The 211,601-nt window shown below is 40.2% G+C and overlaps 13 protein-coding genes across 20 annotated transcripts; 6 read left to right on the top strand and 7 right to left on the bottom strand.

Annotated features, from left to right (window-relative positions):
• Positions 1-15,568: 15,568 nt before the first annotated feature.
• LOC129730565 (thioester-containing protein 1 allele S1-like) lies at positions 15,569-20,904 on the top strand. 2 transcript variants are annotated; one of them, XM_055689985.1, is made up of 9 exons: positions 15,569-15,721; positions 15,791-15,962; positions 16,029-17,324; positions 17,379-17,573; positions 17,667-17,836; positions 17,902-18,200; positions 18,253-19,823; positions 20,530-20,686; positions 20,759-20,904. In XM_055689985.1, exons 1-9 carry the CDS (start codon positions 15,666-15,668, stop codon positions 20,821-20,823), a joined length of 3,981 nt encoding a protein of 1,326 aa, XP_055545960.1. In that variant the 5' UTR covers positions 15,569-15,665; the 3' UTR covers positions 20,824-20,904. The 2 variants fall into 2 exon arrangements, with proteins under 2 accessions (XP_055545960.1, XP_055545961.1); XM_055689986.1 differs by lacking the exons at positions 15,569-15,721; positions 15,791-15,962 and having other exon boundaries at positions 16,058-16,192; positions 16,258-17,324.
• A 10,985-nt stretch (positions 20,905-31,889) lies between these two features.
• Positions 31,890-34,727, top strand: LOC129728405 (uncharacterized). The gene is made up of 2 exons (XM_055686844.1): positions 31,890-31,946; positions 32,970-34,727. The coding sequence occupies exons 1-2, from the start codon at positions 31,890-31,892 to the stop codon at positions 34,725-34,727; spliced, it is 1,815 nt and encodes a 604-aa protein (XP_055542819.1).
• Positions 34,728-49,349: 14,622 nt separating this feature from the next.
• Positions 49,350-52,288, top strand: LOC129730566 (CD109 antigen-like). Its single transcript, XM_055689987.1, has 7 exons — positions 49,350-49,809; positions 49,870-50,070; positions 50,345-50,514; positions 50,587-50,882; positions 50,945-51,609; positions 51,887-52,043; positions 52,107-52,288. Exons 1-7 carry the CDS (start codon positions 49,531-49,533, stop codon positions 52,163-52,165), a joined length of 1,827 nt encoding a protein of 608 aa, XP_055545962.1. The 5' UTR covers positions 49,350-49,530; the 3' UTR covers positions 52,166-52,288.
• On the bottom strand, positions 52,029-53,590 carry LOC129730567 (serine/threonine-protein phosphatase 2A activator). 3 transcript variants are annotated; one of them, XM_055689989.1, is made up of 3 exons: positions 53,398-53,588; positions 52,297-53,329; positions 52,029-52,224 (listed from the first exon to the last, which is right to left on the bottom strand). In XM_055689989.1, the coding sequence occupies exons 1-2, from the start codon at positions 53,408-53,410 to the stop codon at positions 52,314-52,316; spliced, it is 1,029 nt and encodes a 342-aa protein (XP_055545964.1). In that variant the 5' UTR covers positions 53,411-53,588; the 3' UTR covers positions 52,029-52,224; positions 52,297-52,313. The 3 variants fall into 3 exon arrangements, with proteins under 3 accessions (XP_055545964.1, XP_055545965.1, XP_055545963.1); XM_055689990.1 differs by lacking the exon at positions 52,029-52,224 and having other exon boundaries at positions 52,250-53,326; positions 53,398-53,590; XM_055689988.1 differs by lacking the exon at positions 52,029-52,224 and having other exon boundaries at positions 52,250-53,329.
• Positions 53,591-64,076: 10,486 nt separating this feature from the next.
• On the top strand, positions 64,077-64,901 carry LOC129727417 (probable NADH dehydrogenase [ubiquinone] 1 alpha subcomplex subunit 12). Its single transcript, XM_055685244.1, has 4 exons — positions 64,077-64,302; positions 64,366-64,543; positions 64,603-64,687; positions 64,742-64,901. Exons 1-4 carry the CDS (start codon positions 64,208-64,210, stop codon positions 64,819-64,821), a joined length of 438 nt encoding a protein of 145 aa, XP_055541219.1. The 5' UTR covers positions 64,077-64,207; the 3' UTR covers positions 64,822-64,901.
• LOC129727416 (cryptochrome-1) lies at positions 64,897-66,717 on the bottom strand. The gene is made up of 2 exons (XM_055685243.1): positions 66,431-66,717; positions 64,897-66,373 (listed from the first exon to the last, which is right to left on the bottom strand). Exons 1-2 carry the CDS (start codon positions 66,670-66,672, stop codon positions 64,996-64,998), a joined length of 1,620 nt encoding a protein of 539 aa, XP_055541218.1. The 5' UTR covers positions 66,673-66,717; the 3' UTR covers positions 64,897-64,995.
• A 7,984-nt stretch (positions 66,718-74,701) lies between these two features.
• Positions 74,702-194,199, bottom strand: LOC129726583 (synaptotagmin-1). 4 transcript variants are annotated; one of them, XM_055683458.1, is made up of 7 exons: positions 193,507-194,199; positions 83,122-83,474; positions 82,719-82,900; positions 82,348-82,658; positions 82,167-82,287; positions 75,793-75,983; positions 74,702-75,724 (listed from the first exon to the last, which is right to left on the bottom strand). In XM_055683458.1, the coding sequence occupies exons 2-7, from the start codon at positions 83,322-83,324 to the stop codon at positions 75,257-75,259; spliced, it is 1,476 nt and encodes a 491-aa protein (XP_055539433.1). In that variant the 5' UTR covers positions 83,325-83,474; positions 193,507-194,199; the 3' UTR covers positions 74,702-75,256. The 4 variants fall into 4 exon arrangements, with proteins under 4 accessions (XP_055539433.1, XP_055539435.1, XP_055539432.1 ...); XM_055683460.1 differs by having other exon boundaries at positions 193,976-194,199; XM_055683457.1 differs by lacking the exon at positions 193,507-194,199 and adding an exon at positions 125,056-125,592.
• Positions 136,668-137,513, bottom strand: LOC129728404 (general odorant-binding protein 45-like). Its single transcript, XM_055686843.1, has one exon. The coding sequence runs from the start codon at positions 137,511-137,513 to the stop codon at positions 136,668-136,670; it is 846 nt and encodes a 281-aa protein (XP_055542818.1).
• LOC129728403 (uncharacterized) lies at positions 142,680-143,525 on the bottom strand. The gene has a single exon (XM_055686842.1). The coding sequence runs from the start codon at positions 143,523-143,525 to the stop codon at positions 142,680-142,682; it is 846 nt and encodes a 281-aa protein (XP_055542817.1).
• LOC129728402 (general odorant-binding protein 45-like) lies at positions 158,085-158,942 on the bottom strand. The gene has a single exon (XM_055686841.1). The coding sequence runs from the start codon at positions 158,940-158,942 to the stop codon at positions 158,085-158,087; it is 858 nt and encodes a 285-aa protein (XP_055542816.1).
• On the top strand, positions 161,568-162,413 carry LOC129728401 (general odorant-binding protein 45-like). The gene has a single exon (XM_055686840.1). It carries the CDS (start codon positions 161,568-161,570, stop codon positions 162,411-162,413), a length of 846 nt encoding a protein of 281 aa, XP_055542815.1.
• Positions 175,047-176,466, bottom strand: LOC129728400 (general odorant-binding protein 45-like). The gene is made up of 2 exons (XM_055686839.1): positions 176,447-176,466; positions 175,047-175,920 (listed from the first exon to the last, which is right to left on the bottom strand). The coding sequence occupies exons 1-2, from the start codon at positions 176,464-176,466 to the stop codon at positions 175,047-175,049; spliced, it is 894 nt and encodes a 297-aa protein (XP_055542814.1).
• LOC129726584 (trypsin II-P29-like) lies at positions 176,707-192,194 on the top strand. Of its 2 annotated transcripts, none has more exons than XM_055683463.1 (5): positions 176,707-176,980; positions 177,049-177,285; positions 177,344-177,507; positions 177,575-177,751; positions 178,157-178,444. In XM_055683463.1, the coding sequence occupies exons 1-5, from the start codon at positions 176,863-176,865 to the stop codon at positions 178,274-178,276; spliced, it is 816 nt and encodes a 271-aa protein (XP_055539438.1). In that variant the 5' UTR covers positions 176,707-176,862; the 3' UTR covers positions 178,277-178,444. The 2 variants fall into 2 exon arrangements, with proteins under 2 accessions (XP_055539438.1, XP_055539437.1); XM_055683462.1 differs by lacking the exon at positions 178,157-178,444 and adding an exon at positions 191,350-192,194 and having other exon boundaries at positions 176,708-176,980.
• Positions 194,200-211,601: the final 17,402 nt, after the last annotated feature.

Genomic DNA, 211,601 nt, shown 5'->3' with positions numbered 1-211,601 from the left:
AGTAGTCCTCTAAGGGCACGAGACATGCGTATGTGAGGATGGCGTTTTGAGGCGAAGAATGAACCACGAGCTAGCGCAACTCTACGGCGAGCCATGTATCTTGAAAGTCGCTTTAGTTGTTAATCAAGCCGGTACAAGACGTACAGGTGCGCAGCGAGTTCGGTGGTTGGACCAAGTGAAGCAAGATCTTGGGAGTGTGGATCGCTCACGAAACTCGACACAAGCTGGCATGGACCAAGTTTGTCCTTAGGGATGTTTCACCAGGAAACCGGAATGAACCTGGATTTTCGGGTGTTTTTCAGCATATACTTTTTGTTCCAGCCTTCCCTCGAGGAAGCGTTTTTCAGTTTTTTCTGGTTAATTAAGAATAGATTTTCGATAATAGCTTTCGATTTTTCAACAATTTGTTGAACTTAATTTGGAATTATATTTTTGTATTTTCTGTTTATAATGCTTTCAGTTGCTAGAATTCTTTTCCAACTTCGAAAGCAGTTACAGCAAAATTTGGAATCAATCGCTGTTTTTCTGTTTTTTCGGTGTGTTACTCAGCCCAGCTCATGCTGAACTAGCTGACCCGGTAAACTTTATACCGCCCGTTTTTTCTTTATTTAGATAATTTTAAACATTTCAAATTGATTGATTCTTGCGATTTGTTTTAGTCTGCAAATGCATGATGAATTTGATATAGGATACAATCAAACTCAAAAGACAAATCGTTTGAAAAGATTGGTTTTATCGGAATGAAATAAATCTCGCCTTCTGTACATCACCTGGATTCTAAAAATACCCATATTGGGTGGTATTTGGTCATTTTCAACTCGTCCTTTCGAATTTGGAAGTCGTCATCTTGAATTTCAAAATGGCATGTGGAGACAACTTCTGGCCTCTGAGCATCAATATGATTCTGGAAATATCAAAATTAGGTGGTATTCAGTCATTTTGGCTGTTTTCCAGCAACTGGAAGTGATCTCTAAATTCAAATTGGTATCTAGGGTCAATTCTTGGCTTCTAAGCATCACCCGATTACGGAAACATCCATAATGAGTGGTGTTCGGTCATTTTCAGAAATCAGAAGTTATCATCTTAAAATTAATCATGGCGTCTGGAGTCGATTTTTGGCTACTATGCACCATCCCGATTAATAATTGGAATCCGGAAAAATTGATTGAAATATAGATACATATTTTAATTTGTGTGGGAGTATTTGCATAAGAGAAACCCCGCTTCCTCCCTCCTTCAGAGTAAGGTGGATTGGCAAACCATCATGAAAATCTTCCACAAGCACAAAAACCTCCTCATATCAAATTTGATTTCATTTGTTTAATTAATTCCCGAGTAATGCAGAAATTTGTGTTTGATTTGTATAAGATCCCTCCCTTTCTGAAGAGCAAAGGGTGTCGAGCCATCATGAAAGTATTTCTTGCTCTCAAAAACCACCACATGTTAAATTTGGTTCCATTCACTTGATTATTTAGTTCTCACGATGTGCAGAAATTTGTGTTTGAATCACTCGACTCACTATGGAAATATTTTTTCCTTCAAAAATCTTTACATGCCAAATTTGATTTCATTTAGTTGGTTAGTTCTCGATATGTGCAGAAATTTGTGTTTCATTAGTATGGGGCTCCTTCCTTCCAAAAGAAGGAAGGGTGTCGAATCACTATGGACATATTTGTTACCCCTAGAAACATAAACACAACAATATCGCACGCTAGCCTGGAGGGCTAATAGCGGTCTCGATCAACTTGGATAAGTACAACGGTACACAGTGCCTTAGTGCTGAGTCGAGAAATTTTCCAGCTTAAAAAGATCCTCGACCTGATCGGGAATCGAATTGAACTCAATATCACAACGGTATGGGAGAGCTAGCCAAACGACATCGCTAACCACAGAACCACGGGGACACACCCTAGAAATATCCAGATGCCAAATTTGGTTCCATTTGCTTGATTAGTTCTCGAGTTGTGCATAAATTTGAGTTTTATTTGCATAGAACCCCTCCCTTCTAGAATAGGGAGGGGTTCCGAGCTCCTAACACGCATGTATACAAAGTTTCACATCGATCGGTTCAGTAGTTTTCAAGTCTATATGGATCAGACAGACAGACAGACAGACGGACAGACAGAGCTGCATTTTTATATGTTTTGATTTATGACTTTTCGGGTCTAGGTGACTTTGGGCTGAATTTGAAATTATTTTTCTTTTTCTTTTCCTGACAGTGTTTTATGTTCACCGCCAGAACTCAAGTGTTATATTGTAAAGATGTATTACCAGCAGCAGTCTCTGTTACCTCTGATGTTCTGCAAGGCTCAGTACTTGGGCCTTTGCTATTCGCTACATATATCAGGTCATCGATTCGGAATATTAGGACATTGCCGCGTTCATATGTTCACAGATGACGTACAATTCTTCTGCTCTCATCCTGACGCGTCAACTGCAGTGGCACGTTTATATGAAGATCTGCAAAGAGTAGTAGAATAGGCCTCAAGAAATGCGCTACGGATAAACCACCAAATAACCAAAGCTATTCTCTTCGATTTCAATCAGTATCTGTATGCAGCTCTCCCACCTCGTGCCGTTGAAGGGAATCACATCCATTTTGTAGATCATGTGATCGACTTGGGCATTATCTATCAAAATAATCACAGCTGGGATAAAGCTTTATCCACTAAATACGTCAAAGTATTTTTTTGTAAGATTTGGACCACTGCGACCATTGTGTTGATCTTTTGTGGTAAGGTAAGTCAAAGTATATGCTGACTTTCGTACTTTGCGCGCAACCATGTCAGATCTACCTCAGCGCTTCAAACTCCAGCTATTCAAATCCTCGACATTGCCGCACTTTATCTTTAGTGACGTCATCCACCTTGAATAAGTATGGCTATGATGTCGAAATTGGAAAAAGCCCTAAATGATTGTTGCCGCTACGTATATAATCTAAGTCGCTTCTCATCGGTCCGGATGTCCTCGGATGTCCTTGGATCGGTCTTGGATGCCCTTGGATCCATCGTTTCTATGAGATGAGAACATGTCTGAAGTTGTGGAGAATCATGCATCGAAATGAAATGAAGTAATGAAACTTAAATTTAAAAAAAAAATCAATGGAAATAATAAAAAATCTGACCTTTTACTAAAAAACTTCATGGAACTGAGATTTTGAAATTGTATGTAAAAAATGTGAGAAACTTTTTTGTTATATTCTATCAACTACATACTACATTTAAGATAAAATACTTTAAGGCCATTCTCAAAAACAATAGTTTTAAAAAGTAAGCACCAAGCAACCTTAAGTAAAATTGAGAATAAATTTGCCATATTATCTATAATAGTTCTCATTCCCTGGCTTTTATTAACATAAAAGAAAGCGGTTTTGTTTGAAAATGTAGTGAACATAATAATAATCATAATTTGCGCATCAAGGAATTAAAATATTCCTCTGTATTAGCTATATTAATTGATTTCTTAGCAGGAAGCCGAAATACTCGAGTTGGTTGATTATTATTAAATATATTCAAATGTATACTACCAAACTCGCAGCATGACCCACAGAGTATCGACAAACAGCAAACGCCAGAGATAACAGTGTTATTACCAGTATATGATTATTATTGTTATCATTTGTCATTATGATTTTTTCTTTCTTTCCTCTCTAGCATAATCTACGAACCGAAAGGGGCAACTTTCACCCCGTTAGAAGCTATCAGCGTAACTGACAGGTCTTTGTCTTTCGCAGATCTGAGTTATTTGTAAGATTCAGGGTATGTCCACATATTACGCTGTATAATAGAATTTGGTGTTCGTATTCCCAATTAACTATATAAAGAAATGTTTTATTCTTAGCTTATCATATAGTACCATAGTAATAATCGTAACATACTTTTCGGACATTCGCCTCCTTCTGTACTATGTGCTGATATTTTCGAAGACAGTATCAGCATTTTTGCCAGTTTTGCGTCTATCTAATCCGCAATCTGCAGCAGAGTTGCCAGAAATTGAGGAATTATTATTTGAATTTTTCCACAAATATGTCAAAGCTACGCCTCTTCGAAAATTCAACTTTTCTCCAAATACGAACACAACCGAAGAAAGCTTGCAAATCTGCAAACAAATCTCCAAAGCTGGTTTCTCTGTTCCACCAGGTCCGACACAGACATCGTGTGTCGACTGGCAAAGGGTGCGTAGAAAGAAAGACGTTCTCAGATGGGATCTTCTTCTACATCTCCGCACATCGTAAAGGCTCGCACCATGGTCTCTGTATAGCTAGTAGGAGCTTACTTTCAGCTGGGATTTGCACTGCACGATTAGGAAGAGGAATGCTACAGGTTTAATAATACTTTGCACATGGAAATACAGATTGCATGCACGTAGTGGCCAGGATATTTCTGCATTTGCAATTGGAATGCATAAAACCAGAAAAGTGACGATTTACCTAATTGGATTAAGAGTGAAATTAGTTTAGTCCCATTATGACGCACGTACGGGATTCCATTATTGACTTTGATTCGGGTTTTTGCGGATAACTGTGTAGCATTGGAATTAGAATTTCACAACGTAAAAACCCACAGCCACAGTACATTTCAAATCAAACGAAGACTGCACTACAAATGTGTAAATTAGTTTACTTATCTGTAAACGTAGTTTTCAACGGTGGTGGCAGGTTGACGCGATAGGTTGACAGGACGTCAACAATATCCATTAGATTGGTTTCTAACAAAGTAGTACAAAGTAGTTAGGTGATACTGAGATTAATTTACATGTTGAATTAGTAGATGTGTGCATTCGTTTTTAGGGTTTTCTGGTTTTTAGATGCGTTTTTCAGCTATTCTGAGCTATATGTCGGAAACAATGTTCTTTCTTTTCTAGGTGTCTAGAAACGTTTTTTATTGATTCTGAGCCTAATCTGGGATTAAATGCTCAAAACTCTTTGAGACACCAGGCGTAAAACGAATCTGTCGAAAGCGGTTACCTTGTTTCTGGAGTAGTTTAAAAAGCTTCCGCTGCTTTTCTTTTTCTCCTCAGAAATGCCAGTAAAATTAACTAACGCACGAAAGTTTATTAGTTTTTTTTCGAATTCCATGACGATTTATGATAATGATACAGGAAGCTGATATTTTTCTCGTGAAGTTTATTCCAAATACCTTTTCCAACTCAAGTTCTATAATGCTTATGAAGTTGTTTCATTTGTAAATTTATTGATTGGTCAACTAAATAAACTCGGAAATGAGCCCTTCATCACAGTTGTATATTTATTCTATTAAATTACCCTCAATCCGGATTCAGTTGCCTAGAGTAATGCCTAAAGATGGAAATTGTTCGGCTGCCTGTTTTTCGCCTGCTACACATCGTGTACAGTTTAACAATTTTCACTCAACATCCTTGTCAGCATCCCAGGAGCTTGTGCACGAAATCCATATTTCAACACTGATAAATGAAGAACCCGATGTCACAGTCTTACCAGCCGCTGCTGTCCGGTGCAGCTGATATCGGGTAATGGCCCAGAGGCCTGCACCCCATTTAGAATTCAAGTTTGGTAGGCAATGCGAGAGGGTTGAGCGGATATCTGCAGGAAATAAATGATCCATATGTTCATCCTTTCCGCCGGGAACATTCTGATGCAACACACCATAAAACGCACATTTATGGATACACTGTACGCTCGAATGCGGAACCAATTGAATAAGTATATATTGTTTTGTTGTGTGTGCGTCTGTGCGCATATGTATAAAGCACCAACTGCTACATTTGCGAGAAAGTGAGGCCTCACCATCGACTTATGCCTTTATTGTGGCTAACTACTGCTGAGAAAGGCATGGAAGCTGTTCACAGAAGAATATGTTGCAAGTTATGCTAATTGCACGAAGGCGTATTACATTCCAAACATGTAAAACATACCGTTCGGAACATGCATCTGAATGTGTTTAGACATTCAAATCAACAGAACACGCTTTGTATAGTTTGCTGGTAACACTTGGGGTTAACTGTTCAACTGTTGCTCAAATTCGAATAATTCGACTAATAAGAAACAATCAATCCCTTAAGCCTTGCATTGGGACATTAGCCAGCATTTTAATTTGAACGAATTGACGACTCTAATTGAAACAACAAACTTATTGAACTCTGTAATTTATTGTAGGATACATTTTCATCTAATCACTGCGATGAATCAAATTACAGTAAACATCTTTTCTTGAGCAAACAGCACTTCAATTAAGTACTCACTTGCCAGCACATGATTCATCTTGATATTGTTTCCCCGTCTCGCATCATTCGTTTGCCGATATTGGAAGATCCTGTGTTCCGATTAAATAGCTCTGTCCGAGGATTGTGCAGCAGCCAAACCGAACATACTTCGGTCCACTCTGTCCCTACTGACCGGACTTTGCCGGGCGATGGCAAGCCACTTTATCATGACACCATCATTTCTGCAGACAGGAAATCTGATAGATGGGTAAATATTTGGTGTTTGCTTTATAATTTTCCTAAATACGTGAATCCATAAAGCTAGACAAACACCGAACATCCGTACCGTACCAATTTCTCATGGTGCTCCGGCTGTCGTTTTAGAATTGAGGTCCACAGGCGACCACCATCATTCTCATCCTCATCCTCAACATCGTCATCATCATCATCATCATCATCATCGTCAAGAAACACCAGCCAAACCGGGTGCGAATTCGGATGCAGACTACGACGGTGAACTTCGCTTCGGTGGCGGTCTCCAACCACCCACTCGATTAAATATTGTTTGCGGGTGCTGGATGTGGGTTTTACTTTTTCGCCACTTAGACAAATTGCCCGCCGGGACCACTAGCGCACTAGCAGCCGATAATGAAATCTAATTTGTCTGTTATGCATGCCACTTAAATGACCGACTGACCGAAAGATCAATATTAGGTGGGCTAATTGGGAGAGGATTTAACATTTGTATGACTGCAATTTGTGACGGTAGAACGGTTGTGCTAATCGCGGGATAGGGTACACAAAATCCTCATACTCAAAGTGTATTTTCTTGGGTAACAATCGCAAGATGGTGTCTCTCAGATATGTCTTTGTTTGCTGGGTTGATTGGACAAAGTAGCACGAACAAGTTTATTAAATTTTGCTGAACGTAAATACCAAAGTTGTGGTTTGTACGTTGGGTTTGAGATTTGACTGTTTATATGAGACAACCCATGCGCAAACGTAACCGAGCGTAGTGAAGTTTTAGACAAATAGTATTTTTTCAAAATAATGGAAAAGTTGAGTACCGTCTGCCGGGGTGAGATTAAGCCACGGGGTGAGATTGAGCCAAAACGGGAAATGTTTGTATGTTAAATTACTTGCGATTTCCAAAACCTAATACCTCAAACTCAATACTTTATGAAACATGACATATTTATTCACAACTTAAAATGGAATATAGATAATATCAGTGAACTGTTTCGCTTCAAGAATGTTCAAAGTACAGGGTGAAAAACATGCGCAAATAACGTTATCCAAAAATGTCCCAGGAAAACCAACCCGATCAAGAAATCACATCAACTTACTGCTCAGTTGGTACGTTAGGATGTCGTCTCCAATGTGTTGAGGAAATATTATGCATTGAATCTGTGCCGGCTCAGAAAATAATGTTTCTCCAAACTGTACACTTTTCGAGCCCTTTTGGGGTGAGATTGTGCCAAGCTATATTGAACGGCACAGTGTGTGGAATTCACATTCACGACAAAATTATATCAGTATACACCAAAACACTTGCATTGTTTACATTTGGTATGTTTTTTTCCCCACTGCATAAGGTATGTTGTCTAACTATGGTATTCTTTGAAATAATGACTAAAAGCTTGAGAAGCTTACTGTTCTCAATTGTTAGATGGAAATTTTCAATGATTGATATTACATTCCATAATGTAACAAAACTTTTACACCAATTCTATATAAACAGATGACTTTTAAAGCGAAGAAGGAGGGTTGTGGGTACGTTTCCAGAGGTTTTGAGATCTCCAATGGAATATACAGTTGTCAATGACACATAATAATTGAAACGAAAAGTCCTCTCAAACTTCATGCCCTAACGTTTTCCCTTTTCAGGCTACCTGGAGACGCCACTATGTGTATAGAGACTGTCTATAAGCCACGTTCTCATAACTAATTACTCTATGTATCAATTTGATCCAGCCATACATTTTTTTATAATTCATATGAAACATAATTTCTGATCAACCCCCTAAAGCCCCTTAATAGTCTACGTTGTTTATGGTCGTCCCTATACTTACTGTTTTATCATGTTAGTTATGTGGATTGTTCGTAGACACACTACTGTTCATTTAACAGGTATTAAATTCAACTTTTTGTTTTTGGCACAATCTCACCCCATAGAAGGGGTGAGATTGAGCCAAAGTTCATGTTTTTTTAGCAAAATTATAGTTTATTGTAACTTAACCATATTTGTTGTAGTTGTTAACAAAACATTCTAGAATGCATTGGTGTATTTTAGATCGAATTCTTTGCTTAAATGTGTGCGTTACAAGCTTGAGAACAAAAAAGCATCATTTTTTGGCACAATCTCACCCCGGATGACGGTACACTTGAAAATGCCGCCAGCTGATTAGAAAAAAATACGATTTTCGCGTTGTTTGCTGCTTCGCATGATAGTGAAATATTTTCTTGTCGAAGTAAAACTAACAATTACGGTATTTTTCGCTTTCATGCAACAATATGCTCTTACTCTTCATATGAAAAGTACTCATAAATTTTTGCAAACGTGCATACTTGCGGAGAAAAAGTAAAATTAAAAACTGCCATTGTTAAAATGGAGTCATTTGATATCTGGACGCAAAAAACAAATCTATATCGAATTTTACTTTACAAAAAACAGCGAGAAAATTATATCGATTTGCTTTTGATAAAATTTCGAGCTGTGGACAATCTGTCTGCGTTTTTGTTCCACCATCTCTTTTTCTCTGTCCCATCCCATCCTTTTTTTTAAGTTCTTTTTGGCAATTGCCAATTTTGCTCGATTAGGCTGAATTGAAAGCAATTCGTTTTGCCTCTGTTTACATAGTTAACGTAACAACCAACAACATTATTGCGAGAAAAACGTGTTTTTGTTGTTTTAATCCAGAGAATCATATTTAGAGCAGAGTTGGCAGTGTGACTTTGCACTCGTATTCAAGTGAGTTTTGAAACTTGCTTGCACATTTATTTTCGGTTTGCACGTAAACCCTACTAGCAGTGCATTACACTTGAGTTAGATTTGAGTTTGAATCCTGCATAGCAACAATTGCATAGAAATCGAAGTGCGATGAAATCCGCGCCCCGTCTGCTGCAACAGTTTGTTGCATTGTCCTTTGAAAGCATAAATTCGATCTAAAAACAAAATTCATCGCGTCACATCAGCGCCTGCATCGTTGGATACATCGTGCACTGCATGCATGGCACGCATTTAAACTCAATCGATCAGAGTGTGCGGTGCAAAAAACTCAAACTATCAAGAGGAAGCAGATTCAAGTTGGATTCAAATCAGGAAAAGTGTTACTCAGTTCAACTTTGCACGAGTTCATGCCATCACTGATTTGGAGACAATTCCAACAAAGTAGTCTGTCAATTTTATAAAGATTGATGTCTAAATGAAGGCCGCATGGATGTTGCGGTTCAATCCGTAATAATTGATTCAGAAGAACCGCTACACCAGTTTAAGCGAATAATCATGCATTTTGACGTAGAATATGTCTTACTTTAGTAGGGTGCCATTCCGAAATATCGAAAATAGAGTGAAACGGCAGAATGAAATATTTCAAATGGTTACAACTTTGTTACCACTAAACGGATTTTAGACATTGATATCTCGTTGGATAGAGAACTGGAATTTTTCTACTCTATGAAATTAATTTTTGAAAAAAAAGTCACAATAAGAGGTTAAAAGTCATAGTCAATTTGGTTTTAGTTCAACCAATAGCGTCCCCGCAATGATGCAACCGAAGCGCTTCCCCAGCACAGCCGACACTAAAGCATACACATGATTTGAATTTGTAAACGATTTGTTGTTGTTATTGCTTTGTTCGCTCGAGTGCACACTCTCACCGGAAGTATGACTATTTTTAGTCATATATAAAACCATGCAACAATCCAGTCTTCATTGTTCATTTGATGATTGTATCAAAAGAATGATTTACTAACAACCGGATGAACTAGTAGCAAGCAGACTTCCCGCAGAGCAGCAGGCGACGATTTTATGTTTGTATAGTTTTGGCTGCAATATACGCTCATTTGATTGCAGCGTTCGCCAGAACGTTGCCAATATTGATAAAAACTTAAAAATCATTCATTTTCGATCGAAAATGTTTTATTTTTTTCACCATTTTTTCGTCTCTATCTTCGTACTGTGTTTTCATTACACCACACTGACAGCGTGATTGGCTAGCCCTCCAGGTAAAATTAATAGTACGGGAGGCTAAACTGGACTGCTTTGCCGCTTGTCCGTAGCCTGCTTTCGTCCTCGGAGCTATCTTGATGACGAGTTTGTTGACGGTTGAACAGTTGACGGAAAACTAATACACATCGCGCGCAACGTTCGTCTTTATACCTAAAAAAACAACCCGCAGCGCAGTCCAATCTTTTTTTTTTACTTTCTTCTGTGATACCATGTGCGTAGCCCCACCCGATCGTCGCGTTGGTCCTCTCCGTAGGTATTTAAAACAACTGCACGAATTTGTTTCAGCACATCATCATTCATTCGTTCCGTACCCGAAAATTATGCGGGTGCTGGAGCTCCTATCAATCTGGCGGATGCAATGTACCTTGCTGCGGAAGTATTGGGTGTACTAGAGATAATAGAACCAGAATCATCCTGCAAGTAGCAATTCGCAATGACAAAAAGCTGAACGAGCTTTTATTCCGAATATCTAAGCTGTTCTGCTCCGAAGCAAACAAGAAAAAAGCATTATTCAATTGATTCCCAATTTTGTAGATAATCAACCCAACCATCCTTTTAGGGACGAGCACTTGCTTTCAATTGAAGCAAATAATGAGTTTTTCACATCTCAGTACTATACAGTACACGTGAGCTTACTATCGATAGTAAAATTAACGCAATTCTGGAGTTAGCCATACCCTTAAAAAGTCAACTGATAGCATTGTCAATACCTACCTATAAGGGTGGGACCAAAATGAATGTTAGTTCTAATGCTGTTTTCGTGTTACTTATCAGTCCTTTTACAACTATAACAACAAAGCTCCGGCCTTTGCGAGTTCCTATCTCACACCTCCACGAGTCATATGATTACACTAGATTGCCAGTTGAAAAATGGACACAACTTTTTGGTGTTGTTGTTGAGTTGTGATCATTGGCGCGTAAACCATACTTCGGAGGTAGAGGAAATGCTTTACCAATCTGAGCGTCTGCTCACCAAAATGGTGCGGCTCAAAATAGCGTCTGATCTCCATGTTAGGAGCGGCTGATCAACGGCCTGGTGTCAGTCTGGGACTTTAAACAGAGCTGACACAATAATCCCCCGGCGAGGCAGGGGGTGACCGAGCCGCCCCAGAAAACAACAGGAAGAATCGGCATGAACCTAGGCAACGAAATAAGGAATACGTTTGGAAACTTGGGACATGGAACTGCATATCGCTCTGATTTCCAGAATGCGAAGGGATAATCTACGATGGTTTTTTTTCCGTGTTAGGTATTTTCGTCACTGCGACCAATTTTTTTATATTTTGTGACATACTCCCCCTTTTTAATTTTGCTAAGTCAGGATAATGTATCACTATTGGAAGTGGTCGTTACAGTCTGGCCAATAGCATTAGTCCAATCCGTTATTGTACTTCGTATGAAGCGCACAACCGTACTGGGATTTGTTCTCCAGATTTCAGAGGGTTCCAGAAGACCTCTCTCGAAGAACTTATATCTTTTGATAAAATTGCCGGACATCGGCATAGCAGATGTTCCGAGTCTTCTTTTCCCATGCCTTATACTCGACATGTATCATCTTGAAGCTTTTTCATAACCTTCAAATGATAACGGCTCGGACAATGCCCTGTTATTAAACTAGCATACTTGCTTAGATATTCTTTTGGAAGATCCAGTATTTCACGAGTCATAGAAACATTCGGTGTGATGAAACGCTTCAACTGCCTACCGATGACAGTGTTTGTCCAGTTAGATTCCACATTCAGAGTTTCCCATGCTTTTAGTTCCATTCTAAGGGAACAAGCGGAAAAACCGCAAAAGGGTTCTGGTCCTATGAACTGATGAGACGATCCAAGTCTTGCCAGTTCATCGGCTCTTTCGTTCCCATCTATTCCACAGTGACCAGGAACCCAGTATAAGTCTACTTGAATATTACAACCCAGTGTTTGGAGTGATTGAACACACTCCCAAACTAGTTTTGATGTGCATGTCGCAGTAGGGTGGGGCATATTTTCAAAAATATTCGCGGGACCTGTTTTCCCAGGCAAAAAGGGGGGCTTTCGTTTAAAATTTGACCTATAGGCCCTCTGCGCCACCCCCAGACCTTAATGAAATTCAACCAATTTTTTATATGTTGCTTATTGAGCCCCAAGGAGGTCTTTTTGCCCCACCCTAATGTCGCAGACTTCAAAGCCCTCAACGCTGCTTGACTGTCGGACATCATGCAAATGTTTGAGTGTCTGTATTTCCTGCGTAGGCATATTTCAGAACATTCTAGTATTGCTTGGACTTTAGCTTGGAAGACAGTTGGCCATTGGCCATTGGATGGGTTAAATCCACGCAATTTCGAAGTCGTAGCGCTACAGGAACTTTGTTGGACAGGACAGAAGGTATGGAATAGCGGGCACAAGGCGGCTACTTTTTTACCATAGTTGTAGCACCACCAGCACGCTGGGACCGGCTTCATTGTGCTGGGCAAGATGCGCCAACGCTAAATGGGGTGGCCGCCGATCAACGCATTTTCAACTTCAGCATCATCAACGTGCACTGCCCACATGAAGGAAGACCCGACAACGAGAAGAAAGTGTTCTACGTGCAGCTGGAGCAGGTCTTCGATAGCTGCCCGCGACGGGACGTGAATGTCGTCTTTGGGAACATGAGTGCACTGGTTGTTGGGGGGCAATGTACAGATCGAAACTCGGGCCAGATAGCCTGCACGTCGTGTCTATTGATAACTTTGCAGCCTCTCGTAGTATGGTAGTCTGATGCACCTTCTTTCCCCGCAAAGATATTCACAATCCACCTGGAGATCACCCGACTAACAGACAATGAATCAAATCGACCCCGTACTAATCGACGGCACGTTCTTCTCCAACATCATTAACGTTCGCACCTACCGCAGTGTGAGTAGATTATGACTACTACGTTGTAGCTGTGCGCATGCGCTCAAAACTCTTGACGGTGTATAACACGCGTTGGAGTCGAACGCCGTGATCAAGTATCGAGCAACTGCGGGATGCCGGGGTTGCACAGGAATACGCGCTGCAGTTGGAAGAAGCGTTACCCACGAAAGAGCAGCTGGGCGCAGCTACTCTTGAAGATGGCTGGAGAAGCATCCGCCATAGGTAGCACTACCGTAGCGAAACTAGGTATAAGGGCTCCGAATCATAGAAATGACTGGTTTGACGACGAATGCAAACAGTTAATCGAGGTGAAGAACGCAGCACGGTAAAGTAAACGTGAAACGATACCGACACGCAAGGAACAGCCAAAACTCAGTCCTCCGAAAAAGCACCAGCAAGAGGACCGAGATCGCGAAGCGATGGAAGAATCCTTACGGACGAGTGTGAGGTGATCGAAAGGTGGAAACCGCACCTCGGCGAGCATCTAAACGGCGATGCAGTAGAGCGCGAGGACAGTATGGCAACTGATCTTAGTGGACGAGCAGAAGACAACAGGATTTCAGCCCCCGATCTCTTGGAGGCCAAGGAGGAGATTAGCCGGCTAAAAAACAATAGAGCTGCTGGCAATTTCCCAGCGAGTTGTTTAAATACGGTGGAGAGATACTGGCTAACCGTGCATTGGGTCATTGCCAGCGAAGCTGGAGTTGTGCAATTACCGGGCAATCACCCTGCTGAACGTCGCCTGCAAGGAACTCTCCCTAATACTCTGCCGTTGACTAACACCATTTGCGAAGCAGTTCGTTGAGCATAACCAGGCGAAATTCATTGCTACCCGTGCCAACACGGATCAGATATTCGTAGTTCGGCAGGTTATGCAGAAATGCCATGAATACAACGTGTCCCCACATCTCTATTCATCGATTTCATGAAATCGAGGTGATCGACGAGTTCGTCTACCTGGGCGCACTGGTAACTGCCGACAACGATACCAGCAGAGAAATTCATCGGCACATTATGTCAGGAAATCGCGCAAACCCTGGTCTTCGGAAGATGCTTAGATCGAGTAGAATTCACCGCCCTACCAAGTTGACCATTTATAGGACATTATTCAAACCGGTAGTCCTCTACGGCCATGAGACATAGAGTTGCGTACCATCTTCGGTGGAATGGAGAAAGAGAACGAAGCGTGAAAAAGGCGAATGAAGAACGAGCTGCAGGAGCTGCTTGAGGAGCCATCTATCGGTCACACCGCTAAGATTGGCAGGTTGCAGTGGGCTGGGCATGTCGTTAGCATGTCGTACGACAGCCTGGTGAAGATTGTCCATTAAACCCATCCGTCACGGGACGAGACAGAGAGGTTTACAGCGGGCAAGGTAGATCGATCAGGTGGAAGACGACCTACGGACCCTCGCAGACTGCAGAGCTGGCGAACTAAAATTTAAATCTAATTGAATGTCTGTATGAATAGAGTGCTCTATTGGTGATTGAAAATGTTTTTACACCCAAAACGGTTTGTTTGATTGGCATAGTGATTTCGGCAAAGTTTTAGATAATAATTTGATTCTTACAAAATTTCCAAAATATAAAATAATGTGCTTTTTATATAATTTTAAATTTTTCTTTTGACTTGCAAATAATTTTTTTGAGTGTAGGAGAACTGGTCCATCTCAGCCCATATATTCATTTCATACAACATGAAAACCCAATTGAAAACAGGGAAAAACTCAAAAGCAGAAATATATGAGATGAATTTCTACAATTCCTAAATTTCAACTGTATGTATTTTCATCTGTTTCCACTGCGTTGAAGAAAATCAAAAGATGCCAAATCAGTTTTTGTTAATATGAAAAAATCATACTGAAAATGTTAAATTATTCCGACATAACTGACATAAATCGTCGCACTGCAGAGGTTACTCAGGTTACCAATTTTGCATGTAAACAACTACAGCGGATATCTAGGTAACCTACTATGACGGGCTGCGGCTACGTTCATTCATGATAATGTGATTCATTCATGATTAACAGTGTGATGAATATGGGGGCCAAGATGACATCTTCTGCCCAAAGAAACGTCTATGCAAAGTTTCAGCTAAATCAAAAATGACACTTAAAAATATCAAAACTGAGATTTTTTGTGGAACTGCTCCGCTGATACACAGCTGATAACTTACAGAACTTCACAGTAAGCACTCCGTAATCGAAACAATTTGACACATTCGAAAAGTATCATTTGAAATATTTATATTGATAGTGACTAGGCATGTTATGCATTCGCAGAAATGAAGCGATAAGCTTACAGCGGGGATTCACAGTAAGTAAATTTTCGAAATACATAAGTGCTTGAAGCGCATCATTCGACTCAGCACATCTAACATGAAGTATCTGATTCCGGTGGCGTTTCTACTGTTTTTCATTGGTCATTGTCGCGGGTGAGTTTCGACCATTTCACTATTACCTAAACAATCATAAAATTATTATGTAATTTAAATTTATTTTAGGCATTTTATAGCACTAGTACCAAAAGTTGTCGATGAAAATTTTACGATTGCATTAACGAATTTAAACTCTGGAAATGATTCGCGGTATGAACTGATACTTCAACATGAAAAAACCACTTTGAAGGAAGTTGTTTCCATCCAGGATTATGAAACTGTTTTAGTTCATTTTGCGGTATGAGCACACTACCTCTGTGAAAATTTTGTTTTTCTACACAAATAATTTTATTCATCTATCCAGGCTAAACGGTTTCAAAGTAGTCAGTATACGTTTGTTATTCGAAATCTTGGCGATCCGGGCATAAATTATGATGTACACTTAGAATCGAAACGCAAATCGGTGCTTATCCTAATCCAAACGGATAAGCCCATTTACAAGCCAGGCGAGACAGTGAAATTTCGAGTGTTAGTGCTTGACCACGATATCAAACCTTTGAAAAATGTAAAAAGCATAAACGTTGCCGTTACAGATAGTAAAAATAATCTCATTTATAAATGGAACTACGCAATGCTACAAGCGGGAGTTTTTCAATCACAGCTCGAATTGGCACATTTTGTGGCTTTGGAAGACTGGAAAATCACTGCCTTAGCAGGAGAAGGCGGAAAGAAAGAAAAAACCTTCATCGTTGCCGAATATGTGCTTCCAAAACATGAAATCAAAATCAGATGTTTAAAACTCATCACAGCGAAAGATAAGTTCATACCGCTAATAATCGATGCAATTTATACATTTGGAAAACCAATAAAAGGAACTTTATCAGTGTCAATTGAGGATACAAACATAATGACACATATGGAAATCCATGGACGGGCCTTCGTTGACATTGATTTACCAATTATTGAACTGCGCGAGATTAACGTGCTAGTTAGTGTTATCGATTCTGAGTCAAAGCATATTTTTCGATCTAACCAAAAATTTTCAATCTTCGAAGCATCGCACAAGATTACACTGCGTAAATCGTTTGAAAAAATCTTACCAGAGACACCATTCCGATGCTGGATTTCTTTGACCGATCCATTTGGAAAACCTTTAAAATACCCCGATGTTGTAAAAGTGACAGTAACGCATGAAATACCATATTGGCTAGACAAATCGTACACAATTGAAGGGAAACCAAATGAGAAAGGCATGCTCCCACTTAACATCGAAACCATCAACAACACTGAGAAACTGCAACTCAAGGTAGAGTACTCTGGTGAAATTACAAACTTCGTGGTGCACAGTGAAGCCAAATCGGAAGAACATGAGCCTCCCTTCATGTTTGCTTTCGTGTTAACTGAAAACCTTGAACTCAATCAACCCGTTCAGTTCCTAGTGACCAGTTCTTTTAAAATACGAATGATAGTCTATTTCATATTATCACACGGAGAGATTGTCGCTACAAAAACGTTGAAAGTAAATAGGCGATGGACGATTTTCGAAGAAACTGCAAACTATCGTATGGTCCCGAAAGCCAGTTTAGTTGTTATTGCCGTTCATAATAATACGATGATCAAAGCCACAGCAAACTTAGTAGTTGAAGATCTTCCGAATTTCGTGAGTATTCCTGAAAGCTGTAACATTTAAAACTGACAAAATCACATTTTTTAGGTAAATTTAACGCTTTCTAGAACTAAACTGGAACCTGGTGAAGAGTTGAAAATATCTGCGAAGTCACATCCAGGCTCAGAAATAGGTTTGCTGGCAATTGATAAGGGCGTGCTAACGCTAGCAGATGGTAACGATATAACTAAGGGAATTGTTTTCGATGAGTTTAATGATGATTTCCGGAGTTTCAATCAAGAGGTAAGTTTTCACAAAGAGCAAAGAGCGGTTTCAACCATAGCTTCTGAACTAAAAACCGGTTATACTATGTATTTTTTTACTCTCTTATTCCAGGAATCAGGATTTCTTATGCTTTCCGATTTTTCAAGTCCTTTAAAACCATTACTAATCGATTCAAACTTATTTGCCGCACGGCTAGGCGAAGATGATGCATCGGAAACCGCATCGTACATACGTCAAAACTTTCCCGAGAGTTGGCTGTGGAGCGACATGGCACCAGTAGAGTAAATTATTTCGATCGGTTCAATACGTAACAACTAATGTGATTCTTTCTCAAATAATTTTAAAGCTCAAACGGCGAGATAATTATCAGCAGTATAGTTCCCGATTCCATTACCAATTGGCAAATTAGTGCTTTTTCAATCAGTTCGGCACGTGGACTCGGTATAATCGCTGCACCCATTTCGTTGGACGTCCTAAAACGTTTCTTCGTTGTGGTAAATTTGGCGTATTCCATACTGAAGACGGAGATCGCCGTGGTGGAAGTTTTTATTTTCAGCTATTTAGATACTGACCAAGATACTAAACTGACGCTTTCGAACCAACGCAAGGAGTTCTACTTTGTTGATCATCAAAATCAGACATCCGGTAGGAATTTCCGAATTTAGTTTATATTAAGTATTTTTATTATTTTTTCTAGACAAGTTGGAAGAAATTATATCAATTACGATTCCCGCGAACAATGTAAGAAAGGTAAAGTTCTTCCTTAAGCCACGCAGTTCAGGCGAACTTGAAATATTAGTGAAAGCAGAAACACCAACAGCTACCGATGCCGTTCGAAGATCAATGCGTGTAACTCCCGGTGGATTGCAGTATTACCGTAATATAGCACGCTTCATTGAAGTTGAATCTTCCTCGCAGAACTTCCGTCAGTTGCAGCTGATAATTCCCCGGTCCGCCACGCCAGGTTCAGAAAATATTACATTTTCGGTAGAAGGAATTTTAATAGGGGCAGCCTTGACGAATCTTGGCGATTTGATTCGGTTGCCGTCTGGCTGTGGAGAGCAGAACATGTTGAACTTGGTCCCGAGTGTAGTAGTTCTGGATTATTTGAGTAACACGGCAACACTAGACGAAACTACCAAGCAAAAAGCTATCAATTATTTAGAGAAAGGCTATCAGAATCAATTGAAATACAAACTTAATGATGGGTCATTTAGCGTTTTTGGGCAAAGCGATGGTAAAGGAAGTGTCTTCCTGACAGCTCTCGTCGCCAAGACCTTCAAGATAGCTAGTAAATATATCACAGTGGACGCGGGTGTTATCAATTCTGCCTACAATTGGTTACAAAGTCGACAAAGTCCTGATGGGCAATACAAAGAATTGGGTAAAATTCATCATCAAAATATCCAAGGCGGCTTAAGTGGAGGTGTGACGCTTACCGCTTACACGATAACTGCTTTTCTTGAACAGAAAAATCTTAAACATCGGTACAAAACAGAAATTGAAAAAGGAGCGGATTTCATTGCAGAGCGAGTTCGAAATTTAAGTAGATCTTATGATTTGGCCTTGGCAGCTTATGCATTGCAACTAGTCGGACATTCGGGAAAGCGATACCCTCTGGACAAGCTATTGGAACAATCGAAAATAAACCCGGAACGCACAATGCGCTGGTGGGACGACGGTTCTGCAAGTATTGAAACCGCGTCGTACGTTCTTTTAACCATGATGAGTGCCGGATTGTCAGTAGATGCAATGCCAATTATGCGTTGGTTGATTTCCCAGCGGTATGACAAGGGTGGGTATGATAATACTCAAAACACTTTTGTAGGGTTGAAAGCACTAGCCGAGTACTCGTATAAGTTATCAGTTTCGCGAAATAATTACACCGTAGAATTGTCTTATGGTGACAATCAAAGGCAGAATATTCAAGTCGACGCAAAGTCTTCAGTAAAGAGTCAGCTTCGTACATTACCCGCGAACGTACGAAGCGTTGATGTCTCGATAACAGGCACAGGCTCGGGAGTCTTTCAGATAGCCTATCAATATAATCAAATCGCTGCAGACGACAAACCACGGTTCGAGATAGTTAATGATGTACATACTAAGAGCAGTGGAAATGATTTGCAGTTGGCCATTTGTGCTCATTATACCCCTTTGCATCGTGACGAAGTTTTAACTAATATGGTTTTAATTGAGATTCTCTTTCCCAGTGGATACGTTCTAGCAGATGAAACCAGGACAAATTTGGATACGGTTAAGAAAGTGAGAGTAAGTATAAACTGCACGCTATCTTGAGAAAATGCGATGTATTTGTTTTCTTTCCATAGAACACTTTCAGAGGTGATGCAAGATTTTCCTCTACAATAACCAAATTTCTTTTTGAAGTTGCACGATAGAAGGACTCGGTTCTGAAGAGTTTTTTAAAGATATTAAACTGAGGTGTCACCTTTAATCTGGTCGGTCCATTTCATACTAGTACTGGTAGTTTATTGAAGTGGAATTTAAATTGTCGTCCGGTATCCTCACCACATGTCCAGCCAACCGCAGTTTACCGGCTTCTGCCAAATCTGCGTTATAGGGTTACTCAAGTTCATGGTTGAAGTGCATTTATTTCGTTCAGTGTCCTGTGTAGATAGTCCGCAACGCTTTCCATTCGAAAACCAATGTATTTTAAATGTATTTTTTCGACACAATGTTCCGGCAAACCTTTGCTATTGAAAATTATATATTCCTACGCGTGAAAAAAAAACAAACTGAAGCACAGGCTTGTTTCATGCAATGCGATCAATGTATAGTGAAAGTTCCACGAATGAATCCTAAATGAATCTTCGAATGTTGTTTCCCAGGATGCAGGATTTGAATTCTTATCCTATCTATTTCGATAAGTGAATAGTTGAACGCAATATCCATTTTGTTGTGTGTCATTAGCGCACTACTCACTTCACAAAACTCACTTTCATTTTTCATATTACAGAAATTCGAAGAAAAACGAGATGGCACCCTCCTTGTACTTTACTTCGACGCGTTTTTACCAGAGGAGTTAGTCTGTGTTAACGTAACAGGTTTTCGAAAGGCCTTAGTACTCGGACAGATTGCAGGCAGGACGAAAATTTATGATTATTACGATCCTAGTGAGTAGTATTAGTTACATATTTGTAGTGTTTTGTTCAAAATACTAACTTACGTTATTCGTTTCCTTGCAGCTCGCGAAGCAATCGAATACTTCAACGTAGAAAATGTTGATCTTGAGAACGAAGTTGAACACTAGATTGTACTTCTGACTATCAATTTCAATAAATTTCCTTTTAAAACATAAAACTAATAATAAATTCTATTTAGAAACTCTGAACGATGATCGGATTATTTTTTTGGTGTCAAATTGTTCGTATTGTTGTAGATGATTTTATCATAGGAGAAAAGTGTTGTAGTGACCACGTAAATTGAGGTAAATTTCATTTTTTCTTGAAAAAATAAAAAAAACGACGAGTGTCAGTGTACTGATTTTATGTTTTTCAACGTGTTTCGGACTGAACTGGTACGATATTCGAAGAATTTCGTTGATAAATCACCCAAAATTTCAGACTTACAAAAGAAATAAAATTTTCAATCATCTTTTCTATTTTGCGAACATTAACAAACATTACAAACATTAAAAGGCACAAGTATGGCTCTCAGGCACACTATCAGGAGCTGTGCTTCCACGTGCTTACATTAGTTGTTTTTGAAGGTTAAAACCAGGAAAATTTCGCATATTTTCTACGTGGCCTGTGGCAGACTCAGGGAAATGGTAGATGCTATCAACATCGCCATTACCCTTCACGGCTATCCCACCAAACTTCTATCCAAGAAGCAACTTGGAACAGTGCACGATTTGATCCTGGATCAGATTGCGGCCCTAGACTCTCCCATACGCAGGCCCGCCCAAGTTAAGGAGTTGCCACTTCAAGCACGGCTACCTTTACTTGGCCATCACCGATGATAAAACAGTTGTATGGCAGGAAAAAACCATCCCAGACCTAACTTCCTGGGATGGAGCACAACTGCGTGTTTACAACACGGATGGATTGCCGGAAGCTATCTTGTTCGCAGGTTGTTTTCCTAACAGCGTGGACAGTTCACGAACACGAAGGTACACGAACAGGAAGGTACAGACAGAACGTCCGGCTTCGTCATCACTACCTGTTCAACGCAATCCTGCAATGGGAGATAAGATTCAGCAGACGGCTAGCAATAGCCCGACGCCTCAACCACTTCCAATTCGCAAACCCGCGATCGAGAGGAAACTCCAAGGAGCTCACTTCCTCAACCATCTTCAGCTCGTAAACCCAGAAACTGCCTTCCGATGTTGGGCATGTGTCTGTCGCCCATCGCTTACAGCAGGCAAGGCAGGCCGGTGTCGGAATAAAGGCAACCCAAAGCAGCAGTTCTGCTGATGGCAACCGTCTGCAAGGTACCGGATCCTCCGATCCAACCACAGACGGATCCAACACCCAATGGGCAGCTTTTACTGCAACCAGGTGAATCTTCACCACGCTAAGGGAGCCTTCAGCGTCCTTAACATAAAATTCATCATAGAGCAACTAACTGTTGCTCTGGTCCAGGAACCATGGGTCAACAACACAAGGGTTCTTGGCCTCACGGACTCAAAAGGTAGGGTAATCTTTTCTAACACTCAGCTCAAACCTAGGACTGCAATTCTGTTGAGCAGAGTAATCAAATTCACTCCAATTACAGAATTTATACAACGTGACATCGTTGCCATAATAGCGGAAGCTCCGACGTCCAATGGGAAGCAGGACATGGTCATCGCATCCGCTTACTTCCCCGGGGACCTGGACGATATTCCTCCTCCCGAGGTCTGCGCACTCGTGAGGTATTGCGAAGCAACCAATAAGCCGTTCATCAACCGTCGCGATGCGAACATTCACCACAAGATTTGGGCCAGCTTGGATACCAATAATAAGGCTGAGTACATTCTCGAATATCTTACTTCCAACGAGATCAATTCATGCAATGTAGGGAACAGCCCCACCTTTACAAACGCCATAAGAGACGAGGTTCTCGACCTCCCTCTCTGCAGCGCAAACATTACTGAGAAAGTCAAAAACTGGCATGTCTCAGACGAACCAAGCTTGTCATAACACCGACATATCATTTTTGACATAGAAGCTAATCCTTTGAAAAGTGAAAAAATCAGGAACACGAAGAAGACCAACTGGTCCTTGTATAAAGATCACTTAGTCAACTTTCGCTCACCATGCGCAATCGACATACGCACTCCCGCTGAACTTGATAGGCCGCACGTGATCTTGAATATAGGATCACTGAAGCCAGTATGGCCAACTCCAACTGTTCTTTAAAGGAAAGGCAAAAAGAATTTGTAGGAACAAGTTTGGCGAGGGCATTCAAACGTTGCCCAAAGCCTCACGACTCCAGAAAGCGATGTCAATGGACCACACCAATGCACACTGGGAAAAAACGAGCCCAAATTCCCACTAATTAATGCCTCTGAGTTGGCAACCTGAAATATAGCATTTCTTATGTAAAATTGGTCAATAAATTGATTGGTGATAGTTTCATCCTGTGCAGGGCACGGGAAAAGGCCTATATTACTAAAAATACGCAAAAATAGGGTGAAAAGGGGCAAAATAGACCATTTTCCGTGTCCTACACGAAATGAAACTATCACCAATCGATTTATTAACCAATTTTACAAAAGAAATGATACATTTGAGGTTTTTTAGTGGAAAAACCGGAACCCGCATTTTCACTAAAAAATCGCCGCTGGATTAACAACCTGAAATATAGCATTTCTTATGTAAAATTGGTCAATGAATCGATTGGTGATAGTTTCATTTCGTGTAGGACACGGAAAATGGTCTATTTTGCCCCTTTTCACCCTATTTCTGCGTATTTTTGGGAACATAGGCCTTTTTCCGTGCCCTGCACAGGATGAAACTATCACCAATCGATTTATTGAATAATTTTTCATAGGAAATGCTATATTTCAGGTTGCCAGCTCAGCGGCATTAATTCAGTGGAAACTTGGGTCCGTTTTTTCTCAGTGTGCAATGGTCTAGGACAATTGAAAAGAGAGGACGGCACTCTTACCGTCACACCTAGGAAATCACTGCAGGTTCTTATAAACACGCACTTCCCTGCGTCAACTTGCATAAACGAACAGCAGACACCGGAACAGCAGCGTCCAAGGACAAGGCGTACAGCGCCCAACGACTCGATTCTGCTCTCTCGAAGCCTGTACACGGGAGCTTCAATCAATTGGGCATTAAGCTTCTTTGAACCAATGAAGTCTCCTGAATCAGATGGCGTTCTACCCATCTTTTTACAAAAATCATATGAATTCATAATGCCCGAGCTGAAACATCTGTTCCGTGCAAGCTGCACTCTGGGCTATATCCCAGACAGCTGGCGGATAGTCGGTGATCTTCATACCGAAGGTAGAGAAAAAGACAATACATTACCTAAAACCTTCAGGCCTATAATCTTCACATCTAAAATTACCTTTTAACTCCATATCAGGTATGAAACTCTGATTCCAGAAAAAGGGCGTTAAGCCTGTATCAGACTAACCGTTGTAGCGGTCAACCGCTACCGTTCCGTTCTTTTTCGACCAATCAGAACACAGCGGTCGACCGTCGCTTGTTGTTGTTGCAAAAAAAAAGAATCTTTTCTATTTTTGCCGCCAACCGTTCCCAACGGTTGCCGGCTGCTGTCATTGACATGGCGAAGGCAAACGAATCTCTTCACACCTACACAAGATCACATATAGAGACTTGACAAATGAAAATGTGTGCTTCTCTTTTTGGCACACACGACAGCCAGTCAAAACATTGATAACACCGGCAACGCTGGTTGGCGATGTCAATTTTCGACAAACGCACACTGGCAAAAATGAATCCAAATTCCCACTAATTAAAAGCCGCTGGGCTGGATACCTTAAATATAGCATTTCTTATGTAAAATTGGCCAATAATCGATAGGTGATATTTTCATTCTGTGCAGGGCACGGGAAAGGGTCTATATTTCCAAAAATACGCAAAAATAGGGTGAAAAGAGGCGAAAAACACCATTTCCCTGATTGGTCGAAAAAGAACGGAACGGTAGCGGTTGACCGCTGCAAAAGTTAGTCTGATACAGGCTTTAGTCTATTCGACTATGCAATACCAAATCGGGACACAGCATTACTACCAACCAACCCTACACTGAGAGAAAAGCACTTAAGAATTTCATAAGTTATAACTTATGAACATGCATAATTTTGATTTCATTAGACACTTATGCATTGCATATCAAGCTTATAAATTTCATAAGTATACTTATGGTTTTTCATATGAACGTTATGTGGATCCCATACGCGTAACTTATGATTTTCATAAACGGCAAAATTGTGAAATTTCCATAGTCATATCTTATAAAATCTGCGAAATGGCAGACCAAAATTGTTGATTTGTGCACCGTCAGATAAGTGTTAGAAATTTTTGGAAAAAGCTAAGCTGAAATTTGCACAGCTGGTGTCAGCTTGTGAAAAATGGAGCAAAAAACTGTAAGTACCTCTTTTCAAATCCTATAGGTATATGGTATACATAATGTCATCTATGTTTATTCTAGGTTCTAGCAACTATTAAATTTTGTGATCGTTAAAAAGGACAACACTGACGACATTCGGCAAGAGGAATCAAAGGCGAACTTGTTTCCCGAATTTTAATCTCCATTTACTTGTACTTTTAACTATATATTTGTAATATTTGCGAGTAAATAATAAGTAAGAACTAGTGTAAAAAAGTTTTTTTTTAACAAGACATGTTAACATACCCTAGTATTATGAATTTCATGGCAGCAATTATAAGCTTTATAACATTGAACTAATGATATTCATATCAATCTGTTCATGAAATTCATACTGAAAAGCTACGATTTTGATATGTCTGTTCTTATAACATTATAACTGTTCTTATAACAGTGCAACATTTTTTTTTGTCTTGGATTCTATTTAAGATGTTTTCGTGTATTTTAGCGCAAAAACAAATTCCCCCTAGTTTGAACACATTTTACCTGAAGGTGCAACAGTGGCGCCATTTTGAATTTTTGAGAAATCGGAAAATTTCGATGTTTTTTCAACGCCATTTTGTTTTGAAGCCAAATATCATAATTCGTCCAAATTTTAGCATTTTCTTACCCATCTTTTAAAAAAACAGACCTTCAATCGGACAAATACTGAGCTCAAAACGGCGATTCTACGAAATCGGTTTTGGCATGGTTTTAGTATATTTTACAAAGCGAAATAATCATATTCGCTATCCAGCTGTAGTGCAGTTCGGACTGTTTCTTCGGTTTCTTGATTGAGTGAATAATAAAATAGTAAAGTAGTGGCTGATTATCTAATACAAGGTGCACATAGTTCACCTGAGTCGTCACTTTGTTCGGATAAGTATTTTTTGATTTCAATTCATTGCTGCGGTTGCTTCAATCGAGAATTTAAATAATTATTTTAATTAGCTTATTCTTCTCCGCCATTTTGCAATGGCCGGAGAAGAGAACGCCGACTTAGAAGAAATGTCTGATCCTCCGTTAAACGACTCTCTTGACTCATCTCAGTCGAAAGATGATCTTGATAGGCAACGTGCCGATAAACGCGCTGGTCGTGTAAAAGTTCACCCCGAATGGGCAAATGGCCTCTTCATTTTTTTTTCGAGAAATCAATCGTCTGTTAAACGTTCTGAATATCTCTGACATCTTACACCGAACGTACATATCTATTAAAGAAGTAAAGAAGGTTAACCTAAAAAAAACTTCGTGCAGTGTTTTCGAAGCGTGATGATGCTAACGCAGTGATCGTAAACCCAACTTTAACAAAATTGTACAGAGTTTATGTACCCTGCGATCAGGTGTAAATTTCTGCTTTTCTTGATCCACAAGATGATGTTGAAACACGTGGTAAGGGCTATTTCAAAAACGAAAAAAATCCCTCCGTATCTGTTCTTGAATGTAGTCGACTGGTGACAAAAACGAACAACGGCAAACTAAAATTTAATCACAGTGAAGCTCTTCGTGTAACCTTCGCAGGTACTGCTCTACCAGAGTTTTTGAATGTTAATAACGTTCTATTCAAGGTCGCTCTCACCCGATCGCTCGCTTTGGCGTTCAGCATTGCACAGGCCTAATATTTTCCAACAGCCGCTTTCTGCTGCTCCAGAACGCTTTGCTGGTCAATGAAAGAATGAGAAATTCGATCGGTGGCGTGCGTATGATACCGGTACAGTTTTGAAATGAAAATGATGGGTTGAAATGTTCAAATGGTACCTTTAATGTCAAGGTTTCGTCAGTTATTCAGAAAGAGGGCAGAGCGTAGAAGAAAAGGGAATGGCAAGGAAAGTAAAAAAGCATCAGGAACAGAAAGCGACCTCCAGTTAAATAACAACAATAACAACAAATTGTTTCATAGTCAGATCAGTTGTGCTTGGGAAGAGAGGTAGTGATTGGTTGCTCGGTATGATTTAGACAATCGATGTTATTTACAAATTTTTCAATAGAGTATCTTAAACAATGTTGTTTTTGTTACATCAATTCAACCGTAAAATGATTTCTAGTCGTTTGATGCCAAAACTTGGATATTCTGGAAAGAATTGACTGATAAATAAGCGCCCAAAACCTGACCACTTTTCCCTGATTGAAATATTAGATTCTCAAATTCAGGCGCCTAACTTCGATATAGACGTCAAAAATTATAAGTATATTGTAAACTACCTCTAATCTACAATTTATAACTTAGAGCAGCGGTTCTCAACCTGGGGTACGCGTACCCCTAGGAGTACGTGAAAGCTTTCAGGGGGTACGCGAAAGAAAAATCAGTAATGGCGGATAAAGCAATTTTTCTTAAAATACTTCATTTGTTGTTCAAACTTGCTCTTGAAACATGAGCATAGTGATCAAACAAACCATAATTCAATTTGAAACCTGAATTAGGCTACCATAACATGATCTACCACCTCTCTCTCACTCTGCTAGAAAACTCCAAGACTCCAAGAATCTTGGCGATCCGAACATAACTCACAATGTACAACTGGAATCGAAACGTAAAACGCCATCTGTCCTAATCTGATAAGCCCATATACAGGCCAGGCGAAACAGTAAAATTTCGAGTGTTGGTACTTGACTCCGAAATAAAACCGTTGAAAAATGCAAGCATCAATATTACCGTTAAAGATAGTAAAAAGAATCTAATTAATAAATGGCATCATCAAACTGTACAGGAGGGAGTTTTTCAAGTGCAGCTCGAGTTGGCACATTTTGCGGATTTGGGAGATTGGAAAATCACTGTCCTAACTGGAGAAAGTGAGAAGATAGAAACATTTTTCACCGTTGCCGATTGTGTGCTTCCAAAATATGAAATCAAAATTAGGTGTTCAAAACTCATCACAGCAAAAGATAAGTTTATGCCGCTAATAATTGATGCAATGTATACGCTTGGTAAACCGATAAAAGGAACTTTAACAGTGTCGATTCAGAATTCAACGACCCATACGGAAATCCATGGACGGACCTTCGTCAATATTGACTTACCAATTATTAGAAGGCGCGAGTTCAACGTTATGGTTACTGTGGTCGATTCCGAGTCGAAGCATACTTTGCAGTCTAACGAATATTTTCCAATTTTTGAAACATCACACAAAATTGAGCTACGTAAACCATTTGATCGAATCATACCAGAAGCACCATTCGGATGTTACATTTTGTTAACCGATCCACTAAGAAAGCCTTTCGAACACCCGGATGTTGTAAGAGTAACAGTAACGCATGAGATACCATCTTCGTTTGATAAATCATACACAATTGAAGGAAAACCAAATGAGAACGGTATGCTCCCGCTTAAGATCGAAGCCATCAACGGAACCGTAAGATACCAACTTAGGGTAGAATATTCTGGTGAAATTACAAACTTCGTTGTGAACAGTGAAGATAAACTTGAAAGACAAAAACGCTCCTACCTGCTTGCTTCTACTCTGACTAGAAACCTCAAACTAAATCAACCCATTCAGTTTTTGGTGGCCAGCAGTTTCAACATTGAATTGATGATTTATTTCATATGATCAAACGGAGAAATCGTCGCAACAAAAACATTAAAAGTAAACAGGCGATGGGTGATTATCGAGGAAACTGCAAACTCTCGTATGTTCCCGAAAGCCAATTTAGTTGTTTATGCTGTTCATAATAATACGTTGATCAAAGCGAGAGAAAGCATAACAATTAGAGATTATCCCTATTTCGTGAGTATACCCGGAAGCAGTAAAGGTCAAGATTATGAAAATCACGATATGGATATGGATATGTTAGCATATGAAAACGATATAACTCACGAGACTGTATTCGGGGAGTTCTATGCTAATTTCGGGAGTTTCAATCAAGAAGTAAGTCTCTACAGTAAGCATTATTATTAGCATATAAAGACCTATTAACCCTCTAATGCCCAAATTAATTTTTAGACAGACTTAGAAAAAATTGGTATGAAGCTTTATGAACATCTTTTAAGTTCTTATTGAAGCTTTTTAGAGGTACCACTGAAGATCGTCTGAAGGCGGCACTGGGCACTAGAGGGTTAAGCATTTGGACTCGACTGTCCAGAAAGTCGAATTCTGAATCAAAATGTAGTATTCTGATTTTGCTTGCTATAAAATATTCGAAGATGAATTTTTTCTTCCATCCTGCAACCTCTTCAATCTTCTTTGGAGTTTCCTAATTGTCCATTATCTTTCATTGGACTTAAGAAAGTATAACTAGCATTTATTCCATGTATTTATGAGCTGTTACGCAGTGATGTTTGATCACACATTGAAATACAAGTCCACTTCTACGATAGAGACATGTCAGAAACTTTTACCTTGTTTGAAAATGATTGCTAGCTTGGTGAATTAATGCGACAACAATATTAAACTATAATCAAAGCCAAGGATAATCACACGAAATATTTAATAAATATCAGGACTAAAGACGATATATTTCTTTACATATTTTTTCATCGTTTTCTCAAATCAATGATCCCATGCACTGAGGAGCCGTACTTTGTTACCAATATGGCCATTTTCACCGATCGAGAAATAAACTGAACAACCAAAATTGTGGTTTTATATATTGATTTTTTGAAGTTTTGAATTTAAAGCGCAAATTTTAAATTCTCATCATCACTTCTAAACTAGAGACTGATTACAACATTACCATTCTCCCAGGAATCAGGATTCACTATGTGTACCGATCTCCAATTCCACCAAATCCATTTCCAGTGGTGGGCACCGCTAACCGAAAATTAAGCGACGCTAATCGCTAAGTCGCTAACCGGAAAATTTAGCTCGATAATCGCTAAATCGCTAACTGAATTTTAGCGTCGCTAATTAGCGAATTAGCGAATTAGCGGAATGGTGCCCACCACTGTCCATTTCTAATCGGTTTTAGTAGTCACGGCGAACGTGTAGATGAGGATTATCAGCGAGATAGAACGGCAGCGCAGTTCCCGATTCCATTACCGATTGGCAAATTAATGCTTTCTCAATCAGCTCGACACATGGCTTTGGCCTACTCGATGTACCAGTTTCGTTGAACGTTCTCAAGCGGTTCTTCGTAATTGTGAATTTAGCGTACTCCATATTGAACACAGAGATCGCTGTAGTGAAAGTTTTCGTTTTTAACTATGTAGACACCGAACAAGAAACAAAACTGACGTTTTCAAATCAACGCAAAGAGTTCTATTTTGTTGGTCATCAAAATCAGACATCCGGTAGGAATCAGCAATCAATACTGTATCTAAGTTTACGTCAAATTTGTTGTTTTTTTTTCTAGATAAATTGGAAGAAATTGTTACAATTACGATTCCCGCAAACAGTGTTAGAGAAGTAAAGTTTTTCCTCAAACCACGCAGTACAGGCGAGCTTCCGATACTAGTGAAAGCGGAAACATCAACAGCTACCGATACAGTTTTTTAAATCGCTGCGAGTAATTTCTGGTGGATTTCAGTACTACCGTAATATAGCACGCTACATTGAAGTTGAATCTTCCTCGCAGAACTTCCGTCAGTTGCAGCTGATGATTCCCCGCACTGCTACACAGGGCTCAGAAAATATTACGTTTTCGGTTGAGGGTAATTTACTGGGAGCAGCATTGACCAATCTGGGTCATTTGATTCGTTTGCCGTATGGTTGTGGGGAGCATAACATGTTGAACTTGGTCCCGAGTGTGGTAGTTCTGGATTATCTGAGTAACACAGCAACACTGGACGAAATTACCAAGCAGAAAGCTATCAATTATCTAAAGAAAGGTTATCAGAATCAGTTGAAATACAAATTGAATGATGGGTCGTTCAGCGTTTTTGGGCAAAACGATGATAGAGGAAGTGTCTTCCTGACAGCCTCGGTTGCCAAGAGCCTGCAGATAGCAAGCAAATATATCACAGTGGACACAGGTGTTATCGATTCTGCATACAGTTGGTTACAGGCTCAACAAAAGTATGATGGAAAATACGAAGAATTGGGTAAAATTCATTATCAAAATATCCAAGGCGGCTTGAGTGGAGGTGTGACGCTTACCGCTTACACGATAACTGCTTTTCTTGAGCAGAATAATCTTAAACATCGGTACAAAACAGTAATTGATAGAGGAGCTGATTTCATTGCAGCGCGGGTTCAAAATCTAAACAAACCTTACGATCTGGCCCTCGCAGCTTATGCTTTGCAAGTGGCCGGACATTCCCAAAAGCATTACCCTTTTGACAAGCTTTTGAAACAATCGAAAACAAACCCTGAAGGTACAATGCGCTGGTGGGATGACGGTTCTGCAAGTAATAAAATAGCGTCGTATGCTGTTTTAACAATGATGAATGCTGATTTGTACGAAGATGCAAAGCCAATTGTGCGTTGGTTAATTTCCCAGCGGAACGACAAGGGTGGGTTCGATAATACTCAGAACACTTTTATAGGATTGAAAGCGCTCGCTGAGTACTCCTACAAATTATCAGTTTCGCGAGATAATTACACAGTTAAACTGTCTTATGGTGACAATGAAACGAAGGTCATTCAAGTTGACGCAAAGTCTCCAGTAAAGAGTCAGCTTTTTACATTACCTAAGAATGTACGAAGTGTTGATGTCTCAATAACAGGCACAGGTACCGGAATCTCCCAGATAGCCTATCAATATGATCAAATCGCTGCTGATGCCAAGCCATAGTTCGAGATAGTTAATAGTGTACGTACTGAGAGCAGTGGAATTGATTTGCAGTTGGCCATTTGTGCTCGCTATATACCTACGAATCGTGACGAAGTTTCAACTAACATGGTAATATTGGAGATAATCTTTCCCAGTGGATACGTTCTAGCAGATGAAGTGCGGGTAAGTAATAGCTGCACTGTTAACTTGAACAGAAACATTTCCACTCCTTAACGACTTTTCTACGCATTCCCACTAATCCTTTTAAATAGCACACGAAATAACACGATCCTGAAAAGGTTTCCGAAAATGATTGACTATAGACTGTTCCGAAAATTATGAATACATCTTAAAATAAAACAAAAAATACAGGATTTTTCGGGTCATTTTATTCTGAAATATAGATAATGAGTGTTTTCTTTCCAGTTTCAATTCAAGTTGGGATTATTTTTCGTAGGATACGCGAGTTCTCTAACTTTTCTCTTAACACTACTCATAAGCTTTTGCACAGTGTGTTCTCCGACCATTTTTACCACTTTAAGCCAACCTTTTTTAAATTTTTCAACATTGTCCGCTGGTTTGACATATTTCCTCAGCTTTGCCTTGGTCAAAGCCCAAAAAGTTTCAATAGGGCGAATTTCAGGGCAGTTTGGAGGATTCATCTCCTTTGGGACACATGTCACATTTAGGGTTGCTGATATTTTATCGATATTTGATATTATCGATATTTGCCTTTCACGTTATTGATATTTTTGAACGATATTGGAGCACTTGATATTATCGATATTTCGATATTGGGACTCGATATTGCTGTCCGATATTCTCGGTTGCCATCAGGGGAGTGCTGCCGTCGAAATTTTGCCTACCAATCATAAATTCATCATGGCATCAAAATTAAATTTAAATGCTTACTCTGTCGGAATCTGAGAGAGGAAATGTCTCAACTTCTAACTTACTTGACGAAATTTTCTCGTCGACCAGTGTGGAAAATGCTGTTAGATCTTTCCAGCCTTTTAAATCTGCAGGTGTTGACGGAGTGTTTCCAGCGTTACTTCAAAAAGGCGAGGCAACTCTGATACCGTTACTAACCAAGATTTTTAAAGCCAGTTTAAGATTTAACTACATTCCATCGAAATGGAGGGCAGTACGGGTTATCTTTATACCAAAAACGGGAAATAGAGATAGAAATAACCCCAAATCTTTTAGACCCATAAGCTTGTCTTCGATCCTACTGAAGACAATGGAAAAAGTACTAAAGGAATATCTATATGCAACAAACATGCAACGACCTACTCTTACATGGCAAAAGCGATGAAGAAGAGGATGTTTCACACGTGCATAGTCAACTGGATTCATACCATGCTTGCACAAAGAATAATCTCTTCGGAGCTGGGGGGAACATCTATAACTGTAAGAGCCACGAAAGGATGCCCTCAAGGTGGAGTACTTTTACCACTCCTGTGGTCTCAAGTTGTGGATGACCTTCTCTGCAGCTTAGAAGATAAAGGTTTTGAAGTTGAAGGCTTCGCAGACGACATTGTCATTATGGTAGGAGGAAAGTTTGACAATGTTGTCTCGGAAAGAATGCAACTTGCTTTAAACGTAACTTATCTCTGGTGTAAAAAGGAGGGTCTGAACATCAACCCGGCAAAAGTAACAACAGTACCTTTCACTAAAAAGAGGAAACTTAACCTAATGCCTCTTAAGCTTGAGGAAAGTTCTATCCAGTTTAGCGAAAGGGTTAAATTTTTAGGATTAACTCTAGATGCGAAACTTGACTGGAACGCCCATCTCGACATTGCAGTAAGCAAAGCGGTCAGTGCGTTCTGGTTATGTTCAAAAACGGTTGGTAGGAAATGGGGCCTAAGACCAAAAATGGTCAGATGGATCTACACATCCATCATACTACCGAAAATAACATACGCTTCTTTAGTGTGGTGGCCTAAAACAAAAGAGGCTACTGCAAGAACAAAGCTAGCAAAGCTTCAGAGACTGGCCTGTATTGCCATAACTGGAGCAATGCGCAGCACTCCATCGAGAGCGCTGGATGCAATTCTTCACCTGCTGCCTCTGCATGAATTTGTGCAGTTAGAAGCGGAAAGGAGCGCCTTGCGGCTCAAACGTCTTAAAGAGATCTTACCTGGTGATCTGGTTGGTCATCTGAGTATTTTGCAACACTTTAAAAGAGGGCCTTTGTTGAGTATGTGCGGAAACTGGATGAAACCTTTGGATAACTACGACATTCCCTACAAATTGCGTGAAACATCGCGCTCCGACTGGGAGTGCGGAGTTAACATGGTCCGTCAGGGGTCAACGATATTCTTCACGGACGGCTCAAAAATCGGTTCGAAAACTGGGACGGGAATCTTCGGTCCTGGTGTACAGATATCAGTGGCAATGGGCAACTGGCCTACTGAATTCCAAGCGGAGATTTACGCTATAATCGAATGTGTCAACGTTTGTCTGAAGAGAAACTACAAACATGCGAATATTCTCATTTTCTCTGATAGTCGAGCGGCACTAAAGGCTCTTTGTGCTCACAAGTGTACGTCAAAAATAGTGTGGGAGTGCGTTCTCTCACTACGGAGGCTGTGTCGTATGAACTCTGTCAATTTGTACTGGGTTCCCGGGCACAGCGGCATAGACGGCAATGAAAAAGCAGACGAACTGGCCAAACAGGGCTCCAACTCGCAATTTGTTGGTCCGGAACCTTTTTGCGGTATCTCAAAATGCACTATAAAAATGGAACTTAAATACTGGGAAGAGCAACGGGTGACAGCCAACTGGAGGGCTGTCAGAGGGTGTCACCAGTCGAAAAGGGTAATTACGCCAAACGGGAAAATTACTAAAAAGCTCCTAGAGCTCAACAAGTGGGCTCTTTCTTCCTACACAGGACTAATAACTGGGCACTGCCCGAGTAAGTATCATTTAAAGAACATTGGTCGAGTTCAGGATGACACTTGACGCTTCTGTAATATGGAAAGCGAAACCTCGGAACATCTACTATGCAGCTACGGTGCATTATACATGAGCAGAATCAAATTTCTTAGCAAGGGCTGCTTGCAACCGGGTGAGATCTGGTCTGCCAATCCTGGTAAAGTAGTTGGCTTTATTAAGCACATTCTACCTGACTGGGAGCGCGCCGAGGCAACCGGACATTCACTCGATCAATAGTGGGTGTCTGGTTTTCTACATGGTACGTATAGTAATGGGGATATACTACAATAGTTCAAAATAATGGACGCAGTAGTCTAGTTCCACTACAAAAAAAGGACGTTTACTCTATTTCAGCTATTTTAGGGCAAATCAACTAAAAAGTATAGGTACCAGAATTGTTGGTACTAGAATCAATAAGTGATAGATGGAAAATGTAAGCAGTTCGACAGAAATATGGTTGCCATATCTCTATTTTTATTGACAGCATGCTTAGAGCGAATTTACAGAAATTTGGGTGTGGAACTTCTCGGGGCAATAACCACCACATTAAACCGATCAAATGCGATGCCTTGGTGTTGCATTGGGATGGCAGAATCGATGAATTTCAGTAAAGAATCGGTGTTACATAAGCGATAACATGAATGTTCAGGTAGGATGCTTCAGTAACTGGCTGGTGATTAGTCAATGGATCAGTGACGATTAGGAGACGCGGCTCACGAAACATCGGTTTAATCTGATTGGAAAATGCACCTTGCGTAAAGCGATCAGCAATCGGCCCGCTGTCGTAACGGACGAGATGAAATAGCAAACACTTCACCGGAATATTCAATACTAAGGCATGAATCCACATCCCTGTCACGAACGTCATCCCCATACATTTCGCTTGAAGCCGTTTTTCTCTGGCTCTCTGGCTCGATTATCCGTCAAAAGGCTGTCAGTGCTTGCGAAACAGCCGAATAAGCTCCATGCGAGATCAACTGTTGCTGCAAGTGGTGTGTAGGAATGCAAAAAGCGAAGAACGACTGTTTTGCTTTGAACGTTCTATGGATTTTGTGCGGGACACAAATGGTGATGTTCAAACATGTTTCAACACGTTCTGGATATCCCTAAATTCAATATAGTTAGAAGCACGAAAAAAATCTGTACAGTAACACATGCGGCACAATGAACGGAGCTTATGATCATATTTTCAACACTAGCGTCATCATCATCGGCGGCGGCTTCAGGAAACAGTTGCCATGACATCGGTCTGCATGAAACATGCTGAACGCCAACGCGACCGATCGGGTGAGATTCTTGCCGTAGGTTAATGAACAACTCTACTCACGGCTGTTTATTAACCTTCGGCAAGAATCTCGCCCGATCGCTCACGTTGGCGTTCAGCTTGTTTCAGGCCTAACAGAAAGCCAAACCGGTGGCATCACTGACGTTTACGTTCAACATGAGCGAAGCCAGCATTAGCTGGATCACTGGATAAGTTTTACATGTAATTTCACAGCTGATTCATCGAAACACGAAAAAAAGCAGTGTTCATACAGTATCGGTGTTCAGTGGCAGTGTGCTCTTGTATTGTTTTCGGGTGATGTATTTATTGCACGAAACGTCGAGTGCTTTGCTCGATGAAACAAAAAAAAATGCGTTCCATTATTTTAGAATGTACACAACGTTTATCCTTGTCGATTGCGAACGGCTGTGTTTCTTGCAGGCAGCTGACATCGCGCGATGATTTGAGGAATAACATTTCAACGTACGTGTAAATGAGATAGCATATCAGCGCCACTTTTAAACATTTACAAAGCTAAGCTAAGCTTTTTTTTAAAATAATTAAATTGATTCAAGCGCATAACTCTGTGCAACACTGCTGTGTGAACAAACCTTCAAAAACATGAATGAGATTAGCGCCACTGTCTTTCACGGCAGAAACAAGGCCGATGCTGAAAGCCAAACAAAAAATATACGATAAAGTCGCTTTTTACGCGGGGGTTACGTGCCACGTAAAAAAACCGCGTAAATTCCTGAATCCGCGTGAATTCCGGAATCCGCGTAAAAAAAACCGCGTAAATTCTGGAATCCGCGTAAAAAACCGCGTAAGTTCCGGAATCCGCGTAAAAAAACGCGTAAATTCCGGAATCCGTGTAAAGAAGCCGCGTAAAAAGCGACCTTAGTGAATAAGGAAAAATATCGATAAAATATCGATATCGGCACGCAATATCGATTTTGAAAACGATGCCGCTTTTAATATCGATAAAGCAGATATCGATATTAAATTTTTAATATCGACAACCCTAGTCACATTATTTGTTTTATACCTCCCTAGTGCATCCTTAGAGTAATGGCAGGAAGCAAGATCGGGCCAAAAGGTTGGAGGATTGTTATGCTGCTTAACCATGGGTAACAACCTTTTCTGCAAACACTCTTTCACGTAAATTTTACCATTCATTGTGTTATTCGTAATGAATGGACGAGATATTTTCCCCCATTCACAAATGGCCTGCCAAACCATTACCTTCTTGCCGAATTTTTCGGTGTAAATGGCTTTCACTGGTCCAGGGACATCCTTTCCCTTCGGTGATGTATAAAATTGCGTTCCTGGCAGAGTCTTATAGTCCAGTTTTATGTAGGTTTCGTCATCCATGATAACACACCCCATTTTTTGGTCAGAAGTTTGTCATAAAGCTTCCGAGCTCTCGGTTTCACAGATTCAGCTTGTTTTGGATTTCGTTTTGGCTGCTTCTGCTTCCGACGGATCTGCAGACCCATTCTTTCCTTGGCACGCATAACGTTACTCGCCGAAATTCCAAGCTTTCTCGCCACATCTCGTACTGATACTGAAGGATGCCGCTTGTAGTATTCCTTAACCTTTTTGTCCATTGTGGGATCAACAGACCCGGGTTTTCTACCACGTCTTGGGACATCAGTAAATGTGCACTCTTCACAATACTTCCGCAATGTGGTTTGAACTGCTCCGACACTTATACCTTCTTCTCTGGCTAATTTTCATATAGAAAGACCACTCACGGTGCCCCATTTGTGCTTAATTCGCTTTCTTTGCTTGGGAGAAAGGCCATGCATTTTCAAAATTTCGCACTAAAAGTTAGAAAAAATGACAGCATCTGTTTCTTTTGGATGTAAACAACAGGACGCAGCCAACGTTTGGTTGAATACTGCACGTTATTTGAAATGACGGTTGATCGTAAGTGTATTTATAATTATCGGAACGGTCTATAGTCGCAAAAATCGAAAAATGCGACGGATGTCACCTTTCCGAGAGGAGATGTCTACAAGTATCTTATAAACAACGCATATAATACTCATTACCGAGGAATTCTAGGCCAAATTAAGTTTGAAGGAATCGTTTTTACCTCAACCAGGTAAGATTCAGTATATAAAAGAGTAATATATAAAAGAGTATTTTCATAACACTTAAAACACGTCAATTTCGTAAACAATATCAATTTCGTGTCCTCCTCCGGCAACCTGTACTGTATCGTACAGCAAGCACTGCGCTACAAGTCTGTCTTTTTCCAAATTCATGACTACGCACTCCTTGTTCACGGAGAAACCCCGCTCCAACGTGGCATTGCCATGCGATAGAATCAGAATCTTCTTAATAAACACAGTAAAGTTAGGAAGTTTCTTGCCTGAAGCAGCTATCAGATCTCTACAAAAAGTATCAAGGTAGGAAGTCAGCAATGTCTTCGTTGAATGCATACTCAATAGTTGTGAGTATTCTTGGTGACATCTATCAGCTACAGTTCCCGCGAGATTATCGTTGTGAACCATTTGCTCCAGGCAAAATACGAGCCATTTGAATGCTTCCAAGAGAAAGATGAATAGAAACAACAACTGTTTTATGCACTGTAAGATATGTCAGCCATCTTTTCCGGGTCACAGGACTAGTCTTTTTTGGTTAAGTATTCGAGGAAACTTACTTAAGAAATGTTGGTCTTGTGATCGCCATGAGATGGCTGACAAAAATGGGTTTGTATGGCACAATCCCACCCCCACTGGCACAATCTCACCCCGGCTTGTAATGTTCAGTGAAATTCCCGGTTTTTCCGGTTTTTCCCGGTTCCAAACGATTCCAGATTTTTTCCCGGTTCTCCCGGTTTTCCCGGTTGGGTAGCCACCCTGCGGACCCGTGTGGTCGAAAGCGTCTGTTACTTCCAGATATCGCGGAAAACCTGAGGGTCGCATGCGACCCGGAAAAACACATACGATTCGCATAGATTCTCTAGGATTCCTCACATTGCATTCGTGAGCGTCCTTGAAAAGGATTCCTGAAAAAAGAATCCTCAGGAATGCCCTGAATATGGCTCTAGGATTCTTGAATAAGAGTCGTGAGTGGGAATCCTCTGGATCGTGTTTGCGATTCCTTTCACGATTCCGTCACCGTGTTAATCGGTATCTTGGGGATTCTTACTCAGGATTCTCTGCGTGTTAGTAAGGGGAGGCAATATGCGTTCTGGCTAGCATTACGCCTATCAGCACCATTGTCAAAGAGAATGTAGATTACTTCGATCAACGTGACACATGAGGTATAGGGATCCCCAGAAGGTCAACTCAGATGGCCAGGTGGCAGCGGGAATGGTCCAATTCTACCAAAGGTAGATGGACGCACCGACTCATCCCGGAGATAGCCGGATGGATCGAGAGGCGCCATGGGGAAGTTAACTTCCACCTGACACGGATACTGTCAGGCCATGGCAGCTTCAAGCAGTACCTGCACGAGTTTGGGCACGCGGACTCACCTATATGTCCACAATGTCCGGACGCAGAGTATGTGCTACTCGTAGGCAGGTAAGGAGCGAAATGTTGGCAGTAAGCGGGACAGATACTAATCCGGAAAACATAGTGAGAAAGATGTGCGAAGACGAGGGTACCTGGAGAGCCAACCTGCTTCCCAGATTGTTCTTTCGAAGCAAGGCAACAATCGACGGGAAAGCCATCGAAATACGAATGCGAACCCTGTCTTTACGAAGTCAACCATGTCATTAAATAATAAGGGGTGAACTAAGCACACGCACCCTTCTCCCTGAGGCAATGCTTAATGGCGGCCCCAGGGAGATTCGGGTTCGAGAAAAATGGAGAAACGTAGGGAACCAAATAAAGCGTGTCATAAGGTGGAAATCCATAAACGACCGTCTGTACGTATTGAGTATCAAGGGCATTTTCTCCAACTACAGCCTTATCAACGCATACGCGCCGACAAACGATAAAACTCACGACGTAAAGTGAAGTTCTACGAATTCTTAAGAAAACGTATGGCGAGTGCCCACAACACAACATATAAATTGTCATCGGAGATATAAACACACAAGTTGGACGGGAGAAATTCTTTAGCCCCGTTATTGGTAGGGAAAGTATTTACTCTACCAACAACGACAACTACTTGGGGGTAGTGAACTCCACTGCGACCAGGGAAATGGCCATTTGTAGTACCTATTTTCGACAACCGGCACTTTTCAGACATCATCGATGAGCGGTCTATTCGGAGACCAAATGTCGTTTCGCATTACTGTCTTATATTAGGCAAGACTCGCACCAGGCTATCCAATGTTATAATTCGAGATCGAAGAAGAAGTTTCGTCTGAAAATCCAAAGGTTATCAGTGGAAGAGGTTGCTGTAAGGTACACTCGGAAAGTTAATGGACGGATGGATGAACTAGTTGTAGTGGACCTAATGAACTACATCCACGACGTTGTTTGTGAAACAGCGCCTATGGTAGTGAGAACCACGCTCAGTGGGTGGTTTGACACTGAGTGTCTAGGGGTTACGGAGGACCAGCACTACTACGATCGTGATAGTTTACCGACCGAGCTTTTCAAAGTCAGGAGTGAGCGGCTGTATATCAAGGCGACGTACGATTCAGTGGAACGCAACGAGGGAATGAGCTTGTTGTTCAACATGGTTTTAGAAGGTGCTATACGAAGGACAAGTGTGCATAGGAGCGACATTATCATCACGAACTAGTATCTACAATATCCATAGTGTGATACATTCGTCATGTGCATGTGGTGTTTTCGTACGACCAAAGATTCCACCTAAATGGGATCTCCGATGAAGTTGCTCAAGCCCTAGTTGCTATCGTAAGAGGAGTAGTTGAGGATAGGAATCTCAGGTTCCACGAATATTCAAGATTTGCCGATTTATGAGTTTCTTTGTTCGACTTTTGTGAAATTATTAGCAATTTCAACGTTAGGCTTCATTCGTTGTTTTGCTTTCGTCTCGATTAGACGCAAATTGTTTATCTCCGTTTGAGTTCGCAAAATAACAATACACGAGTTATCGTACGGGTGTTTTTTTGTCGATTAGTTCTCGTGCTGCGCAATAACAATAGACTGTTATATATCGGCAGAAACATCTGCACACTGGTAGGGGCAGGCTACCCCACCAGTGATTCGATACGCAGCTGATATATCAGCAAGAATAATTCTCCCGCACCGCTGTTACCCCGCTAGCAGCACGGACCATCATACGATCGAGCGAGTGGAAGTCAACTACAAGTGGCATCTACAAGGTCGCGTGTAGGACACGGCCACTGTGTCTCAACACGAAGCTGGATCGTCATTGTTTGTTCTGCGGAGACGCTCGATTAATCCTACTATCAGCCGTGAGGTCGTGACTTAGACGTTCGGTGAAGTATTACCTTTAGAATTTTTACTATTATTATCAATATTATTACTATGTTATAATATTATTATTAATATTATTATTGATATTATTATTGTTATTATTAATACTATTACTATAATTATTATTATTATTATTATTATTACTATTGTTATTAGTATTAGTATTACTGTCTTTTTTTTTATTTGATCCATTGTAGATTGAAAAATTGTTTTTAAAATTTAACATCAACTACTTGAACCCCCCCCCATATTCGAATATTTATCGTTTGTGTGCGGTAGAGCGTAACGCTCCCGCAAAATGGACGACATGCAGGTGCAACTTTTCCTGGAGGTGGAAACAAACGGGGAAGAAATTGAAATTTCTCCCATCAGCACACCCCTACCTTCCCCTGTGCCCTCCCCTTTGCCAAGTCCTGTACCAAGAGTACCGGAAGTACGGGTAAAAGCTTACCCAGATGCCGCTGGCGGTCCCTACGTTGTTTTTTTCCGGCCCATAAAGAAGCCATTGAATATTATCCAAATTGGCAAAGACCTGGCAAAACATTTTTCGGCCGTAACCGAGATTACGAAGGTGAGGCCGAACAAACTGCGAGTTGTCGTGAGTAGCTTGAAGCAAGCAAACGAAATTGCTGGCTACGAGCTCTTCACGAGAGAGTATCGCGTGTACATCCCTGCCAAGGATGTAGAAATCGACGGTGTGGTTACCGAGGGGAATCTCACTGTCGATGACATTTTGCGTCATGGAGTTGGCTGCTTTAAAAACCCCTTGATGCAAAGTGTAAAGATACTGGATTGCAAGCAATTGCATTCAGTATCCATCGAAGAAGGGAAGAAGAAATTCCTCCCTTCGGATTCCTTCCGAGTAACATTCGCCGGATCCGCGCTGCCGAACTACGTCCGCTTGGACAGGGTTCGTCTACCTGTACGCCTGTTCGTACCGCGGGTCATGCATTGCCAAAACTGTAAGCAGTTAGGTCACACAGCCACCTACTGCTGCAACAAGGCACGCTGTAGCAAAAGCGGAGGCAATCATGCTGAGAACGCTTGCAGTGGGGATACTGAAAAGTGTCTTTATTGCGAGGGAACTCGGCATGACCTTCCGGCATGTCCCGCGTACAAACAGCGCGAGGAAAAAATTAAGCGTTCCCTTAAGGAACGATCAAAGCGCTCTTTTGCAGAAATGCTTAAGAGGGCTGAGCCACCCTCGACAGGAAACATCTTTTCCTTTTTGCCAACCGATGAGGGTACATCTGACGATCCCGTCGAAGGGTGTTCCTATGCCTTGCCAGAGGGATCTAGGAAGAGGAGAATGCTCAACTCTCCTAATCTTTCTCGTAAAGGTCGTAAGATAACCCCTAGCGGAATGACCAATAAGACAACACAAAAAGGAAGCGGTGAAGAAAAACCGAAGCAAGTACCCCCCGGTTTTAATTTCAAATCAAACCAGGAGTACCCACCGCTTCCTGGGGCACCAAAAACCCCTCGGGCACCCATTTCTCGATCAGAAGACATAAAAGAAACAGGGTTCATAAAATTCTCTGATATTGTGGACTGGATATTTAAAACATTCAACATACCAGATCCCCTTCAAAACATTCTTCTTGCCCTTCTCCCAACAGTGAAAACCTTTTTGAAGCAACTCACAGCAACTTGGCCCCTCATTTCAGCTATCGTATCTTTCGATGACTAATTCGTTGAAAGAGGTTAGGAATTTTGTCACTGTGTTACAGTGGAACTGCAGAAGTATCATCCCCAAATTTGATTTATTTTCACATTTGATAAACACATACAATTGTGATGCGTTCGCGCTTTGTGAAACTTTTCTCAATTCAAATGACCAACTTAATTTCCACGATTTTAACATCATTCGTCGAGATCGAGACTCACACGGTGGAGGGGTACTTTTAGGGATCAAAAAGTGCTATTCTTTTTTCAGAATTGACCTCCCCTCGATCTCGAATATTGAAGTTGTTGCCATTCAAACGAATATGAATGGAAAAGACCTTTGCCTTGTTTCGTTATATATTCCCCCATCCGCGCGGATTGAACAGAAGCAACTCCTTGATATAGCAGAATTGCTTCCCGCACCTTTTTTGATTTTGGGAGATTTTAACTCTCACTGTTCGCTATGGGGGTCGCTGTACGACGACAACCGATCTTCTTTAATCTGTAACTTGATCGACGACTTCAATATGACAGTTTTGAATACTGGGGAAGCGACACGCGTACCTAATCCTCCGGCACGTGAAAGCGTGCTTGACCTATCCCTCTGCTCGACATCACTAGCGTTAGATTGCCAGTGGAAAGTAATCAACGATCCCCACGGTAGTGATCATCTTCCAATCGTTATATCAATTGCTAATGGTTCAACTCCCCCGAACCCAATCAATATTTCCTACGACCTTACACGTAATATTGATTGGAAGCGTTATGAGTCTATTATAGCGGAATCTATCGAGACTCACGAGGAACTTCCTCCGGAGGAAGAATACGCGTTCTTAGCTGGCTTGATAATCGACGCCGCGACGCAAGCTCAGACGAAACCGATACCCGGGGTAACGATTAGACAACGCCCTCCCAACAAATGGTGGGACAAAGAGTGCTCTGAGCTGTACGCGCGAAGGTCCGCGGCGTATAAGGACTACCGGGAGTACGGCACTGTCAACCTACTACGAAAGTACGAGGCACTGGGCAGGCAGATGAAGAGCTTAGTAAAGGCGAAAAAACGCGGGTACTGGCGGCGGTTCGTAAACGCGTTGTCGAGGGAAACAGCGATGAGCACTCTTTGGGATACCGCCAGGCGCATGCGGAACCGTGACGTTTCGAATGAGAGTGAGGAGTATTCAGATCGCTGGATACTCGATTTTGCCAAAAAGGTCTGTCCGGACTCTGTACCGGAACAGAAAACCTTTCGCGACGCGTTTATAGTAACTACGGAAGAGCCTCCATTTTCGATGTTGGAATTTTCAATGGCTCTCCTGTCGTGCAACAATAAGGCTCCAGGGTTAGATAGAATAAAATTCAACCTGTTGAAGAATCTACCCGACTCTGCAAAAAGACGCTTGTTGGACTTGTTCAACAAGTTTCTTGAGCTAAATATTGTTCCGCATGACTGGAGGGAGGTAAAAGTCATTGCTATTCGGAAACCCGGGAAACCTGCCTCTGATCACAATTCATATAGGCCGATTGCTATGCTCTCTTGCCTCCGGAAATTAATGGAGAAAATGATCCTCTTACGGTTAGACAAATGGGTCGAAACAAACGGTTTACTTTCAGATACTCAATTTGGCTTTCGCCGGGGCAAAGGGACGAACGATTGCCTAGCGTTGCTTTCTACTGAAATTCAACTCGCATTTGCTCGAAAAGAGCAAATGGCTTCTGCGTTCTTGGATATCAAGGGGGCTTTTGACTCTGTCTCTGTAGAAGTTTTAAGCGCGAAACTTCATTCGCAGGGACTTTCACTAAATTTGAATAACTTTTTGCTCAATCTGTTGTCAGAAAAGCATATGTATTTCTCACATGGCGATTCGACAACTTCCCGAATTAGTTACATGGGCCTTCCCCAGGGCTCATGTTTAAGTCCTCTCTTATATAATTTTTACGTCAATGACATCGATGAATGTCTTGCAAATTCATGCACGCTAAGGCAACTTGCAGACGATAGCGTTGTATCCATTACTGGTAGCGAGGCTAGCGATCTGCAAGGACCATTGCAAGATACCTTAGACAATTTGTCTGAATGGGCTCTTAAGCTGGGTATCGAATTCTCTCCGGAGAAAACTGAGTTGGTCGTTTTTTCTAGGAAGCATAACCCAGCTCAGCTGCAGCTCCTACTAACGGGTAAAACGATCTCTCAGGTTTTAGTCGCTAAATATCTCGGGGTCTGGTTCGACTCTAAATGCACCTGGGCTTGTCATATTAGGTATCTGACACGAAAATGCCAACAGAGGATTAATTTTCTTCGTACGATTACCGGAACCTGGTGGGGAGCCCACCCAGGAGACCTTCTAAGGCTTTACCAAACAACGATATTGTCAGTTCTTGAGTACGGCTGTTTCTGCTTCCGCTCCGCCGCGAACACGCACATTATAAAATTAGAGAGAATACAATATCGTTGTTTGCGTATTGCCTTGGGTTGCATGCAGTCGACCCATACGATGAGTCTTGAAGTGTTAGCGGGTATTCTTCCGTTGAAACATCGTTTTTGGAATCTCTCTTACCGGTTGCTAATTCGATGCACAGTTAGGAACCCATTAGTAATTGAAAATTTCGAGAGGTTGGTCGACCTTCAATTTCAATCCAGATTTATGACTTTATATTTTGACTATATGGCTCAAGATATTAATCCTTCTTCATACGATTCCTCCAATGTCGCACTTTTAGATACTTCTAATAATGCTATATTTTTCGACACCACCATGAAACAAGACATTTCTGGTATCCCGGATCAATTGCGACCCCAAGAGATCCCTAAGATTTTTTCGAATAAGTTCAAACATGTTAGTTATGATAAAAGGTTTTACACTGACGGATCTAATCTAGATGAGTCCACTGGCTTCGGTGTTTTCCACGAAAATTTTACCGCCTCCTACAAACTCGATGCTCCTGCTTCCGTGTACGTCGCACAACTTGCTGCTATTCAGTACTCTCTTGGAATCATCGAAACCCTACCCACAGACCACTACTTCATCTTCACAGACAGTCTCAGTGCCATTGAGGCTCTGCGATCGATGAAGCCTGTGAAGCACACCCCGTATTTCCTGGGGAAAATACGGTGGTTTTTAAGTGCTTTAACAGATAAAAATTACCGGGTTACCTTAGCGTGGGTCCCTTCTCATTGCTCGATTCCGGGTAACGAAAAGGCTGACTCTTTAGCTAAGGTGGGTGCTATTGATGGCGATATTTATGAAAGACCAATTGCTTATGATGAATTTTATAGCATTTTGCGTCAGAGAACACTCAACAGTTGGCAATCATCATGGAACTCAGATGAACTGGGACGGTGGCTACATTCCATTTTTCCTAAGGTATCGACGAAAGCATGGTTCAAGGGGTTGGATGTAGGTCGGGACTTCATTCGCGTGATGTCTAGACTTATGTCCAATCACTACACGTTAAACACGCATCTCTTTCGTATAGGGCTTGTAGACAGTAATCACTGCGTTTGTGGCGATGGCTACCATGACATCGAGCATGTTGTTTGGTCGTGTACCGAATACTGTGGTGTTAGGTCCGAGCTTATAGATTCCCTTCGGGCCCGAGGAAAACAACCGAACGTACCCGTTAGAGACATTCTGGGAAGCGGTGATCTCCAGTACATGACACAGTTATACTGCTTTCTGAAAAACGCTGACATTAAAATTTAAAATTTTCCTTGTCTATTTGTCAGATTAAGGATACAAATATGCTATGCTGAAGACACGGAAACGAAGAGCCCGCAACTATGCTTACACAAATATTTTGAACCCACAACAAACAAGAATACAATTGCTCTACCAGTTGAAAAACAAAGTTCCAAAATAGTTTTAAGTCAAAATTGTATCTCCCCTCCTCTCACCTTAAATCCCCACTAGCTCGTAGTCGGCCGCGAGAATAAAGAAAAGGCCTCCCTCTTTTCCCTGCTAACGTAGAATTAAAACGAATTGTACTTGGCTCAGTAAAACAGAAAATGTATCGTGCCGTGTCAAATAAACTAATTTAAAACTAAAAAACGTTAGGCTTCTTTTCCAAACTATCGGTTGTTACTATGAGTTCAGTTCAGTGGTTGTGGTTGTTCAAATTTCCTTAGCATTTGTATCCGGTGTCCTTTAGTTCATTCATTGCTTCGTGATTTTCATGGAAAACATTCGAATTGATATGTTCCTTTTAAATCATTACAGAAATTTGAAGAAAAGCGAGAGGGCAACTTACTTGTACTTTACTTCGACCCATTTTCGACGGAGAAATCAGTCTGCGTTAATGTTACTGGTTTTCGAAAGGCTTTAGTACTCGGACAGATTGCTGGCAGGACGAAAATTTATGATTATTACGATCCTTGTAAGTAGTGTTAGCAACATATCAATATTGTTTCCTTAAAAAAACTTTCTTGTTTTATAATTCTTTTTATTGCAGCTCGCAAAGCAATCGAATACTTCAATGTAGAGAATGTTGATCATGAAAACAAAGTTTAACGTTAGATTATATTTCAGACTTTCAATTTGCATAAATATTTTTCTAAAGCTATTAACTGAAATAATATTATTTAAGATACCTTGGTCTATTGAATGTATTACGTATGTTATTCCGTTTCTCTCAATTCAATCGGATTATGTTAACGTTCAATATAATCACATGTCATATGTCTTACCTTCAAGATCTATCGGAGTCTTTTTTTTCTTGATTTGTTTCGGTTTGAATAGTACTGTTTAGTGATCCTGAACACAATGACGTCCAATCTATTATTTCAAAAAAAAAAAAAAAAAAAATTTTTTTTCAAAAACCCATTCGAAAGTTTTGCTTCAAAGTGCTATACTATGAATTTGGTCGTTCAAGGATGGAGTTTGCATTTGTTGGAATTCTCTGTGGGCACCTGCAGTGAGCTTTTCATCATCCAAAATTCATTGAGCCCGATAATGCTCTGATAGAAAATGAATAAATAAATAAATAACCACCACTAATATACAACTGATAACGCACAGGACCTCGCAATGAACACTCTGTAATAGAAGAATTCGGCACATTCGAATAGTATTATTCAAAACATGTTGATAGTGGTAACTTTTCTAAGTCATGCATTCGTCGTAGACTTGAAGCTCAATGCAAGCGATAAGCTTACACCTGAGATGCCTTAGTAAGTCAATTCCCCGAAATATATAAATGCTGGAAGTGCAGCATTCTAGCATCACTTGACACAACGCATGTACCATGAAAAGGTTGATTTCGACAGCGATTCTACTTCTGCTATCGTTTCAAAAATCATAAAAATTTTGTTGTTTCAATGTATTTCAGGTATTTCCTCGCACTAGTACCAAAAGTTTTCGATGGCAATTTTACGATTGCATTAACGAATGTTAATTCTGGAAACAATTCGCGGTATGAATTGCTACTTCAACATGAAAAGGCCACTCTGAAAAAGGTTGTTTCTATCCCGGACAACGAAACTGCTTTAGTTAATTTTGCGGTATGAGGACACTAACTTTGTAAAAGCTTTTTTCTACGTACATAATTTCATTTACCTATTCAGGCTTAACGATTTTAAAGTAATCAGTATACGGTCGTTATACGGAATCTTGGTGATCCGAATATAACTCATAATGTACAACTAGAATCGAAATGCAAAGCACCGTCTGTCTTAATCCAAACTGATAAGCCCATTTACAGACCAGGCGAAACAGTAAGATTTCGAGTGTTAGTGCTCGACTCCGAAATAAAACCTTTGAAAAATGCAAACATCAACATTACCGTTAGAGATAGTAAAAAGAATCTAATTCATGAATGGCATCATCCAACGGTACAAGAGGGAGTTTTTCAAACGCAACTCGAGTTGACGCATTTAGTGGCTTTAGGAAACTGGAAAATCACTGTTTTTGCTAGAGACAGTGAGGAGATACAAAAAATCTTCGCCGTTGCCGAATGTGTGCTCCCAAAATATGAAATCAAAATTAAGTGTTTGAAACTCCTCACAATTAAAGATAAGTTTGCACCGTTGATGATCGATGCAACTTATACGTTTGGAAAACCAATAAAAGGAACTTTAACAGTGTCGATTGAGTACACTGATATAACGAACCATACGGAAATCAATGGACGCGCCCGCGTCAATATTGATTTACCAACTATTAGAGTGCGCGATTTTAACGTTTTGGTTAGTGTGGTTGATTCCGAGTCAAAACATACCTTTCAGTTCAACGAATATTTTCCAATCTACGAACATCGCACAAAATTGGGCTTCATTAACCATTTGAAAAAATCATACCGGAAGCACCATTCGGATATTACATTTATTTAACCGATATGCTTAGTAGAAAACCTCCAACGCACCCCGACGTTGTAAAAGTAACAATAACTCATGAAATACCATCTCTGTCTGACAAATCATACACAATTGAAGGTAAACCGAATGAGGGTGGCATTTTCCCACTTAAGATCGAAGCTATCAACGAAACTATGAAACTTCAAATCAAGGTAGAATATTCTGGCGAAATTAAAACCTTTGATGTGCACAGTGAAGATAAACTTGAAGAACATGAGGCCCCCTACCTGTTTACTTCAACCCGTTCAGTTCCTAGTGACCAGTAATTTTAAAATACAACTGTTGATTTACGGAGAGATCGTCGCAACAAAAACGTTAAAAGTGAACCAGCGATGGGTTGTTATCGAAGAAACTGCAAATTATCGTATGATTCCGAGAACCGATTTTGTTGTTTATGCCGTTCATAATAATACGTTGATCAAAGCCAGAGATAGCTTCCATATTCAACATCTTCCCAATTTCGTGAGTATTCCCAAAAGGACATAAGTAACGTTCATAAGTTTCCAGAATCACAATTTTCAGGTGAATTTAACGCTATCTAGAATTGAAATGGGACCTAGAGAAAAGCTGAAAATATCTGTAAAGTCACATCCAGGATCAAGGATAGGTTTGCTAGCAATGGATAACAGCGTTGCTACGGATATACTAGCACCTCAAAACGATATAACTCGCGATGCTGTTTTCGAAGAGCTCGCTGCCAGTTTAAGGAGTTTCAATCAAGAAGTAAGTTATTCGGCAATAAACATGATGAAATATACTTTCAGTGATTAAACTAAACCCTGACGTACAATGGTATATTAGTCCATACAGACTTATTAGGAAACGATCAGTAGATAATATTCTTCATGGGTTGAAATTTATAGGAAGTTTTGCTGCAGAATTTTACTGAAATTGGCAAGGAATCATGTAGGAAATAGTTTAAATGAACCAGCTCAGTTTACGCTAAAAAGGGGCATTTGATTAGAACTGTTTACATATATTTAAACCATTCTTCCAGGAATCAGGACTCACTATGCTTACGAATCTCCCAATTCCTCCAAACCCATTTCTAATTGGTTTCACTCTACCCGGCGACCGCTATTACGATGATTATCAACGAACAACAGAATGGTACACTCGTCAAAACTACGCCGATTCATGGTTGTGGAGTGATATGGCATCCGTAGAGTAAGTAATTCTGATCGGTTCAATGCTTGCCAACTAATCTTAATGTGATTTTTTTCTTAAATTATTTCAAAGCTCGAATGGCCTTACCTTCAGCAGTACAGTTCCCGAATCCATTACCGATTGGCAAATTAATGCTTTCTCAATCAGCTCGACACATGGCTTTGGCCTACTCGATGTACCAGTTTCGTTGAACGTTCTCAAGCGATTCTTCGTAACTGTGAATTTAGCGTATTCCATACTGAAGACAGAGATCGCTGTGGTGGAAGTTCTTGTTTTCAACTATTTAGACACCGAACAAGAAACAAAACTGACGCTGTCGAATCAACGCAAGGAGTTCTATTTTGTTGATCATCAAAATCAGACATCAGGTAGGAGTGAGCTAATAATACTGTAACAACGTCTGTGTTGATTTTTTTGGTGGTTTTTCTAGATAAATTGGAAGAAATTGTTACAATTACGATTCCTGCGAACAATGTTAAAGAAGTAAGATTTATGCTCAAGCCACGCAGTACAGGCGAGCTTGCGATACTAGTGAAAGCGGAAACACCAACAGCTACCGATACAGTTCGAAAATCGCTGCGAGTAACTTCCGGTGGATTGCAGTACTACCATAACATAGCACGCTTTATTGATGTAGAATCTTCCTCGCAAAACTTCCGTCAGTTGCAGCTGATAATTCCCCGCATTGCCACACGGGGGCCAGAAAATATTACATTTTCAGTAGAGGGTAATCTACTAGGGCCAGCTTTGACCAATCTGGGCCATTTGATTCGTTTGCCGTCTGATAGTGGGGAACAGAACATGTTGAACTTGGTTTCTAGTTTGATAGTTTTGGATTATTTGGGTAGCAGCGGAACACTGGACGAAACTACTAAGCAAAAAGCCATCAATTATGTAGAAAAAGGCTATCAGAGTCAGCTTAAATACAAACTGAATGATGGGTCGTTCAGCGTTTTTGGGCAAAACGATGGCTATATACCTTCGGATCGTGACGATGTTTCAACTAACATGGTAATAATGGAGATACTCTTTCCCAGTGGATACGTTCTAGCAGATGAAACCAGGACAAATTTGAAAACTGTTGAGAAAGTACAAGTAAGTAACCACTGCGCCCTTACTTTTAACATGAACATTTCCTCTTCTTATCTTTTGATCTAATCTTACCAATCCTTTTAAAAAGCACAAGTTATTTAAAGATGCTCAACCTTACCAAGAGCTGTTTCCTTACGGGAGAGCTGTTTCTGATCGTGCTACTGGCGATCTTCTACTGTCCATGATCTTCGTTCATTCATACCTGTCTATCTCGTTGCAATCCGATTCTGAGCCCGTAAGGTTCGACTCAAATTGATATGTTCCTTATTCAATATTGCAGGAATTTGAAGAAATTCGAAATGGCACCCTGCTCATACTTTACTTAGCTCCATTTTCGACAGAGGAATCAGTCTGTGTTAACGTAACAGGTTTTCGAAAGGCATTAGTACTCGGACAGATTGTAGGCAGTACGAAAATGTATGATTATTATGATTCCAGTAAGTAGTATCATTTACATATTGTACCTGTTTTTGTTAAAACACCAATCTTTTCCCTTCCAGCTCGCGAAGCAATCAAATATTTCAACACAGGAAACGATAATAATGAAAACGAAATTTAACACTAGAATAAACTCTTGAATTTCAATTTTCTTAATCTACCTCCGTTTTTCACTATGAACTGTAATAAATTGAATTAAAAAACCTTGGCGTTCAAACATTTATTGAATAAATTACGCTTGTTATTTCGTACCTCCTAATTCAATCGATTTAGTGACCTTCATCTGCAGAAAATTTGGGCGGGGCTGGCGGCCCCATATTTTGCCGCGGAAGCATACCAAGCCTTGGGTTGGGTAGTTTCGTACCCGGTTTCACCGGGGTAAGTGTTAAGATCGATCCGAAATACACATGCTGAATTACGGGAAACTTAGACAAAACCTCCTTTTGGTACATTTTCATAAGTCCAGTACTAATTTTGGCCCATGAAGGCACCGCACTTATACTCCAGAGCTGGTTCGAGTGTTCAGCAAAGTGGCCGGTTTTAACCTGTCGTATATAGTCGATGCATCCGATAAAAAGATACTCTTTTCGGTGCTCATCAATATATTTGTCCTCAACAAACTTTGCTGGATCAATCGGGCTGTTGACTGCCAGCTGGGCACTGCCCCAAATGAATGGTACAAACTGGAAATCATCCAGACTCCACACGCCGTGACTTCCAGCTGGTTCCATACGGTAAGTAACCTGCAGCTTCCGGACAAAATTTAGATATTGATGAAACATCCGCAGGCCAACAGCAACTTCATCTTGCCTATCGATTGCTTTGATTTTAAACAAGCACATCAGAAACATTAGAAAAGAAAGCTCGTGACCAGTACCGTAGTCAATCCTGGAAGCATTGCCGAAGGATTCCGAAAAGTATAGATTCAGCTCAGGTGCCGCTTCAGCCAAATGCGCTGGTAGTGCATCTTTTATCAAATTCAGGCTCTCGGCTTGCATTTTCTGAAACCAGGATCTGTAGGCTACATTGCCAAATCTGGCCGGTTGATCCACCGGTGGAGTTTCGATGGCAAGTTGTTCCAGACGGGTGAGGCCGTCCATAAGTTTTTTGATAACCGTGTTTACCTCTACTTCCTGGCTTTGCTTTGTGGCTTGTAGCGCGACACACATACTGCTGATAAAACCCATCAAATCGTAATAGGCTTCCGAATGTTCCCATCTGGGCATATCCATTGCGCTTTTTATAAGCTTTTCAGGAATCTTGTAGTTATAGGTGGGTAATCCTTCTGGGGAATATAAATACCAATGTGAAGTAACGTAACGTGCAATAGCTGAGTAACGTGCAATAGCTTACCTTCTGACGCCATTGTAATGAACTTAAGTTAATAAATAATCCTTTATATTCAATTCTCTCACTTTTCGCCTACATATAAAAGGGCATCAACCGGTTCGAAAATTTAATCAGTTTAAAGTTGTTATGACATGAAATTATTACCAAAACTAGACGTTGCGATACCACCGATACTAATACAGAATCGATTCTTCTACTTCCGATACTCGGATATTTGGTATCGATGTTTTAGCAACGATACTTCATCAATATCGATACACACCTCTCAGTATCGAAAAGACTCAAAAAAAACTCTGTAAAGAAGAACGAACGAAGCAGAAAATATGCTGTATCCTGTGCCATTTTGATGTATCGTATGCATGCATGCCATCTCATCGGGAATGCCAATTTAACGGAAATTTCTGCAGATTAACCCACGGGAACGATCCTTTCCTACGGTCATGCAGATCCGAAGGTAAAATCTACAGAGCCATGCAAGCGGCTCTTTTCGAAAACAGGATCAATTATTAAGGAAAAGAGTAATCGACTTTCGACTAAGTTTCTGCAGAAGCTGGTGTTTCTAGATTCAGTAAATTTATAGACCATTTTACGAACCGACAGTTGTCACGTATTCTGCTGTTGATGATGTTGCTTTTACGTGCGTTATGTCAGCGGTTCCGAGCTTTCTGTCAAAATTTCATTCATAGATTGAGTTCAGAAACGTCTCGTGAAATGGTCTATATAAATGGTTTCATTGAATTGAACGTTTTGAGGAATAAATAAAAAAAATAAATATGACTTATATTCTGAATGAACTGGTATCGCACAACGATACATTCAGGTATCGATACGTTAGCCTCGATACTATCGGAATATCACAATATCAGTACTTGCTTTCGATACAGGTTTCGATCCAAAGTATCGATGTTTAATGGTATCGCAACGTCCATAACCAAAACAAAAAGTTTTGTTCCAGCACTGCGTTGCCAGATATTTGAAAAAATGAAACGATTCATTGATGAAAAATAATGGCAATGAAAAGCAATGTTCGACACAAAGATGACGCTTCAGTAGAAAATGTTTTGCAGGCAAACACTGCCAAATATGAAACTTTTACCACAGACTAACAGACGTCACACTGGGATCTAGCTCCATCACAAGAAAAAAACAATTGTTTTCTAGGTTTTTCAATTCCAAACGAATAACAGTCACCGATAACACCGTCTGGGACTGAATCGCAAGGAACCAAAACAACTGTTAAACGAGCGGGTCAAAATGAAGATAATAAGAAATTTGTATCGAACAAAAAACAATATACGGCAATTCGCTGATTTAAGTTTGTTTACAATTTTTGACAGCATCTGGTATGTACGAACGGCTGTGAACACTAAATGAAAAGTTTTTAATTTATTTTCGTTAGCCAGTTAGTAAGTTTCGAGAGGTTTAATTAATTTTCACAAGTTTGTATCGGTTTACGTGTATAAATTGGGATGCAACCAAAAAGCAAGCTCTAACTACACGCTGCTTTATTTTAACTCTAATTTGATTAGGATCTACTCAGTTTGGTATTCTTATGCAAAATGTCAAAAAGTGAATTATCGGGTACTGGATAATTGAGTAACATTTACCCAAATTTTCATAATTACCATGTTTACTCAGTTTTGAGTTATTATCCATGATGTTTACTCACCCCTGAGTATATGTATATGTCAAAAGTTTTCAACAGCGATATTATCTGTTTCCGAAGAACAATTGGTGTCGCTTTTTATTCGTTTGCTAGCAGTAAGTATTTGATCTTTCATCAAATCAATAATTTCCTAATCAATTACATTACAAACAACATGTAACAATATTCCATAACAATTTCAGCCCAACATCATTATTGCAGAGGATTTGAAAACATAAAAAACATCTCTTCAAAATGAACAACCGCATGTTGTGTGTCCTGCGATGCCGTTTTAAGTCGGGCTTTTATTCGTGATAATGAACGGAAACATTTGTATCGATGTACAGTGCCCAATACATGCAATCGATACAATTTAAATCCTTCGCAGTGTTTGGTGACGGATGATGACGGATTTTCTGGTGTGCGTACTGTACAAAAACATGAGCCGCAGTCACGGGCAACTGTGAACCGGTTGGTTGCCGCATTATATAAAGACACGTGAATGATTTAAAACTTTTATAATGTTTCGATGAAAAATAAATCTATGATTTTGATTGTTTTGAATTTATTTTAATTATTGAGTCAGATTTACAAAAACCAGAAATCATCAAATTTCCAAATTTAGGCAAACTGGGTAACTTGTACTCATTTTCGTTAACTGCTGGTTTGCATAAACAGAGTAGATTCTAATCAGTTTTCGACGTATGACGCCCTTACTCAGAAGTGAGTAACCGTAAAAGTACTCAAATTAGGGTACCTCCACTTTTTTCAAAAATGGGTCATATCTAACTCACTTTAGAGTAACAAATAATGAGCGTGTAGACAACTGAAAACACCAGCAATAATAAGTGCTAAGTTTTGTATTCGATGTTTTCAATTTTAAACAGGGCTGTCTTTACAAATCCATATGGGTCGACATAATAGAATGATTAGGTTCGTTTATTGGCATTCATATGTAAAGATTATGGTGCGATTTATTTTCAGTGTTTGAGTACCAGCCAACTTCCAGTTACTGTTTCTTATGAGTCAATAATTACTTACGTCCTTCATAGGCCACCTATCTGCAGCGCTTATAGGAGTATTTGTACCAAAAAGCTTTTCAAAAGTCCAATTCGCGCATTTTTGGTAGTATTTGGATATATTTACATAAAAAACGTAAATTTCGCACAATCAACCAATAAAACTAGAGAAAATACAAAGTAAAGTGACATCCATTAAATATGTCAAGCGAGTTTTTTCAATACCCCTACCAGGAGAACCCAAGTAACCAGTAAGCACTAAACCATTGTCCTAAAACAATACTATATTTGACTAGAGAGAAAAACCATCTAATGGAATTTTTCAATTTTTATGCCCTGTTTTGAATTTATTTGGAAAAATTGTTGGAAAGCTTGCATGTCGCGATTCTTTGTAGCTAGTCTTAAAAGTTAACGTTTTTACGGATAACTACTGGTGTGACAACAGCGAATAAATCCAAAAATTGTGACGAGGATGGTACAAAGTTGCTCATCAATTTAACTTTATTAAGTAACTTTCCAAATAAATTTAAAACTTAATATCAAAAGCTGTCCAAATTTCACTTAAGTTGACTTGTTAAGCTATAGTTCAGCCGGAATCCACTGAATAATAGCTTATTTGGCTGAAAATCAATAAAATTGTTTGCTGGGATTTGTCTTGGAGTGCAAGCATGAGCTGATTGAAGTCTTAAAATTAAATAATAGTTTTTACCACTTCAATACTTATGTATTCATGTTTCAAGACAAAATAAAAATTCGTTTCCAGGAAATGCCTCAATGATCCGTGTCTGACTCCATGAATTATTATTAAGAATGAAAATATCCTCTCTGCACCTGTGATTGCATAGCTGAAGTTGGAGAAGTATGCTCGCATGTGGGGGCAGTACTTTATTACCTTACATATTTGAACCATCATCATCTTGTCAACTATACCGCTTCTGTGACCGACAAAGAGCAAAACTGGGGAAGACCAAGCAGTAGTATTCCAAAAAATTTGCAACAGCCGACAGGAGAAATAGTTTTTGGGTATCTACGAGATACTTTCGACAAAACATATGGTTGTGTAGCCATCGTTTAACATGATGAATTGCGTGCTTATTAAAACGTCCTTCAGGCCACTGGTATTGAATGCACGGAAATGCAATCATTTTGCAGTTTGACCTATGAATGTCAAAGGTGACAGAATCGAGTAGCTGATCCGGTTCTGAAGATGATGTTTTTAATAGATTAGTTAATTGTAAGAACACAACATACATTTGAATTAGTTTCAAACCATAAATATTGTGCCTAAGTTCAAATGCAAATTGCAATCACAGAATCACGTCACAGGTTCTTTTATGTTTGGACCAAAAATAAAATAAATAACTTAGAATAAAGAAAAATTATCAATTCTGGAGAAAGTCGCAGCAAAAAGCTTCTTCTTCTTTTATTGCTATTTTTTACCTGAATTGCTTTGTAAATGTTATCCCTTAAAATAACAAAAAACTAGTTATATATTATAATCGCAATTATCTGCTTAAAAATTAACAAAGAACAGGTCATAATATTAAAAAATAATTTTCAGCTACACGCTCATTATTTGTTACTCTAAAGTGAGTTAGATATGACCCATTTTTGAAAAAAGTGGAGGTACCCTAATTTGAGTACTTTTACGGTTACTCACTTCTGAGTAAGGGCGTCATACGTCGAAAACTGATTAGAATCTACTCTGTTTATGCGAACCAGCAATTAACGAAAATGAGTACAAGTTACCCAGTTTGCCTAAATTTGGAAATTTGATGATTTCTGGTTTTTGTAAATCTGACTCAATAATTAAAATAAATTCAGAACAATCAAAATCATAGATTTATTTTTCATCGAAACATTATAAAAGTTTTAAATCATTCACGTGTCTTTATATAATGCGGCAACCAACCGGTTCACAGTTGCCCGTGACTGTGGCTCATGTTTTTGTACAGTACGCACACCAGAAAATCCGTCATCATCCGTCACCAAACACTGCGAAGGATTTAAATTGTATCGATTGCATGTATTGGGCACTGTACATCGATACAAATGTTTCCGTTCATTATCACGAATAAAAGCCCGACTTAAAACGGCATCGCAGGACACACAACATGCGGTTGTTCATTTTGAAGAGATGTTTTTTATGTTTTCAAATCCTCTGCAATAATGATGTTGGGCTGAAATTGTTATGGAATATTGTTACATGTTGTTTGTAATGTAATTGATTAGGAAACTATTGATTTGATGAAAGATCAAATACTTACTGCTAGCAAACGAATAAAAAGCGACACCAATTGTTCTTCGGAAACAGATAATATCGCTGTTGAAAACTTTTGACATATACATATACTCAGGGGTGAGTAAACATCATGGATAATAACTCAAAACTGAGTAAACATGGTAATTATGAAAATTTGGGTAAATGTTACTCAATTATCCAGTACCCGATAATTCACTTTTTGACATTTTGCATAAGAATACCAAACTGAGTAGATCCTAATCAAATTAGAGTTAAAATAAAGCAGCGTGTAGCATTTAATTATAGTCAGTTGACAATCGGTTTGCTTAAATTTGTAGGTAAATCGATTCTGCATTTCGTGAATGCAGCTTCGGGCAAGGCTTCGTGACGAACCCGGTACATCTTTCAGGAGTACCCGCAGAAGTGTTCTCTCTATCCAGCTTTCCACGAGCGAAAATGGTGGATGGATTTGACATTTGATGTAGGTTGTCAAACTACTAGTTCATTGATTATTACCATTGAACTAAAACTAGTTAGCTGGATTTGACATATAATGGGGGTTGTCATACTACTAGTTCAATGGATTTTTCCATTGAACTAATATTATTATATGTCAAATCCATCCAACTAGTGCTAGTTCAATGGAAATATCCAATGAACTATAGTTTGAAAACCTACATCAAACGTCAAATCCATCCGCCATTACCGCTCGTGGAAAGCTGGATAGTCTTTTGTTCTATTCGTAGATTCTCAAAAAATCGTGTCAGCAAAAGGTGGTCCACCAGTTGTGCCACACTTTCAGGAAGTTTGTTGACCACGGTAGTTTTTCCATTACCGGCTTGAAGTTCGACCGGGGGATGAAAGTGGGGCCGCTTATCGCCTTTTCGACAATTCACGTAGGCTGCCGAGAAATTCTTGTATCTCTGTCGGCATTTCTGTCCAAGTCGGTCGAAAGCACCGAGAATTCGCTATAAGATCCACAATTTTCCGCTCCACTCGTCTTGTACACAGCATGCACTGCATACTAAATCGATGCTTGACACTTTTCACGTTTCACATTGTTTGAACCGGCGTCTAACATGAAATGACAATATGGAGGAAGGAACCACAAAAGCGTGCGTGTTGTTGAATGGTATTAGAATGTGTGCAGCGGAAGTTAGAACTATGGAATCCACCAAGCTAATTGTACGCTGCTAACCATGAGTGTTTTTGATTGGAGTTTTACTGTTTGCTCTTGTTCAGATAGTAGTGGCGTGAAACAACATTTAACAATCATTTTAAAGTAGAATACTTCTCTCAGGAAGTTCGGCTACATAGGGATGTGAAATGAAAATTTAAAACCGAAAAAAGTGAAAAACATGTCCAATTTCAAATGCTAATAAATCGGTCAGCATTCGATGGATTCCCTTCGTTTTTGCAGCAATAGATTGGAAAATCTTCTAAGATTCTTCCCAAAAGAAGATAATTGTAATTTTATTATTCACACTATTGTACTATTGAAAATAGTCAAGCCTTGCCAAAACGAAAAATTCGACCTCTGATCATCTAACAAAGGTTTTACTTAACTTCAGCGTCGTTATCGTAAAATTTGTACTCCACTCTCTCGAATTACCTTCAAGTAAGCAAGTCAATCGTACCAATGGAATGAATACTCGTTTAAACAAACAGTTACTTTACAGTTACTAAGATTACAATTACTAAAATGCAAAATAAAATCCACCATTTTTTCTGGACGATAAATTCACTATTGGCCCACTGATAAAATGCGAATTGTTTGCTAATTACTTTTGTACTGTTGAAGTAGAATACTTCTCTCATGAAGTTTGGCTACATAGGGATGTGAAATGAAAACCTAAAACCGAAAAAAGTGAAAAACATGTTTAATTACAAATGCTAATACAGTAAAGTCTTTTTTACACGTTTTTTTTTACACGGTTTCATTTTACACGATTCTTTTTTACGACGATTTTCCAAATAACACGATTTTTTTTTTATGTCGTTTTCCCAAATAACGCGATTTTTTTTTACACGGTTTTTTTTGCACGATTTTTCGTCTTCGCGTAAAATTGTTACAGTAAGTAGCAGTAACGGTAATAAACTATAATAGGCTGTTTTTTACACAGTTTCATTTTTACACGGTTTTTGTTTTACAAGATTTATTTTACGACGTTTTTCCAAATAACGCGGTTTTTTTACACGATTTCTTTTTGCACGGTACGTAGAATCGTGTAAAAAAGAACTTTACTGTAAATCGGTTGGTATTCGATGGATTCCCTTCGTTTTTGCAGCAATAGATTGGAAAATCTTCTAAGATTCATCCCAAAAGAATTTTATTATTCACACTATTGTACTATTGAAAATAGTCAAGCCTTGTCAAAACGAAAAATTCGACCTGTGATTGGTCGTTATATGATTGCTTCCCAAGCACGGTCGACAGAATTATATACCTTGCAATTTGAAACATGCTATTTGACCTATAAAAGAGCCTGTTTCAGCCGGAGCCGCTCATAATAGTTCTAGACAGCGACAACAGCAGTCGTCCTCCTTTAGCAGCAGCACTAGCAGTGCAGTGGATACCAGCAATGGCGGAAAGCGGCCACAGCTGTGGCGTAGCAATGGATAGCGCACTATTTGCGCGGATTCCAGCAACAATAGCAGCTAGGCCAGCTGATGCAAGGACAGTGAATACCAATGGCAGCGTATAGCGGCCACAACTGTGGCATGGCTATGGATAGCGCACTAGTTGCAGCGGATCTTAGCGACTGATGCAGTGAGGCACTTTAGTGAAATGCAGTCTCTGTGCGATGGTGAGCACTAGTAAATGCATTCAATGGAAAGTTGACTCATTTTGACAACACGTGAGCCGTCTAGTTTTGAGTGTTAAATATGGTTTTCACTGTTTACTTTATCACAACGAATACTTTGTTTGCACTGCCAGTGACAACGCAAAGATGTAATCGGCATCTTATCCGATACTAAATTGAACAACAAATTGTCCTTTTCAGGATGAAATAAAGGCCTGGTGATTAAAGTGTTAATGTTTTCTCTTGAGTTAATTTACATTTTCAAATTTGTAAAAGTTATAAATTCTACTTTATTTACGTGTCTCAGAACGTACTGAATCATCTTTTCCTCCAGTCATGAGCTCAACATCCGAAAAGATTTCATCCCAAAATTTAAAAATTGTCAAGCCCCAACCATGACAAGCAACTTACTATATTATTGAAAATGGTCAATCCTCGTTGAAGTGCAAAATTCGATTGATCCGATTAGCCAACGTTTATTTACTAGAAAAAATGACTGACACGCAAGCAGCCGAGGTATCTTTCTTGTAAAAGTATTCTACTTCAACCTTGTGGTCGTGGCTTTGCACACAACCCTCCTGTTATTTTAATGTTTATCTCAACAATTGTTCAATTCGTCCAACATTTTCTTGCACACACAAATTCAATCTTTTTTTAACTTCAATGCTGAGATCAATTTCACTCGATGTTGAAGCAAAATTTGCTTAATAAGTTCCTCGCGAGTAAACCGAAAAAACTTCTGACTTTGTTAGCCTCAAAGGAAAAAGTCCATTGGAGTTATGTCCAGGCTCCTTGGATACCATGCAAACTACCCGTTGCGACCAATCCAAGGCTCTCGGAATATTGTGTCCAAACAAAATTTATTTTTAATTTAAATTTAAATTTTCCTTGAATCACACAGGGGTTTTCAACTGCCCTCGCGTGATCTTTGTGCCCCGTTCGAATAAAAGTACTTTTGTCTGTTCACAAAATCCTTTTAAGTAGATTGTATCCGTTGGAAGTTGGTGGAGTACAATTCTTTCAGGCTCCTTAGGTTAGGGTGTTTAATTATATGCTGTGTCAAGTGGAAGAAGCACAGGAAACATACTGTTCCAGGGAAAACATCCTTTATCACGCTGACTATTGCCTTCTAGAAGTTCGAAAGCACATACTTCAGTGCTACACATATGTCTGCCTCTAAACATATGTCTAGCAGTACTTCGAAGGCAGTAGTATGTGTCTCTCTAGTTTTGCTAGTAAGTAGCATAAACATAAGAGGCACTATTGCCTCGCACCCATTGTAGCCGACAACTCTGTGAATCGTGTACGTCTGACTGAAAGCTAGTGGAATGGTAACACCGTCTTCTAGCCAATATCGTAATTCTGCAAGCTGGCGCAGGCTTGCTTGCGTACAAAATATAAGGCTTTTGTTGTCGTTGATGTTACGCTGCAGAATTTTAGGTCCATCTACATTGATTTGCATTAAAAAGATTAAAAAAATTTAAATTTAGCATGTTTCGTGCTTGCTTTGAAACACGCATCTGCTCAACAGGCTCAAAACAAATGGTCTCTTGCCGGATTATTTTCGACGGGACTTCGTTCTACTTTTTAGAGCCACTGTATATTCGTACTCGGAAGAGTTGATCGTGTTAACATCATGGTTGTGTGGACCATGCGTTAGCACATCGCGCGACCCATTGGCACGGCTATTACAGCGAGATTCCCAGTATTATTAGTTTCCGACCTAATCGAATGAATTAATTATTTTAGGAAAACATCCATATCCATGAACGGTAATGATGGACAAAGGACGCCACAAATTTTGACATTTTTTACAGGTCAGGCAATTTTCAATCGCAGTACTCCGTGAAGAACATAAAAATATATCAACGTAGCATCATGTAGCATAGCAAGTTTAATAAACAGTTTTTTTTAATTTTAAACTGCGCATGCATACGACGAAATTTGAATAACAAAACGACCATTGTTTGTTGAAGTCACGATATTGCTATATATTTTACTCCGTTACTGCGATTGAAAATTGCCTGACTTACCTCAAAATGGGCTGCGTACACTATTCGCCATAATCGCTTGTGGAAAACTGGATAAGACAAAAATGAAATAAATGAATAAATAAATAGAGAAATAATGAAAAATATAAATAAATTAAAATTGAAATATTAATATTGAATAGAAAAATAATTATATACAATATATTTCTATACACAAATATCGATTATTTTTTGAATTGATAATAGTTTTGCATTATATCATATCGAGAGGCGCTGCAATGAAAAAAATATTGCGCTGAAATTTGCAAGAGGATGGGATCATGCTATCTCTTTCAAATGTGAGTGTTATTCCTGCAACCACTTCAAGTAAAAAGGATTTTTTGCTGGACTGTTTTCATATATGTCAGGGAAACCGCGGAACCATTGAGATGTTGGACACGCAGTAAATATATGAGTTTTGACAGCATAAGCATAGAAAATACAAATGATACAAATATAGACGGACTTCAGCAAAATCATTATGAATCTTTAATACTTAAAACGTGTTTATAAGGATTTATAGTGGTTTGACCTTTTTTCTGCCTTTTGTGATTCGGCCGCTTGCAAGTAATTCAATACCGGATAGATTTGACATAGAATAAAGACGATGCAATGATGAGCGCAATGCGCAGTGAGTTGCGAACACAGGTTTGCGATCACAGGTTTTGACTGCGGCTATGCTTTTTGTATGTGACATTTTTTTAAGTCCCTTATTTCCAATTCGAACCCACAGTGGTCCCATAAAATCATATATGATGTTTTGGGCCATTAAAATTTACGATTAGTTCTAGTGGATGCCACAATATTGAAAAACCTTTGTATGATCATTTCTGTACTTCCAATAATCAAATATCGAAGTCGCATAAGGAGAAGTCGTTCAATCACTGATTCCGCACCTTTCTGTATAGCACATGGGAAATGCGCAAAGGAAAACAAAAACTTAAATTTTGACAGTTGCACTGACAACAGAACAGCTGATAAAACGCGATTGTCCGACGAAATTCTTTATTCTGGGGTGCGAGGATTAAAGTTAATTTGCCGAGTATTTGAGGTCACTGTTTGATCCGGTAAGCATGGCACGATACATTGGGTTGGATAAACTGGGCAAACTTTTTATGTACATTCGTGAAAACGGCGGAATTCGTGCCAGTTTGGGAAAATTATACAGGTAAGTCGCTTATGTAACTTACCGAAGCATTTACAACAAACCGATTTATTTTCGACACTTAAGAATGGATGAAATGAAAACCGGAAGATTGGTAGGTCAAGATAAGTATGGAAACAAATACTATGAAGATCCATCACAGTTCTACGGTCGCAATCGATGGGTTGAGTATGCGGCCCATTTCAATATGGAATATGACGCCTCTCAAATTCCGGCCGATTGGTACGGATGGATGCACTACAAGGTATATGAAAATAATCAGTTAATCCACATTTGTTATTTATGTTAGTTTGTTTGTTTCAGACTGATCTACCACCAAATCGCGACGGATCACGTCCTCAATATTCGTGGATGGTAGATCATAGTGCAAACGTTTCTGGAACTAAATGTGAGAAATTGATCTTTTAACTGTCCACAGACTACTAATATTCTATTATTTTAGATTCATACATGCCGTATTCGACTACAAAACCCAAGGTTGAGGCGTGGGACCCTAAAAAACCAGCTGTCAAACTTGATTAAATTTTAAATTTCAAGAAAAGTGAAAAGTACTCCTTAGAAATGTTATTAATTGTATACAAAAGAACATTTTCATGGTTCAAGTTGTTTTATAATTCATTCTTTTAAGGCATAACGGTTTTATTAACAATAACGATTTGGATACAAATCAAAATCAGTTTTCAAATATTCGGTTTGTTAAGTGTGTTCCAACTTGAGTTTTTTTACCGATTCCCCCGTTAATTCGGTATCCGACCGTCGCTTGCTTGTGGACTGTAAACCTTTTTCTTCTTTCTGTTTCGCCTCCTTGGCAAGCCTATTTTCACGGTAAGCATTGGACATTTTTGTAACATTCTTCTTGGATTCGATTTCGTGAATCACTATGCGATGTGGATAATCTTTTCCGATGACACAACCCAGCTTACGCTGCTGTTCCAAGTTAGATTTCCACGGCTCGTAAATGATACCGGCTGGATAACGAGCCAGCTCGGGAACATACTTTCGAATGTAATTCCCGGTCGGATCCGTCTTTTTACCAAATGCTACAGGACTGTATACTCTATAAAACTGATGAAAAAATGCGGACGCTGAAAGCCACAACCAGTTGCCGGCATTCAATGCCCAGTCAGCATCTAGCAATAATTCTTCGAACACTTTTTGACCTTCTTCCCAGGAAATCCACAAATCTCCTCGGGTTAAAAAGCATGCCACAGCATGTCGAGCTAAATGATGTATCCAACCCTCCTGGCGTAGCTGACGCATGATGGCATCGATAAACGGATATCCGGTCCTGCCAAATGTCCAAGCTTCCAAATGATCTGCACTACTAGTAGACCAAGGAACTTGCAGGCACATGCTGTTTCCAACCATTTTATCAAAATTTGGTTCTGCTGCAGCTGCACAGTAATAGAACTCACGCCACATTAGTTGACCGATTAGTGAAACTGGTGGCTGAGTATGTTTTTGTCCTTTAACAACCTGTTGCAACTCTTTCATAAAAAGTCGCGAGCTTAGACATCCAAATTTTACATAAGGACTTAGAACAGTCGTGCTTGGTTGTATAGAATTTGGTGCTGTTTTGGGTTTCTCGAAAGAACAAACCCAAGCAGTTTTTTTCATGTATTCCCGCAACCGTCTAAGTCCTTCCGTTTCACCACCAGGGAATTTACATTCACCCAAACTCTCTCGCACACCCAGCTCTTCTAAAGTTGGAGGATCGTAACATTTTTTGTCGACTTTTTCTCGTTCGTCTTGTTCAGGGATGGACGAATTGGTCATTGGTTCAGGTTCCCCTTCCGGTTCTGGTAGCTTACAGCTGAACGCTAGACGATTGAACTTGTCGTAGGTTAAGGGTGGAGTGCCACCATTCTTTCGGAGAATCACCTCTGAATCGAAAATAGTATGAGATTTCTCCACGATCACTTCAATGCGCGCCTTCATGGCGTGTTCATTCACAATTTTATCGCGCTTCAAAGCGTAGGGTTCAATGTCATACTCGTAGGTTAGAGAAAAGACATTCCATTCTTGAAAAAGTGTCGGAAGTAACTCTACCGGGTTTCCACGAACGACATATAACCTAAATATCATAAGATAAGATTAATTTTATTTCATTCTTTAAATGCCTAATTCTTACCGGCTATTGAGTTTTCTTAGATTGGTATCCAAATCAGCCAAGGATTGCTGCAGAAACCGCCAACGATTAGGCCCCACTCGAAGCCATTTTAGTAAGGCCGGATCTAGGAAAAACACCGGACGAAGAACGAGATTCTTATCAGGACAATCTACAACCTTCCGGAATGCTATCGACAATGCGGGATTATCGTGCACCCTGAGCCCCTTCCGGAACCAGTGTAAAACAGTTTGTTTGGTGGACATTGCTGCAAACTACAGCAATGTTGATAAACGAAAATAAACATAAACGAAAAATTGACATCCGTTCATATGAACCGGTTCATAGAAAAAGAGACATTCATAAAGTACGTCACGCTCAAATGGTGTTCGAAACTAAAAAAAACTTGGAAAATTGGCCAGTTTACCTTTATTTCAAAACACCTGCACCTTCTTGAACTGTAACATTTAATTTATAACTAACTGACCCGGCAAACTTCGTTCCGCCCATTTTGGTGTTTAATTAAATAATTTTAGAGATTTTAAATTTTTTTTATAGTCTGCAAATGCACGACGAATCGGCCATAGGAAATGATCGAAGTCAAAAGATAAATCGTTTGAAATGATTGGTTTTATCGGAATGACAACATCCCCGATTTTTGGTTTCTGTACATCACCTCTATTCTGAAAATATCCCCAGTGAGAGGGGTGTCGAATCGCCATGAAAATATACATTAGGGTGGGGAATCGTTATTTGGAAAAAACGAAACTTGATAGCAGAAAGCCAGAACCAAGTTTTTTTTGTTCTATTTGGGGCCCCAAACAATCCTGAATTTTTCGGAAGTCGATTGGTTTTGTCTCCGCTTGGCGCATTGCATTTTAAATTTATATGGAGATTTGTATGGAAAAACCAACTTTTTTGCATTATCCATTCTAAAGAGCTCAAAATGGCTCAAGCCATAGGTTTCATGACTTCAAATGGTAGGTTTTTTGATGCCTAACAACTTGGCTGAAGACACTAAAGAGCTAGGGTGTGCCAAAAAAATTCTAGAGCTGTTCAAAATTGAGTATGTCGAAATTTATGTTGCAAATCATTTTTTCTGCCAACACTGCCAGTGTACCGGCGTTAGTCAAATTGCCATCAGAAGTAACCTCTGAAACACGTTGTAGATTTAACCTACGCCTAGAATATTGACCTAAATTTGTTTGCTTGGTCCAGCTGAGTGTATAAACTCGTTACCACAGGTTACTTCTGATGGGAATCCTACTGACGCCGGTGCATTGGTAATGTTGGCAGAAAACAAGATTTTCTGCATTTAAATCGACATACTCAACTTTGAACAGCTATGGCTCTTCTTAGGTACATTCTAGCTCTTCAGTGTCTTCTGCAAAGTTGTAAGGCATCTAAAATACTATACTTTAACATAATTTAGTGCATTATTAGCGCATTATTGGGCTCTCTAGAAAGGTAAATGCAAAAAAGTAGGTTTTCCCATATAAATTTTCATACAAATTTGAAATGCAATCCGCCAAGCGAAGACAAAACCAATCGACTTCAGGTAAGTTTAGGGATATTTGGAACCCCAAACGGAACCAAAAAAACTTGGTTCTGGAAAATCGATCATTTTTCCCCACCCTAATATACATTCACAAGACAAATTTGGATGTATTTGATTGATTGATTCTCGAGATGTGCGAAATTTGTGTTTCATTTGTATGGGACCCCTCCCTTGTAGAAGAGGGAGGGGTGTAAAACCATTATGGACATATTTGTTGCCCCAAAAAACATTCACTTGCCAAATTTAGTACCTTTTATTTGGTTAGTTCTCGAGATGTGCAGAAATTTGTATAGAACCCCTTTCTTCCAGAAGAGGGAGGGGTTTCAAACTATTTTAGGCATTTTTCTCGATCCCTAAAATCCTTATACACAATGTTTCACGCCGATCGGTTAAGTAGTTTCCAAGCCAATATGGATCAGACAGACAGACAGAGCTGCATTTTTATATGTTTAGATTGTATTGTATTGTACATGTGTTCGATTGAAAATGTATATTTTTCAAAAGATCCGTGTGAGCCGAGTTCCGCCGAATTCGATGACAAGCGGCTAAAGATGATTACTTTTTCGTTTGAATTTCATACTTTTAACATAGTTTCTTAGAAGGGTTGTGGTACATTCAGCTCAAATTCACAAATTTGTTCTTAAACATTTGTCTATATTCAAATTTTGTTGTTTTGTGTAAATACGGGAGTTTCCTGGGGAAATATCAAATTTTTCGAAGTTATTCCAGAAGAATAACGTAATAGAAGAAAAATAAAACTTCGATCGCTTTGAGGTTTCACTTAACGAAACCAGATTGTGCTTAAATTTTGCATAGGGACTTTTTTCGAGAAGGCATAACTTTTGAAGCCTGCCGTATTTTGAAATTCAATCGTCAAACTTTTCCCTATATTCGATTGGCACTCTATTATGCATGTATAATAATGACAATGGAGAAAATTTAAACAAGTTGGATGAACGGTCCCAGAAAACTTTGTCATAGTCGAAAAACACCTTATTCTGTCGATTTCAGTAGTTTTCAATAGCAATACTGTAAAAAAATGATTTATGACCGCCCTTGCCATACAATTCGAACCACTGTGCATTGTGCCAAAAACAAAAAATTGAGTTAATTATCTGAAAAAAAATGAACAGAAATGTATCAACGAATAATACACATGAATAACATCAGAGTCTGTGTGTAAATCTATCGTTTCGGCAACACCGTTTTTGTGCCGTTTGTTGCCAAGAACTATACAGTTCTGTTTTTCACCATGCATAAGCGAATATCATTTTTTGAAATTCTTCACAAGGTACACAGTTTTGAAAAATTACACCGGTAATTTTTTGTTAAATTTGAGTGAACCAGTGTACAGGTTTAATGTTGGATTGAAATGGGTAAGTAAAACTTCGGGAAAACACATATTCTTTATTACGCTCAATTACAACACTTTTCATCCACTCCTAACAATATCACCTTGTTTATTTACATTGCTCGATTGGTACCCTCGTTTGACACTGATTTGGTTCCTTTGGTTTTATCTTTGCGGGACTCTTATTATAAACATAGACTCTGAATAACATTATAAAATGGTGGGTAAACGGCTGGGCAATGCGTACCAGCAGTACAGTACACCCGTACTAGTTGGCATAAAATAGACCCCAGTGTGGTCCATAGCATGATGCCCAGCAACTCCTATCCCTACCTCCACGTGGTATCGACTGGGATACGAGCAACCAAGGGAAGATCGGTGAACCGGTGGGAACTTGGTCGTATGCTGACAGGGAAGGCGGAGCTGTTCTCCTTGGAGAGTAGCTTGCATGAGCGTCTGTTCCCCAGGTTAGGGGCGGCTCAAACAGCGACTGATCCGGAGTGGACGACTGAACTATGAAATGCGGTGTCTCGCCAGCTACACCCAAGACGGCAGCCCCGTCGCGAGACTAGGCATCGCAGTCCTAGTAAGGCTGCATGCTGAAATAAACATACTACGAACAATCCAGAGAATGATACGAATCGGAACAATCGGTACAGACCTAGGCAAACGAAAAAGGACAACGATTGGAAACTTGGCACTTGGAATGCTAGGCCTCTGCTCGAATTGGCCCACGCGGGCATTTTGGCCAGAGAGCTACGAAAGGCAAAAGTGGAGGTAGCAGCCATACAAGAGGTACGTTGGCCTAAAACCGGAAAACGTGAATTCCGGGCGGTTGATCCGACCACGGCACTTCTTTCAAGTATCATATCTACTACAGTGGCGGCGACAGAGCGGAACGGGGCGTCGGTTTCGTGCTACTTGGAAACCAAATGGAGCGTGTTATTAGGTGGAGGCCTATTAATGACCGTCTATGCGTATTGAGGATCAAGGGCAGATTCTTCAATTACAGCCTTATCAACTTGTACGCGCCGACAAACGATAAAACCGATGACGTAAAGGAGGAGCTCTATGAGCTCCTTGAGAAAACGTATGGAGAGTGCCCACAGCATGATATAAAGATCGTCATCGGAGATACGAACGCACAAGTCGGACGAGAGGAGTTCTTTCATCTCGTTACTGGAAGGGAAAGCCTTCACTCTACCACCAACGACAACGGCTTGAGGTTAGTGAACTTTGCCGCGGCCAGGGGAATGGCCATCTCTAGTTTCCATTTTGCACGTCTGAACATTCGGAAGCACACCTGGAGACACCCTAATGGAGAGGCCTGCTCCCAGATCGACCACATGCTGATCGACGGCCGGCACTTTTCAGACGTCATAGATGTGCCGTCCTTTCGAGATCTAAACATTGACTCGGATCACTATCTCGTGGTAGGCAAGATACGCGCCCGGTTGTCCAACGTATTTTGATCGAGATCGGCGAGGAAGATACGCCTGAACATCTAGAGGTTATCAGCGGAAGAAGTTGCTGCAGAGTATACTCGGGAAGTTAATAGACGGATGGGTGAAGCAGCTGGAGTGAACCTGAACGAGCAGTGGAAGCACATCCATGATGCGGTCAGCGAAACAGTGCGAGAAGTGATAGGCATGACAACGGGAACCACGCGTAGTGGGTGGTTTGATGCTGAGTGTCTAGAGGTGACGGAGGAGAAGTACCGAGCCTACGCCAACACGTTAGTAGCAGCTAATCGTGTAACGCGTCACATGCGGGAGGCCAGAGCTGCCGAAAAGAGGCTTCATCGCCGTAAGAAACGTGAGCCCTACGATCGCGTCCTCGCGGAGGCGGAGAATTGCTTCACCAGGCACGACACGAGGAGCTTCTATAGAGAGATCAACGGAATCAGGAACCGGACCGTGCCAGTACCTGTCATGTGCAATTATAGGGAGGGGAACCTGATTAACGATGAATCGCAGGTGGCCAGGCGTTGGAAGCAACATTTTGAAGTGATGTTGAACGGTGAGGAAGTTAGGAGAGTCGTCGAGGGGAACAGGATAGAAATTGGGGAGGATGGACAAGCTGTGGACCCACCAACATTGGACGAGGTGAAGAATGCTTGCAAAGAGCTAAAGAACCACAAAGCCGCTGGGAAGGACGGCTTACCGGCCGACCTTTCAAAGTTGGGAGCGAGCGGCTGTGTAGTGCAATTCACCAGATTATCCTGAGGGTATGGTCTGAGGAACAAGTACCTACGGACTGGTTGAAAGGGTTCATGTGTCCTATCATAGGCATAGGCTCGACTGTAGTAATTATCGAGGCATAACCTCCTCAGTTCCGCTTACAAAATTCTCTCCCGTGTCCTGTTCCAGCAACTTGGCCTTTGTTGGAGAATACCAATGCGGTTTTCGAGTGGGGCGATCTACAACGGACCAGATGTTTACCTTGAGACAGGTTCTCGACAAGTTGTTTCTAAGGCGGCGTACGACACAGTGAAACGCAACGAGCTTTGGCAAATAATGCTAGAACATGGATTCCCAACAAAATGAATTGAACTGTTTCGTGCGACGCTTGACGGTTTCATATCATGCGTCAGTACAGCGGGCGACGTTAGATCGTCTGAAGCTCTCGAACTTGCTGTTAAACATACCTTTGGAAGGTGTAAAACGAAGGGCAGGTGTGCAGAGGAGCGGCACCATCATCACTAAGTCTCACATGCTCTAGGCTTCGCGGACGACATTGATATAATTGGTGTTAACCATAGAGCAGTTAAGGAGGCCTTTATGGCTCTCAAAAGGGAAGCTGCGAGAATTGGACTCACCATAAACACTGCCAAAACGAAGTACATGGTGGCTGGCAGAAAGCGTGGTAGTTCAGCGGGTGTTGGTGCTGTGGAAGTGATGGATGGGGATACTTTCGAAGTGGTAGACGAATTTGTTTATCTTGGTACTCTCGTGACATGTGACAGCGAGGTGAGCCGCGAGGTGAAGAGGCGGATTGCGGTGGCAAATAGGGCTTATTACGGATTGCGTAGCCAGCTTAGGTCCCGTAGCCTACAGATCCGTACGAAATGTGCGCTCTGTAGGACTCTGATCCTGATCCTCCCGGTGTCACTCTACGGACATCAATCGTGGACGTGGAAAGAGGCCAATCGACGAGCGCTTGAGGTCTTCGAGCGTAGAATCCTGCGATCAATACTCGAAGGCAAACTAGAGAATGGGGTGTGGCGCAGGCGCATGAATCACGAGCTGTACGAAGTATACAAACACGCTGATATTGTCAAGCTGATGAAACACGGCAGGTTACAGTGGGCTGGCCATGTAGCACGGATGGCGGACAAGCGACCGGCGAAGATAAAATTTAGCAGAGAACTGGATAGAGACCGACGACTTCGAGGTAGACCTCGCACGCGCTGGATGTGTGCTGTCGACGAGAATGCCAGAGCATCGGGTGTAAGAGGAGACTGGAGAGTAGCAGCCCAAGACCTAGTATTGTGGAGACGCATTCTGAATTCGGCACAGGATCTTAACGATCTGTCGCCATAAAAGTAAAGTAGGCAGTGCTGATAAAAGTCATTTTCCCCAGCAAAATTCTTCGAAAATTACAGCCAATCATATTCAATTTTCACTTCCAATGATCGCAGCACTCTTTCTGATACACTAGATTTTCGTCCTAGTAACGTGCTGTTATACTCAGATGAAATAGTTCGCGCGCATCGTTCACGGTTGCGGAATAAAATTTGAAGACAAATCCAACCAAATGATCTTCAAAGCGAAAAAGAAAAACAAACAGTCCACTCAACCAAAATGAACCTCACCGAAACACTTTTTCACTGACACTGACCGATGCCTTGACAATCTTCGTTAACTGATAAACTGATTTTGTTGTCTTGCTTCCATCGCATGAAATACAGTGACATGCGTTCGTTTAGACGCACCATGTTTTTCATAGAGTTTTCTTTCAAAACTATTTGGATTTTGAATGTCATCACTTATTTTTATTTGTTATCATGAACTAAAACAAACAGCATCATTTCTTTAGAAAAAGGGGACTTGATAGAATTAAAAAAGTGAAAAATTAAAAATAAGCTGATGCATTCGTTTAGACGCACCTTAAGTAAACGTAGTAAAAGCTTAAATTTTCTGAGTCAATCAATTGGCTAATAGTTTGTAGCTCCTCCCTTATTTCTAATAACTTTAAATACTATTCTGGGTATTGAATTGTCAAGGTTATGGAGAGTATTTACAGAGATTTATTGCCAGCAGGTACGTGAGCATGATTTAAGGTCGTTTACTGTGTTGACTGGCATCTATTGGCGTAAAATCTTGCAGCCAATATACCCCAGAGGTTCTCGATCGGGTTGCAATCCGAATTACATGTTGACCAATCAAGTACGGTCATGTTTTTTTCAGAAAACCAGACCTTGGTTTGTCGGGAAACATGAATAGAAGCGTTGCCTTGCTGAAATACAACAGGTTTTTCCATATGATCTCCTAGTATGGAACCAAAACGTCTTCCAGAAGCTCGCAGTATTGCTGGAATACATTTTGGTGGTGATCCAGCAGATAGGAATCTCTTCGTCATAAGAAAATCCTCCCCATGCCATAACCGTTACTCCCCAAAAATTTCGCTCGGATCGAGTGACATTAAAATCCACCAAATCGTGCCAGTATTGACTGTAAGAGTCAGGGCCACCTTTTTTCTGATGAGAAATTGCCTATTACAGTCAATACTGGCACAATTTGGTGTTTTAGTTCATGATAACAAATAAAAATAAGTGATGACATGCAAAATCCAAATAGTTTTGAAAGAAAAAACTATGAAAAACATGGTGCGTCTAAACCAGGGGGGATTTACTGCTGTCAAAATTCATATATGTGTGCGTTATCGCAGATCAACTCTGGTCCATGAAGTTTGTTGGTCCATGACGTTTAAAAGATTTCCTGTGTGGCGAGGAAAGTTCATGATTTTCAGCTAATTGCAGGCTGCTGCCACCAAATTTCACTACGTAACGCAGTATGAATAAAAGTTTTCAGCGATTTCTAGAGTTTTGGTAAAAAAGAACGTTACAATTCTACTGAATTTTACTCCAATCAAAACGACAAAAACCAAAACAACCGGACGCCTTGTTGCCAAATATGCTGGTCACGGTTACACGATATTTGACAGATAGATTCCCCCTGGTCTAAACGAACGCATGTCTGTATATAATGAGGTGTATTGACAGTTCACTTCCATGCAAAAAGCGGGAAAGGAGAACTCTGAAAGGATTATAAAAAAATAACGTTTATGGATGCTTTTTTTTTCACTTTCACCCAAGAGTGTCAACAAATATCAACCCAGAAAGTAAGTAAGTATAGCTTCCAAAGAGAAAATCAATAAGACATAATTTGGGGTAGCACATATTTTCGTTTATTTGTATTACTGTGTAACATTAGGTAAGGATGTTCACTGATGTCACTGATTTGTATATATAGATAGTGCTCTTGCACTGGTCATTTCGATTCCATAAACTGTTTACAGACTGCTCCTGAAGATATAATCCTGATAAAACTGTGGCTGTTTTTCCTCTGGTGTAAATTGGTATAGATTAGAGTCATATGTATAGATAAACCTCTTAGCAATCCTTTTGTGTACTCAAGGATGTAGAAAAAACAATATGTTTCAGATAGATTATTCAAAATAATACCATTACGTAAGCTTGCTTAGCAATAGAAAATATGTCTACAGGAGATCTAAGCTACAGTAAATATTTTCTCGATCATGCTCCAAAACTAATCGCTGTAAAACCGTTTGCACTTTCATCACATTGATACGTAAATAGACTGAGAACATTTAATAACAACTTTATGTTAGATTTGGTTGGTTAACAAACAGCATTATTTATATATGTAGAGTAAGGTACACTGGACGTTTGCGTAGAACAAACCATGTGACGGTTAATTTATTTATCAACCGGAAGCTTGGATGTCTTCCAATCTGTCAGTGTAATCCATTGAGCAGTGGCTGATCGATTTCGAAACAGTTCATCGAAAAAGGCGCGATCTTCTGATCTAGCGTCAGGACCACTCCCAACAATGGCTCTACCTAAAACTTCGTTTTTTCCCAGCAGACTGTCGTGAAGAACTTGCAGTTCGATAGTGCAATTCTTCAGAGCATCCTTAGCAATATCGAACGAAAGTGCCTCGTTGAATACTGGGGCAGTTGTGTTCCTAGCCACCGTTGTCTTCCGTTTCTTCAGTCGCTTGCCGTCAATGTTGTACAGTGACACTTTGACGTACGGATCCGAAGAGTTCCGAGTTTCGTCAATGATTCGGAGGTTTCTGGCTTTGATTATAACTACGGTTAACCTTTCGGCTGATGGAAGATATGATAGCGACACCATAAGGTCTCCTAAGTCCTGTTTGGTTTCCTGAAAAAGTAATGTAGAAAACTAACTAATGTAATCATTGCATGGTAATGCTTGTTAAGGTAACTTACTGCTTCAGTGCAGGGCCCTAGCGGTCGCCAGATATCTATCCGGTCCGATAGGTCAACATGCACCAGCGCAAGTTGGGTACCTCCGATAACGACATGGCGTGAGTAGGCGTCAAAGTCGAAAAGAATCACCTCGAGAGCGCGACGTCCCACGGTAGCTGGCCATACCTCGAATACGAAATCTTCGTCGAATACTGTAAGTTATTCATTATAAGAAATGAAAAAAAATATTTCGTACAAATATTGTCAACAGGGTTGCCAGATCGCGATCGCTACCGAAGACGCACGTTGCACACAAAATATTTTTAGAATTTCGTTGGAGCATATATGCATGGAGCCTGTCTACGTGATATTTCAGCTGATAAAAGAGAATGCTTCAGTTGTGATGGTTTGGGGAGCATATTTCAACAGAGGAAAGTTGCCACTACTATTCATCATTATACTGATTCAAAAGCTGCGTTTGATCGCGTTGACCATAGTATCCTGCTCGCTAAGTTGGAGAAATTAGGAGTTGCTTCTGCTCTCGTGCAATGGCTGAGGTCATACTTGGTAAATCGAACGCTGTACGTGAAAATCGGATTAGAACATTCTACACACTTTTTGAATCTGTCGGGCGTTCCGCAGGGCAGTAATTTAGGACCACTTTTCTTTGCACTGTTTATAAATGACGCATCCTTATTACTGCCAGAACCAAGCCGTATGTTTTTTTGCGGACGATGTCAAGTTAATGCGGATTATACGAAGTATCGCAGACTGTCACGAACTCCAGCGGCTCATCGACACTTTTTATAAGTGGTGTACCAACAACCTGATAACCATTAGTATCCAGAAATGTTGCGTAATCTCTTTCCATAGAAAAAATGATCCTATAACGTTCAGCTACACCATGTTTGACCAAACATTAACGAAAGTTAACCAGGTTCGAGACTTGGGTGTTACTTTAGATGCATCGCTATCATTCAGGGCGCACTACAACGAGATTAATACAAAGGCGAATCGACAACTAGGATTTATTTTTAAGATAGCATCGGAATTGCGCGATCCAGTGTGCCTTCGTTCACTGTTCATCTCCCTGGTCCGTTCTGTTTTTTGAAACGAATTCCGTAGTGTGATGTCCATTCAACGCAAATTGGATAACAAAAATTGAAGCCGTGCAACGGAAGTTCGTACGTTACCCCTTACGTTTTCTGCCATGGCAAAATCCGCAGCAGCTACCGGAGTATTCGGACCGTTGCCGACTTTTAGGTATGGAAACACTGCATAAAAGACGTTTTGATGCACAGGCCACCTTTGTATTTAAAATTCTGACCGGTGAGATTGACGCCCCAAGAATTTTAGAGCGATTAGATTCATATGCTCCGGAAAGATCATTAAGACGAAGGAATTTTCTTTCTCTGCCCCAGCGTAACGCATCTTATGGACAATATAATCCCATTCGCTTTATGTCAGCAAGCTTCAACACCGTTGCAGCCTCATTCGACTTTAACATGTCGGCAAATATGTTCAAGCAACTTCTCCGTAGTCTACAAGCATAAACTTTCTACAAAAGTGATTTTATTATGTGTACTGTACATACTAAATTTAGTTTATCATTAAGACCACCTATGTGTCAGATGATGTGATATTAAACAAATAAACTATAAACAATCAACAGGGAATTAATCAAGAATATTATCTACAACACGTCATTAAAGATCATTTGTGGCCTCGTGCGAAGCAGTTTTTGCTTTTAGCAGGATTCAGCTCCAGCACATATGGCATTGGCTGTTCAGAAGTGATGCAACGAAAATTTACCGTGTTTTATCAGCACTTCTGAAGGGCTTGCATTCTCTCCCGATTTAAATTCATTGGACTTCAGCCAGAAAGGTTGGTGATGTAACACACATGAGTCGTGCTGCCTGCTGTTATCGCACCATCGGTGTTATCTCGTTCCTGCTATTCAAGTCGTCCCGACCCTGAGTCTAGTGCTAAAGATGGGATCTTCCAGACGGCCTATCATGGCAAGTATCTTATCGATAACAACTCTCCATGTCCTGATGGCTCTTCACCTCCTAGCACTAAACATCTCATGAGCAAAGCCGCCACAACATCGTGTACAATGCTAATGTACTACCAGAACGTCGGTGGGATCAACAGTTCTCTATCGGAGTACCAACTGGTATTCAGCGACGGTTGCTTCGACGTCTACGCTTTGACGGAAACGTGGCTCACCGCTAACACGATATCGAACCAACTATTCAACGACTCGTACTCCGTTTATCGCCAGGACCGATCGTGCATGAACAGCAACAAAAGCTCTGGAGGTGGCGTTTTACTCGCTGTTCGCTCGAGCTACAAATTGCGTTTAGTAAGCCCTCCCGAAGGCGCGTTAGTTGAACAAGTATGGGTTGCGATTGCTACTGCTGATGCAATGCTCTACGTATGTGTAGTCTACATCCCTCCTGATCGTGTATCCGACGACGCTTTGATTAAAAACCATCTTGACTCTGTTTATTGGGTTGTATCGCAAATGGGGCCCAGAGATAACATTGTCGTGTTGGGTGATTTCAACTTGAACGAGATCACTTGGCAAAGCAATACCAACGGTTCCTTTTTCCCGATTACCTCTCGTTCTTCGATTGGCCCGACGTCACGTAGGTTACTGGATACCTATTGCACCGCTGGTCTGAAACAGATGAGCGGAGTTGAAAACGAGCGCTCTCGCATACTCGATCTGTGCTTCGTTAGCGATGAGCTCTGTGAGGTCTGCACGGTTTCACAAGCTCCATCACCGCTGACTAAAATGATCAGATACCATCCTCCTCTACTGGTAGATTTGAAAGTCAACCCACAACATCGTTTCCGCGATACTACCGATAGCGTCTTCCACGATTTCAACAAAGCTGATTTTGATGGCTTGAATGACTTCCTTCTGTGTGTAGAGTGGGATGATGTTCTTTGAAGCTACGATGTTAACGTTGCTGCGTCAACCGTCTCCGCTATCCTTCTATATGCTATCGACCAATTTGTTCCCATGAAAACCAAGCGTGAAGCAGCTAAACCTGCTTGGACGAACGCCGATCTCAAATACCTAAGAAAAATGAAACGCGCAGCCCTCCGAAGACTAGCAAACGCTGAATATAAGCAACTGAATGATCGTCTGTACAACGCTTATCAGGACCATCTACAAAACAACCTCAAGAATAACCCCAAAAGTTTTTGGCGGTACGTCAACAGCCAAAGGAAGGAAACCGGATTACCCTCTACGTTGACTGATGGTTTGCTGGAAGCTGAATCAACTGTGGATATTGCCGACCTCTTCCTATCTCAATTCAGCAGCGTTTTTACCAATGAGTTTCTAGATCCGCAAGACGTGGCTGCCGCTACCAGAAATGTTCCCTGACTGACGGCATCTGATTCGCAAATCGTTATCACCGATGATATGGTCAAAGCAGCAGGTATGGATCTGAAGTGTTCCACCGGATGCGGCCCAGACGGGATTCCTTCGCTTGTCATAAAACGCTGTATACACTCACTTGCAACACCACTAACCACAGTATTCAATCGCTCTCTGCGTACAGGAGTGTTCCCTACTTGCTGGAAAGACTCGTATGTGTTCCCGGTTTTCAAAAAAGGCTGTAAGCGAGTCGTCTCGAGTTATCGCGGAATAGCCGCTTTGAGTGCTACCTCTAAGCTGTTTGAGTTGACAGTGTTGCGCATGCTGACTCAGAGATATGTACAGTATATATCACCGGATCAGCACGGTTTTATGTCTTAACGTTCCACAACGACTACCTTAATCTGCTTCACATCGATTGTAATTCGTTAATTAGAAAATGGCCAGCAAGTCGATGCTATCTACACTGATTTATCTGCGGCGTTTGATAAAATGAATCACCAGATTGCCATAGCCAAATTTGACAAACTTGGCATGAATGATAATTTGCTTGTATGGCTCGAATCTTATCTAACCGGAAGAAATATGTCCGTCAAAATCGGTGACCACATTTCCTCACCTTTTCCCATTTGGTCCGGTGTTCCTCAGGGAAGTCATCTTAGACCATTTCTATTCTTGCTGTACATGAACGAGGTCATCCTTACCCTCAAGTGCTCTAAACTCTCCTACGCCGATGACTTGAAGTTATATTACACGATAAAACAGCCAAAGGACGCGTTGTTCTTGCAACAGCAGTTGGAAGCCTTCGCTGACTGGTGTCAACTTAACCGGATGCCGTTGAACGTATCCAAATGCTCGGTCATTTCGTTTAGTCGCAGAAGCTCCGATATCAATTTCAACTACGCTTTGGCAGGTGTACAGTTAAAGCGCGAATCAACAGTAAAAGACCTGGGAATTCTGCTCGATACCAAACTGAACTTCAAAGATCATGTTGCATACATCGTTTCGAAAGCCTCGTCGCAGCTAGGATTCCTGTTTCGCTTTGCCAAGAAGTTTAAAAACATTTACTGCCTGAAAGCATTATACTGTGCAATTGTTCGGCCGTTACTGGAATATACATCTGTGGTTTGGGCACCCTATAATCAGTATGGGAAGAACCGCGTTGAGGCCGTTCAACGCAGATTCGTCCGCTTCGCTTTGCGCCACCTCAGGTGGGCAAATCCACGCCACCTACCCTGTTATGAAAGTCGTTGCTTGCTGTTTAGATTAGAACTATTGGAGGATAGACGCAACTTGGCTAAAGCGTGCTTCATAGCTGACCTCCTTCAGGGTAATATTGACTGCTCTTCGCTACTTAGCTCTTGAACATCAACATACGCCGCCGCAACCTCCGATCGCACCCGTTCCTGAGAATCCGTCGTGCAAGGACTGATTATGGCCGTCATGAACCAATGAGTGATATGTCTCGAGTGTTTAATAGCTGTTACCATGTTTATAACTTTAACGTATCTTGCGAAGCGAACAAACGTAGTTTTAAGCGCATTTTGTGTTATTTTAAGCTGTTATTATTAGTGAGGTCATTGGGGTAAACATATTATCTGTTGACTAAAATAAATAAATGAATAAATAAATAGACTTTGGACACTTTTAAAATCCGTTTGGTGAAAGTCTACCATGAAATGCCGATCGAAGTCGTGCATGCGGCTTGTGATAATTTTAAGAAGCGTTTGTGAGCCGTAATGAAATGCAAAGGTTAAAGATTTGAATTGAACTGATTCGACTGTAACTTTACTACTCTACCATGATAATACAATAGAACCAGAGATGAAATATTCATCTGTTTTAATTTGATGGCATAATGTGTACTACTTTCACGGTGACACCCTGTAGAGAAAAATTGTTCTCGAAAAAATGACATATTTTAGCAACTTTCATTCTTGGTAAACTTGCAAAGCCATTCAAAATACTATGAGTAACAACAAACTTCATGGTATGTGTTTCTAAAAATACAATAATGTTTGTATCCGTCCGTTAGGATAAAAAGAAAGTAGGTTAGGTTATAAAAACGAAATGCATCTTTGATTTGCCCCCCACGGTTATTACGTCTTCATTTGAAATGACGACAGCTTGCCCTTGCATAACGCGAATGACATTTTATTTTAAAGCATATTTTCTGGTTGAATGGGGCAACTCACGTCACTTTCGTTAATGCACCAATGTGTTATTGCAGAGAACGCCAAAGAAATATCCGGTAATTCGAATTTCCCTCCTGTTGAATTTCATGTTACACCGAAGAGTGACAAAATATCCTCAAGGCAGAACCAAAATATCAATATTTTTTCCTACATGTAGTTTCGCCACTTGCAATTCCTATCACACAGAATCTAGTGTGGTCTAGTATATGCAGGATTTTTTCTCTCTGCATTTTCAGCGTAAGTACATTGTGGTACTTTTGCAGCAACATGCCCACAGGGCATCATTGCTATGTGTAAAGCAAGGATGCCATCTATTCACTAAAGTGCATTCGTGCTCGAGAGGCGAACAAACAATAATGCCCAGCTTTGCAAGTTTTATTTCGTGCTAACGCAACATAGAGCGAGCAAAAGCGGCGTATGTCCATTTCACACTTAATTATATTTAATATTTTTTTCAGGAGGCTTAAAGTAGCAACGAATTATGTAGAGAATGCCTTGCTTACAATAAAGTTCGTTTCGTCTAAAGTATTTTTTTTTGTTGGGGAGCTCACGCCACTATTGCTTGCTATGGTGTGCAACACGCAATCGTGACAGTATGAATGGCGCCGTAAACTTTGATTACGCGCTAGTTTGATGAGGACGCATGATGGTTCAAAGTTTACCCGAAAGCTCACGAGTGCTACACTTTTGCAGCACTCCCTGAGCGCAAACGGGGAATAAATTTTGATCTAGTTTTTTTACGATACATAGCACTATCTAGAAGTATTCAAGTTGACACCTTTTTTGAGCGGTCAACCCTTCTTTACCTGGATTCAGTGTTTTCTTGTGTATCCTAGTTTGCCACATGTTGTTACGATCTGGAAGCAGTCTTATTTTTGCGTACGGGTCAGCCGTCCCACTGAAATCACGTGGCTGCAGGTCCTGAGCCTGTAGCGGAAGAAAAAAGTAACGAATCAGGTGAATTTTTAACCTACGTGTGCAGCTAACCTCGATGAGTTTCACATTTAGAATCCCGGCACTGGGATCATAGTTGAGCGTCAAATGGATAGCACCTCGTGCATCGTCTCCAAGGTCCAGCTTGATCTGAGAGTTCCGTTTCGATTTGGTTGCATCGACCACTTCTTCTGGCACTGCACCGTTTTGATTGTTTTTTGCTTTCACTGTGGAAGTTGTGGGTTTCGCTGGACTGGTCGTGCTCAGTACCACGTGTTTGTCGGTACGGGCAATCGGAATCGAACCTACCACTATCACTGATTTGCAGCTACTAGACGAGTCAGCACTGTCCTCGGGGGCTTCCTCTGCAAACGGGAATCGATTGTACTTTTGCAACGTTCGAGCTAATCAACTCTTATACCCACCATCGGATGAGTCTATGAGCTGGCCGTTACTGCTGGTGGTTTTGTATAGTCCCTCTGAGGCCCAGAAAGGAGGATCGTCCGTCTTGGTGAGGTGACTATTGTTGTTGCGGTTGAGGTATCGTGAAGTACCAGGCATTGCATCGACATTGTACGGAATAGGACAGCTGGAACGGCCATCTTGCCTTGAATAAAAAATAGGTTCGTTAAAATGATGATTTCGTTTATGTTTTCCATAAGCATTGATTGGCTGTTATCTATTAAAACGAACGCCACTTTGGACTGTTCGACTTTTATCGCTACAGCACCATAAAGTAAATTATTTCAAATCCATGAATAATGTAAATCAAATAGATTGCAATTTACTCTAAGTGCCATTCATAGTATCCCCCTTATTTTGTTTTACCTCTGACTGCTAGCTTCCCGGGCTGTTTCCAGCAGATTCTTCTCGAACCAGTTAAGCCGGTACCGCTTGGAGCAGGTGATATATATAAGCAAACCGAGTAGGGACACTATTAGAAACGATGTGGCAGCGTAAATTATCACCTGCAGTGACGTTACCGGCTCACCCCCCCGATGGTTAAACAGATTGTCCAGCGATGATTTCATGCTACTGTTTTTCCCGTTTGCCTTTGCGATTTCATCACGGCTCCGATCCAATATATTTCACCTTTTAACAGGGATTTCGCTTCGCTAGAGATGCCTTAGTTGTACTTTGACTGTGCTTCGCTGCCATGTTGAAGTTATTCGTTTAGTATTCTGTAAAGAAATAAGTGAAAGATAGTTTGGTCGTAATATAGTTGGCGTCTTTAAATTAAACAAAAACTTCCATATAAATTATTCATAAGCATTCTGTTTGAATTCCCCGACTTTATAAATAGGATATACTCTCCCGCTTATTACTTCATAATTTCGTAGTGTTTTTATGCCGATGTCTCACTATTTGCTTTTTGCTGCGTTGTCTGACGTGTTAATTCCTTCCCGGTGGGTGATGTTTTACCATAAAAACCGCCCGAAAATTCAACTTCGGTGGCATTGTAATGATAGTGGGTACAAAGTAAGTCCAAGTATGAAAATCTTTAAAATGTTTAGAGTGCAGGTTGATCATCAGTTTGAAACACAGTTTGTATCAATTGCGCTTTTGTTTCACGAACTATACATTTATCCTGAATGTGTATCCTAATAAAGGTATCATCATTATCATGAACGTCAGTTTAACGACTTCAGTGATATCATACCATCCAGATTTAACCTTTGATTCGATAACGAACATTAAGTTTTTATCTGGTGTAAGAGGAGTGGTCAGAATGGTGTTAGAATATTGTGATCATTATTGATTGCAAGCTGAATGTGAGTGTGATTAGCGAAAAAGTTTATAAATCTTCAGCAATAATATTAATAACACCAGTCATAGTAACCAAAAATCCTGCCCTTGGTGAAATCTGATTTATCTCTGATTGTTTCCATCCCACGCGCATCGCAGAAAACCGATGCTATGACCTTACCAGCGGATGGAATTATCTTCGTCTTCTTCGCAGAATCCGCTTTTAAGTCTGAATCATTTATTCATTCATGTAGAGTTTTGTCTATAGTTATAAATCAACGCAAGAATCCGGCTCTGTTGCTGCGAATCGTCGCGAAACAATCACTAGAAACATTAGACTTCTTCATCTATAGGTCAGGAAAAATACTTCTTGGTACTCTCTCGTAGCAGACTGTGGACCGGAAATAGCAAATACCAGCACTCACGTTTTGTTTGAAAATTTTCTGTCGATACTACCGACCTAAATTTCCTTCAAAAATCATTTCAATTCTATTCTCAAACCGCCAAAAAAGCAAGAATTCTGCATAAGTGTTATTCCGACATCACGATGAAACATTGGTTCGAAATCTTAAATCAGTAATACGCGAAACGTCAAATTTCCTTCTAAATTTTCAATATTTTAATAATTCAAAGGTATTACCACTGTCATAAAAAATAATTCATAGATACACTAAGGCCGCTTTTTACGCGGTTTTTTTACGTGGATTCCGGAATTCACGCGGTTTTTTACGCGGATTCCGGAATTTACGCGGTTGTTTTACGCGGCATGTATCCCCCGCGTGAAAAGCGACTTTAGTGTATCTTATTTACCCAACAAAACATTTAAGGTCAAAATTCAAAGCATTGCAAAATATTTATAAGTTTTTAGATGCTTCCATTCTAACGTTTTATTCTAGGTTTTAAGCTTCAATTTTGATTTCATTTTCCGTTGCTTGAGTACCGCTTTTGTCCTAGAAAAATCCAATATTTTAGAGTGATTGGATAGAAAAAAGTTATCTCATATCAAAAGCTGAACCAAACGCATTGTTTGACTGTATGCGCTCGAGATGACTAACTAACTAAACTTCGCCAGCAAACAACTGATCCAGCGTCAAAGATGAAAATTTATCTTCATCGCATCGTGACGGAAGCTTAAATATTGATTATTTATAACAATCAAAAGCAGGAGAATATCATGAAAACTGCTCGGTTACGCATTTACGTCATTGGTTCGGCTGAATGTTTACGCTACGAAGGTAATGCTTTATATTTGATGAACACCCCGTCACACTGTTTCCAAAGTTGCATAAAAGTGATCAAAATTATTTTGACCCAAAAACATTGATTTTAGAGCCGTAACGTCTTCAGCAAAGTTGTTCCAATAATTATTCTCCATCGTATAAAAGTTACAATTCCATGATTAATCCTCTCAACAGTGAGAAACGAGTTTTACTTTTCTCATTTTGGAATATAAAAATTCACTTTGTTTAGAAAAGTTGTAGCATATTTTAAAAGAAACAACTTTGTTGAAGACATCATATTTCTATCTATTTATTTAAATGGACTTTTGTGGAGTTTTCTATAGACTGCTATAAAAAATCTTTTTTTTTGCTATTCAACTTTTTATAGTGATTTTCTACAATTTACGAATGTTCTACAACATTATTTGCTACAACAAAAAAAAAAAAATTCTCCTAAGAAAGTTTATTTTTGTCTCACATATATATTTGGTTGTTGACGATTTTGACTATAATAATGCGCTAATTTACACTAAGTACTCTTAACTCAAAAAATAATAATTTTGGAGTAATAGTGTCTTCAGTAAAGTTATTCTATTAATTACACTGTGCTACAGCGATTTAGAACTTCTGAAGTGACCTAGTGTAGGTTGTAGGTCTTGTTGAGTGTAACAGCCGCTCATACTAGAAATTTTCCAAACACCCCCAAAATCTGAAGTTATGGTCAAAATAAGATTTTTTGGACTTCAGCGCATATAATATTTTTTTAACTTAGTCATTTATCAACCGATTTTCAATATTTAAGCAGTTTTAGAAAGAGGACAAATAGAACTTTCAAATTTATACAGGTTTGTTCTAATATCAATAAAACAAGTTGAGTTATTTGAGCTTAAATCTAATTTTTTAGACTTTTTTACGCAATTTTTCAATTTAATTGTCCAATTTTTTTTTTGTGAGAAGCATACCACACATATACTATAAATTTGAAAGTTTATTCAATTTCGATTCAATTGAAAGTAGTTTTGTAAATATTTGTAAAGTTTTGTTGATATTTGGCTAAAATTGGCTCAAATTTTACCTATATGTGATGTATAGTTTTAAAATAGTTTATGTTAATTTTAAATTTTTCCAAATTTATTCGCAATTTTTTACACATTTTTGTAATGAACGAGCTTTAATTGCTGCAGAATTTGAAAAGTACATTTAGTGCCAAACGAAAACAGTAAGTGTTGTCTATGAAAATCTGTTATAATTTGGCTGAGATATGACTTGATGTGTTTCACCATATACTTAGATTTCATCAAATCATTTTTCAGCATAATTATAACATATTTTCATTAACAACACCTATTGTTTTCGTTTGGTACTAAAAAGAACTTTCCAAATTTCACAGCAATTGAAGCTCCATCATTACAAAAATGTGTGAAAAATTGCGAATAAATTTGGAAAAATTGGAAAATATCATAAACCATCTTATTTATTTGAAAACTATTCATCACATATAGGTAAACTTTTTAGACATATTTATATGTTTCAAATGCTCTATTTTTCGCTTTTCCAAAACAGCCAAAACATAAAAAAAACGGTTGAAAAATAACCGTATTAAACATAAAAATGTGAGCTAAGGTAAACAGGGTTTTGAACATAACTTAGAATTTTCGGGGTACTTGAAAAACTTCAAGTAACATTTGACTAAAGTTACAACTCACACTAAGTCACATCAAAAGTTTTTGCATTTTTTCATCATTTGTAGCACAGTGTTATTCTCCATTCTGTAGAAGTTAGAATTTTGTGATCAATCATCCTAAAAGTGAGATATGAGTTTTTTTTCTCATTTTTGCATATAAAAATCCACTTTGCCGAGTAAAGTTCTAGCACATTTTGTAAGAAACAACTTTGTCGAAGACACTATACTTGTATCTGGTCATTTAATATAACTTTAATATAATATAACTTTTTATAGTTATTTTCTAAAATTTTCCAATGTTCTACAATATTGTTAACTACAATAAAACACACAAGTTCACCAAGGAAAGTTTATTTTTATCTCTCAAGTTTATTTAGTTATTCAAGATTTTTATTAAAATATTGCATTTATTTATTTACAAATATCTGCACAGGTAACAGCAAGAGACAAATACCTATATCTGGACTAAATGACGTTTTTCTTATACTTAAATATAGAAGAGGTTTAATTTGCAGATATTTGCAGATTTTAAAGATATCTGTTAGCAGTGTTTCAATAAAAATCGTCAATAACCGATGAAATATGAGAGATAAAAATAAACTTTCTTTGATGAAATTGTGTGTTTTGTGATAGTAAACAAAAACGCAGAACATTGGAAAACTGTAGAGAATCCCCATCTGTAGAAACCTCCACAAAAGTCCATTAAAAAAGGCAGATAGAAGTATGGTATCTTTGAGAAAGTTGTTTCTTATAAAATGTGCAACAACTTTGCCGAACAAAGTGAATTTTTATATGCAAAAATGAAAAAAATAAAATTCACTTCTCACTGCTCAGTGGATTAATCACAAAATTGCAGCTTCTATAAAATGGAAAATAATTAATGGATCAACTTTCCTAGAGGCACGAGGGCTCTTGAATCTAGTTTTTTGGGTCAAAATAATTTTGATCACGTCTTTGCAGCTTTGGAAACAGTGTGGCGTCGGTGCTGTTTGTTCTGAGCTGTTGAAACCGAATGAAACCATCACTGTGAAATGTTATTGAATTCAATTATTGCGATTGAGTCAAACACTACATAAAAATAGTCATTAAGGATTAGAGGCACGAAAAAGTTATTCTAGAGTATGGCTACGCTTAGTCTTACATTGCCAAACTCGTTAAGGTGAAACTGGATTTTGACTTTTTCCCCTACAGTTTTGAGGTTATGTTTCTTTTCATTTAACGATTTCGAGCGTAAAATTTCGGCTTCTTCCTAATAAGTAGCGCTCGAATTGCTACTACACTCGCATATCTTCCTGCTATTGTGACGCGTGGTTAATCTTGCTTCGTTGGCTTGATTCGTAGACAGCTTCAAGGGACCAATTCTATTGCAATTCACAATAGTCCACACAGAAAATAAACCGCACGCTAATCCCTAATGCTCTTCACATATGAATGTCAAAAAACGAACCTAATAATTCTATTATGTCGACCCATATCGATTTTTATTGGAATCCACGGAATTTTAACGGGTATTGGCATTTGACCTGTGCAAGCATTGAAATCTGAGTGTAAAATGATTGATTTTGGTATGCATGACATGGCCAACCGAAATGTAAGACACTTGATTTTGTGCTGTGAACTGAAACGCAAGTGTATTCCACGTAGATATGAAATGTTTCATCTATTAGCACAGAAGTAAATGGAAACCACTTGGCAGTAACGTGTCAATTTTTTACAGTGCAGAACCGAATGTAGGGGGAAATTTGGATCAAGAGTTCGATAGCAATACTCTAGAGTCTAGAACATAGCTATCGAACTCTAGATCCAAATTTCACCTTACATTCGGTTTTTGGACCATTATGCAATGGCATCCAGGCTTGCAATGGGTGCCTTTTTGTCACAAAGTTTCCATGATACAGTGTTGCCAATATCTCAGAAAAGTAAATAAAATATCTTTGGTATCAGGTAACATTAGGATTTACAAAGAAGTGACATTTCATAATACTCGATGACCTCCGAACATTGCACTTTGGTGATGAAACACGACTTTTCAGCATCGTAGATTTGTTATAATTGACAATAAACTATTTAAACTTAATTTCATCTTGCACAAGGCAGGCATATTAAATACAAGGCAGATAATATTAAACAAACTATCTACTCGCTACCGCTCCGTTGTTTCCAACATAGAACCAACTTGCTCAAATGACATGTGGTTTTAAATTAGATTTTTGCATATTTTTGCCGTGAATAATTTACACACACACGCAAAGTGCAATCACGCTATATGTGGGCGAGGAACAGCACAAAATTTAAACCGCAAATGAACTTGTTCGAACGAGAACACCGTGAGAGAGCAGTGAAAACTTTTTCTTTTCATCTTGCTTCTACAGTTCAAAAATGTTAGTTGGTACCTACCTACCTATAACATTACAAAATGCATATAGAGTAGTTATTTCATGGGTGACTAGTTCGTGGATGAAAGCTTAGAAACAATCGCTAATGCCATTTTTGCGTTAGTACAAATTTACTGATGTTTACATCGTAGAATATCGTTAAGAGTCTGAACAGTATTGTTTGATCACAAGCTACCTACATCTAGTTGGTATTTGATTCTAGAAAAATTTGGATGTTAATCATTTTTCCTGATAAGAAAAGGATATTTTTATTTCCAGCTTCTTGGTAGATGAACGCTGATATTTCAGGATAGTGCAGTGAAACAAGAGTAAGCGGATAGAAATAGTACTTATTGATACACAGTAACTGTTCGCTAACTGGGCGAAGAGCACGTCCCAGTTATCGAAATCGGCTCGCTAATTGGGATGTCATTTCAAACGTTAATAAACGTTGAGGGGGATTTCGATGAACAGCAGGCTAACGCTGCCTCGCGACACTTTAATAAAATATTTAAATTTTAAAGTTGGTCGCCAGACAGAAAGTTCTATTCGTGTTGTTACTGTTCATGTTGCTATTAAATTCCAAACTAGAAGGCCAAACTAGAAAGCTAACCGCGAAAGCATCAAGGAGCAGCATCATCCTCTAATGTTCCCCATTCGCATGCCCGCCGATCGTTTTGATCATTGACGTTGGTGGTCTTTTTGACTGGGAGTCGTCTTATTCAGCGAGCGGCCAGTGAAAAGAAGCCCAGTTAAAGTGTGCCCAGTTAGCGAACAGTTACTGAATTCCAGAAAACAAGAGCATTGAAACTAGCCACACTGCACTAGTTTGATAGGTCCTTGAGTCGGCTGATCATGAGCGTTTCCATGCCAAATGATTTGAAAACACACAAAAATTTACTTGAACTTTTTTGCAAACTGAGTGTTTTCCATTCACGAAATCACTAATTAGTGACGCTAAATTTCGTTTTCAGCAGTCCTCCAGAGGGGCTTCGGTAATCTCTCCCTCATCTGGAAACGCGGCCTGGAGGCCCTGCGCGTATTCAGTAGCGCTAAAACTAGCTTTTTTTCTAACCAGTGGCTCAGTTTGTAGTTATATGGACACTCTGATGGTTTTCAAGTATCCATAGATCAGCATCATGTATGTCATGTTCGTTGAGTTAGGATATCACGAATTGGGACATAGGGTTGTATACCTCAGGCCTTAAGGGAATCCAAAAGTAAGGATCTGGCGTTACGGAATTTAGTACACACTCAAACTACGTGTTCAATGTCATGATACCCCAATCCACAAATACAATGATTACTGTTCGTAAGCCCAATACGCTGGAGATGTGCGTCTAACCCGTAGTGGTTGGACATAATCCGAGACATCACACGAATGAAATCTCGTCCTACATCCAATCCCGTAAACCAAGATTTGGTGGATACCTTGGAAATGATGCTGTATAGCCGCCTTCCCAATTCCCCCTTATCCCATGAGGTCTGCCAGCTGACAAGCATACTCTGACGTGAAAATTGCAAAAACTCATTGTAGGCAATTGGTCTATAGGACATATCACCGTTTGTTGCGCCCACCTTAATCAAAGTGTCCGCTTTCTCATTGCCCGGGATGGAACAATGAGAAGGACCCTTACTGAGGTAATCTGAGAAGATTTTCCGGATAAAGCACTCAAATGTTCCCGTATTTTCCCCAGGAAATACAGAGAGTGCTTTGCATTCTTCATCGATCGGAGAGCTTCAATAGAACTGAGACTGTCCGTAAAGATGAAGTAATGGTCCGTGGGCAATCTCAAGGGTATACTGAATTGCAGCCAATTCTGCGACGTAAACAGAAGCAGGATTATAGAGACGGTAAAATGGTTATTAATAAATATCGGAACCAGTGGACCCGCTGAAAGTCAGTTTAAAACGCATTATCGCAGTTGATGTTTTTAAATTGAAAAATATTTTAGGGATCTGGTGCACGCGTAAATGATCCGGGATTCCACGAGCTTCTTCTATCATGGATGTATCGAAAAACACAGTAGAATCAGAGGTATCTCTCAAGTTGACACGATTGGATATGTACAAGGAAGGATTTATACTTAGGGGAGTGTAATTAAAATACAATGTCATGAAACGGGTTTGAGAATTAAGTTCAACAAGCCTTTCGAAATTTTCAATTACCAAGAGGTTAAAAACCTCACACTTGATGAGAATACGAGTAGTCAGATCCCGAAAGCGGTCTTTTAAAGGGAGAACGCCTGCCAAAACTTCCAAAGTCATCATATGGGTCGAGTGCATACAACCTAAGGCGATACGTAAACAACGATATTGCAATCGTTCCAGCTTAATTAAATGGGTGTTTGCAGCGGTGCAGAAACAAAAACAGTCGTACTCATGCACCGATAATATCGTTGTTTGGTAAAGTCTTATCAGGTCTCCTGGGTGGGCTCCTCACCATGATCTGGTGATTGTGCGGAGAAATTTTTTTCTCTGTTTCCTTTTTTTATGAGATACCTAATATGACAACCCCAGGTGCCTTTCGAATCGAACCAGCCGGGGTAAAACAAAAGAAGGTTCTCCAACTGAATCGTCAGAGTCAGGCTCATCGAACGACAAAACCTCGATTCGGGAAAACCAGTTTGGCGCCAACGGTCTTTTCAAGCATTTCTGCGAAAGTGCGCTTTGAGCCCTTTCAGAGACCGCTTAATTTTGTCTTGGCGCTGTTTGTACGGGGCATGAAGTCTGCCCACAATAGAGGTACTTTTCAGCACTCAGCCTTTATCACAGGCATCATCCACGTGTTGCTCTCTGCATTTGCCACAGCGTTGCTTCCATTTGTGGCAGTTCATTATCCGCGGTACAAACAAACGCACGGGTACACGAGCACAGGGCTCGGCAGAGCAGACCCGGCAAAAGTCACCCGAAACGAGTCTGATGGGGTGTAAGTTTTTACACCCTTGTCGAGCCTTACTGAGTGCAATTCCTTGCAATCAGTTATCTCTACCGGCTGAAGGCTAGAATCCCTAAAACGGCCGGTTACAGCCTTCAGCAAATCCTCGACGGTCAAACTCGAGTCGGTGACTACGCCGTCGATCTCAACTGCGCGAGTTGGAATGTACACGTGGTACTCCAGTGTGAAAAGCTCACAAACAGCAATCTGGTTTGCTTGCTGGAGGCTTGACACCAAAACACGCAATTTGTTAGGGCGGACTTGTGTAATATCTGTCACGGCTGTAACCCGTTCCAGATCTTTACAAATTTGCCCTGGATATCCTTCTGGGTATAGCTTCACTCGATGGATCAGTTCTTGTGGGACTCCTTTTCCGACTCGCGGAACCTTGTATCCATCCGGATTGGGAAGGGGAACGAAAGTGACTCCGCTTCCGGAATCACAAAAGTCAATCTTTTCCTCGTTCATTTTGGACGGGAGAATCAAATCCCCAAATCAAAGCCACAATACGGAACCGTAGAAAAAAAAAAAAAAAACAAAGAAAAAAAACTATCTTTTTTTCGTTCGTGAGCCGGTGTCCGCTGAAGTTTCTAATAACCGGTCCGAGTTCTTCCTCTTGGTCAACGTAAGCGTTGAGATAATGCGTGCCGATAATTCGCTCCACAAGTACAATTTTGAAACATGATGTATGACAAATTTGCAGTCCTTAAGTAATGCTACAAGTTTGTCGAAAACAGCAGTGGCTGGTGAGGACTGGACGATCAATTTCTTCTAGCAGACAAACCTTGCTTGAACGGTGGGTTTAACAGATATTCATTCCATGATAGAAAATTCAACGGCTGTTCGGTTCTACTAACAGCAAATGTGACACAATTGAGAAAGCGGTGAACGCTTCCGAGATTTGTGAAACCATGCTAATAAACTCTAAAACATCCACAGGTTGATGAACAAAGTGCGATAAAAGTTATTCCTCAACATCCTGTTCTTGCGAATACTTTATCTAAACAGTATAACAAACCAAACAGATTGATTCACAAAGAATCACTAGATGTTTCGAAGGGATCTGATGCGTGACGCACGCAGAGATTCAGTCTAGTATGACGCATGCAGAGAACCTTCAACAGAGATAAAAGAAAGGTCAAATGACCAGTGCGTCTTGAGCTGCCCGACAGATCAGACGTATTTTCGGTTGCTTGTGGACTGGTCTTTGACTGCCTATAGCTTTTTTTTTGAAGTAGAATACTTCTCTCAGGAAGTTCGGCTACATAGGGATGTGAAATGAAAATCTAAAACCGAAAAAAGTGAAAAATATGTCCAATTTCAAATGCTAATGAATCGGTTAGTATTCGATGGATTTCCTTCGTTCTTGCAGCAATAGATTGGAAAATCTTCTAAGATTCTTCCCAAAATAAGATAATTGTAATTTTATTATTCATACTATTGTACTATTGAAAATAGTCAAGCCTTGTCAAAACGAAAAATTCGACCTCTGATTGGTCGTTATATGCTTGCTTCCTAAGCACGGTCGACAGGATCATATACCTTGCAATTGAAAACATGCTATTTGGCCTATATAAGAGCCTGTTTCTGCCGGAGCCGCTCATAATAGTTCTAGACAGCGACAACAGCAGTCGTTCTTCCTTAGCAGCAGCACTAGCCCTGTGGTTGGTCACCACGTCTCAGGAGCAGCGCGGTTTTTCTCAGCGTGTGTCGCCAGACAGCCATTATTCCCCCCGTGTTGGGGCAGCATGATGATTGCCATCAGGAAATCCAATTTCGGAAATCAAAATGCCTTTTTTAAGGCAAATAAACAAGTCATTGAAAGTTAATAATTTTTGTCAACGCAAGCAAGCATTCTGTGTTGCATCCTAGCAATTCAAATTTGTCGCACCCGTCTTATTTACTGAATGTGAAATAGCTTCCATAGTGCATGTTGTCCGTGTATCTTAATTCCCCCAATTTGATTTTGATTTTGAACCGCAACATGCTTTTTTCAAAGCAAATAAAAAAATAATTGAAGGTTAATAATTTTCTGGCATCAACACAAGCAGACATTCTGTGCGGGATGCAATCAAATTCTGTTGTAGTTGTCTAATTTTCACTTTATTTAGTTAACTCCCCACTGTAGGGGCAGCGCAAAGGCTGCGATCAGCATAACCGACATTGAATAATTAACTGCCCTGTTAGTACGCATTCACAAAAGCAGTTAGTTCGACTATGCAGAGCTAATATGAAGTCGATTCAATCAATCAGCATAAACAGAATTTCGTCGTCTCCCAGCTGCTAAGTTGCAACATGATGCAACACGCAACAGCGAGCAAACGAAATTGCTTGATGTTACAATCCGCAATAAGATACGGGTTAAAACCGTTGCGTGTGTGAGAGCACCATCGGTGTTTATTCGCTGGATACACTATCTACTGAACGCAATAATCTGCTTACATGCGACATGGGGACGGGAACATTTTCTTCAACCAAGCTGCAGTTGCTTCAATGAGAGTGCTATCGGTCCGGCTCGACAAGAAATCATTTTTGTGCATCCGTGCTACGAAACTGAGGAAAAACTTTCGAAACTGAAAAAAGAGGTGGAGCTCATCAAATGATCGCTCTGAGCCAGAATGTAGTCACACATATTTTTCAAGTTATATCATTCCACCACGTACGTAAAATAATTTATTCCTATTTTCATCCCTATATCAGAGCCTGTTTTAGTCGAAGCCGTTCATAATAGTTCTGAACAGCGACGACAGCAGTCCTCCCTTAGCAGCAGCGGGAGCAGTGCAGTGGGTACCATCGATAGCGGATAGCGGCCACAACTGTGGCATGGCTGCGGATAAGCGTAGCAATTGCTCAGCAGTTGGGCCAGCGTATAGCGGCCACAACTGTGGCATGGCTATGCATAGCGTAGCTGTTGCAGCGGGTATATCAGCATCAATAGTAGCAGGGTGAGCTGATGCAACGACACTCCCTTTACTAAAATGCTGGTTCAGTGTGGTAGCGGAAAGCATCAGCAGCAGGCTTGCATGAAGTGAATACATCAGCCAGCAACTTTCTCTAAGGCCTCTGCCATAGTAGACGCGAAAAGCGGCGCGAACCGATTCGCTCGGTCGTAGGTTAATGTACAGCTCTACTGATGGCTGTACATTAACCTACAGCCGAGCGAATCGATTCGCGTCGCTTTTCGCGTCTATTATGGCAGAGGCCTAATGGGAAAGTTGTATCAGTTTGTTCAGAAGAATATTATTGTCGGTAATATTACAGAGATGCGATTGCGTAAATCCGATTTTGAATTGAATAATTGTTCTTTTGAGAACAAATAAAACACTTATTTGAAGAGTTAATAGCTTTTGGTACCAATAGCAGTATAGTGACAGCCTCAGCGGTAGATACAGATGCAGCCGGTACTTCCCTGAGGCCGATGTAAAGGTAAATGGGAGCAGCACAGCGACACAGTTCGGGTTATGCTTAGACGCGCGTCATTTTTCGTTGTTGATATTCCCCACATGAAACGACGCGCTTTCGTATGATAGCGGTGGTATTAGCGGTAGATGCATTTGCCAACACTTCCTCCAGTAATGCCGTGTCTAGTTTTCAATGTGAAAACACCTTTCTCATTGTGTTGACCGTGCGCCTTAGTCCTCACTATCAATGATAAATTGAACAATTGTCCTTATAAGGACAACAAATGAATTAATGAAGATTTAATTTTGAATTAGAATACTTCTCTCAGGAAGTTCGGCTACATAGGGATGTAAAATGAAAATCTAAAACTGAAAAAAGTGAGAAAAATTTCAAATGCTAATAAATCGGTTAGTTTTCGATGGATTTCCTTCGTTTTTGCAGCAATCGATTAGAAAATCTTCTAAGATTCCTACCAAATGCATGAAATTGCAATTTTATCATTCGAACTATTGTACTATTGAAAACTCTTAAGCCTTGTCAAAACACAAAATTCGACCTCTGATTGGTCGTTATACCGCGCTTTCCCAAGCACGGTCGGCAGAGTTATGGACCTAGTAAATTGTGAATGCATCATTTGGCCTATATAAGAGCTTCATCAGATAATAAATAAACATTTCATTGGATATTAATTTGAACAACTGAAATTTGAAGAACACAAATGATTATTTGAAGAGTTAATATTTTCTCGTTTTGCGCTATAATCCAAAGATAATTATCTTCATCTTCATGCATACTCTGACTATTATTACGTGTTTGCGTCGCTTAGTGTTTGGCTACGGTCATGCAGAACACAAATAACGGCGCGATGCGATTCGGCAAGACGAAATCTGTTGAAATGTATAGCTCTACTTCGCCTTAGAAAGAGCTGTACATTTCATTACGGTAAGGCGAATCGCATCGCGCCGGCATTCGCGTTCTGCATAACCGTAGCCTTTGTTCCGTTCCCGTTTAATGATGTCGTATTAAATGTGCATATTACAATTCGGCAGCACTTCAACTTCTCATTTGCACAAAATTTAAAAATATTCAATGAACTTCATTCAAAATATCAGACAAAAAGAAATTACAATACTGCCAATGAACGGTCAACGTTTATTTACTAGAAAAAATGACTGACACGCAAGCAGCCGGGTTATCTTTCTTGTAAAAGTATTCTACTTCAACCTTGCGGTCGTGGCTTTGCATACAACCTTCTTGTGATTTTTTTCCTGTATGGACTTCCTCACTGCGACCACAATCGTTGATCTATTGTGAGATATGCCCGGGTGTCTGCTGTAATCCCGCACTTCTATTTTTAGCAATACCGCTATTGAGAAGTGGCATGCTTATTATTAATTTTGATCAGTGCTTGTGTGTAATGTACTTCCCCTCGTTTTACACGCTTACTGTTCTCCTATACTGAGCCTCCTTCCTCCTGCCAAATATCGCCAATTATAATTCCCTGGAGAAGTTTCGTCGTGCGTCCTTCTGGCCAGTTTTATTGATAAGAGGGACTTATTTTTTGTTAAGAGAAATTCACGCAAAGGTATTATAGAATTCAGCGTAAAGAAAGGGTTAGTGGTGGGGAGCCTGAGAATAAACTCATACTTAAAGTCCTTTTTGACATCGAATGGCCTGATTCTACTAAGATTCGAACCCACGACCATCCGCCTGACAAAGCGGACTCTGTAACCTTGCGGCTACGCAGCTCCCCTGCCTATAGCTTCAAAGTTTGTGTTTTGTCAGTGTGTCTTTTAAAGATTACCTGGAAGTTAACTTACATCAGTCTTTCTCAAGACTACCTATTTCTTTCTTTCTCAATACTTGCAATTTGATATTATTTTTGAACTTTTTTCGTACCACCTGAAATGGCAGGACTAAAAAAAGAAACCACGCATCGCTACGGGGAGGAAAAGAGAGGCATCTCTTTCTGAAACTAGCTTATGCAGTGAAAATTTATATGATATTCTGCCTGAGCAAGAAGCCGGCGAAATTGAAATGTTCGTAAGTAAAACTATTCAAAGTGAAATTTCCGTAAAAAAGAAGAAAGTTCCACCTATTGTGGTGACTATTGCTTCTGAATTTAATATTTTTAAAAGAGAACTTTCTACGTTTCTCTCCGACGTCAAAGTTACTTATCAAATTGGCCGAAGAGGCGAATGCCGTTTACTGGCCCACACATTGAAAGATTGGAATCGTCTTATTCAGTATTTAACTGAAAAGATGTATAAATTTTTTACATATGATACGAAGAGCGCCAAGCCGTTCAAGGTCGTATTGAAAGGTCTCACCAACGATCAAACCGTTGATGAGATCAAAATTACTTTGACAGAATTACTTGGTATAGCCCCTACCCAAGTAATTCTGATGAAACAGAAAACACGAGGCGAAAACAGTCAGCGAACTGGAATTTACCTTGTAAATTATTTAATTCATTTTAACCGCAGTGAGGTTAATAACTTAAAATTTTTTGAAAAAGCACATGCTTTATATAACGTGCGTGTAAAATGGGAATTATATCGAAAGTTTGGCGGAGGTGAAAAGCATATCACCCAATGCCGTGTTTGCCAACGTTATGGCCATGGTTCAAAGTTTTGTAACATGGACCAAAAAAGCCTCATTTGTGGAGACTCTTCTCACAAAAAGGACACATGTCCTGTGAAAGAGAGTAAAAATTTTCGCTGTGCGAATTGTAACGGCAACCATATGTCGAATTTTTATCAATGCCCAGCCCGTTTAGCAATTGTTAAGGCAAGGCAAGGTAAACAAAATTCAAAACAAAATTCTCCAAGCGTACCAGTGACGCATAGTTTACCTACTACTTTGCATACCCGTTTAACATATGCACAGGTTACAGGAAGTTCGAACATTATACCGCCTAGTGTTGGTAGTTCGAAAATGACCGTTAATATGGGTAAGCAAAACACGCTAGAAAATAATTGTACACCTATTACTCCAGCTAATATTGCTGCCGAAAATATTTTTTCTAATGTCAACTGCCTGGGGCCTATTACGGCAGGAAAACTTTCTTTCTTGCAACAAGCAATGTTCGATCTTATGAACGCCATGTTGCAGGCAAAATCAATGTTTGAAGCCATTCAAATAGGCACAAATTTTACTATTGAAATTGTTTTTAATTTAGAATTTAGCAATGATTTTAAATAAAACAATTAAAATATTAAATTGGAATGCTCGCTCATTGAAGGCCAATGAGAATGAGCTTAATTTTTTAACAGTAAATAATGTGCATATTGCAATTATTACTGAAACATTTTTGAAACCTAACATAAAATTAAAATATGATCCCAATTACGTGGTTCATAGATATGATAGGATTCAGGGTTCCGGCGGTGGAGTTGCAATTGTTATTCATCGCCGAATCAAACATCGTGCTCTTCCCCATCTTGAGACGAAAGTTATTGAAACTTTGGGAATTGAAGTTCAAACTGATCTTGGGATTTTATTTATTGCCGCAGCATATTTACCATTTCAATGCACACGCGAGCACAAAAATTATTTTAAAGGTGATTTACAAAAACTCACCAGAAATCGTTCGAAATTTTTTATAATCGGCGATTTTAACGCGATTTTAATCGTTCATGGAATAATTCTCAAAGTAATTCCAATGGCAAAATTTTATTCAATGATTGTTCTTCAGGATACTATTCTATTTTGTCTCCGAATAGTCCTACATGCTTTTCTTCTGTGAGAAACCCTTCAACAATTGTTTTGGTGCTTACAGATCAAAGTCATGTATGTAGTGATTTGATCACACATGCTGACTTTGATTCTGACCATCTTCCAAAAACTTTTTCTTTATCACATGAATCAGTTTTAAACCCTATGAGCTCTGTTTTTAATTATAACAAGGCTAATTGGGAAAGATACAAAACTCATATTGTGAGAAATTTCAATAATGAGCTTGATTTGCAAAACGAAGTGAATATTGATTCCGCTTTGGAAGCATTAAAATGTGCAATTGTTGATGCCAGGAATTATTCTGTTCCAAAGGCTCAAGTGAAATTTGATTCACCAATAATTGACGAGAATCTTCAACTTCTAATTCGTTTGAAAAATGTCCGCAGACGTCAATATCAGCGTTCTCGTGACCCTGTTTTTAAAACTATTTATAAAGATTTACAGAAAGAGATTAAACATAGATTTACTCTTCTGAGGAATCAAAATTTTGAGACTAAAGTTGAAAAATTGAAACCATATTCAAAACCTTTTTGGAAGCTGCCGAAGATTCTTAAGAAACCTTCAAAGCCTATTCCAGTTTTAAAAGATGGTGAACGTTTTCTTGTATCCAATGAACAAAAGGCTCAAAGACTTGCTCAGCAGTGTGAGAGTGTTCATAACTCAATTTTGAATTTTGTGAGTCCAATTGAGAATGAAGTCACACGTCAATTTGATTTAATTTCTTCCCAGAATTTTTAACCTGCAGAAATAATTGAAACTAACTTGAATGATATTAAATCAATTATTAAAAATTTCAAAAATATGAAAGCACCTGGTGACGATGGAATCTTTAATATACTAATCAAACATCTCCCTGAGAGCACAGTGGAATTTTTGGTGAAAATTTTCAATTGCTGCTTCAAAATTGCATATTTTCCCAAATTATGGAAAAATGCAAAAATTACTCCAATTTTAAAACCGGATAAGAATCCAGCTGAAGTTTCAAGTTATCGACCAATCAGTTTGCTTTCTTCAACAAGTAAACTGTTTGAGAGAATTATTTTTAACAGAATGATGTCACACATCAACGAAAATTCAATTTTTGCAAATGAACAGTTTGGATTTCGCCATGGGCATGCCACAACTCATCAATTGCTCAGAATTACTAATATGATACGAGCTAACAAATCTGAAGGTTATTCCACTGGAGCTGCTCTTTTAGACATAGAAAAAGCATTCGACAGTGTTTGGCATAAAGGTTTGATTGCGAAATTGCAAACTTTTAATTTTCCAATTTTCCTAATCAAAATTTTAAAAAATTATCTTACTTATCGAACTCTGCAGGTTGTCTATCAGAATTCAAAATCTGATAGATTTCCTGTCAGAGCAGGTGTACCTCAAGGTTCAGTCTTGGGTCCAGTCCTGTACAACATATTCACTTCAGATCTTCCTGATTCGCCTCCAGGATGCACAAAGTCATTGTTCTGCGATGACACAAGCATTTCCGTAAAAGGAAAAAGTCTTCGTGTCATATGCAGTCGATTGCAGAAAAGTTTAGATATTTTTTCTTCCTACTTGCAAAAGTGTAAAATCTCTCCCAATGCTTCTAAAACTCAAACGATAATTTTTCCGCATAAGCCTAGGGCTTCTTTCCTCAAGCCAAACAATAATCACGTTGTCAAGATGAATGGGGTTATTTTAAGTTGGTCCGACAAGGTTAAGTACTTGGGACTTATTTATGATAAAAAACTTGTTTTTAAAGAGCACATTGAGAGTATACAAGCCAAGTGCATCAAATATACGAGATGTTTATATCCTCTCATTAACAGGAATTCTAAACTTTCTTTAAAGAACAAACTTTTGATTTACAAACAAATTTTTAGACCAGCAATGCTTTATGCTGTACCGATCTGGTCAAGCTGCTGTTCAACAAGAAAGAAAACGCTCCAAAGGATTCAGAATAAAATTCTGAAAATGGTTTTGAAACGTCCTCCTTGGTTTGGTACACTCGAATTACATAGACTTACTGGTGTTGAACCATTAGAAGCTATGTCAAATAAAATTATTAACAATTTTCGACAAAAATCGTTGCAATCCTCAATTGCTACGATAAGCTCTCTTTATAGCCAATAATTTAGCATTTAAGTTAGTTGTAAGTTTACTTCCCCTTTTCTGACAAGTAGGTTTAAATCCCTACGAATGATAAGTCCTAATTGCGAAAGCAAACAAATCCTAACAATTAAAATTACAAATTTCTAACAGTGTTGAGAAGTCACCATTTGTGATTGGACACACATACTCATTATTTACTAATATTTATCATAAATACTTAAGCTACTAACAAATCCCCCCTTTAAAAAAAAAGATCAAATGACGAAACGCAAACTTCCAACTGCCGCTAAAACTCTAAAAGAGACTAAGAGGGCACGAAAGAAAAATCTTGCGTAAGGCTCTCGTTAACCCCTAATGATCATTCTTGTTTTGGCTTTCTTGGTCGATTCTAATGATGCTTAGCCTTTCTTACTCATGAAATGAAGATAATAAAATAACTTGCTTCCGAAAAGCAAGGAAAGTATTGAGATAATCTACTACTTGAGCTTTCGTTTATTTTTATTGACTGAACACTTTAAAAAAAGTACAATAACAAATTTAATATCGCGACAGGCGGCGCCCTTTAAGTTGAGCACGATTTCCAATCACCGGGAGATTATGAGTTCACTAAACTGCGCCTCGCATTACCACTGGAAACCCAAGATGGCACCAATTTTTCATCAGCTTGAGCTCCAGTCGAGATAACGTGAACGAAAAGAACGACGGGAGGATTGAGCTGTGGAAACGTGTTATCCTCATTTAATTGGAATGTTCTCCGCACGGACACGAATAGTTGATCGGTCAAATGAAGTGAAAGCAGCAGCAGAGCGCCCGACACACTCCGGGGGGGTCGCACATTTGACAGGAAAGTGGTGAATTATGTACAAGTTGAGCTGTAGACTGCAAGTATTAGCGTCGGTTGAGTAGGACGAAACAATATGCGTCTCCCCCTCCATCAAGCTTCATAAGCCGAGATCATAATAATTCCCTGCATCCATTCAATTCCTACTCAGACTCAGTGCGGCAATGAAGATATAACTCTGCGATAAACATTCCTTCGACAATTCTCTCAACTTTCCTCCGGTTGAACCTCAGTCGTTATTTACGTCGGTGGTGGGTGGGTGGCAACCCATCGAATGCTCTTGAATGTGGAAATTTTCAAGAGACTTTCTTTTTTCCGCCAGGCATCCGATTGTTAACCAGTCACCGTTGTCGACGTTTTCGCAATTTCGTTTCTCTATTTTTTTTCCTCCAAAGTTCGCATCCTAACGACAGGAAATCGGTGACAAGTAAAAACCGGCAATTTAATCGCTGTTGGGCTGCTATAGCAGTTTGCCGCTGGCAAAAGCAGTACCTATTACGTTTCTCAGTAGGAATTGGGTTTATGATTCAATTAAATGGACGTCGTTACCTTATTGTATCCGGGCGAAAAAATGGTTCAATTGTAGGACCATTGAAAATAGCAATGGCCTGAGTTTGAATGCTTCTAGAATTACATTTGGGTTATTTTTGAGCTTCCCAATTGCCCCATTGGATATAATTTTCTGCATCGTTTCTCAAAGGCGAAAATAAATTGGTGTGCTTACTCTACTAAAAGATTAATGGGTTACAGCGTTAGATTTGTTACGTTTTAGGATTCTTTATGTTAGTCGCTGAAACTCGGGTATGGAGAACGAAAGGAAAAAATAAGAATTATTTTTTTATAGGTTGTTCTTCGCAACCAGGAAGCAATTGAGGTCAAAAGCAGAGTGTTTTTTTATTCGTAAAAAGAGTTTTGTCTGAATGATAAATTTGCTTCGTACTATGAATTTTAGCAGTTGGCATTATATAGTTGTGGTATGAAAATAGTATTTCAATGTGAAAGTTAAAAAAGAAAAGCTCTCTGAAATGTATATGATTTTCTGCCAAATGAGTTTATCATACCATGCATAGTCCTACGTCAAGGCAGTGTTCATGTAATTAAATACTTTTTCTCTTGGAACTAGAAAAGTTTGACAGTTTTCAAAAAAAGTTTAGTTTATTAAAATGATGGCCACCAAATTTTTTTATCGGCGCAATAACCCTGTCCTTATTCACGTTAAGATACACACTCCTACTGTGTCAATGCGATGGTAACGTAGAGAGTTAAAAGCGGTTTCTATGGGAATGTTTTTGACGGAGCAAAATAACGAAATAATAATTTGACCTTATCCCAACGAACTTGTTGAATCCGTTTCATGCTTGAGCGCATCTGCAGCAACCCTCCCACACGAAAAACACTAGTGTCTGCATTTTTTCAATCGCTTTCAAAAGTCAGCTATGCTACCAGCAAGCTTCCTGACGATCACCATAATTTTCATTAGTAGTTTTAATGACTCAGAAAATAGGCATTGGATTCTCTTTACCGGATCAAAAGCTCAAAATCATTTGTTCAGTACAAAGCGGTTTTTTAACAGACTCGTTTTCTCTTCATTCGCATTACCCTTCTTTTTTATCTTCGATAACATTGACGAGGGGTTATTCAATGTATTATCATTTTCGCGATCAAACAAATATTAAAAGCAAAATTCAAAAATATTTCCATAATTAGTTGGAAAAATCGTCATCTGCCATTTCACCGGTATCTGATAGATACACTATGTGCTGCGTAATTCATTAGGCGATTTTTTAATTATTTAATAATGATAAAAAGATGTTTTCCTGTTCAAGCTAAAAGCTTAAAATACGCTGATAAAAAAAATCACGGTACGTTGTTTAAAACTGAAAACACCACCTGTCCGTAATTAGGTTATAGACACTGTCGATTTACCTGGCAGTTAGTTAATACCCACCGTACTCGAAGCGTTCTGTTCATTAGCCCAAACGGAAACCGACGGTTCGTTAGGTAGAAGGTTATTTATATCTTCATCCATTTGCTGTCACGCAGGTGTCATCCCGTGTGGGCGGCTGTCGGTCTACCTCGAACGTTCCCTCGAAAGCTTTTGAAAAACTGAAGCCACGTTTAGACAAAAATGGACACATAATGAGAAGCGGACGGAGAATCTCAATCGGTGTTTTTTCAATTGCGGCAAATTAAGAGAAAATATCGGTGGGGTGGCTTCGTTGGAGATAGGAGATTTGTTACTTTAGGTGATACCATATCAAAGAAGCTCTGAATGCTAAGGAAAATTGTTTTAAATTATATTGTTGCTATTCCATTTACACACGCGACAAGTGACACTCGCTTCGCTAGTTATGAACCGGGTTGGCGTGAGCGCTCGTGTTATGGTGATTTGCCTGTTACAACAAGAGCAGTATTTAATCCTTCCGTGCAGTCTTCATTTACAGTACTCTCAACTCTAGTAGTGCAGCTACAAGAACATGTTTCCGGTATCCTTGACCTGCATTAAAAGCGTTTTTTCTCTGCCTTGATAGAAATATAAGGTAGTCATGCAAAAGCACTCAACATGAAGCTCACACAAGGTTTAATCCTTCGTTGCACACTTGAATCTTTCCATATCCTTTTCAATGAAATAAATTTAATTCTAACTAAAACACTAATTTTTTCTTCCTTGTTTAAAATTTTCAAATTGGAACGAAATATAAATGTTTGAATAATTGTAAAAATAGTTTAATAATAACATTATCCTTTCGATATCAGGGTTTGGAATACAAAAGTAAATATCGTCCGTAACGCTACTGACATTGCGCACTTTTTCAATGCATGAATTTAATGTGTTCATAACACCATCAATCATGTCGACATTCGTGCATGAAAAATTGTTTTTGCGGGGAGTGTTACTTCATTATAATGTGGGCCACACATGAGTTAAAGCTGAAGCGTTTAGTCATCTGTGAACAACTGATCCCGCGGTATTTAAGAGATAGTTTTTTGCATCGATTTTTGTGGCTTCCATACAATAATCTTGGGAGCAGAAAATTGTTGAGTTTACCTAAACATGATCGATATCAACGCCTAATTAGGATATTCATGGAAAAAAGGTCATGTTGTGCTCATGGTGGGATCAGCTATGCGTAGTAAAGTTTATTTACCTCTATTACTATTAGGTATCTATCATTATCCAGCAACCTGTGATTGTGGTTTGAATGATAATGCTTTCGTAAATTGAACAACCATTAGAACCAGGGAACTCCTCAAGGAATGCCTTCACAAGAAATTGTTGCTTTTTCCGAAAACATGAGGTTTATTGACTGATAGAACGCAAATGGTATCGTTGTGATTCTCAAGAAATGGAATTCTTCATCGTGGATTCAACACTGATCCTGGTATATGGGTCGTTTATGAAGGCAGAGTTTTCTAACGTATTGCTAGACTTCAGTCATTTTTGAAACAAATTCTAATTTAATTCAAAACTGTTAGGGAAACCCAAACTAAGGCCCCTGTTACAAAAGACGAGGCGAGTGGCGAGTTACTCGTCTGACTAATTTTAGTATTGCAGATGTCGAGTCGGCTGGATTTCAAACGAGTAGCTCGTCTGTCCCTCAGTTGTCACTAGCCAAGTTTCACTCGCTTATCCCAATATAACATTTTACTCGCCTCGTCGGTAACTGCGGGCGAGGTGAATTGCTTTTACATACTGCTTTGTTTTCTCCAATCGAATTCATCATCACATTGAGATTATTAAAAAAAAAGTTTAAAGGTTGAAACAGCTAGAACCAGGTTATCACCTTGCTAAGTGGATAGCTTGTAACATTTAAATTTGTCTCTGAATTGTCCCCTCTACTCTACCTGTTTTATTCCTTTTATCAGCGTAAATAGAATACGCATTACGTTTTATGACCGGTTAGCTGTCTGGAAAACATTTTTTTTTGTCATAAAGGATATAAAATTCAGCATGAGAAAGGGTCTAATCGAATTTGAAAGCCATTACATCCCACTGATCACAATTTTATATTATTTTTATCTAATTAAAATTTGCGCATACGTACGTAGCCAAGCAAAACCGTTAATTGTGGGAACTGACAGCTGGCCTAAATTATATGTCGATTATTTGTTTACTTACTGTTTTCAACCAGAATTCTCAATTTCATAACTTAAAATAAACTTTTTCGGGTCTGCTGCTTTTATTCAGTTGTGTTGATGTTGTGTTGATGTGCCTACTGAATACTTTTCGACACATCTTTTTTAAACAGAATGTGGATCTGCTATCTAGAACGATAAACTGACTACTCTGACTGAAATAAAATGGATGAGCGAGTGTAGGTATAAAAACCATAGAATTGGAGAAAACCGAATAGACGGTTGAAAAAGAGCCCAGGAGACCCGAAAGATGCTTTATTGTGAAAGAAAAGTAGGATATTTTTTACCCAATTTCAGCTCATTAAGTCGACCTTCACGGAGAACATTCGGATCAAATAACAAATTTACCGATCCTTAAAACCAACCAGCAATGAAAACTTAGTCAATTCGGTGGAATAGATCCCATATTTTGTTAAACAAACCTGTTTCCACAACTTCCATGTTCGTCTCACTACTAAAATCACTGGTCTAGGTGTGCTGTGAATTTATATATCAGTTAAAGGAGAATAATTTTCCGAGATTTTCAAATAAATTGCTTCAAATTTGTTGAAAGACAGTTGTAGGAGAAATGTCATTCAATGGATTTCGAGCAATTTCAATTTGTAATTCAAAAACCGAAGGACAACGATATATATTTCGTACTATTTTTAATTCTAAGCAAAAAACAGAAGCGAAAATATTTACACTAATAAAGCTGCGTACCATTGTGTATACAGAGGCGGACGAAGGGTTGATTCGAGCTGTTGGCGAAAATTCGTTAATTTTATATTATAAGCATTTTTGAAGAAGTCGGCAGTCCTTGAGTAGTGAATAAGCGCTCATGAACAAGGCGTAAAAGCGTTCTATAATAAAATACTCTTTGCTCGTTAACATTTGTCTGAGTGTCTTTGTCTGTCCGAGTCAATATCCGAAGTAACCCTAGAGGTTATGGGCAATTCGAAGAAACGCATCCCGCAGCTGACCGACCCGAATTGCAATGCAGTTGAAGTTTCAATTGTGCTGACAGAACTAGCTTCGGCGGTATACGATGCTCTCACGAAGTGGAATCAAACCGACAGAAAGACCTAGTCAATTCTCACTAGGTTTACAACGGATAAAAACTTTGAATTTGTTTGGCAAAAGCAAACGGGAGCTGAAATGTGGAAATCTCTAGATGAAACCTTTGTGAAAAAATCCGTTTCAAGCCAAACGTTTCTGAGGTAGCAGTTGGCAGGATTACGGAAGAAGGAAGGGCTCTACGCGAGTTCATTTCGTTGAATTTGATGATCTTGTCCGGTAATTCAAGACCACAGGAGTGAAAATGAAAGAAGGGGGCTTGATAGCTCAATTATTTTTAACAATAACGTTTGTGGTAAAAGAATGGACAAAAATTGCCGATTTTTAATGGGTTTACATTTAATCGCACTGACGAAACTACTCATGCATCATCAATTATAGTAACCCATGAGTTAGAAAAAAAAAATTTGACAGCTCTATCAGTCAAACTCTAACTGTTATGGCAAAAAAAGTGAAGCTACTCCGTTCAGAATTATGCGCGTTCAAAAAACGGTACCCCGCCGCGTCAAAAACGGACATCGTGTGGCACTTTGTGAACGCCGGGTATGCCCGTTCCGGCATCTACAACATCTTGACACTTTCGGAAAACGATCAGAACATCGAAAGAAAGCCCGGTTCCAGACGGCCAACGACCCTGAGCAACAGGAAGCTTCAAAGGATGCTGAAAAGGAAGACCGAGGAAAAAGTGGTTAAATCGCTGCGTGCACTTGGCCGGGAGGTTGGTGCATGCGGTAAAACAGTGAAAAAGTATCTGAAGAACATGGACATACATATCAGAAAGCGGCAGTCTCGTCCACTGGTCTCTGTGCAGCAGGTAATGACGCAGCGACAGCGGTTGAATAAGATGGTCAAGTTGTTTTTCCCGGCGAATCGCGACGGGGCAGTCGAGACCTATCTCACCCTGGATGGCAACATCTGGCAGGGTACTTCGTATTCCACTTCTCCACGAAGGAAGTAAGCTCTGAGGTGAAATTTATTTCACACTCAAGTTCCCCAAGAAGGTGCTGCTGTCAAAGCCGCTCTTCTTTCGCTCCGGACTGGCCGTGAACGGGGAAATTTATAGTACGAAGTGCCTGTCAGAAGCTGCGTCGTCCATCAAGAAATACCACAAGAGCGAAGACACGGTGTTCTGGCCAGATTTGGTGTCGGCCCACTACTCGAAGCGATCGTTGGAGGAGATGGAGCGGCTGAATATCGATGTGGTACCGGAGTCGGCGAATCCGCCCAACGTCTACCAGCTGCGTCCCATCGAGAATTTCTGAGCAAACTTTAAGCGCAAGATCTATTCCAACAGTTTTGTCGCGAAAACGTAGGAGGAATCAATTAAAAAAAAACGAAGAAACAGCTTAAAACATGCCTACACGCATGTTTTCGTCCGCCATGGAGAGTGTTCCGGTTAACTGCCGGAAGGCCGCTCGCAAGGGCGTAGAATTTTTATTTTTATTTTTTATCTATAATGCACTATAATGCAAGTCAAGCTATTTTTTATTTCTATTTCAAGCAGTAAATGTGGAGCTGACTATTGAAAAATGTACTAACTGGGGAAATAGTTAATTAGAAATTTACGAAAAATATAGTCCAGCAGGTGCGACACTTTTGAAGTAGAATACTTCTCTCAGGAAGTTCGGCGACATAGGGATGTGAAATGAAAATCTGAAACCGAAAAAAGTGACAAATATGTCCAATTTCAAATGCTAATAAATCGGTTAGTATCTGATGGATTTCCTTCGTTCTTGCAGCAATAGATTGAAAAATCTTCTAAGATTCTTCCCATAGAAGATAATTGTAATTTTGATATTCACACTATTGTACTATTGAAAATAGTCAAGCCTTGTCAAACGGAAAAATTCGACCTATGATTGGTCGTTATATGATTGCTTCCCAAGCCCGGTCGACAGAATCATATACCTTGCAATTGAAAACATGCTATTTGGACTGTATAAGAGCCTGTTTCAGCCGAAGCCGCTCATAATGGTTCTGGACAGCGACAACAGCAGTCGTTCTTCCTTAGCAGCAGCATTAGCCCTGTGGTTGGTCATCACGTCTCAGGAGCAGCGCGGTTCTCCCAGCTGCCAAGTTGCAACATGATGCAACAGCGAGCGAACGAAATCGCTTGATGTTACAAACCGCAATAAGATACGGGTTAAAACCGTTGCGTGTGTGAGAGCACCATCGGTGTTTATTCGCTGGATACAAAAATCAAATGCGAATTGTGGAATAATTCGTCTAAAGAACATTAGGAAATGGTAAAACTAAACTGAAAGGCGTGGTCTATTACGTAGCACCCTTCGGCTATAAAAGAATGTTTCTGGGAAAACTGGCTACATTCATTAGTCGGAAGGTGAGCTGGATGGACCTCCACAACGTTGCCAGCAGGAGCAGCAGATATCAGCACTCTGCAGTAACAGAAAATATCAGCGGGTTGCGCCTGTGGCTGCCTTCAAATTAAACAAATTACTTGCCCTGTGGTTGGTCACAACGTCTCAGGCCTCTGCCAGGCTGAACGCCAACGCGAGCGATCGGGCGAGATATTTGCCGTACATCAGCCGGCACTTCCTCTAATGGAAAAGCTGGATCATTTTGTTCAGAAGAATATTACTGTCGGTAATATTACAGAGATGCGATTGCATTATATCCGATATGGAATTGAACAATTGTTCTTCTGAGGACAAATAAAACACTCAATTTGAAGAGTTAATAGCTTTGGGTACCAGTAGCAGTATGTAACAGCCTCAGCGGTAGGTGCAGCTGGTACTTCCATGAGGCCGATGTTATAAGGAAGTAAATGGAAGCGGCACGGCGAAACAGTTCGAGTGTGCTTAGACGCGCGTCATTTTTCGTTGTGGATATTATTCCCCACATGAAACGACGCGCTTTCGTACGACAGCGGCGGTGTTAGGGGCAATCCACATACCACGTGGACAGCTTTGGGTGAGGGTGGTTGGCTAATGTCCACGGTCCATACATTATATGGGCTGTTGTCCACGGAGGGGGAGCGGGGGGGGGGGGGGGGGGGGTTAAAATCGTTAAAAATCTGTCCACGTGGTATGTGGATTGCCTCCTTAGCGGTTAATGCATTTGCCAACACTTACTCCAGTAAAGCCGTGTCTAATTTTCTATGTGAAAACACCTTTCAATTGTGTTGGCCGTGCGCATTAGGCCTCTGCCAGACTAAGGCCGTTTACATCTGGCGCGTTTTGCGTTGCGGAGACGGTTCGCCTTGCTGCGGGTTAATGTACAGCTCTACTTACCGCTGTACATTAATCCACGGCAAGGCGAACCGTCTCCGCAACGCAGAACGCGCCAGTATGTAAACGGCCTAAACGCGAAAAGCGGCGCGAACCGATTCGCCGGCCGTAGGTTAATGTACAGCCGGTAAGTAGAGCTATGTAAAAGTATTCTACTTCAACCTTGCGGTCGTGGCTTTGCACACAACCCTCCTGTGATTTTTTTTTTAATTCACCATTTAGAATGTAGTACTGCTGCCGTATCTTCGGGAAAACTGGCTCTAGGTCAACACAGTGGTTCGCAAATCAGTAAGAAACCGAGCTCGAGATTGGTTAGCCACTGCTATTTCATTTAATGTTATGTCATTTTGAAGTAGAATACTTCTCTCAGGAAGTTCGGCTACATAGGGATGTGAAATGAAAATCTAAAATCGAAAAAAGTGAAAAATATGTCCAATTTCAAATGCTAATAAATAGCGGGGGCCTAGTGTGGTTGGTAACGTCTCCGCCAACCACGCTCGACGCCTGGGTTCGAATCCCACCGCCGACATAGGTATCGATGGTTGTGAGGTGGCGTGATCCACTCACAACCAACCCAACTGGTCTAGATTCAATCCTAGCCGACACCGGGAGATTTTCTGAGGCGAAAAATCTCTGGGATCACGCCTTCCATCGCATGAGGAAGTAAAGCCGTTGGCGCCGGTCCGTTAATAAACGGGTCGTGAGTTAGGGTCCTGGGTGTGGAGTCGCCTCCCTGGGCGTCGGTGATTGGCCACAACAGTGGCGGAACTAGACCGACGGAAAATAAGCGAGAATAAAAAAAAAAAAATGCTAATAAATCGGTTAGTATTCGATGGATTTCCTTCGTTCTTGCAGCAATAGATTGGAAAATCTTCTAAGATTCTTCCCAAAAGAAGATAATTGTAATTTTATTATTCACACTATTGTACTATTGAAAATAGTCAAGCCTTGTCAAAACGAAAAATTCGATCTCAGATTGGTCGTTATATGATTGCTTCCTAAGCACGGTCGACAGAATCATAAACCTTGCAATTGAAAACATGCTATTTGGCCTATATAAGAGCCTGTTTCAGCCGAAGCCGCTCATAATAGTTCTAGACAGCGACAACAGCAGTCGTCCTTCCTTAGCAGCAGCACTAGCCCTGTGGTTGGTCACTACGTCTCAGGAGCAGCGCGGTTCCTCTCAGCGTGTCTATCCAGACTGACATTATTCCCCCCGTGTTGGGGCAGCATGAAGATTGCCATTAGGAAATCCAAGTTTGAATATCAAAATGCCTTTTTCAAGGCAAATAAACAAGTCATTGAAAGTTATAATTTTTGACAACGCAAGCAAGCATTCTGCGTTGGATCCTAGCACTTTAAATCTGTCGCGCCCGTCTAATTCACTGAATGTGAAAAAGCTTCCACAGTGCATGTTATCCGTGTATCTTAATTCCCCCAATGTTAGGGCAGCTCAAAGGTTGCGATCAGCAACCGATTTTGAACCGCAAAATGCCTTTTTCAAGGCAAATAAACAAGTAATTAAAGGTTAATAATTTTCTGGCATCAACACAAGCAGACATTCTGTGCGGGGTGCAATCAAATTCTGTTGGAGTCGTCTAATTTTTACTTTATTGAGTTAACCCCCCACTGTTGGGGCAGCGTAAGAGTTGTGATCAGCATAACCGATTTTGAATAATAAACTGCCCTGTTAGAACGCATTCACAAAAACAGTTAGTTCAACTATGCAGAGCTAATATGAAGTCGATTCAATCAATCAGCATGAACAGAATTTCGTCGTCTCCCAGCTGCCAAGTTTCAACATGATGCAACACGCAACAGCGAGCAAACGAAATCGCTTGATGTTACAAGCCGCAATACGGTTAGGGGTTAAATCATTGCTTGTGTGAGAGCATCATCGGTGTTTATAAGCTGGATACAAGAATCAAATGCGAATTGTGGAATAATTCGTCTAAAGGACATTAGAAAATGGTACAACTGAAAACAAAGGCGTGGCCTATTTCGTAGCACCCTTTGGCTATTAAAGAGTGTTTCTGGGAAAACTAACTACATTCATCAGTCGGACGGTAAGCTGGATGGACCATCCACAACGTTGACAGCAGTAGCAGCAGATATCAGCACTCAGCAGTAACAGATGATAGCAGCGGGTTGCGCCTGTGGCTGCCTTCAAATTGAACAAATCACTTGCCCTGTGGTTGGTCACAACGTCTCAGGCCTCTGCCAGGCTGAACGCCAACGCGAGCGATCGGGCGAGATATTTGCCGTACATCAGCCGGCACTTCCTCTAATGGAAAAGCTGGATCATTTTGTTCAGAAGAATATTACTGTCGGTAATATTACAGAGATGCGATTGCATTATATCCGATATGGAATTGAACAATTGTTCTTTTGAGGACAAATTAAACACTTAATTTGAAGAGTTAATAGCTTTAGGTGCCAGTAGCAGTATGGTAACAGCCTCAGCGGTAGGTACAGTCGGTACTTCCATGAGGCCGATGTTATAAGGAAGTAAATGGAAGCGGCACGGCGAAACAGTTCGGGTGTGCTTAGACGCGCGTCATTTTTCGTTGTGGATATTATTCCCCAAATGAAACGACGCGCTTTCGTACGATAGCAGCGGTATTAGCGGTAGATGCATTTGCCAACACTTACTCCAGTAAAGCCGTGTCTAATTTTCAATGTGAAAACCCCTTTTTATTGTGTTGGCCGTGCGCATAACGCCTCTGCTAGGCTAAACGCGAAAAGCGGCGCGAACCGATTCGCCCGGCCGTACGTTAATGTACAGCCGTAAGTAGAACTGTACATTAACCTACGGCCGGATGAATAATATAGAATCCCTAACTACGATGCCGTTCCTGAATGCGAAACCACTATTCTCCTGCTATCGAAGCATTCTTGCCGGTTTAGGGTTTCGGCCTTCCTCCGGTGAAGCTCTGCGTTATTTTGGCAACTACACAAGCATTCTGGATCTTGGCAATCAAAACTTCTGCTGGCTGTCTGATTTTCAGTGTGAAAACAGCCTTTAACTTTGTTATCAGAGTGCCTGACTACGATTTGGTAATATTGTTTGAATTGAATGTTTACAAAATTTTACAATATTCCGTTTTCTCCCATTCAATAAAACAGGTAATACGATGTCTTCGTCATACGCAAGTTTAACATAACTCCCGCTATCGACGTAACACAGAGATGCAATCAGCGTCATATCCGATTCTAAATTCAACAATAAACTGTCCTTTTTAGGACAACCAAACAAATGAATTGAAGATTTAATATTTTCTCGTTCTGAGCTTTAACCAAAAGTTAATTATTTTAATTTGAATTCACATGTACATATCGTCGGTTTCGTGCAACACTGGCACAACTCAAAAATCATAGTTTCGAGAAAAACGCGTTTGAAAATTTGCGTCGAAAATTTATTTTTCGATTTTCAAGAAAACTTTGAAGTTTAAATTTGCCAATCCTCATTTAACACTTTTAGGACTATTATGCACATATTATGAGCACGTTTCCCAAGTTAGAACCTTATGTTTAACTGAGCCAAGTACATTTTTTTTAAAATTCTAAATTAGCAGGGAAAAGAGGGAGGCCTTTTCTTTATTCTCGCGGCCGACTACGAGCTAGTGGGGATTTAAGGTGAGAGGAGGGGTGTTACAATTTTGTTTTGAACTATTTTATATTACAGAATGTATTCATCTGTACGTGGCTAACCAGTGATTTTCTATTTGAGCAGTTTTGGTCTGAGGTGTCTGCGTAAACATAGAGATGCCGAGTCTTCGTTTTAGTGTCTCCAGCCGGGTGTATCATTCTCTTTCAGTTTGTGACAGAAATTGTATTCTAGCAAATAGATAAAAGACATCAAATTTTAATGCCAGCATTTTTTATAAACCCGTATAGCTGTGTCATGTACTGGAGATCACCGCTTCCCAGAATGTCTCTAACGGGTACGTTCGGTTGTTTTCCTCGGGCCCGAAGGGAATCTATAAGCTCAGACCTAACACCACAGTATTCGGTACACGACCAAACAACATGCTCGATGTCATGGTAGCCATCGCCACAAACGCAGTGATTACTGTCTACAAGCCCTATACAAAAGAGATGCGTGTTTAACGTGTAGTGATTGGACATAAGTCTGGACATTACGCGAATGAAGTCCCGACCTACATCCAACCCCTTGAACCATGCTTTCGTCGATACCTTAGGAAAAATGGAATCTAGCCACCGTCCCAGTTCATCTGAGTTCCATGATGATTGCCAACTGTTGAGTGTTCTCTGACGCAAAATGCTATAAAATTCATCATAAGCAATTGGTCTTTCATAAATATCGCCATCCATAGCACCCACCTTAGCTAAAGCGTCAGCCTTTTCATTGCCCGGAGTGGAACAATGAGAAGGGACCCACGCTAAGGTAACCCGGTAATTTTTATCTGTTAAAGCACTTAAAAACCGCCGTATTTTCACCAGGAAATACGGGGTGTGCTTCACAGGCTTCATTGATCGCAGAGCCTCAATGGCACTGAGACTATCTGTGAAGATGAAGTAGTGGTCTATGGGTAGGGTTTCGATGATTCCAAGAGAGTACTGAATAGCAGCAAGTTCTGCGACGTACACGGAAGCAGGAGCACCGAGTTTGTAGGAGGCGGTAAAATTTTCGTGGAAAACACCGAAGCCAGTGGACTCATCTAGATTAGATCCGTCAGTGTAAAACCTTTTATCATAACTAACATGTTTAAACTTATTGGAAAAAATCTTAGGGATCTCTTGGGGTCGCAATTGATCCGGGATAACAGAAATGTCTTGTTTCATGGTGGTGTCGAAGAATATAGCATTATTAGAAGTATCTAAAAGTGCGACATTGGAGGAATCGTATGAAGAAGGATTAATATCTTGAGCCATATAGTCAAAATATAAAGTCATAAATCTGGATTGAGATTGAAGGTCGACCAACCTCTCGAAATTTTCAATTACTAATGGGTTCATAACTGTGCATCGAATTAGCAACCGGTAAGAGAGATTCCAAAAACGATGTTTCAACGGAAGAATACCCGCTAACACTTCAAGACTCATCGTATGGGTCGACTGCATGCAACCCAAGGCAATACGCAAACAACGATATTGTATTCTCTCTAATTTTATAATGTGTGTGTTCGCGGCGGAGCGAAAGCAGGAACAGCCGTACTCAAGAACTGACAATATCGTTGTTTGGTATAACCTTAGAAGGTCTCCTGGGTGAGCACCCCACCAAGTTCCGGTAATCGTACGAAGAAAATTAATCCTCTGTTGGCATTTTTGTGTCAGATACCTAATATGACAAGCCCAGGTGCATTTACAGTCGAACCAAACCCCGAGATATTTAGCGACTAAAACCTGAGAGATCGTTTTACCCGTTAGTAGGAGCTGCAGCTGAGCTGGGTTATGCTTCCTAGAAAAAACGACCAGCTCAGTTTTCTCCGGAGAGAATTCGATACCCAGCTTAAGAGCCCATTCAGACAAATTGTCTAAGGTATCTTCCAATGGTCCTTGCAGATCGCTAGCCTCGCTACCAGTAATGGATACAACGCTATCGTCTGCAAGTTGCATTAGCGTGCATGAATTTGCAAGACATTCATCGATGTCATTGACGTAAAAATTATATAAGAGAGGACTTAAACATGAGCCCTGGGGGAGGCCCATGTAACTAATTCGGGAAGTTGTCGAATCGCCATGTGAGAAATACATATGCTTTACTGACAACAAATTGAGCAAAAAGTTATTCAAATTTGGTGAAAGTCCCTGCGAATGAAGTTTCGCGCTTAAAACTTCTACAGAGACAGAGTCAAAAGCCCCCTTAATATCCATGAACGCAGAAGCCATTTGCTCTTTTCGAGCAAAGGCTAGTTGAATTTCAGTAGAAATTAACGCTAGGCAATCGTTCGTCCCTTTGCCCCGGCGAAAGCCAAATTGAGTATCTGAAAGTAATCCGTTTGTTTCGACCCATTTGTCTAACCGTAAGAGGATCATTTTCTCCATTAATTTCTGGAGGCAAGAGAGGATTGCATTCGGCCTATATGAATTGTGATCAGAGGCAGGTTTCCCGGGTTTCCGAATAGCAATGACTTTTACCTCCCTCCAGTCATGCGGAACAATATTTAGCTCAAGAAACTTGTTGAACAAATTCAACAAGCGTCTTTTTGCAGAGTCGGGTAGATTTTTCAACAGGTTGAATTTTATTCTATCTAACCCTGGAGCCTTATTGTTGCACGACAGGAGAGCCATTGAAAATTCCAACATCGAAAATGGAGGCTCTTCCGTAGTTACTAATAACGCGTCGCGAAATGGTTTCTGTTCCGGTACAGAGTCCGGACAGACCTTTTTGGCAAAATCGAGTATCCAGCGATCTGAATACTCCTCACTTTCATTCGAAACGTCACGGTTCCGCATGCGCCTGGCGGTATCCCAAAGAGTGCTCATCGCTGTTTCCCTCGACAACGCGTTTACGAACCGCCGCCAGTACCCGCGTTTTTTCGCCTTTACTAAGCTCTTCATCTGCCTGCCCAGTGCCTCGTACTTTCGAAGCAGGTTGACAGTGCCGTACTCCCGGTAGTCCTTATACGCCGCGGACCTTCGCGCGTACAGCTCAGAGCACTCTTTGTCCCACCATTTGTTGGGAGGGCGCTGTCTAATCGTTACCCCGGGTATCGGTTTCGTCTGAGCTTGAGTCGCGGCGTCGTTTATCAAGCCAGCTAAGAACGCGTATTCTTCCTCCGGAGGAAGTTCCTCGTGAGTCTCGATAGATTGCGCTATAATAGACTCATAACACTTCCAATCAATATTACGTGTAAGGTCGTAGGAAATATTGATTGGGTTCGGGGGAGTTGAACCATTAGCAATTGATATAACGATTGGAAGATGATCACTACCGTGGGGATCGTTGATTACTTTCCACTGGCAATCTAGCGCTAGTGATGTCGAGCAGAGGGATAGGTCAAGCACGCTTTCACGTGCTGGAGGATTAGGTACACGTGTCGCTTCCCCAGTATTCAAAAGTGTCATATTGAAGTCGTCGATCAAGTTACAGATTAAAGAAGATCGGTTGTCGTCGTACAGCGACCCCCATAGCGAACAGTGAGAATTAAAATCTCCCAATATCAAAAAAGGCGCGGGAAGCAACTCTGCTATATCAGTGAGATGCCTCTGTTCCATCCGCGCGGATGGAGGGATATATAACGAAACAAGGCATAGGTCTTTTCCATTCATATTCGTTTGAATGGCAACGACTTCAATATGCGAGATCGAGGGGAGGTCGATTCGGAAGAAGGAATAGCACTTTTTAATCCCTAAAAGTACCCCTCCACCGTGTGAGTCTCGATCTCGACGAATAATGTTAAAATCGTGGAAATTGAGTTGATCGTTTGAATTGAGAAAGGTTTCACAGAGCGCAAATGCGTCACAATTGTATGTATTTATTAAATGAGAAAATAGATAGAATTTGGGGATGATACTTCTGCAATTCCACTGTAATACAGTGATAAAATTCATAACCTCTTTCGCCGTATTAGTCATCGAAAGATATGATAGCTGAAATGAGGGGCCAAGTTGCTGCTAGTTGCTTCAAAAAGGTTTTCACTGTAGGAAGAAGGGCAAGAAGAATATTTTGTAGGGGATCTGGTATGTTGAATGTTTTAAATATCCAGTCCACAATATCAGAAAATTTTATGAACCCTGTTTTTTTTTATCTTCTGATCGAGAAATGGGTGCACGAGGGGTTTTTGGTGCCCCAGGAAGCGGTGGGTACTCCTGGTTTGATTTAAAATTAAAACCGGGAGGTACTTGCTTCGGTTTTTCTTCAACGCTTCCTTTTTGTGTTGGTTTATTGGTCATTCCGCAAGGGGTTATCTTGCGACCTTTGCGAAAAAGATTAGGAGAGTTGATAATTCTCCTCTTCCTAGATCCTTCTGACATGGCATAAGAACACCCTTCGACGGGATCGTCAGATGTACCCTCATCGGTTGGCAAAAAGGAAAAGATGTTTCCTGTCGAGGGTGGCTCAGCACTCTTCAGCATTTCTGCGAAAGAGCGCTTTGATCGTTCCTTGAGGAAACGCTCAATTTTTTCCTCGCGCTGTTTGTACGCGGGACACGCCGAAAGGTCATGCCGAGTTCCCTCACAGTAAAGACACTTTTCAGTATCCTCACTGCAAGCGGTCTCAGCATGATTGCCTCCGCACTTGCTGCAGCGTGCCTTGTTGCAGCAGTAGGTGGCTGTATGACCTAACTGCTTGCAGTTTTGGCAATGCATGCCCCGCGGTACGAACAAGCGTACAGGTAGACGAACCCTGTCCAAAGAGATGTAGTTCGGTAGTGCGGATCCGGCGAATGTTACACGGAAGGAATCCGAAGGGAAGAATTTCTTCTTCCCTTCTTCGATGGATACTGAATGCAATTGCTTGACATCCAGTATCTTTACATCTTGAATCAGGGGGTTCTTGAAGCAGCCAACCCCGTGACGCAAAATGTCATCGACCGTGAGGCTTCCTTCGGTAACCACACCGTCGATCTCCACGTCCTTGGCAGGGATGTACACGCGGTACTCTCTCGTGAAGAGCTCGTAGCTAGCAATTGCGTTTGCTTGCTTCAAGCTACTCACAACAACTCGCAGTTTGTTCGGTCTAACCTTTGTAATTTCGGTTACGTCCGAAAACTGTTTTGCCAGGTCCTTGCCGATTTGAATAATATTTAGAGGCTTCTTTATGGGCCTGAAGTAAACTACGAACGGAACTTTCGAAGCATCTGGGTAAGCTTTCACCCGTGTTGCCGGTACCCTTGGTATGGGGCTAGGTAGCAGGGAAGGTAGAGGGGAATTGATGGGGGAGATCTCAATCTCTTCCCCATTTGTTTCCACATCCAGGAATAGTTGCACCTGCATGTCGTCCATTTTGCGGGAGCATTACGCTCTACCGCACACAAACGATAAACATTCGAATGTGGGGGGGGGGGGGTCAAGTAGTTGCTATTAAATTTTAAAAACAATTTTTCAAACTACAATGGATCAAAATAAAAAAAAGGCAGTAATACTAATACTAATAACAATAGTAATAATAATAATAATAATAATAATAATAATTATAATAATAATAATAATTATTATAATAATAATAATAATAATAATAATAGTAATAATAATAATAGTAATAATAATAATAATAATAATAATAATAATTATAATAATAATAATAATAATAATAATAATAATTTTTTTTTCTCATATCATTTATTTGACACGGCACAAATACAATTTAATGTTTAACGACGCCAATTATATCTGAAGACTTAAAATCTTAAAGCAAATTTTTTATCCTCGCTGCAGACTACGAGCTGAAATTAAGTCTATCTTAAAACTAGGATGTATTTTTCAATCACTGTTTTGTAGTTTGATGGTCGTCTGATGCTCTTCGAATGGCCATGAATATGCAGCATGTATGGATTTGTTCTGCTGAGCCACGATGTCATGAGCTGGAAGAGGGGCTTGTAATTCTTGGGTCCTGAAGGTATTGTGCGGGGGCTAGTTGCTGGTTATGGTTCGTTGTTGTTGTTCGCTGGTGTTCAAGTGGCCTATGGTATGTGCCGCTGAGCCAAGATATCACTGAAGGCCTCGGATTCTCAGGTCCTGGTGAATTCGTGTGGGGTGCAGTTGTTGATTCCAAAACCTCTGCTTAAGGTTCAAACGTGTTCTTGTCGTTTTGTTGGGTGTAGACGGAGGGGAACGGGACTAGACTGGGGCATGAATGGATTTTTGGAAAATGTATATAAGGGTCATGTAGGGTATGTCACGGCTCGCCAAGACATCACGAACAGAAACAGCTGGCCGTCTACCTCCGGCCTGAAGGGAAGCTTCTAATTTAGACCTGGCGTCACGGTGGACAGGGCATGACCAAACAACGTGCTCTATGTCGTGATAACCTTCACCACAGGCACAGATACCGCTTTCTCCGAGCCCAATACGACGGAGATGCGCATCAAATCTATAGTGATTGGACATAAGCCGAGACATCACGCAAATGAAATCTCGACCTACATCCAACCCCTTGAACCACGGATTCGTCGATACCTTGGGTATAATGGAATGTAACCACCAAGAATTCTTGCCAACTGATGATCGTATTCTGACGTACAAATGCAAAAAATTCATTAAAAGCAATTGGTCTTTCATAAATTTCACCGTTTGTTGCGAATAATAATAATAATAATAATTATAATAATACTAATAATAATAATACTATTAATAATATTGATAAAAATTCTAAAGTGAATACTTCACCGAACGTCTAAGTCACGACCTCACGGCTTATAGTAGGATTAATCGAGCGTCTCCGCAGAACAAACAATGACGATCCAGCTTCGTGTTGTGATACAGTGGCCGTATCCTACACGCGACCTTGTAGATGCCACTTGTAGTTGACTTCCACTCGCTCGATCGTATGGTGGTCCGTGCTGCTAGCGGGGTAACAGCGGTGCGGGAGAATAATTCTTGCTGATATATCAGCTGCGTATCAGATCACTGGCGGGCTAGCCTGCCCCTACCAGTGTGCAGAAGATGTTTCTGCCGATAAACTGCCGGCTATTGTTATCGCGCAGCACAAGAACTAATCGACAAAAAAAAAAACACCCGTACGATAACTCGTGTATTGTTATTTTGCGAACTGAAAACGGAGATGAACAATTTGCGTCTAATCGAGACGAAAGCACAACAACGAATGAAGTTAGAACCTTATTTTTACTAACTTTATGCAGAAATTTCGATTTGTACAGCAAAGGCACTTCTACTCATAACTCTGGTTTTTTTTTGGAAATTTTGAAACAAGGTTTCGTGGGATGTAACTTAGCTAGATATCGCATCGTTTGCCATCAAAAACTCAAAAATGCAATATTTTGAGTTGTGCCAGTGTTGCACGAAGCCGACGATATACTCTGACTGTTGAAACTTGTTTGCGCCCCAAAGAGTTTGTACTTTTCCTGTTCAGTGAGGTCGTATTTATATGTGCAAACTGAAATTGAGTAGTACTTCAACTTCATTTGCACAGAATTTTCAATACTGCCAATGAGCGGTCAACATTTATTTACTAGGAAAAATGACTGACACGCGAGCAGCCAGGTTATCTCTCTTGTAAAAGTATTCTACTTCAACCTTGCGGTCGTGGCTTTGCACACAACCCTCCTGTGATTTTTTTCAGTGATTGACAATTGAACTATCATTATACTAAAAGTATAAGCTAGTAAAAACAATGTACGCTAAACGGCACATGGCACATAGGGTTCTACACTATACTATCGCGTTCTGCGGAATAAAACCAATGATGATTGATTTTCAACTGAGGTTTTGATGAAATACTATTGAAATGATATGCCAATTGTTATACCACAAGTTAGGGCAAGCTTCACCTATCGATCAAGACATAATAAACACATTGCACAATGGTCCAGAAACCAAATTTAGGAGGAAATTTGGGTCTAGAGCTCTATAGCAACATTTTAGAGAAAAACTTTCTTCTACAAAGTTGTAACATATGATAAAGCGCTCATTGAAAAATTATCAAAAATTAGGGTGACCAACATTTTCGATGCAATCAAGTATCTAACTTTTTTATCTTTGTATATAGAAGAAAAATTTGTTCTAAAATGTTATAGCTCCATTAATTTTAAGTAACTTTGTAGAATAAAGTTTTTCTCTATCTTTGAAAACAACCAATTTATATTGAAAAAACATATTTTACGCTCTAACTTTTTTATTTCAAGTTTCATCTCAAAACTGTCTTTGAACGACTTTTAGAGCTTTTTAAGAGAAACAATTTGCAATGCTGACATCGTAAATATATCAATTTTACTCAAAGTTACGTTTTTGTACGATAATAAAGAAAAAATTTCATCGCACAGATGTACGGAGGATAAATAAGCAGTAGAAATATACGAATTTATCGACTCAGCGGTATAATTTGGCCTTTCTCGTACGAATTATTTTATTTATGGAATAAATTTGCTCATACCCTTCAGTTCTTAAAATATGTTTTAAATCCTGATGATCTCTGAAGCTGCTCTGCGTTAGGAAGAAATTCCGCAGCCTCGACTACCAGAATGATTTTTTTAAAGATTTCTGTGAAGAATTTCAGCTCAAGCGTTATTTTCTAAAAAAAGGCGTAGGTATCCTTTCAGAAATCTTTGAGAGATTGTGACTCAAAAACTATTTAAATATTAGCGGATGAGTTTTAGAGAAAGCTTTTTGAAATATAGAAACGGAAACCCAATATTACTGCGATTAATTTTAACAATAAAAAATTCATACTAAATTTGCAAAATTAATTATTTTTTATTTAATACATGTAAAATTGCTATCTCTCAGAAACTTTCAAAACTTGGAGATGAAGCAAAGCCTTGGTGTTTCATCCCGTATCAGAACTCGACCTTCTGTTTTACTATACACAGACTTCGCAGTTGACTGTTACGTGTACACTACAATTGCGGGGATGGCGCTACGATCTTACTGACACTAACAGTCTCTCCCGAGCCGAGACTCGAACCTACGGCAACTGGATGGTTAGGCCAGCATCGTACCTCGAGACCTGCTGAGAGAGTCTTGGAGATGAAGATGAAGTAAAAACTATTTCCGAAATGTTGTCTCGAAAAAATTGCAAAAAATTGCAAATTTCTGTCGGAAATTTTACAAACTACTTTGAACAATTCATTCTACCTTTCGATGCTGAAAAAATCCATCATAGATCGATAAGATTATTTAGAACGACGAGACAAACAGGTTTTGATTTTTGACGTAAAACTGCGTCTCTCCGGAAGTTTCGCTATATAGAGGTGTAAAATGAAATTCTTAAAACGAAAATAGGTCCAATTTCAAATACCTATAATTCGGTTAGTTTTCAACGGATTTCCTTTGTTCTTGCAGCAACCGATTGGAAAATCGACAAAATGCAGAAAATTGTAATTTGATTATGCGAACAACCATACTATTGAAAATTGTCAAGCTTTGTTGAAACGCAGATTTCGACATTTGATTGTCGCTTAATGATTCCTTTCCCTAATACGCTCGACAGAATTTGATGCCTCATTAACCAAGAATGCACTCTTTGGAGCCTGCTTCTGTTTAAACAAAAAAAATTACTTTTGGATGGTGCAAGCGTTCGATATATTCCAGCAACAGCGAGTAGCAACAGTTGTAGCAGCAGCGATAGCCAGCAGTGGCAGTGGCTCTCCTCTTACTTAAACGAAAGTCGAAACATTTTCAATCGATCGTCTCACCAGCGCACGGTCGTGGTATTGTACTCAACCCTTTTGTTATTCTTTTTTCTATCGGAATTACTTATTGGGAAATGTATTATTTTAATGCCAGCCTCCCCAGCTGGTCTCGAGGTACGATGCTGGTCTAACAAGCCAGTCGTCGTAGGTTCGAGTCTTGTCTCGGGAGAGGCTGTTAGTGTCAGTAGGATCGTAGCGCTAGCCCCGCAATTGTCCTGTAAACTTAACGGTTGGCTGCGAAGTCTGTGTATGGTAAACAGAAGGTCAAGTTCCGAATCGGAATATAGCACCAAGGCTTTGCTTTTTTATTATTTTAATATTCGAAATACATGTATTTCACTTAACACTAATTTTGTCCAAATCTGTTATGAAATATGTGAGGTTACTAGAGCTTATCAGAATTTTTTTTTCATATTTCCATATCTAATGTGAAAGAATTGTCTCAGGCCTATACTAAAATTGTGAAAATGGTCCATGCGTTTATGAAAAAACTTTTGCGGCTGGAGAGCGAAAATGCTTAGTTATTTGAACTCATACGAGTTGGTCCCGTTGGACTTCATTTTTAATTTGTACCTACCTATCAAAAAAGCAATAATGCGGAAATTATATTATAGTTCAAACTAGGAAGTCATTGCACACGTTAACATTTAAGATTTTGAAACTAATATTATAGCATGAAAATTGCTAGCTTCTCAGTAATAATAAAAAAAAAAATATTACCAAAAAAAGTATTCATCTTTTTTTCCTAAATAATTCAAATTTTATAATGAAAATGAATTTTTGATCATATATGATAATAAAACGGTGTTGCTTACGATCGATTTTTGAGTCACGCACTTCCTGCTGGCCCCTAACAAAGAGTTAATTTGCCGTAAAAAATCCTGCCTTTTCGATATGTGCACGCTAGCAGAACACTCCCCAAAATCGATTCACCGGTTCAAAGAATGCAAAAACAGTTTAAAAAAGGTTTTGCGTTCGTGGCAAAACTAACGCAGAAAAACTGACTCACCTGGCATCGACTTACACATAATTAATGACACCCGGTACGTAGTAAATCCATCCTGATATCGCAACACAAACCTCTATCCACTTACTGTGCACAATATGGTAACAAGGGACCGTACGTGGTAATTATCAAACGGTCTGCCAAGTGTTACACGTGTCTGCCCTAAGTTGGGTTGCTAATTGTCATATCTCGTATGTATGAACAAGCGCGGTTCATACGGTCGTACTAATTCTGTCGAAACGAAACTCATTAATATCAGTTTTTGGCCACACTCACTCGACCGAATTATATCCGTTCACCGACTGCTTTGACATCTCTAGCACATATGAAGCGGGCGAATATGAAATCGATATGGAGCAACAAGCGCATAGAGCGGACTACGATGATGCTCCTTTGATCCAATGTATACTGATTAGTCCCACTAATGGATTTCCTCAGGGCACGGATGAGGAACCGAACATTTTTCGTACACACCACATGTCAAACTAGAACCGAACTGCATCCGTCAGTCACACTCAATGAACTGACGATGGCCAGCCTTCGAAGCACACTTGTTGCCCACAAAAGCACGCAGAAAAGATCGCCACCCGAAAGCTTCGCAAACAGCCGGCACTCAGTTCATCCCAAACGACGCATGCTCTGTATTCGAGCCTCCGAGGTACAATATGGTAAAGGCGGGTAGAGTACAACATTCGCAGAATTACGTTAGTCTAGCTTTAATCTTGGAGGGATGTTTTTTGCAACGTTATGCTGGTGGTGAATGTTTTTAGTCTTTTTAATTTTTTGTCGACACTTACGCAGCACGCGTCATGCCGATCCTGATGCTCATCCAGACGACTCCCGCTAGGGATCCCATCTAACGGCACGTAGTCGGAACGGAATGGTGCCACCGGTTTAACTGCCTCGTTTGGCGGAAGGCGTGACTCGACGCTTTTTCGCTTAAAAAAAATTAATTATTGTTGAGCCAGGGTAAACGAAGTTCGTAAACTTTTCGTTTTGATACTTTCGATTGAAATTTGTTGCTTTTCTAGCCGTCTCTTTGCATAAAGGCTTCGCAGAATTTGACGCAGGTACAGTTTAAACAAAGTCCAAAATATGAGAACCGATGTTGTTTGTATTCCTGAAATTATTTGCTGACGAATTTTCTCTATCTATTAGCAACTTCCAGCTGGTTTAGAGTAGCGATGCTGGCCTAATAAGCCAGTCGTCGTAGGTTCGAGTCTCGGCTCGGGAGAGATTGTTAGTGTCAGTAGGATCGTTGGGCTAGCCCCGCAATTGTCCTGTACACTAAACAGTTGGCGGCGAAGTCTATGTATAATAAACAGAAGGTCAAGTTCAGAATCGGAATATAGCACCAAGACTTTGGTTTATTAGCAACTGGTTAACGGTTTCTCAGCGTTTTGCTACCTGTGGCTTCACTTATTCGTGTAATTTTATCATCACTCATTTAGTATCTATTGAGTTTAGTACCTCCTGATATTCGTATTAAAATTTTTGTTTGTCTCAGCGCTTTTTTGTTTTGTTTGTTTGTTTGTTTGTTTTTTTTTTTTTTAAATCAAATTGCCAATAACAAAATTTATCTCTCTAGCCCCGAGCTCGCATTTCGACGAGTTTCAGTAAAATCACTATTTATTTTTAATAAATATTTTAAAAATGGTTGAAATAATAAATCGACCATTTGCTGACATTTCAAATATCAACGTAGATCCAGATTACTATGTAGTGATGGGAAAGACTTGCACCCGGCTTTCCAACGTATTTAAATCGAGATCGGTGAAGCAGATACATTATCTGACATAAGTTTGGAATCTCTTCACTGAGTATTGCAACCTACTCAGTTTGAATATTGCAGCACCCCGAAAAGTTTAGCATCATCTGAAATGGGTAGATTTATGTAACTCTATCTCGTGATTCCGATAGCCCAGAGAGTTTTGGTCTCCAGCAAAGCTGTTCAGGGCTTGGGGTCGGCGGAAAGCATGGTTCGAAATTTAATCGCAACGCGGTGCTAATGTGCATGTAATTTTGAGTATTTTGAACTCGATTTATCTAGAGAATAGCACCACATAGAGAGGTTCGATTTCCAGCAAAGTTGTTCAGGAGTTTAACAGCTTTTAGTTGGTGCAAGTTTTGATTCGAAATTCAACCGCAATGCGGCGCTAGTCTGTATAAAATTTTGTGAATATAGAACTTTTTTTTTTTACTTTTTTAAGGTGGCTTTCAGCCACAGGCGAATATAGAACATAGCACTGGACGACGAAAGCGAAAAAAAAATTACCGCAAAGCTCAAAACAACTGCCCTAGAAAGATTATAGTTATTCAACCCTTCTTGTGAATTTTTGTCCCCTATTTTGATTAAAAGCACGTCCGTTTAACGCAGAGTAATTGCACTTCGGGCTCTTCGCTTCGACGTTGGCTTACGGAAAATCTAAGATCTAAGTCTCTATAAACATTCTCTCTGCTATGGGGCATATATCAAGATGGCTTGACAAAATATTTTTTTCAAATTTTTTATCACTAATATTTAGTGGTTAATTTGTGAGTTCGAAATCCAATTTGTGGTAATTTGTGGTTAAGTGGTTTTCGAGAAATTTTCAAAATACTGAGTCAAGCCATCTTGAAACATGATTTTGCTTCAAATAAATCGGACAACGATGATATATACATCAATCGAAAGCTCTTAATTTGTGGTTCACGAAAATCTAATTTTAAGGTCATAATTACTAGTGTTTGTACAGAAATTCGTGTTTTATTATTCACGTAGTTCTACGTTTTGTTTATTTGTTGTTGACGCTGCTGGCCGCTAGCGGCGTTGGCTGTTTGCGGTGTTTGTCACTGCTATACTAAGCGTGCGTGTGGGGAATATGGTAAGTATCGAGATTCGGGGAACTAAGCCAACACACGTGCTATTTCAGGTAGCCAACCAGGCGCAAAATTAATGTGTGTAAATTTGTTGGTAAAAAGGATACCGCTAACAAAAATGTACTTTCAAAGGAAAGCAATCCAAATACGACGGATTATTTTTCAGAACCAGTAGCAGAGCCGGATTTACGATTATGGGGGTTCGGGCCCCCAGAATAAACTTTACTCATCTTTGAAAACATAACAAAAGTTTGTCAGAAATTTTCAGAACATCTTTTTATAAGTCTTTGCTGAAAAATTATCAATTATATAATCAACAGTCAATTCGCAAATTCACAATGCCAAATTTGACAGCCTTGCTTTTTTCATACGCAACCTATTTTTAATTAGTTTCATCTTCGAAAAGAGATGGCTCCCCCAATTGCGTTACAAACCATTAGACTGAAATAAATACGCAATGCACTTTAGTTTAGTATGCATTTCGCGAGTTCGCTATTCAAATTCAAATTCTTCAAATGTAATTCAAAAGAAATATTCACTAGACTCTGGAACTACTTATAGAAAGCGAGTTTGATTATTGGGGGTCAGACTTTCAAAATCCATTATTAACTGTGACAAGTTTATTTTTCCTTGATTTGTGGCGGCCTCAAAATGTGGGACCCCCCTTAAATCCGGCCCTGCTTTTGCAGGTATGTAAAATCTGCACACGGACTCTTAAAATCTGCATTTTGCACATCTGGTATCCCTGCTTCGGACAAGTAAGCAACAGCAATGCATTAAAAAAAAACTTGTGGGTTATTTTCTTTCTCTGCTTTACCTCCCATGCGCACTGGTTCGATTCAAATGGTGTGTTAGTATGTGTCATTCCAAGAGAATTCGAGGTGAACTCTTACTTAAACTTTTTATCGATTTGTGGGGACCCGGGGCCTTTTCTTTTCACTGTTTTTGGATCAATCCGATATTTATTGCCCACCTCACGATATCCAAGATCTTTAAAATAGTGGAAAACTGCACTTTTAGATTTTTCTTTATTTCGTCACAAAAATTGAAAAACAATTTACGACGGTCTTCTTCCGACAACGCCTTTTTCTCAACGTCACTTGACAGAATCGACTGATCGTGTTACCAGTTATATAAAAGTGGAGCTTGCTTTTGCGGAAAAGGATTTTTCGATTTGTGTAGCATTTCGAAATCGTTGACCAATTTAAAACCATAACATATACACAATTTTCCGCATTCTGGTGAACGCATATGTAATTTTTCAATCGATTGCTGAGAGAATGAAGAAAGAGCGTTGGAAACTGAGTTTTAAGCATTTGAAAGTGAAAAATTTCGTGAGGCTCTCCATGTTTCGGGTTTTCAATTTGCACTCCCATGTTTCCATGAGACGTAATTCTACGTCAAAAATCCACGATTTTACTTCACTGATCGTGAGTACTCAAAATATGTTCTCTGTGGCTTTGTTCTTTCAAACTTTATTCGTTGGCATAATGAAAAATTTGTTAGACTCAAAGTCAAAATTGGCCAAGAAGATAAAAACTGCTTAATCATAACGTGTTTACCAAGTGGCAAGAAAATACAAGCTGCCGCTGAAACCTCATTTGAAAGAACCCCCAATATGAATGCTAATTACTACGGAAATTACTTGTACAGGAGGAAATGAAAGCTAAATATGCATCCCTTCTGGTTTTTTGGTTTAATTAGTGTCGACGGCTCTCGAATTTGGGCGATAGTGTGGAATGAATATTTTGTGTGGAACGAGAATATTTTTTTTGTGTACGCTGATTTTGCCCCTTCTATTCCAATTGAATTGTTGATGTAACACTGTTGGATGAACCTTCAATTGGAAACGTGTAGCTTGTGCCTTTATGCATTTATCAAAATTTTATAGCTTTGAATGTATGAACTTTGTCAAATCTGAAATTCAGTTTTACATCGAAAAATAATTGCGCTTTCAAGATTACACTCATATATCACACGTGATAAGCTCAAACGGCAGATTTCTGTTTCGTTGTCTTTAGGGATGAATTTCGCTGGAAAACAGAAGCCGTGTTTACGTTGAAGTAAAATTGAGACACGTCAAAGTGATCATGGTGTCCGCATAATAAACGGCTGGTCGAAGAATTTAATTATATCATCTTGGAAAATTCCGTTGATACAATGCCCAATTCAATGCCGTGGTTGGGTGAGATTTGGAGCGTGATTTTCACGGAATCGTCCTTTCAAATGAAACGAGAATAGAACTTATGATACGGTTCTGGATCCGTGAATACCGTAGAACATATCATTCGAAACAATGTTTCTATACAATGGAAGCCACCGTGGGAATTAAATCTCTTGTTCCACGTAGGGTTGCCACTTTTTCGGGCCTGGGAGCTAATAGCCGGGTATCCAGGTGAACGCAAACTTTTTCCAGGCCGGCGAAATTATTTTCAACCCGCTCTGCATAAGTTCGAAAAGAAAAAGAACAATAGAAATTAGTCTAGTAGATTTGTTTTCCAACCCTAAAAAAATTAACAAAATATTTCAAAAGTTTTCAGCTGTATTATTAAGAACTTCGGTAGAGCAGATTTTGAGATTTGGAAGTTATTGATCGATTTTCTGGTCATATATTTCCATAATTGCTCAAATATTTCACAGCCAATTCGTGGATTAACTATGTTCTGTGATGCAAGGTTAATGAGTGATGGTAGTTTAAAGTAGTAAGTAACAAAATTTCATTTGGGTCTCTTTAAGTTGATCGTCAATTATTAACATTTTTCTAAATTTTTATATTTATTTTTTTTTTTTTTTCTTCACATAACATTTATTTGACACGGCACAAATACAATTTAATGTTTAACGGCGCCAATTATATCTGATGACTTAAAACTAAAGCAAATTTTTTATCCTCGCTGCCGACTACGAGCTGAAATTAAGTCTAACTTAAAACTAGCATGGGATTTCCAATCAGTGTTTTGTTGTTCAATGGTCGTCTGATAATCGTCGAATGGCATGTATGGATTCGTTCTGCTGAGCCACGATGTCGTGAGTTGGGACAGAGGCTCGTAGTCCTTGGGTCCTGGTTCTGTTGTGCGGGGTCTGGTTGCTGGTTTTGTGCTTAAGGTTCAAACGTGTTCTTGTCGTTTTGTTGGGTGTAGACGGAGGGGAACGGGACTAGACTGGGGCGTGGATGAATTTCAGGAAAACGTATATAAGGGACATGTAGGATAGGTCACGGCTCGCCAAGACATCACGAACAGGAACAGCCGGCTGTCTACCCTCGGCCTGCAGGGAAGCTATTAATTTAGACCTGGCGTCACGGTGTACAGGGCATGACCAAACCACATGCTCTATGTCGTGATAACCTTCACCACAGGCACAGATACCACTTTCCCCGAGCCCAACACGACGGAGGAGCGCGTCAAATCTATAGTGATTGGACATAAGCCGGGACATCACGCAAATGAAATCCCGACCTACATCCAACCCCTTGAACCACGGGTTCGTCGATACTTTGGGGATTATGGAATGTAACCACCTTCCCAATTCCCCTCTGGTCCAAGCATTTTGCCAACTGATGATCGTATTCTGACGTACAAGTGCGAAAAATTCATTAAAGGCAATTGGTCTTTCATAAATATCACCGTTTGTTGCGCCCACCTTAGCCAAAGAGTCCGCTTTCTCATTACCCGGTATCGAGCAGTGAGAAGGGACCCACGCTAAGGTAATCTGAGTAGATTTTTCGGATAAAGCACTCAGATGTTCCCGTATTTTCCCCAGGAAATACGGAGAGTGCTTAACATCTTTCATCGATCGGAGAGCCTCAATGGAACTGAGACTGTCCGTAAAGATGAAATAATGGTCCGTGGGCATTTTTTCGATAATCCCTAGGGTGTACTGAATTGCAGCTAATTCTGCGACGTAAACAGAAGCAGGATTATCGAGCTTATGGGAGACGGTTAAATTGTTATTGAAGATACCGAAGCCAGTGGACCCATCAAGAAGTGATCCGTCAGTGTAGTACATATTGTCGCAGTTGATGTTTCGATATTTATTGGAAAAAATTTTAGGGATCTGCTGCACGCGTAAATGATCCGGGATTCCACGAGTTTCTTCTATCATGGATGTATCGAAAAACACAGTAGAATCAGAAGTATTTGATAAGTCGACACGATTTGGAATATTCGAAGAAGGGTTAATATTTTGGGACATGTGATTGAAATACAATGTCATAAAACGGATTTGAGAATTAAGTTCGATTAACCTTTCAAAATTTTCAATCACGGGACGGTTCAAGACCTCACATTTGATTAGAATACGAGAAGACAGGCTCCAGAAGCGGTTTTTCAATGGTAGTACTCCAGCTAAAACCTCCAAACTCATCGTATGGGTCGACTGCATGCAACCTAAGGCGATACGCAAACAACGATATTGTATTCGCTCCAGTTTGATCAAATGTGTGTTTGCTGCGGAGCGGAAGCAGAAACACCCGTATTCAATAACAGACAATATCGTTGTTTGGTAAAGCCTTATAAGGTCTCCTGGATGGGCTCCCCACCATTGTCCGGTTATTGTACGAAGAAAATTCACTCTTTGTTGACATTTTTTCATCAGATACCTCACGTGACAACCCCAGGTGCCTTTAGAGTCGAACCAGACACCAAGATATTTGTGTACCAAAACCTGAGAAATCGTTTTACCCATTAATTGTGTTTGAAGCTGAGCAGGTTCATGCTTCCTAGAAAAAACTACTATCTCAGTCTTCTCCGGAGAGAATTCGATACCTAGCTGTAAAGCCCAAGCAGACAAATTGTCCAAGGTATCTTGCAATGGTCCTTGCAAATCGGCAGCTTTGGCTCCTGTAACAGAGATTACACTGTCGTCTGCAAGTTGTCTTATCGTGCATGAATTTGCCAGACATTCGTCGATGTCATTTACATAAAAGTTGTAAAGAAGGGGGCTTAAACATGAGCCCTGGGGAAGACCCATGTAGCTAATGCGAAAAGTTGCCAAATCGCCATGCGTAAAATGCATGTGCTTTTCGGACAACAAATTGTGCAAAAAATTGTTCAAAATTGGAGAAAATCCTTGTCGGTGAAGTTTACCCGAAAGAATGTCAATAGAAACGGAATCAAAAGCCCCCTTAATGTCCAAGAACGCAGACGCCATTTGTTCTTTACGAGCATACGCCAGCTGAATATCTGTTGAAAGCAACGCAAGACAATCATTCGTCCCTTTGGCACGGCGGAAGCCAAATTGAGTTTCTGATAGTAGACCATTTGATTCGACCCAGTGGTCTAAACGACGGAGTATCATTTTTTCCATCAATTTCCGGATACAGGATAGCATTGCAATCGGCCTATAAGAGTTGTGATTAGAAGCTGGTTTCCCTGGTTTTTGGATGGCGATCACCTTCACTTGCCTCCAATCCTGCGGTACAATGTTTTGCTCCAGGAACTTATTGAACAAGTTCAACAAGCGCCTCTTGGCATTGCCGGGTAGATTCTTCAACAAGTTGAATTTGATTCTATCTAATCCAGGCGCGTTATTGTTACAGGACAGGAGGGCAACTGAAAGTTCTGCCATCGTAAAAGGTGATTCTATCGCGTCGTGGCCCGGAGACGCATCGCGAACAATATTTTGCTCAGGAACAGAGTCCGGACATACTTTCCTGGCAAAATCAAATATCCACCTACTTGAAGACTCCTCGCTTTCGTTGACCGTTACGCGATTCCGCATTCTTCGGGCTGTGTTCCAAAGAGTGCTCATCGATGTCTCCCTCGACGTCTCGTTCACGAACCGACGCCAATATCCACGTTTCTTTGCTTTAGCCAAGCTTTTAAGCTTGGTTTCAAGCTCCGAATACCGTAAATAGTCGCCAGGTATACCTCCCGTCTGGTAGGCCTTAAACGCGTCGGATCTTTGCGTGTAGACATCGGAGCACTCTTGGTCCCACCACGGAGTGGGAGGCCGTTCTTTGATCGTTACGCCGGGATATTTCTTCGTTTGGGCTTGCAACGCGGCGTCGAGAATCAAGCCCGCGAGGAGGTTGTATTCTTCAAGTGGTGAATGATGTTGAATCGACTCGACCGCTTTTGAAATCATTTCCTCGTATAACTTCCAATCGACATTTCGTGTGAGGTCATACGGAATGTCAATTGGTCGCATGCGAGTTGACCCGTTAGTAATTGAAATAAGAATAGGCAGATGGTCGCTACCGTAAGGATCGAGGATTACCTTCCATGTGCAATCCAACCGTAGCGACGTCGAACATAAGGATAGATCCAAAGCGCTTGGGCGCGCTGGAGGTTTCGGGATACGTGTCATTTCACCGTTGTTTAAAATAGTCATGTCGAAGTCATCGCAAAGGTTATAGATTAAAGAGGAGCGGTTATCATTGTATGGGGAACCCCAAGCCACGCCATGAGAGTTGAAGTCTCCCAAAATCAAACGTTGCGAGGGAAGAAGTTCTATTAAATCAAAGAGCAGCCGTTGCCCAACCTGTGCTCTGGGGGGAATATATATTGAGGCAATACAAAGCTCTTTACCTTGTATTGTCATTTGACATGCGACAACTTCGATGCCTGGAATCGAGGGGAGGTTAATACGATAGAAAGAATAGCACTTTTTAATCCCTAAAAGTACTCCTCCATATGGGGTGTCTCGATCAAGGCGAATAATATTAAAATCATGGAAGTTGAGATCAATATTTGAAGTAAGCCAAGTTTCACAAAGGGAAAATGCATCGCATTTGTTTTTATTTATCAAAACTTTAAACGAATCAATTTTTGGTAAAATACTTCTACAATTCCACTGTAAGACAGAGATAGAATCCTTCATATACGCAGTTGAATTAGGCATCGAAGGATACAATCGCTGCAAGGAGAGGCCATTGGGCAGTCAACTGCTTCAAAAATGATCTAACTGTTGGGAGGAATGCTGTAAGAAAAATTTTAATTGGATCGGGTACATTGAAAGTTTCAAAAATCCAGTCCACAATGTCAGAAAATTTCACTAATCCAGAGTTTGTTTCATCAACTGGGAGTGTAAAAGGAGCAACTGGGGTTTTAGATGTTCCTGGCAGTGCTGGGAACTCCTTCTGGGACTTTAAATTTGCCAGCCCAGGAGGAGTTTGCTTCGGTTTTTCCGCAGCACTGTTTGGTTTGTTTGTAACCTTCATTTCACTTTGAGAAATCTTAGGACCTTTTCTGGGAAGTTTAGGAGAGGAAACACTTTTCCTCTTTCTAGACTCCCCAGGATTGGCGTAAGATGCTCCCGCTGGTGAATCGTCAGAATCGGTTTCCTCAGAGGGCAACAGATCGAAGGGGTTCGAAGTAACGGGAGAAGTGGTAACGGTCTTCTTCAGCATGTCAGCGTAGGAACGCTTTGAACGCTCTTTGAGAGACCGTTTTATTTTATCCCTGCGCTGCATGTACACCGCACATGTCGAGAGCTCATGCAGACTTTCTCCGCAGTGAATACACTTTTCAGCGTTAACACTGCAAGAATCTTCCGCATGAGACTCCCCACACTTGCCACAACGTGCCTTATTGCAGCAGTAGGCGGCTGTATGGCCTAACTGCTTGCAATTCAGGCAGTTCATGACGCGGGGCACGTAGAGCCTCACAGGGAGACGAACCCGGTGGATCGAGACGTGGCTTGGTAGTGCAGACCCGGCGAACGTAACTCGAAACGAGTCTGACGGAGTGTATACTGTTTTGCCACCGATGATCGATGCTGACCGCAATTGCTTGCAGTCGAGCACCTTTACTTCGGGACACGTTTTGTTCTTAAAGCACCCTTTGGCACTTTGCAGTATACACTCGACGGACAGACTCGAATCGGTTATGACACCGTCGATCTCCACGTCTCGTGCGGGTATGTAAACGCGATACTCGCGTGTGAAGAGCTCAGAGCAAGCTATATCGTTGGCCTCTTTCAGGTTACCGACCACGACACGGAGCTTGTTAGGCCGGACCTTGGAAATTTCGGTCACGCCCTTGTACTTCTTCGTCAGGTCTTTAGAAATCTGCAAGAGGTTCAACTTTTTCGATTTCGGTCCTGCCTTTGGCCGAAAATAAACAGTATAGCTGCCCTGGGCTCCGTCTGGGTAAAGCCTGGGGCGAGGGGGGACTGAAGAATGAACAGGGGAGGGGGTAACAGAAGGGTCAGGGTCAGAGGGGTTCGGGGATGGTGGCGCGGGAGGCGAGGGATCTACATCCATCGCGCTATGTTTAGCGCACTAGCGCTGACAAGAACACGTACCTTTTTATTTCTCCCTTCCAGTAAGGTTGGTTGTCCGATCGTTCGAAGTAGCAGCCGTTACAGCCAGCAGCACCAATACAGCAGCACCAAACAGCCACCAGCAGCGAGCCAGGTGTGAGATCACTCCACACAGCGATACGACTCGCTGACACTGATGGCTTCTTCTTTTTCCTCGTTTGTGTCTCGTCCACTGCTGTAGCACAATCCAGCCAGCAGCCAAATCGGCTTACGCACCAGCTGGCAGTCACGATGCGAAACAGTTGCACAAAGGAACGACCTTGAACCCGGATTTATTTCACTCGACCAGGCAAACAATGCCAACACTTGTTCACACGTCTTTTGTTTTATACTCTATCGGACCGATCACCAAACACGTCCAGTACTGATGCGTGTTCGGCACAGAATGTCAATTTTTTTTTTTTTTTATATTTATATATCGATAAATTCAAATTGCGCGTAAGCCTCTTCTGTGCGTACGGTTATAATTATCCGATCTATGAAGCCACAACTCAATGCTGATTGTAGAACGATTTAGTGCAGAGGCAACCGTTCGGATCACCGACCAGTGTTTTGGCAGCAATCTGGATGTACTTCCGCAAATAGTAATACTGACTGAAACACCGCTGCCACGTCAAAAACAAACGCGATACTTCGTCAGCGTTACATTTCTCCTTTTCGGCATTGTCTATGCACTGCTGCATGCTTGGGTCTAGCAAACTCGGATCACCCAGTTGAGTGTACCAGTTGGCCAGGTTCCAGCCGGACTGTGGGCTATAGTAACCTCCTCGGACCAAGAGCAAATACATCAGGTCTGGGAAATGTTCTTCATTTTCGATATCACCTTTGCAGTATTGGACTAACACCTCATAGGGAAGCTTGGCGATCTTGAGGCCAGTTAGGGCTAGCTGTTCTCCTTCCAACAATTCGTAAGGCACATATTTGCTATTCGTAGTAAGTTCTCCGTAATAACGGTAGTAACACTTGAAGGATTCGTAGGCGCGAGAATTGCGGCAATCGTAGAACATGTTGTCGAGACATTCACGAGTTCGTCTTTCGTAGCAGGTGTCATCCGGCGATGGAACAAAATATTTACTAATCACATAATCACGGACACCAGTGTCATCATCCCAGGCTGCAAGGTTAATCAGCGTACAACGAATAAGTTTCTTTACTTCCTCCTCCGCTGGATAGGCTTGTTCGATATACCGTCGAACGGTGCAATTGGGTACATGGTAGTATTCCGCACATTCGTAGAATGCAGTTTGGAAGCTCTTGTAGGTTGTGTAATGGGGAAGATCCGCTAGTACTAAAGTCGAGTACGCGGCGAAAACCAAAGCAGTAGCGATTCCCTTCATTGCGAACTGCGGTTGAACAACGGACTGGGTCAAACTGCAACTGCACTGTTGAGGATGTGCGATTAACCAATTTAAACCATTGCAGAACGTTGCATTCCGGATATGAAATTGTTTCATGCCGTTGAATTCTGGTAGTCAAAACATGTTGTTAAGCGGAAAACTACAATCGTGGGCCTGGAAGCACGATTTCGCATGAGTAAGCCGATTATAACGCATTGACCGGAACTATTTCCCCTAAGTTTCAGTTATGCGAAGCGAAATAACTTTCTAAAACCTCCTCAAACTGTATTGTTTTGTTTAGTTATTGTGGTACTCAAAAAAAGATTGTTAAATTAAAGCAACAAGGAACGTTGTATTTTTTCCTTCAGGAAGAGAACGACTACGATATTCTTTTAAAATTATCTTCCATAAATTTTAACTTGAAGTTGCGGTAAAATCTAGAATGTATTGTCATGAAGTGTCCGAGTTCCATGAAACATTCACATTGACATCATGGATATCACCAATTTTTTGTGCTCTCAAAAACATTGGCATCGTCCAATAATATAGGTATTGTTTATGACTGACCCTTCTCGGAATCCTCTTTTCTCGTCTCTGATTGAAAAAATTTCATTTCACTACTCTATGAAGGTTTCGCTTGCTTTGCTACCCTTTTTTAAGTGAGTTCGCCCCGGTCCACTTACAATCTTAAATTTGTTTTCTCGTGTCGAAATGTCATCAAACTCTTCTCATCGTGGCTGGGATGAACGAGTACAACAATATCATCGCTCGGGTTAAGGTCATGGGAGCGCTTCATGGAGTTATCATTTCGATAAACTACCCACAGTTTTAAATGATAGTTAGAGCAGTAAGTTAGGTGGAATTCTCATCTCCAATACTGTTGAATTGCTGCCATTTGATTTTAAAGTTAATTAAAAATATTTTCAAATACCCATAACGAACATATGCACCATCAACGAAAAAAATGGGAGCACCCACAGTTTATTTAAATAATGGCCTGTGCGATAAGGCCAGGCGTTCGTGCAGTTTTGTTGCAACTTGCGGAAAAACTTCGTGGAACTCATAAATCAACAGAAAAAAAATAAAAATATGCACGCTGTTGGCAATAAATATTGCGCTGGGTATCAGAATCGGTGAAGGATGATTTGATTTTACTTTCTAAACTTCCTTCCTTCGTCCGGAACCAGATTTTCTTTTGAAAGTATTTCCATTCTCGAAGAGTTTGACAATAATGTATATATAAACATTTATATATCCAAGATCTTTAAAATAGTGGAAAACTGCACCTTTAGATTTTTCTTTATTTCGTCACAAAAATTGAAAATCAATTTACGACGGTCTTCTTCCGACAACGCCTTTTTCTCAACGTCACTTGACAGAATCGACTGATCGTGTTACCAGTTATATAAAAGTGGAGCTTGCTTTTGCGGAAAAGGATTTTTCGATTTGTGTAGCATTTCGAAATCGTTGACCAATTTAAAAGTTGTTCGGTTTTTTTCCTCACTCGTTAGTTCTAAGTTGTGGATCTCAGCAAAGTTGTTCAAAAGAATAAGGACTTCAGGTTGTTTTATAGTTAGGTGTTCAATTTGTCCGCTACGTGGTGCTAGTGTGCGTGTACTTTTGAGTATTTCTAACTAAATTCAAGAGAGTTGTGGTCTCTAGGAAACCTTTTCAGAAGGTCATGAGCTTTTAGTTTATGAATTGTTTGGTTGGAAATAAGATAAGTTTGGTTGGCGCTAGTGTGTGTTTGATTTGAGCGTTATGAACTAAAGTTATCTCGAGAATCGAACCTGGTAAAAAGTTACAGCATTCAGAAACTAGGCGGTTAAAATTTCTCACACAAAATTATGCAATTTACATTTTCAATTTCAAAAATCTGTCCACGTGAAATGTGGATGGCCCCTCAGTTGACATTCCTTCACTTGTGTCACTAACCGAAGACTACAACTTTCTAGGGAGTCGCGAGAGATGAGTTGACGTTAAAACTACAAAGAATTGCATGCATATTGATCTCGTGAACGAGTTTACTGGAGAACGTAACATTCAAGGAAGTCGGAATCGTGAGATAAGTTTAGGTTAATACGACGAATTCCGCACTCACACTCGTACGCCTGAACATCCAGATGCTGTCAGCGGAAGGAGTTACTGCAGAGTACATTCGGACGGATTGATGTACCTGAAGTTAAAGTGGAAGCACATCTACGATGAAATTAGAGAAACAGCGCGACATAGGCATGGTGATAGGCATGACAGTAGGAGCCAAGCGTAGTGTATGATTCGATGGAGAGTGTCTAGAGGTTACGTACACGTTTCTTATGTCTGGACTTATCACTGCGAGCAGAGACATTTGATCTATTGTGATATTGCCCAGGTGTTTTCTGTACCCCGCACTTCATATTGTTGGCAGTATCACTATTAAAGTGAATGATACGCTTTTCATTTATATCCGTGCTTGTGTGTGAGAGATTACCCTTTCGTTTCAAGCTTACTGCTCTACTATACCGAGCCTCTTTCTATCCTACCAATATCGCCAAATTACAATTCCCTGAACTGAGGCTACACCTAAGGTTCCTCTCTGGCCAGGTTAATTCTAAGAGGGACTTATTATGTCAAGAAGACAGAGTCTTATCGAAACCTCGTTTCCCGTGCCAATATCGCCAATTACAATTCCCTGTAGAGGATATTTATTCCTGAGATCAGTTTTATTATAAGAAGGACTTTTTTTGGCAGAACTGCTCTATCTATTAGAAAAGATATAGACTCGACTGTAGTAACTGTCGACGAGGCATAACCCTTATCAATGTCCCATATTCTCCATATTCTGTTCCAATGTCCCATATTCTCCATATTCGATCTTGACCCGTCAAAAGATTGGAAAATTTGTATATTTTTATTATACGGGACCTAAACAACCATTGGTCCCCATATGGTTCCCGTAAATCCGGATCTTTGGGACCATGTCCAAGATCGGAAATCTGCTCCGAAATGGCCATTTCGGATTATTTATCAGATGGACGCAAAATGAATGAAAACCAACTCCTGGAGTGATTTCATGAATTTTGATACCATTATAGGTCGGTTTTATTGACAATTGTAATAATTTGTCTCACTGGAACATGCTCCCAAAGATCCGGATTTACAGGAACCAGATGTGGTCACAGGTTCATGTCGGTCTCGGTTTCTCGAAGTAGATAGATTTTCCAATCTTTTGACATGCAAAGATCGAAAATCGGTCAAGAAATGAAAAAGCAAGGCTCATTTCATTTTGTGGGTACCCGGGTACCCTGCCGAGTACTTATAGGTTGAACAAATTCGAAGCCTTTCCCTCCGACCCCCGCTGCTGCTATAAACAGTCTGATGATAGGAAATGGTTTATTTCCACTAGTTATGAGCATTCCATAAGTTTTAGCTGGCTGAGTTGAGGTTATCCTTGTTTTTAAAAGCAATAAAGTCTGAAAAGGTACCCGGGTACCCTGCCGAGTACATAACGGTTAAATAGTACGATAGTTACCATAACATATACACAATTTTCCGCATTCTGGTGAACGCATATGTAATTTTTCAATCGATTGCTGAGAGAATGAAGAAAGAGCGTTGGAAACTGAGTTTTAAGCATTTGAAAGTGAAAAATTTCGTGAGGCTCTCCATGTTTCGGGTTTTCAATTTGCACTCCCATGTTTCCATGAGACGTAATTCTACGTCAAAAAACCACGATTTTACTTCACTGATCGTGAGTACTCAAAATATGTTCTCTGTGGCTTTGTTCTTTCAAACTTTATTCGTTGGCATAATGAAAAATTTGTTAGACTCAAAGTCAAAATTGGCCAAGAAGATAAAAACTGCTTAATCATAACGTGTTTACCAAGTGGCAAGAAAATACAAGCTGCCGCTGAAACCTCATTTGAAAGAACCCCCAATATGAATGCTAATTACTGCGGAAATTACTTGTACAGGAGGAAATGAAAGCTAAATATGCATCCCTTCTGGTTTTTTGGTTTAATTAGTGTCGACGGCTCTCGAATTTGGGCGATAGTGTGGAATGAATATTTTGTGTGGAACGAGAATATTTTTTTTTGTGTACGCTGATTTTGCCCCTTCTATTCCAATTGAATTGTTGATGAAACACTGTTGGATGAACCTTCAATTGGAAACGTGTAGCTTGTGCCTTTATGCATTTATCAAAATTTTATAGCTTTGAATGTATGAACTTTGTCAAATCTGAAATTCAGTTTTACATCGAAAAATAATTGCGCTTTCATGATTACACTCATATATCACATGTGATAAGCTCAAACGGCAGATTTCTGTTTCGTTGTCTTTAGGGATGAATTTCGCTGGAAAACAGAAGCCGTGTTTACGTTGAAGTAAAATTGAGACACGTCAAAGTGATCATGGTATATCTATTATGCCGCATAATAAACGGCTGGTCGAAGAATTTAATTATATCATCTTGGAAAATTCCGTTGATACAATGCCCAATTCAATGCCGTGGTTGGGTGAGATTTGGAGCGTGATTTTCACGGAATCGTCCTTTCAAATGAAACGAGAATAGAACTTATGATACGGTTCTGGATCCGTGAATACCGTAGAACATATCATTCGAAACAATGTTTCTATACAATGGAAGCCACCGTGGGAATTAAATCTCTTGTTCCACGTAGGGTTGCCACTTTTTCGGGCCTGGGAGCTAATCGCCGGGTATCCAGGTGAACGCAAACTTTTTCCAGGCCGGCGAAATTATTTTCAACCCGCTCTGCATAAGTTCGAAACGAAAAAGAACAATAGAAATTAGTCTCGTAGATTTGTTTTCCAACCCTAAAAAAATTGACAAAATATTTCAAAAGTTTTCAGCTGTATTATTAAGAACTTCGGTAGAGCAGATTTTGAGATTTGGAAGTTATTGATCGATTTTCTGGTCATATATTTCCATAATTGCTCAAATATTTCACAGCCAATTCGTGGATTAACTATGTTCTGTGATGCAAGGTTAATGAGTGATGGTAGTTTAAAGTAGTAAGTAACAAAATTTCATTTGGGTCTCTTTAAGTTGATCGTCAATTATTAACATTTTTCTAAATTTTTATATTTATATATCGATAAATTCAAATTGCGCGTAAGCCTCTTCTGTGCGTACGGTTATAATTATCCGATCTATGAAGCCACAACTCAATGCTGATTGTAGAACGATTTAGTGCAGAGGCAACCGTTCGGATCACCGACCAGTGTTTTGGCAGCAATCTGGATGTACTTCCGCAAATAGTAATACTGACTGAAACACCGCTGCCACGTCAAAAACAAACGCGATACTTCGTCAGCGTTACATTTCTCCTTTTCGGCATTGTCGATGCACTGCTGCATGCTTGGGTCTAGCAAACTCGGATCACCCAGTTGAGTGTACCAGTTGGCCAGGTTCCAGCCGGACTGTGGGCTATAGTAGCCTCCTCGGACCAAGAGCAAATACATCAGGTCTGGGAAATGTTCTTCATTTTCGATATCACCTTTGCAGTATTGGACTAACACCTCATAGGGAAGCTTGGCGATCTTGAGGCCAGTTAGGGCTAGCTGTTCTCCTTCCAACAATTCGTAAGGCACATATTTACTATACGTAGTAAGTTCTCCGTAATAACGGTAGTAACACTTGAAGGATTCGTAGGCGCGAGAATTGCGGCAATCGTAGAACATGTTGTCGAGACATTCACGAGTTCGTCTTTCGTAGCAGGTGTCATCCGGCGATGGAACAAAATATTTACTAATCACATAATCACGGACACCAGTGTCATCATCCCAGGCTGCAAGGTTAATCAGCGTACAACGAATAAGTTTCTTTACTTCCTCCTCCGCTGGATAGGCTTGTTCGATATACCGTCGAACGGTGCAATTAGGTACATGGTAGTATTCCGCACATTCGTAGAATGCAGTTTGGAAGCTCTTGTAGGTTGTGTAATGGGGAAGATCCGCTAGTACTAAAGTCGAGTACGCGGCGAAAACCAAAGCAGTAGCGATTGCCTTCATTGCGAACTGCGGTTGAACAACGGACTGGGTCAAACTGCAACTGCACTGTTGAGGATGTGCGATTAACCAATTTAAACCATTTCAGAACGTTGCATTCTGGATATGAAATTGTTTCATGCCGTTGAATTCTGGTAGTCAAAACATGTTGTTAAGCGGAAAACTACAATCGTGGGCCTGGAAGCACGATTTCGCATGAGTAAGCCGATTATAACGCATTGACCGGAACTATTTCACCTAAGTTTCAGTTATGCGAAGCGAAATAACTTTCTAAAACCTCCTCAAACTGTATTGTTTTGTTTAGTTATTGTGGTACTCAAAAAAAGATTGTTAAATTAAAGCAACAAGGAACGTTGTATTTTTTCCTTCAGGAAGAGAACGACTACGATATTCTTTTAAAATTATCTTCCATAAATTTTAACTTGAAGTTGCGGTAAAATCTAGAATGTATTGTCATGAAGTGTCCGAGTTCCATGAAACATTCACATTGACATCATGGATATCACCAATTTTTTGTGCTCTCAAAAACATTGGCATCGTCCAATAATATAGGTATTGTTTATGACTGACCCTTCTCGAAATCCTCTTTTCTCGTCTCTGATTGAAAAGATTCCATTTCACTACTCTATGAAGGTGTCGCTTGCTTTGCTACCCTGTTTGAAGTGAGTTCGCCCCGGTCCACTTACAATCTTAAATTTGTTTTCTCGTGTCGAAATGTCATCAAACACTTCTCATCGTGGCTGGGATGAACGAGTACAACAATATCATCGCTCGGGTTAAGGTCATGGGAACGCTTCATGGAATTATCATTTCGATAAACTACCCACAGTTTTAGATGATAGTTAGAGCAGTAAGTTAGGTGGAATTCTCATCTCCAATACTGTTGAATTGCTGCCATTTGATTTTAAAGTTAATTAAAAATATTTTCAAATACCCATAACGAACATATGCACTATCAACGAAAAAAATGGGAGCACCCACAGTTTATTTAAATAATGGCCTGTGCGATAAGGCCAGGCGTTCGTGCAGTTTTGTTGCAACTTGCGAAAAAACTTCGTGGAACTCATAAATCAACAGAAAGAAAATAAAAATAAGCACGCTGTTGGTAATAAATATTGCGCTGGGTATCAGAATCGGTGAAGGCTGATTTGATTTTACTTTCTAAACTTCCTAACGTTTGAAGTAATTAACGTTACTAGTACAATATTATTTCAAAGTTTTGTTTTGTTAGGCCTAATTGTTGACCTAATCTACATACACGGTCTTGTCCTTTCATCCAATCTTTTTGCTGTCATAAAATGAATTCTGTAATATTGAACATACTTTTTTATGGTTGTTGCTGGAGAATCATACCTTTCAAAAAGGCATGTTTGCTTGAATAACTTAAACTTTTAAACCTAATTTTGAAATATCCAAAAAATAGTTGCCTTTAAAAAAATAATTACCAATAACTTTTCATTTGAAATCATCATTTAAATCCTATTACATCATTAGAATTTTGGCTGGAGATAAATCAAATGGTCTTGAGCATGATTCGTGAAAAAAATCTTGCATTTCCATCCTGTAATTTTACCCAAAAGTTTAAAAATAATTGAAAACCTCAACAAAAATTCTAATGCAAAACAATCAACTCAGTTCTTGAACTGAAAAGCAGAAGAGGTTGTTCATGAGACACGACGTGGAGTTACGACAACCCGTCTTATAGTCCGGATATGCTTGTCGCCGATGGCAAGCTCTGCTGAGAGGCAGAAGCTGAGAGAGCGGCAACTGTAATCATGGAAACGGTTTGTTTGTGCTCCGGTGCAAGCGCGGCAGCGTGCTTGACTTGCTGAATGCTGCTTCGGTGTCTAATATCGAATTCGTTTTTACGGCAGGACTATCCCGTCCCGGACTACACTTTGCAGCTGAAAAAAAAAACACTTTCCGAGCAGTTGCAATGGTGTGCGTAATACCAGAGGTAACTGTCACGTTTGTTTTGGTCATTACCGCCATTGTCTTTTATCGCATTTGTGCTACTGTACGAAAAATTTACCAATTTACTGAAAAATTACAAAATAACAAAATAAAATAAATAAAATTCAACTTGATGTTTGACACGCGAAGAACGATAATCGAAGCAAACCGATTTTGACACATTTTTTTTTATTTTGACACATACGTGTGAATGTGTTGGAGTCTTAAAAACTGCACTCTGTTTCTTGCGCGGGCTGTCCGGGACAGAAAAAGGGTAGTCCGGAAAATTAAAAAAAAACAGTGATAAGACAAAGTGTAGTCCGCGGGGTAGCTACACCGCAAAAACGAAAACGACATAAGATAAGTGCATTCACAGACATGTTTATTTAAACTGCTGGTGGCTTTCACCGACATGAATCAAATACCTATTTTTTAGTATCCGCGTGTGTATTTTATCCCACTATTTCTTGGGCTCATTATGTGCTGAGGCTAGACGGCGTAAAGCGCAGCGTTTTTATATATTTTCTCATTGTTGATATTCATATTTCTTACCCAAGAAAAGACGCGTACCGCACAACTTGTTTGTCTGTTTCGCGATATTTTTGAATTCTCGCGTAATTTTCCAAAAGGACCTAAGTAACAATGAGCGATTCTCTCCTTTCTCACTTTGTTTCGTTAATTACGTCGTCATTATGAATATTTTCCAAGCTTTCTTCCCCTTAATCGAGAGATTGTTATGCTGTCTTGCTTACTATGCATTGAGTGTTATGAAATATGGAAAATATAACATAGTTATTGATCGAAAAGAAAGTAAACAAAGAGAGTCTCTCAATGATAGATGGGTCCTTTTGAAACATTGAGCGAGAATTTTTAAAATGTTTTGAAATTTTGAAATTAAAATTTGTCCGATTACTTTGTTTCGTTATTCATTGTTTTTTCTTCGCTGTTTATGACTTCTCTGGCTTTTGAATGATTATTTTTAACTCCAAGCTAATTTTTTTTATATATTCCTAGACGCAACACAATTAATTTAGGATGTTTTGGTTTAGGTGTGTGTCTCCTTTTTTTTCTAAATTTATCTTTTTATCTTTTATAAGTTTTTTTTGGGTTAACGGTTGAAACCTGCGTTTGAAAATAATTTACTTTTTACAACTCGCATTCGAATATAAGTCACATGTCAAATGTTATGCAGATAGCAACTGGATACCGTATAGTAGCCGCTTCAAATAATGTTTTCGCGATATATATTAAATGTTCACAGTATTGTTTTTTTTTTGTTATTAAATATATCAACATTATTGATTCTAAAATAACAAAAAAAAGAAAGATAGGTTTTGTTTCAAGTACAGTGATTAATCGTTTAAGTTCGGTTTGCTGTGACTGATGATCTGGAGATTCGTACCGCGTAGCTTACTCCTACAGGACGAAAAATCGGTGCCTGCGAATCATCTCGTTGATTCGCGCTTAGCTTTTGTATCTGACGATTTATTATTTGGTTTGAAAAATTATTCTTTGCGCGCGGAATTTAAAAATATCGTATAGTGTCGTATTGCCTACCACGGCGAATCCTGATCTTTCCTACCCCATCATACTAACACAAATACCCTCCCTGTGATGTCCGTAGAGATTTTTTTTTTTTTTTATTCTCGCTTATTTTCCGTCGGTCTTGTTCCGTCACTGTTGTGGCCAATCACCGACGCCCAGGGAGGCGACTCCACACCCAGGACCCTAACTCACGACCCGTTTATTAACGGACCGGCGCCAACGGCTTTACTTCCTCATGCGATGGAAGGCGTGATCCCAGAGATTTTTCGCTTCAGAAAATCTCCCGGTGTCGGCTAGGATTGAATCTAGACCAGTTTGGTTGGTTGTGAGTGGATCACGCCACCTCACAACCATCTACACCTATGTCGGCGGTGGGATTCGAACCCAGGCGTCGAGCGTGGTTGGCGGAGACGTTACCAACCACACTAGGCCCCCGCTCTGTGTCCGTAGAGATGCAGAGGTGAACTCGGTCTCATAACAACGTTTGTCGAACTAACAATCCTTTTCCTATTTTTCCCCAACGACTGTAAGGACGTGGCCGGCGCCGTTATTGATCGTTTTAAGTGAGAGTTACTGAATTGTTGTAGGGGTACTGGGGGTAAGCCCGGCCCCCTAAGGGAAATGATTCTTTAGTAGCACTTGATGGCGAGTATTGTTATATTTCTTTCACAGAATCATTGCCCAGATTGTTTTATACAAGATATGAAGGTTTTCAGTACTTTCAAATTGTTATTTTACAAGGAATAGTGAAGTTTTGAAACTAGGATAAAAACGACGTTTAGCAATCAGTGCGGGTGAAACCGGCACCCCTTGGGGGTAACACCGGCACCTAAGTTTGTTCATGAATTATCTCGAATTAACTGAACCAAGTTGAATTCGAAAACCGCCGAATGAGAGATCTTGCATTTCTGTATGTTACTGTTGAATTTGGTTGTTGTCGGTTAGCTGGTTCTGGGCAGATTGCCGAAACAAGTTCCGGTGAACATTATGTATAAACAATAAAAGAATTTGATACTCGGCAAGCTTATCATGTGGCATTTTAAATCATATTATTAACTAGTTTCATTGAAGCCAGCATCAAACTGACCACACCGGAGCATATTTGAAATACCGCCGGGAAAGCCGTCAGTTTTGTGACTTGATTCAGTACATTTGGCACCTCTAATAACCCTTGGAATCATTCATAAATCACAGATGAGCTATAGTGCATGGTTCTAAGTCGATTAATTAATTTATTTAGCAGCGAGACATCGGTAATAGATGAGAAATATGTGTCAGTAACATCAAACTAGCCTCAGACCATGTCGGGCTTACCCCACTCACTGCGTGACGGTGTTACCCCGACAGCACACATTTTTTTTTTAAAAGAGTATTTCTACAAATTTATCGCTTCAATTTACCTCATATCGAATTCCTGTGATTGCTAACAATACAGGCAATGAATTGTAGAGCAACGAAAAATTATTTTAGTCTTTTCAAATGAATAAAAGCTTAAGTTCCACTCACAAAAAATTACATCCGTTTACGCATTAGCTGCAGTAGCGTATGTTTTGTCTATTATTTTGACTTTTGACGTTTCACGGTTGCTTCGATGTGTCTTAAAATGTCTAAAATATTAAATACCAACACTTCACATATTCCAAAACACAGTTAATTAGCGTTTTCTAGTAAAATCCTAGGGGTGACGGTCTTACCCTCAATGCCGGCCTTACCCCCAGTACCCCTACATTGAAGATGGTATAACATCCCAAAAACTATCTATGTGGTTTTCTGTGAAACTTCACTAGCTCAGGTCAATCACGGAGGTGCAATTACGATATGAACAGTCGTCAATGCTCAATGCTCAAAGAAAAGCAGAAGAGGTTGTTCATGAGACACGACGTGGAGTTACGACAACCCGTCTTATGTCAATGTATTTTCTGCATAACGCTACGAAATAGACGACTCGGTTTGGGTTAATTAGTCTTATGGTCTGAAACGGCTAAATTCAGTTATAATCCTTTTTCAATTCTCTCATTTTTTAAACGATTTGGCTTGAAGTCATTCGAAACGAACAAATGAAGGGATGTGTGCTAAGCCTTTCTTTCTTCTTTCTTTCCAATAATTCTTTGAATGATGCACGCTTAGATCTCGATAGACTATCTTGTATCAACATGTTTATGTCTGTAACTTTTAGAATAAAAATAAAAATAATTCTCTAGATATAATATGATAGCTCTGACTCTCATTGCGGAAATACTTATATTATGTGATTTTTAGGCATTTTTGGCTGTTTCCCAGAAACCGGTCTCTGAATATTATCCCAGTTTATAAATTACTCACAATTGATGGTAGTTTCCTTAATTTTCAGCTCTTACTGGTCGAAATCTGCTTCGAAAACGAAGCTATACATTTTGCAATCGCACAGTGGTTAGCATAATAATATCATAATTTTTCACATTTTGGTGATTGTTTAACTACAGTCGAATCCCTTTATAGCGACATCGCGAGGGACTGTCGTTATAGCGAAATGTCGCAATAATACGAAGAATGTTTGCATATGTAGAACAGAAGGTACCGTTGAGAATGTCGTTATAGATTCAGCAATGTCGTTATAGAGAGATTCGACTGTACTATTGTTGTAATAGAGAATGACAAGTATTAGTTTTGGTATGCCGTTATAGAGGAAGGTCGTGATAGCGAAATGTCGCAATAAAATGAAGAATTTTAGTCTAAAACAGACTGTTGAGAATGTCGCTATAGCGAGATTTGTCACTATAAAAAGTGTCGTTATAGAGGGATTCGACTGTAATTTTCCAATCGGCTGCTGCAAGAATGAAGGAAGTGCCTGAAAACCAACTGAGGTATTTCAATATACACCCCTATCCCAGAATGCTGTCGTAAGACTTAATTCTACGTCACAACTTGGTGTTAATCTTTATTTTCTTACTTACTTACTTACTTACTTACTTACTTACTTACTTACTTAGATGACCGCACGTCCTAAGACATGGCCTGCATAACGTGGTTCCGCCAATTCACTCGGTCCATGGCTGCCTGCCTCCAGTTCCGCGGGCACCCGGTACTTTGCAGATCGTGCTCCACCTGGTCCACCCATCTCGCTCGTTGCGCCCCTCGCCTTCTCGTTCCCGCCGGATTTGAAGCGAACACCAATTTTGCAGGGTAGCTATCCGGCATTCTAGCTACATGCCCTGCCCAGCGTATCCTTCCAGCTTTAGCCACTTTCTGAATACTGGGTTCACCGTAGACGCGCGTGGTTCATCCTACGCCTCCACACTCCGTTCTCCTGCACACCGCCAAAGATGGTTCTTAGCACCCGACGTTCAAAAACTCCGAGTGCTCGCAAGTCCTCCTCGAGCATTGTCCACGTCTCATGCCCGTAGAGAACGACCGGTCTTATCAGCGTTTTGTACAGGATACACTTGGTGCGAAGACTCAGATTATGCGACCGTAGTTTTGTATGGAGCCCATAGTAGGCATGACTTCCACTGATAATACGTCTCCTTATCTCCCGGCTGGTATCGTTATTCTCAGTTACCAGAGAGCCGAGGTACACAAACTCGTCGACCACCTCGAACTCATCCCCGTCGATTGTTACCGTATTGCCTAGGCGTGCCCTGTCGTGCTCGGACCCACCTGCAAGCATATACTTAGTTTTTGACGTATTAATCTTCAGTCCGATCCTATCTGCTTCACTTTTCAGTCGGGTATACTGGTCTGCCACCGTCTCAAATTTTCTGCCGACAATATCCACGTCATCCGCAAAGCAAATAAATTGACCCGATCTGTTGAAAATCGTGCCCCGCATGTCAAACCCCGCTCGTCTCATAACACCCTCTAGCGCAACGTTAAACAATAAGCAGGAGAGACCATCACCTTGTCGGAGCCCCCTGTGAGACTCGAATGGGTCCGACGTTCCACCCGAAATTCTCACACAACACTTCACATCCTCCATCGTAGCCTTAATCAGTCTTGTCAGCTTCCCCAGGAAGCCGTTTTCGTCTAGAATTTTCCATAGCTCTTGTCGGTTTATTGAATCGTATGCGGCTTTAAAATCGACGAAAAGATGGTGTGTAGGGACTCTAAACTCACGGCACTTTTGGAGGATCTGCCGCAGTGTAAAGATTTGGTCAGTTGTAGACCGTCCTTCCATGAAGCCGGCCTGATAGCTTCCTACAAACCTGCTGGCTAATGGTGACAGGCGTTGGAAGATGACCTGGGAAAACACTTTGTAGGCGGCATTCAGGACTGTGATCGCTCGATAGTTTTCGCAGTCTAGTTTGTCGCCCTTTTTGTATAAGGGGCAGATAACCCCTTCTTTCCACTCCTCCGGTAGCTGTTCTGTTTCCCAGATCTCGACGATCAGCCGATGCAGTGAGCTAGCCAGTTTGTCGGGGCCCATCTTAATAAGCTCAGCTCCGATGCCGTCTTTTCCGGCCGGTTTTTTGTTCTTGAGCTGCCGGATCGCATCCTTAACTTCGCTTATTGTGGGGGGTGGCACATCTTCGTCGTTCGTTGCACCGACCACGTCTTCTCCGCTCCTGTTGTGGTCTCCTGCTTGCACGCCATTCAGGTGTTCATCGTAGTGCTGCTTCCACCTTTCGATCACCTCACGATCATCCGTCAAAATGCCTCCATTCTTATCCCTACACATTTCGGCTCGTGGGACAAAGCCTCTGCGGGATCCGTTGAGTTTTTGGTAGAACTTTCGTGTTTCGTGTGTGCGGTGCAGCTGCTCGAGTTCTTCACATTCCTCCTCTTCCTGGCGACGCTTTTTTTCCTTGAAGAGTTGGACTTGCTGCCTCCGTTTCAGTCTATATCGCTCCACATTCTGATGGGTGGCCCCACGCAGCATTGTTGCCCGCGCTGCGTTCTTCTCGTCCAAAATCTGCCGACATTCTTCGTCAAACCACTCGTTACGTCGATTCGGTTGCACGTGTCCCAGGACTTCCTCCGCAGCACTGCTGATAGCTGTTTTCACGGCATTCCAGCGATCCCCTAGAGGGGCTTCTTCAAGCTCTCCCTCTTCTGGCAGTGCAGCTTCGAGCGATGACGCGTACTGTGTTGCGATGTCGTGTTGCTTCAGTCGCGCGAGATTATATCGTGGCGGGCGACGGTACCGTATGTTATTCACAACGGATAGTTTTTGGCGTATCTTAACCATCACTAGGTAGTGATCCGAATCGATGTTAGCGCCTCGATGTGATCTGACATCGATAATGTCCGAGAAGTGCCGACCATCTATCAAAACGTGGTCGATTTGTGTTTCTGTTCTATTCGGTGATCTCCAGGTGAGTCTATGGTGGAGGCTATGCTGAAAGAAGGTGCTACGTATGGCCATGTTCTTGGAGGTGGCGAAGTCGATTAGTCTGAGGCCATTTTCATCTTTATTTTCATATTGGTATTTTCTTGAAAGTATTTTTTTACAAAGCGCTAATACCGTTGAATGTTTCATTTTTATTTTAAATGACCCCACTCAAAAACTTATAAAAAGTTTAATTTCTCCTGTTTCACTGATTTCAATGCAGTGCACTCGCTGTTTTTTTTTTCAACATTCATTTGCATACTCATTTCTTCTCAAAGAATCACTGGCGCGTAGAAGAGCGAAAACAACTGCTCCCAAACTGATGAGCAAATCGACGTACTTGTTCGAAGTGAGCAGCGAATCGTGTGCATCTGAGAAGCTTGCAAAAAACTGTGGTGGAATATCCCCCTGTGAAATCAAAAACTGTGGAGAACTTCCACATATGAAAGGACATTTAGCATAATACTTATACAGCTCACTACTACAGTACTTTTATAGTGTGTCTCTTAAGCTGTTATCAAACGAGGGGAGCATCTAGGTAGGAAGTAGATTGCGTTATTCTGCCGAGTTTGCTTTGCATCTCGAAACTGAAAAAAAAACCAGGCGCCCGTATCGCAAGTTCGCTCTTCAAATGCTATTTGAATTTATATTTGCGGGGTAGCTACACCGCAAAATGTTTGCTCAGTCATACCTCGACATAAGGCAATTTTTTTTTTTCGTTACTAAATATCGAGCGAAAATTTTTAAGAAAAAAGGGCCCCACGAAAATATCTGCCCCGGGCCCCTTCACCTAGCCGTATATATAAACTTGTCTTATGCCCTTTTAAGACATTTTCGTAGACAAACATAACCAGTCATAAAACATTGAAAAAAATGTCAATTCTACACCTTTTACGATACTTATTGGTTTCAAAACTTACTAAAAACATTTATACACCCACAAAATAATTGTTGTGCTTTAATTTTGAGATATTCAAAAAAGTTATGTTATATCGAGGTTGCCTTGCGAGGTATGACTGTATTTGGAATGGCAATTCCCATATTATGTTATGCGAAAAAAAAATATTCAGAATAAATTTTGCCAGATATTTCGAGTCAACCTACTATATTTTAAATTGAAAATCATGAATGCCCCACTCACACACACTCTGCATCACAATTCTTCGACAAAAAACTTCAAGTTGTCTCTGTAGTATTATCTCAACAGTGCGCACCGCGGTGTACTGTCGTGTATTATCACTAGAGTGATTCACCACTCTTGTTTTGCACAGCTGTGGTGTGAGCGTCAAGAGTGTTAATTCTTCTTATAAGCGACAGAAGCACAGCACAAAGTAAAAGAAAAAAGTGTGGTGCAAAAAATTGCTGCACGCGGCGCTCCGTATATTATGCTGAAGAAGAAGTGCGCGATGAATTTTTACTCCGCATTCTCTACATATTGAGGCAAACAACAAACCTGGCATAAATATAATTTTTTATTGGAGAGAAGATTTTTTTGCTTCTCGATGTTATCATTTTTTTTGGATATTTACCGCGGGCGGACAAATTTTAGGTCCTTGAGTAATTTTCTAAGTCATTTTGGCATAGGTTTTAATAAAAGCATTATAGCTCAAAAATCTCTGGTTGTGCAGGATAATACAAATATTTTGAAGAATGTTGAATATTTTTTGAACCTTTCAAATTTCAAAACTTGCAATGAAAAAATTATCTTTTTTTTCACCCTGAACAAAATGGTCGATTTTGTTCTTTGTGTTTTTAGATCATTATAACAATGTAACTTTTTGTATTTTTCAATCTTCTAAATTGTTGTTTGTTATAATAAGACACACAATTTCACCGAAGAAAGTTCATTTTTATCTTTTATACTTTTGTAATTATTTGAGATTTTTATTGAAATAATGCCCTTATTTACTAACAGATATCTACACAGAAAGACAAATACCTATGTCTGCAATAAAGAATGTTCGACTCATACCTTAATATAAAAATTGTTCGGTTTGCAGATATTTACAGCTTTTGAAGATATCTGTTAGTAGAATAGTACATTTTATAATAAAAATAATAATTTTGAAGAAATCAAAAGATAAGAATGAAGCTTCGTTGTATTTTTCTTATTACAGCAAACAACATTGTAGAACAACAAAAAGTTCACTATAAAAGGATATTTTGAAAAAAAAAAATATTTTAATGGATATTATAGAAGCTCATAATGTCTTCGATAGAATAAAGTGGATTTTTTTAAGTGCAAATATACTCTAATATTTCCCTTTTTTGAATTTTGTGTTTTCGCTGAAACAGAAACTTACCAGAAATTTTAGTGAATAATGTTTCATGGTTTTTTAATAAAAATATTTTAGAATTTCTCTAAGCACGCAGGCTGAAATGTGTCAATGGTCTGAAAAATTTACCAAGACAAATATCACGCGACATAGGAATGAATTGCGAAAACGGCCATCCGTGCGTAAACTTCGCAGCCTTCCGTGATATGGTAGTTTGAAGTAGCTTCTTCCCCCGCAAGGACATCCACAAAACCACTTGAAGACTACCCAACCAACAGATAGAGAATCAAATCGACTACGTTCTAATCGACTTTAGATTCTTCTCCGACGTCATCAACGTTGTGGATTGGGGGTCTTTCAACCTAGTAACGATTCGGCCCACTTGATTTCTGATACCGTTTCGAATACTAACTAGACTCATAACACTTCGAACTGCACATTAGCAATATGACCAACAAGCTCATTGCCTTGACTTGGCTGGATTCACACACCCTTTCTTGTCAGGTGTTTGGCAAAAACTCGGAGGTTTCTTGTTGCGATAGGAGCGCCGACAATAGTCGCAAATCTACTGGTTGGGGCGTTCTTGTGGTTGTCAATTCTAAGTTTAAAGTTAAAGTTTTAGAGGATTCCGCTTGTTAGAGCCTTGGACAGGTCTAAACAGGAATTAAATGGGCCGATCGTAAGTTGTTTTTCTGCGCACTGTACATACCTACCTCCGGATTGAGTCCAATCGGTCATTTCAGCGCTGGAAATCCATCCTAACGCTGCATAACTTTTGGATTGTTATAGCTCAGCCATACTCACTCAAATTAACTATATCATTAACCAGAGCAACCTTATTTTAGACCTCTGCTTTGTGAGCGCCCAAGAGACGACCTCATTTTTTGTGCGCGACAACCGCTCCTTTAGTGACAGTAGTCCTCTACCACCCATCTGATCTCGACGTTGCATCCGCTACCGTATCCCACGATTTTTTCAATGTCGACCACCAGAGTATCACCAAGTTTTTTCCGAGGTTCACTTGAATTCTATTTTAGTAGGCTGACCAGACGTACCGTTTCAAACGGGACAGTACCGTTTTTTTGACCATTTTTAACCATCCCGTCTTTTTGCCATTTTGTACCGTTTTTTGGATACTCTTTCAAAACCGTTGGGTTCCAATATTTTGCGAAATGGAAAATATAACCTTTAATTGCCAGGAATTTGTTAAAGTTATTGCATACCCTTTGTGCCTTCCTGGTAGTACCACGCCTATTCTCTATCGCAAACGGTATGTGGACTGATGAAAAGGTACGATTGCAAGTTGAGACCATGGAAGCCATGATAATTGTCAGGCAGAACATCGATCTTCTTGTGACAAATTTCACGACCATTTTTCCAAAAATTACACTTTACTGTGCATCAGCTAAATATTTCTTTGTACCGAATGAGGCAGGCTCAGCAAAACAATCAATGCTTTGGTTAATCAAAATTTTCACAAATCTATCGTACTAAGTGTCCCGATTTAGAACCCATTTGTCCCGTTTTCCTCCCGCGGAAATCTGGTCAACCTATATTTTAGACTCTGTCAACGCCGGTCGAACTCTTTTCAAAGTATTGGCTTATGCCATCGACAGATACGTCCCATAGAAGAGCCACTATTTTGCGTCCCAACAGCCGTGGTGAACGAGAGAACTACAGTTGAAATCACAGAAGAGAGCTGCCTTGGAAAACATTTCTATGCATCGTACACTGTCCCTAAAACGTCACTATGCAAGTATTAATCGCACATACAAAAGTATAGCGAAACGATGCTTTCTCCGATATCAACATGATTTACTGGGAAAGCTCAAGACCCATCCCAAGCAGCTCTGGAAGTTCGTCTTTTGGAAGCGACACGAAGGCGGGATACCCTTCTCTATGACATTCTACGATAAGGCGGCATCCACCCCACAGGACATCTGTAGCTTTTCCCAGAGAAATCTATCTGTGTGTTCACCCATGGACACTGAGCGATCATTACGTTGAATTTGCCACCAGTTTTTCAAAAATACATATTTGAAACCTGGCATTTCCGCTTCTGCATGTTCTCCAGCTATCAATCGTTTTCGGTATTTTACGTCTTGCTAGAAATTATGTGGACATGGTATCGCCCGTTGCAAGGTACCATTGTTGTCATCGGAACCGTATTGATGTTAATTCTTTCAAATGCTGGATTATTTCACTTTCGCAATCAAAAAACCGACTATACATCAAAAATACGCTTTGCTAGGAACGGAATTCGAACATGTAAACCAAGTTAAAAACTTGGGAGTAATTTTGAAGTCCCAGCTCAAGTTCTCTAGAATTCTGGGTTTCAACTTCAGGACTTTTACGAATATATTAGGCGGAATTTACGAGTATTTACTGCCTCACATCGTTGTATTGCGCATTATCTCTCTCTATATGAGAGTACTGCTCGGTTGCCTGTATTCCTAATTAGAGCAATGGTGCTGAGACCACAGACCTTTTGCAAGGCCGCATAGACTGCGTCGCTTTCTAGGAGCAAGCGAATAATAAACAATCCGATGCTACGACTGTCTGCTCAACGAACCAACTACAGCATTTTTGGCGCGCAATAGTTGACTTCTAAATACTGTTCAACAGGGTATCCGCTCTGCTTGAGTTTAATTTATCTCGAATGCTTTTTCATGAACGATATCGTTTACTTTTGTTCATGATCGGACTAGTTCGAATGTAACATGATTGGGAATACATCGCTGTATGTATTGACACTCGAAAGATATTTTTATTGTTACTTTCAAGTTACGCCTTTGGGGCACCTACTTGCCTGTTGGTGTTCGCTGACGGACTTTTGTGAAGATAGTGGATACGAAAATCGTACTAAAGGCCGTTTGGCTCCGGACTTGGTCTAATTATTAATGCATCGAAGACGAAGTACATGACATGACATGAAAAGGTTCAAGAGAAGATAGTGCTAACCTCCCACCTCGAGTTCAAGTTGGTGGTGATGAAATCGAGGTGATGGACGAGTTGGTGTACCTGGGCTCACTGGTAACTGCAGAAAACTATTCTAGCAAAGAAATTCATCGGTGCATAGTAGGAAATCGCGCATAGTTTGGACTCTGGAGGACGCTCCGATCGAGTAGAATTCGCAGCTGCACCAAGTTGACCATTTACAAGACACTGATCAGACCGGTAGTCTTCCACGGCCAAGAGACATGGACTATGCTTCTGGAGGACCAAAGCGCTCTTGTGGTCTTCGAGTGGAAGGATTTGCTTACCAAGGTGGATCGATCAGGTGTAAGACGATCTACGGATGCTACGTAGACTGCAAAGCTGTCGAACTGCAGTCTTGGGCCATGTGGAGTGGAGATGGCTGTTTGGTAAGGTAAGTAAGAAAAGTTGTATAGTTGTAACATTTTGATTTATTTCAGATTATTGCCGTGGTAACATTTATATTCATTATAATTCGCAGGGATCACGTTGTTTCTTTAATGGAATTTAAATCACCCAGTTTCCATTGTATAAAGAGTTAGTACAGATGCAACCGTCCGGATCACCAACCAAGGTCTTGGCTGCATTTTGTACGTACTGTTGTATTAGCGGACCGTACTGACCCAAACATTGCTGCCATGTAGCGAATAATCTCGATACTTCATCAGCGTTACATTTCTCCTTCGCAACCCCATCGATGCACTGTTGCGTGTAAGGATCCAGCAAAATTTGATCACCCAGTTGAGTGTACATATTCTCCAGATTCCAGCCATTCTGTGTGCTATAGTATCCTCCTCGTACCAAAAGCACGAACAGCAATTCTGGGAAATGTTCTTCATTTACAATGTCTCCCTTGCAGTATTGGACAAGGACATCGTAAGGAAGCTTGGCGATCGTAAGGCTAGTGAGAGCCAACTGTTGCAGTTCCAACTCTGCGTAAGGTACGAACTGATCATCCGTGATGAGTTCTCCGTAATAACGGTAGTAACACTTGAAGGATTCGTAGGCGCGAGAATTGCGGCAATCGTAGAACATGTTGTCGAGACATTCACGAGTGCGTCTTTCGTAGCAGGTGTCACCCGGTGATGGAACAAAGTAGTTACTAATCACAGCATCACGCACACCATTATCATCATCCCAGGCTCCAAGGTTGATCAGCGTACAACGAATAAGTTTTCTCACCTCCTCCTCCGGTGGATAGGATTGCTCAATATACCGTCGAACGGTGCAATTAGGCACATGATAGTACTCCGCACATTCGTAGAACGCAGTTTGGAAGCTTTTGTAGGTAGTGTAATGGGGAAGATCTGCTAGTACAAAAGTTGAGTACATAGCAATAACGAGAATGGTTGCGATTCCCTTCATCCTGAAGAGTTGCTGCATAGAACTGAGCTAAGCTGGAACTGAATTGTTGCAGGTTAGGGTGGACAAATTTAAACCTTTGCTGAACGATTCCTGCCGGACATGAAATTAATATGTGTTATTGTTTGAAGCCGTGATAGAGGCTGTCCAATTAATTGTAAGGTGTTACATATAGCAAACCGAGATTGGAATCCTAAGTCTAATGGTGTGATATGTAGTGTTTCGTTCAATAGTTTGTTTTATAGGCACGAATCTGTCGATAATGTTGCTATGCTGTAAGTTTGCTGTGGCATGAACTGTGCTGCTCAAGGTAAATAGATAACTGTTGCATTCGAAATAGTATGACGTATCCAGTGTTTTTATATTTTATCCCCGGTTGTGAAATGTGAAATGTGCCAAGTTTTTGCATGTTGATGTAGTTGTATTTTCAATTTGTTTACGTAAGGTTTGATTATTAACACAAAAACATTTTTAGCCTGTCAAGTTATTTTCTGTTATTCGGTATTATTGTTACCTATTGTAAATTATTTTGAAAATATGTATTACAAGTATTCAGATAAGCACATAATACGGAATAGCGATTAAGTCAAAGTTTCATCACCTGTGGATATGGTGGTGTTGCTTGTTCATAAGCGCAGAATATGGTTGGTGTTTTTTTTTCAGCAAAAAACGATGAAACCAAAACAACTTTAAATCACTCTACTAAATCAGTGGATTCTAGCCACAGTCTGACAATCCCATTATCATGTTTTCTGTCAACTCAAAGGATAATACTGTGTCGTTCGAATTTCCCAGGCGAAGGTGGGTTTGGTTGGATGTCGGTGTCCCGGTCTGTTTTTCCTAGCTTCCTATAGTAGAAATAGTGAAAGCTAGATGTGAATTGCTGTCACAGTCAGCATTCCTAAAACAAAAGGTTGCGAATGCAGTACTCCCACAGTCACAGTCGGGAGGAATAATAAATTAGTTGACTGTAGAAATATTGACCTATTTGCTGGGGAGTTATACTCAAGGTAAGAACTAAGCATATCGGTACAAGCTGCATTAAAGAGCTAATTAAAAAGTCAGCCAAGGTTATCTACTTCCTTCTTTTGTATTAGAGTCCTGCAAAATCCTACATTATTAGCATTCATATTATCGACCTACAAATATCTTGCTTTTGTGTGTATGGATTTTGAATATTTAAACATTCACAGCACTTTATCAGCGGCTTCATCAGAAGTAAAAGCGTTCTGGAGAAAAAATCAAACTAGAATCGGTACCAATCAGTGTCAGTTCAGAAGCATAAATGAAAATGTCGGCAGTTGAAAATTGTGATGATTGTGCGCCTCTTGAAACGAAAAACTACATCATGCTATCTCTTGCAGCATGGTAGAAACGAATCAAATACTGAAAATTGGTGCCATTGAATTCTGCTGTCAAATTCATACGCAGATATGACGTTTTACGATTGTTGATAGGGAAATTGTTCAGTTTGCATGTGTACCGATGTTTCTTCAGAAGAATCTTTGTAAAACCTATTTTTTTCATCAGCGACTTACCTCTATCTATTTGACATGAACCAGAGCTTAGCACAAATCATCTATCTTACACGAGGAAACTCGAGCTTACACGAGGAAAAGAGTCAAAATTGGCTAGTCAGGGTTGATATTTGTTGACACTCTTGAGTGAAAGTAAAAAAAAGCATCCATAAACGTTATTTTTTTACAATCCTTTCAGAGTTCTCCCTTCCCACTTTTTGCGTGGAAGTGAACTGTCAAAACACCTCATTATATTTCATGCGATGGAAGCAAGACAACAAAATCAGTTTATCAGTTAACGAAGAATGTCAAAGCATCAGTCAGTGTCAGTGAAGAAGTGTTTCGGTGAGGTTCATTTTGGTTAAGTGGACTGTTTGTTTTTCTTTTTCGCTTTGAAGTGAAGATCATTTGGTTGGATTTGTCGTCAAATTTTATTTTGTAACCGTGAACGATGCGCGCGATCTATTTCATCTGAGTATAACAGCACGTTACTAGGACGAAAAACTAGTGTATCTGAAAGAGTGCTGCGATCATTGGAAGTGAAATTTGAAAATGATTGGCTGTAATTTACGAAGAATTTTGCTGGGGAAAATGACTTTTATCAGCACTGGTACAGCACATATGTCGTACTTTAATGTCTGTACAGAACTTTAAGAATAACCTAACGAATGAAAAATATTTTAACGAAATCTGACAAAAATTCTGTCACGAGAATAAAATTGCATCAAAATCATCGTATTGCAATATTAGTAACAGTTTCACCGAATCAACAAACGACAAAAAAAAAACATTTAAAAACGTCACACAAGTTTGAACGCTACGCATTGTAAAGTCTAAAAATACACGTTCGCTCGCGCTGCAACTTCTAATCAAATGCTTCGTGCTTGTAACAAAAAGTATTAGACATAACCCATAATGTTGACATAACATTAGCGTTGGGCATTCATTAATGATTCCACACTGTTTAACTTTTGTTTGCAACTTGCAATACTAGCGAATATCAACTGCACGTCCGCAATCAAATGTTCGGCTGAGGTTTAAATTGGTTAACCGTTACCCTCGAATGGTCAGTTGCAGTTCAAGCGGCTCGGTTGTCTCTTAGTTTTTCACAATGAAGGGCATTGCCACCATTCTCGTTATTGCTATGTACTCATCGCTAGTACTAGCGGATCTTCCACATTACACTACCTACAAAAGCTTCCAAACTGCGTTCTACGAATGTGCGGAATACTATCATGTGCCTAATTGCACCGTTCGACGGTATATCGAGCAATCCTATCCACCGGAGGAGGAGGTGAAGAAACTTATCCGCTGTACGTTGATTAATCTTGGAGCCTGGGATGATGCTACCGGTGTGCGTGATTATGTGATTAGTAACTACTTTGTTCCATCACCGGATGACATCTGCTACGAAAGACGCACTCGTGAATGTCTCGACAATATTTTCTACGATTGTGACTACAGTCGTGCCTATGAATCCTTCAAGTGTTACTACCGTTATTATGGAGAACTCGTTTCGGACGATAAATATGTGCCCAATGAACAGCTGGAACTGCAACAGTTGGCTCTAACTAGCTTGTTGATCTCCGATCTGCCCTATGATGTCCTTGTTCAATACTGCAAGGGTGACATTGAAAGTGAGGAAAATTTCCCGGAACTGCTGTTCGTGATTTTGGTACGAGGAGGATACTACAGCACACAGAATGGATGGAATTTGCAGAACCTGTACACTCAACTGGGCGATCAGGGCTTGCTGGACCCTTACACGCAAGAGTGCATCGATGGGGTTGCGAAGGAGAAATGTAACGCTGACGAAGTGTCGCGGCTGTTCGCTACATGGCAGCAATGCTTGAGCCAGTATAGTCCGCTTTTGCAGTATATTCAGGTGGCAGCTAAGACCCTGGTTGGTGACCCAGACGGTTGTATCTGTACCAACTCCTTGTACAATGGAAACTAACGTGGAAGTATTGGGAAGGAACGGATAGACACCTGTGGTTATCAAATTTAGCTGGAGGATCAACGACAAGTTCAGCTGGTTTTACGAACTTTAGGAAATATAGACTAAGTCTGAACAAAAATGCTCGAACTAAATATATTTTCGAAATATGATAAAAAAATGAATTTGAATTTAACAAGTTTAAGTCATTCCCAACAAACGTGAAAGCATCCTCAAGATAATTGTTGGTCCAGCAAAATAATTGTTGATTCACGAGCTGCAGGCTAAATTTATTAATGATCACAGTTGGTCGGTGTTAAGTCAGACCGGACCAAGTGACATTTCGATCATTTCGAGAAAAACGAGTTAGAAGTTTGTTGCCCTGGCAATTTTGAAGTTCTCAATATTTTTGCGCAGATTTGATGTTATAAGTTGGAGTAACTCTCTAATTGTATCATGCAATATGACAATTGGAAAGAAAGGAGTGCCGTGAGCTCAAAAAGGATAGGTTTGTAACTGATTAAATGTACTTGGTCCACTCTGATTGAATCAAAAAAGAATCGTTAATGACTTGGTCCATCATGACTGAACAATTGAACAAATAATTTTAGTCCATTGATCGTCGAACAGTCAAAAAGTTTTTAATCTACATGACACATTCTACCGTGACGTTACAACGTTTTCACTATTCTGTTGGCATCATTTTAATTTTAACTTGTATTTTTTTCATGAAACCCTTTGATATTATTACAGATTCGGAAAGTAGACAACATTTCCTATAAGAATGATGTATAAGATATTTGTTTACTTTGTTTATATTACCTTGGGGAGTAAAAATGTAGCGTGACGTTACAACGCGCGAGAAATTGAGGTGTCGGGACTTTCCTTACAAAAGTCAAAAAAAAAACTCTGCTCTGTTTGGAATTTTATAGCAATTTCTTCTTCCACGATTTGATAACAAATAATAATCGAACATTTTCCCATGTTTAGAGTGCCTATAACTGGTAACATCTATATTTGAGAAGCTTTTATATTTCGTGACGTTACAACGCTCATTTTTCAGCAAGGGGTGTTCTCACTCCGTTGTAACGTCACGAAAATATGAATCAGTCGATATCCATTATTTATCACATATTTCTTAGTCATTTTCATAGGAAATAGTTCAATATCTGATTTTTATATTATCCTACTTCTACTCTATGCACTTGGTTCGTGGGGTTATCCATAAACTACGTAACAAATTTACATTGACGTTTAATGTTTGGGAATGCAGAACCAAACTTAAACTTGGAGATTTTCAGTGAAGGAATGTGAGTTATGATCAAATCAATTCTTTTTATAAGTGACATATGTATCATAAATATTCTCAAAAGTGTCTTATATGACATTATGTGTAAAACATATTAAATTTATTTTTATTGTAGTTTTTTCACAATGTCTGAGTACGTTAGCAGTTTATTCAGCATTTATATTAAAAACAAGTTTACAAATGTGTCCTTAATTCCAATAAATACAAGAAACCTTTCAAAAATTGTAATAATAACACAAAAATGCCGCTTTCTAACTTTTTTCGCTCCCGTGATATTTCCATGATTTTTAAAACTCACACTAATTATTCAAGAAAATTCGAGTGCATTTTTGCCGCTGAAGATTTTTTCATCTAGACTTGCCCCCAAAATAAATAAATAGCTGGCTTATTCCACGATCTGGTGTTGGTCGTTCAAAAATGTTCTTCTCATCGTTAAATGTGGTGATGCACGTCTCGTAATTGCGATAACCATCACATTCGGGAAATTGGCTTGAGCGATGCGGACGAAGTATTCATTTCATTGATACGGTTACATTGCGTCAATAGTTTTTCTCTTAGGGAACATTCGCATGTTACGTAACGCGGAAGTTGACAATTTTCAATCCCCCCTCACGCAATGCATTGTAATATAATATAATAGAATAATATTAGAATTTTTTAGAATGTAAAGTTACTCATGGATGACCCACAGTTTAATAATTGAAAACATTAATCCATTTTACAAAATTTATTCTCTGTTATATGACATATGTAACGTGAACTAATTTAGACGCATCAAGTATGTTTTTAAACATAGACGAATATTATATAAGGGGAGAAAAAAAATTTCGTGACGTTACAACGCAAATTAAACCCGGTTGTAACTCAAGTTGTATTCAACCTAGCTGCGATCTTTTAGTATAAAATTGAAGGTATTTTTGAGTATAAAGAGAAAACGAAATATTACTTTGATTAAATGTAAGGAGTTTCCATGAAGTAAAAAACTGTACTTTTTTCGTGACGTTACAACGCTAAATTACCCCTGTTTTCGTATTGGCCTAAGATCAACATATTTGAAATTTCACTTCGAAACCCTTTAGGCATCGAATGAAGCACTTATTTCACAGTCATATAACATAAAAAATGTATTATAAATACATACTCCTGATCATTTGTAACCATTTAAAAAATATGTAACCAAAAACGCTTGTTTTTTGTTAATTTTACTTGAACTTTGCAATTAGTTTTCTACAGTTTCTTAAACACTATAAATTTGACATTTACGTTTTTGGAAGGTTCAAACACTATAGAATCTAGGAAAAATATTTACATTGCTGAAATATGCATTTCAAAAATTGGTTTGTTGGTGTAGCTTCGCAGAGAATGTGTCACATGGTTAGCTTCTGCGACAGCAACAATTATTGAAAATAGTTTGAATAAATTTTAAACTGTGTTTGTTTCAAAAAATCAATGGTAGGAGCGGAATTTTTTAATGGAACAAAAATATGGTTAATTCATTCAGTTAAGTTATTCGTAATCATCCACTTTCTCTGCAACTTTGGCCAAACAATCGCTTGTGTTGCCTTAAGCTTCGTAATTTCATTACGGGCATAAATCTAATTTGCATGCATAAAACAGTAACAAACATACACTTACCACTTATTTCAACCTCCTGAGGATATAATTCATTGGTAAAATCATCAAGTTTAAAGTCAGTATTACTACTGTAACTTGAACTTCTTTATGAAATTGTGGAATGTTGTGTCACCCACACAAATGACTAACGTTTCTCATTCACGTGTTCAATCAGAGTGGACCAAGTACATTTTCCTCATTTACTGGTAGAGTATACTTTTTTGAATAACGGGCAAAGAAGCATTCCGATAAGTTGCCTGATAGTGTTGAAATTCATTTATGTTGACTCCAAACCGATGCTGTAAATTCTGATAATTTCAACTTTTTTCTGCTGGTTCACTTTGTCTGCACACTATAAGGCATGATATCAGGTCATGTTAGTGACAGCAATAAGGGGCCATCCACATACCACGTGAGGCTTTGGGGAGGGGGGGTGTGTGTTATGTGTAATGTCCACGGTCTATGGGGGGGGGGGTCAAAATCGTTTAAAATCTGTCCACTTGGTATGTGGATGGCCCCTAAACGGTCCAAAAACACATTCAAAACCACGGCAGTGCGTGAAACTTTACAGATTCCGATGAGGGGGGGGGGGGGGGGGGTGAGTGAAAGCGTTCTCTGATACAAAGAAATCCGGAAAACGCTTGAAAATTCTTCCGTTCGTTCGCTTTTATCAATAGCTGACCGAAGGCAGTCTCCTTGAAAATAAACACTTGGTCCATTCTGACTGAACACTGTAATCGCTTTTCATTGGTCATGCAGACAAAAATCATGCTGTTATTTCTGCTGTTTCAGAGATAAATAAAATCTGATTGTTGTGTGATGTAGCTTAAGAAAATCTTTATCCAATACTATCGTTAACTAGTTTTTTTTTTTCAATTTTGCGACTTGGTCCGGTCTGACCTAACACCGACCAGTTTATGATGAAATTGTTTTGTCTCGGTGTTCGTGCACAAAACTTTGGCTCATTTAGCATGCGACTGTTAGAAACAAAGCAATTGTTAACTTTCCGCTATCAAAATCTGAAAACAATCATCAGCGGTCATAAATCATTTTTGTACAGTATTGTTCTTGGAAACTTCTGAAATCGACACAATTAGGTGTGTTTTGACTATAACAAACTTTTTCGGGACTGCCATCATCCAACTTGTTTCAATTTTCTGGTATTCCCATTATCATGCATACATGATAGGGTGCCAATAGAATATGGGAAAAAGTTTGACTTACTTACTTTACTTTACTTTAAAGGCGACAGACCGATTATCGATCCAGTGCCGAATCCAGAATACGTCGCCATGTCCCTCGGTCTTGGGCTGCTATCCTCCAATCGCCCCTAACACCTATTTCGCGTGCATCCTCGTCGACAGCACACATCCAACGAGTGTGGGGTCTACCCCGAAGTCGACGACCTCTATTGGGATTCCTGCTAAATATAGCCTTCGCTTGACGCTCACCCTGCATTCTCGCTACATGTCCAGCCCACTGAAGCCTGCCGTGTTTTATCCGTTTGACTATTTCCGCCGATTTGTATACCTGGTACACTTTATGGTTCATGCGTCTGCGCTAAACACCATTTTCTAGTTTGCCGCCTAGGATTGAACGCAAAATCCTACGCTCAAAAACACCAAGAGCTCGCCGATCAGCCTCTTTCAGCGTCCATGATTCATGGCCGTAGAGAGCCACCGGATGAATCAGTGTTTCATAGAGTGCAAGTTTAGTACGGATTTGCAGACTGCGGGACCTTAGCTGGTTACGTAATCCGTAAAAGGCCCTGTTTGCGGCTGCTATCCGCCTCTTTATCTCACGGCTAACTTCGTTGTCACATATCACTAATGTTCCCAGGTAAATAAATTCGTCGACTACTTCAAATGTTTCCCCATCTAGCACCACCGCAGTACCAACCTCCGACGGACTACCACGCACTCTGCCAGCCACCATGTATTTCGTTTTGGCAGAGTTTATGACAAGCCCTAATCTCGCAGCTTTTCTCCTGAGAGGTCCGAAGGCCTCTTCCACAGCTCTACGGTTGATACCAATGATGTCGATATCTTCCGCAAAACCGAGAAGCATGTGAGACTTCGTAATGATGGTGCCGCATCTCTGCACACCAGCCCTCCGTATAGCACCTTCCAATGCGATGTTGAACAATAAGTTCGACAGCCCGTCACCCTGCTTCAAATCATCTAACGTCACGAACGAGCCCGATATCTCACCGGCTATCCTGACGCTTGATGTAGAACCTTCAAGGGTGGCACGTATCAGCCTAATCAGCTTTGTTGGGAAGCCATTTTCGATCATAATCTGCCATAACTCATTTCTCTTAACTGAATCGTACGCTGCCCTGAAGTCTATGAACAGATGGTGCGTCTGCAGGTTGAATTCTCGAAATTTATCGAGGATTTGTCGCAAGGTAAACATTTGGTCCGTCGTTGAGCGTCCCCTTCGAAACCCGCATTGGTACTCGCCAACAAAGGTCTCCTGCAACGGCCTCAGTCTGTGGAACAGGATGCGGGAGAGAATTTTGTACACGGTATTAAGAAGAGTTATGCCCCGATAATCGCTACAGTCCACGCGATGACATTTTTTGTAGATCGGACATATGAGACCCTCCAACCAGTCCGAGGGCAATTCTTCATCAGACCACACTCTCAGCATGATCCGATGGATGGCACGATACAGCTGTTCGCTCCCGACTTTGAAGAGTTCGGCGGGAATGCCGTCCTTCCCGGCTGCCTTGCAGTTTCTCAGCTCTTTCACTGCTTTCTTCACCTCGTCCATGGATGGTGGATCCACAGCTTGACCATCATTCTCAATAGTCATCCTGCTCCTTTCGACACCACTGTTTCCCTCACCGTTCAACAGCACACTGAAGTGGTGTCTCCAACGCCTGGCCACCTCTGTTTTATCGGTTATCAGGTTCCCCTCCCTATCGTTGCACATGACAGGGGCTGACACGTTTCGATTCCTGATTCCGTTGACCTTCGTGTAGAAGCTCCTCGCATCGTGCCTGGAGAAGCAACCTTCCGCCTCCGCAAGAATACGCTCCCAATGCTGTCGTTTCTTCCGGCGATGGAGTCTCTTTTCAGCGGCTCTTGCATCTCGATATCTACCCATGCTCTGACGAGTCACAGCCGTGGCCAACATGTGACCCCTTGCGCGGTTCTTGTCCTCCGTCACTCGCTGGCACTCAGCGTCAAACCACTCATTGGGCGCAGCTGCCGCAGTTGTACCCAACACTTCTCGCGCTGTAGTGCTGATCGAACTGTGGATGTGCCTCCACTGATCATTCAGGTTCCCTTCAATTCTTTCCTCAATCCGTTCATCAACCTTCTGCGAGTAAAGTTTGACTATTAAATTTAAAAATGCAATACTTTTCAAAAGTTTTGCCTTTTCGAAAAAAGTCCCTATGCAAAATTTCAGCTCAATCGGGTTTCGTTAGATGAACCCTCAAAGCGATCAAAATTTTACTTTTGTACCATTGGAAAAACTTCAAACAAATTAGATATTGTCTCAGAAACCTACCGTATTTCAACACCAAATATCAAAATTCGAATACAGACAAATGTTTGAGAACAAATTTGTAAATTTGAGCTGAATGTACCACAAGCCTTCTAAGAAACTATGCAGAAAACATAAAATTCAAACAAAAAAGTAACCATCTTTAGCTGCTTGTCATTGTCTTGGATGCAAATATATGCAGATGGAACCTTTAACAAATTTTTCCTGTGTCCTGAGTTTATTGTTTGGTGGTAATTTGGTGATAGTATCTCGCGCGGAACACATTTAAGAGTTTACATGAATTCTAGTGGTGCTCTTTGACTTTTTTACTACGCTCCCTCTTACGAACTTAATTTTGATTACAGTTTAGCACAAACCTATCCAAACAACACCGCAATAGCGAAACATACCTGTTTCCTGATGGTTTCATCATGAACCATAGATTCATAAGCTGATGAATCAATTGAATTTGCTCCAAAGCGGATATATACACAATGTAAAAAACACGTACTGCGCTGATTTTGCAAGTGTCAAACACCTTCACTTCATAAAATAGGCCAACAAAAACAATTTTTCTGCATTCTCAAGTTCATAACCGATCCATTAAATTGATAATAAGCAGAAAACAAAAAAACTTTTCTCTAATTTTGGCCTATGGGCGAGGCGAACCACTGTCCATCGGTATCGATTTTCAAAATTTTACTTGGAATCAATCAATTGCTTGTTATTGGACAGCAACTTGGCAAATAATTACTACAGTAAGCAATACTTGTTTGAAAATTTGTGTTTCTAATCAACAATTCGTGTTTCAATCAGCCTCAGAACGTGATATTTTTGAGAGGAGATTTTGTGTTTATTTGTTCTATGTGAACAATGAAACAAAGTTTCCCAATCATATTTCAATCCTAGACTAACTGAGCGTCAATATTATTTATATTGAAAGACACTCCATATTGAAAAATTAGTTTTTTACATTCTAATTTGCAGTAAAAAATTGAGAAGGATCAGGGCCAATTCGTGTGTAGTGGCGCCTAATTAACATATCTGTGTTGTCTGAGTTCACAATTATATTTTGCAATTTGCATGTTTTTGTTCATGATATTAGTGCTGAGGAAACATTCAGTACTACATTTCAAGTTTCTTTATCGGGGATCAATGATTTTTGTTCAGTTAGAACCAATTAAACAGCTACTCAAAAAGCTCTAGACACCAAAAAAGCTTGTCGGGTAGTTGTGATGAAATGTTTGGAATTTGTACAAAAACTAACTAATGGGTTCAATGATAGCAATTTTGGTCACAGGTTCTTTTTAAACATGGTCATTTTCGATACACTCGAATTACATTATACTGGTGTTGAACCATTAGAAGCTATGTCAAATAAAATTATTAACAATTTTAGACAAAAAACGTTGCAATCCTCAATTGCTACGACAAGCTTTCTTTATAGCCAATAAGTTAACAATTAAGTTAGTTGTAAGTTTACTTCCCCTTTTCTGACAAGTAGGTTTAAATCTCACGAATGATAAGTCCTAATTGCGAAAGCAAACAAATCCTAACAATTAAAATTACAAATTTCTAACAGTGTTGAGAAGTCACCATTTGTAGTTGGACACACATACTCATTATTTACTAATATTTATCATAAATACTTAAGCTACTAACAAATCCCCCCTTAAAAAAAATGGTCACTTTCGAATTGACCAGCGATTGATTCATTCCAAACGCAAGCTATAGCACCGCCATCGATTTGCAGTAGTTTGTTTTTCATCAACGGTCGTAGCTGGCTATGGGAATGACTTGCTATCATTCTGGCTACGTACAGTAAAAGTAATCGCATGTGAGTCCCAGCTTATGATTTTCAACAAATTTTAATCAAATTTCGGTATTTATGCAAGTGCATCATGCAAAAGTGCTAGATTGTCATTGCAGTACTAGATTCTGTTGATGGTCTTGATTGAAAAAGCATTTGAGTGCAAAATTTCACCTAAAGCGTTACGATTTTTAATTGCTGTTGTCTCATCAGCACCAAAACGGAAATGGGACAGATTTGCTATGAGCGGCAGTATATTTATATTTACCTTGCTGTGCGATTTTTTTTGTGCTTTCTATGTTCTTTATGTTGAGAAAAATAAAAAATCATTCATATTGAATTGTCATTTGACATAGAATAGCCCAACAGTTCTCGTTTCCCTTGCAAATCGAATGACTATAGAAACGTTGATTGAAATAATTAGGTAAAAACACATTTATTTTTATGTAAGAGTTGCAAGTAAAAGTAGAAACAAAATATTATTTGTTAGAAATCTATATGTTAAAAGATTTTTTCAATTGTTTATTTATACTGATTTAGTGGTAAATTATGTTTTCCACTTGATTTGATATTCATTTGTTGTCATTGGATTTTCAAACCATTCGATCTATAGTTTCCATACAAATTTCTACTTCTCAACGGTTAGATCGTTAATGAGACCTGCTAGAATTGACTTGAAAGAATCTCGGTATCGTTTACAAAACAGACAAGGTTAAGATATAACTTTCTATGATACATGTGAAAAGACAATTTGTTTCCCTTTTCAAACTATACGTAAACAAATTAAACAATAGCTAATTTTGGTTTGGATTGATTTTTAGAACGGAAATTTCCATTAAAAAAATATTTGCTGGCTGAGCCAACAGCAATTATAAATAGCACATAAACACATTTCAAGATATGAAAGAAAATGGAACACGGTCAATGGCTCGAATAACTGATAGCATCGAATAGAGTTACGCCGTGAATTTAGTAAAGTACGATTAAGTTGTGCGATCTCAATTGCATCCTAAATCACGGATGAAATACGCTGACAGATTCAATGTTGCCCAGCAGAGTACAGCTCAAAGAACTTACAAAGACAAGCTTAATAATACACCATGATAAGCATACTTTTTGGTTTTGCTGTTGATATCATTTGGTTGGTTGACTAAGACTATGAGTTTTTGAACTAGAAGTGGCGTCAAGAAAATAAAATTTTAAATTATTATATTTCGTGCATTCTCCAAAATCACGTATTCTGGCTGACAAATTAAGTATAGCCCTTTTCCGACCGAGCCCATATAGGTAAATAATTGTGTAGGTTGAAAGTGACTAAAACAAAACCTTCTTAGGTTTTGTTATACGTCACTTTTTACCCACATAACTGAGTGGGCTCGGCTATTATGAAGCAGACACTACAAAAGCATCTCAAGGATGTCAACTCTGAGAAGGGCATGAAGAAAATGTGGGTTTCTGCCCGGAAAAGGCTGCAGCCAGATTTTGTACAAAACCTAACTAAACAACTCATTAGCTTAGTGAAGTTTAGCGTAAGGTGCGAGCGTACAGCCACAGACTAACAGACTTAACACTGGAACCAACCTTCATCGCCACAAAAAAACGATCATTTCAATTTTTCGTTTAAATAACATTTGACACGCGACAACTCCGTCAGTCAACGCTGTCATGCTATATCATACATTTTTCGTAGTTCCCAATTTGACATATGAACGTACGCTAGCGCTGTTGTCGGAATACAGGACGCAGTGCGAACACGGTAGCAGGTGGTGCTAGTGTTACTTACGTAAACTACTGTTATCATCCAAACGATGGCTTGATTGATGATTTGTTCAAAGCGTTATGTCTGTTAGTCTGTGGTACAGTTATGGCATTGAAGCTGAATGGAATAAATTTATCAAAAGCTTTTATTTTGTCAGGGAATTAGGATCACGTTGTCCATTGATGTGAACTTTTGTAATATATCCCAGTCAATTGCTATACGTATCCCTTTGCAAAATACAATGACCACTATTGTTGTGAGTGATCAGGTACCTGCACCGACACGCTCCCAGTCAGGTAAAATATGGTTTATTAAGTCAATCATCTTTCCAGGATTCGAAGACCAAATCTCTTTGGGCTGTAAGAAGCCACTGCCAAGAAGCCTTGATCTGCGTTTAAATAATGCACCACAACTGCAAAGCAGATGTTCCGATGTCTCGCGTTCCGTATTACAAAAGCGACAGATATCATCCTGAACCCGGCCAATGTTCTTTAAATGATATCTACTCGGACAGTGCCCCGTTACTAGGCCGACATATGTACAAAGAGCTCTTTTGTTGAGCTCTAGGAGCTTTTTTAAATGGTTTTCGTTTGGTGTTATAAATCTTTTAGATTGGGTACACTTTTTGACATCCAACCAATTGGTTGTCACTTTTTGTTTCTCCCAGCGTTTAAGCTCCGTTTTCACTGCACAGATTGATATACCACAGAAAGGTTCTGGGCCGATAAACTGTGAGTTAGATCCTTGTTTTGTAAGTTCGTCTGACCTTTCATTCCCACCAATGCCACAATGTCCTGGAACCCAATACAAATTTACTGAGTTTGTTTGACACAGCTGTCGCAATGTGAGAATACATTCCCAGACAATCTTGGATGTGCATTTATAAGCATCAAGTGCTTTCAGCGCTGCTTGACTGTCAGAGAAAATACAAATATTTGCATGTTTGTATTTTCTAGTCAGACAAACATACGCACATTCAAGGATTGCAAAAATCCCTGCTTGAAACACTGTTGGCCAGTGTCCCATTGCCACTTAAATATTAATTCCAGGGCCAAAGATTCCTGCACCAGTTTTTGTACCTATTTTTGAGCCATCTGTGAAAAATATCGTTTAACGGGGACGGACATCAGGAACTCGACTTCCCAGTCTGTACGCGACGTTTCGCATACCTTGTAGAGAATATCATGGTTATCCTGAGGTGCCATCCAGTCTACATTCATACTCATCACTGGCCCTCTTTTGAAAAAGTCCAGTATAGTCAGGTGACCCACAAGATCACCTGACAAGAAAGTTTTTGTTTGTTTGAGCCTCAATGCACCCTTTTCTGCTCTAGTTGCACGTATTCGTACAACGGCAACAGATGAAGAATTGCATCAAGAGCTTTTGATGGGGTGCTGCTCATTGCTCCTGTTATAGCAATGCACGCAAGTCGTTGAATTTTATTTAGCTTTGTTCTGGCGGTGGATTCTTTGGTTTTCGGCCACCATACTATCGAAGCGTAGGTCAGTTTTGGACGTATAATCGATGTGAATATCCACATCACCATTTTTGGTCTCAAGCCCCACTTTCTTCCAACGGTTTTGAAGCACAACCATAACGCACTGACCGCATTGTTGATTGCATAGTCAAGATGTGCATTCCAGTTTAGCTTGGCATCAAGGATAACTCCTAAGTATTTAACCTGTTCACTGAATGGAATTTCTACTCCTTCAAGCTTGAGAGTTTTTAGATTGAATTTCCTCTTTCTAGTGAAAGGTACGATTACAGCTTTTGACGGATTAATGCTGAGACCCTCCTTTATACACCAAGACTGGGTATACTTCAGAGCCTCCTGCATTCTTTCCGAAAATATGTTGTCAAACTTTCCTCTTACCAAGATGACTATGTCATCTGCGAAGTCCACAACTTCGAAACCTTTTGCTTCTAAGCTTTTGAGAAGATCGTCCACCACTGGCGAAAGAAAGAAAAAGCTTAGTAATGGGTTATATTTTATTGTCTGAAAGTTTGAAAAGGATCGGTCAACTAGGTAATTTTCTGCAGCGTTTTTCCGTGATGTAATTTGAAATTTGACACCCTTAAGCTGTGACAGCAATGAACAACAGAAAAACCAGTGTGCTGCTATGTGGTTTCTATCGCTGCCATGTTCAGAACAAGAATAAAGTTGAGTTTTCTATACGGTGTCTTTTGTTTCAAGTTGTGCTGAGATATTTTATTTTGGGGAGTGGTTACGAAGAGGTTATAATTGGAAACGAGATCAAAAAGTGAATTTCTGGTTAGTTGAGTTTTACTGAAGGAACAAAGAAAATCCGTTAGAATCTATCCGACTTATGAGCATTTGAAAAAGGATGAATTCCGTCCCTATTTCCGTTTTTAAATTTACATTTCACTCCTCTGTAGTGAATCTTCTAGAGAGACGTAATTTTACGTCTAAATATACGTACATGTAGAAGGTTCCTCCCAGTAATGAATGAAAAGACCACTATTATTGTCTAACTCTATTTTTTTTATTTCTGATGAAAATTTAAAACCGAAAGATCATTCTATACATTTTCATTTTGTTTTGGGCGTACAAAAATTAAAAAAAAAAATCTAAACCGTACTGCATCCAGAACCTTGGTAAGATATTGCGTGACTTCCCAAACTAACGATCCGCTTCTTCCATATAATTCACCATTTAATTTCCTCATTGTATGAGGCCGTAGAGCATAGACATTTAGCAGATGCACCGATCAATTTCTTAGCCTCATCCTGAATATGACGCAACAGTGGAACGTAAGAGCTAAGACACCGTTGCCACGTTTCTAAGAATTTCGTAATCTCATCGGCGTTACATTTCTCTCTCGCGACGTCTGTGATGCACTTTTTGGTGTATGGGTCCAGCAGGATGTCATACCCGAGTTGAGTGTACAAATTTTCCAAGTTCCAACCGTTTTGAGGGCTATAGTATCCACCTCGTACCATTATCACGTACAATATGTCGGGGAAATGCTTTTCATCCTGAATATTTCCTCTGCAGTACTGGACGAGAACGTCAAAGGGAAGGTTGGAGATGATCAGGCTGGTGAGTGCCAACTGATCCAATTCCAGCTGCTCGTTGGGCACAAATTTGTCATCCGAGACGAGTGTTCCATAGTTACGAAGGTAGCACTTGAACGATTCGTATGCACGACTATAAACATCGTCGTAGACAATGCTTTCGAGACACTCGCGAGTTCGTCTTTCGTAGCAAGTGTCATCGGGTCGCGGGACAAAGTAGTTGCGCATGACCTGTTGATGCACACCGCTCTCATCATCCCAGGCACCCAAATTAACCAAAGTGCAACGAATGAGTTTCTTCACCTCCTCCTCTGGTGGGTAGGATTGCTCGATGTACCGTCGAACGGTGCAGTTGGGAACTCGATAGTATTCCGCACATTCGTAGAATGCAGTTGGGAAGCTTTTGTAGATAGTGTAATGGGGAAGATCCGCTAGTACCAATGATGAGTACGCGGTGAGAACCAGAATAGTGGCGATACTTTTTATCGTGGTGCAATAAGTTGAACTGCATTGTTGAAGTTCAATGTAGCACTATTTAAGCTAGTGCATTCCGGATATGAAATAGATCCGTGTCTGGAAGATGCGCCGTTTTTGTGACAACTGTCATGTACTGGTAGTGTGCAGTTTACTTGCAACTCATTGTAACAAAAACAGAAACAATATATCGTCGGGTTTCTGGTTTGGTTAGGCACGACTCATTTGATAGCCGGTGTGTTCGTAGGTGGTTTACATAAAACAAACAGAGATGATAAATGCACCCGCGCAACGCACAACTATTGGAAACATTTTTGTCACTCTCAAGTTTAGCAAATTTGCTTGAAGTTGGTTGTTTCCGTCTTTATCGTAATATAACAATGTTTCCAAACAGGTAATTCAAAAACTTGAAACGTTATTTTCGTGCATTTGAATTAATAATTATTGTAGAATTTCATTGGTAATACCCAGAATCAATTTATAGCATCGTATTTTATTAAAAATTTAAGTTCTTAGCGAAAATTAAAACACATCACTTGGTCACACTGTACACATACTGATGTTGTTTACTATTCATTTCGATATACAGAAGCGTCTTGGTTCGAATGACGAAGAGGAATAGCATAAAAAAAGTTTTGTGATATTGTCTCGCCTCTACTTCATCGAGAGGTGTGACCTTTCTGGAACTTTCCTTATTCGTATAACCTGTTGCACCGAGTGCACCTGGTGAAATGGTGACCATAAGAAGGTACTTTCTCTGAATCAAATTGTGGTCCATTATCAACAAGTTATGACTGCTGCTGCAGGGTCCGGTAGCCAATTTCTGTGCCAGTTCACATTGAGTGCCACCACCGTACAGAAGGTGTTCTCACGCGGGAAGGCATGCTACTCTGTGTCTTATGATTAAAAGTTACAAAGTTAATTCTACTATTGGAAACTAGAGCAATCTGCCAGCTTGGTGCTGTTGTTGGCGATGGGTGCAAAACTTTTATTATGCTTGCTACTAGGTAACGGCAGCCGGCTAATTACTTTAGCATTGGCCTCGGAACCATCCACGGAGCAGAACGCCAAGGAGGGATGTCCCAATTGCGGTATGCTTCTTTAGAGATAGTTTTATGGTGGCGTTCTGGCTTGCTGAATCAATTCGTTTTCTTTACAGTTTGTGGTGGTAGTGGTGGTGTAGGATCTGAAGGGTTACGAGTGGTTGGTGGAAATTACAGCCAAATTGGAACGTACCCGTGGATGGCGGCGCTTTTCCACCGAGAAACGTTTGTTTGTGGAGGCAGTTTGATTAACGATCGCTACATTTTGACGGCGGCTCACTGTGTGGCTCGTACGAATCCCAGAGATTTGTTGGTGTTTCTCAAGAGACCCAACATTCTTCATGGTAATCCGGGTAAGATGATTCTTGCAATCGTTTGCCAAATTTAGCCAAATATGTGCTGTAATTCTAGAAATGTTGCGGAGACAAATTATTGCTATTAAGCTAAATCGTTATCAGGGTCTCCGAAATAACAACGATGTAGCGCTGTTAAGTTTGCAGGAACCAGTTCAATTTGGGACGGATTTGATGCCGATATGTTTGCCGTCTGGGTCGGATAGTTATCAGGGGAAGGAGGTAGCGGAAATTGCTCTCTATTTTAATCGTTTGTGGTTTGCCGTAACCATCCGTGTCTAATCCGCAGGCAATGGTCATCGGGTGGGGAGTAACGGCCAACGGGACGTTATCCGATGTACTGCAGGAGCTGATGGTACCCATCCTTTCGAACCAGGAGTGCAAACGATCCGGTTATTTTCGTTTCCAAATCACCAGCCGGATGCTGTGTGCCGGTTTCTTGGAAGGTGGAAAGGATTCGTGTCAGGTAAATTTTCATTTAACAATTAATTTAATTATATACGCTTTCCTACGAAACCGAGCCGTACAAATTTTGAATATCACTAATAGGACAGTTTGGAAACTATTTAAACATGCAATTAGTGTTTCTCGGGAGACGCATATATCAGCTAGCATTGAATGCCATGGTTGTGAACTGAATTTCCGTTTGGGGGTTTAAGCATATTAATTATTAATGTTCTTGAATCAGCTACTAACTGTATTTAAATTATCGCATTATCATTGTGGGTATTATACAACACTTATGTCACTGATTGTGACATTAAAATCACAGATTCAACGGCACGCGCTGTGAACAAATTTGTTAAACTAATTAGAGATAAATTTATTTCTGAGTGTCGTTGCCTATTTTGATATAATTTTCGTTTTATAGATCTTGCTAGAATACACTTTTTCACGGATTTTGGAATATTCGCATCGCATTCGAGGAGAATGTTTGGCAAATAACTGGGACTGCATTAAGAGCTATCATGCCTTTTTAGTAGGCAACTAAACACCATTTGAATTAGTTGCAACAATAAAGCAGTGAAATTACTCAGTCAATAATTGTGTACGAGATTAGAATTAAAATTTGTTAGTTATTCTGCGTATTGATAAGTTAAGAGGTTTTTTAGGCCAAAATAATTCGCCTATCGACCGTAGTTCGGCGTTAAGCCTGAGTTTGTGCAGTTTTTATCGTGATTCAATAAAGTGGTTCAAATAGCACAACTCGTCCACCCTTATCCTACAGCTTTCAGCGTACAGCCTCTTGTTATGAGATGAAATCAAAAATTTTGTGTTCTGGGGGTTTTTGAAATGTTACTCCTATTAAAACTTTTGTAAATACACAGTTACTCGATCCAAAGCTCTCTTTATGTGTCTGAATGTTGGAGCCCAACGAGCTTCCATATTTGTAATCTGTCAACTCTATGGTAAGATAATTTATCTTTACACCTGCCTGGCTACTACACAATAACAATTTGTACAACATGCAAATCTCCACACTCATATATTCCCACCTTTTGGATATAATAAATTTTCTTCAGGTCAACACATTTGTGGTGACCAGGGGAACAGGTGAGCAGTTGAAACAAAGTAAAGACAACGGATCAACAAAAAATTATTTCAAGTCGTTCACTTCTAAAATTCCCAGCGATAAAGTTAATACATATTAGCTATGTTTTTGCAAAGTTGGTCTATTCAATGTCCTTTCATAGGAAACATGTCACTTCCTTGGACTTAACACTGCTCATTCAATTCTAACCAATACTAGCGCTATCTTGTATATACACTTTCATGCACTTGTTCTTCGAACCCTAGTTGTTTTTAAAAACCTTGTTTGTTTCCCAGAGCATGAAGGGCATCGCGCAGAATTTTTCTATTGAACGAAATTCTGGAGAATTTGGCGGATATGCCTCCTGCGGCACAATAAAAACATCGTTAGCTTTGTACAACTCTATCACCGGTTGTGCATGATGGCTTGATGCCAGATCCGGCCGAAATCGTGAGGTCGTAAGAATAGCGGCACTCTCATCTGGAGGCATTTTTCTTTATATATTTGGTCGTTGATGGTGTCGGTCATTATGGATAGCTTGCTGAAATTGCCACACCCACAGATTGCCTGCCAAACCAAATACTTCTTGGGGAATTTGTCGACCTTCCGGAGCTTCCCTGAAACATCCAGGCGGAACTTGTCGAAGAAAAACTTTAGGTCGAGGAACGACTTGCCGTTCGCTTCAATGTACGTCTCGCAGTTTGTTTACCAATTCGGTTAGGCACCTTCTTTACAGACTTTCAGCCCGCTCCATTGTATGCCAGACGACCAAACGGAACAATTGATCCGAATTGAAGGGTTCAGATTACGCTTGTGGTAATCCCTTATCTTCCTTTTCATTAGGGAGTGGGTTGTTTTCACTTTTCTTCTGCTGCCAACTCGCCGCTGGGTCTTCTGAGTCGCCTTGAACGACACATGGTCAAAAGGTCGATTCCCCTGATCTATCGCGTCCATGATGTTTTGTCGCATCACTTCGTACTTTAAGACCATCTCGACTTTACTGTTGTAACAAATTCGCTACTTCATTTCCAGTCAACAGTCAACAACACATACTGTTATATATTTTTCACATATTACGAGATCTCGACTATCTAGTAATGATAGTTACAACTACACGTAAAATGTTTACTTGTCACTTTAAAAGTAACAATGAAAGATTCTCTTTTTTTTTTGTAATATATTTGTTACTTTTTTTTTTATTCTCGCTTATTTACCGTCGGTCTAGTTCCGCCACTGTTGTTGTGCCAATCACCGACGCCCGGGGAGGCGACTCCACCCAGGACCCTAACTCACGACCCGTTGATTAACGGACCGGCGCCAACGGCTTTACTTCCTCATGCGATGGAAGGCGTGATCCCAGAGATTTTTCGCCTCAGAAAATCTCTCGGTGTCGGCTAGAATTGAATCTAGACCAGTTGGGTTGGTTGTGAGTGGATCACGCCACCTCACAACCATCGACACCTATGTCGGCGGTGGGATTCGAACCCAGGCGTCGAGCGTGGTTGGCGGAGACGTTACCAACTACGCTAGGTTCCCGCTCTATATATTTGTTACTTGAAAAGCAATAAAAATAATCTTGATGTAACAACAAATCCCAAATATTATTCTTCTTATATGATGGATGCGAATGTGAATGACATTTATTTTCTTGCAAGCAGGGGCAAACTGTGTTGAAAACATATACACACAGCGCCAGTGGCAAAGCCAAGGGGGAAGAGGAAGGGTCAAGGGCTCAAACCGTTTTAGAGCATTTGATCTTCAATTTATTTTCCAGTGTTAGAGCTCTGCATTTCATTAGCAGTATCAGGGTTGAAATGTCTCGTCTCCTCGAAAAAAAATCCCCCTGCAAAATTTCGGGGACTTCGAGATGTTTAAGGCATCGTATACAAATTACGTAACGTTAAAATCTTGATTTCAGATCCCCTTTTCCTATGTAACAATAAGTAACGTTCAATATGACTCCCTCCCCCTAAAACTTTTCGTATTTCTTATGGGTCCTAAAACAACTGTGTAACTTTTCAGATCGATCGGTGAAACACCCGATTTGCGCCCGATTTTAAAAGCTTCCATACGATTTTACATGGGAAAAACCACTTTTTCAGAATTTTTTCTGTAGAGATGTCCAGTTGACTCCTAAAAATATATCAATACATGATATTTATAGGAAATTTTCCTGGTAAAAACTCTTCTGAATACCGCAAGGCGCTACTTTGATTGTGAAAAAAGATATTCACCCCAGACTGATTGAATATCTGACGAACGGCTCACCATTGAATTTTACTAGCAATACTGCTGCAGCATGCTGCTGTTGCAAATTCAACCATGTGATAAGAAATAATATCGCTTAAATTTGTTTTGGAGGTTTCCCCGAAGATACTATGAGCAAAAATCAAACTTTGAAAATTAATTCCACGTGAAATTATTTCTCTCACTTAAACAAGTTTGCAATAGTAGCATGCTGTAGCAGTGTTGCTGGAAAATTTCAATGGTGAGCCGTCCGTCAGGCATTCAATCAGTTTGGGGTGAATAGCTGTTTCTACAAGCATCGTAGCGCCTTACGGTCTTTAAAGGAGTTTCTCCCAGGAAAATTTCCTACAAATATCATGTATTGATATATTTTTGAGAGCCAACTGGACATCTCTAGAGAATAAGTGTTGAAAAAGAGGATTTTCCCATATGAAATCGTATGGAAACTTTAAAAATCGGGCGCAAATCGGGCGTTTCACCGATCGATCTGGAAAGTTACACAGTTGTTATGGAACCCATAAGGAACACGAAAAGTGCATGGGAGCTAACATTTATTTTTTGTCTCACCCTACTGACCATCCTACAAATTTTCAGTTTTGAGCAAACTTTCAGTTCCGTAACTGTCTCAATTCCTGTGTACTAACCACAACGTGATAAAAATTTATCGAAACCAAGCTTTTTTGAAACCAAATGTCTTGGCAATACATCAAACCTTGAAATCTGGTGTAGTTAAAATAAATCCAAAAAAATCGACTTTCTGTCTTCCAGTTCGAATACCTACTGACTCGACAATCCATCCATTTCTAAGAAATTTGGCATAAATAACATTCTCGGCACATTCGCTGTATTACCAAGACAGCTAATATACGTTTATTATGATGAAGGTTAGAATAATAATATATCATCTAACAATTTTGAATGTGAAAAGAGATTCCGAATGAATCTTAGTGAATAAACAAAAAATTCACAAGCATTCGCAGGCTTTTACTCTTCTATAAATGTGTATATTTAAGTTTTTACTCTTTTGATACTATCCGGTCACGATTGTTTAGTAGGGCGCCAATCATCGTATGGAAAAAAAGTGACCAGAAAATTTCAAAAAAAAACCCTATACAAAATGTTCACTTGCTCGAAAAAACACCCTGTGCAAAATTTCAGCTCAATCGGACTTAAAATGGGGTGGCGCAAAGCGATTGAAGTTTGGCTTTTTTGAAAACCAAAAAATTACCCAAGGGAAACGTCGAGAATTGGTGTCATCTGAAAAAAATTTATTTTGCAAAAATTTACTCTCTGGGACTTAGTAGTTTTTCCAATTGTGGAAGGCGGAGTTCAAAATGTTTAGAATTTATCTTTTGAAATTGATCACTAGTCTCTCGAAATAGCTTGTATAATGATATACACTATAACTAGCATCGAATACATTATGTTTCATTAGGGTGGTTCATTTATTCGACATAGGGTGGTTCATAATATTTTGTAAAAATGAGTATAAAACGAAAAAAATCACTTTTCACTGAATACCAATAGAAAAATTTATGAAAATATAATGTTTGTTATGTCATTGTCGTTAGGGTGGCAATGTTGAATTGGAAAAATTATAAGTAAAATAGCAAAATATTACAAAACAAATTTACAAAATGTATCAAACTACTCTGTGCAAAAAAAAAATTATCTCAACCAAAATTAAGATTGTGTCTCGTGGAAAATGTTGAATGCTTTCATGTCATTTGCAAAATCACACACGGGAGGTACATGGAGTTTTAATATTTGAAAAATGTTTTCGATTCCAAGTGTCTTAAACTTTTAAATGAAACGGTGGAAACTGATGGAATAAGTTATATTACTTTGTTTGAAAAATCTACTTTCTAAGACACTTGCACTCGTTTTTCGAATGTTGTACCAGACAATTTATTCGTTTTATTTACCACAATAATGTCCTTTGCCAACACTTGATTGAACACACAGTGCTCTGGCTTATATAATCGGACAAAAGACTGTATCGATGTTATTCAGTGATAATGAGAGTATAGGGATCTCAATCAGATACGCAACACGTTTGACTCGTTGTTTCTGGGTTTGCGTCGTTTTGACAGTTCGACCATACATTTTCTGTCAAGTTTACATCATCAGAACGTGAACGAGCCCATTGGCTTAAACTTTGCATGGACGTTTTTGTAGGCAAAGGATGCCATTTTGTGCTATTGGTTTAATTTATTGAAACACAACTCATTTTCGAAAAGCTATTGGAAAATGCTATTTCGGATAGGTATTGATGATTACAAAAAATTTTAGTGCCAACACGGTTCGTTTGAGCGGTGTGACATCTTCGGCAAAGTTGTAGATAATAGTTTTGTTTTTTTAAAAAAATATACACTATGAAAACAAATTACTAATTAAAAAAAAAAAAAAAAAAGAAAGTTAGAAATTAACTATCGAAAACAGCCCATTTAAAAAACCGATTTTTTTTTATAAAAACTACGAAACTACGATACACTATGCCAATCAAATAAACCGTTGGCAAAGTTGTAGATAATATTTTGTCCTTTCAAAAAAGATATGCCTTTAAAAAAAATAATTGAAAATAATTTTTTTTTTCAAAAAACATTTTTTTTTTTCAAAAAATGATAACTTTTTTTTCTTGATTTCTATATGATCGGACTGGTTTCATTTTGGTAATCTTCCGTGGGTTTTATTTAAAAAATCAAGTTTTAAAAAATGAGCCCTTCTGAATAATTAACTTTTAATCTTTCTTGTAACTTTTGAACAGATAATTTTTTAATGTAATTTTTTTGGAAAGGCCGAATTATTATCTACAACTTTGTCGAGGACGTCACACCAATCAAACGAACCGAAGTGCTTTTTTATATTTTATACTCATTTTTCACAATATTATGAACCACCCTATGCCGAATAAATGAACCACCCTAATGAAACATAATGTATTCGATGTTAGTTATAGGGTATATCATTATACAAGCTATTTCGAGAGACTAGTGATCAATTTCAAAAGATAAATTCTAAACATTTTGAACTTCGCCTTCCCAGAGAGTGAATTTTTGCAAAAAAAAAAAAAATCAGATGACACCAATTCTCGACGTTTCATGCGTTTTTTAGTCATTTGGCATAAAAAAAATTCGAAAACCGAAATTTCACGTACCCCCTCCCCTTGGGTGATTTTCCGGTTTTCAAAAAAGCCAAACTTCAATCGCTTTGCGTCACCCCATTTTAAGTTCGATTGAGCTGAAATTTTGCACATGGTGTTGTTTCGAGCAGGTGAATATTTTGTATAGGGTTTTTTTTTTGAAATTCGAGATGACCATTTTGACTGGCACCCTAATGTAGATATCGTGACCCTGGTAAGGTAGCATACCGAAACCTTTCTTCAACCACGAACAACCCCAGCAAACCAGAAGTCGTATAAGGATGTTAATTTTTAGTCGCTCAAATGTGCATGTCAAGTTTGAAATTACATAAGATGCAACATTAAATTTGTTTATATCGTATAAAATTTAGATCCTATAAAACGCAATATTAGGTTATATACAAAGCCACTTAACGTGTCATATCAAATTTTAAAATGCGTCAATCCTCTAAGTCGTATACAATGCAATACAAAGTTTTAAATGAGGCCATTCAAGAGAGCATGCAAAGTTATACAAAATCGTAACCGATTTATTTTTACAATGTACTTATATGGCCTCCAGATTTGTACACATAGGCGCATTTCATGCAGCTTATATGGTCATTTTTTACCAAGTAAGGGTTCACTTAACAGAGTTGAGTGCGAGTTAAATGAACCAATTTGTTTGCTGGGACGAATTTAGAAATACGGAACGGATCAATCGGCAACGACCTAGGCTACGAACACGGAAAAAAATTAAGGGGACATCCACATACCACGTGGACAGCTTTGGGGGGGGGGGGGGGGGGTTGGCTGGTCCATACAAATTTTTGGAGAATTTATATGGGCAGTTGTCCACGGAGGGGAAGGGGGAGGTGGGTCAAAATCGTTAAAAATCTGTCCACGTGGTATGTGGATGGCCCCTAAGGTAAACGATTGGAAATTGGGTGCTTGAAACGTCCGAGCTCTCAATGAATTGGCGCGGGCTGGCTTGCTTGCTCGAGAACTACAGCGGCAGGGAGTCGAAATCGCAGCGATTCAGGAGGTTCGGTGGCCACATTCCGGAGAAAGTGAATTCCGTGCAGTATACTTTATTGCACGCACTTCTTTCAAGTACCACATCTACTACAGTGGCGGCAAAGCAGCGGAACGGGGCGCCGGTTGCGTAGTGCTGGGAAATCAAAATACAAGAGTCATCTGGTGGGGGCCCGTAAATGACCGTATACGCGTGTTGAGGATTAAGGGCAAATTCTTCAACTACAGTTTAATCAACACCTACGCACCGACAAACAACAAATCCGATGAAGTCAAAGATGAGTTGTTGTCATACTTGAGCGAATCTATGACGAGTGCCCAAAACACGACGTAAAAGTCGTCATCGGAGACGCAAACGCACAGGTTGGGAGGGAGGAATTCTTCCGTCCGGTCATAGGAAGGCATAGCCTCCACTCGTCAACCAATAAAAACGGCCTGAGGCTGATAAACTTTGCCGCGGCCAGAGGAATGGCCATATGTAGCTCCTATTATCCACGTTTGAATATTCGGAAACACACCTGGAGGCATCCAAATGGAGAAGCCTGCTCCCAGATCGATCACGTACTGATTGACGGCACTTTTCGGATGTTACTGATGTTAGGTCTTTTCGGGGACCAAACATTGACTCTGACCATTATCTCGTCGTTTGTAAGATCCGCGCACGGTTGTCGAACGTGCTGAAATCTCGCACAGAGAGGACGACGCGTTTCAACATTCAGTGGTTGAAAGCTGATGGCGTGGCAGCAGAATACGCCAGAGAGCTGGATCAACGGATCGCAGAACAGCAGGAGGAAGGAGTGGAAAACATAAATGGGCTGTGGAGCATTATCCACGTCGCCATCGAAACGACTGCGAGAGAGGTGGTAGGTACGACGCGTGGAAGGTAGCCTGTTGGTTGGTTCGATGCCGAGTGCCAGAGAGCGACAGATAAGAAGAACCGTGCCAGGAGCCGTGAGTACGAGGAGCAGGTGCTCGCCAGCGCAGAGGACAGCTATGCTCAAAACGACGTGCGGAGGTTCTATAGAACTGTCGACAGAGTCAGAAGCAGAAATTTTCCTGTGCCGGTCATGTGTAATGACAAGGACGGCAAGCTGCTTACTGATGAACCGACGGTTGCAGCCAGGTGGAAGGAACATTCTCAGGCGCTATTGAACGGTAAGGAGCCGGATGAGCAGAGCAGGAACAGGATTACGATTATGAGTGACAAAAAAGCTGTGGAGCCACCAACACAGGAGGAGGTGAAAAAAGCGATTAGTGAGCTGAAGAATGGCAAGGCCGCTGGGAAGGACGGTATCCCGGCCGAACTTCTCAAAGCGGGAAGAGAGCGGCTGTACTATGCGATCCACCAGATAATACTAAGGATCTGGGCGGATGAACAAATGCCGAGCGACTGGTTGGAAGGCCTCATATGCCCTATCTATAAGAAGGGTCATCGATTGGATTATGGCAACTATCGAGGCATAACGTTGCTCAACTCCGCATATAATGTGCTCTCCCGTATCCTGTTCTTCAGATTGAGACCGTTAACGGAATCCTTTGTTGGCGAATACCAGGCTGGTTTTCGACAAGGGCGTTCCACGATGAATCAAATTTTCACCCTGCGACAGATCCTCGATAAGTTCCGGGAGTACAACTTACCGACTTACCGACCATCTGTTTGTGGACTTTAGAGCGGCATACGACTCAGTGAAAAGAAACGAGCTGTGGGAGATCATGCTGGAACATGGTTTCCCTACGAAACTAATTAAGCTGAGTCGTATGACACTGGAGGGATCAAAATCGTGCGTGCGGATAGCTGGCGAGACATCAGCCGCGTTCGTAACGTTGGATGGACTGAAGCAGGGGGATCCGCTCTCCAACATACTGTTTAACATCGCTCTTGAGGGTGCGGTAAGAAGAGCAAATGTGGAAAGAAGCGGTACGATCATCACGAAATCTCACATGCTTCTTGGTTTTGCGGACGACATCGATATCATCGGTATCAACCGTAAGGCCGTGGAGGAGGTACCATTTAAGAGAGAAGCAGCGAGATTGGGACTAGTCATTAACTCTGCCAAAACGAAGTACATGGTAGCTGGCAGAGAGCGTGGGAGTCCTCGTGGTGTTGGTGCTGAGGTGGAGATAGATGGGGAACGATTTGAAGTGGTTAACGAATTCGTGCGCAGACGCATGAACCACGAGTTGTACCAGGTATACAAACATGCTGATATAGTGAAGGTAATACAGCGGGGCAGGCTTCAGTGGGCTGGACATGTAGCCAGGATGCCTGACGAGAGAGCCGCCAAAACTATCTTCAGTAGAGAACTAGGAAGAGGCCGTCGACTCCGTGGTAAGCCTCGCACGCGGTGGATGTGCGCGATGGAAGAAGATGCACGATCTGCTGGTGTACGAGGAGAATGGAGAGCGGCTGCCCAAGACAGAAGAAGCTGGACATCTCTAATTCGTTCGGCCCTAGACCGGTTAACGGTCCGTTAGCCAACAAAGTAAAGTAAGTAAGGAATTTATTTTGGATAGCATATCTGCGCGCTTGGAGCGAGTTCAAGTTCATTCTTATGGGCTTTGCAGTATTTACTTATAAAAGATATGCGTATTATAAAATAGGCTTCATGACGTTCTTTTACCTAAAACAGGAATCCAAACACTATTAGCTTTCAATAAGGGTATCGCAAACATAGTTTTGTTGAATTTACACAACGTGAAGTGGAAATGGCGATAACAGGGGAATCCATGTTGTCCCGGAAGTGGCGAATGAAGCCTATATTCAAAAATATGTCTTTTGAAAGATTTCTGATGAAAAATCCTGAAGATAGAGGTGTCACACGCTATATATGGTGCAAAAACATAAACGTTCCCTAGTAAAGGTTCTTCTGAGAACTTCCGGATGAAAAATAGCCATTTCTCGATGAGTTCTTGGCCGATTCCGGATCTTGATGGACCATTCGCTTCAGAAATGCTTTTGTCAAATATGTCAATGATGCGAATAAGCATTTTTATCAGGTAACCCATTATCAAATACATCCAAAAATTTGCAGATTTGACATGCCTACCGGAACTCAGGAATATTTCCTACTTACGGTGACCTAGGCCAGATCTGTGGTCAAAAAATGAAACTTCAAAAGTTTTCCAGTTCAATAGTGTTCGAATTATTAAAATCCAATAATATTTGGCAAAGCTACGGCATTTCAAATTCCATCAAAATTTTGCCTATCCTACTTATTTTGACTATCCCCTGTATGTTGAAAAACGTATCTTAACACGTTTGTTTATGTAAATGGATTGAGTTCTAAAACCAACGTCACTTCTTCTGCAAAATAGCGAAACCATTTCGAATTTTTACACGAAAAGTGACGTTGGTACGCCTGAATGGTCTAGTTTGCCATGCGTACTGATCTGTAGGCAGCAGCAAGAAGTTGGCATCGCAGTGTGGTATGCTATTTTATGCATACCTTAACGTCATTACACTGTAAATAAAAATCACGTCGAAGTAAAGTGATTTGCCGTTGAATTCGCACTACTTTCCCAACATTTCAGGGTTGAATTGAAATTTTTCGAAATATGTTAATGCAAGGAAACAATGAAATCAACAGCAAATCACTTGATTTTCTGTTGTTATGCTCATTTTTGTTGATATGCCTATGTTTGAGATGCAGAATGTCGGTCAGTTGGATAATAATTATATAAATTCACAATAAATTCAAGAGACTTCTTTATATTTCAGATTTTTCATTTCAATTTAATTTTAGATTTTGAATTTAATAATAAGATGATCCCTATCACTGTATCGATGCAATCGACTTCCGGATATGTAAAAGAGTCGTTTTATTGTTACTTTAATTTAAAAGATTCGATAAAACTTACGCTCAAATAAATTTTTGATCTCTGGGTAAATGTACTGCTTGCGCCGCACAGTGTGTCCAAATCGAGAAACGGACGGCAAAACTAATTTTTCAAGTCCTATCTTATTCATATATTCTAAAAAGTTGCTTCGTTTACTGCTGACCTCCATATGCTTTAATGGAATCAATTATAAATTTCGCCGTATAGAGGGCGCCATACTTAACTTTCAAACGTGACTTGCTAGACGAATAGTTTCTTTTGCAAAGTTGTGTAAAATTTTATTACAAAACTGTTTACTAAATACCTTAAACCTCTAGAAATTGAAATTTCAGAGCTACAAGACCTTTGATAAAAAGGCTTTTAAAAGCAGTTTTTCATCCATATGTTCAACTCTAAGGCCCAAAACATGACTGTGTAAAATTGAAAGTGACGTTGTAAATCAAGATGAACAATTTCTAGTGATATATTGGTTATTTTACACAGTATTCATGAATAAAAACTGGAAAAAAGTGTTTTTAAAGGCTTTTCTCATTTGAGTTGAAACTCGAAAAGGCGCAAACGAATCCAAGCTTCTATGAAGCCATTCGATAGAGTACCTTTCTGACTAACAGAAAAACACAAAACAAAAAATGGCCAACTGAAGTTACCGATTTTTACATGCATTTGTGCGCTCTTTATAGCACAAAGGCCGGCGCGTACACTACGTTTCCGTTTCCATACCCAACGAACAGACACCACAATGGGGCTAAATCTTGAAACGGACGGAAATAGGAAATTTTGAAGTCCAATGTTATCAGTATCTTCAAGAAAGTTGTTTCTTTTACTGTTGTCCTTTATATGCTTCAATTCAACCCGCTACAATTTTCACCATATAGAGGGCGCCACACCTAACTTTTGAACGTGACTTGCTAGACGAGTAGTTCCGCCAACATTCGCCATCGTCACTATTTTTGTTTCGTTCTATGGTTTTGTCGTTCGTCAATTGGAATTGCAGCTATAATTCAATTGATTTAAATAGTGGTGATAATGCAAGAGATATTCATTATAATACGATGGTGATTTTCATTAACCAGGTTTCAACGCAAGATCATTTCATTGGAAAGTCGAGAAATCAACACTAAATCACTTCAACTTGCAGTGTGATGTGACGAATTGAGTCAAGTGCCAAAACACTTGAAGTAATCGTGACATTCTTCTATAGTGTGTATTATGCAAAATGGCGCTTACGTCACTTCTAATTTTCGATATTTCTCTGCTAATTATCAACATTTTTGAAAACGGCAACAAGCATCTTGAAGGAGACTGCGAAAAAAATGAAAAAAATGCACTTACGTCAAAGTGCCAGCCCACGGCAGAGATGGTTAACAACAGTCTTGAAAAATTTACGGAATTAGCGCTGGATTTGCGGAGGATAAAAAAATGGATTTCAATTAACGACATTGTTATTGCTATTTTTCTACGGTAGGTTTAGTGTAAATTAAATTACAGTTTAGTTTAGTTAAGTGGTTATAAAAAAAAGAAATTTAGTACTAAGTACTAGTATTTATTCCTATTTTTCAAAATACCATTTTTTACTTCTAAAATTTTTAAGAACTTGCAAACTCCACCCCCCCCCCCCCCTCTATTTGAAGTTCTGGCTACGTCCATGAACAAAGCCACTTGAAAAAATGTAACCTATGTATTGAGGTGGCCACGCTTTTCTTCATCACGCTTTAAGGCACGAGTGTACCGAAATGCGACTTAGCTGTAATTACCCATTGGGAAATTTTTAAAGAATACGAAACCTTTTTGATTAGGAAATAAGGGGCTATCCACATTCCACGTGGACAGCTTGGAAGGTGGGGGTGCGGGGGGGGGGGGGGTATGTGGAATGTCCACGGTCCATTCAAAATTTCTAGAATTTACATGGGTAGTTGTTCACGGAGAAAGAGGGGAGGGGGGTTAAAATCGTTAAAAATCTGTCCACGTGGAATGTGGATGGCCTCTAATATAATTCTGTTCACCCCACCCTGGGGCGAATTGAATTAGGTCTACGAAGAAACTTTCAAAACACAACTAAAGGTAATTGAATCGGTGATTTGATTGATTCCCATTGATATAAAACGTGCTTCGCGTTTCTTTTCAGCAATGTTACATCATTGCACCAATTTACTTAAATACAATAGAGCAAGAAAACTTTAATTGCGTTACAAGGAGAAAACTTAAAAGCTTTTAAAGTTATAAACCTATAAGAGCAGACACTTCACATCGCATCAACGTCTAGACCAATTCTCCCTTCCTTTACTTTTCACAGGGTGACAGCGGTGGACCGCTCCAGCTGCCAAATCCTGAAACCGGTCGCTACGAAATTGTCGGCGTCGTATCATGGGGGAACGAGTGTGCCCAGCGCAATTATCCCGGAGTGTACGCTCGGGTGACCAAATTCGTCGGGTGGCTCAGAGCCACCAGCCGGGATGCTTGCTGGTGTCAGTAGCGGCTTCGTGACACCACCGCCCCGAGATAACGACAATCCACCGAAAGGTTATTTTACATACGCTTTATCCGCTGACGTTCGCAGGAACCTAAGTTGCTGTTGGGAGGAGGAAGACTGACGGCAATGGAAAATTTTATTTTTATATAATACCATGATTCATTGTACGATCCGATTTCAATCTGTTTAATGTTTCAAGTTCACCCATAATGACACAGGAAAAGGGAGAAATACAATTTTCATTGCGTCTATCACGAGCGTCTGCCGTTCGGAGAGATTTTCATTTTCCGTACCGTGTCGCTGTTATGAAATAATTTGAAATAACTTTATTGCCACTGAAGGAGAGCAAGCAAAAGAGGTACTCTTTTCTACCGGAAAGTTCTTTCCGGGAATAATCATCTTCGAGGTTCGTTACAGTCATTCTGTTTTGTTACGCACAAACGGTTCGTTCGAATCTTCTACTCCATGGTACTTCCTAATATTCTCCTACAACCTAATGCTTCTTGGGATCAATACGAGGACCCACCGTACGTGAAATGTCACACAAAAAAAAGCGGATAAATTGTCACACCTACACGCAGTAGCAGCATCAGTACCTCTGATGGAGGATAATAATTCTTCTGGCAATAAAAACAACATTTTTATCGTGATATCTTTTATCAAGATTGCGACCGCCCGAGAAATGGACTTCTTTTTCGCCACAGCAGCACCTTCGAGCAACACCGGGCAAGACAAATTGGGTTGCCGTGAAATTTATGGCTGTTATGATAGCCTGCTTAGTTGGTTTCTTTGAAATTTAAAACTTTCGGTGGTATAATGGTTCTTATAATGATTATACAACTATACAACTCGAATGAACGAAGGATTATTTTTCATGATTTAGAACAGAAAGTTGAAATTGAAGGATTAACATGAAATGGAAAGGAATATTAAAAAGGGTTGGAAACCTGACCTGACCCGATGAGTCTTGAATACCAAAATTCATGTTGTAGTTTTGCTTAAATAATTGAACCGTATTTCATTCATTGTTAGTTCAACAAAAAAAACGGACTTTAACATTTATAACGCCCTGTATATTCTTCAACCTGTTTAAACTTACGATACACAATTAAAATTAAAAAAGGTAAGCAATTCTAATCGGAGACTCAAGATTCGACTTGCCTTCGAGCCAGAAAATAATAAGACTTCAACTTTATTCAGTCGATTTGAATACTTACAAACGAACAGTTCTACCTTCTGTTTATTTTCATCATCGTATATTTTTTTACACCTGAAACAATCCGCAAGAGGGTTATTTCAAAAAGCTTGCTTTAAAATTAATGATAACACGATTTGAGGTTGCCATTAGAATAAGCGTCTAATTGAGCTGCCATTTTAATCTAAAACGATGTTCTGTTATGCTTAGTCGAGCGGAATGTGTTAGCGTATGTTAAACTCGAGACTCGTAATTGCAAAGTTCATTAGTACCCCGTCGGTAAACTTTGTGGCATAAGGATGAAAAGGTATTTCTTTCTCGAGAGGGTGGCTGTTTTAGAGAATTTTGTTCGACAGCCTAACTTGTCTTGATTTCTCGCATAGATCGGCATGGTTGTTTCATTAAATCAATGTGATTACGTAAATATTATATGTTTGTTTTTTTGATCAATGTTTGTTCTTCTGTTGAGTCGGGTATACAATGAAATTTCTCCGAATGAAAAGCAATTTCGATAGCAAAAAGTCAACGGACCCACACAATGAACAAAAATAGTTTAAAAAAGCGAGTTGATCTGGTTTTATCTATTAAAATTTTCAGTAATATTTTCCATCTATTATTTCTTAGCAATTGCAATTGATTATTATTATTAAGTTATGAACTTCCTTAGTAGAATATCATTTATTTGAAATTCTTACTGAAACATACAAGTCGCACTTCTTCTATTCAAGTTATTCTATCCCAGTCGAAGAATTATTCGCAAAATAGAAGAAAAAAAATATATTCACCTAAATGAAAGTTCCCGAACTTCTCCGTCAGCATCCAAGTTGAAACTTTTTCTACCTTTATTTACTTCTATATTTTTTGTTTATGTCTGCATTTCAACTTATCTCAATCAACAAGTTTCATGCACGTAAACAGAAAGGATAGTTTTCAAACCACATACTCTCCATCAAACCGCAAATTTTTCCGAAAAGCATGTCCAAACGAAATATTACGAAACTAAGCACATCGGTCTAACGACCTCGTTTATCGGTAGGTATCCCTTCCCCGGAGAGCACTGGCGTAAAACAACCTACGATATTAAGTACGGCGGCACCGCAACCGCTGCCGAAGATTCACCCTAAAGCGTTTTGCCGAATTAATTTCACACGCGATAACTGTTTCACCGCTGAAATAAATTCCGGCCCTAATTAGGACAGAGCATTCCATACACCGTTACCGACCGAGTTACAACGAGTGCCATAAAAAGTTTACCATTGTCCCAGCATGCAATCAATTCAGCACAAGCGTGGAGTGGAAAATCGATAACCTCCTGATGTACACATGTACACCGTCAAACGTCAAAAATTTCCAGCCAGCGCCGACGGTTGGCCACGCGCGATGTCCCCGTGCGTCGTCTTCGGCGTTTGCGATCACGAGACGCGGGACGAGACGAGTTTTCCGTCCGGATCAACAGAACACTCAGATCGCACTGGGGCGAACCTCTTGCGGATGGACCGATCCAAGCTCATCAACGTCACGCGGTAAATGAATGAACGTCTGTCGGGCAGCGCCGGATAAATGAGTTCCTCCGAACAAAGGGATGACGGTGACTTTATGATTCACCTCACTGTAGTAGCTGCTTACTTACTTGGATGCCCCAGGAAGGATTGGGTTTCACTTTCTCTTCTTTCTTTCCTGAATGATAAAGTATATTCTTCGATGTGGACCGGTGTGTGGATGATATCATCTGGACAAAGATGGAGGCGAACCGATATTACTGGTATTTTTCTATTTTTGTGCTCCCCATCCGGATCCGTTTTTTTCTGACAAGGAAAATTTGATAACGGTAATTTAATTTGAGCGGTGTTGCGCAAATTTATTATGGATATGATAAACATTGCTAGCCAATCTGTGTGGCAAAAAAGTGAATATGTGGACGTCTACTAGCAAATTCAATGGTACAATACCTTTTTTCTAACGCAGGACTACGTCTTTATAATGAATATATACTAGAGTACATTCTGCTGAATTAAAAACGAAACTGTACAATTGATAGGTAAGATTTCAAACGATGATAATTGAAGAAAACAATAGATAAAATGTCAAGCAATTTCAAGATCTAGCTTCCGCGAATAATGGACAAAAAGGATTTTGCGGCAATTCGACTAGATGTAGGCAGCACCCTCTTAGAATTCAATGAAACTTTGTGGATGTGTAGGCCTTACAACCATAAGCAATTTTGCAATTCAAGCTGCTCCATGCTTGGTCTTTTAGCAGCCGTTTGAAAAAAATTTCTTTAGGGAAACTTGCTTTCATCAAGAATGCCCACTTTGCTTTGTTCAGAAGAGTTGTAGACAACTGAATTATCTATGTAGAAAACATACTCCGAAAGAAATCTGAGATGAGGGTTACCACTTTTTATTTTTGAAGAAAAAAAAGTTAAAGTGTAGAATCTCAAAGTTAATTTTTTAACGTGGGATTACGTTTTTATTTTTTATACTGGGTTGCATTCTGCACAATTTGAAATGAAACTGGCAAATGTTCCGTCAGATTTCAAACGATAATAACAGCATAACCACATGATGGCTAACAATACCCAATATGTTGTTGAATAGATAAAATGTTGGCAGTCCCGATCGACACACCCTGGACAGCAGCATTCTCCGAGATGGAGTGATTTATTTTTCGATGAACACGCCACCTTAATGACTGCCGGTGTTCTCGCCGATCGCGGCCGTCCGGATTTTGCACGGTCCTAGGCCGAGTTTGTACCGACTAATAGTGGTAAAGATGAAATTTCCTTTTATCTCATGGGATTTCAACCGCCGGAATATGTCGCCGTTGAGCGACCCCCTCTCGCAAAAAACTTTAGTACGACGTCTCGGTACTCCTTCATCGTGTCCGGTACTTACTTTACTTTACTTTACTTTTAAGGGGACAAACCGATTATCGATCCAGTGCCGAATCCAGAATACTCCAATCGCCCCTAACACCTATTTCGCGTGCGTCGACAGCACACATCCAACGAGTGCGGGGTCTACCCCGAAGTCGACGACCTCTATCGGGATTCCTGCTAAATATAGCCTTCGCTTGTCGCTCATCTGGCATTCTCGCTACATGTCCAGCCCACTGAAGCCTGCCGTGTCTTATCCGTTTGACTATATCCGCCGATTTGTATGCCTGGTACACTTCATGGTTCATGCGTCTGCGCCAAACACCATTTTCTAGTTTGCCGCCAAGGATTGAACGCAAAATCCTACGCTCAAAAACACCAAGAGCTCGCCGATCTGCCTCTTTCAGCGTTCATGATACATGGCCGTAGAGAGCCACCGGATGAATCAGTGTTTTATAGAGTGCAAGTTTAGTACGGATTTGCAGACTGCGGGACCTTAGCTGGTTACGTAATCCGTAAAAGGCCTTGTTTGTGGCTGCTATCAGCTCTTTATCGCACGGCTAACCTCGTTGTCACATGTCACTAATGTTCCCAGGTAAATAAATTCGTCGACTGCTTCAAATGTTTCCCCATCTAGCACTACCGCAACACCAACCTCCGACGGACTACCGCGCACTCTGCCAGCCACCATGTATTTCGTTTTGGCAGAGTTTATGACAAGTCCTAATCTCGCAGCTTCTCTCCTGAGAGGTCAGAAGGCCTCTTCCACAGCTCTACGGTTGATACCCATGATGTCGATATCGTCCGCAAAACCGAGAAGCATGTGCGACTTCGTAATGATGGTGCCGCTTCTCTGCCCACCAGCCCTCCGTATAGCACCTTCCAATGCTATGTTGAACATGAGTTCGACAGCCCGTCACCCTGATTCAAACCATCTAACGTCACGAACGAGTTCGATATCTCACCGGCTATCCTGACGCTTGATGTAGAACCTTCAAGGGTGGCACGTATCAGCCTTATCAGCTTTGTTGGGAAGCCATGTTTGATCATAATCTGCCATAGCTCATTTCTCTTAACTGAATCGTACGCTGCCCTGAAATCTATGAACAGATGGTGCGTCTGCAAGTTGAATTCTCGAAATTCATCGAGGATTTGTCGCAAGGTAAACATTTGGTCCGTCGTAGAGCACCCCTCGAAAATCGCATTGGTACTCGGCAACAAAGGTCTCCTGCAACGGCCTCAGTCTGTGGAACAGGATGCGGGAGAGAATTTTGTACACGGTATTGGGAAGAGTTATGCCCCGATAATGATGATGATTCCGTTGACCTTTTTGTAGAAGCTCCTCGCATCGTGCCTGGAGAAGCAACCCTCCACCTCCGCAAGAATACGCTCCCAATGCTGTCGTTGCTTCCGGCAATAGAGTCTCTTTTCAGCGGCTCTAGCATCTCGATATCTACCTACGCACTGACGAGTCACAGCCGTGGCCAACATGTGACCCCTGGCGCGGTTCTTCTCCTCCGTCACTCGCTGGCACTCAGCGTCAAACCACTCATTGGACGTAGTTGCCGCAGTTGTACCCAACACTTCTCGCGCTGTAGTGCTGATCGAACTGTGGATGTGCCTCCACTGTTCATTCAGGTTCCCTTCAACTCCTTCCTCAATCCGTTCATCAACCTTCTGTGAGTACTCTGCAGCCACTCCTTCAGTTGATAGCCGCTGGGTGTTCAACTGCATCCTCCTCGTTACCTTGGATTTCAACAAGTTGGACAGCCGGGCGCGGATTTTGGCTACTACGAGATAGTGATCTGAGTCAACGTTCGGTCCTCTGAACGACCTCACGTCTGTAACGTCTGAAAAGTGCCATCCATCAATCAGAACGTGGTCAATTTGAAAGCAAAGCTCTCCATTCGGGTGCATCCAGGTGTGCGTACGTATGTTCCGGCGTGCAAAATAAGTGCTACAGATAGCCATCCTCCTAGCTGCAGCGAAATTAACAAGCCTCAGGCCATTGTCGTTCGTAGTAGAGTGGAAGCTTTCCCTACCAGTTACGGGGCGGAAGAAGTCTTCCTGCCCGACCTGTGCATTTGCATCTCCGATGACAATCTTTATATCGTGTCCTGGGCACTCATTGTATGTCTTTTCCAGGAGCTCATAGAACTCCTCCTTTTCGTCATCGGGTTTCTCGTTGGTCGGTGCGTACACATTTATTAGGCTGTGGTTGACGAATTTGCCCTTAATTCTCAACACGCATATACGGTCACTGATCGGCCTCCATCTAATGACACGCTTCATCTGTTTTCCAATTAGCACGAAATCGACTCCTCTTTCTGCTTTCACGGCGCCGCTATAGTAGATGTGGTATTTGAATGAAGTGTGCGCAATAGAATCTACTGCTCGGAATTCGCGTTCTCCCGATTTCGGCCACCGCACCTCTTGGATAGCTGCAACCTCTACATTCACCTTCCGCAGCTCTCTAGCCAGGATACTGGCGCGTGCCGGCTCGAGTAGAGTCCTTACATTCCAAGTACCGAGTTTCCAATAATCGTTGTCCTTTTTCGTTCGCCTAGGTCCATCGTGACCGGTAAACAACACCAAATGGCACCGTGCGTGTCGGTAAGCTTTGATATAAAGCTAGAGATGAGACCAATACCAATACCAGTTACGACAGAATCGACATACCATTATTACTCTTCAAGCTCGAAAAATACGGAACTGAAACAAAATTTTTGGAATGGCTGCAGTCATACTTAACAAAACGAACACAAATAGTCCGCTTTCAAAATTCCTTTTCAAACCCAATAGAAGTAACTTCTGGGGTTCCTCAAGGTTCCCACCTGGGCCCTCTTCTTTTTATATTATACGTAAATGACATTTCCTTTCTTCTTAAGTCAATACATGTGCTTGTATATGCTGATGACATGAAGCTCTTTATAGAAATAACCAATGCAGAAGACTTCGAAATATTCCAGAATGAAATTAATGTATTCTACACTTGGTGCAACAAAAGCCTATTACAACTCAACATTAAAAAATGTAATTCAATAGCCTTTAGCAGAAAAACAGTAACACCACCAACAAACATTTTCTTAGGAAACCAACCAGTAGAAAAATGCAAAATCGTTAGGGACCTAGGCGTAATCTTAGACTCCAAACTTACATTCATAGAACATTATAATACAATTATCAACAAAGCAAATAGTATGCTGGGCTTTATAAAACGCTTCGGCCACAATTTTCAAGACCCATATACAATCAAACTATTATATATTACATACGTCCGACCAATTCTGGAATATTGTAGCATTGTATGGAATCCCTATATTGCCACACATGAAGAACGCATTGAATCTGTCCAAAAACAATTTCTTTTGTACGCGCTTCGTAAGCTAAATTGGACATCATTTCCCTTACCATCATATGAAGCACGCTGCATGCTTATAGACATACAAGCACTTGAAGAACGCCGCGATCTTTCAATGCTTTATTTTATCAATGACATTATTTCTCAACGCGTGCAATCTACTCAATTATTATCACAACTAAATTTTTATGCACCCAGTCGTCAATTAAGAAATCGTAAAATATTTTCGGAAAATTCTCACAAAACAAACTACTCTAAAAATGGCCCAATAAATCGCATGATGCGTCACTATAACCAGCACTGCGAAAATATCGACATCACCATGGGCAGAAATCAAATAAAAAAACGACTAACTACTGGAAATAATGTATAGAATATAAGAAAACATTGTATTATTATAACTGTAGTCTACATTTGCTTGACGAAATAAATAAATAAATAAGTATGGAGAATGCACATGGTGTGCACCTACACAACGATGAAAAGTTGTATTCGTACTTGTTGAACACCCTGTACATATACGTAAGAAGGTGACAGATATACAATGATCATAATTTCTCTCTATTTCCTCTATTTCTCTCGTTATCTTCTTTTAAATATTTATTTACCTTCAAATTTCTTTGATTTTTCAATAATTATACTTTTTTAAATAATTACAATCGACAACGTTATCGACGATCACGCTAACGCGTTCGGACATTATCGCCATGGTCAAAGACAGTATCTACTGGACGTTATCGCGTCAATAACGTTTGTTTATGAACAACCACTGTCATACTAATTTTTGTATCATTAGATATATCATCCAAATGCATTAGAGTTGTTAATATGACACTGCCACCTTATTATTCATATTCATGCTTCAAAAAGCGTCTCACAAGATATAACGATCAAAACTAAGACATTTCATTTTCTGATGAGAAACGGAACATAAGCAAACAAGGGAAAGTTTGTAAGTAGTTGCCTAGTGATGCTTCGTCTTTTACCCTCCGAAGGGAAAAACGCTTCATCATCCTGTGCCTACTTCTTGATCAAATCGTTACACCATTTGCAACCACAGCAGACAAAACTGATATAAGACGATAGTGAGCTGATACCGTCTGGTGGCTATAGTCATTGCCGATTGCATCGTTAATAACGATACGAGACGTTATCGGTATCGGCAATGACAATTGTCGACGATTATTCTATCGTATTGACAACCCTTATCTAAATCAAATGTTCAACGAGGTGTGTTTGACGTCCACGTGCAGTGATACGACAAATTATTTTCTTATGCAAGAAAGTTGTTTCGCTAAAAACGGAACGATCCCACTGTTTGCGTACTGTAAAGACCCCTACTTTTGTATGCAATCCCTCTCCCAATCTCCACGAGGTCACCAGGATACGAGTAACCTTAGCGGAGATCGGCTAACCAGCCCCCAGTGTAAATTTTGGTTGTATGCTGACTGGGAAGGGGGTCGTACACGGCTGTATTCCTATGTCGGCATACGGGTCTGACCCGGAGCGGACGGCTGAATTATGAAATGCGGTGCCTGGTCAGCTATATCTAAGACGGCAGCCTCGTCGCGAGACTAGGAATCGCAGCCCTAGTAAGGTAGCTCACCGAATATGAATTACTACGAACAATCTAGACAATAATACGGAATGGAATAATCGGTATGGACCCAGGCGAACGGAAAAGGACAACGAATATGGGAATCTCGGTTCTTGGAATGTACGAACTCTACTCGACCCGGCAAGCGTGAGTATTCCGGCTAGAGAGCTTCGGAAGGTGAATGCGTCGCAGCTATTCAGGAGGTGCAGTTGTCAAAAACGGGGGAGAGTGAATTTTCGGCAGTAGATTTTATTGCGGGCACTTAATTCAATTTAATACATTTATTATAGTAGCGGTGTTAAAGCAGAAAGAGGAGTCGGTTGGAGTAATTGGGAAACAAATGAAGCGTGTCATTAGATGTAGGCCGATCATTGACCGTATATGCGTCTTGAGAATTAAGATGATGAACCCGATAAAGAAAAGGAGGGAGTTCGATGATCTCCTTGAAAAGACATACAGTGAGTGCCCAGGATACGGCGTCGACATCGTCATCGGAAATGCAAGAGAGTAGGTAAGGCAGGAAGATTTCTTTTTTCGCGTAATTGGTAGAGAAAGCTTCCACTCTACTATGAACGATAATGGCATGAGGATTATTAATTTCGCTGCAGCCAGAGGTATGACTATCTGTAGCATCTATTTTTCTCATCGGAATATTCGAAAGCACACCTGGATGCACCCAAATGGGGTGGCTTGCTTTCAGATCGACCATGTTCTGATCGACGGTCACCACTTTTCAGACGTTACAGACGTAAGGTCACTCAGAGGACTGAACGTCGACTCGGATCACTATCTCATGGTATGCAAGATCCGCGCCTGGTTGTTCAACGTATTGAAATCGAGGACAACGAAGAAGATACGGTTGAACATCCAGCGGTTATCAACTGGAGGAGTGACTGGAGAATGTTGATGAGCGGACCGATGAGCAAGTTGCAGGGCACCTGAACAGAACAGTACGATTAGCACCACAGCATGAGAATTATTTGGTATAGCTGCTGCAACCACGTCCAATGAGAGGTTTGACGCTGATTGCCAGCGAGTGACGGATGGAAAAAACCGCACCAGAGGTCACTTTTAGGCAACGGTTGTGACCCATCAGAGTGAAGGGAGATATCGAGTAGCTAGAGCCACTAAAAAGAGACACCATCGACGGAAAAATCATTGGTATTGGAGCGTGTTCTTGCGAAGGCGAAGGACACGATGCGTGGAGCTTATGCGAAAATATTAACGGAATCTGGAACCGACGCGTGTCTGTCATGTGCAACGACAGGTAGGGAACCTGATAACTAATAAATCTGAGATAGCTAGGCGTTTTAGTGTGCTGTTGAAACGGCAAGGAAGACATATGCGTCGAAAAGAACAGCAACTGTACAACTGTATCGTATCATCCATCGGATCATGTCAAGTGTGAAAAAAAGGCCACCGCCTGGACTGTATTATTTATTGGGTCATAACTCACCTCAAGGCCGTGAACAGAAATCTCTTCCGTGTCATTTTCCTCAGGCCGAGGCTGTTAATGTAAATCTTTGTTCGCGGTGTGGTTCTAGAGCGGGACGCTCCACTACTGACTTAATGTTTATCTTGCGATAAATCCTTGATGAATTTCGAGTACTCTACCAAAATTCACAAAAATGGTTGAATAGCTATAGTCTTTGAGCTTTTTGAGTGCACCAGTATTGACTAGGGTGCCAATCACTTATATGAGAAAAAAAAGTAACCAGAAATTTTAAAGAAAAACCCTACACAAAATGTTCATCCACCCGAAAAAACACCTTATGCAAAATTTTAGCTCAATCTGACTAAAATCGGGGTGGCGCAAAGCGAACTACGTTTGACGTTGAAAAATTTGAGGAATCACCAAAATCGAGAATTTTTCCATCAGATGATACCAGATCTGGCCGTTTCTTGCAAGCCATCTGGAACCAGAAAAAAATCTCGAGAACCGAGATTCCATGCACCCCGCTCCGTTGCACATTGGGGAAAACGGACCCAAATTCCCACTAGATTAATGCCGCTGAGCTGGCAACCTGAAATATAGCATTTCTTACGTAAAATTGGTCAATAAATCGATTGGTGATATTTTCATTCTATGCAGGACACGGGAAAAGGTCTATATTTCCAAAAATACGCAAAAAAAACATCCTTTTTACAGTACGCATATTCCGATTTTGATGTTCGCATGCTCAAATGAAAGCCCCGGAGCTCTTTGAAAATCATACTGAGTGCGATTTTTTATTGGTTGCATGAACTGTAGAGTTTTGACCAAAGTATATTTTAGACATGGGATATTTTACTTTCTGGATAATTTACCTCTCTCTCCATGCTTTTCCTTCTTCTCTATCCCTCTTTTTTCGTATCGCTATTTATTTCTCAAAGGAAAGCAACAATCATCGACAACTTTGCATAATTTTTACACTTTTCGTAGTGCGTCTCAACTGGTGTAAATAAATTAATTTTTGAGCAAATTGCAATGCTTACTTAGCTTCTTTTCTTGCTTGCGAAGCTTCCGTCCACACTTTCTATTACAGCTTTCGGGGAGCATTGAAGCAAAACCTGATCCCACAGTGTGCAAATGTAACACAATTAGCGATGCAGATATTGCAGATACAGAAAACATAAACAAATCGCTGTTTTGTTTGCAGTGCTACGTTTTGAACAGCTGGAAAATTTTTCAGTTGAACTTTTATTTGATGTTTACTATTAGGTTCTAAATATACTTTAAACTCGTGACCAAGAATTTAAAAAATTGTGAACATCGAGATATCGCATTTGTAATTTGGATGAAACTGAAGCAACTTTACATGACTATACACGTTTACTAGTGTGCGCAGGTGGAAAGTCACTTATTCCTATGATATGATACACTACGCTCATATAAGATATAAATATTGGTTTCTAATTTAAGACGAAGTGCAAATATGTTATTCCATTTCTCGTTATCGCAGGAAGTTTTATAAAGTCTTTATTTCGGATTTTATCCTACAGTCTAGGCCTTCGAAAAGAATAATGTTCTCATCTACACTCCGAAAATCCAAATCTCTCAAATGTCGCGAAAACCTTCATTTTCAGATTATGCATTTGGGATAGAATTGAATTGACAACTTTCGTCAATCTGAGGTTAGTAGAAGTTTGCTTCAATTCGTAAAAAAGACTTGATGCTGATTCATAATTCTAGGTCCTGCGATTTCTGAAAATAATGCGAATGTGGTATTCAAACCTGGATTATGAGGAATTAAAAACTTAGAACTGCCTCGAACTAACATATCCATTTGCTGTTCTAGTATGAAATCAGCATCTTTGTTATCTATTTACTGTTTCTGTTTATTTAAAAAAAACTATGTTGCTTCTATCCAGTATTTAAAAATTGGTTCTCGATTGAAACTTGCGAAAACCACGGCAAGCTATAGTTCAAAGATCGTCTTTGGTTCACCTTCTGAAAACTATCTTTTGAATTCATTTTATTCATAATTGAAATTGGATTTACGTTGCTATACGATTTGTGATTTAATGGCCTACTCCCTTTAATCGCATACCAGTCACACGTGCATTCTTTTCGTTCTTATAGAGAAGTTATGGTAAATGTCTATCTCATTATTTAATTTCGAAAATATTGGAATAAACCACGCTCAACAGTTGAAATAACTTTAGCACTTTAGCTTCACGTGCTGTTTTCTCAACTTGATGAAAATGAAGATGGGACTGATATGCGATTATAGGCAGCCTAATAAGTATATAATTATTGTTAGTATAACAAAGGTTTCTGCACCACTAGGTGGATTAATTTAGGTTTTTTCCCAGTGTGCGTTGGGTTAATTTTTTGATATTTAAAGGCCCAAATTCTATCGCTTTGCGCTACTTCATTTTGAGTCCGATTGAGCTGAAATTTTGCACAGGATGTTTTTTCGGGTAGGTGAACATTTTGTATAGGGTTTCTTAAAATGACCATTTTCATTGGCACTCTAGTATTGACCAGTGTAATGTTTGAACATGGTTTTCCTACAAAACGGATCAGATTGATTCGTGCCACCCTTGACAATTTCACACCATGCGTCAGGGTAGCCCGTGAGTTATCGGACGCTTTCGCGACGTTAAATGGCTCGAAGCAAGGTGATGGGCTGTTAAACTTATTGTTCAACATCGCATTGGAAGGTGCTATAAGGAGGGCTTGTGTGCAGAGAAGTAGCACCATCATTACTAGGTAGATCTCACATGCACCTAGGTTTCACGGACGATATCGACATCTTTGGTGTTGGTGGTGAAGGCCTTTGGACCTTTCAAGAGGGAAACTGCGAGAATGGGGCTTGTCATGACCCCTACCAAAATGAAGTACATGGTCGCTGGTAGACAACGGTATTGCGGCGGTGATAGATGGGGAATCAATGGTGACATGCGACAATGAGGTTAGCCGTGATATGAAGAGGCAAACAAGGTCTCCTACGGCTTGCGTAAGGAACTGATCCACAAGCTCTTGGTGTTTTTGAGCGTGGAATCTTGCAGTTAATTTTTTGCGTCAATCTGGAAAATGGTGTTTGATGTAGACACATGAGCCAGGAAGCGTTCCAGACATACAAATCGGCGGATAAAGCACGGCAGGTTTCTGTGGCCTGAAGTTATGGAGGCCAAAGTCTATGATCATCTTCCAGGCTAAGCATGGTTTTCCACCCTGGCACATCCTGGAATTCACACCATTTTGCTTACGAAGTCCGGATCCAAACTTTCAAGTTGATGCAGTCTATACGGACAAGAAAGCTGCATTCGATTCGTAGTCGCAAAACTGCCATTAAATTGAGTACGTTGCTGTTTAGTTGATTTCACAGCAACTCCGGAGTAAACCCGAGGCAGTATTTCAGGCCATCTGAACTCGGGAGAGTTTGTTAGTGTTTAGTAGGATCGTAGTGCTAGCCGCGTAGTTATCAGAACACTAAACAGTTCATAAGGGGCCATCCACATACCACGTGGACAGATTTTTAACGATTTCAACCCCCTCCCCATCCCCCCGTGGACAACTGCCCATATAAATTCTAAAAATTTTGTATGGACCGTGGACCATGCCTTCCCTAACAATGACTAAACGAACAGCGTGTTGGTGAAAATTTTGTATGTACTTTCCGTTACAGTTGGCTCTACGAAAATTTTTAATTTTTTTTCACTGGACATGTGCCTTTTCTGCTTTTCATCTATAAATTCCATCTTTTTCTAAAAAATCAAGTCTCTGCCTCTCGTGATTTTTGCCAAATCAGAATTATCTGGGCAAGGACTATGCCAAGTGATTCTGTCGAAGAAGACCTTTCAAAGCAACTTTGAATGACTTGGCGTTCTAGGTGTTGCTGGCACACATCTATCATATATCTTTTTAATAAAATATCGGATCAACTGATTACGAACCCTAATTGTCCCAGGCTTTCGCCTCTCCAGCCTATTAAATAGGACTTTAACGGGTAAACGGATGTAGGGGCTAATTACAGGGGACGAGGCGAGTGCGAGTTATTCGTCTGACCAATTTTGGTATACCAGATAGCGAGTCGACTGGATTTTGGACGAGTAGCTCGTCTACGAAACTGCTCAACTCAACTGTCACCGGCCACTCGCGTTCCCTAATGCAACATTTTGCTCGTCTCGTCTGTGACTGAAGACGAGGCGAGCTGTTGTAGTAGGGCCCTGTGTGGCAGCTCAGTCACTTCGACAACACTGCATGTGATACCTGTTACGCGTCACCCTTTAATCCCACTTCGTATAACATCATAGCAACCGCGTTCCTCGTACGACACGAAGCATCGGCTCTTTCGTTTGCTGCAAGTCGAAGAGGTAAAACGCACTTGGTAATCCCGGAGCGTGTTGAGTGATTCCTCGACTCTGGGTTTTCGGGGTATTCACATTGGCGATCCTGCCAGACTGTTGAATTTTCAGCAGAGAATCTTTTTGGATCAGTATTCTTACCGAGGAATCACTCAACATGCAAAAATATACATATATATTTAAGTGAAATTGAACCCAAAATGGCAAACAACAGAGGATAAAACAAAAATGCAAATGGCGACAGTCGTGGCATTCGCACTGCTCGGTGGTTGAAGAAAATGGTTCGACAAGGAGAAAAAAAAAGAAACGTGCTCGGGTGATACTGTGTACTGGATTCTAGTTATACGTGATATTCTAGCTCGCTTTCGCTTTCCAAAAAGTTTTTTTTTTATTCGAGAGTGCATTCGTTTCGTGTGCAGCTTAGCTTCTGCAAGTCTTTTGTTTCTTCGTTTATTTAGTCCGGTTTCGATAGAGTGTAGAAGAATTGGATAATCACATACGGAACAAGAGAAACAAAGATCTATTTACCGTGAATCTTCGTGATGGTTACGTTTGATGGTTAAAAATAAGACCACGATTCCTGGTTTCGGAAGTAGACCGGGACGGCCATTTTTTATTGAACTGAAAGCGGACCGGGTCGGCCGCGACTGTGGATTCGGAAGCGGGCTGGAAAAGCCGCGATTGTTGACCTAGAAGCGGACTGGGATGGCCGCGATGGTTGATCTGGGACGGCCGCGATGGTTGGTCTGGAAGCGAACCGGGACGGCCGCGATAGTTAATTATTTAATTTAATAGATCAAGATGGCCGAGATTGTTGTTAAATACGATGTGGAATACTTTATTGATTGTCAATACTCACAGTGGATAACTATAAGCTTCAGTACATCAGATTACGTAGCATAATCTGCTTTCCCGTAGTCAATTACCTGGTAGCAGTATTTTATAGCAAATCAATTCTAGACAAGAATGTTGCTTATACCACTTCTTACTGTGTTTGTATTACAGATTTGATAGTTGTTACTTCGCTAAACCAAACAGAATGTCTACCGGCGGAAAAATGTTCGAGCTCCCGAATACCTTAGCGATTTAGATGAGGTTGAGCCCCGCGAAGAATGGTTATCGGATGAGACAAGTTGCAATGAGCAGGAGGTACAGAATAGTCCCAAAAGCACGAATCACGGAGCGCACAACGATGACCGTTGGTCTCCAGGAGAGCCAGCTGTCACTGCGACGAACGTAAGGCAAGACACCTGTGAGAGTACCACGGCAGGCAAAAAGGCGAGTCAATCAACCCACGATGAAAATTGTGAATACATACGGAAAATAGAGGAGATACAGAGTAGACTGGATCAGCTAGCCAAGGATATGAGCTCATATCAGCCCTGGAGTACGACTAGCTCTGTTCCGCTTGAGCACGTTCGTCATGACGACGACAGCTGGAACTGTAGAAGCGACAATCTTGGGTCATTCTCTAGCACCGGAAGTATGCGTTTGGAAAACATCCAGCCTTTTCTCAACAATGTCCCGGCTAACCAGATGTGGGAACAATGGAACCGGTTCATCGACCGTTTTCAGATTGCAGCGTCGTTGTACAATATCAACGATCTCGTCAAATTAACGCAGACGTTGTACTTGTCCTTGGGGGAGAAGCTACAGCGCATAACAAGAGCAGCCAATCTCCGTCCAAGCCTCAGAGACCCAAATTGTTACAGCGTGTTTATTAGAAATATCGAGAGCTACCTTCAATCCACGGTCGATCTAACCGCCGAACACGATACGTTCTCGAACCTTAAACAAGGGACCGACGAACCAACAATAACATTCCACGCGCGACTAATGGAGAAGGTGCGTTTCTGTCGGTTTAGTTCTGTTGATGAGAATCGATTCGTTCGTATGCAGCTACTGAAAGGTTTGCGGAATAGGGAGGTGGCAAGAACCGCAAGGATGTTCGGTTATGACTCTGCATTTATTGTGCAGTCAGCTACACGAGAAGAAGCATACACCTCTGACACGGTACCGGTGGAATCTCCTCAGGCCTTTGCGGTAGCAAAGGAAAGACCTTCAACTAGCAATCGGCTACAGGGGAAACGCCGAAATGAAAGTAGCACTAGCGGCTGGTCGGATACAAAAAAACAACGGCAGGAGAACGAGAGCAGACAACGGGGTTTTGGTCGTCGTTCGCGTTGTCCAAAATGCCATCAACTGTTCCATAAGTTTGGTTCATGTCCGGCAGCGAACAGAAATTGTAATACGTGTGAGAAACGTGGTCATTTCTCAGCGACGTGCCGCAAAAAGCAAACCAACAACATCCAAGTCAAGCGCGACAGCGAGCCCGTGTGGACGGACGAAGAAAACGATAAAAAGGTAAATGAAGATTGAGTTCTGAAGACCGACTAACTCATCTATTTTTTGAGAGACGACATGAATTAAAACAGTTTTTCATTTGAAAACTAAATTGATTTTTATTGTTTTGATTCCAGCACATAAATGCCCTGTCTTTCCCTGATGCGCTTATAGATTGCCGGCTAGGGTCGTCGAAACCCATCTGTTTCCTGATAGACTCGGGTGCCGACGCTAATATTATTGGGGGTGATGATTGGAAACGTTTAAAAAACGAATTTGAATCAGGCCAAGCAAAATTGGAAGTTTTTGATTCGCCTGATAACGAACAGCTGCGATCATATGCATCAAATAAACCGATTAAAGTTTCTTATAGATTCAGGACAAAAATCGAGGTTGTTGGCTGCAACAAACCATCTGTTATGGCTGACTTCTTAGTCGTTGAGGATGGCCGGCGTTCGCTTCTTGGTCGCTCTACATCTGGTGAATTAAAGCAACTTAAACTGGGCATAAACGTCAATAGCTGCGATTTATTGGAGCCAATAAGTACATTTCCGAAGGTGCCGGACATTTTGGTAAAATTCAGCGTAGACAAGTCGATCCCTCCGGTGAAAAACGCTTATTTTAGTGTGCCTGCGGCGTACAGAGCCAGCGCTAGACTAAGACTTCAAGAGATGGAAGAACGAGGCATCATTGAGCGCGTAACAAAAGCTCCGGACTGGATTAGCGGAATGTCTGCGGTAGCTAAGGGTAAGGATAGCATTTTATGTTCTGTTTCTCATCATTAATAAGGTACCATAACCTTTAAAAGGTAAGGGAGACTTCCGTCTCGTCGTCAACATGCGGGCTCCAAATCGCACAATAAAGCGAGAGTACTTTCGTTTACCGTTGTTGGACGAAATGAAGCTGAAACTGCACGGAGCGAAATTTTTCTCGAAATTGAATTTGACGAACGCCTTTTACCACCTTAAACTCCACGAAGAATCGCGAGACCTGACTACTTTCTTAACAGAAGACGGTATGTTCAGGTTCACTCGACTAATGTTTGGGGTGAATTGCGCCCCGGAGATATTCCAGCGAGAAATGTCGCGGATTCTTGGTGACGTAGATAACGTCATAATCTACATAGATGGCCATGGTTCAAAGTTCTGTAACATGAACCAAAAATGCCTGATTTGTGGAGACTCTTCTCACAAAAAGGACACATGTCCTGTGAAAGAGAGTAAAAATTTTCGCTGTGCGAATTGTAACGGCAACCATATGTCGAATTTTTATCAATGCCCAGCCCGTTTAGCAATTGTTAAGGCAAGGCAAGGTGAACAAAATTCAATTTCCCAACTAAAACAAGCTTCAAAACAAAATTCTCCAAGCATACCAGTGACGCATAGTTTACCTACTCCTTTGCATACCCGTTTAACATATGCACAGGTTACAGGTAGTTCGTACATTGTACCGCCTAATGTTGGTAGTTCGAAAATGACCGTTAATATGGGTAAGCAAAACACGCTAGAAAATAATTTTACACCTATTACCCCAGCTAATATTACTACCGAAAATATTTTTTTCTAATGTCAACTGCCTGGGGCCTATTACGGCAGGTAAACTTTCTTTTCTGCAACAGGCAATGTTCGATCTCATGAACGCCATGTTGCAGGCAAAATCAATGTTTGAAGCCATTCAAATAAGTACCAATTTTACAATTAAAATTGTTTTTAATTTAAAATTTTGCAAGATTTTAAATAAACCGATCAAAATTTCAAATTGGAATGCTCGCTCATTGAAGGCCAATGAGAATGAGCTTTTTAATTTTTTAACAGTAAATAATGTGCATATTGCAATTATTACTGAAACATTTTTGAAACCTAACATGAAACTAAAATATGATCTCAATTACGTGGTTCATAGATATGATAGGATTCAGGGTTCCGGCGGTGGAGTTGCAATTGTTATTCATCGCCGAATCAAACATCGTGCTCTTCCCCATCTTGAGACGAAAGTCATTGAAACTTTGGGAATTGAAGTTCAAACTGAACTTGGGATTTTATTTATTGCCGCAGCATATTTACCATTTCAATGCACACGCGAGCACAAAACTAATTTTAAAGGTGATTTACAAAAACTCACCAGAAATTGTTCGAAGTTTTTTATAATCGGCGATTTTAACGCTAAACATCGTTCATGGAATAATTCTCAAAGTAATTCCAATGGCAAAATTTTATTCAATGATTGTTCTCCAGGATACTATTCTATTTTGTCTCCGAATAGTCCTACATGCTTTTCTTCTGTGAGAAACCCTTCAACAGTTGATTTGGTGCTAACAGATCAAAGTCACGTATGTAGTGATTTGATCACACATGCTGACTTTGATTCTGACCATCTTCCAATAACTTTTACTTTATCACATGAATCAGTTTTAAACCCTATGAGCTCTGTTTTTATTTATAACAAGGCTAATTGGGAAAGATAGAAAACTCATATTGAGAGAAATTTCAATAATGAGCTCGATTTGCAAAACGAAGTGAATATTGATTCCGCCTTGGAAGCATTAAAATGTGCAATTGTTGATGCCAGGAATTATTCTATTCCAAAGGCTCAAGTTGAATTTGATTCACCAATAATTGACGAAAATCTTCAACTTTCTAATTCGTTTGAAAAATGTCCGCAGACGTCAATATCAACGTTCTCGTGACCCTGTTTTTAAAACTATTTATAAAGATTTACAGAAAGAGATTAAACATAGATTTACTCTTCTAAGAAATCAAAATTTTGAGACTAAAGTTGAAAAATTGAAACCATATTCAAAACCCTTTTGGAAGCTGTCGAAAATTCTTAAGAATCCTTCAAAGCCCATTCCAGTTTTAAAAGATGGTGAACGTTTTCTTGTATCCAATGAACAAAAGGCTCAAAGACTTGC

This window comes from Wyeomyia smithii, chromosome 3 (genome assembly GCF_029784165.1).
Source record: "Wyeomyia smithii strain HCP4-BCI-WySm-NY-G18 chromosome 3, ASM2978416v1, whole genome shotgun sequence".
NCBI classification, from domain to species: Eukaryota; Metazoa; Arthropoda; class Insecta; order Diptera; family Culicidae; genus Wyeomyia; species Wyeomyia smithii.
Note: the sequence above shows the minus strand (reverse complement) of the source record. Positions and strands in the feature narration are given on the sequence as shown.

Excerpts from the sequence above, each read along its gene's own strand:
- LOC129727416 (XM_055685243.1), bottom strand. The coding sequence starts at position 66,672 with ATGTCCACCAAACAAACTGTTTTACACTGGTTCCGGAAGGGGCTCAGG. Across the intron at positions 66,374-66,430 it reads CTAAGAAAACTCAATAGCCG|GTTATATGTCGTTCGTGGAA; the intron begins GTAAGAATTAGG and ends TATGATATTTAG.
- LOC129730566 (XM_055689987.1), top strand. The coding sequence starts at position 49,531 with ATGTGCACAGTGAAGATAAACTTGAAGAACATGAGGCCCCCTACCTGT. Across the intron at positions 50,071-50,344 it reads TAAGGAGTTTCAATCAAGAA|GAATCAGGACTCACTATGCT; the intron begins GTAAGTTATTCG and ends CCATTCTTCCAG. Across the intron at positions 50,515-50,586 it reads AGTGATATGGCATCCGTAGA|CTCGAATGGCCTTACCTTCA; the intron begins GTAAGTAATTCT and ends ATTATTTCAAAG.
- LOC129726584 (XM_055683462.1), top strand. The coding sequence starts at position 176,863 with ATGGGTGCAAAACTTTTATTATGCTTGCTACTAGGTAACGGCAGCCGG. Across the intron at positions 177,286-177,343 it reads CATTCTTCATGGTAATCCGG|AAATGTTGCGGAGACAAATT; the intron begins GTAAGATGATTC and ends CTGTAATTCTAG. Across the intron at positions 177,752-191,349 it reads GTGGAAAGGATTCGTGTCAG|GGTGACAGCGGTGGACCGCT; the intron begins GTAAATTTTCAT and ends TACTTTTCACAG.
- LOC129728403 (XM_055686842.1), bottom strand. The coding sequence starts at position 143,525 with ATGAAGGCAATCGCTACTGCTTTGGTTTTCGCCGCGTACTCGACTTTA.
- LOC129728404 (XM_055686843.1), bottom strand. The coding sequence starts at position 137,513 with ATGAAGGGAATCGCTACTGCTTTGGTTTTCGCCGCGTACTCGACTTTA.
- LOC129728401 (XM_055686840.1), top strand. The coding sequence starts at position 161,568 with ATGAAGGGCATTGCCACCATTCTCGTTATTGCTATGTACTCATCGCTA.
- LOC129726583 (XM_055683458.1), bottom strand. The coding sequence starts at position 83,324 with ATGAAATCATCGCTGGACAATCTGTTTAACCATCGGGGGGGTGAGCCG. Across the intron at positions 82,288-82,347 it reads TAAATGTGAAACTCATCGAG|GCTCAGGACCTGCAGCCACG; the intron begins GTTAGCTGCACA and ends CTTCCGCTACAG. Across the intron at positions 75,725-75,792 it reads TAGGGCCCTGCACTGAAGCA|GAAACCAAACAGGACTTAGG; the intron begins GTAAGTTACCTT and ends TTACTTTTTCAG.
- LOC129728405 (XM_055686844.1), top strand. The coding sequence starts at position 31,890 with ATGGTAATATTGGAGATAATCTTTCCCAGTGGATACGTTCTAGCAGAT. Across the intron at positions 31,947-32,969 it reads TTCTAGCAGATGAAGTGCGG|ACCCATAAGCTTGTCTTCGA; the intron begins GTAAGTAATAGC and ends CAAATCTTTTAG.
- LOC129728400 (XM_055686839.1), bottom strand. The coding sequence starts at position 176,466 with ATGAATAGTAAACAACATCA. Across the intron at positions 175,921-176,446 it reads ATGAATAGTAAACAACATCA|TTCAACTTATTGCACCACGA; the intron begins GTATGTGTACAG and ends TCAACAATGCAG.
- LOC129727417 (XM_055685244.1), top strand. The coding sequence starts at position 64,208 with ATGGCACGATACATTGGGTTGGATAAACTGGGCAAACTTTTTATGTAC. Across the intron at positions 64,303-64,365 it reads AGTTTGGGAAAATTATACAG|AATGGATGAAATGAAAACCG; the intron begins GTAAGTCGCTTA and ends TCGACACTTAAG. Across the intron at positions 64,544-64,602 it reads ACGGATGGATGCACTACAAG|ACTGATCTACCACCAAATCG; the intron begins GTATATGAAAAT and ends TGTTTGTTTCAG.
- LOC129730565 (XM_055689985.1), top strand. The coding sequence starts at position 15,666 with ATGAAGTATCTGATTCCGGTGGCGTTTCTACTGTTTTTCATTGGTCAT. Across the intron at positions 17,574-17,666 it reads TCCGGAGTTTCAATCAAGAG|GAATCAGGATTTCTTATGCT; the intron begins GTAAGTTTTCAC and ends CTCTTATTCCAG. Across the intron at positions 17,837-17,901 it reads AGCGACATGGCACCAGTAGA|CTCAAACGGCGAGATAATTA; the intron begins GTAAATTATTTC and ends ATAATTTTAAAG.
- LOC129728402 (XM_055686841.1), bottom strand. The coding sequence starts at position 158,942 with ATGAAGGGAATCGCAACCATTCTCGTTATTGCTATGTACTCAACTTTT.